We start from the raw sequence: 288,358 nt of genomic DNA on the forward strand, positions 1-288,358 counted from the left end.
CCATGCCATTAACCCCACCCCCACGCTCAGTTACCAGGCCCAGTTTGCGTACAGCATCACAGGTCCAATACTTTTTTTTTAATGCACTTCGACTGCTGGGAGAACACAGAAATAAAGCAAGGGCCAGAAATGCTTCGACTATTTCAATAGTGTCATGAGAATGTCTGGAAAAAATAAATTTCAATTAAATGCACAAAACATATCTCTTTGGATGAGTGTTGTGGTTTCAGATATTTCTACAAGACTACAATATAGAACTTGCACAAAAAGCATCTTAACCACCACAATTACAGTGAGTTTAAACATCTCCACATTTAATAAAATTGTGTTGGACTATGTTAGACTTTTCATCCTTGGCGTGGTCTCCCTTAACTTTTTGCCTCTGTTCCCCAGGTTGTTGATGTGTGCTGGACTCTGATTTTGCTGTTTTTGTTACTCTGGGCACTTTACCACTGCTAACCAGTGCTAAAGTGCAAGTGCTCCTGTTTAAATTGTATGTAAGTGGTTCATCCATGATTGGCATATTTGAATTACTAGTAAGTCCCTAGTAATGTGCACTAGAGGTGCCAGGGCCTGTAAATCAAATGCTACTAGTGGGCCTGCAGCACTGGTTGTGCCACCCACATAAGTAGCTCTGTAATCATGTCTCAGACCTGCCACTGCAGTGTCTGTATGTGTATTCTTACACTGTAAATTCGACTTGGCAAGTGTACCCACTTGCCAGGCCTAAACCTTCCCTTCTCTTACATGTAAGGCACCCCTAAGGTAGGCCCTAGGTAGCCCCAAGGGCAGGGTGCAGTGTATGGATAAGGTAGGACATATAGTAATGTGGTTTATATGTCCTGACAGTGAAATACTGCCAATTTCGTTTTCACTGTTGCAAGGTCTGTCTCTCTCTCATAGGATAATATGGGGGCTACCTTTAAATATGATTAAAGTGTAGATTCCCCTAGAGAGTAGATGGACATGTGGAGTTTGGGATCCCTGAACTCACAATTTAAAAATACATCTTTTAGTAAAGTTGATTTTGAGATTGTGCGTTTGGAAATGCCACTTTTAGAAAGTGAGCATTTTCTTGCTTAAACCATTCTGTGACTTTGCCTTGTTTGTGGATTCCCTGTCTGGGTCAGTTTGACAGCTGGGTTGTTTTTCACCTCACACCAGACAGTGACACAAAGGGAGCTGGGGTGTGATCTGCATTTCCTGATTAGCTATCTCTGCTAGGAGGGAGGGGTGGAGTGGTCACTCTCATCTGAAAGGACTGTGCCTGCCTCTGACAATGCTGTCTCCAGCCCCCTGGTGTGTGTCTGAGGCCTTGCCTGGGCAAGGCAGGATTTCACAAGAAGGTGTGAGTCCCCTTTGAAGAAAGGTGACTTCAAAGACTAAAATGGGTATAAGAAGGGCACCCAAACTTACAAACTTTAGAAACACTTCTGGAATCAAGAGGAACCTCTGCCTGGAGAAGAGCTGATCGCTGAGGAACAAGTGCTGCCCTGCCTGTGACTGTGCTTTGTGGAGCTTTCCTGCAGTGCTGCTTCTGCCAGAGTAAGAGGGCAAAGACTGGACTTTGTGTGCCTTCCATCTTGAAGAAGAAATCTCCAAGGGCTTGATGTAGAGCTTGCCTCCTGTTGTTGAAGTCTCAGGGATAGCAAAGACTTCTTCCTGCCAGCACCTGGAGTCTCTGGAGAGACCCCTACTCTGCCCTGTGGTGCCCTTCCAGTTCCTGGGACCCTGAAAGGAGAGGCTGGCAGCCTAAGGACAAAAATACACGCACCGAGCGCCGTGCGGAGAAAAGATCGACGCGAATCCGATCGCGGCTGAGAAAACGACGCGACGCCGGTTCCGCAGTTGAGAAACGACGCCGCAGGAAACGCGACCGAAAAACCGACGCCCGGAGCAGGAGAAACGACGCGCAGCATCGCTGACGGAGGCTGAGAGATCGCACCCTGCGCCGCGGGACTTTCGGATCGTCGTGTGGCTGGCTTTTTCAACGCGCACCGCCGTGCCGAGTTGTTTTCGACGCACACAGCCGTGCAGGGTTACTTTCGACGCCCACCGCCCGTGCGGGGTTATTTTTGACGCAAACCAGGTACATTTTCACGCTAGCAGCGCTAGTGTGGTGTTACAACTACCTAAAGACTCTTTTTATTTTAAACCTTTAAAAAATCATAACTTGACTTGTGTATGTTGGATTTTTGTCGTTTTGGTCTTGTTTTGTCTAGATAAATATTTCCTATTTTTCTAAACTGGTGTTGTGTCATTTTGTAGTGTTTTCATTAAGTTACTGTGTGTGTTGGTACAAATACTTTACGCCCAGCACTCTGAGGTTAAGCCTACTGCTCTGCCAAGCTACCAAGGGGGTAAGCAGGGGTTAGCTGAGGGTGATTCTCTTTTATCCTAACTAGAGTGAGGGTCCTTGCTTGAACAGGGGGTAACCTGACTGTCAACCAAAGACCCCATTTCTAACATTGGTGACCAGCGGTCGGGATTGGACTTGTATTTGTACTTGACATACAGTAATTAAGTGTACACTACTGTTTTGATCTCAGACCACTACGTGACCACATACTACTAGTCTTGTGATTTTTGTTTTTTTACTTGGACTGTTTTTCTCTGCATTCAGTTTCTTTTTTTTCGCTGATCCCGTGATTGACTTTGCTGAAACTTCATTTGAGAACTTGCTTTTCTGTTTTTGGAACTGTGCATATTTTTTTTTAACCTCTCATCATGTCTCAGTCTGGAGATGCCCTAGCTGAAGCTGCTTTTGACTTGGAGAAATTGGAGAGCTACAAAGTGGCTCAGTTGAAGCAGTTTTGTAGTAATGTTGGCTGTCCCATTAAGAGCTCATCCAAGAAGGATGAGCTGCAAAAGGCGCTGAGGGCCTGGGTGACAGCCAAAGCAGCTGAGGGGCACACAGATGAGGAGCCAGAGGGGGAAGAGGAGTTGCAAGTCACTCACACTGATGTAGTGGGTGGGCCTGCTATGTCTCAGGGGAGGATCTCCAGGGCAGGTAGCAGTGTGTCCTCCAAGAGTCTGACACCTGGAGAGTTACAGGACAGACAGGCAGAGAGGGAGTACCAGTTGGAGCTGAAAAAGCTCAGTCTAGAGGGGGAACAGAGAAAGCTGGCCCGTGAGGTGGAACAGAGAAAGCTGGACCTTGAGGAAAGGAAGATAAACATGGCTCATGAGCTCAGTTTAAAAGAGATGGATCAGAGGAGTCAGTCCAGTAGGGATGGTGGCAGCAATTCTACAGTGCAGCCTGAGAGAAGGGTACACATCCCAAAAGACCTTGTGAGGGATTATAAGAGGGAGGATGATATCTACTTGTGGTTCAAGGGTTATGAGTCAGCTCTCCACATGAACCTGGTCCCTGAAGCTCATTGGGGGGCAGCCCTGTGGAAGCATTTTGAGGCAGAGGGGAGGGACACACTGACGGCCTTAGGGGATGCTCAGAGTCTCACCTACCCTGCCATGAAGGAGGCCTTACTTACCAGGTATGGTCTCACCCCTGAGCAGTACAAGGAGAAGTTTAGATCCTACAAGAGAAAGGAATCCCAAACATGGTTGGAATGTGTTGATTCTTGTTGCAGGTCACTGGATGGTTGGGTGAAGGGCAGTAAGGTAAACACGTATGAGGGGCTTTACAATTTAATTGCTTGGGAGCACTTGTACAATTTATGTTTTCCAGAGCTGCGCCAGCACCTCATTGACAGCAAGCTGACTGACCCCAGGAAGCTTGCACAGGAAGCGGACCGCTGGGAGAGCACCAGGGTCCAAAGGAGGTATGGGGGAGACCACGCCAAGGGTGGGCAGGGTCCCTCTCAGACGAAAGGGGGGGGTAAGGGCAAACAGGATGAGTTCTCTAAAGGGCCCCAAACTGATTCCCAGGGTAAGGATTCCCAACCCCCCAGTGAAAAGAAGCCATGGTTCTCCAAAGGGAAGCCAATGGCAGGTGGTCCCCTACGTAAGTGCTATTCATGTGACCAGGTGGGTCATGTGAGGGGGGACCCCAAATGCCCCAAAAGTACACCGGCACCCACTGGTGCACCGTCCCAGGGTTTGGCCAGTGTAGCGCTTGAGGAGGAGTTGGTTTCAGGTGGGTGGGAACCAGCAGAAATGACCCTTGTCTCACTAGGGGACAGTGAGATGGTCCAGAGAAACCTAGTGCCTGATAACACTAAGAAGTACAGGCAATGGGTGACCATCAATGGACAGAGGGTGGAGGCTCTAAGAGACACTGGAGCCAGTGTGACTACAGTGAGGAGTCACCTGGTGTCTGAAGAGCAGATTGATCCCCGGGTACTTCACCAAGTAGTTGCAGTAGACAATTCTGAGCGCCTCTGCAGAGTGGCGCAGGTTCCCTTTGAATGGGGGGGGGTCTCAGGTTCCTGGAAAGTAGCTGTGAGTCCAACCATGCCTGTTGATTGTTTGCTAGGCAACGACCTGGAAGATTCCCCTTGGAAGGAGGTGGAACACAGGTCTCACTTGGAGATGTTGGGTCTGCCTGGGTGGGTATGCGTATCCACCCGGTCTATGGCAGCCAATCAGGGTAGTCAAGAGCCCCTGGAGCCTGAAACAGTGGCCCAGGGGACCGCCAAGAAGAGGAAAGGCAGGAGGCGCGGGAAACCCGCCCCAGAAGTTCCCACGGTCCGGGAGGAGGCAGAGCCTGAGGGTGATGCCCCGGAACCTACAGGGGAACAGGTGGCTGAACTGGGGGAGGTCCCCGAGCTGTCGCAGTGGCAGCAGGAAGGGGGACCCACCAGGGAAGTATTCTGCACAGCGCAGAAGGAGTGCCCTACTCTTGAGGGACTGCGGCAGCAGGCTGCAGCCCAGGCGGCTGGCGGGGCGCCAGGTACTCACCTGATTTATTGGGAGGATGGCCTCCTGTATAGTGAGCCTAAGGTTCCTGAGCCGGGGTCAGCTCGTATGCTGGTGGTACCCCAGGGCTTCAGGACCTTCCTACTGGGTTTGGCTCATGATGTGCCTTTGGCAGGACATCTAGGGCAGGACAAGACCTATAAGAGGCTTGTCTCCCACTTTTACTGGCCCTTGATGAACAAGCAGTCAGCTGCTTATTGTAGATCTTGTCAGACTTGTCAGGCAAGTGGCAAGAGTGGGGGGAAATGCAAAGCTCCCCTCCAACCTTTACCGGTAGTCAGTACTCCCTTTGAAAGGGTAGGAATTGACATTGTGGGGCCTCTGGATCCCAAGACAGCCATGGGCAACAGGTTCATCCTGGTCTTGGTGGACCATGCCACACGGTACCCAGAAGCTATTCCTCTAAGGACGGTCACCGCCCCCGTGGTGGGACGTGCCTTGATGGGGGTTTTTACCCGCATGGGGTTCCCCAAGGAGGTAGTATCTGATAGGGGTACAAACTTCATATCCACTTATATGAAGTCTCTGTGGAAGGTGTGTGGGGTAACCTACAAGTTCACCACCCCTTACCACCCCCAAAGTAATGGTCTGGTTGAGAGATTCAACCGCACCTTGAAAGGCATGATTCAGGGCCTGTCAGAGCCCTTGAGGCGTAAGTGGGACGTCCTCTTGCCATGCCTTCTGTTCGCTTACAGGGAGGTGCCTCAAAAGGGACTTGGCTTTAGCCCCTTTGAGCTCATCTATGGCCACCCTGTGAGGGGACCGCTCAGTCTGGTGAAGGAGGCTTTGGAGAAAGCTCCTAGTAAACCACCCCAGGATGTATTTAGCTACATGCTGGCACTAAGAAACCAGACTGCCCGCTTCAGGAGTCTCGCTCAGGAGAACCTGGAAGCAAGCCAGGAGGACATGAAACGGTGGTACGACCAGAATGCCACTCTGGTTGAGTTTCAGCCTGGACAAAAAGTGTGGGTCATGGCACCAGTGGAGCCTAGGGCTCTCCAAGATAAGTGGACTGGGCCTTTTGAGGTGGTGGAAAGAAAGAGCGAGGTCACCTATCTGGTAGACTTGCAATCCCCCAGGAACCCCTTGAGGGTCCTACATGTCAACCGCCTCAAACCACACTTTGAGCGAACTGAGCTATCCATGCTCCTAGCGACAGATGACGGGGTGGAGGAAGAGAGTGAGCCTCTTCCTGACCTCCTGTCTGCAGGAGAGAAAGATGGGTCTGTGGAGGGAGTGATCCTCTCCCCCTCCCTGACTGAGGAACAGCAGAGGGACTGTCGCCACGTGCTGGGACAGTTCGCCTCACTGTTTTCCCTGATCCCAGGAGTCACACACCTGTGCACACATGATGTGGACACTGGGGACAGTACACCTGTTAAACATAAGGTTTACAGGGTGACTGACAGGGTGAGGGCTTGCATTAAGGAGGAAGTCTCCAAAATGTTAGCCCTAAGGGTTATTGAGCACTCCAGCAGTCCTTGGGCCAGCCCAGTGGTCTTGGTCCCAAAGGCTACTGCTCCTGGTGCCACTCCAGAACTTAGGTTCTGTGTGGACTACCGGGGTCTCAATGCGGTCAGCAAGACTGACGCACACCCCATCCCCCGAGCTGATGAGCTCATTGATCGGTTAGGAGCTGCCAAGTACCTCAGTACGTTTGATTTAACATCTGGGTACTGGCAGATTGCCTTAACTGAAGGGGCAAAGGAGAGGTCAGCATTCTCTACCCCCGATGGGCACTTCCACTTCAATGTGATGCCCTTTGGGATGAAGAATGCCCCTGCCACCTTTCAGAGGTTGGTCAACCAGGTGTTGGCAGGACTGGATGAGTTCAGTGCCGCCTACCTGGATGACATTGCTGTGTTTAGTTCCACATGGGAGGAACACCTGCAACACCTCTGGAGAGTGTTAGAGGCCCTGCAGAAGGCAGGCCTCACTATTAAGGCGAGCAAGTGCCAAATAGGGCAGGGTTCTGTTGTGTACTTAGGACACCAGGTGGGGAGTGGCCAGGTGGCACCCCTACAGCCTAAGATTGACACGATTCTGGCTTGGGAGCCTCCCAAGACCCAGACTGAAGTGAGAGCCTTTTTAGGTCTCACAGGATACTATCGGAGGTTCGTTAAGGGATATGGTACCATTGTTACCCCCTTAACTGAGTTGACTTCTAAGAAGCAACCCAAGAAAGTGATCTGGACAGAGGCTTGCCAGAACGCTTTTGATGCCCTGAAGGCTGCCATGTGCACAGCACCTGTGCTGAAGGCACCTGACTACTCCACGGAGTTTGTTGTACAGACAGACGCCTCAGAGCATGGTATTGGAGCAGTACTCTCACAGCTGAATGAAGAGGGCCTAGATCAACCCGTAGCCTTCATTAGCAGGAGGTTACTACCCAGGGAACGTAGGTGGAGTGCCATAGAACGTGAAGCGTTTGCTGTGGTCTGGGCACTGAAGAAGCTAAGACCCTACTTGTTTGGGACTCACTTCCGAGTTCAGACCGACCACAGACCCCTCAGATGGTTAATGCAGATGAGGGGTGAGAACCCAAAACTGTTGAGGTGGTCCATTTCCCTACAGGGGATGGACTTTACGGTGGAACATCGACCCGGTACAGAGCACGCCAATGCTGATGGTCTGTCCAGGTTCTTCCGCCTTAGTGATGAGAACTCCCATGAGGTTGGGTAGTTGCTCCCCACTTTTAGCTGGGGGGGACACGTGTTAGACTTTTCATCCTTGGCGTGGTCTCCCTTAACTTTTTGCCTCTGTTCCCCAGGTTGTTGATGTGTGCTGGACTCTGATTTTGCTGTTTTTGTTACTCTGGGCACTTTACCACTGCTAACCAGTGCTAAAGTGCAAGTGCTCCTGTTTAAATTGTATGTAAGTGGTTCATCCATGATTGGCATATTTGAATTACTAGTAAGTCCCTAGTAATGTGCACTAGAGGTGCCAGGGCCTGTAAATCAAATGCTACTAGTGGGCCTGCAGCACTGGTTGTGCCACCCACATAAGTAGCTCTGTAATCATGTCTCAGACCTGCCACTGCAGTGTCTGTATGTGTATTCTTACACTGTAAATTCGACTTGGCAAGTGTACCCACTTGCCAGGCCTAAACCTTCCCTTCTCTTACATGTAAGGCACCCCTAAGGTAGGCCCTAGGTAGCCCCAAGGGCAGGGTGCAGTGTATGGATAAGGTAGGACATATAGTAATGTGGTTTATATGTCCTGACAGTGAAATACTGCCAATTTCGTTTTCACTGTTGCAAGGTCTGTCTCTCTCTCATAGGATAATATGGGGGCTACCTTTAAATATGATTAAAGTGTAGATTCCCCTAGAGAGTAGATGGACATGTGGAGTTTGGGATCCCTGAACTCACAATTTAAAAATACATCTTTTAGTAAAGTTGATTTTGAGATTGTGCGTTTGGAAATGCCACTTTTAGAAAGTGAGCATTTTCTTGCTTAAACCATTCTGTGACTTTGCCTTGTTTGTGGATTCCCTGTCTGGGTCAGTTTGACAGCTGGGTTGTTTTTCACCTCACACCAGACAGTGACACAAAGGGAGCTGGGGTGTGATCTGCATTTCCTGATTAGCTATCTCTGCTAGGAGGGAGGGGTGGAGTGGTCACTCTCATCTGAAAGGACTGTGCCTGCCTCTGACAATGCTGTCTCCAGCCCCCTGGTGTGTGTCTGAGGCCTTGCCTGGGCAAGGCAGGATTTCACAAGAAGGTGTGAGTCCCCTTTGAAGAAAGGTGACTTCAAAGACTAAAATGGGTATAAGAAGGGCACCCAAACTTACAAACTTTAGAAACACTTCTGGAATCAAGAGGAACCTCTGCCTGGAGAAGAGCTGATCGCTGAGGAACAAGTGCTGCCCTGCCTGTGACTGTGCTTTGTGGAGCTTTCCTGCAGTGCTGCTTCTGCCAGAGTAAGAGGGCAAAGACTGGACTTTGTGTGCCTTCCATCTTGAAGAAGAAATCTCCAAGGGCTTGATGTAGAGCTTGCCTCCTGTTGTTGAAGTCTCAGGGATAGCAAAGACTTCTTCCTGCCAGCACCTGGAGTCTCTGGAGAGACCCCTACTCTGCCCTGTGGTGCCCTTCCAGTTCCTGGGACCCTGAAAGGAGAGGCTGGCAGCCTAAGGACAAAAATACACGCACCGAGCGCCGTGCGGAGAAAAGATCGACGCGAATCCGATCGCGGCTGAGAAAACGACGCGATGCCGGTTCCGCAGTTGAGAAACGACGCCGCAGGAAACGCGACCGAAAAACCGACGCCCGGAGCAGGAGAAACGACGCGCAGCATCGCTGACGGAGGCTGAGAGATCGCACCCTGCGCCGCGGGACTTTCGGATCGTCGTGTGGCTGGCTTTTTCAACGCGCACCGCCGTGCCGAGTTGTTTTCGACGCACACAGCCGTGCAGGGTTACTTTCGACGCCCACCGCCCGTGCGGGGTTATTTTTGACGCAAACCAGGTACATTTTCACGCTAGCAGCGCTAGTGTGGTGTTACAACTACCTAAAGACTCTTTTTATTTTAAACCTTTAAAAAATCATAACTTGACTTGTGTATGTTGGATTTTTGTCGTTTTGGTCTTGTTTTGTCTAGATAAATATTTCCTATTTTTCTAAACTGGTGTTGTGTCATTTTGTAGTGTTTTCATTAAGTTACTGTGTGTGTTGGTACAAATACTTTACGCCCAGCACTCTGAGGTTAAGCCTACTGCTCTGCCAAGCTACCAAGGGGGTAAGCAGGGGTTAGCTGAGGGTGATTCTCTTTTATCCTAACTAGAGTGAGGGTCCTTGCTTGAACAGGGGGTAACCTGACTGTCAACCAAAGACCCCATTTCTAACAGACTAATAAACTGTAAACATTCATGGTACTCATCAAAATGTCAATTTAATTATGTTTGGTGTGTAGTTTTCTTTGTGTTCTGTAAAATGAAACAAACTATTTCTACACAACAGTATTTATTATTGAATAGGCTGTATTTACAGGACTACACATATAAAATTAGCTATGGCTTGTCCTCCCACCCTGCACCCCCAATCCTCCCCACCCAACTCTCTCTGCTCCCCGCTCCCTCTCTCTGATGGGAGCCGACAGGGGACTGTTTTGCCTGACAGTAACAGATAAATTACTTTAATTATTGCATACTTTGTAGGTGTCTGTTAAAGGAGAGCATACCTTTAACGTATATGCTTCCTAAGATAATCTGACTTTTGTCCCAAAAACTGGGAAATTTATGTAACGATCTGACCTTTTTCCCAAAAACTGGCACATTTGTTTAAAATTAACAGAAGCGTTGGGACACCGGGACAGTCCTCTAAAAACTGGGACTGTCCGGGGAAATCCAGGACGTCTGGTCACCCTACCATGACACGGTCCACCTCGTGCCTGGCAACAACAGAGTGGCTCCTAGGAGAGCACGGTGCTCATGCCAAACGTGTCCCACCAACTATACACCAGCACAGTGCCACCATCTGACAAAACACAGGACTTCCACAGGGATCCTTGTACCTCACGCGCTAGGCCTGGCTCGCTTCTGCTGCAGCGCCGCGAAAAACCTAGCTATTGCTTAAAATGAATAGTGGATTCTGCGCAAGAGGTCAATGGATCGACACAACCTAAGAATGAGGGGATGTCATCAATGAGGAATGTAATCATCAACAAAAGTCAATATAATCAAAGATCTTGAACCTCAAACAATAACCACACCAGTTTATTACGAAGAATTATAAAATGTATTTCCCTAGATTAACAATGCTAATGTTACGAAGATAACTCTCAAACACAGGTGATAAACATATAAAATGAACAGTGGTTGATTAGAATGTCTTATATATCCGAGTTTAATCAAAACAATCAAGCAAATAACCACCAAAATAATAATACTGATTATAAATACCAGGATCGGTAATAATGGCAACGTATGCATTAGTACAAACAATCAAAGAGTGTCAATATAAATCTTGAGCATTCAAAGTTAATACCCTCACTAATTAGCATCAACATGTTGGGCTTCATGTAAAAAGAATTTAGGGCCATGTGTGCAAACACATTTTCCCATAGACACAGAATTGGTCAAACCCTTTGCTACATCTGGCCCTTAGTAACACAAATTTAGGAAAATCACTAACTCAGGACATATTAAAAAAACATTATTAGGATGCAGCAGTCAAATTATAAGTTGCAGCTGGTACCTGCAAAGCAAAAGAGACACATATAAGATTACAATACTATACATTACCCAGGCAACAACAACATGCAGTCTACTTCAGCAAGGGGACACCAACAGGTAAGTCTTCAGAGAATTGAGCCTAATAACAATTAAACACAAACTGCTCGTATGTCTCGAACCATAAGAAACTCTAAAATCTTGAGTCTGCTGTCATCAAATCTCAAGTCTCCCTAAAGAAAATCCTACCCAGGTTGTTATACTAATCTTCAAAAATATTATGATTGGTCAGTACTTGGGGTGGTTACGATTCAGCCAATAATATTTCTAATTGATAACCTAAAATGCAACAACGTCACATTAACCAGGACATATTCACAACTGTAACTTTTCCTCTTCCGTCTCGTCTGTGGCTCCATTGTTCCATCCCGTCTAAACTTCTCTTCTCAGGAAGAAACGTCTTACAAAGTGTCTCTTACTTCCATCCTCGAGGAAGAAACCACAGATTAGTTACATTTTCAGACAATAGAACATTCAACTTATGTAAAAACTTGGTTAAACATGGCCTTGTAAGACATAACGCAGCAATCCACTAGGGGTAGCTGTGTACACGTCTATTAAACCATCTAGCACACTTTTATATAAGCATTGACCTATAGAAAATAACCACAACATTTAGTTAGAACTTTGCTCAGTTAGGAGCATAAATGAACTGTGGCGACCATTTTCAAAAGTCACCCGTTTTTGCATTTTAATACGCTATACGGTTAATATACCAAAATCATTAATGAAACATGTTAGAAAATTCACATTCAACAGTCCCTCCTCTGATGACTATTTATTTCATCACATCAATCCATAATAAAGTTATTTATTTATCATCCGAGAATTCAAAATCTGGTCTCGTTTATTTTTGCATTATTTTTCTTTCTCCTTTTATTTTCCCCATAAAATGTAGTCATTTGTATAGCAAATCTTCTTCGATTCTTTTCCAGCTTTCTCCTTTTCAAACATTTTATCATTTTATATGTTCCCCAGATCCCAATTAAACAAAATACAATTACTGACACCCTTTTTACTATTGTCGAAATAATATCTCTTCCCACATTACTAAACCAATTTCCCACAGCAGCAATTCCCTTGTCAGCTTTTTCCCAAACTGTAGATTCCGTTAGTTCATTTTAAATTTTCTTTTTAATTGTTACGTTTTTAATCAATTCTCTAACTTTTCCTGAATTATCCGGAATGTATGCACAACAATGATTCAAACCAAGCAATTTGCAAACTCTGCCCTCCTTTGCTAAAAGAATATCTAACGCAAGGCAGTTCTGAAGTGCCACAGCTCTTGTACCAGCCAACTCAGTATCTAGAAGAATGATAGCTCCAGTATAACTTGTCAACATGTTATCCACTATTGTAGACAACTTCTGTATCTTGATAGAATTCCGAACTACTCCCACTGAAGGAATTATAGCACCACAAATGTCTCCTACAATGCTAGAAATTGACTCTTACTTGTGTCTCATTTGAATTTTCATTGTTTTAGGTATTTTACTAAAGTCTTCCAACTGATAGATTTTCGGAAAGACTATACCCAAATAACATGTTCCATACCATCCTAGGAAGACGGTAATATGCATTTATTCCACAACTATAGTAAATACCAGGCACTGGTGGATCCTGTCCATTCATCATAAAATCCCACTTACTCCGAAACATAAAAACATGTCTACACCCACTCATTCCCACAAACACTCCATCATTCTTACTCCAATTGACTCCAAGTCTTCCCACATGTACAGCATCCAACGTTAGTTTTCCTTGTTTAGTAATATCAGTATAAGCATAACCAATCCTAGGTCTTCTACTAATTATTCCCTTATCTATCCTTGCCTTTATTTCTCTCCTTCTATTTTCTGTGGTATCTAAAAATTTATTTTCTACAGATGTTAGTAAACATGTTAGGTTATTTTGGTGCGCAAATCCAGTGCCAAAAGTTAAAGTAGGCTCAAAGAAATCTCTCATAACTATGTTATTATCTTTGGCTATTCTATTAAAGTAACCTATGACAGGTACAAATGAGAATACCATGTCATAATTTGAATAGAAATACTGAATATATTCTTGATTATAGAAGCGTGTTAGTAAAAGACTGCAACTTATAGCATAAGTCACTGGCAAACTATGGTAAGTAGTTCCTTCTTCCACTGAAGTTGGAATCTGTGTACATACATAACAATCTTTCGCGTCCATCACTTCAACATACTCATGCAATAGGCAATAGAAAACATTAGAGGAAAGCTCTTTCTCTTCATGTAGGTATTTGACATCTATTATAAACTCATCTTTAGTTAGTGATGTACCAGTTGTATCCAAAGAATTATCAATCTTTACAATATGGTTGGCTCCATTCGTCTCATAAACAGTCACCCCTACAAACAACAATAAACACATTAACACACTCGCTACCGCCAATCCAATACCTACAATTTTACAACAACCAATTCTACTGTTTTGGTTATGAAAGTTTCTCATGGTCTCCATAGTCTAAAAAAAATAAAAAAACAAAATATTTCAAAAAACTAAAAAAATTAAGTTAACATTCAAAAAATCCCTCCTACATTTTTTGTTTCTCAAAAATTCATTCACTGAGGATAGTCTCTCTTTGTCAATTTTCGGTATAGTAGCTTGTCAAGTTCTGTTATTTATTTGTCAATTCCAGTCATTAATGTCTCTTTTAAGCACAACTTTCAGATCATTTTCAACTTCTTTTCCCAAATTCTTTTCTCATAATCTTCACGTGCCAGAATAAACATTTTCAGCATCTCTATCAAAACAATAGCTAAAAAATTCTTCTTGCCAATCATTTGTAATTATATACGCCCATTCTGGTCCAGCACATCGCTTGCTTGCAACTCTCTTTCTTTTTGGTCTTTTGATGCTTTCACCTTCTTCTCCACTACTGTTTTTTCCTTCATTCAACTCTTTTTCCTCCTGAATTGGTGGTACTACATTAATTCTTCCACCTTTTGAATTTCTTTCTGGACAATTGTCTCCTTTCAATGTCTTTTTCGTCAACAACTTTCTCAAGATTGAGTCTTCACTTGACTTTGAACCTTTTTCTTCCGACGTTCCCGCAACTGGTTCAGGAAGAGTATAATCCACTCAGGCGCAACTATCCTCAATTCCTTTCCCAACGGTGTCAGTCCTTTGTTCAGTTTGATATGTCAAACCAGCTGCTACTGAGGACGCTCTCCTCTGATTAGATCTTTTCTCAACCAACTCTTTCTGATCACTCTCATTCGAGGACACCCTCCTCTGATCAGAATTCCTCTCAGCCAGAATTTCTCTTTCTTCATGAACTGACTCTTCTTCTACTCCTTCTGCAGACTTTTCAGCTTCTTCCGGGCTTTGTTCCTTTTCATCTGTTATAGGAGTATGCACATCTTTCTCATTCTCAATGTACGGCTCTTTATTTTCCTGTTCTTTGATCCCAATGTTGTCAGCTGTCAGTAACCTCAACAGTTCTTCTTCTCGTTCTGTTGGGTCATTCACCTTTCTCATGTGGCTGGTGTACACCCAGTTCGGCAAACCTGTACACTTCACAGCTATCATTGTTGTAAGTATGATCTGGTAAGGACCCTTCAACCGTGGCTCCAGGCAAGACTTCCTCACGTGCTTCCATGTGATCACCCAATCGCCAGCTCTCAAGTTGTGGCCTTGACCTTGCGTTTGTTGTACTGTTGTTGCTTCCACCTGATGAGAAAAAGACCGAACCACATCAGCTAGGCTTTTGCAATAATCTAGCACCATGTCAACTGTAATATTCACAAGTGCATTTGCAGGTATCGCTGGGAATCTGATTGCTCTCCCCATTAGAATTTTATGTGGAGGCAACCCAGTCTTCTAATCAGGAGTGCTTCTCATTGATATTAGCACTAGTGGTAAAGCATCTGGCCACTTTACATTTGTTGATGCACATACTTTTGCCAATCGTGACTTTAAAGTTCCATTCATCTGCTCTACAAGTCCTGAGGCTTCTGGGCGATAACTACAATGTAGTTTCTGCTGAATTTTAGCACTTCGTTATTGAAATGGATTCCCCTATCTGATTCTATAGAGACCAGGAAACCAAAACGTGGAATTAGCTCTCTCAGAAGTAACTTAGCTACTGTAAGGCTATCATTTCTCCTTGTTGGATATGCCTTAATCCAGTGACTAAAAATACACACAATCACCAACACATATTTCAAACCAGCACACGTCGGCATCTCAATAAATTCCATTTGCATTCTCCTGAATAGACCTCTTGCCGTGCCTATATGGCCTATGTTGACAACTGTTCCTTTGCCTACATTCATTTGCTGGCAGACCACACACCTATGGCAAACTCTTCAGCAACTTGTCTAAATTTTGGATTATACCAGAACTGTTTAAAACACCTGATCATTCCGTCTCTCCCTATGTGTGCCGACCATGATAATATCTGGCCATTTGTGTCAACAGACTGTTTGGTAAAACCACTTTCCCCTCTATTGTCACCCAAATCTCATCTTCTCTTTGAATACAATGATGTTTTAGCCAGTCTCTATGCTCTTCTTCTGGAACATTGTTCTGTATGGCTTTTAACTCTTCTAGTGTCTCAACAATTTGCATCTTAACATTTTTATACACTTCATCATTGTCACACATTAATTCCCAGTTCCCTTTGAATGAAATTCCATTTAAAGCACAACATTTTGCAACCTGGTCTGCATAAGCATTTCCCAAAGTTACATAATCTTATCCTCTCTGGTGTGCACTGCATTTAACCACGGCAATTGTCTCTGGTTTCCGTATAGCTTGTAATAGTTCATGTATCCTTTCACCACTTCTCACAGGTGAACCTGATGATGTTAGAAACCCTCTCTGCGACCAAATTTGCCCAAAACCATGTACAATACCGGATCCATACTGACTATCAGTGTAGATCGTTACTTTCATCTGGTCTGATAATAGGCAACCTCTAGTAAGAGCCACCAATTCTGCAACTTGAGCAGAAATTACTCCTTTAAGCCACGAGGCTTCTAATATGCCAGTAATTGTGCACACTGCATAACCTGCTCTCAATGCACCTCTGTTATCTTTTAGACAGGAACCATCAACAAAGATAATTTGATCATTATCTTCCAGACAAGTGTCTTTACTGTCATCTCTTGGTTTTGTGCATAATTCTGTCACTTCCAAACAATCATGTTCAATGTCATCTATTTTGTTTCGATCATCTCCCTCATTTGGTAACAGTGTTGTTGGGTTAAGCACTGTGCACCTTTTGATCCTTACATTTGGTGCTCCAAGAATCATTGTCTCATATCATGTCAACCTTACATTTGTCAGGTATTGTGTCTCTGATCTGGTCAATAGAATTTCTATCGAATGAGGTACCATCACTGTCAGAGGATTACCCATCACAATATTTTCCCTTTGAGTTATACTCTGTTCAACTGCTGCAACTGCTCGTAAGCATCCTGGTAAGGCTGCTGCAACGTTATCCAGAGTAGCTGAAAAATATGCTACTGGACGATTGACACCACCATGTGTCTGTGTCAAGACAGACAAAGAACATCTATCACGCTCATGGCAAAACAACAGGAAAGGTTTTGTGTAATCAGGCATACCTAAAACTGGAGCTTGACACAAACTTTCTCTCAATTCTGTAAATGCTATCATGCATTCTTCATCATCATTATGGGATCTGAAACATCCTTATGTGTTAGCCTTTGCAAGGTTTAGAAATAGTTGAAAAATGTGGAATCCACTGGCAACAATATCCTACCATTCCCAGAAACATTCTCAACTCTTTCTGTGAACTAGGTATTTTAAATTTTTATTATTACCGCTACTCTTTCTCTCAAGATTCTCCTCGATCCTTTTTCAATCAAATGACCCAAATATTTCACCTCTTGCTGACAATACTGCAATTTAGTAGGAAATACCTTATGACTACAGTCCCCCCAAAAAGTTCAACAATGCAATTGTATCCTCTCTGCAACCTTCTTTTGTCTTTGAAGCAATCAACAAATCATCAATATACTGCACCAATGTCGATTGGTAAGGCATTACCAACGACTCCCGGTTCTTTTTCAAGATTTGATTGAAAATTGATGGTGATTCCGAAAACCCTTGAGGAATTCTACACCAACAATAGACTCTGGTCAGAAACTAGAAACAAAAGAGATATCTACTGTCCTCATGTAGAGGCACAGAAAGATAGCTTGGCACATATCAATTACTGTGAACCATTCTGCATCACATGGAATCTGAAACATTATCACTGCTGGATTTGGCACAACTGAACAACACCAAAATATCATTTATTTTCCTCAAATCCTGAACAAGACAAATTTTTCCATTTGGCTTTTTCAAACCCATTATTGGTGAATTACACTAGCTACTCATCACTTCTTTCAAAATTCTCTGTTCCAAAAATTGTTCTATCAGAGGTCTTATCCCTTTAATTGCCTCATTCGTCATTGGGTATTGTGCAGTTTGTGGAAACACTGCATTCTCTTTCACTGTTACTCTGACTCCTTCAACTCCTTTAATCAAACCAACTCTCTCGTGTAAATCGATTGGCAGATCTTTTATTTCAAAGACTGGAAAGAAATTAATTAAATCTACTGAATGGTTATCTTCATTTGTCTGCTCATTTCCATCTGATTGATCATCGAGATCAATCAAAGGGAATTCTCGAGACACCCTCTCTCTTTCAACCATAATTGCCGAATCTTCTCCATCACTGTCTCAATTTCAATCCCTTTAATTGAACACGAAATTTAACAATTTATTTTACACAGTAAGTCTCTTCCCAATAATGACACTGGACTAGAATCACAAATGACAAAACTGTGAAAATCTCTAAAATTACCAACCTTCACAAGAACTGGTTCTGTAAGGGTATTAGTCAAATGTTTGTTTGCAACTTCTACTATCTGAACTCTCCTCTCTGAAATTGGTATGTCTGGAACTTCTACAGTTCTTACTGTAATGTGTTGCTCCTGTATTGACCAAGAAATTAACTTCATGACCATGTACTTCACCCTTCACATAAGGACCCCTCTAATCTACTTCTAATGATGTGGCCATCACATATTCCTTTTCATCTGAACTATTCAACGGCCATTCATCTTTTATTTCATCCTCACTGTGTAAAGGAAACTGTTCAGCTGTTTTTTCCCTTTTGTTCTTTTTCTGATTTGTGACCACTTGCGAAAGCATTACCTGTTGTTGATCCATAGGACTCTGTATCATTTGAACCTGTCTCGGCATGTGCACTTGCTGTACAGGCACCATTTGCACCTGTGGCTGCATTTGTTGTATTTGTGGCATTTATACCTGGTGTACCTGTGGTTGTGCATTCTGTACCTTTTGTATTGTCTGTAAAGGCTGAAAACCTTGCATATTATTCACATTATTCTGGAAATTTTGATTTTGACCCCCCATTCTAGGTCCTCTCATGCTCTGATATGGATTGACATCATTTGTCTGTTGCACAACTCCACCTTGATTTAACATCGAGCACTGTCTCTTCCAATGTCTAATTACTCCGCAATTATGACAAGGTAACACTTTTCATCTTTGCTGCTCATCCTGCATCACCACTGAACTCAAATCCACAATTCTATTGACTACTGGAAGCATCATTCCACCTTGACCTCTGCCTTGACTCGGAAACAAACCATTCCCCTGTGGCAGCTGCTGAAAATGTACCTGTAGTCCTGTCTGTGCAGCCTTAATCTGCATCACCATCGCTTTTTCTTTCAACTTTTTCTGCTTCATCTCGATTTCATCACAATAGTATTTAGCATACTGCAAAACCTCATCAATCGGTTTTGCTTGCCAGCAAATTAAATGATTCTTAATCATGTGACTTATTTCTGGTTTCAACCCTTCAACAAACCTGAACACAAAATTATTCATGCTCTCTTTCTCAATTGTTTCCACACCACTAAATTGCTTAAAACTCCTTCAACAACCTTTCATAATAGGCATGAACCGATTCTTTCCCTTCCTGTGATGTTCTATCTATGCGTTGCCAATCAACGTTTTTCGGCGAAACTCTTGTTTTCAAATATTCAATAACCTTATAGTAATATTTAATTACTTTGGGAGATGGTGCACCTGTTTTCAGATCTCTTTGCGGTTCACTCATTGGCCAATCCACACTCCTTTTGCATTCAATCCACAAGTCTGCTGGAACAACAATATCGAAAAGTGTATTCAGGTCTTCCCACAGACACTTCGCAAGTTTCACAAACCTATCTGTCTGCTGGTACCACTCCACTGGTTTTGCTCTCAACTTTGGGTAATCATTGTAAAACTTAAAATATCACCCCTATTCCAAGGTCCAAAATTCCCTCCAGGTGTTTCCCTCATTGGTAACATCTTCACTGGATCTCCTGCCTGTGTCACATCATCTTTCTTTGGTCTTTCTCTTTTCTTGACCCATCTGCCTTCCCATTCGTCTAATGCTCTCCAAACCTGCACTCTACCAAATAATTCTCTAAGATGTGTTTTCATCCCTGCAGATCTCATATTCGTAAAATCTTCCTCCTCCACTTCGTCTCAAAGTTTTCATTTTTGATAAATCAACATCATAATCATCTGCTATTTCTTGTAGCTGCTGGTGAACGTTCTCTGCTCCTCTGGTAATTATTTTACACAAATATCTCAATTGGGTTTAAGTATAGGCCTCAAGTCTGTTCACACCCATGGTCCCTTCCAAAAGTTCATTTCCTTCCATTGCCAATCTCACTCTGTTTATTGTGTCCTATTCCCTGTCTTTTCTTTCTAGTGTTTTTGAATTACTTAAGTCTTCCAACCACTTTGTTATTTCTTGTGCATATAAACCTTTCAAAGAAACTCCATTAGATTGTGTACCTAAATCTCGCTCTTGTCCCGAATTTGCACATTGTTGTGGAACCATTAATCTCTGTCCCTGACTATTGTAAGATATACCCAGCATTCTCAACAGGAGACAAATCTATTAAAGAATTAGTCTCATTCAAAGCTCATCCTTGTCTAGGAATTGATTTTTCCAAAACCCCATTCTGAACTTGGATCAGAGAATTCACTCCACTATTGTTTATTCATGCATATAATGGAATTACCGGACACATCGTAATAGGTACAGGAGTTGCATCGGGATTAGCTAAAGATCCAACCCTCTGTATCTGTCCTGCACCCATGCTCTGCGTTTGAGGAATCTGTATTTGAACAGGCTCTCTTTGGATTACACCCAATTCTTGCTGACTAGGAGACAATACTAGATTAGTAGTCGTCCTTATAAACTGAGCCTCTGGCTGTATCTCAGGAATGTTTATTTCCAACTGCTGTCTATTGTTCAATGAATCATTGAAACTACTCTGCATCTGAACTCTTTCAATGTTCAGAATACCTCTTGATATCTCTGATGTGGATGGTGCAGTAGGAATTGTATTACTAATTCCACTCCCATTTGATCTACTATCACTTCTCTGATTCGTATTTGGTGGAGGATAAGTCTCTAAAATCTCAAAAACTATCTCATCTTCACCCATCTCATCATCATCATTAAACATGACTTGTTTCAAGTCTTTCAATTTTTGTTCTTTAGTCTCTGCTGAACCCTTTTTCTTTTTCTTTCCATCTTTTATTTCATTCTCATCCTTTGTCCTGGCAGGAAATAATCTAATTCTCTGTAGTGTTTCTGCTCTCCATCTTTTTTGCTCTTCATCCCATCTAGCCTCCGCTAGTGTCTTTTCTACTCTCCTCATTTTCTTTTCAAATTTCAATGCCTGATGCTGTCTAGCTACCAGCTCCCAAATCGCTAAGGCTTCGTATTGTGCTCACCTCAGATTCTCCAAAAATTCTCAAATTAAAAGTTCTATTCTACGGAAAAGCCAAACACCCTTCTTTTCTTCTAATCTTAACCTAAGCTTTCAACCAAAGACACGCTCCTACACCCTTCTCCTCAAATACAATATATGCTGGAGAATTTTCTGGTGGGCAAATTTCTCCTTTGAGTGTCGGAATATATTCATTGCGTCTTAATGCACTTCTTAAAGCCTTGAAAAACTTAATTTTCAACTGAATTTATTCAATCCTGATGTCCACAACAAAAGTTATTTACGAATTTAGTTAGACTAAGCAAATCAAATAATAAATCGAATATAAAGGAAAAAAACAATCAGGAAAAGTGACTACAATCCCACAATTCTCTTCGACCCTCTCACCTTTCAATCGCGTTAATCTATTGTCGGACTGATCGAAGAATCCGTGCGCGACCCTTCTCGATAATCCACCAATCCCAGCGCGGTACAACTCACGTCACACTAACACACACACCTATCCTCAGCGCGCTAGCTGAGATGCTGACAAAGCCTATCATACCAATTTCTTTCACAACCCACACATAAAATCAACGCAATATTAATTTGCGCACAAAACTCAAAACCAAAATAAGAAAACAAATTTACCCATTTACTACAGGTAGGGTCGTACAATCGCTTCAGGAACCTTCCAAAGTAACCTTCAGCTTACGCCTACTCTTTTTCACGCTTCCCCTAAATCGTGTGTAAATTTTGACCTGCAAATTTCACTTCTCAACTGATCCTTGGACTGTCGTACTTGTGCACTTAGTACTCACAAAGTCTCAATCACACCAATTATCTCGCAACCTCAACTTACCAATCACGCCAGATCGGTCTATTAAATGGACAAATTACAACATATACCAAGTGTCTCACTACACTTGTCAATATACTCCGGAATCCCAGACCTCGCTCCTTAGGTCTGTCATCAACAACCATGTGGATAATTTTTCCTGCATTAAGCGCCACACTCAAACGAAGAACGATGCTTCCCTGTTCTCATACCCTTTGGAGTACGCCCACTCCTTCTAAATTCTACTTGAGTATCTCCACTCCTTTAAACTTGTACACACCTCAATCATCTACAAATTAGCTCAAGCTGTGTAAGTGCAAATCACTCCACTCAATTCAACCAAACACCGCTAGAAACATACCCTTCAACCTAGAGCGTCTCCAAGAACTGGAGAAAGTAACTTAAAGCAACTAGCAACTCATCTTGTTAAATCCATATAACATTTCAGAAAAAAGAAAAACAACACATTTTATTTTCAGAAAATAAAGAAAATCTTACATTAACCTCATTATGACATCATCAATTGATGACGCAACCGTAATCTGCTACCAAAAACTGCTGCAGCGCCACGAAATCCTAGCTATTGCTTAAACTGAATAGTGGATTCTGCACAAGAGGTCAATGGATCGACCCGACATAGGAATGAGGGAATTACATCAATGAAGAATGTAATCAACAATAGTCAATATAATCAAAGATCTTGAACCTCAAACAATAACCACACCAGGTTATTAAGAATAATTATAAAATGTATTTCCCTAGATTAACAATGCTAATGTTACAAAGATAACTCTCAAACACAGGTGATAAACATATAAAATTAATAGTGGTTGATTAGAACGTCTTATATATCTGAGTTTAAATAAAAAAAAAAACAAGCAAATAATCTTCAAAATAATAATACTGATTAGCAATAACAGGATCGTTAATAATGGCAACATATGCATTAGTACAAACAATCAAAGAGTGTCAATATAAATCTTGAGCATTCAAAGTTAATACCCTCACTAACCACAAATTAGCATCAACATGTTGGGCTTCATGTAAAAAGAATTTAATAACACAAATTTAGGAAAATCACTCTAACTCGGGTCATATTAAAAAAACATTATTAGTATGCAGCAGTCAAATTATAAGTTGCAGCTGGTACCTGCAAAGCAAAAGAGACATATATAACAGTACAATACTATACATTACCCAGGCAAATACAACATGCAGTCTACTTCAGCAAGGGGACACCATCAGGTAAGTCTTCAGAGGATCGGGCCTAATAACAATTAAACCCAAACTGCTTGTATGTCTCGAACCATCAGAAACTCTAAAATCTTGAGTCTGCTGTCATCAAATCTTGAGTCTCCCTAAGGAAAATCCTACCCAGGTTGTTATACTTCAAAAAGCTTATGATTGGTCAGTACATGGTGTGGTTACGATTTAGCCAAGAATAATTCTAATTGATAACCTAAAATGCAACAACGTCACATTAACCAGGACATTTTCACAACAGGAACTTTTCCTCTTCCGTCTCGTCTGTGGCTCCATTGTTCCATCCCGTCTAAACTTCTCTTCTCAGTAAGAAACTTCTTACAAAGTGTCTCTTACTTCCATCCTCGAGGAAGAAACCATATTAGTAACATTTTCAGACAATAGAACATTCAACTTATGTAAAAACTTGGTTAAACATGGCCTTATAAGACAAAACGCAGCAACCCACTAGGGGTAGCTGTGTACACGTCTATTAAACCATCTAGCACACTTTTATATAAGCATTGAACTATAGAAAATAACCACAACATTTAGTTAGAATTTTGCTCAGTTAGGAACATAAATGAACTGTGGCGACCATTTTCAAAAGTCACCCGTTTTTTGCATGTTAATTCGCTATACGGTTAATATACCAAAATCATTAATAAAACCTGTTAGAAAATTCACACTCTCAAACTTCTCATACATCACTGCCACCAGTTGATTTGTTGCTGGCAGTATTCTGTGTGTCGGTTTCCCAGCTGTTAATGCCTCACAGCCTCTCCTGCGCATGTGAATACACTGCCCATATACACACGACATGTCTTTATTTTCAATATCCCTGCTTGCCAATAGTACAACTAGGTTCCCTAAATTCTACTTTTCCCAGATATTTGAGGACTGGAGATAGAATAACAAAGAACAATTATCCTGCCCTTGAATGTATTATTGTATTTATATGCCTTTACCTCAATGTTCATAGGACCCACAGAAATAAGAGTACTTCCATAAGACGTGGGAGTGCGTAAAAGGTTACACCGCCAGTCCCTGATAAATCACCCCATCCTCAGGCAAAGCAGACGAGGCACTCCACAATTACTTACTGAACACATCTACTTGCCAAGTGGTCAAATCTTCGCTAACAACTTCAGCCAGTCTTGATTTTGAGAGAGCGTATTTGATATTACATATTATAGACGTGAAATGCTTATGATTAACAATGCTGCATTAAATAAAATATTCATTGACACATATTCATTAACGTAAAGGATTTTATGTGTGTAAACTAATGTCAACCGTAAGAAATAATCGTTCATAGATTGCCAAAGCTGTGCACATTAAAACGCGTAAAACTGCATTCATTAGAACTCGTATATCTTAAGTTAGCGTGAGTCAAGCAAAGCTGTGTAGCTCTCATATTAAAGCGTATTTTTCTGTCTCTTCAGTGTACTGACTTGCAAAAGACCATGACCCAGCGATTGTTCTTTTCTTTATTAGTTTGCAACATAACCCGATTCTCCCATCCGCATGTTAGTAGCCTCTAGCATAACAGTTATATACTTTGAAACATTAATGGACACTTCCAAGGACGATGAAGCGAGAAGAAGAGAACTTTTGACCTGACACGTGCAAAGACAATGAAGTAATCCCGGATGAGCCACCTACGAAAATACGTCAATTATGATGACCAATTAGAAAATAAGAATTTATCGAAAATGACAAAATGCATTACTTAATGTATAATTTGATAGGTTAACAATGGTGGGGTGTATTGACTGACCAATAGAATTTTGGGGGAATGAATCACGAAAAAGGGATAAAAACCCATGACACAGGAGACAAACGACATTAGGTAGGGAATGATATCGATTGCATCCCGAAACTCTGTCACACTATTTTGTATCTTGAGACCTAGACAAACCATCCTTGCCCATAGACTGCCCCTTACACTTTTCTCCTTATGAGGAGAGTGTCTTTGCCTTTAACTTAGATAGATTGACGGCGATCTAACTGATGTCCTGAAGACGAAGACTGATCCTGAATGCTGACCTATTCAGAGGAGGGTAATTATAATGTTGCTAATGGAAATTCATTTATTTGCCTTTTCTTTCTAGGTACCAACTGCTGTATGTTTTGATTAGAGACCTTAGTTAGATGTTTTCTAAATTGGTGTTCAAAATTGTTTTGCATGACGCCCAACATGCTAATGCTAATTAGAGGTTAGACGAGGTATTCATTCTGACTGACAAACTGATGTGACTGACGTGATGCTATGCTGAACTACAGGGAGTGCAGAATTATTAGGCAAGTTGTATTTTTGAGGATTAATTTTATTATTGAACAACAACCATGTTCTCAATGAACCCAAAAAACTCATTAATATCAAAGCTGAATATTTTTGGAAGTAGTTTTTAGTTTGTTTTTAGTTTTAGCTATGTTAGGGGATATCTGTGTGTGCAGGTGACTATTACTGTGCATAATTATTAGGCAACTTAACAAAAAACAAATATATACCCATTTCAATTATTTATTATTACCAGTGAAACCAACATAACATCTCAACATTCACAAATATACATTTCTGACATTCAAAAACAAAACAAAAACAAATCAGTGACCAATATAGCCACCTTTCTTTGCAAGGACACTCAAAAGCCTGCCATCCATGGATTCTGTCAGTGTTTTGATCTGTTCACCATCAACATTGCGTGCAGCAGCAACCACAGCCTCCCAGACACTGTTCAGAGAGGTGTACTGTTTTCCCTCCTTGTAAATCTCACATTTGATGATGGACCACAGGTTCTCAATGGGGTTCAGATCAGGTGAACAAGGAGGCCATGTCATTAGATTTCCTTCTTTTATACCCTTTCTTGCCAGCCACGCTGTGGAGTACTTGGACGCGTGTGATGGAGCATTGCCCTGCATGAAAATCATGTTTTTCTTGAAGGATGCAGGCTTCTTCCTGTACCACTGCTTGAAGAAGATGTCTTCCAGGAACTGGCAGTAGGACTGGGAGTTGAGCTTGACTCCATCCTCAACCCGAAAAGGCCCCACAAGCTCATCTTTGATGATACCAGCCCAAACCAGTACTCCACCTCCACCTTGCTGGCGTCTGATTCGGACTGGAGCTCTCTGCCCTTTACCAATCCGGCCACGGGCCCATCCATCTGGCCCATCAAGACTCACTCTCATTTCATCAGTCCATAAAACCTTAGAAAAATCAGTCTTGAGATATTTCTTGGCCCAGTCTTGACGTTTCAGCTTGTGTGTCTTGTTCAGTGGTGGTCGTCTTTCAGCCTTTCTTACCTTGGCCATGTCTCTGAGTATTGCACACCTTGTGCTTTTGGGCACTCCAGTGATGTTGCAGCTCTGAAATATGGCCAAACTGGTGGCAAGTGGCATCGTGGCAGCTGCACGCATGACTTTTCTCAGTTCATGGGCAGTTATTTTGCGCCTTGGTTTTTCCACACGCTTCTTGCGACCCTGTTGACTATTTTGAATGAAACGCTTGATTGTTCGATGATCACGCTTCAGAAGCTTTGCAATTTTAAGAGTGCTGCATCCCTCTGCAAGATATCTCACTATTTTTGACTTTTCTGAGCCTGTCAAGTCCTTCTTTTGACCCATTTTGCCAAAGGAAAGGAAGTTGCCTAATAATTATGCACACCTGATATAGGGTGTTGATGTCATTAGACCACACCCCTTCTCATTACAGAGATGCACATCACCTAATATGCTTAATTGGTAGTAGGCTTTCGAGCCTATACAGCTTGGAGTAAGACAACATGCATAAAGAGGATGATGTGGTCAAAATACTCATTTGCCTAATAATTCTGCACTCCCTGTAGTATCTTAGAAAGTTCGATGTATTACAATCTGCTTATATCTATCTGATTGTCTATGCTACTGATCTTTGCGTTATTGAAAGCTTATTATAGTTGTCATCTTGTTACTGTGCTTATATGCTTCCTGGCTTTGAGATTGATGCATTTGCTACTAGATTGTAATCAATAGGGAATAAAACTCATAAAACTTCATTAAGGTGTGGTTATTCATGACTGAAAGGTCATGGTTGCGCCGAATGTTTATTAATGTCTAAAGTAAGATATATTTTGGTGTTAAATGTTGACAATGTTATTGACATATTGATTGATATTTTGATCAGTTATCTCGTCCTACGGTGTCTCACCACTGGGCCCAAAGATTCATTGGCCTAAAACGAGTCCTGATGTGTATGAATTAACATAGACGGACGCGTTAGCAATTTTTTCACGGCAACAGAATATCTTATGTGTTTTGTAATGCTGATGCTAGCATTGTAAGTCGTATGAGGCCAAAAACACAAGCATGAGCGCAGCTCGGCAAAGCCAGGCCTGGCTGAAGGGGTGAGACATGTAATGGGACCAACTTCATAAAATTACAGAACTTGACCACTTCCTCCAAACGTCCAGCGCTCCCTCTTATGCCAGAGGCCGGGACTTCTCGTACCAGTATGCCTCATACTCGCTTCAACACGTTTCAGCAGAATTAGCATCTCAGACGGGCTGCGAGATTACTTCCTAGGAGCGGGGCGGGCTCTTCCGGTAGAGCACGCAGGGCCGGTTTCTTCGTGGCTCGGTGGGCCGTCTTTTTCGAGGCGAGTCATTTTTTAGGACCAATCGCGGGGCTTACTGGGAAGTATCATCACAAAGCCCTCTTTTAGCCCCACCCCTTAGCTTGTCAATCACCTCGAAACCCGCCTCCTGGTCACCGCCCTCGCCTGTGCATCTTGGAGTTGGCTGGAGTCGGAAGGGTAGTGGCGGTGAGCGGATGCTTAACATCTGTCGGGAGGCGACAGGTAAGTCAGGCCCAAACTCAGTGCATCTGTGCAGAGGGGGGAGGATGTGAAACGGTGCAGCTGACAAGGAGGGAGATCTGAGGTTGTCAAAGGAGAATGACTGTCTGGACTGACCTATATAAGTTGAGGGCGAAGATAGACAGGGCGTATAGTTAGAAGCAACAAGTCAAGCATTTTCAGAAAGTATAGGCAGGAAGGCGTACGGTTGGATAACATGAGTTTACAGGTTCTGTGAGAGATGCTAAATGTCGGCTGTAATGATGTGAGTGTAGGTTTGGAGAGATGGAGTTCTTAGAGCGACAACAAAAGTAGGGATACGCTGAGACTCGGTGAGGATGCGGTGTACATTACGTGACAGGAAATAGACGTAGGGACTTCAGTTCAAGAGAGGATGGATATTGTGAGAGGGATAGTTTGTGTATGCACGTGATGGTGTGTGAGGTTGTACGCTAAGGAAACGTGGAAGGGATTTAATTACAGAGAGAGTGGTTGGTGCATGGGAGTAAGCATTACGTGAGACGGGACCATTCACCATCCCCTCGCCCCCTCCAGATTGTGGAATCAAGGGGGCTCAGGAGACCGTATCTTTCAAAGTGGAAGGTGAGGCTTAAACCGTGGCAGACAGACTTTGATTACAGGCTGCACATCGCTTAAATCTCCTTGAAGCTCTGTAACTGGAGGAGTAGACATCTATGGCCGCTTTGTTTTGTTGATTATTTAATTGCATCTTTGAGATGTCCAGCATCTCCGACCTAAACCGTTCTGTTTATCTAGCCAGGAGCTAGCAGAGGAAAGTAGGGCCGGAGATGGTACTTTAATTTATTGTATATGACATTCCAAACAGAAAATCACACCCTTGCATCTCATGACTACTATTAAAAGTCGACAATATATCAGGTAACCATGAAGTATTTATTAGCCTTCTCTACCACCTTTCCCTCCTCTCACACCGGTCTCCTGACAGCATAGAATTCTCTCAGCATTCTAAGTCAGACTCCTCATGGAGGTTTCAGTGGCGTAACAAAGGCCCCCGCAGCTCTCTTGATGCGGGGCGACCCCATCTCCAGTGGACCTCCTCAGCACAGTACACTATGCATGAGTGCAGGCCCAGGACTAGCTCCAGGGGGAGGGTGGACTCTACAGATACTTTGTAGGTGGGGGGCAGCTTAAAGTTTTGTTACACCACTGGGAAAGGTCTGTAGAACACAGGGATGGGGAAGATTCATACCAAAAGGATTGGGAACAACACTTTTAAACTTCCATATATACATATATAAAGTACAGAATGAAATGTGTATGCGGGCAATTGGCTGAAGTGCGGCTTAGATGGCGCAGATGACATCCACTTCTGGTGGCGGTGTCCAGGAGTTCAAATACTCTGGGAAAAAGTGGGCAAGATGATCATAAACAGATGAGCTGAGATAACCCTACCAATGATTGTATTTGGATTATATGAGGGTTTCGAGAGGAATATACACGATAAATTGGAGAAACCTCTGGCGCACCCGTTTTTGACTTGGTGCTGATAGCAAGGCAGGAGATATGCATTAAGTGGATCTCTAGTCCTTCTCCTCACTTATACTGATTGACTATCGTCGGTGAAGAGAATCTCTGACCTAGATTGTAGTAATGGCTCAGTTAAGTGTCAGAGAATGCGGGAACCTTTTCTGGCCTTCTACAGAGCTAACCTTCTCCGTTTACAGTCCGGGGAGACATAATACGAATTAACTCTTGGTATTTGATTATTGTAAGAGTCCAATGATTAAGCACTAAGATACAACATTGAGGAGGTGGGGGTGCAGATCTGTTCTGTCTGCCTCCCCTCACCCCTTATCTCCTCTCCTCAGGTTGATGGAGGCTGACCCTTGGTGTCAACCTTTAGCTAGGGATCTGACCAGAGTCGGGACACATTATGGCTCCTCCGGTCTTTTGTAATAAATGAGGACTCAAAAAAAAAAAAAAAGAATGAAATGTGTATTAAACTGAATGAATTAATTGCAGCTATCCACATGTATACATTTGTGTCAGTTTGATTGAAGTTGTGATACATATATTGAATTCCATACGCTAACTCTAATTCAATCACTGAACACAAAGCACTGATCTTTAGCGTTAAATGAAAAAGAGAAGGTTGTCACCTTACAGTCTCTGAACTGAACTCTATTCTGAACTGTATGCAACATAGTCTTGCTCCACATTGAATAGCAATAAAGTCTGTATAAATAAAGAACAATGCAGACCGACCAACACGTTGTGGGTAACTCGTGGCAACGTCTTCGGGACATGGGGTATTTGAATGTTTTAAATGCATATATTACTATCACTGTATGTTGGATGAAATGGTGTGAACATGCCTCAGGCTTGTAAATGGTAAACTTTTTAATGGTGTGCCTCCCCCACTCTCTGTTGGAAAAAAAAAAAAAAAAAAATACTGGGCTCTCAGAATGGGAACATATTTTTTCACTTTATTTTCTCGTATAAAATTAACAATGTATAAATATGTCAAATATATTTAAACACTGCAGTTATGATCAATTATCCTTTTAAACATGCAGTCAAATACATGATTGCCACCAAGGCCAGCTGTAGGGCGAACACTGATGTGGCCGCACCGGGTGCTGACCTAGATTGGGGGCGTTGACCTTAAGGGGTTGCTGTGTTTAGCAATAACTTACGAAACTTGTGATTTAAAAGCACCTGCTGAAAAGTTCCTTGTGCCTCCAGCCTTCTGGAAGCAATTAAAATGCCAACATACCTCTTATGATTAATGTTCCTGCTAGAGAGACATTGAGTTTTGTCTGGTAGCAGCTTCAACTCGGTATAAAGTAGCACAGAGGGTTACTGTGCCTGCTGTAAATAACAGAACTGTGTTTTATTTGGATAGCTGAGTGGATTAGTAAAACCAGCCTTTACTAAATTGTTAAAACAAATTAAATGTAAGTGAGAGAGGGGCTATGGAGAGATGAGGGGCACTTTTGCCTGGTGTTAGTGAGAGGATCCGAGGAGGTGGTCATGGGGTCGAGGGGGGTGCCAAAAAAGACTGTCGTACAGGGCACCACCAGTGCAAAAGCAGACCCAGATTGCCACCATATTATTCTGGTCAGCCAGTTCTTCCGAAGTGTAAAAGTGTGCACAGTGTGATTCTTTATACACTGAGTTTGAGGTCCTGTCCCTTTGACACCTACTCCCAGTCAGGACAAAATATGTTATTGATCATGCATTGCAGGATGGCTGACTGACACTCTCTTTTCACTAAAATTAAAACACTGTTATCAGCATGAAGTTTCTCTTGGCCAGTGTCTGGTGCCACTATGAGGATCAGTTAAAGACCCTGCAGGGGCCCACCCTCGAGTTTGAAGACCTCTGCCTCAAGAGATTGAGGGAGCTAGAATCATTAACTTATTAGTGGCACTCAAGTCACATTAGCCACACCAACATATTGAGTGTAGCTACCCAGACACATTTGTCAGATGATCCAAGAATTATCTCAGGGTCCTAGAATCTCTTGACATACATTAGCTACTAATTTATTACTTTTGTTTGCGCCAACCCACCAGCATCTGACAGAGTGTCATTACTTTATGTTGCTTGGGAAGAATTGAGTAAAAAAATGCTTCCTTTCCAACACTCCCGATTTATGTGGGAGATTCCTCATTTTGTGAGGTGAAAATCATGTTATTGTATGTTTCACCCATGTAGAACTTCATCCAGCTTATTCAAACTACAGGGCAAATTAATTTCCCCTGACTAATTTCTCTAAATTTCCCTCTTTCTCCAAACTGTTGGCATCTATAGAAATTAGGGGAGGGGGCTAACAAAGGGATTGAGTAATGTTTTAACATGAGCTGATGTCACAGAAAGTGTTATTATACCCGTAGCATGCCATTCACCTTAATGAGAATAAAAGGTTTATTTTCTAATCAAAGTTGAATGATATCTGGTGTTTACAGGGCTTAGAAACAGATGTGTGGTTTAAAACACAGAATTACAGATGCATGTGAATATATTTATAAGAGGTGCCAGAGAGCCAGGCAGCAAGATGGCTGCTGCCGGCAGAGGGAATAATATGTCCTGATCCCTGTACTGCGGGGTCCATAGTCTCCCTCCTGAAGGTGGATGCAGCTGGTGACGAGGCCCCCAACTGGCCGGTCCTGGTAAAATCCTACACTACGAATGTCCTAAGCTGAGAGGGGAGCAGTCCCCCTCTTGTGGGTTGCTGTCTGTTGGGCCTTCGCGGACTTGCAGGGGAGTGTATGGCCCCTCTTGGGGGCTGCCAGCCGGGCCATGGTGCCCCTTGGCTATAGGAGGGGGGTTGCTGCAGCAATGCTCTCCTGGCGTGTGTGCACAGCCACTGAAGACAGCAAGGACGGCCTGCTCCTGATTTGCTGCACGGCCACAGCCTGCATTTTGATCTCACGCGGGCTGGGTTGGAGACCTGTGCTGCTGCGACTCCCAGAGTCAGCAGCTGGCCCCCGCGGGCTAGGGATATTGCGACCCAACATGAAAATTGGACACTCCGCAGTGCTGTCCCAGTCATTGGGAGCTATTCACTCAGAGTTGCTGTGTGTCTGTGGTCTTGCCACAGCTGTTGGTCTGATGGTGTGAGGGGCCTGCATTGTGGAACTGCTGGTGACAAAGGATTTGCATGTGAGGGCTGAGCTCCCCTCCCCTGAGTCTGTGTGTTGTGTGGCTACTGAGCTGCACCACAGAGTTACTGCTGCCTGGTGAGTCGCCTTTGAGGGCTGTGTGTCCCCTTAAGTTTGTGTGCTGCGTGGTGCTTGAGCTGTTTTCTGGGGGCCACTATGAATGCCTGACACTGTTTTGGTGGCACCCGCGGATGTGGGAATGACTCCATGTATGAGGTGAGGGACACCAGGCCTGCTCGTGCCCCTTTTGGATCCCCAGGGGTGTGTCTGGACCCTGCCCACGGGCCAGTGGACCACCAGGCTTGCTCACCTCTTCTAGCAAAAACGATGGGCAAGCATGATTCCAAACACCAAAGCTGTCCTTCCCGGATCGGCGGGGCGTGGGTGCAGGCAAGTTGGCCTTTGCAGCCCTACTGCGAGATGTTCCTACAGAGACCCTCCTGGACCAAGACATTAAAGGCATGTCCTCTGACCTGAACCATAGCCTTGATTCAGTTGACACTAGGATAGACCTACTAACCACCAGGCTTGGTTATATGAAAGAGCAGCTAGACAAGCATTGTTGGCACATTGACTAATTGGAGTCCAGGCTATCGCAGGTTGAGGACGCACACACTACCACAAATGAATACCTACTCAGAATGGACAATGTCCTGAAGGTGATCAAAAATAAAGATCTGAATGCCAGATCTCGGCAAAACAACATGCGTATCTTGGGAATCAGCAAGTCAGCTGCTATGGATAGGATGGATACCTATGTTGTGGTCATGCTCCACTCTTGTTTGGCGAAGCCCTATCCCCCATGTTTGCAACTGAGCAAGCACAGGCCAGTAGTGGCCCATCTCCTCAGTTACAGGTACTAAGATGCTATCCTGAAATTGGTCTGGGAGCGCCATCACATACAGTATAGAGGAAACTCCTTTTTGCTTTACTGTTATTTTACACTGGCTGTGCAGACGGCCCTCGGAGAATTCCTGCTAGCCAAGACACTGCTCCAGAAGGCTGAAGTTGCGTACTCCCTGATTTACCCTGCTAAGCTGTGGGTTTTCCTGAATTGTAAAACCCATTTCATCACTGACCCCAAGGCAGCCCTGACATTTTTGCATAAGCTGGAAGCCACCCGGGTACCCGCTCAACCTCACTTGAGGCCTCAAAAAGCAGTAACTTCAGTGACAATGACTAACTATATGCTCACTTAGAGGTTACATTGGGATCCGCTGTGATTTGCTGTGCTGTGGACTTGGCTAGGCCTGGGTTGCCTAGTGTGGTCATCAGGTCATCCTGTGCTCACTATAATTACAGTACATTGGCTTGAAGCCTGATGTACTGTATACCTAGCTCATGTTGTACTCTGATGCCATGATTATCCCTCCTCCTCGGTCACCCAGCCTTTATCGCTGGGCTATTCGCATGGCCTCATGGCACCCTGAGAGATGTATTCCTCTAATTTTGTTGATTGTTCACATGTTGTGGGGGTAGAGAGAGGGAAGAAACATGGATGGTTCAGCCAATTTGGGGAGTTTAACTAAGTGGTGGGAAGGGGACACTCATTTGCTGTATTCTTGCAGAGTATATTTACACAACATAGCGCACACACACAGTGCCCTATTATGCTCGGAGATACCACTGCCGCTCCACCACTAGACAGCTTGCAGCTTTACACTATAATGACCACCTTTAGATGTCTTACTTTGAATGTGCGTGGGCTTAATGATCAGAGAAAAGCTCTGCTCATATTTGTTTATCTGTCATAGTTAATTTCATTTGTAAAGGTCTTCAATGGTGTACGGAAACTTCCATTTGTGATACGCAGGGTAGATAGGTAGTCTTACACAGCATGCTTCGGGGTTGGTCCTTTTCACTGGTCACTATTTACAGCCCTAATGTTGACAACCCTCATGATAGGAGGGGCAGCACACTTATCAGAACTACATATAATACCTGGTCTAGGATATATGTCTGGCTGGTGATGAAGGATGCTGTCCCCTGGGCTGTGGCGACTGACCATTTACCCAGATTTCTTTCCGACCACACACTGGTCGTCCTCGAACTGGCCCTCCCTGAGACACGCACCTGAGCACACTCTTGGAGGCTCCCTGCTAATGCCCTCTATAACCTAGTACTCTACGATTAAATCAGAACTGACATTCTAGATTACTTCTCTCATAACTCCCCTTCTGTCCCCTCTGCCTCCACTATATGGGAGCCCTTCAAGGTAGTAATATGGGGTGCCTGCATTGCCTAACAGGCTGGGGTCATGAAAGCAATACGTACTCAACTGGCCCGCCTTGAATCCGAACTTTATGGTCTTGTACTGATGTTCTTCGCTTCTGGGGACACGAGTATCCTTGCCTCTATCAGACAGAAGCTCAGTGAATACGATGAAGAGTCCACTCGAGAGACATATTTCCTCCACAGAGAGACTGTGACTTGGTGCTATGGCAAGTGGGACAGGGCTGGCCAAACATAAGCCGAATTACTCCACCGCCAATAGGCTGAACACACATCACAGGACTACGGGATGGCCAGCAGACACTGCATACAGACCCAGAGTCCTTCAAAACAACATGACATCCTTCTATACTAACCTCTATAGCTCAGCGATTGCCTCTGACCAGGAACTGCTTGGATAGTATCTCGATTCCACCCAATTGCTACGGCTCAAGAATGTTCACTAGAGAATGTTCACTGGCAGTATCTCGATGTTCCCTTCTCGGTGGAGGATATTATACAGATGGTCCAGAGCTTGCCGGGCGTCAAGACCTTCTGGCTAGATGGTTTCACTGTTTCCTTTTATAAAGAATATGCACTAATCCCTGCCCCCTGCCTGCTGGTGGTTTATGATTAAACTCTCCATGTTGAAAGCCTACCCACTATTCTACTTGAAGGGGTAAACGTGTCCATGCTGAAACCCAGGAAGCTGCTAGATCAGTACAACTCCTACAAGCCACTTTCAATTATTAATGTTGACAATAAAATACTTGCTAAATTTCTCTACCTGACTAACACCATTGCCACTTGCCATAGTCCACCTGGACCAGTCGGGGTTTGTATCCACCCATAATGGTCCCATAACTTACGCAAATGTTCGCACTTATGCATTCCATCGATTTCTTCCACTCAAGGCAGCAGCAATCCTACTTGATGCCACCAAGGCTCAAGGCATTTGATTCCCTTAGAATGGTCTTTCTTTTTCAAGCTACTGCAGTGATTAGGGCTCAGTCCTCAATTTGTTAGCTGGATTAAACTCCTTTATACATCTCTATGCACCAGACTGCGCATCATTGGCAAAATACTGCCTCATTACCTGTGACCAGAGGCACTAAACATGGATGTCCCCCTTCACCTATTCTTTTTTGTCATCGGCCTGGAACCACTGGAGACCCGACTACAACATCACTCACGAAGAGGACTAGCTTTCTATGGCAGAAGCGTCCTAGTTTCTATGTACGAACAATGTTACGCTATATCTGTGAGACCCTCACCTTAACACTCCCTCTGTGATCTGTGAAGTCATATACTTCTGCAGTCTCGCCGGCATCACCATAAACTGGTCTAAATCAGTACTGTTTCTTGTAATGGAGGTGACTGACTGCTTTACCACCAACCACCCATTGCAGTGGGTGGATGGGCCAGTCTGCTACCTAGGTAGCTGGCTTAGCAAGGACATTGGAGAACACTGGAGAGCCAACTATGGCAAGGTAAGATCGTGGCTTGAGGATCTTGTGCCAATCAGAACCCACCTGTCATTGTCCATGGTAAGGAGGATTGCAATCGCCAAGATTCTGATTTTCCCCAAGTTTCTTTATCTCTTCATTAATATCCCCATACACTTCCAACACACTTCTTCAGGTGACTTTGCACACATCTTGTCACCTTAGCCAGGGCCAGCAGAAAAAAAAGGATCACCTGGGAGACATTTACCCTTCGCTTTGAGCAAGGCAGTTTATGCGCTCCAGACATAGAACTTTATTATTACTGTGCACAACCACAGTTTGCGCACTACTGGCAATACTCCCTTCCATTCCCGTCTCACTTGACAATTGACTTAGGCAACAGACCTCCTTGTCCATTACGTACTGCACTATATTTGCCTGTCCGCTACCCTGACATGATGATTGACACTGCCACCTGCACGACTTGGCGTGGGACAGATTACGCATCCACGCTTGGCTGACTTGCCTGTATTCACCCCCATATCCCCCTGAAGGGTCACCCACTTCTCCCAACAGTGGCAGGCAACAAAACTCATTGCCAACTTTCTAGATTACGTTAAATAACGTGGGTGACCTCTGCACAGTGGATAGCTTCCTTACAGTATAACACCTCCTTTTGCTCCCACAATGTGCCCCACTAGACGTCTTTACATGCTTCAAGCTCTGAGCATCAATCCAGACTCTGAACAACACGTTCCCTACAGTCCCTACCCCCCCACATTTCATGCATTAGGTATGATACTGGTGAATTCACACATCTTTATTCTACCATGCAGGAGAAATCTTCTTTATGCACTCTGAGGCCTGCCTTGACTGGGAGGCTGAGCTTGAGCCGCCACTAACCATGGCACAATGGCGATATTGCTGCAGACTGAACAAATACCTCTCTCCCAACTATAAACTGCACTTATTACACACCAAATTCATTCATAAAATGTATTGCACTCCTGCCCAGATGCATCCCATGAGCTTCACTGAAGAGGCATGATGCTGCAGATGTGGAGCTGATAATGCTTCCTTTGTCCTACTTGTGTGGGAGTGCCCTGCGATTCCACACTTCTGGACAGAGGTCTATGATGCTGTCGCCCAGATTACTGACCACTGCCATCCACAGACTCGATGATAGTCCTCCTGGGGTTTGTCAAGGACACTCCCAGCAGAGTTTGGTGCCTCACTGCTTGGCTATCACTTATGGCCAAACTGAGGGTCGCAATAAAGTGGGACTGCCACCCCGCTCCACGCCCAGAGAGATGTGGCCTACTGTCAGTAGCAACTTACTGGTAGCTGATTCCCCAATCAATCAATCAATCAAACATTTATAGGGGGCAGCAAATCACATGGGAGGGTCTCGAGGTGCTGGAGCTGTTTGCTGCTGCATGGAGGTATGATTATTCAAACATCCAGGTCTTTAGTTATCTTCTGAATCACTAGAGTCAGTGCGGTCCTGAGGTGCAGGGGGAGGTTGTTCCGAGCCTTAGCCACCAGTTGCGAGAAGGAGTGTCCTCCGCTGCAAGGGAGAGGGAAGCTGATCTGAGGTGTCTGTTCAGTTGGTGGAAAGTCAGCCGTTTGTTGATGTAAACTGGTCCGTCGTTGTGTAGGGCCTTGAGGGCGTGGGTCAGCATCTTGAACTGGAATCTCTTCTGAATCGGGAGCCAGTGTAGTTTCTTGAGATCAGGTGTGATGTGGGTCCTGCTTAGGAGGTCTCTTCAGTAGGCGTGTTGTGATTCCTACATAGTGTGTTTCCGTAGTCCAATCTGCTGGTGATGAGGCTTGTGTGACAGTCCTTCTGGTGTTTGCTGGGAGCCACCTGAAGATCTTGCGGAGCATGTGAAGGGTGTTGAAGCAGGCGGATGAGACTGAATCGATTTGTGCCTTCATGGATAGCTTGCTATCCAGGATGATGCTGAGGTTGCAGGCATGGTTGGGGCCGGTTGTGGGTTGTGATCTGCGGGCCACTATGTGTCCATGGCAAAGATGAGGACTTCTCTTTTTTCAGTGTTGAGTTTGAGACCGGTGTCCTTCATCCTGTTTGCTATGTTCATCATGCATCAGTGGAAGGTAGCTTTTGTGGTGGCGAGATCTCCGGACAGTGAGAGTATGAGCTCTGTGTTGTCGGCACAGGAGATAATGTTGAGTCCATGTGATCTGATGGTGACGGCGAGGGGGGTCATGTAGGTGTTGAAGAGGGTCAGGCTGACGGACGATCCTTGGGGGACTCCACAGATGATCTTTTTGGGCTCTGATGTGAACAGTGGGAGACGGATTCTTTGGGTTCCGCCGGTGAGGTACGAGGCGATCTATTTGAGGGTGTTTCCTTGAATCCTGATGTGGTGGAGTCTGTTGAGCAGGGTGCGGTGGGAGACTGTTTCAAACATGGGGGCATGCCCTAGGGCTCCTGCTGGGTAAATATATGGCCCCAATTCACCACATATGCATCCTCACTTGGTACACACGCTGAAACCCAACGCACGCCTGGATCCCCTCTCCCATGAGTGGCCTTTCTCCTGGGGCTCTACCTTGTATATACCCAGTTGCTTGATCGCTCACCTCGTGGATCCTTAGGCTGACATGCCACCAGTTATGCACAGCGACATCCGTACACTTTCCATTAGTAACTCCATGCACTTGTATATTGCCAGTAATATTGGATCAGGATAGTACACTTTTTTATTGATTGATGGATTTTTATGGTCACCTTTCATTGCTCCTACACATGACTAATGGACATTTCTTGCTGTGCAGACTCTTATCTTTTTATTACTATTTGTTTCCTTTACCCTTGTTACTTTGTGCTACCATTTCCTCCCATGTTTGATATGTTGTACAGAACTTGGAGTAAAACTTCAATTAGTAAAACGTGACTAAAAAAACACACACACACACACATATATATATTTATCGTGTATATACTGTGGCAAGTAGGTACTTATAGTTAGGACCATGTTTCCACAGATTTTTTTTTTTTTACTTGCCTATATCTTTGGCGCCGTTTGACGAATCTTCGTGAAATTTTCCCAAAAATGTGTTCCCGAGAATCTTGTTGTACATGGAAAGGTTCGGGGTGATCCGTCAAACGGGGGCCAAGAAAAAGAGTGGGGGTCAAAAAAAGTGCATTTCCAATGATAATTCCAATGTGGATTTTGAACACGACTACAGCCAGAAGTGCTGGACGGAATTATACCAAATTTGGCAGAAAGGTAGCTTTTGGTGCAGAAAGAGGCTTTTTTGTTGTTTGTGTACATCCTTTCAGTAGTTTTTGAGATATTAAAACAAAACGAAATATAGATATCTAGAGGTGCGAAGGCTTCGCTCATACTCTCGATCTTGTGCTGAGATTTGATTGGCTGCTAACACTTCAACAAGGAAGTGTTGGCAACCATCTTGGGTCTCTGCTTTAGCCGAGTCCCAGAAAAATGGTTACAAAAATAAGAAAAGGGGCAGGTTAGGTACACCCTGATCTCTTAGCTTTGGTATTGGGGACCACAGCGGGGCAAAAAAAAAAAAAAAACACTTTTTAAACAACATTTGGCAGTGAATTTGACATGAATTTGCAGCAAAAAATGTAAAAAAAAAAACAAGTGCGGTATGCCACGCTTTTTTATTCTAAAGCCTCTGGGTGGGCCAGGTACCGGGGGTATGTGAACATATTTTTAAAATAAAGCAGAGGGCACATGGGGCCCCCCTCCTAGGGCATTTTTATGTCCTGGGGCGCATCCTCCCTCCCCCGATTGAATAGAGGTCGAGCCTGGGTAATGAGTCCCCAGGGCCAAAATTGGCTGAGGAAGGGGGCCACGCAGCCCCCCCATTGAATAGAAGTGGGCCCCTGGGATGGGTTCCCAGGGTCCTAAATTGGTTGGGGAGAGGTGGCAGTGCTGCACCCCCATTGAATAGTGGAGGGCCATGTGGGATGGGGTTCCTGGGGCTGAAATCGAACAGGGGAGGGAGGCCGCTTGGCCCTCCTCCCCTAGAGTCCATAGGACTCCCTTTAAATTTCTAAGAGTATGCAAATGTGCAAATCACCTGGAAGCTGCTCACACTTGGCCCCAATCCTTCACGTTAGTAGTATGCACACCTTCCCCCCCTTTTGCCAGGATGATGGATAGCATCCGCAGTGCATTTCTCGCCGATTTTGATGGATCGTTCTTGATGCCGAGGAATCTGAGGACATCTCTACAAAACAAAGAAGCGCTTACTTCATACAGATAAGAAGAAGGACCTTGATTTGGTGGAGATATACATCTTTGTAGTCTCGTTGGTCTCTCTATACGAGGATTCATCTTATCTCTGAATTCTAGATAAACAGGCAACAGGAACAATTATGTTGCCAAAACACACTGGTCACTGGTGACAGTTCCTTGTGCTTCATTATACAGCTGTAGTGTAGAATACATACTGGACTTTTTCCCAAGAAGGCCGAAAGAACTCTAACATACTATGAAAGAAAACATAGAAATTCACTTAAAAAAACAAAGGTTGTAAGGACGGTATAGTTTGGTTCAGAATTTACTCGCACAAAACCAGAGAAATTTGGCAGTTTTAGTTATTTCTAGTAATTATAACTCGTGCCCACACCATGCACTGCTAATTACTCCAGATATTACAGCACAACTTTCAGAACATCTTTAAAGATATCAATGAAACATTAGCAATCAAATTATGAAGAAAAAACTGTGCATGACAGGGTCATGTATGTGTGCACGTCTGTATATATATATATATATATATGTGTGTGTATTTATATTCATTAAAAATGGCTGTCTCACTGCAGAGCTTTAAGTACTACCAGCTATGAAATAAAACACAAATTAAGGAAAGGAAAGATTAATTTATGAAACTGTTCAGTCTAAGGCTGTTATGCTTTATATTTAAAACACTTAAGTTATCAAAAGTGGCAACACCTAAAAAGATGGTAAGTTTGGTATTACTTTCAAGATGGCTGTTTTTTTCACTGAGAGAATAAAATACTTTGAGTGTACTTTTTAGACAATACTTTGATGCAACTGCTCAGATGAGTGTAGGAGGTGACTCTTAATTTTAGTCATATGTTATTCCCCATAGCGTTCTTTACCTTTGCTAATCACCACCTTTTAGCACTTTAATACTTTCATCCAGAACAGAGGTGGAGCTCTAGAGGAAATGGTTTCCTAGTTACTTCTTCAATTGTGCCATTCCCTCCCCATAGTTGACAATATAAAAGGTTACATACTCCTCGTACCTCAGCAGGTCAGGTTAGGATTACTGCGTGAAAGGATACTCGCCGATTTGTTAGTCCTGGCTGACCCCTCGAGGCAGTAAACCTGATCTAAAATTGAGGTCATCTGGATCCCAAAGGTCCTTACAATTTGGCTCCTATGCAGTGGATGTTGGGTGTTTAAATTGGTCAGCAGATCCACCCAATATTTGTTTCGTAATTCCCAAGTTTCCATCTGAAACAGTTTTCTTTGTATTAACTAAAACGTGTTTATGCCCTTCCAAAAATGTTTGGACGGGATTGATAACTCTGCCATCAAGGATGCTACAGGTGTTGAGCATTTTTACATCTTTCCTCATCTTGTGCTGCACTTGAACTTGGTGTTTGTATAAATTTATTCAAGGTTGTTTTGCAGATTTGAGTTGGTATGGTTGAATCCTGTGCCATGCGATCAAGCAAAGCTATATTCATTAAATTATTTGTTGTTATGTCTGATTTTAGACTGAGACTTAGCTTTGTTGGAAGAAGCTGCAGTAGGCTTATTAAATTGTCAAGCTTCATCAAATTAGAGGTGCTCTCCATTTCTGTTGAAAGTTTTGTATCCACCCCGATGAAGGTTTTATGGAAGGAGTTCCAAGTAATTGAATTATCTTGAATTGATTTTAATAGTATAACCTGTTCATTCATAAGAGCTAAACTGAAATTCCAAGGCTTTCCTCATTTTCTTGAGAGTGGAGCTATTTACACCCATTGCAGAGAGAACAGGATATACTGGAGGAGTTTCTGAATGCTTTTCCAATGATTGTTCCTGGCTGAGCAAGTCAGGAACTTTTGCTCTGGCCTTTATTGATGGAGAAGATTGATAGTTGCTTTGATTGGTGGTTAGATTGCTCAGCTCTATCAACTGGTCCGAATTGTCAGGAACACTTGCTAGCTCATTTTGTATGCTTATGACATAATTTATGTTTTCACTTTTAGCTAGCTTGATTTATTCTGGCTCGATGTAGGAGCCAGTATGTCCTGGGATGGGGGCTCCTCAAGCTCCTCTCTCCCGAAGATTGAACTGCTTTCAGAACGTGTTACGTTGAAATCCGGTATCAAGGACGCTATGCACCTCGGCTTGAGTAACAATTGGTCCTTGAGGGGAAAGTCTAGATATTAAAGTGGTATTAGTGCAAAACTTTATTTTTGGGGTTTCCCTATCTTTCCATTTGGCTCAATCAGTGATGAGTTTCCATTCTTAGGAAAGTACTTTAAATGACTACTGATTGATGTCGTTGACAGGCAAAAGGTGATTGATTTCTGCTTTAAGCGCACCAAACGGTCATGTAATCCTTGTCACCCAGACAATAATTGTTCATGCATTAGAGTGTGATCCTTCTGTTGGCAAACTGCAGATGTGCTTTTCACTAAAAACACATCACTGTGATCTGAAAACTGAGGGCAGTCTGTAATCGCTCCTTGAGATACCCCCTCACTAAAGTCCTGTGGGTCTGGCTAAGGAGCCGGTCTGTGCTCCACATCTGCCGTTATCGATATTGATGTTGTTAGCCCTTCCCAGCAGGACATAGAGTTTTCCTTTATTCCAGGACCCCCGGCGTCTGCCGCTGGTTGTTTCAACAGCTTTGAACCTTGGGCTAGATTATGATTGATAGTTTTCCTGGACCTTTGCTGGCGAGTTTTCATTGCACTTCCGGTCTCTGGAGATCACAGAATTGAGGATGTAAAGGTTCCAGAAATTTGCAATATCTATGCTGAAAAGCACGATGTTTCCCAAAAGTTGAGTCAATTTTTCCTACACTCTATAGATCAGTTTGAACTCTGTGTGACCAGATATCTAATTAGATCAGTTAGGTTATATTGGACCACGACTGTACACACTAGTAGTTGTAATGTAAATATGTCAAAGTGAAAGCTCTCACTCGCACTCACCCATAGCCTTGCCTACCAGCTACACCTGGGCCACCTTCTCGAATACGTCATGCTGCCTCAGTTTGTCAGTGAGTGAGGTGACGGTGACTGTTACATCAGCTTGCCACTCGGTCACAGCTGAGACCACCCCGGTCCATCCCACACGTCTTCCTTCACAACCTGGTTCCGCAGCCGTGCCCATCTGCTGCCACCTCCCACCCCGAACGGTCAAAACCACTCATTGCCAGCAGCCAAGCGCTCACCCAGTGGTGCTGGCGTCTGGTGATGGAAGCATCACGACACTGAGGAAGGGACACCAGGCAAGCAACGAATGGCCGGCGGAATCTTCCCCAGGATGCGACGCAGTACAAGAGGACCTGGTGGGACCTGAAGGGAGTTAAGCTGAGCGCCAATAACTTTCTGGACCAGCTGACAGTACCACGGGTATGTACACTCCGGGCCACCCAGCCTCCGAGCCTAGTCAGCAGAGCAAAGGGAAGACGTGGCTAAGCAGTCTCCAGTGAGACTGGGTGTTGTTGGAAGAGATGCAAAATAAGGCAACGGTACTCCCTCCCATCTGCAAGCAGTAGATATCCCATCAAGTAGAGTCTGTTCTGTTCTTCAACAACGATAGATCTCTCATGAGCAGGAGAACCAAGCCACCCCATGTCACATGCCATTCATTGATGTTTATTCCCACCATTTGCTCCCTATTTTCGTGTGTTTTTTGGGGCAACCTTGTACCTGTAGACCATTTCCCCCACAACGGCACAGTGGTCCATCCACTTTAACCATTCTGCCACAGGGGGTGCGTCCATAGCTCACCAATATTTAGCAATGTTTCTTTTAGCCACAATTGTGCCCGAACCAGCGAACAGTTTCTCATGATGTGCACCGTCCCACCCACTAAAGATTCCCAAAATGAGCAATTTCGGATCCATCGGGTTTAATTCACACATCACTTTTCAACTTATCCTTTCAAATGTTTTGCATTTCTCAGATTTCCAATCAAAATGTAAACCTGTTCCCACTTCCTCATTATCCTAGCTCATTATAGCTCAAATGTGAGGCTTCACTTGTGATACAACCTCTGCTATGTAGTCCTCCCCATTTTGCCTGGAGTTGATAACATTTTATATGTTTCTGAAACTATCTCGAGTGTACGATGCAAATGTAGTGCATCCCCTTTCTAAGGCACATAGGTATTGTGCCTCCACTTTGATATTTGTTATCAGGGCAATAATATTTCAGAAGAAGGTTTGCACTTACACTGTCCACACACGGTGCACAAAAGTACTTTATTGCAGCAATGAATGTTCAATTACTGAATACAGAAACATAACACCTCTTCCTTATCCAGATTTGGAAGGAGCCACGTTAATAATATATGCCCTATCCATAAACTCCAACTGGACTGCAGAGTACATAAGGCATTTCATAACAGTGTTTTGAGTCATATTTCCATATAAGGACTAATAAGTAATACTCAGCTGAGAGTTCTAGCTGCTTCTCCTTCTCCATCTCGTTAAGTGTGGGATGACATCCAAGCACACAACCCAACCATCTGCTGCAGACCACCCCGGATCCCATGTGCAACATTGCTCGAGTCCCTGTTCGAGATGATCCTCATTAAACACATGGATTTCCTGCTTGGTCCCTTGCACTGGGGACACGTTCCTGCTGCTCACTTAATGGCTGGTCCATGATAAAGTACTACGTGCTACCAATTGTCAGCCTACAGTTTCGTAAGCAGAACAAGGCTACATTGCTCGCCTTCAAGAGCAGCCCAAGACCTCCCATGATGCCAGAACACATCTTTCTCATAGATGCCTCTTGTTTGTTCATTACAGTGATTTGGAGGGCGCTCATGCTCTCCAGGCGCTCTAATGTACCACCCGCATGGTGAGACCACTCCAAGGATCTGATTGCTGGATCCTGGGCAAGCTGTCAATTTGGTTTTTCCATATTCATTATTTTGCCTGCTGCAGCTGATACAAAACCTACAATGCATAGAAAAAAATACATCATAATATCATGATTGGTGCACTCATTGGATTATACAAATGTGCAACGAGGTGGCCTTCCACTTTATCAGATAGCTTGCACATTATAGTATACCTTGCAAAATTCAGCAGCAAGGTTGCCACTAAACCTTAGTAAATTTAACAATGTTTCAGTGGCCCTACCCTCTTATACTGGCTGCAAGTAGTAAGCAGATTACATTTACGTTGGCTTCCATGATGTATTAGCACATCAAAGGACCAGCACTAGTTAATCTTCAAGAAAGAAAATACCACCTGTCTTCCACCTCATAACCTTAGATCAAGCCATCAATGTCTCCTTGTTACTCCATGGTCCTCTCATTCGGAACTTCTTGCCAGCAGAAGCCACAAAAAGCTAAACTTCTCAGCTTTAGAAAGGCACCAAAAAACGTTCTTTATAAAAAAATATGTAGATTTTAGACCTTCTCTGCACTATCTTCGCTCTTAGTTTGCGGTCTAAGGGCCATATGTATGAACACATTTTCCCATAGACACAGAATGGACAAAATCCTTTGATACATCTGGCCCTAACTGTTAAAGTAACACTTTTAAATATAATCTAGTCATCTAGATGCAATTTGGTTTGTAGAGGGTGCCTTATAAATCAATAAATAAGTCCTCACAAGTGCCTCCTCTGCCCTCAAAGGTCTGCCCTTGTGAGGGACTCTTCTCCGTCCCTCTCTTGGCACTTCATCTCTCAAAAACAGCTTCCTGTGAACTCCATATTTCAGTTTCAGCTCATAACGTGACTCCTTTATCCATCCCACTTACTCTTATGCATAGCCCTTGTTTAGTACTGAAACGCCCGCTTCCTACTACTAGCAACCTCTTAATCAACTCACTTTATGACCTGGGGCCAGAAGTACAATTTACTGGTCGCAGAATACTGGTCGCAATTTGCGACCAGTATTTTTGTGCAGATTAAAAGAATTTTCAGAACTGACCTATGTTCGGTTCTTAAAATTCCGAATCTCAGTGTGTCTCAATCTGACCTACCTCATGAATATTCACGAGGTAGGTCGCAAATTGCGACTCACTTTCATTGGAGTCCATCACAGGCAAGGTGGCCTGCTTGTGATAGCAGACCGGCATGTTTCTGATTGTTTTTCAATAAAGTAAACATTTTATTAAAATGGAGCCTGTTTTCCGTAAAGGAAGGCAGTCTGCATGTAAAAGGACAAGTTTACTTTTTTGGTTGGTTTGTGTGAGTTTGCAGTCATCGCCTGAACCACTGCCTATTCCCAAAGAAACGTTTTTATTTTAACATTCCCAGCGGGGAAGGAGTCCCTGATGGACACCGTCCCTTTTGCGAATAGGTTACTCCCCCCAACTTCTGAGTCAGTAACTTTTCAATGGGCTACAGCCACTATTTTGTCCTAAACCTTTAATTCACATGGATAAGAACCGTTATTTGGAAAAGACACCCACAGCACCCCCCTTCCAGATAGCAATTCCTTATCCATTTCCAGACCCATTTTAAGAGTTGGTAAAAAGCAACCGACTTCTAAAATGTGATTAGTGCATTGCTAAAAGCAACATTTTTTGTTGCAAACACTGAATTAGAGCGCTTGCGATGGAAAAACTGCTTTGTACATCTGGCCCATTAAGAGCCGCCCTGACATCCAAATTTCTATGTTCATCCAAAGCGACAGAGTATTCCTCATGTCTTGGAGAGTATTCTTATGGTTCCTCTTGTGCCAGCCTAGAAAGCTCGACAGCCTAGAACAGTGGTTCTTAACCTGTGGTCCGGGGACCCCAGGAGGGTCCGCAACACCTACTCAGAGGCGGCAGTGACTGCTTAGAAAATAGAATAATATTAACCCATTCATAAAGCGTATATAAATTAAAAAGGACATTCTGTAAATGTGAAAAAATTGAAATTAGAGGCTTAAAATTAAGTTGGTATGCTCAATAATTTTGTCAACATTACAAGTCCATCAAACTGAATGTAGTATGGACGATGAATGGACTCAATTGAATTTAGAAAAGTTCAACCTTCCTATTAAAATGAAGAGTTGGATTTTTTCATATTTGTTTGTGAACTAAATTAAATATTTTATCATTGTGTATTTGTTTGATGAATGTTTGTTTCTGTATTTTTGTAAGCTATTTTGCAGTTTAAATCATTGAAATTGTTTAGGCCGGAGCCCCTGAGTTCCAGTAATGACTCAGTGGAGGTCCCTGGGTTCCAGAAATGATTACGTGGGAGTCCACATAACTCAACAGGTTAAGAACCACTGACCTAGAGGATGTAAAAAAACATTTATACAAAGAAAGCGTTAAACACATCCACAAGCCACATCTAGATACAGGGTGAGAAAGACCTGGATTTATTGCATTTTGAAACGAGGGTCTTTGGCTTTAATCTACGCCCTCCATGTTTCCTCAATTCTTTCATCCTCTCTGGTGGAGTATGTTCAAACATATTAGTTTGGCTGTGACCAAAGTACTGGTGGAGTCTTTTCTATGGTACTCGCTCTGCTAACTAGTGCTTCAAGGAGAACTTTGGGATGGACATTACACAACTTATCATTTTGCTGAATTACTGTATTGTAGTCCTTGTGCTTTCTTGTAACCACCTTTATGAGTTGGTGTTCTCTTGTGCAGCTAGTTGACTTCCGCCAATAAAAGGTAATATGTGATATCCTACAACAGGTGTGACTTTTATTATGTCTTATGTGTACATACACATTTACAAACAAACATGAGGAACAGGATGTAAGCGTGATTACAGGGCTAGGACTATCGTAAAACACCACACTCCCTCTTGATGTCTAGGAGTCATTTCACTCTAAAGCTCCAGAATCCAACCAGCTGAGTTACACTAGTTACCAGTGGATGGCTCTGTCAAAATTCATGTTTCTCTGCATCACCCACACAGCCATTTACTACTAAGTCCCTTCACAACTCAAGCTTAGGACCACCAAACGCAGGCGGTTTAGACAACTTCTGTCAAAAAACATCAACTTCTTGAAAGTTGCAGGAATCCGCCTCTCAGTCTTGGCTATATCACTGTGGTGCTCCCTCCCCCCAACCCTGTGAGATGCGCGTGCCCTCGGAATTTGAAACAAACTGAAGACCTAACTTCTCAATGAACTACCTGCGTTGCTGCTTCTGTCAATTTCTGATTCATTCTGCATCATCCACCCCAAATGGTACCTTTCAGTCCAGAGCCCCATACTGTATGAAGTGGCTGTTTCCAACTACATGCTACAAATGAGCAATGACTACATTGTGTTTTGTGATGTTGAAATAGATGAGGATACATATATACATATTTTAGCTGAATTTGACTTTTAGTTACTGAACAGAGCTGTTGCTAAACTTCTGACAACAGTAAACAATTAAAGGCAAAGCCAATAGACTTGTATCTCTTTAATATGAAGTGTGCATTCATGTTCAGATGTCGATTTTTGGTGGGTCGGGAAAGTCTGAGCAATAGATAAAGATACCTTTAAATACTGTGTTCATCTTGTCACATTTTCGATGCTTCAACTACGGAGATCAAATATGATGCTATGTCTTCTGACAAGTTTCTGCCTATTCTTTTGGCATGGGATTGGTGTTTGTTTTTCTTTCTCTGACTGGAAAGATGAGATGGGGGTTTAAAGTGAATTATGTGACAGTCTTGGGGTGTCGTTCTTTTGCAAGGCACAACAAGATGTAAATATCAGTAAATTAACTGAAAGCAGTTAGGAAAGCAAAAATAAAGTATTTTTGTAATTCTGAAGTGTGCTGGAAACAGAGATTTCAATAGGGTCAAAAAAATAAGGCCCCTTTAATTGATGATGCCCAAATGATAAATATTTACAGCAACCCCATATCCACACATTGTCATTTGAGTGCTGATTGCTATATAGTTTATCGGTTAAAGTGTATGTCTTTGCAAAGTTAGTGACCATTGCAATAAAAAAGTGTTGTATGTAAATGACAGCCCGCTACCACACAATGCTTTAGTTACACTGAAAAATTACCCCTCCTTATGCCCATTAAAGGTGGGTGGGTTGTGACCGTTTGTCATTCTAAACAGTGGGTCGTAGTTCTAAGCAAAATTGGGAACCACTTGTCTAGAGGATATTGGTACCTGTTGCCAAATAACTAGAGAGAGCTAGCAAAGCAACTCAGAGGGACCCATGACCCACAGCCAGGCTGGTCTGCAGTTTTATGTCAGGCTAGCAAACACAAAACTATTGTGCTGCAAAAATATTGTATCAAGAATATCGACTACCAAAATGTTGTCAAGGTAAGTATGCATTTGTAAGTATAGATTTTACGATTCTTCTCTCCACAGCTACATAAGCTGTAGAGCCACATATGTCACCGGGCAGTAACCTTTGTGGGCGTTTATCACAAAATAGTCCTGTCGGGTGTACGACTCGTCAGTTCTGTAATGTGATGGTTGGGCTGCAGAAGTGCGGACACACTAAGGGGGCACCATGCTCGTGTGACCTTCTCAGGTGCTGCCCACCATTGGATTGGCCATATTTGGGATCCTGCATTACATGACTAATCCGACCCCCACATCTTCCTCACCAGCAATGGCCTCACTTACCACACACGCTGGCGAGCACAATCTCGGGGGCAGCAGAGTAGCTCATTGTCACGCACAGATAGGGTGACCAGATTTTGAGGAGCAAAAACCGGGACCGGACAGACATAGAAGAAGGACTAAAGACTTTACTCTCACTTTTATATCTGGCCTGTCCCGTTTTTTTTGCGTAGCTTTGTGAATGTGTGCCTATACGCACGCGTGTGTGTGTGTGTGTGTGTGTGTGTGTGTGTACACACACACACACACATACACACTTACAAGACTACATACATAAAATTAACTATGGCTTGACCTCCCACCCTGCACCCACAAACCGCCCCCTACCAGCCTCTCTCTGCTTTCCACTCCCTCTCTCTGATGGGAGCAGACAGGGGCCTGTGTTGCCTGACAGTAACAGATACATTACTTTAATTATTTCATACTTTGTAGGCGTCTTTAACTTATCCTTCCCTAGATGATCTGACTTTATTTAATAATCTGACCTTTGTCCCAAAAAACGGGACATTTATTTAAAATTAGGAGAAGCGACGGGACACCGGGACAATCCTCTAAAAACCGGGACTGTCCGGGGAAATCCGGGAAGTCTGGTCACCCTACCTTTAACTAGGAGCAAGAGCCCCGAACCAAAGGACACTGTCCCCAGGTCTCTCTCAAGAGTAGTTTGCCTGGAGTGAACAAAGGAATAGAGGGTCAGAGCCCTGACAGCTGTCGGTTAACACTGACGGTTTTATTTTTTAGTAATTAAGAGCCCTATTAAGAGTTTGGCAGATGGGTACTCTGTCACAACTGTGACTGATATGAAGTACCTTACGATATAACACATTTGAAATAAGACAGATGGATCTCTGTCAAATGTGAGAAGGAGTGATCCATTTACTAAACTCTAAATCCGGCCCTGGGTGTCTTGGTGAAGGTACGACAGGCCTGAACGATCGTACCATCCATGTAATTACCTTTGCTTGAATGCTGAGGTGACTAAGGGCTGAAGATAGATTCGTATGTGGTGCACATTGACAATCAGTTTTACCAGGCAAACCCGTTTCTTCCGACAGTTCACCAATGTGTGTAGATCCCGACGCAGCAGGTGATGCTTCCTGTCTTCAGAGGGCAAGTACATGACATGTTTCCTGAATGCACAGTATACAAAACCCACTGTATGATATCTGAATAATAACCATGCATATAGCAAACAACACAAATAGATGGCACATAATACCCAACTCTGTTGTACTCGTGTTATCGCTCCGAGAAGAATGGCAGCTTGAGTTGGCCCTGCAAGAACTCAGAATGACCCACTGCAGATACATGCAGGTCTCAACAGCATAACGCCATGATCCATTTTAATAAGACTGGAGTTTGTGACTTGTAGAGTAGACCTGGATCTGTGCTACAGATAGACCAAGTCACTGAACTCTCTTATAGGGCTGGAAGCTGTGACCAGCGTGTTGGTTGCAATGCTGTGCAGCTGGCACACAGACCAGCTGAGCCCTCTAACGTGTTGGAAACCGAGGCCTGCTGGATGCACCCTCTGCAGAGGGTGGCTTAAACCACTGTCGTTCAGCGGGTTAGTACCCAAGCCCCCGTACCCCTGCGAGACATCACCCCACGACCACCTGCATGCGAGGAAGGCCGTGCCAGGTAGCATCAACCTGAAGTCTGTAGCGCCTAGGCGCCGTAGCTCTGTACCCTGCCCGCAGAGTAAGGAAGCCGCGAACAGAGGAACCGTAGAGAGTGTTTGCGCTGTGCCTCTAGCAGGATGCTTATGTTTCATCTTCGAAAAAAAAATTTTATTTTCACTTCAACTTGAGAGCTAAAGGGAAGTTATAATTACACTTTGAAAATAGTATAAACCTGCAGTTTCGGTTTGTGCGTCTTGTCCCTCGAATGTACCTCATTATGCAAGCCATGGCGGGAGAGCCCGCAGTACCGGACTCCAGTACCATGCAGTACCGAGCCTGGAGTGGTGCGGGTTATGGCCTCGGGAGAGCATGCAGTGCCCGGCCCCAGTACCATGCTGTACCGAGCCTGGAGTGGTGCAGGTTATGGCCTTGGGGATACCACAGTGCCCGGCTCCAGTACCCTGCAGTACCGAGCCTGGAGTGGTGCAGGTTATGGCCTTGGGAGAGCCCATAGTGCCCGGCTCTAGTACCATGCTGTACCGAGCCTGAAGCGGTCCAGGTTATGGCCTTCGGGGAGCCCTTAGTGCCCAGCTCCAGTACCATGCAGTATCGATCCGGGAGTGGTGCAGATAATGTCCTTGGGACATCCCGCAATTCCGGGCTCCAGTACCATGCCGTACCGAGCCTGAAGCAGTGCAGGGTATGGCCTTGGGAGAGCCCGCAGTGCCCGGCTCCTGTACCATGCAGTGCCTAGCCTGTAGTGGTGTAGATTTTGGCCAAAGCACCAGGCGTCCTTGTTTGTACTGTGTGCCGTTTGTGGTTCGTATGCAGATTCTGTCCACATCGGCGGTGCCTGTTATAATATCGCGGCTAGACCGCCCCCTACTGTCCTTTCCTCCTTACCCTATCCATTAATGTCTTTATTTTATATGTGGTCGAATAGCGCCAACATGGTCCTCTATGGAAGGACGGTGCACTTTACCGAATATAAACATAATTCACTTTAGACCAGTTTACATATAAAGAGTTTATATAGCATACATAATACACTGGATTCTGTAACCACTGTATAAATAAATAAATGCCTTTCTCTGACTTGCTTAAAAGCAGTGACTTGTGACGCACCCAGTCGTCCTCAGGAGTCGACCATTATAAGTTATTGCACTAGTTCCGACTTCACCATGCCTGCTGCCAGCAGCCGAGGTCAAAGGCAGGTCAGGTCGCATAAGGTAATGAAAGCAGAGGTTTAAAGCAATCAAAACGGAACGTTGCTTTTCTTTCTTCTGCTATATTTTTAATTTACGATGAGAAGCAGAGAGAACATGTTTATTTTATGCACTCATTAGGCAGAGGAAAATCTAGAATCTTTCATGTTGTTTCTACACTTTCTGAGCTACAGTAACTTTTATTCTTTTTTTTTTTTAAGACTTGTATTGAACTGTTTTTAATATTTGTTTGCAACAAATATCTGACAAGTTTTTGAGGTGTTTAATTTTGCACCAGAAGTTTCATTTGTATTCTTCATCTTTGCAAACATGTTTACTCTTTCAAAAGAAAGAGCTACGCGCCAAGGTTTTTAGTGGTTTGTGGGAAAGGTGATGGGAGGTGGTGGGCATGTAATATATGGGATAAAGTACTCCCTGGCGTACATGATAAAGATAGGGTAAGTCGCCTCAGAGTCCATAACCTTACAAAGGAGTTCTGCCTTAGGCCTTGCTCCTCTATAAGGACAGGAAACTCCTGGGTGACTTGCAATATCGTTTATAATGTATGGCAGTGGGTACTTTATCCCATACAGACAGAAGAGGCGATATGCTGACATCATTTAGACACATATTTAATTCAGCATTTGTAAGTGTAGGGTGTGGTGTGCACACAGCGCAGCCACCAGCTGTGTAGTGCACTCAGTGTTTTTTGAGCTCATTCCTTACTCTGAGCTCTGCCTCTTGAGGGTGCACAGTTTATCATTTGCAATCTAAAAACGTATTTCTGTTTGGTCTGTTGTGCAGGGTGCCAGTCATCAGTCATTGCGCTTTTTAGAACTTGATGAAGCCATTCCCGTGTAACCCCACCCCACACGTTTTCTACCGTCTTCTTCCTTATCAAATATGCAAATTTCTTCCAGTGTAAAACTACAAGCGCAGATGTGCTGTATCATAACTTGAGCTCCCTCGACAGTCTGCAAACTGTAAGAACAAAACTAATAAAAAGGAAAAAAGCACCCACATGAGCGCACCCCATTTCTTGGACAAATCCAAGTTTACGACAGAGCTGAGGTAATAAACTCAGAGGCGACGGTTGCCCCCGGCCCCTTGCACAACGCGGAGAGGAAGTGAGGGTGGGGAAGTGTGGCGTTTATTCTGTTGGAAGGGGGGTCTCTGGGAGCATAAAAGGCTGACGCGTGTGGCTGCCGTTGCAGGAGGCGCAGAGGAGCATGGCGCCGGCGGAGGGGCTGAGGGCCCGGGAGCCCGTGAAGAGCACGCCCCGGCGCGAGGAGGGCTCCGGCCGCGTGACCGCCGCGGTGTTCCTGGCGCTGCTGGTCGACCTGCTGGGGTTCACGCTGATCCTCCCGCTGCTGCCCTCGCTGCTGGACCACTACGGCAAGGCCGAGGTAAGCCCCGCGCTGTGGCCCCCGGTGGCGCGGAGTCTTTATACTAGCCCGGGGGGGGGGGGGGGGGGGGGGGGCAGGGGGGGGCATTTCTTTGGCAGGTCCGGTGCTTTAAATGGGCAGGTACTCTCCGGCACTCAGTTCCCTCACTTCTTTAAATTGCAAGGGAGAGCACCTGCACTTCTCAGCACTGCTGCATTGGAAGGGAGAGTACCGGCGCTTCCAGGGAGCAGAGAGGTAGGTACTCTGGTTGGTGAGTACCAGCGCTTCTACATTTCCATTTAAATCACTGCGCGGGACCACTTGCCTGGCCAGTGTGTCACGTGCTCTAGTGCGAGGCAGTAAGTGTACCCACTGGCTACTGTTTAAATGATCAAATAGACCTGGTTCAGTGGGCGCCTCTGTACCCCGGTGGCACTGCACCTGCTGCACAGATGGAAGCTGCCCACCTGTTGGGAACGGTTGGTCAAAAGTGTCTCCTGACATCGTAATCATCGTGCCGTCCTGCTGTACGAGTCTCGGGGGTGTGGCTACCAATAGTGCAGCAGGTGCAGTGGCACCGGGCATCTGCTCGCCAGTTATGTATGTTTTTTACTGACGAATCACAATGCTGGTATCCACTACCGTGCTTTTATTACGGTCCATCACTCCCTTGCTATGCCAGTGCTTCAGTCTCGAGCACATTTGGAGGACTCCATGCTTCCTGTTATTGAAAGCTGCCCGTTAGCCACTCAAAGCCACAGAAGTGTGGCCGGGGGGCGGAGGCGGTGGGCGGGAGGGTCGGGGTGGGGGTGTTGGAGAGACAAGGCAAGTTATTGGGAAGTATATCTATGCCAACTCTCTTTCAGTCCTGTTGAAATCGAGAACAGCAGTCCCCCCACCTGTTTTTGGTGTATATTATTTGTGCCTTTATCAGTTCTCACTTTACGGGTTTATTGTGCATTGTTTTAAAGTGTGTGCAGGGCTCCGCTACTCCTTTGGGTTCCGTTTTGCGCTAAATTTTAAAATGAAGAAAATGATAATCTGTGATCGCAGTCACAAAACGCGTATTAACCTTAACTATTACTGTGTACTTATTCCGTTTGCTAAACACTTATCAAATATATTTAGAAAAGCTAGTTCTTTAACCCCTCGGCTGCCAGGCCTTTTCCCCCTTCAGCTGCCAAGCCTTTTTTTGGCTGTTTGGGGCATTTCGCGCTTAAGCCCTCATAACTTTTTGTCCATTACCCATGCAAATTTGCGTCCTTTTTTCCAACATCCTAGGGATTCTAGAGGTACCGAGAGTTTGTGGGTTCCCTTGGAGGAGACCAAGAAATAAGCCTAAATACAGCAAAACATTTGTTTAAAAAAAAAAAAAAAGGAAAAAAAAAGGGCTGCAGAAGAAGGTTTGTGGTTTTTACCTGAAAATGGCACCAACAAAGGGTTTGTGGTGCTAAAATCACCATCTTCCCAGCTTTCAGGAACAGGCAGACTTGAATCAGAAAATCAAATTTTTCAACACAATTTTCGCATTTTACTGGGACATACCCCATTTTTACTTTTTTTTTTTTTTTTTTTTGTGCTTTCAGCTTCCTTCCAGTTAGTGAGAGAAATGGGTGTGAATCCAATGCTGGATCCCGCACAGCTAAACTTTTCGGAAAAGTAGACAAAATTCTGAATTTAGCAAGGGGTCATTTGTGTAGCTCCTACAAGGTTTTCCTACAAAAATAACAGCTGAAATAAAAAAATATTGAAATTGAGGTGGAAAAAAAGCCATTTTCTCCCCGTTTTACTCTGTCACTTTTTCCTGCGATGTCAGAGTCTCAAAAGTAATAAACCGTTACGTCTGCTGGACTCTTCTGGTTAAGGGGATATATAGGGCTGGTAGGTTCATCAAGAACCCTAGGTACCCAGAGCCAGTAAAGGAGCTGCACCTTGCAGTGGGTTTTCATTGTATACCGGGTATACAGCAATTCATTTGGTGAAATATAAAGAGTGAAAAATAGATCTCAAGGAAATCTTTGTAGTTTCAAAATGGGCACAAGATAAGGTGTTGAGAAGCAGTGGTTATTTGCACATCTGTGAATTCCGGGGTCCCCATTCTAGCATGTGAATGACAGGGTATTTCTCAAATAGTCGTCTTTTTTACACACTGTCTTACATTTGGAAGGAAAAAATGTAGAGAAAAGACTAGGAGCAAAAACACTTGTTCTTCTATTCTGTGGTCCCCCAAGTCTCCTGATAAAAATGGTACCTCATTTGCGTGGGTAGGCCTAATGCCTACCACAGTAAATGCAACATGGACACATCACATTTTTACATTGAAATCTGACATGTTTTTTGGAAAGTGCCTAGCTGTGGAGTTTGGCCTCTAGCTCAGCCGGCACCCAGGAAAACCTACCAAACCCATGCATTTCTGAAAACTAGACACCGAGGGGAATCCAAGATGGGGTGACTTGTGGGTCTCTCACCATTACCCAGTATCCTTTGCAAACCTCAAATTTTGGCAACAAAACACTTTATCCTCACATTTCGGTGATAGAAGGTTCTGGAATCTGAGAGGAGCCACAAATTTCCTTCCATTCAGCATTCCCCCAAGTCTCCGATTAAAAATGGTACCTCACTGGTGTGGGTAGGCCTAGTATCCGCAAAAGGAAATGCCCCAAAACACTATGTGGACACATCAAAATTATGAAATACAAAACTACCTGTTTTTGCTGGGGGGCATCAGCGTTTTTGGTCCAGGGCTCAGCAGCCATATAGTGAAACCTACCAAACCTAAACATTTCTGAAAACTAGACACCCGAGGGACTCCAGGGGGGTGTGATTTGCGTGGATCCCCCAGTGTTTTCTTACCCAGAATCCTCAGCAAAACTCAAATTTAGCTTAAATATCACATTTTTCCCACATTTCTGTGTGGGATCACCGCACCGGTACAAACTTCCTACCCCCCGTTTCCCTCAGTCTCCCGGTAAAAATGATACCTCACTTGTGTAGGTGGGCCAAGTGCCTGTGACAGGGAAGAGCCAAAAACATCTCGAAAATGAGGGGGGGATGGGGACAAAAGCAGGTCCAAAAGGGCAGTTTGAATAAAAACATTTTTAGGCTGAAAAGTGGGGCAGCATTTTTATTGGTATAGATGCAATAATGCTGGGTGGTAGGAATTTTGTGGATTTCTGCAGATTCCGGAAGGTTCCATCACACAAATGTGGGAAAAATGTGTGATTTCCAGCAAAGTTGGAGGTTTGCAGGGCATTGTGGGTAAGGAGATGGTGCGGGGTGCATGTGAAACACACCACCCTGGACTCACCCAGAAGTTTAGTTTTCAGATGTGTCTAGGTCTCGTAGATTTTTCTACAAGGCAACGTCCTAGAGTCCAAAAAGTGCAGCCCTCACCATTCCAAGTGGGACGATTTTGAGAGTTAGTCAAGCTCTCATGGCCCAAATGTGAAACCAAAACCCAAAATAATCAAATGTCCTCTTGCTTGCTGTGAGATAAGATGTTTTAGTGTGCGGGTGGAGAGCTGAAAGACTGTTACCCCCCTTCAGTTGGGCTGGGGGCATTCTTCTTCTTATTTTTTTTTTTAATTCCCTTACATCTAGTAGGCTTTCTGCCTCTCCTCCCCCTCCCCTGCCCCCCCCCCCCCCGGGGAGTGGATCGGGGGTAGTTGCCCCATCTGCCCACCGGTGGGCAGAACAAGTTTGTCCCCATTTATTTGGGGTGGGGGTATGGCTATAACCCAACAATTTTTCTTATTTTAATTTTTAAATTCTTCCCTGGTGTCTGGTGGTCTTTCTGCCCCCCTAGGAGCAGATGGGCCTTATAGAAATAGGACTATCTTTCCCCAAGGGGGACAGAAATAGCCTAAAATAAATTTGCCCCCAGGGAAGCGACCCTTGCCTGAGGGGTCGCTCCCCATGTGTAAAATAAAATAAAAAATTCCTAGTGCTTAGTGGTTTCTGCCTCCCTCGGGGGGCAGATCGGCCTAATTAAAATAGGCCAATCTGCCCCCAAGGGGGGCAGAAATGGCCTTAAATAAATTTGCCACCCATGGAGTGACCTGTGCCTAAGGGGTCGCTCCCCTTTTTTGAAATTGTTGCAAAAAAAAACAAAATCCCTGGCGTCTAGTGGTTTCTGCTCCCCTTAGGGGCAAATTGGCCCGATAAAAATAGGCCAATCTGCAATTTGCCCCCTCAGAGGAGCGACCCTTGCCTAGGGGGTTGCTCCCCTTATCAATGTAAACAAAAAAAATAATCCCTTGTGTCTAGTGGCTTCTGCCCCCCTAATTAATAAAGGCCGATCTGCCCCCAGGGGGTGCAGAAAAGGCCTAATAAAATAATTGCCCCCCGGGGTCACTCCCCTTATGAGTGTAAAAAAAAAAAAAAAATCCCTGGTGTCCAGTGGCTTCTGACCCCCATGGGGGCATATCGGCCTAATTAATATGGGCTGATCTGCCCCCGGGGGAGCAGAAAAGGCCTAATTACAAAATTGCCCCCTGGGGAGCGACCCTTGCCTAAGGGGTCAATTCCCTTATACTAGTAAACGAAAAAAAAAACTCCCTGGTGTCTAGTGGGCATTCCTGCAGGAAAAGCCTTTCTTTCCCTTTTCATGCCTCTGACCTCAACTGCCCACATACCGAGGAGAAACTAATCTGTTTCTCCTCGGATCGAGTTGGAAGCATGCTTCAAGCGCAATGGGAGGCGCCCTCTGATGAGGTCAGTGCGCGATTGGGCGCTGACGTCATCAGACATCACTGGGGGGGGGGGGTCAGGGGGTGTTTGGGTGGAAAGGGAATCGATTCCCCTTCCATTCCTTCCCATGGTGGAGGGGTGCGAGGCCCTCTGGGGGAGCGCTATCGCTTTCCCCGGTGGCCCATTGCTGGACAAGGTGGTTACATCCCTGGCCCCAGAGCACCATGGCAGCGGGCGTAACCACCTCGTCCACGGCACCCGAGGGGTTCATTTGACTATTATCACCCTATCCTCTTGCATGGGTTAATTTCAGTGATTAATGAATATGACACATTAGGACTGGGTTCTGCTGTATGAGTTATTCTCATAGCGCTTCGAATGGCCGGGAAGGCTGCACTATGACAGAAAAGGTAACTGGAAAAAATTATATTTAAAGCCTTCACTGCTGCTGTCAACAAAGCAAAATTATTGATGGGAGCATTTTTCATTTGTAAACACAATCTTCTACCCATAATTTACAAGAAAAATTGAACTTTGAGGTCCAAAATATTAAATCTGAGTTAACACAGGAATGAAGGAGAATTGTCATGTTCCAGTAGTCCTCAATTCTGCTGTTTAATGGGGGTTGACAGTCAGGAACATTCAATAGTAATGACACACCTGCAGTAGTATTGTGTTGTAATGTTTATGTAGCACTTATTACCCCTATGTGGGCACTGAGCGGCTTACCCATACGGGTAGCTTGCTGTGCGATGTATGGTAGGTGGTTAGGCTGGTGTCTTGATTTGATCCTCTGTGTGTGGTAAGGGTTGCCATGACATGCATGATGATCACAGAGGTGCGGTTATCATGTTATAGGACGCATCGCTTAGTGGTGTAATGGATGAAGAGGTGTGGGGGTACAGATGTGAATTTTATGTTTAGTAGTATGCTGGCAGCTTGATCATCTCTGCAAGTCTCTTTATGATGTTCTTGTAGGTTGCAGTCCACCTTGATGATCCCTCGTCGAGTCATCTTTTCTAAGGTCTTATAGACACGAGCAGGCGTGGGTGCGAGGCAAGAGGGTTAGAGATCTGTCAGGGTAGACTTCATTATGCTCATTATTTCTGTGGATGTCATTAGATGATGTTAAGGAGTGGTCATATTTTTTTGAAGGCTGTGCTGAGCAGACTGGGCATCCATCCCCTATTCATATCATTAATCGTACTACTATACATTGGCCCAGTGGCTCGCATACGGATCAATGGATCGCTTACTCACCGCTTCCCTATACTGCGTGCTACAAGCCAGGGTTGCCTTCTTTCAGCTTTCCTATTTATAATTGCAATGGACCCCTTGGTTCGTGTTCTGCAGGACTCCCACTCCCATAGAGGACTCCAACTTACACATGGCTCTCTCTTGCTATCTCTTTATGCAGGCGACATCTTGCTTTTTCTATGCCATCCTTCGATCAGCCTTGCTCCAGTAATGCAGGAGATCGCCCGACTTGGGGAACTATCAAGACTACAAATAAATTGCCTAAATCTGAGATCTTTCTGTTGACTGATTCTATCCAACAGGTCCTGGCCGAGTTCCCCCTCAGATGGGTTACTGATGACACCAAATATCTTGGTGTTCATTTGCATAGAGATAAAGACAAAATACTCCAACTTAATTATGGGCCAGCAATAATGGACCTTGAGATGTAAGTCACATGGTGGATTAAACCACCACTATCTATAGCGGGCTGTATAGCAAGTATCAAAATGGTGGTTCTTCCCCACTTTCTTTATCTTTTCTTGAACATCCCTATTCCCCTCCTGCTCACCTTCTTTCATACAATATGAAGTCAACTCCTATGATTAATATGGGTCGAGGGTCACCCCCTTGTCAGTTGGGACACTCTTACCCTTCCTTTCGATAGCAGGGGATTTGGGGTACCTGGTTTTTATCTATGCTACTTGGCAGCTCAGTGCCACTGTTCACACAGATAGTACCATCCGGATGCTTGGGTCCCGTATCTTAAACCTGAACGAGACCAGCTAAACTGCCTCCTACATTCTCAAATCCTACCAAAAGGAATACCACTAGAAAGGCGCCATATACAGGCAGTTTCAACAACATGTTGGGCCTGGCATAGGCTGCAATGAGTTTTGGGAGATGGACCCCTTTACTGCCCCGCTATCCCCCTGTACTAGAATCCATGGCTCCCTCCTACACGGGAAGTGTTGGTTCAATGCACGCTTCAACGGTATAATCGATTCACGATAGGTGACCTTTTCCCTGATGGGCATGTCTTACAAAACCCATTAAATATGGAAGAGCTGAGTATCTCCTATATGGATCTCTTTGTTTTCTGAAGAATACTTAACAACCTCCGCCCCCATCTTCCCCACATACCCGCTGGCCCCTGAGGAGTTTCTACCCCTAACACGTCATCATAGATGTAGATGGGGAGCGATTAGTCGCCAAACTGTACTGGTTATGCAAAGCCATTAAGTCTGACACCACAATTCGAGTACAAGAGATATTGGCGCAAGAATTGGTCTTTCCCATCACAGACAAAATTTGGAAATACTGTTGTAACCAGATACAGCGCATATCGACTAATCACATGCATAAATTATTGCATTTCAGGTTTCTCCATCATTGTTGTCTACCTCCTAAAACCATAGCTAGCTTCGACCCTAACAGGTCTGATCATTGCCCTAAGTGTAATATGCCAGATGCAGACTTTGCACACCCCACAAGGACATGCCCTGAAATTTCTACATACTGGACATCTATTTATAGACACATCTCCTCCATGCTCCATACAGATATAACTCCGAGTCCTCTCCAGGCCTTACTGGGGTACACTAAAGACTATCCAGGACCAACACACCGTCTAGTCTCATGGCCTTTTTGCTGGCCAAACGTGAGATCGCGCTGCAGTGGGGAGACTGTAGAGCCCCAACCTCTATGGACTAGCTCCAAAGCATGATTTTCTGCGACCGTGTCAGTGAAGACCATGCACTCTTGCAGCCCCCGCGTCCAGGCCCATGGATATATGGCAGCCTTTCCGTGATTACCTCAATACACTTGAACATGAATCTTCAGAGTGATCGGCCTTCTTTACCCCCTTTCCTACCATTAGACTCCCTACGTGTATATTCCGGAATAAGATGTGGCTATGTATATTTTCAGTGCTCTATGTCTGAATACAGGGATGTGGAATTCCTATTGCCCGACGCCCGGGACATCTTGTTTGGGGTCAAGGGCAACAAGTTTTTATGTTTACTTTGTCCTTGGGACAAGTAGGCCCAACCCTCTGCAGCCCAAACCCTTTGGCTGCCTGTTTACAGAGAGTGGAACTCTGCAGTTGAGGTAATGTGTTTCCAAAAGATAATGCTGTTCGAACTTGTATTTATGGTTCATTATTTGCAAGCCTTCATTATTAGGGTGAGTGCTGTAAATAAATGTTTTAAGGTCACACTTCACTAATGACGTTGGTTCCAGTACAAAAAAAAATAAACGTGTATACACATGTTTGAAAAGTTTAGGCTATGAGGCGAAGTATAATGCTCCCAGAATGCTCTGATTAGATGCAAATGAAGTGTCTTTTAGTAAAATGTGTTGATGCATTCTAGTATTTCCCAAAAATATTTCTAATGGGAAATCAGCGTAACCATTTTCAACACGATTATGGGACGCATGAAAATAAACAAACACTGACAAAGCCAACTGATCTGACATTTTTTATAAGTCTTTTAGTTTCATCAATGCGTGTCTTGTTTTGACATGGCTTTTGTAACACTTTGTTACAATATTGAGGGCCTGGTAGCTCCCAAAACAATAAACACTGGCAAAAAAAAAAAAAAAAAAAAAAAAAAAAGGTTTTTGAACTCTAAAAGCACATGTTGCCACCAGTGGCATAACAAAGGCCCCGCAGCCGCCCTCCAGGGGGCCCCTTCAACACAGCACCTGCCCTGAGTGAGTCTGGAGAGGGGGCTCCTCCATGTTCTTTGCAAAGGGGCACCCTCCAGTTTCGTTACGTCAATGATTGCCACAGTAGTTCCTGACACTGAACAAAACTACTTTGTGTGCCAATTTGCTCCTTGTGGAAGAGCAGAATGCGATCACTCACAGTAAAGCCAGCCGAAAGAGAGAGAAATAGAAGTTTAATAAAAACAAAATGTCTTTGTTAACACCAGACCTAATTAGGGACCAAGACCCACATGTAGGTAGCTTTTTGCATGTCGCAAACAGCGACTTTCGCTGTTTGCGATGTGCAAAAAGCACATTGCGATGCACAAATCCAGTTTTGCGATTTGGTAACCTGGTTACCGAATTGCAAAATGGGTTTGCGACTCGCAGTTAGTAAGGGGTGTTCCCTTCCTAATCGCGACTCGCAGTGCAATGTAGGATTGTTTTGTGACCACGAACGCGGGCGCAAACCAATCGCAGTTTGCACCCATTTCAAATGGGTGCTAACACTTTCGCAAAAGGGAAGGGGTCCCTATGGGACCCCTTCCCCATTGTGAATGTCACTGTAAAGATTTTTTCAGAGCAGGCAGTGGTCCTGGCGACCACTGCCTGCTCTGAAAAAATGAAACGAAAACGTTTCATTTTTGTAATGCATCTCGTTTTCCTTTAAGGAAAACGGGCTGCATTACAAAAAAAAAACTGCTTTATTGAAAAGCAGTCACAGACATGGTGGTCTGCTGTCTCCAGCAGGCCACCATCCCTGTGAGGGCCGCCATTCGCCAGGGGGTCGCAAATTGCGACCCACCTCATGATTATTCATGAGGTGGGCATTTGCGAAGCCCTTGCAAATCACAGATGGTGTCAGGGACACCATCCTACATTCGGATTTGCGACTCGCAATTTGCGGGTCGCAAATCTGAACCTACCTACACGTGGCCCCAAATTCTTAAAGAAAGTCACAAAAGTGCACCCATGGTATATGTCTTACCCCTATAAAATATTTGTGAACTGTATTTTAGCATGGGTAAATACGCATGTGTAGATTTGCTCATGTGAAAATCTGTTGAGCATTTGCAAGTTAATTTTCCCTCCAGCCACTTTCTTCCCAACCCTGGAAGAAGTTCTAATTCTGCCATTGTCAGGAGTAAATGTGCAACCTTTCTTATTATGGGAAAATATTAGAGAGAAGCTGGTGAAAATCTTTAAAACATGCAGGTTAGTAGGTTTGCAGACTCAAAGGCATTCCAGCCCTGGAACTATTGCTTACTGCTTCCTCCAGCCCCAGTATGCAGATCTGCAGAAAGGTGGCAAAATAAGGAAATTGCTACATTAGGGATTGAAACTGCAAGTATTCAAGCCCTACTATGGTAGTAGCCCTGGCATAATCAGAGAGGCTATTATCAGAGCTCTTACATAATGAGATTGCTGCCATAATTTGTCGCCACACTACATGGCACCAAAGGGACAAGTAGATCTTTTTACAGGACAAGTAGATTTGAGAAGCAACCTGTCCCCTGGACAAGTAGATATTTTAATAAATTCCACACCCCTGTGAATATGATAATGTGATGTGTCAGTACTAATCAGTTCAGTAACCGCCTTGTGCTGTGTTATGTAACATCTTGTGTTTGTTGCCTGTATGTTTTTTGGCAAAAACTCTAATAAAAAAAAAAGAATAATAGAAAAACAGTAGTGGTCATATTTAGTAGCTAGCTGGCACCTGCAGGGATGGACTATGTTAAAGTCCTCCAGTCATTCTGTGCCTGTCCAGATGGGAGTGGGGTGGGTCTAATAGTTAAATTATGAGTGGGGTGGGTCTAATGGTTAAATTCTGTGGACAGATATGGGGTTATATCATAGGTGAGCCCTCTAGCAGATGTGTCCATATTTGGTATGAGGTCGAAGTGGTGAAGTGTACTATCCTGTGGAATTTATTGGTTTACAATCGGCAGCAGAGCTGCTGAATGTTAGGTGTAATAATCCGGGACAAAACTGGGTAGGAATTCGGGAGCAATGTAGATTTGCCTAGTAAACTATGACGGAAAGTCTTAATTTTATTAAGGACAAGGAAGCAAGTATAGGCAAGTATTACGCTTCTCTAATCTTGCTTTAATTTAATAGCAGCAGTCAGAAAAACTACAATTCCCATGAGGCTAGAGTACAGATAGCCAATGCAAAACCTATCGTAAGGAACACCAATCATAACAATAAGTATAGTATAATCACCATACTTGACTGCAACCAGCCCTCTTTTCTTGATGCGAGAGGCTAGTCAGTATGAGAGAACAGAGGAAATATAGCTAGAACAAAAGAAACAGTCAACAGAAATGAAAAGAGTTCTTGAAACAAGTTCAACCACTAGTGGAAGGAAGAAGAAATCTGGAAATTTGGGAGTGGGTCCAGCTGGAAACAGGATGGATCCACTGAAGAGGCAGATGATGCTGGAAATCCCATCCGACTCCTAGGAGGAAGGTGGAGGTTGAATCGCTGGTTCTGTGAGGGAGGGAAATGAATAACAGCGATTATAGAGAGTTGAGGAGGGATAATACTTGCCTCCGTGTCTTTAATAAAATTGTGACTTTCCGTCATAGTTTACTAAGAAAATCTACATTTTATGTCAAGACTTGAGGCTCCTATTATGCTTTTTTAAAGCATGTTAATCACCACTGAAGTTGCTGTATGAACTGGTTTGCAATAAAAAATTCTGAAAACATTATTGTTGGACCAATCTGCCGATCTCCGAATGTCTTCGAGTCTGGAACCCGCCCAGAAAGCCTTGGAGGCCATGACTCCTCGAGAAGAATGAGCCCCAAAAACATAAGTGTTGATTCCTGATAAGGACAAAACCCAACAACCCCATCTGGCGAGGGTAGTGGAAGCTATGGGCTTGTAAGGTTTATGAAAAGAGATGAGTTGAGAATGGGAGGACGTTCTGAGATTGGCTGTACGTTCTTCATTAATCTTAAGACATTGTCCTATACAAAGTTTAGGTTGATTAGGAAAATATGGATAAAATACAGAGCGTAAATTGGTCTTAGTACGCATATTAAAAGAAAACAATACACCAGTAGGAGTAAACTGGCTAAAGGAAATATCTAAAGCTTTAACATCTGATAACCTTTTAATGGAAATAAGGCATAACAACATAGTGAGTTTAGCAGCAAAGCATTTTCGTTGAGAGATCTGTATTATCTTGCCAAGATAAAAACAAATTCAAAACAACATTAACGTCCCATAATTTTGAATATTTGCAATAAAGGAGGAATGGAAAATTTTACTCCTTTTCATAGACGGCAAAGAAGGGGATGTTCTCCTGTTGGTTTCCCGTTAATGTAAATGTGATGCATAGAAATAGCCAATCTGTAAAGGTTGATGGTTTTGTAAGACTTGCCAGCACTGGTTTCAGCAACTAGAAAATTAGTAACGTAAGTTATATCGGCTGAAATGGGATCGAGATTCCTTCCCATACACCAGCTTGACCAAAGAGACCAGGCGGAACTATACGCCTTTCTGGTACCTGGGGCCCAGGCTTTGTCAATGAAGCCTGAAGCCTCTGCCGAAATAGGAATGGCAGGTTGGGATGACCTGACACCTTCCAAGTTTAAAGTGTGAGAGAATTGTTGAGCACTAGGGAGTGTAGCTGACCTAAGTGATCCAGAAGGAGGGAATGAAAAGACGGAAGCAGGACTGAGAAGTCAATTGCGAGCTCTAGGAGGGGAGGAAACACTCTTGTGATTGCTGGAAAGGAACTACTATTACCAACGTCTCTTTCTGACGTCTGACTTGGGCGAGAGCTCTAGTGATCATAAGAAAAGGAGGGAAAGCATAACTGAACTGACCGAAGTTCACCAGTCCTGAAGAAAAGCGTCTGAGGCCAAAGCCAAAGGAACCGTCCGCCAGCTGAAAAACCAAGATAATTGTGTGTTCAGGCGAGAGGCAACGAGGTCTTTACCGAAGGGACCTCATTTGTGGAGGATAGATTGAAACACCAAGGAATGGAGTTTCCAGTCGCTGAAATCCCTGAGGAAACTGGAGTGCCAGTCTGCAGTATTCATTGAGACTGCCTGGTAGATATTCTGCTGTGAGTAAACAAAACTCCCATAGACGTTTTGCGTGATCCGCCAAGCCAAGAGTTTTAATCTGGTGCCCCCTAAATTGTTTATGTAGCAGACAGCTGATACATTGTCCATGCGGAGGCGGATGGTACACTGAACCTTGTCCTTTGCCAGGCTTTTGATTGCAAAGGAGCCCGCAAACATCTCTAAATAATTGATATGCACTTTTGACTCCTATACAGACCAAGAACCTCCAGTTGAGATTGGACCACAACGGGCAACGCAACGTGTTAGGCTTGCATCTGATTCTAACACAAGATCTGGGGCTGATGCAAAAATAGTTCTGCCATTCCAGGCGTCCAAATGGTCTATCCACCATTGAAGCGCCGAACGGGATTCGTGGTCTAAATTGATCACATCTGAATATGCAAGGCCCATTCTGAGATGATGAATTGTTAACCGCTGAAGGGCTTGATAATGAAGTGGACCGGGAAGGAAAGCCTGAATCGAAGAAGAGAGGAGCCCTACGATTCTGGCTAGGGATCTGAGTGAAATCTGAGTACTGCAGCGTCTTCGTGAGATTTCTGCCTCAATAGTTTTTACTTTTGATGAAGAGTAGTAGAAGAGGAATGTACCACAAGACCTAAAAACTTTATTCTTTGAGTAGGGATTGTAACAGATTTTTCTTTGACTATGAAACCTAACTGGGACAGAAGGAAGCACGTAATCTGGAGATGAGAGAGCAGAGAATGGTGATTCTGGTTCATTAAAAGAATGTCGTCCAAATATATTATTAACCTCATGCCTAGGGATCTGAGATGCGCTGCTACTGGTTTCATTATCTTTGTGAAGCACCAAGGTGCTGATGAAAGGCCGAACGGAAGGGAAGAAAACTGGTAAGTTTTTCCCTGCCACTGAAATTGGAGAAACTCTCTGAGGTCTGCATGAATTGGAACGGAAAGGTATGCGTCCTGCAGACCCAAGCGGACCATGAAATTGAATTGGAGAAGAATGTCTCATAGGTGCAGTATTGTTTCCATCTTGAAGTGCTGATCGACTACGAACTGGTTGAAAGCTCTTAAATTGATCACTAGTCTAAGTTTTCTGTTTTTCTTCTGTACTAGAAAGAGGGAACTTAGAAAACCTGAAGGGTCTGGAAGGGTGGGTTGGATGGCGTTTTTTGAAAGAAGAGAATGGATTCCCTCTGAAAAGAGTTTGGACATCTTGGTTGCAAAGCGAGGAGGGGGAGAAAAAAACCTCTGAAACGGAGTAGAGTAGAATCCTATTAAATATCCTTGTATTGTGTTCAGCACCCACAGGTCTGCTGTTATTGTTTGCCATTCTGCTAAAAACAATTGAAGATGACCCCCTACTGGAGGAAGGCCAGAAACAGGACCTACCCTGCAAATTGTTGTTCCTGAAGCCGCGTTGTCCTTGACCCCAGTAACCTCTGCCTCTTGAGGGTAGAATTGGGTTTTAAAAGCTTGCGTTCCATATGAAGGGTTGAAGGAGCCTCTAAATCCTTGCGAATGAAAGGAAAGGCCAGTAAAGCGGCTCCTGCCTGTACCGGCCCTTGCAAAAACACTTTGGTTGATGACTTTTTTTAGGGATTGTAGCGCTTTGTCAATAGATGCAAACGTGGAGACGTATTTGCCAAGATCCTTAATAAAAGAGTCTCCAAAAAGGAGTCCGTCCGCTTTGATGCCAGGATCAAGGGTTGCTAAGTTAGCTAATTTGGGATCTAGCTTTAATAGAAGACATTTTCTTCTCTCAAGTGTGATGGCAACTTTCGCGATTCCCAGGAGACAAAAGCCCTCTGAACCCATAGAGAAAAGTTTAATGAATCAATGTTTGGATTTTCTATTCTGGCTGACTCCTCCATATCAAAAATACAGGACAAAGGACCCACCAAATCCAGTAATTTGTCCTGGCAGTTAGACCAGGCCTTATCCACCCTTTTACGGGTATCATTTCCGAATTTCGAAAAGAATGTAAGTAGAGGTTGGTCTATGGAAGGAGTGGAGGTAATGTTGGAAAATAATGAGGGTCTAGGGCACTCAGATTTTAATTTAGCCTTTGTCTGTTTATCTAGTGGAAGTCTTAACCTGGAAGTGATGTAATCACCCACATGGGAAGAAGGAAACCATTCTGTTGAGTTGGGATGGTGAAGTAGGGAAGGGTCAAACATGGGATTACCGTCAGAGTCTAGGACAGTTTTGGCTGCAAATGGATTAGTAGAAGAAAAATCGAATCTAGATTTTTTAGGGGGAGGAAGACGGATCCTGAGATCCCCAAATATCTGAATTATCATCGATATCACCAGTGTCACCCAAAGGGATGTGTAAAATCACAATCTTTTTAGGCGCTTAATAAATGTTTAGTCTCGGACTTGCATTTTGAATGGGTAGTTGCAGAATTCCCCTCCTTAGGAGGCCTAGGAGGATTTACGTCCTCAATCTGGGGTGAAGAAGCTTTACCAGTCAATGCGGCGCCAGTAGGGGTGACCTTAATATGGGATTTGAGAGATTACATAGCTTTGAACCTAGGTTTTCTGCTATCACCCGCAGAATGGGACAGTAAAGATTTTGTTACCATACTCTTAACAGAGGTTTTCAGTTTTTTTGCAATCTTTTCAATAAAGGCTGTAATGGCCTGTTCCACAGAATTATGAATGTAGGCACTAAAGTCCTGATCAAAAACATCATCCTCGTTATTTGTGGCTTCAACTAGTGGAGAACTGTCCAATTCCATGTTGGGAATAATAAGAAACCACTTTTTTGGGGTATGGAGAGGGTTAAACCCTTGAGGGGGAAGAACTGAGTGAAAGCACATGCCCCACAGGGCCTGAACAGTTCTGTCAGAAAAACGGAAGGTCAGGCGGCAGCGTCTCAAGCCGCTCCTCCTGTGAAACGACGGAGCGGAGGGCCGAAAAAAGAAACGCAAGTCAGGAAAAAAGGAGAGGAACTGCGAGAAGCGGTGTTGCCCAAAACAGAGAAACAAATGGCTGAGCAACAGTCTGGGACAGTTGCGAGATGTAACGCGAAGCAACCGTTAAGCCTTTAGTGAAGATTGGAAAGCGCATGCGAGCTGCACAAGGAGGAGCGCCCTAATATTAAAGGCAAATGAAGTGAAGTGGTGCACAACCTAGCATAAGCATATTAACAAGAAAAATACAGTAATATTAACAAGCAGGTAAAGATGTGAATAAGTCCTTATCTTGACTGCGAGCAGCAAGAAAAGAGGGCTGGTCGCAGTCAAGTATGGTGATTATACTATACCTGTTTTTGTGATTGTTTCTTACGATAGGTTTTGCATTCCGATTGGCTATCTGTACTCTAGCCTTTATGGGAATTGTAGTTTTCTTAACTGCTGCTATTAAAATAAAGCAAGATTGGAGAAGCATAATAAGAGCCTCTGGTATTGACATAAAATGGATCTCGCCTCATGATGAACAGCACACATTGCATGAAATAATTGAATTCATTTACTACCATTCCTGGACTCCATGCAGTATTACATTGTTGATCAGTTGAAGTTATGAATATTTGATTAATCGACATACAACACTTCTGGTAGGCATTTAACTCCAGGAAAACCTTTTCAATAAAGTTGAGAAATGTACATCTTTTGATAAAATGAAAACCTGATTTCAGGAGTATTGTGCCTCTGTAAGTTTGCTTAAACATTCTTTTATCATGACAAAGAATGTTCCAAGAATCAACTTCTCCAAACGTTTGATTTCTCTCTCCACAGGACAGCTTCTTCCAGTCTCTACAGAACACAGTAGACTGGTTTGCATCTACAGTAGGGGTGCCCCAGGAGAGGCGGTATAACTCTGTCTTGCTTGGAGGTAGGATTTTTTTTTTTTTTTTTTGTGTGACTAGTATCGACTGTGAATCTGTTTACTGCTGAGTGCAGCAAATGATGAATCTGCAACCTTCTCTTCGAGCGATTTGGCTGAGAAAATATTAGTGTCTTGCTTTCTTTTGTACAGCATTCACCTTCTACCCTTCCAAGCTCAACAGACTGTAACTTTTTAGGCTGTGTTGTCGCCTACTTATTTAACTACTTTTGCCACTCAGATTACTTATTTACATAATTGGTCTACTTAACTAAAAATGCATAAGAAACATTAAATTGTGAGTAATTTAGGCTGTCTAGACTTGGTGATTCGCGCCAGAGTTCTCTCGAAAAAGTACATACCTAGAATGACTGTTGTGGAAGGAATCCATCACTATTCCCCTTCAGTTATGCCCCAATCTACAGTTTTTGATTCTGTTCTGTGGGCAATGGGATGCTCTTGCTAACTTAGTGGCTGATTATCTAAAGGAAACATCCTCCCTGAAACACTTTCAGTATTTATAGACGTATTATTTAGGCATGAGTAAAATATGCTTCATTCTCAAAACTAACTATTAGTGCAAATCAAATGAGTAAGTGTCAAATGCTCATCAATAAAATAGACTTTTGAAAGTTGGTACCTACAAGGAAGTTCCACTGGCAGGTAATGAAAGTGATAATCTGCACTCAAAAAGAGGACATTCCAATAAATGTTTCTTGATCTGCAGGGCAGTACCACATGATTTGACAAAATGTTTCCTCATTATAAAACGCTCCAGATTCATCCTGGTGTAGTGAACCTTGGCAAATCTGCAGAAACGCTTGTGTGTTGTTTTTTCTTTTTTAGTACCACCCCATAACAATAGCAACTGTTGTAATTAAAGGAAAGAAACTTTCTTATTCACTTTCCGCTTCACCCTCTGTAAGCCCTATTGCATAATGCTTGTAGCAGGGGCTGTCGCCAAAACTTTAATTACAATAATTCTCATACATTTGCATGAATAATTTGTCTGAAAAGCAGGAAAGTGCACTTTAAAGTGCAGGTAGGCGTAATCCTAAATTACTTGTAGCGAATCCGAGCACCTGGAAAGATTAAATAACGATAATCACTACAGCATCAAATTCGACTGTCAAAATCGTTAACTCCCTGAATTGACCAAGGCTTTCACAGGCTATGCTTCGATCGTATGAGGTGTAATGTTTGATCGAAGCAATATGTGTAAATGCTATAGCATATGATCCAACGGGGACTAAGTAATTAGACCGATTCTGGGTCAATGTGGGTCCCCATGTTTGAAGTGTTTCACATATAAATACATTACAGCCTATGATTTGGATGAAATTATATTCTGTACATGTACTTTTCTTTAAGTCGCTCCTAACATCAGGAAAGCTGTCTAAGAAGTGCTCCACAAAGGGTGAAAGATGTGTCAACTAATAATCTTATTGAATTGTGTGAAATGAAAATAAGCCACGTACAAAAAAAAAGAAGCTATCTCATTTATCCACAAATGTGTTTTGCAACCAGCATTAAAAATCCTTATAGAAAGTGGTATTAAGCAGACATAATTTGAGGTGTTTCCTGCCTTCCCATTTTTCATATTGCTTTGACAAAACCCTGGGACAAGACTAAAACCCAGAGTAAGTAGCATTACACACCAGCTGATTACATTACAAGAGAATGCACCCTCTTACAATGGCCAGTGTTTATTTCCACCCTTACACCAGCTAGTATTTGTTCATTAAAGTTTGACCAAGTTGTTTTCTTTGTTTTTGGTTGTGGCAAGAACATCATTTGTTTTTGCACACAGTGCAAATATAGGTATCTCAAGATGGGGAAGCATTTGGTATGCAATCTGTTTCTTCTACTCAACCGCAGTATATTGGGGTTTGAATCTTATGCGGTTTTCTAGCCTAAAATGGTTTTGAGTCCTTATTTGCAGCAAAGTACATCAGGAGTAACTCCAGGCAGTTTTTATAAATAGGATTGTCTATACCTCCTTTATTAAAAAAATAGTGAAGTATTTCTCTTTTGAGAAGGTAAAACCCCTAAACTTCCCTTTTTAGGCCAAGCCTATCAAACAACACAGCTGTCTGGCTGCAAAATACATATCGTGGGTCTTACTTAAAACATAGAGGATGATGGAGCCCGACCAGTGGCCACTGTTGATTAGCCTTACTGTCACGCTTATTTGTCTGCTTTTTAGGTCGAGCCTAGGCAGCGCGCATGCAATGTCTTTGACATGCAGTAATCTACTTCTTTTAGCTGCGCCCATCTCATGCCCATCACTTGCATTCCTTCCTTTACCTACGAAATCACGGGAATTTCTAATGGCTAGCAAAGGTTTACGTTTGTCTCGCCTTGATGCTGCTTTGTTACGCCTTGCAGACTGACCCTGTTACATGGATTATTGCACCCTTGGCCAGATACCTTAGCGTGGTGCACTACTTTTTTCTTTCGGGCATGCCACGGTTTGTTTGTGGTGCCTGCACCCAAAGGCTGCTTGCTGGTTTATTTTGCCTCTCCACTTCGCGCTCCCTGTCTGTATGTTGTTTCTTCCGATTCATTGTTTTTGGGCATGCCGCTGTTTCTTTGTGGTGTCTGCACCCAAAGGCTGCAAGCTGGAGGGTGAAAGGGATGTCTTTTTTATTTATCTGTTTATATATTTATGTTCCATATAGTGCGAACCCTGAGCCCGCTGTCGGCCCTTCTAAAGTAAGGGGCGGACGGTTGCTGTATCCCTTCCCCCTCAGTGGTAAAACTGGATTATAAAAAAATATATATTTCTATATATAATCTTTCGTTTACCTCTTTCAACAGGTCCCCTGCATGGGTCTGTCACAGCACGGGTGCTTGTTTACTTTAAGGTGGACTCCTGCTCCCCTGTCTCAGAGCACGTGTGTGCCGACACTGTGTGCAAGCAGCCCCCGCGGCTCCTACCTCTGTCACACCATGCGCCTGGAAGCCCCTCAGCCCATAGCTCCTTCGTGTCACAAGTGTGCAGCCGGGTCCAAACTAGGGTTCTATCCCGGTCACAGGGTGTTCACGTCTGAGCGGAGGAGTCCCTTTGTCGAGGTCTCCGTATGCAGCGTTGTGCCACGCATGTAGCGCTTTCATGCCTCCCGCCGTGGCCTCGGGGTGCTTTCCAGCAGTTGGGCGAGTGATTACTACGCCTGTGCTGCAGGGGTGGCTGAGTTTTGCTGCCCTGCGTGGGCTCTGCGGCTGCCCAGAATGGCTGTGGTTCGCCTTCTCTGTAGACTTTATATTGGAGCCATCGGACCTCCAATCCCCCACAGCCTGTCTTGGCTGTCCCCAGTGAGAAGCAACGTTCTCGATCTCGTATACAGCTATATAAATTAATATTCCTACAATACGATTCCTATTTATCCTTGTTACTAAATGAGTTTGAACTCCCTGTGAACCAGTTTTTCACTCCCTTCTATCACTCCTTTCTTATTTGTCTAGTTTTGCTTCTTTCAGTCTCGCTTTGAGGTTTACCCCCAAATGTGCCCAGCTTTGGCAGCAAGCTGGGGCATGAACTGATAAAGTGACTCCCCTTAGAAGCACCCCGTCTGGTTTGAAGTGTGGCAGGGTCGCTGTTTAGTGCAAGCCCTCTGGAGTGAGACTACGGGTGGAATCACCGGGACCCCAGTGAGACTACGGGTGGAATCACCGGGACCCCAGTGAGACTACGGGTGGAATCACTTGGGATCCCAGTGAGACTACGGGTGGAATCACTTGGGATCCCAGTGAGACTACGGGTGGAATCACCGGGACCCCAGTGAGACTACGGGTGGAATCACCGGGACCCCAGTGAGACTACGGGTGGAATCACCGGGACCCCAGTGAGACTACGGGTGGAATCACCGGGACCCCAGTGAGACTACGGGTGGAATCACCGGGACCCCAGTGAGACTACGGGTGGAATCACCGGGACCCCAGTGAGACTACGGGTGGAATCACTTGGGATCCCAGTGAGACTACGGGTGGAATCACTTGGGATCCCAGTGAGACTACGGGTGGAATCACCGGGACCCCAGTGAGACTACGGGTGGAATCACCGGGACCCTAGTGAGACTACGGGTGGAATCACCGGGACCCCAGTCGCAGTTTGGAAGGCATTTGTGTCACTGTGCCACGCAAGTGTGAATAAGCATCTCTTCAAGGGGAGACATGATTTCACAGGTGCCACAGTCCTCACTGAATTGCTGTAGTGACTTTTAGGAAATATGAGTTTCTCCCACCCCAGATTGCCCCCTTATTAGATGGTTTATTGTTTAGTTCGAATAAACCATAATAACTTGCTAGAAATGCAACTGCTACCAGCTAAGGCATTTCTCTGAATGTATTCGGCCTTCAGGGGAGGGGGTTCTCCCCAAGAAATGTGTTGCAATTTCCTGTTGTTAAATTACCTAAGCAGGGGGGTCATATGGTGCAGTTTACGGTAATTTTATGTGAATTCGTCAGTTAAAGCATGACATCTTTTTGATGGTAGAATGTCGGCAATTATGGTTGCACTCCCCTGTTACATCTTTATCAAAGGGCCCCACAGAGCTGGCAGCCGATAGATCAGCACTGGCTGTGAGGAATGTGTTTAAAAACACTTTGTAGTTGTCTGAGATTTGTTGGTAACTCTTACTGCTCAAGGATGTCTCGGTGATCTCTTCATTGGTTCATTCCACAGCATCCTTAGAAGCAGCAGAATGTCTTGGCTGAATCTGAAGGCTGTAGTGTTACTGCAGAAAAGCTGTAGCCTACTGCCTAAAAGAGTTGGTAATTGCAGGAGTCTCCTCTTCAGCTCTTGTGGTAGACAAGAGCCTGTCTCCTAAAAGCAGCCTGGACCACTTTTAATTGTTCCAGCACAATAGGACCACCATCAAAATGGTCAGCACGACGTGCTCTCTCTGTCTAGGTCACCTCTGGGTCCCCACACTAGGCTGGGGGTCCAAAATAGTAATAATATAACTATAATAAGTAGTGGCACTATTTTCATTTTTTGCTGCAAATAGAGGAAGAAGGTAAATGGAAGTGCTTTCATTATATACAGGGCCACTGGAATTATGTGGCAGAGAGGGCCAAATTATGCGGCAAGGTTGAACAATTTATGTAGCAAGAAAAGTCCAGTCATGCATTTACAACACCAATAACTCAAGCAAATGCGAGTCCTATTGCATTGCAAATGCTTGTTATTTGATGCTTGCCGCATCCATTTTGTCTGTCTCTCCCCTGGAGCATTGCCAATTTAGTTGTGTCCAGCTCTCTTTTATGGATTTTTTTCTTTTTTTTCCACCACTTCATCAAAACGCATGCGCTTTCTAGCTGTTTCCAGTGTGCATTTTCCTTCCCAACTCTCCGTTTTGTTCTCTCCAAGCTCGTGTAAGTCTCTGGACACCTTCATTATCTCGCTAAAGCAAAACACTCAAATGCTTAACTTCCCTAACTTGCGAGGGGGTGTAACATTTTCCCTGCCCGGGGAATGCAGCTGCTCCATGCGTCAGCTGCTCTGTTCTTTCACTGTTTACAGAGCAAGCTTTCCTGGGAAGTGATGAGATCAGCTCAGCTGAGAAGTGAGAACACGCTTCGGCAGTGGCACATCAACAGCCTCACATTGCAGTCAAGTCAGGAAATGCCTCGGGCTTCTTTATTTTGGGAGAAAATCTGCCTACATGTTTCCCACTTTATACTACATGTATATTTGACCTGGATGAGGTGTAATCGATGTGTACTGCAGGATGTACCACAAAGAAATATGCACCACTCACACCTGAGAATGATTTGTTTCCCAGTGTGTTTCCTGTTGGCTTTCTACTGCTTGGTTACTGCTTTCTGGGGCTGGAAACCCTGTTTACCCGGGGGCACAGTAAAACCAGGTATTAGAAACAGGTCTGCCAACACATAATGGCAAACAGTGGAAAACCAGACAATACTTGTGTAAACCACTCAGATCTTGCTTTTAACACACTTTATTGGATTCATAGTAACAAGGCACATTCATACATACCCCTCAGGTCAATTTCGAGTATTTAACTTCACACATGCAAAGCGTGGTACCCATGTTTATCTCCGGCATCCATCAATATACAGCATGAAAGCCAACCAGCCGTAAACAATAATAATACTTTTTCTGATGGAACTGCAGAAAGAAAATGATCAACCCTCCCTCCGCCCCCACAGTTGCATCTATAGTAATCTTGCAGTAGTGGTGTAGGTGCTTCTCTAGTGCCTCCGAGTAAAAACCATATCATGTCTGGTAACATATATGATGAGTCTCGCCCGGGATGGGCGCGGTACCCAGTAGGATATTCTCTTGTGAAGGAAAGGGGGCCAAACCATTCCCTAGTCCTACAGCGGATTATTATGTATCTTCCCCCTGCCCAAGTCGAGGCCCTGGAGGTCCGCTACCAAAGCCTGCTACGCCCGGGCCATCTCCGTGGTGCCTGTACCACTCCTAGCCTCCTTAACAGTACCCTGCCCTCACATGCCACCCACTTGTCCAGTTCTTTACGCCATTCCAGTATACCGGGTCCTCCGGAGGATTTCCGGTTTCTCGCAGTTTCCTTCTTTGCTATGAGAAATGCCAGATCCTGAAATCTGCGAGTGGCTTTAGTTGTGGGGGTGTGCGGAAACCAGCTCAAGAGGCAGTGCCCTGGTACACATGGATCTTCTTTGCTCAGAACAGTCTTCAGTATCTCTGTATCTCCTCCCAATAGTGGTGCAGTTAGGGGTTGGACCATAGCATATAAGCAGGCCCGCCCCCACCTCCCCACATCTGGGACAGTTCACATCCACTACCTGAAAGTAACGCTGAATGTGTTCCGAGGTCAGATATGCACTGTGTAAAATATAGAAACTGATCAATTTAAAGCAAGCTTTTCTAGATACTCAGGGGGTCCTGTCAAGAATGAAGGCACAGGCCGCCTCCAAAATCGGTGTCCCCTGGTCTCCCTCCCAGCTATTCCTCGGCTTCTCTAAAGGGTGACATAGGTCTTCTCCAGTGGCTCTGTATAAGCAGGTGACAACTTTAACTGTGGTAGAGGAAAGTGACCGACCTGTGTAGGAGGAAGGGTCCCTGCAGGAGATCAAATTCAGCCCGAAAGTTCTTGAAAGGAAGTAATTCCCCTGCTTTGTAAAGCTTGCCAGGTGTAGTGCCCCCCCCCACAGTCACCCATTCCTCTAGTCTCCCCGGTTCTCTTCTCGCCCCCCCCCCATGTGGGAGTTCGCTTAGCATGGTAAGAGGCAAACCTGGGAATTTGGGCTCTTGGTATGGGCTTTCCGCAGGCTGCAGTTCCAACACCTCATTATCACCTGAAATTTGTCCAGCGGTGAAATGCGTCTCACCCAGAACAGTGTCCTCACAAGGTCCAACAGTGTAGTTACGAACTGGCTTAGAACCCTGTCAGGCCTCTGACGGCCAGTTAGCCATTACACGAAAAACTGAAGCTGGGCAGCTAAGTAACACACCTCAGAGTCCGCCGTCGCCAGTCCCACCCTCTGATGTAGGGCATTGAACCATAGTCAGAGCTACCCATTTGTTGACCGATCGCCAAGTAAAAGCAACAAGCAAAAAGTCTAACTCTCTAAACAACGCCCTAGGTATCCACACTGGAAGAGTCCCAAAAAAGTATAGGAGGCGGGGTAGAGCAATCATCTTTAATAATGCTATTCTGCCCATCACTGAAAGTGGTAGTGTTTTCCAAAAATGTATATTTGATTTAAGGGATCTTATGGCCCCAACCACATGCCCTTCTAGTAGATCAGTCCGGTCATGGTATATCTTAACACCCAAGTAATGCAAACTTCTGGGAGCCCACTGCAAGGGAGCTAATACTATTTATCTGGAGCCGCTGGAAACAAACACAATTTCACTAGTTCACCTCGTAAGTCTCAAAAAGGACCCAAGGCTCTCCACCATGGTCTTAGAGCAGACTAAATCGTTACTTGTGTCCCTCAGAAAGATCAGGAGATCGTCTGCACAGAGAGCTATCCTGTGCTAATGTCTATCAATACTCAGTCCATGACAATTTGTTCCCAATCGTGCCCGGGCAGCCAGGGGGAAAAGCAGTGGTGACAAGAGGCACCCCTGCTGTGTTCCTCGCCCCACATGATAGCTGTGCGATATTACTCTGCTTGTTGGAACCCTAGTAGTTGGGTCTGTGTAAAGCAATCTGGGCCATGCTAGTAACCCGTCACCTAGCTGTATTAGCGCTATCACCTCATACAAGTAACCCCATTCCAGGCTGTCAAAGGCCTTCTCAATAGCAACAGCGAAAATTGCTGCATTCACTTGGTCGAGATTCCTGTAATCCAGTATTGCCAAAAGGTGTCTAATATTGAGAGCCTGTTCCGACCAGGAATGAAGCAAGCTTGGTCAGGGTGGATAAGTCTGGTCATGTATGGGAGAAGCTGGGTCACCAGAATCTTGCTAAAATCTTATAATCTACATTAAGCATTCAGAGCGGCCGGTATGCTTTGTTATTGCTGGGAGGTTTCCCTGGTTTCACTAAGGGGATATCCACCGCCTCCCACGTGGAAGCAGGCAGGTGTCCTGAGGATCTGGCTTCGTTGTATAGCGTCTCTAGTTTGGGAGCTAGTAGGTGCGAGTAAGTGGCATACAACGCTACAGGGAACCCATTGGTTCCCGGTAGGTAGTGAGTAAGTGGCATACAACGCTACAGGGAACCCATTGGTTCCCGGTGGTCTGGCCTTGATGGCCACCTTTATCTCCTGTTGGATGACATCCCCTCTGAGAACTTTAGCCTCTTCTGCCAAAAGACAAGGAAGGGCCATGGAATCTAGGAAAGCTCTTACTGTTTCCGCATCATGGCAAACTGTACTCATAAAGCTTCAAATAGTACTGGAGAAAGCAGTCATTAATCCCTTTCTGGTTGTACTCCCGGCCTCTCCCCTCCAATTCAATTTCCAGTATATGTGAGCCCAGTTTCGTTGAGTTAGCAACCAGGCTAAGAGCGTACCAGTACAGTCCCTCTCCATATGCATGCGCTCCATATATCCCTTATAGTCAAAATATAGGAGTCTCTCAACTTTGGCTGCCACCTCTTCTTCTTTTTTTTTTTTTAAAGAAGGGTTTGCTGGAAGTTCTGGTTTCTCGGCCCTTGTATTTCCATTTGGCGGAGTTTGTTTTCCGTCTTCAGTACCTCTCTTAATAAGGTTCCCCTTGTACCCACCGATGCAGCCATGCATGGCCTCTCAGCACTACTTTAAAGGCATCCCATTCCAGTTTGGGGGAAGAAGATGTCCCATTGTTATCTGCAAAATATTGCCCTATCGTGAGTCTAATTTCCTCCTTAAATACGTGGTCATCAAGACCGTCCGACCTCAGTCGCCATGTAGGTATTAAGGCCCTTGGGCATGCCCAGTTCAATTGGACAAGGATAGAGTTGTGATCAGATATCATACGAGCCAGATATTCTGTATTGGAGACCCAGTTGTGTATGTCAGGGGAGCACAAGAATGTGTCAAGGCGCACATGCAAGTTGTGTTGGCTAGAAAAGAAGGAATAACCCTGGTTATGCGGGTCGGTTAGTCTCCAAGTTTCCACCAATCCCCAATTTTATTGCCATTCTGAGAAGGCCCGGGCTACTCTGAACATTTGAGAATCTGGAAATGGGTGTGTGTGATGTATCTATGGCCGGGTCAACTACACAATTAAAGTCTTCCCTCCACCAGTGTGGAATGCATAAGGTACTGTGCCAGGGGCCCAACAGGCATGATGGGAACGGTCCCTGGTCCGTGTTGGGTGCATATACATTAACCAATGTCATGTCCCTCCCCTCAAGCCTACCTCGCACCACTACCTAGCGACCTTCAGGGTCAACCAGATGGCTAATGTGCTGGAATGGGGCTCTGGTTCTTATCCATATTAGGATGCCCCTTCCAAAGGCTGAATAGCTAGAAGCCTGGCCCTGTCATCTGCCCTGGAGTGGCAGTCCTTCTTTGGCGGTGAGATGAGTCTCTTGTAGGAATGCTATGTGAATGCCTTGTCTATGCCAAAAGGATAGCACTGTATACCTCTTAGACATTGTATGTGTTCTCCGAATATTCCAGGAGAGGAACTTATAAACCGTTTAGGAGCCATTAGGCGTAAATAGTCTTCAGGCATGGCTTTTCACAGCCCCCCCCCCCTCCCCAGCACCTCTCCGGAGGTCCCAGAAGCTTCAATAGGTTATGCACTGGATGGTGCAACGTAGCAAATTATAAACTCTCAACTAACTCCCATCCCCCAGAACAAGATGGACAAGCCCCTCATCCAAACAAGAATCATTAGAAACAGTATTTGCGGGCACTCCTACAAAACATGCATTAGCAAGGAGGGGTGGGACACAATCGTGCTCCGCTGCACCCAGAAACCCATCCAGTATCTTCAATTTTACGGGATATTGTATCCTCAGGGGGTGCAAATGTGTACGTCAAGGCTCAACCCCGTTTGGGGTCTAATCATAGTTATCTGGCAATCAGGATTGTTCCCAAATAAGTTTTGAATAAAAACAAAGTGCTAGATAATGTAATCTGCCGTTCCTGGTGTGACGTGTGGCATCAGAACAATGGAATTGCTAGATATGCTGGATGCGATGTCAGATTCCGAATCCTCAGACGCTTGCTTTGGCCCAGGAGTCCGCCACCTTCATTGCCCATAATCGTTCAGGTCGGACCTCTTCTCCTGCTGGTACTGCCGGTTTGTGTGGGCTGCTCCTTCTCCGACGAGGCTCACGAGGGTGCAGGCCCTTAAGTGCACTACTGGGGGATGGGTGCGGATGGTGGCCAACCCAGTCCCAGACCTCTTGCGGCGATTGAAAGAATCAGGATCCCTCAGGGGTCACCACTCTGAGTTGAGTCGGAAGCATCATTCCATATTGTATGCCCAGTTGGCGGAGTATTTTCTTGGCCTCAAAAAAGGCTGAGTGACCACTCTCCAGAGAGAAGTCTTGTAAAATGTTTACTCTGCTGTTGTCCACCATTAGGTCTGCCTTGTGGCGGGCCTGGGCCAAAATATAATCTGTCTTTGTAGAAAATGAGTTTTGCCACAAACAGCCGTGGCAGTGCCCCTGGGGCTGGTGGTCGTTCTGGCACTCTGTGAGCCCTCTCTACGGTGAAGAAAGGTGATAGACCCTCCTGAGGTAGTTCTGCTCGAATTAAGTTCTTGAGGTATTCTTTCATATTGTCTCCTTCCGCACGTTCCAGTAGCCCCACCACTCTGATGTTGGTGCGGTACAACCTGTTTTTGGCATCTAAAGCCTGGAGTTCTAAAGCACGGATTTTGGTCTCCATTGTCTTCAACTCTCTTTCCCATATGTGTCTTTTGCTCACAGGAAATGCTTGAGGCAGAAAAATAAGCGCCGGAACTCAAAAATAAGTGCCGGTGCTTAGCACCGGAAACAACAAGCACATATTAAGCACTGGTTATGAGGCCGGCAGGGTCCCACCGTCGTCTGCACTCCTGCTGGCTCTCAGCTGGGTCCCTTCACAGACATGCTGCCGCTTGGTCCCGCTTTCATCAGTGCAGAAACCTGCTTCTATCCGGCCCAGCACGTAATTTGTATAATAATGGCGACGGGCACTACCGGTGGTCGCAGCCCCTTCTCTGTATGGGGACTGCCACGCCAGAAACACCGTCGGTCACAAAGGGAGCACACATCTCTCGCAGACCTCTCTCGTGTGGCACCGCCGTCTCCTCAAGTGCGGTCCACTCAGGGCGCTGCCATTTTAAGCTGCCGGCTTGGCTTGGCTCCAGCCCCGCATGCTGAGTTTTCATTCCCCCCCAGGTCTGCACTGAGGGCCCAGGATGCCACTGGATGGGGCCCGGGTCTGCAGAGCTCCCAAATTGGGCACCAGTGCACAACCCCTTAAAACATTCAGATCTTGTGTCCATTATGAAACAGTAATTTACGTTTTATTTGTACTGGTTGTCCAGATAACAGAAAATGATGTATATTTTTTCAGAAATTATTTTTGGTGATTCAATTGCACACTTTAAGTAATTACCAGCATATACCTTTGGTGCAAGATTGATGAATCTTCCTAAAACTTTCCAAAACAAAGTTCATCCACCTCTGCGCCTTCCTGGAAAGTTTCTGGGTAATCCGTCAAGCTGCGATAATAAAGAAAAATGAGGTGGGGGGACACAGCATGTTTTCCCACATGCAATTTTGAGGAGGATGTTTGAATAAAACAGCTGAATAGAATTGCACCAAATTTGGAATACAGCTAGATCTTTCATCGGAAAACACTTGTTTTTTGATTTGGTGTAAATCTGTTCAGCTGTTTTTGAAAAATAAGGTTAAAAAATTAATGATACCTGGACGGTTGGTCCTGCTGGAGTACAACAGTCTGTTCTGTACTCCCGCAGGATCCAGCGAGGCCCCATAAGATACCGAGAGACTTAGGCCAGTCCTTCTATATGGTCCTGCATGAGTACTGTGGTACCATTTAAAAAAAAAAAAAAAAAAAAAAAAAAAAAAAAAAGTAGGGTGGGAGTCCTTGGGGGTTGCACCAGTGACGCGGCATTGGCTGCTTGCATGAGGTTGACCACAGGCTTTGCTTCCAACCCCCTATGGCGCACCGTTAGGTGAATATGATCTCTGAAATTCGCTGGAAAAAAACCAAAGTGACATTATAGTTAGGTATGGCAATCAGATCTTACTTTACATTAAAAAAACGAAGAAAAAAAAACCCCTAGAAATTAATTGAAAGAAAACGTTCTAGTTAGGCCTTGTAATAATAAAAAAATAACATTGTTTTAAAGTAAACAAAACCCACTGAAATACACAGATTATATTATACTGAGCTAACTATAAATTGTGCCCTCTCTAATCACAGCTTATGACCTCATAGATCATATCAGTCATGCCATTTTAAATGACAAAGACTTTTGGCTAACCCCCCCCCCCAATAGGTGGCCAACACTCCCGCCAAGCACAGCCTTTAACGGTGCAGGGTATGGGATGTCAAACCCTGCTTCCAAGTCCTGCAGGTGAGCAGTCCCCAGTGATCGGCCAGCTGCTCATAGACCTCACTGCACATTCTTCCTTTAAAAAAAAAAAAGTTTTTCGGTCTCATGGGAACCAGTGAGACCTGTATGCTTCTACGGGAGTCCCTTGGGACTACACAAGGGATGGCACTGGCTCCGTGGGTCTCCCAGAGGAGCTTTCAAAATCTTCTGCCAGAGTAGTACAGGACCAGCGGGCTAAAATGTATTTTTTTTTATTCTGGTCCAGTGGTGAGGGGGGTCTTTCTGGTAGCCCCCCATCATATCCCCACCCTCCTACCACACCCCCATCAGAGCCAGGTGGTCAGGGTCCCATGCCCTGCCCACAAATACTGGCTTTAGTTTTGTTTATCAGGAAATGGAAACTTAGGGCCATATGTACGAACACATTTTCCCATAGGCACTGAATGGGCAAATCTGCTTGCTACATCTGGCCCTTAGTCCCTGCCTGCATCCTATAACTGTGGCTGAAACATTTTATTTTATATTTCTAAGACCATTTGGTTCCGTGGGACTGACTCAGCAGACTTAAAAAAAAACAACAAAAAAAAACCTCCCAACCAGTCGTATTGCTCTGTGTTGCTTTTTTTAAATTAATTTGCAGACCAGCAGGACTCCAGTGGGACCAACCATCCAGATATATCTATTTTTTTTAACCCTATTATATATATAAAAATAGCTAAAGAGATTTGCACCAAATCACAATAGCTCACTTTCTGGTCAAAGATCTATCTGTTTGCCAAATTCAGTGTAATTCTGTTCAGTTATGTTTTTCTGTATCGCTATTCAAAAATCTTATGGAAATTACATGGGAAAATTACGTTTTGGGACCCTACATTTTTCTCAGCCCCTGTTTGACAGATCAAACCAAAACTGTCCAGGAGAGAGTAGAGATGGATGACCTTCTTTTTGGAATGTTTTTGTGAAGATTCATGAAATTTTGGCAAAGTTATTACTGAAATAGAAAACTTTCCTCCTATGGAAAATCAGATCTATCTATAACAAACCGTGACGACTCGTGTGGGCGCCCAACAGCTACAACATTAGTATAATAGGAAAGGCATTTTTTTGATTTGCCTATAGTTTTTGGCCATAGATATATTTGCAGGAAGCACAGCAACCTACGTTTTGGCAGGACAAGTGTCTTTAAGGGTTGACCATGGGGGAAAAAAGGTTAAGGGAGTGAGAATAGAATTGTTTTTCCATTTTCAGCTCCTGTAGGAATGTTTGCACATATCTGCTGCCCAAATAGCTGAGCAGATTTACATCGAATTGTGTATGAAAATAGAACTTGACTCAGGTCGCAATACTTTTTTGGTTTGCTGTAATTCTGTTCTGTAGTTTTGGAGACAAAAGCGTTAAAAAAATAAAATAAAAAAAAGTAAATTCTGAGCTAGTCCAACATCTTGAAACTTGCGAGCCGACTCCGACACACGAGTTTAGCAATGTGAAAAATGTTTTCCACATACATGGGAGGGGGTGGGGTGGGGAGGGCTAACCTGAAACATGATTGACCCCAGGACAGTGTTCTAGCGTACGCATACTTGTGGAAGATACAGGACACTCCTGAACAAAAAATGCCTAAAAAGTTGCTTGTGGAGGGGGGGGGGGGATGGGCGCCCAACCCTCGCTTTGCATGATCGACGGCCGTATGCAGTGGGGTGGTGGGGAGTGCTGGCACATAGGGTTGGGTGGAGGGACTGGCCGCACACCAGGCCCTGCAGCTAAGTCATGATGAGCATGGCTCAAGGCTGTGCATGGTGAGGGTTGGGCATCCACAGTGGGTTGAGCACAATGCCTGGCCACAGGCCAGGCCCTTCATCCAACCGTTGCGGCACATGGCTGTTTGGGTGCCCACAGCAGATTTTGACAATGGCTGTGCATTGTGGAAGTTGAAAATTACATACATCGTTCAAAAGACTGAAATTTACTGAAAAAACTGCAGTTAAAAACTGAATTATGGGGGCATTGCCAGGCGGTCCAAGATGGTGGTTGTACTCTAGGAGTGCTCTGCGACCTTCTCCTTCTGCCAGCAGTTGCTCTGTGCCCGCATCATGAGGGAGAGCAACCCACCTGAGTCCGCGGGAGGCAGATCCTGGATTCTGGACTCCCTCAGGCACACCCAGGGCTTCGCTGGAGGACGCTGAACGTTGGGGACACCCGAACAGTGGTGAATAATGGCCAGCGGGGAAAACTGGGTCTGCACCACCTGGCCATGCCGGCTGAGCGGTTGGCCACACCAGGGTCTAATGCAGCAGGACACGCCTTGGTACGGCTGACACCTGCCCTCCAGACGAGTTTTTCCACATGATCGGCATTGGGCCTGTGGTTGATCAATTTGACCCCGAATAGGAACTACTGGGGATACCTGCCGGTCTGTGGAGACACCCAGGCTGCATGTGCTGCCCCCCTCTGGCCAGATTGGAGTGGCAAGTGACCCGGCCATTGCCACAACCCAGGGCGCATCACGCAATCCTGCACACTGCCTGAGACATCCCTGTACTGTACATGAGATGCCTGCCCTGCGTTGAGGGTTGAGACTCATGCAGAGGGACTGGACCGCACCACCAGGCAATGCCCGGCTGCTTGTGCTGCTGCTTCCCCCAACCACCCCCACCCCCCACACCCAATCACCCCCACACACGTCCTCCTCGCTCACAACCCCTGGGACTCATCTGGGGGCAAGCGGGCCAGGACAATGGTTCTGAGGTAATCATTGCCTCATTGACAATCAGCCAGGATGAACACTTACTAAAGAAACCAGGGTGGACCCTGTCAGATGCTAGGTGGTTGGCCGGTGGGCCAGGGTTGCTTTCCCTTTGGGGGATGTGGCTGGGGAAGCCACCGACAGACATGTGTAGAAGGGGCTTGGTGTGACCCCCCCATTGATTCGGACAGCAGGGTGGGCAGATCTTTGTATCTAGCAGCAGCAGGTAAAACCAGCATCGGAAAGACAGGGCACCAAAGCACAGGCCAAAATGAATCCTGGCCCAAACCCTTAAATGTCTGCCCAAGCCAATCTCACCATTGCGATGCCAAGTTAGGGGACTTGGCGACCATTCTGCAGGCCATATAGTCCTCCCAGTTGAAGGTGGAATCCAGGTGGAAGTTTTGCTCATATGCCAGGATCTCCGTGAGGTGCCAGAACGGGTGAAGTAAGCGGAGGATCAGGTCTCCCAGAGCACATCAAATTCAGACATCTGGAGACCGTCTTGGAGGAGTGGTTGTGGACATGGATGCTGGTGGGCTGTCTCTCTCCCAGTGGTTCGTGATCGAACGTGTGCACCCCTTGCAGGTGCAGTGGCTGTTGCCAGGACTTCCCAGGACAGCTGATAGTGAGAATTCTTATATACAGAGATAGTGACACAATCCTGAGGGTGGTGCAAGAGGCGGTAGAATTCTGACATCGATCCTTCTGACTCATGGTGTTCCCAGACTACAATGAAAATCGGACGGCGAGGTCAAGCAAAAGCTCCGGGCCATGAATCGCCGCTATATGTTGTTCCCAGCCTGCCTCAAGGTATTCTTTCTGGACCGCTCATACTTCTATGACAATCCAGAGATGGCATGGTACTGGGTGGCTGAAAAGAAAGACCTGCAAGGCCTGTGGAACCGAGAGAAGAAATCAAAGGCCTGACCTACCTAGGGCCTGCTCACCCTCAGCAAATGGTCCCCTGGATATCCGGGCCAGGTTCCACTGGAAAAGGCGGCAGTACTCGTGCTCCCTAGGATTTGACCCAGGGCCTATGGCGAATGAGGCCCCAGAGGATGACCACTCCAGACAGAGACAGCTCCTTCCACCTTGATGATGTCACAGACAGTGGTCCCCTTGACTGACCGGGGATTTCACTATTTAATGTTTTTTGATCTGGCTTGGTCGTGGTATTTTGGTTTTCATGATTCTTTATAAAGGAGGACACCCATTTCTCCTGCTCTTCATTTTCATTTGGTAGACTCAATGGTTGGTTTAAAAGCATGGTTGGGGCAACGGATACTTCTGGGATGGAAGTGTGGGAGGGTTGTTTTATGAGAGGCGTTTCCTCTGTTCCAGTGATCCAGTCACCATTACATGTGACGCACACTCCATGCTGCTCCAGTGGCTCATCCACAGCCCCCCTACTCCTAATGACTATCCACCCAGCTAAGAACTACAGTAGGAGCCCCCATGGTCTCCCCAGCATATAAACCACCTAACGTCCTTTTCCCTAATGTCCTGGAATTACACTGGGCTCCTTGACCGAATTTAGTGTACTGCAGTATCGGGCTATGCCAAACACACTTGTTAGGTACGGCCTGTCTCTTCCTTCGCAGATTTGGATATGGTAGAGTCTATCATTCCGGGTACATCTGGGGCTCTGGAGTGTTAACCATACTCCTTCACAAGTCCTTCAAAGTGAAAGTGACTCCACACACCACGGACACACAAAACCATTTTGTTGTCATCAAAGGGCTTTTGGATAAGCAGCAATATAACTTTCTTTCATACCTACGTTCTACTACACCTGGCCTCCTTCTCTCTTAAGGCGAATGAGACATTGATGCTGGCCCTTCCTCTCTGCATCACAATAATGCAAGGGAATTTCAACACCCCTGACCCAATGAAAGATGCATCAGGGGGCTCCCCACGGTGTCCTGAAGGCAGCGTGCATGTGATATCTAAAGGATGCAACCGCACTTCTGTGACACACAATTCACAATATTACATGGACCTTATCCTACTCCCGGGGACTGACTCCCTCTCATCACGCTGGTGGCTGATATCCAGTCAAGAGGCAACTCTGATCACTCCCTGGTCTCACTATGGTTTGGCCCTCTGAAACCCATGTGGCGCCTCAATGCTTGGCACCTCATGAACCCCCAGTGCAAGGACTTTTTAGATACAGAGACCAAAGCATACTTCCAAACGAGCCAAGGCTTTGTTACATTAGCCATCACACTCTGGAAGGTGGGCAAGGTTACCATCAGAGGCATTGCTAAAGCATACATCAAGACTGCAAAAGAGAAGCAAAGAACAGCTCCTCACTACGTTTGAAAACTATGTTGTCTGCTTGGAGCAGGAAACCCAAGTGGATGACTCGGACAACTCCCATAGACGGTTGTTGTTGACTCGTACCTCACTTAGATAGGTGGCCCTAGACGAGGCCAACAAATGCTGGTGGGCAATAACCAGATGTATCTACAAATGTGGGGACAGGAATGGGAAATGTATCTTCTGGTTGGCCATGGGAGACCTGGCATCTGAAGTGTTCTCGCCGTTGTGGAATCACTCAAATCAAATGGTCCCCATGACAGATAATTGCAATGACTTTCACAGAATATTACAGCAAACTTTATGCCCAATGCCCCCGCTCTAATTAACAGAGTAAACTGCTCCTTTCAGAGATTCTCCTACCCACTCTTCCCACTGAGGAGGCCGTCCTGACTATAAAAGGTTTAAGGAGGCTGTCCTGGCAATTAACCCAGTAAAAACTCCATGCCCAGATAGCTTCCATCTGGAATTCTATCACAAATTCCAGTCCATCCTCACCCCTCATTTACACACCTTATACCGAGAAACTCGTGAGGTGGGAATCTTCCCACCTTGACTGAACTCTGCATCCACAGAGGTCATCCCAAAGATGAATGACCCAGAAACTACTTGCGGGGATTTCCGCCCCATTTCCCTGATCAACATAGAGCTTACAATTCTTGCCAAACTCCTAGCATTTCGCATTACCGTGGCTACTGAGGTTCTGGTCTGATCTATGTTGCTTTATGCCGAACTGCAGAATCCTCCACTGAATCTACTGAGTGCACATAGCACAGACCCAGACCAGTGAACTCCATGACCCTGTGCCCTGTTACTTCTCGGTTAGAGAAAGCATTTGACAAGACTGACTGGGCCTTCTTGGAGGGGGTGTTGGAGTGCGTGGGATTTGACCCGAGGTTTTGCTCCCTCGTACGACTCCTGTACGCATGACCAATGGCCCGGGTCAGAATAAATGGGGTATTATCAGAGGCCTTTCCAATCGGCAGAGGGACCTACCAGGGCTTCACCCTCTCCCCCCTTCTATTTGCTCTAGCCATTGAGCCGCTGGGCCGGCTGATAACGATGTGATGCTTATGTGACCGGTTGGGACAGGGGTGAGGGGATAGAAGACAAAATGGTGCTGTATGTGGAGGACACCCTAGTGTTTCTGACAAATCCCCCCCCCCCTCCTGGGCCATGGTGCCTTAAGCTGCTAAGCCTCTACCAAGAGGCCTTGGGCCTCTGCCTGTACTGAAGCAAATCCCTCCTACTACCAATCAGTAATGACGTAGAGCCAACCTCCTGGCAGGACTCCATACCAATCTGATGCCAGAGTTTCAAATACTTAGGCATCACCATTGCCCTATAACTCACATTTTCATGACCGTTGAATCCCGAACCCCTTCTTAAATGAAGAACGACCTCTCGCTGGTATAGCCTGCTGCTTAATATTCTTGGAAGGGTTTCTCTTTTCAAAATGATGGTCCACCGCTCTTCTTATATATGCTATGAAAAGTTTGACTACTTAAAGTAGTTAAAAATAGCACTGAATCTGAGAGAGTTATCCCATACCATGCAATAACTCCCCATGTAAATGTATCAAAAGCTACCTGTGTTGTAATGATCCCCAGTGTATGTGGCGATGTGATGTAATGATTCCTGGTAGCACATATTTAAAAATGTTGAAAACGGGACAGAAGAAAAGGAGGATCATAGCTGAAGGGCATGAAGATTAGATTCTTTGTCAGTGCATCTCACTGAGAGACTGATTTTGACACAAACTATGAGGGCTTGATGAGATAAACATAGAGGCAGCGCGAGCAGACCAGTTTTGTGAATGTGAACTTGACAAGGAGACTGAAGTTAGTTCACTGGTATTACTGGTGAAAGTGTTATTATCTATCATTACGAGTGTTAATCTCATAAACTTCAAGGAAAGACCTCTGATGTCAGAACTGAAAGCCTGAAGCACCATAATTTAGACCTCCAATGATTTGAAGGAATCAAGCAGGCTAAACAAAAATCCAGTGTTTGAGGTGTTGAAAGCTAAAAATACTGAAGCTTTCCCTAAAGAAGTGGTATGACTGCGTCCACCCTCATCTTTAGGTACCTGGGAGTGGGAGGGAGTAGTGTTCTTTGGAAAGCTCAATCTTTAGTTTGTTTCTTAATTGATATTAGTTCTAGATCCTGAAGGTGTTGATAAAGAAGGCCTGCTTTCTTTTTTTCTTCCTTTTTCTATCTCTTCATTTCCAATCTCGCAAAGTCCTGATGTCTGGCGATGCACGGTTGGTCTGCAGTAGTTAGCTTCCTTACAAGTCAGGAAGGAAAGTTGTTTCTGAATTCCTTGAAGATGATGCTGCTGGTCCTGAAGATGTTACTTTATTTTATGTTATGCTATGTTATTTGCGTTTGTGGAGTGCAACTTATCACCCGAAGGGTATCCAGGCACTGGAGCAGCTGTGTAGTTTGCTTGCTCGGGGATAGTGGGAGGGTCAGGTCTTCAAGCTCTTGTAGAGTTTATTTTTAGGCACAGGGAGATTAAGTAATTTACCCAGAATCACAGGATGTTGAACCAAAGCCAAAGCTTAAATTTGGTTCCCCAGTTCCAGAGTCGGCAGGATGGATGACCTTGGAATGTTGCTTACTACAGACAGCTTCCTAAATAGTAGTAGGGAAGATTGTGTCCTTGTAGCAGTTCTGTCATTTTTGTTAGCACAACTAACGTCACCACATTTCTACAATAATATGATGACCTCACACACTCTGTTAATTATTATCACATTTTCAAACATTAGCTTGCTAGGCCCTAAGCCTTTCTCAAACAAACTGTAAACCAGTGTCCCATGACACTAGTGGGGCACAAGGCACTTTTTGGTGGCTGGTGGAAGTTCAAGCAATAAATAAAGATGCCTTTCAATTTTGCATTTACCTTGCTACATTCTGCATTTTCTGTGCTTCAAAGAGACAGGTTAAATGTCAGGCTATGTCTTCTGACAACTTGCTGCTTATTTGATTAACCTGGGGATTGGTGTTTACAAATTCCTCTCACTTTGCAGTTAGCGAAAGAAAAGTAAAGTAAATTATGTGACAGTCCTGCTGCAGCACAGAAAGTGCGAAAGGAAAGGCTGCAGGATGCCATTTTTCGTAAAACACAACAAAATGTAAATGAATTGAATGCAAATGAACATTCAGCAGTTAGGAAAGCTAAATGAACCACATCATGTAGGAAGCTGGCTCTGTATATGCTATATCTAAATGAGATACAGTGTGCACAGTGTCCAGGGGTTCGCCTGAGGCTTAACAGAGGCTAAAGTAGATAATACTAATGCTCTCTTTTGCGGTAGTGTGGTTGAGCAGTTAGGCTTATCAGAGGCTAGTGCAAAGCATTTGTTGTACATACACAGGCAATAAATAAAACACACACTTAATGACTAACTCCAGGTCAATTTTTTTTATATAGCAAAAATATATGTTACTTTATTTCTAGAACCACAAGATTCAATTTGGAGGTAAGTACATTTGCAAGTAAGTATCCAACATACGTATCAATACCATTTTGTTTCAATTTGGCAAGTTAAATAGTTTTCAAGAAAATAGCAAATATCTGTTTTAAAAGTTGACAGTGCAATTTTCAAAGACAGTTATGGGGTGAAGAAAAGATAGTACAGTTTTTGAGGTAACTATCATACTTACAGTTCATGTCTCCTGGGGTTGGGATGCCCACATGTCGGGGTTCAAGTTGACCCCAAACACCCACCACCAGCTCCACTGGGCTGGCCGGGTGCAGAGGTGAAAGATGATGCAGGCTTTAAAATGGAGTCCTGTGGAGACTGGTGGCTCTCAGAATCAGGCCTGCAGGCAGGTAAGTACCCGTGTTTTTGGAGGGCAGACCTGGGGGGTTTAGGTGAGCACTGGAGGAGGAGGGGCACCGGTCAGCACCAAACACACACCCTCAGCTTCAAAGGGGCAGCCGGATGCCAATGCTTTTCAGTAGGGGGACACTGTGGGTCACAAAGATGCTGCAGGCTAGGTCCAGGGGGTCGGTTCCGGAAAACAAAGGCTGGACAAGGAGGAGCGCCGTCTGCTGAACATTACTGGACCGGTGGTCGGATTCCCTAAGGCCAGGGGGCTGCAGGTGCAGTGGTACCTTCGAGTGTCGGGAATATTCATCCATTTCTCTCGCAGTCAGCGGGGTCCTCAGGATTTAGGCTGCAGAAGTCGTCATGTTGGGCAGGAAGGGTCAATCCAGGGTGGTCACTAGGTCAAAATCACCTGGGTAGCAGGTCTAGTCAGTTTGGCCACCTGGACACGGGCCGTGAGTGTCTGGTGCAGAGCGGGCAGGACTCGCGAATCCAGGGTGGTTCGGTAGTCCTTTGCTGGAGTTTCATTCTGGACAGGACTGCTGTCCGTGGGAGATCTTGGTCCTCTGGGGTGCAGGCAGTCTTCTTGAAGCTTTTAAGAGGTCGCTGGTCCTGCAGGATGCATCGCCTTTTTGTAGCAGGACTTTAGATGCTGGAGACAGGCCTGTAGGGCTGTGGCCAAGTCAGTTGGTGTCTTCAGTCTCTGCGGGGGGTCAGCTTAGCAGTGCTTCTTCTTGTCGTCTTCTTGAGGTCATCAGGAATCTGACGAGCTAGGTTCAGGGGAGCCCTTAAATCCTGGATTTAGGGGCATTACAGGGTCAGAGGGCAGTAACCCTCTCCAGTGTCCACTCCCTTTGTGGGGGGGACACAGACCTATCCCTATTGGTTCCTGTCCTCCAAACCAAATGGAGGATTTTGCAAGGAGGGGGTCACTTCAGCTCTGGACACCTTAGGGATTATCCTAACTGAAGTGGTCATTTCTCCTTGTTTTTCCTAACTTTCCTGCCGGATTTGCAGCCAAAGTGGGGCTTTGTCTGAGGGGGTGGGGGGAGGGATGGGCTGGCATCTCCACTAGCTATACTGCCAAGAGATATGAGCCTTGAGGCTCACCACCAGGTGTTACAGTTCCTGTGGGGGGAGGTGTGAAGCACCTCCACCTAGTGCACGCTTTGTTCCTGTTCACAGAGAGCACAAAGGTCCTCACCCCGTGTGGTCAGAAACGTGTCTGGGAGTGGCAGGCTGGCACAGACGGTCAGCCCTGCAATAGAAGTTTGGCTAAAATACAGGGGGCATCTCTAAGATGCCCTCTGGGTGCATTTTTCAATAAATCCAACACTGGCATCAGTGTGGGTTTATTGTGCGGAGGAGTTTAACACCAAACTTCCCAGACTTCAGTGAAGACATTATGAAGCTGTGGGGTTCATAATGACAAACTCCCAGCCCATATACTCAGTATGGCCGCACTGCACTTACAATGTCTAAGAATGGACATAGACACTGTAGGGGCATATTGCTCATACAACTATGCCCTTACCTGTGGTATAGTGCACCCTGCCTTAGGGCTTTAAGGCCTGCTAGAGGGGTGACTTATCTATGCCACAGGTAGTGGTTTGTGGGCATGTCACCCTGAGAGGGTGCCCTGTCGACTTTGTAGTTTTTCTCCCCACCAGCACACACAAGCTCCAATGGCAGTGTGCATGTGCTTGGTGAGGGGTCCCCCAGGGTAGCATAATAGCTGCAGCCCTTGGGGAGCTTCCCTGGCCACAGGGCCCTTGGTACCATGTGACTTAACTGTATGCCAGGGGTGGCCCAATTGTGGAAGTAATGGTACATTTTTAGGGAAAGAACACTTGTGCTGGGGCCTGGTTAGCAGGATCCCAACACACTCTCGGTCAAGACACCTTCAAAATCACTATGCCAAAAAGGTCACTTTCCTACAACATTTATTTTGTAATTCTGAAGTGTGATGGAAAGAAAGATTTTAATAGGATCTAAACAAATCACTCATTTACTTGGTGATGCATAAATGATAAATATTCACCAGAACCCAATTTCCTCACATCATTTGTGTGCAATATAGTTTAATAAGTAAAACTATGTGTCTGTGCAAATGTAGTGATCATTTCAGTAGAAAATGTGTGTCTTTAAATGATAGTGCACTACCACACAAAGCTTTAGTTACATTAAAAAATCATACACCTCCTGTCCATTAAAGCTAAGTGGGTCTCAAATGTTTATTGTTCTAAAAATTTGGTTGTGATTCTATAAGGTTTGAGAAGCACTGCTGTAAAGTATTAGTGTGATTATGTTTAAAATACAATTGGGCCTCATTGGTGTGTAATAGTTGCATCATCAGAAAAAGCCCTGGCACTTACTTTGGTGGCGCATCTAGGCTAGAATAGATTTCTGTTGTTACATTTGTCTTGTTGTGTTTTAGAGAGTGTCTACAATATCTCCTTATTGAGTGCAATGATGCGTCTTTTCCAGGCTTCATTGGCTCCCTCTTTTCCATCTTGCAATTTTACTCCTCACCTCTGACCGGTGCCGCCTCAGATTACTATGGAAGGAGACGTGTCTTGATGATCACTGTGGTAAGTGTTATGAATCCTTCACTAAATCCTTTTCGAATTATCTGAATAATAGCTCTAATACCTGCCCACAGTCTCAGAGCTGATGTATCTTGCTGCCAAGTGAGTCTTCATGCATGCACAATTGTGAATCATCTGGGACAGGAAAGAAAGCAAATGTCAAATACTACTAACCTGAAGTCAGCCCTATATGGCCTGTCATTAAAGCCAAATTGATGTAATAGTCTGTAAACTTGTTTTATACTTTTATTTCTGCTAGTATGTGTATTCTAGGGTTTGTTTTGCATATTTTTAGGTCAAGGTCTACCAGACAGAGCTAGGTGTCTGGTTGCAAATGACATGTTGTGGGCTTACCAAGAACATACACAGGCTTGCAGACTGCTCATTGATTACCAGTGCTGCCTTTGCTGTCATTCTCATTTGCCTACTGTTTGTGTCCCATCTTGTCAATCTTGTATTTGTCCTTCCCAGGCAGCATATCCTCCTTACTCTGATTGGTGCTTCTACTGCTTGCTTTTAGAGAACTACATTTGTCTTCTTTGTTTAAGCACTCCACAAGACTGCATGTGTTTTCCAGCTATCTCCCCATGTGCTTTTCTCCCCACCCTGCATTTTACTCTCTCACCCATTTGGTTCTCTCCCCCCACCCTTACTTGTGGTTCTTTCCTCCTCACCCGCTCTTGTAGTATACGTTGCTCTCTCACTTTTGTTGCTTCTTCCCTACCCGCAAGCTGGTCATTCTTTTTAATTTCGTACATTTTCAAGCGCTTCCCCGCTACTTTTTGAAACTGCGCTGTCATGCTCCTTTTTTTATATATTTAGCGATCCATATTGGATTGGTAAAGAGAAATAAAAAAATACCCATGTCATTATATAGGTGTATGTAGGTATGTTGAGTGCATGGGGCACCTACAAATTATAAGGCTGTTGACTTATTGCACTTCATGTTTAATAGGCCTGCTGCAAGGCAGCCGTGATGGTGTTACAGCATGGCTAAAAAAGATTGGCAAAGCCATTAGGTCTAATAGCTGATATCTATTGGCTTAGCGAGTACTTGATTTACTTCTGATTGCATTCGTAGCAGCATTCATCTTATGTCAGCAAGACAGGCTGGTCGACTACTCTATGATGTCGCTTTTAAAACATTTTCTCAGTGTCATGAACTAGGCATCCGGTGACACGATCAATGCAGTCTGCATTAGATTGACTGTAGCTGCCATCTAATCTGTGAATGCAACATCTGTCTTCAAAACAGGCGCCTGAGTGACAGCAGCTGTGCACTGCTCATGTTTACAAACAATGTACTGCCTAAAAGTGCAGACTTCCTTGCTTTGCCCATTCTCATTACAGGAGTGACTGAATATTGATGTTGCTGGCATATTGCTTTCGGTGGTTAGATTTGTTACTCTAGTTGTAGCTTTCTTGACCTCCTATTGACAGATCCAATAATCAGATCTTCTTTCCAGGGTGAATGTTTTAGAAATTATAAGGATCTGCTCTTTAATAATGCACAGGAGAGCTTGAACTCTTCCCATTTTTATACAGCCGTTTGAATTAATTACTCATTGAAGAAAAGTAGGATGGCTTGTTCAAAAGAGCATGAACATTGTTCTCTTCAGAGAGCACATGGTTTGGATGTAAATACAGGATTCTAGAAGTCCTGCGGGGTGTTTTGTTATGAGCAGGTTCATCGTCCACAAGTATTTCACACTGGCTTGTGGCAGCTTCTCTGTGTTCAACTTCTTGACATAAGTAAAAGATGGTGAAAACCTACCTAAACCAATCAACATTCCTGAAATACTCTTTTAAGAGTTGAGTGTTTTCGTTCAGCATTGTAATTAGTCTTTTATCCTGTGCGTAGATTGTCTTGTGGATTTAGTATAAATGAATTTAAAAAAACACTATATTTTGCTCAGGCATTATTTGACGTTTATCTGTTGACTGTGCTTCTTATTCCTCCTGCTTTTGTTTTTCATTTTATCTCAGGTCTCAAACCATAACATGCATATTTTTAAATGGCTCAACTTTTGCCTGGTGGTTAAAGGGGTTTTTGTCTTTTCAAATAAAGTTTTTTCATCCTATTGGGATTCCCACGGAGTGCCCTAGGGGGCTGATTCGTACACATTTACCTCTCCACACCCCTACTCACAACATTTTGTTGTACTGTTGAGCTTTGGAAATGATTCTCTAATCTCTGGAAATGCGTAATGCTAGCCAGAGAAAACTTTGCATTGAGTATCAGGGAATCAAATTGTGGCAATTCTTTATACCTTCAGCGAACCCCCCTGAACAACAAGAAATACAGCTAGCACAGTCAAACGTTCAAAATATCATCCCTTTAATCTCAATGGACACCTTTTGCAATGTGAGTTTCCCAGCTAAGACTGGAGCAGACGTAAACTACACCACAAATATTCTGTGTAAAAGTCTGTGTACATGCCCAGTTTGCAGTGATTCTGTTTAGGCAGTTTTTACTGTAGAGGAGATGGAAAAAATGCTAACAAACTAAAGCAGGAAAATGCTACTAGAGTGGATTTGCAACCGGCCAGTTACTGTATTATTATTAGCAAATAAAACATCTCCCAAAAAGCTTTTACATATGGAAAACACAATTTAGCCATTTAGAGACAGCCAAAAGGGCAGACCAGACGTAGAAACTTCCTTGCTTTGGAAGTAAGACCCTACAGTCCCATCCTCGACCTACCATCCACCAAATAGCAGTGCTTAGGAAAAACTAATCAGCAGTCTCTTGCTTACAAGGTCCTCATTGAATTTCGTAAGGTAGATGTGTCTCCATATTAGTAATTTCAGTGTTTGGATCTCTGTCATCCATCCACAATAATGCAGGTAATTTACTTCCACTGTATGAGAAAGCAGTCCACATCCCCATCATGTGCCATGCTAAGCCAGGGGCACTCAGAATGGAGCCCACTTTGCTTTTGTAATTATACTGTGAGCCATACTTTAACTGTGAACATCAGAAGACATCCGCAGTTCCAGAATCTCCTTTGCCATAGTATCCAAAATCACTTGCAACAGACTGAGTCTATGGAGGTTACAAGATCAAACTTTAAGGAGCATTAAATGCCCAACTAACATTCAACAACAGTGGTGTAACTTCAGATGTATGTGTTGTTGATTATGAAGTCAACATTTTAGGCTTGACTGAACAACAAAACCTTAAGGTGTTAATCAACCCTTGAGAAGCACCTAACGTTTTAGTATCCACAATTTTGATTTCACAACCTTACTTGAATAATTTAAAGAGCTTTTCAGCAACAAGTCTGAAAACTTTGAGCATACTTTATTATTTGAAGGAAGATACTCTGGCAGCTAGACAAAAAGTATGTAGTGTGCCACCATTCTGCATATTCAGAGGTTAAAACTATCCTGGGAGAAGGGTACGTTAAAGGTGTACTTGATTCAGTTATTGTTGATTATGGTGATAGCCAAGAATAAGAAGACAAGCATAATTAGAAGAGGCATCATCCTCCATCAGCTGCAACAATACATAGTGGCTGATTCTCAACTTTTGCCTCTCATCATTGAAGTGGTGACACTGGAAAATACCAATATGTTTTCTGCCCAGGCTTTCAACTTGGCATACAGTGAGATTTTATTTCATGTACAATGCATTTATAACACGAGGGGGCCTACCAGTTTTACAGTGTGCCTTTCGGCCTCAACTCAGCATCTGAGGTTCCCCACGGGGTAACAAATGGATTGCGTGAACTTATGCGTGGTGTAAAAGTCTTTCAAGACATAGAACTAGTTTATAGTGAAGCAGATGATGAGCATGTTGCATAAAAGTCAGGAGAGTGGTTTAAGTTTACAAAAAGTAATATATAAATTCATCAAGTCCAGAATTGAGTACTTGGTTCATGTGATGAGTGATAATGAGTGTGAAGCAAGCATGAAGTAACTGAAAAAGGAATTAGAGGAAGCACAGTCACTCAAATCCTTCAGTGAACATTTACCTTGTACTGTCACCACTAATGCCGTCTACATAGATCTGGGGGCAATATTGAGTAAAATCGCAGCATATACCAATAATACTATTGCCTTTGCTTCACACTGAGCCAAAAGAGCTAAAAGCAAATGCTCTGTAATTTAGCGCAAGATCTTAGCCTGTGTGGGGGCAGTTAAAAAATCTAAAAAGCTTCCTTTAGGGTAAAGAATTCTAGATTCAGACAGTCCACATGCCAGTAATTAGTATATTCTCCCGGGCTTGCCAAATTGGCATGTAAAGAGTGTCAGTTCAAAGTTCAGTTCATTACTGGTTGACAGAATGTCTCCGCAGATTTCTTTGTCCGGAGCTCCATGCGAAGAGGATGAAAGTCAGGATGAATGAAATGAGGAAAAAGATTCAATGGTGACATGGTTATCTGATGATAAAGTTCCTCGTCCACTGTATTTAAAAAGTTGTGGATCAGAAATATGGAGAGTGACAATGTTCAGAAGAAATTTAAGGAGGATCTGCTAAAAGGATGGCCCTGTGAGCAAATCCTTGACTCTAGTTTCCAGCCTTTCTGGAAAATGATAGACAAGTTCACAATAGAAGGTGAATTGTTGTTCAGTGGAGATGTCTTATTACCCCCAAGTACTCTTAAAGAGTGACTTAAAAACGTAGCTCATGAGGGACATGTGAGTATGACTGGTGCGTGTTCTGTTGATGGCCAGCCCTGGGTCTTGATGTGAAGATGCAAGCTTTGAGCCATGTGGGGTGCAGTGTTGTTGACCAACCATTAAGACATGCAAATGCCTCATGGCATCTGTATCATGGCCAGATGGTCCATGAATGAAACTCTGCATTGATTTCAATTGACTCATGGGTTTCCTATCTCTTAAAAGGAACCATGTTAGAATATTAATCAAACTTTTATTAAGTGGATTGAGGTAAAGATTTGTTTTTTCTTCCCCCCAACCTAACACCAAGGGGGTAGTTGATATCCTCGAACAAGTTGGCCTTTACATCATGTTCCCATACTAGCTGCACTCAGGACCAAATTGAGGTCTTATCGCAGCATGCAACACAACACAACATGTAAAGCCCATTTCAAGCTCCTTTGAGGCAGACTAGCCATCACCAAATTGCAACCCTACTAGTGCAAATTGTGGGACTGATGGGCCAACAAGTTTGGCACAAGAAGTGATGTTGATGCGAGAGTTTCAGTTTGTGTGAAACAAAAGGGTGCGTGACTACAATATGGTCAAACATTCTTGTGTTTTAGAAGGGGACCAAGTAAGGATTAAGTATACATGTAACAAATCTCTCGAAAGCAAGAATAGCAAACCTTTGCATGTGATTGAAAGTAAGAGCACCCCACTTTTGTTGCAACAGCTGAATGGTCCTTGTGTGGTGTTAGTCAAACTTACTCCATCTGAATATATAGTGCTCCTTCGTCATCAGAAATCAGTAGATCCTCCATAAGGAAGTCCTCCATAAGTTCTAGTCTCTGCAGTCTCTGATGTGCCTGTCTAGGACAGCAATGTGTCTGGCGAAGATAGTACTGAAACACAAAGCCAACTTCCTTCTTGTGGAAGGTACTCTACGAGAAACATTGCACCACCCTTGAGGTTCAAAGGCTATGTTTTGGACTAACTTGTTTCTTGTATGTGGGGGAGGAGATATGGTATCTAGAATTTTGTAAGTCCTATCATTCATTATTTATTTTATCCCTCATTTCACATTCCTCTGTTTCCTTCCCCCCTGTTTGTGCATGTTCATAATAATCCATGTCTGCCATTAAATTGAAGCAAAGGCGTCATTCAGAATCGGACCTTGAGAATATCTGAAAATGTGACAATTGTTATAGTGTCCACTGTTAATAAACAGATGCCTCCCACTCTTTCCACAGGTGGGTCTGATTTCATCGTATGCCATATGGGCCTTTTCGAGAAGTTTCCTTGTCTTTCTTGTCTCTCGTGTGGTTGGCGGTTTGAGTAAAGGGAATGTCAGCCTCTGCACGGCCATCATCGCAGATTTACCTTCACCAAAGGCCCGCAGCAAGGGAATGGTGAGTTCACCTTCTGTCGGTGCTGGTAATAAACCGGGAGTGATGGTAGAGTGGGGCAGAATCATGACAAGCAGTGCCATGAAGAAATACATCAATTATGTTAAGCCCATACTTTATTTTTCTTTAAAATCTACCACCAAAATTATTAACAAGATGAGAACATGTAATGGTACATCTGTTACGGCTTACTTAATTGGTCACAGGTAGACTGAATAATATGGTAGCTTGAGGGGTAAAGCACCTACTAGAGAGAGACTGGTAAAAAAAACTGTGGTGGTTAAAGAATTTGCTGAAGAGATCTGTTTGCATTCTGTGTTCGCAAATTTGAAGCATCATAAAATTAGTTCACACGGTCAATGTGCCTTCTATAGGGCATAGCATGCAAGTGTGGGTCACAGGTTTGTATTTTATCCCAGAAAGCTCAGAAGGTCTGTATCTCCTTTTGTTGTAGCGACCCATGTGTTATTTGCAGATCATGAGTTACAACCATGGTAAAATACCTCACTTAGTTATTTGCCTATTTCAAACAGCAAAGCATAGGTTTGAAATTTTGCATGTTTGTACAAAAAAAAGTGAATAAAATGGGTTCCAAATGGTAGTAATAAACACATATCATTAAGTGACAATCAGGTTATAACTAATGCTACATAATGATTATTTTTATTGTACTTACACAACTATAAAGAAATGCCTGATATTTCTACTGAGCATGGATCGAGCTAAATATCTTAAAACTGTTTGTTGGTAAGTTACATTGTAGGAGTGTTTTTTGTTCTCTTGATGGGCTGCTGGTGTGGAGGCCAAGTTTGATGTTCCAGGTGAGCTGAGTTTGATCTTCAACTATTCCCAATCAAGATAGCATTAGAACAAAACATTCTGCTGTTCTGCTTATCCTTTCTGGAGTGCGTTCAGCCACTATAAATTGTTGTCTTCTATGAATTGTCAAACCATAGAAAATAACCAAGCCTGGCTTTTGAAATTGTACCTGCTTTTAAAAAAATCCTGCGCATGGCAGAACCTATGCGAAGGTTATATTTGGTACTATATAGCGGGGTAGCGGGCTGTCCTGCCCCCTGGCAGGCAGAGGTGTGTAGTTGTCCGCACCCTTGACTGTCAGTGTGTTATGCTTAGCAGTTCATTTGCTTGGCAGCAGCACTCAGTCGCTGGAGTGAGGCCCTAGCATTGTGAAATGTTGCTCCTTCGGAACAGGCAGGTTGAACTTTGCAGTAGCAATACTGAGGGCTTTGGCATAGATAAGACCATAAAGTGGCCAGTGCACCACTAGTAGACTGTTTTCAGTTAGTAAAAGGCAATCACCGGTTTTGTCCTGCCTGTCAGTAAACTTGTTATTTCTTCAGTGAGCATTGTTACCAGAGCCTTGCGCTTGGGGTCTGGAGTTGGAGCACCAGCTGTCTGCCAATCCGTAATGTGATGTTCTACCAGTGAATGAATTCGCTTTCTTTAGATTAACTCAAATTGTTAGGTATATTAACTTACAAAATGTCATTAGCGCCTTGTGGAAGTACCACAGAGTGAATGTCTGCTGTATCAGTCAGCACCAAGCCATGTTTTACAGACACAGCAAATGAAAATCTGGAAACAGTAAATTACTTCATGCACCAAGAAAAACTGTCTACTTTGTTTACATATGGATGGGTGGCTTATTATTAGTTCACTATACTGTAGGCAAAGCAAACCCAAGCAAACCCAAATACGTTTTTATCGTAGATCCACTTCTGCCTACCACAGACTCATAAAAACAGCAATCAGCAGTGCAGACCGTGTGAAATTACTAGTATGCTGGCTTGTCAGAGCAAATCATCCCAGGGCTAATCTCAATGGTCACCAGAAGCCAATCAGAATGGTTTTACAGGGAGTGCAGAATTATTAGGCAAGTTGTATTTTTGAGGATTAATTTTATTATTGAACAACAACCATGTTCTCAATGAACCCAAAAAACTCAATAATATCAAAGCTGAATATTTTTGGAAGTAGTTTTTAGTTTGTTTTTAGTTTTAGCTATGTTAGGGGGATATCTGTGTGTGCAGGTGACTATTACTGTGCATAATTATTAGGCAACTTAACAAAAAAAAATATATACCCATTTCAATTATTTATTATTACCAGTGAAACCAATATAACATCTCAACATTCACAAATATACATTTCTGACATTCAAAAACAAAACAAAAACAAATCAGTGACCAATATAGCCACCTTTCTTTGCAAGGACACTCAAAAGCCTGCCATCCATGGATTCTGTCAGTGTTTTGATCTGTTCACCATCAACATTGCGTGCAGCAGCAACCACAGCCTCCCAGACACTGTTCAGAGAGGTGTACTGTTTTCCCTCCTTGTAAATCTCACATTTGATGATGGACCACAGGTTCTCAATGGGGTTCAGATCAGGTGAACAAGGAGGCCATGTCATTAGATTTCCTTCTTTTATACCCTTTCTTGCCAGCCACGCTGTGGAGTACTTGGACGCGTGTGATGGAGCATTGTCCTGCATGAAAATCATGTTTTTCTTGAAGGATGCAGACTTCTTCCTGTACCACTGCTTGAAGAAGGTGTCTTCCAGGAACTGGCAGTAGGACTGGGAGTTGAGCTTGACTCCATCCTCAACCCGAAAAGGCCCCACAAGCTCATCTTTGATGATACCAGCCCAAACCAGTACTCCACCTCCACCTTGCTGGCGTCTGAGTCGGACTGGAGCTCTCTGCCCTTTACCAATCCAGCCACGGGCCCATCCATCTGGCCCATCAAGACTCACTCTCATTTCATCAGTCCATAAAACCTTAGAAAAATCAGTCTTGAGATATTTCTTGGCCCAGTCTTGACGTTTCAGCTTGTGTGTCTTGTTCAGTGGTGGTCGTCTTTCAGCCTTTCTTACCTTGGCCATGTCTCTGAGTATTGCACACCTTGTGCTTTTGGGCACTCCAGTGATGTTGCAGCTCTGAAATATGGCCAAACTGGTGGCAAGTGGCATTGTGGCAGCTGCACGCTTGACTTTTCTCAGTTCATGGGCAGTTATTTTGCGCCTTGGTTTTTCCACACGCTTCTTGCGACCCTGTTGACTATTTTGAATGAAATGCTTGATTGTTCGATGATCACGCTTCAGAAGCTTTGCAATTTTAAGAGTGCTGCATCCCTCTGCAAGATATCTCACTATTTTTGACTTTTCTGAGCCTGTCAAGTCCTTCTTTTGACCCATTTTGCCAAAGGAAAGGAAGTTGCCTAATAATTATGCACACCTGATATAGGGTGTTGATGTCATTAGACCACACCCCTTCTCATTACAGAGATGCACATCACCTAATATGCTTAATTGGTAGTAGGCTTTCGAGCCTATACAGCTTGGAGTCAGACAACATGCATAAAGAGGATGATGTGGTCAAAATACTCATTTGCCTAATAATTCTGCACTCCCTGTAATAGAGAACTATATACTAATTTATTGAAAGGGGGTTAGAAAGTTGCTGAAGCGGCAGCAATTTGATTGATCACTATTTCAGCCAATAAGAATAGGTCCTTATTATTATTTGCTGCTGGCAGCTAATCAAATTCAGTGTGTGTTCTGCAGTCGAAAGAGGCCCAGGTGGCTCTAACAATTGCTTTTCTATGTGCAGCCATAACATCCATACTTCTTCTATGCCCCTGAGAAGCAGGTGTTTTTGTAAACCGAATTCTGTTTTGTAAACATATGAAAAATACAGGCATATTTAGTCAATTTGACTTTTTGACAAATTTATTTGCCCACCTCTCTGTTTCCCGCAAACTATTGGATGAGTCCTTACATGAATTATTTATCTAATGTGTTTATTTTCTCTGTGAACGGGCATTACTGCAGAACAACAATGCATCTAATTGACTTTGAAGTTGCATTTCATTTATTTATGAATTTCCGTACCAAAATAGAACAAACACTGTTGCCATATCTCACACGTTATAGCTGAGCAAGGGGCACACCGTAGGCTGAAGAGGCATACATTCATCTGCAGTCTCAAGAATTATTCACTTTATAAGTCAAAAGAAGTAGAACATGTTTGGCAGAACATTTACTTAACACAACCTTATAATAGAACTTCTGCTTTCTTACTCTGCTTACAAAATAACAATAGCAATGTAACCTTCCAATACATAACTCAAGCAAATGTACAATGTATCCTTAAATAGTAGCCTACCAGAAATCTTCCAGGCAAGGAGCACCTTCCTCTGTCGCAGGACCTTCTGCGCTTTCCAGCCACAGGAGGCAAGTTACCGGTCAAGCATGGGGAAGATTCTACTTGTAAATATCACACGATTCTGCTCTCCATCGAGACAGAGAGCAGAGTTCTCTCTCACAGAATCCACTGCACTCTTGAGAAACAGCGTAGAAGCTCCGTAGGAGCTGACAGGCTTCTCTGTGTGGGCCAGGACCCCATCAGCAACGTCTGCATCAAATAGAAGATACAGGAGGAAAGATTCCATGTCAGAGCTGGATGCAGTGTCTCTATTTCTAAGACACCAGACAAGTTATTCACCATATAGAAGTTGGCAGGGCATTGTTCTCTCCATTTCTGATCCAGGCAGAATTTCCCTTTGTAGTTGGGCAGCAGGATACCTTTAAGGGTAAACCAGTCGGCTGTTAGTGAACAGGCCTAACCAATCACAGTATAATTCCTAGGTGTCCAGATTCCCGGTCTTCAGAAATGTGAACCGTTTACTTTCCTGAAATCTTTCTTCGTGGCAACGCAACTATTCCAAAAACTGGAACCCAAAACTATGAATGCGAGCTCCCAGCTGAGCTATGTAGAGCACTCCCCTCCCTTCTAGCTCCACCTCCACTAAGCTTCAGATGAAATCTCTTTCCCTAAGCTGCTCCTTGTCCAAGACTAGTTTTTAATTCCAGAGACTAATCTGAATAGGAGATGTGCTTCTGAAGCATACTGAAATCAAATGTCCCGTGAGGCATCTCCCTGGCATTCCCCTTCTTGGTGCCTAACTGGTGCGTGACCAGCCCTTTCAAGTAGCAGCTAGAAGGCAAAGCTCAAGAGATGTGAATTGGGCGTGAAACCATATTGCAATGTAGAAGCATTCATCCGAACTCGGGCACAATGTGTTTCATATCCCTAAACTACTAGAAGTGTTAAAGATAATAAAAATCTGACTTTAGTACTGGTGTTTTCTGTCAAGATTACACATATGCTATACATTTAGATTTCATAGTACATTCTTAGTAAAAGAGGTTTGTAATGCATTTTACAGATTGGCAGTATGCCCAGGAGCCTGGAGCCCAGGCTTCAGACAAAAAGTCAAAGGAATCTGAAATCACTTGCTATGTTCTAAGTGTAGCTTAGAAAAAAATGTCCCTCTCTCTGACACTGCACAGGGGCCAGCACACAAACAGTTATTTTCTGGAGTGACATTGATGGTAGTTTGAACACTGTTGTCCATTGAAACTGAGTATATGTCCGAGGCCTATTTAGCAAGCACTACCCAGCCAGTTCAGAGTTTGAAAATGCCAGATGAGGGGCACAGCACAAAAAGATTGATTTTCTAAACAGAACTATAAGTACTGGAATGGAAACTAAAATCTGGACTGGATGAATTCTCTGTGCATGGATCTGGAGACTGATGAGCTCTGCTGTTACAGTATTCAGATTACTCCCCAACGATCATTGAAACTAAGGTTGTATATGTATCTGAACAGGTCTTATACTTGCCTCCAGATTCTGCGCTGATCAGAAGCTCTACTGGAAGACGCAACATTTCCTGACGGTTAATGAGATTGCAGGAGGGCCTCTTGGATGAGACTCCATGAAGACATGTTTGCTAAGAGAACCTAGAAATCTGTCCTAGGTTTTAACTTGAATGCCATTTTCTGTCTCTCATTCTTTATTCCTCTTGCTATTCCATTCTCTGCTTCCTGTCTTCTGATGCATTCTCTCCCCCTCTTTTGCTATCTCTTTTGTATCCTATCTGTGTCTTCCCTTAATATTCTTTTCGGGATTCGTTTTCACATCCATTTCCTCTCACCCCATTTTCTTTAAGGCGGCGTGTACGGGTAGGCACTTGTGCTAAAAAAAAAATAAGCTCCCTGTTAAAGTCCTTACACAGGACACCTACTCGGTCCAACACCTTACTCCATTGAATCTCACAGTGTTTAATCTGCCCTTGATGCATGGACTGCCTTGTTGCGAGAGGGCCGACCTGGCTGCCTCCTTCCCCATCTCTGACGTTTAAAGTCATATCGTGGAATGTTAGTAGTCTCTTCAACCGCATTAGAAGATCCACAGTCCTACGCTATGTGTATCGTCTCCGCCCAGACGTGGTGATGCTCCATGAGACCCACTTACTAGACACTATATTCTCCTTCCATGGTCGCTTTGGCTCTGACTGGGTAATTCATGGCGGGTTCTCTCAGAGATTCCAAGGGGCAACTATTCTATTGCACAAGGGATTCGCCCTGGTGGTTTCGGCCACCCACATTGACCCCCAGCCCCCTCCCCGGGGAAGATTTGTGGGAATAGAGGGTAGGTTGGATAGCCGACAATATGACCTGGTTTCAACATACGTTCCCCACCAAGAGCTTCAACCAACATTACAGAGGTTCTGAGAGCATCTCCTGCCTCTCGCTTCGGGTGCCACGCTAATAGGGGGTGACTTAAATGAGGTCCCAGATCTGACTTTAGATACTTCTTACCCTCCCAGGCCAGGTCATAGTGCCCGCTCATCCCAGCTGTCTCTCTGGGCAGATTCACTAGGTTTGTGTGACGACTGGGGAATCTGGCACCCCTCGATGCGGGCCTATACTCATGCATTGCAGCTTATACGACGCTGTCACGTATTGATCAGTTCTGGCTTCTGGCTTCCGGCCTCCAAAGTTCTCTACCTGACAGGTGTATGGATTCTCCCCCGGGGTATTTAAAACCATGCCCCCCTCCTTCTTGAGGTGGGACTCCGTTAGGGGCACTTAAGGCACATTTTGACTTCTCACCGCCTGGTATTTTTGGACCTTGAATGTACAGCCTTTGTGTAAGACATTCTTAACACTAAACTGTAATACGTTGACCTCCGCTGGGACGCTGTGGGCCTCCAGCAAACCCTTCCGCCAAGGCATGATGAAAAGCTACATTGGGGTAAAGAAAAACAAAAGTTAGAGCACGTAACTGACCTCGAGACCCAGATACTTTCCCTGTAGCTGCAATCACGCTGCCGGCCATAGACCAGCTTGGCCCGCCAGCTGGCCGTGCCGGGGGCTCAGGTGAAAAACATTTCCTTGGAGGAGTCCAGACAATACTGGAGGGTTTCCACTTAGTGTATATATGAGCATGGAGATAAATCCAGTAAAATTATTTATTGGCTGGCAACCAGGGATGCAGATGGCTGTAACCATGAATGTATCACTGAGGTGGCACAGGTCTTTGCGCACTATTATCATACATTATATGTGCAACCCCCACTTCAGCATGGATACTTGAGGCACTAATACCGGTGGAGATCCCACTGCCTTCGGCCCTTCCCACAGGTAACCCCTCCCCCCCCTTTCAAAACGAATCACCCCCCGACCACCCATCCTGACGTCCCTGGCCCTTGACCTTGACTAGCTGATCATGGCTGAAGAAATTGACGTGGCCTTAAAAGACCTGGTGGTATCGGGTAAGACACCAGGACTGGATGGGTCCCTAGTTGAGTCCCTTAAATGTTTTCGATCCCTGTTGCTTTCCCACCTCCTGGCAATTTACACAGAGGCAGCAGATTGTGTGTCATCTTCCCCAGACATGGATGGTATTGTATTGTATTGTATTGTATTGTATTATTTGTAGAGCGCATTCCGGCGGGGGCATCGAAGCCCTATGCAGACCATAAATGCAGAAAAAGATACCGGAATATTACTACTAATTAGTCTGTGAAGAGCCAGGTTTTAAGGCACTTCCTGAAGACCAAGTGATTCCGTATTTGTCGCATCGAGAGCGGCAAACCGTTCCAAAGTCTGGGTGCTTGCACCGAAAAAGCGTGATCTTCCCATCTCGCTTTTTTGCAGCGTGGGACCTTGATCATGAATCTAGAAGCTGATCTTAAAAGTCTCAGAGGTTGATAAAACGAAAAAGTAGATTTTAGATAGTCACATCCCAATGACTGAAGTGCTTTATGCGTAAGACAGAGTGTCTATGGTGCAACTGTTGTAGTGATACTTGGTTCACCTGGACCAATGTGTCTTTATGCTCCACAGAAGCACTCGTCACTGCACCTGCAGGGTCCAGTTCACTGTATCCCTGGCACATCATATTAGAGGACATACATTCTCTTTGTGGCTTTTGACAATGTGGTGGGGGTTGTCTTGGAGGCAGTGCTTCAGAGGGCGGGCTTTGAGCCCCCCTTTCATAAACTTGTGTGCCTCCTCTATGCCCGCCCCACTGCACGGCTCAAGTCAATGGCTCCATCTCACCCCACTTTCCGATACATAAGGCACCCATAACGGCAGCCCCCTCTCCCCACCCCTATTCGCACTGGCGATTGAGCCTCTAGCCCGTCTTACTACATGCGACACCTGCATCTTGTGGTGGCCCTGGGATGGGGTGGGGGTGGGGGTGGGGGGGGGTGGGGAAGAGTAACATATAACCCTGTATATGAATGATATCTTTCTGTTCCTTTGAGACCCTCTCTCCTCAGGCTCACGGTGTCTGGAGATCCTCCGCCTATACGAGGAAGCTTCAGGCCTTAGTGCCAACAAAGTTAAATCCCTGCTGGTGCCGGTACCGGGCGATGCAGGCGGGAACTTTTGGTTTCCCGGGACTCCACTGTGGCATCTTTCCTTCAAATATTTGGATATTCACATTTCACTTCTTCCGACGCTGGCATGGAGTCTGAATGCACAGCCCCTCCTGTCAGGGCCGAATACAGAGCTGCTGCGTTTCAACCAACTGCCCTAAATCCTCAGGTATGCACCACATTGTTAAAACATTATGAATATACCTACTTGCCAGTTACCCCATCTGGTCCCTCGCCAATGGCTCCAAACACTGACATTAAAAATGTCTGCTTTTATCTGGGCGCAAAGCCACCATTGAGTGACCTTTGTCAGTAGCAGGCATTCACCCTATCATAGAGGGATGGGGATGATGGATATGTACACCTACTATTTAGACGCCCAACCTGTCACAATAAATGAATGGCTCAATGGGGGATGGGATGAACCTGCCTATCCGGCAGTATTGAACCTCCTAGGCCTTGACGGTCTTATGGATTGGCCATACGAAGTCCCCGTCCCTCTGTCACTCCCTCATTGTACACAAGTTCCCGTCCTCTGCTGGAGAGCGGTGCTCCACTTCATTAAATGGAAGCGTAAAATTACGGGGATGACCGCTCTATGGAGGGGGACATAGTTAAACCACACGGCAAGCCTACCAGTCTTTGGACAATGGGACAGGATATGGACCTCGCAATTGGGAGATGTCTGGCTAGGCGATACCTTGATGGTGTGTCCGGAGCTGAGGGAACAATATCAGCTCTCCTATACACAATTCTTTTGATATCTGCTACTGCGACAAGCATTAGCAGCACAAGGGCCCACTGCGACGCTCATCCGTGAATTTAATCTACTTGAAGCCAAACTCCTGGGCAAAGGGACCATCCAGAACTTATCGCTCTCTCATTTTTAATGTGGCAGACCTTTTACAGACCTGTACCTGAGGTGGGAATGGTGGGTGGGTGACCTGGACGATGATGACTGGCAGGAAGCCTGCCTGGCTCCCAGAGAACTGGCCATCCCTTCCCGACTATAGTTTGGATGTACCCAGTCCTGTCCGCGGTCCTAGATCACAACTTTCTTCTAACTCCTAGTATTGCAGTGTTCGGCCACCTGGAGGAGAACGGAGGAGGGAACTTATCTTTATGGAAGTGACCGCACTGGTGGCCAAGCGAGACATTGCGTCATTTAAACTGTACTTACTTCATAGAAAAGTGAATAAGACTACTGTGTGTGTTGATGTTTTCTTCCTGAAAATCAATAAAATTTGGATATAAAAAAAAATTAAGCTCATGCAAATGCTAGATGCCAAGTTAATGAAGGTGAAAATTGATGGTTGTAATCCCTCAGGTTAATAAGTATATATGAGTGTGGAATTACACCATTGCCTCTTTATGTCCCTTATAAAGCCTTCTAGGGCACATGTTTGAAACAATAATACAAAGTTTCCGAATAACTGTTAAAAGAGCAACAACATACACTTCCTCAAGTCACATATTTAAACATTGTGTAGACACCCCCCTTATCCTAAAAGGAAGGACTAACATCAGACAAGCCCATTATGCAAGAAAGTTTAGTCAAAAGAACTGGAAGTATGACATCACCACACAAGTTCTCAGTCCTCCTTTTCAGTGTCTTCATTGCATGACTTCTGGAACACCTGGGTGGCTTCCAGGTGCAAAAATACTCTCCTACTCCTTTTGTGCTTCACTCTCAGTCTTTGTGGGAAGCATAAGAGGTTCTGAATCTCTCCAAATCCGAATCCTCTTTTTCTTTATTGTCTGCAGCTCCCTCCTCTTCAGGTAACACTGCCAGAGTAAGATCTGAGAACGCCTCGTGCATCATTCCAAACGTGAAGGTCAGACGTTCTGGCTGTTTCTCTGGTTATCAGTTCTTTTTGTCTAGCCTTAGATAACTCCACCACTACCATGCCTGCCCCTGTGTCTGAATTGCCATTGTGGGGAGTCCAGTGACTTTTATTACCTAAGTAAGATACGACAAATCGGACCATAGCTATTCTGCTTGTCGGGAGGTCTATATGTTAACGTGCATGTTGGTAACAGCAAACCGAGGTGCACCCTGCGTTCTGATATTGGTGCTCTTTGCTGCATTCTTGAGAGACTTAACCTTGGTTTCCAAGAGTGTGAGGGAAAAGATAACTCATTATTTAAACTTCAGCATCCTTGCATTGAATTCAGCGTTCCCTGTTTACAACACAGAAACTCTGCTTGCCAAGGTCATGCGTATCTTGTTCATGCTTCATGATGTGGATCTTAAACTCTTCCATCACCCTATTCATAGGGGCCACTTTCTCTTATGTCTGCTGGATAGATTTATATAGTTCATCATTCTTTCCCCTTAGGGCTGTACTGTGTCAACAGATTCAGGCTCCTTGCGGTCCTGTCACTAATGCCCTTTGAAGTTGAATCTTTCAAGTAGTCACATTTCTCCTTTACCCTTCTGTTTACCTCTGTTGAAACTGAGAATAAACTGCTAGTCTGAGCCAATAAATGATTACATTACAGCTCATCTCTTCTCTTTATATGGCATTTTCTTCTCACAGTAGCCTGCCTGACCCTCCTGGATGGATGTCGCCTCAATTTTCTCTTCACCACACTGCACCAGATGCAAAGGTTGTACCTTGGCAGGCTTGGTCACATCTCCACATGCTATGGGTCACCTCTGCAAGTAGCTTCTCCTGTTCATTTGGAGGGGTGTAATTCACCAAATATCCTGCTGCGGTGTAGGCCCAGAATCACAGGGAGAATATAATCTGGAGCCCAGGCTTCAGAAGAAAAGGGCACCAGGTTTGCCATCATATTAGCCACCCAAGACTCTTCAGAGCCAGACTGACTCATAGCACCAGCACCCTAACAAAGCCTTAGAAAGGGAGCTGCATTCAGCCCCTGAGAAAGCCACCTTTCTTCTTGAAGCACGTCTGGCTCTGCCCCAAATTTTTAACTTCAGCCTGTTGTATGCACCATAACCAGTGTTCTGGGATAGACACAGATGGATTGGTAGTGATAGCTTGTGTATCATTTTAGTTAGATAAATATTGAATAGGAATTGTAGTTTTCAGTTAAGTTATTTGTGGTATTTATTAATTATTTCCATTGTTTGTTTCACACCCACATATGTTGTGGCCATTTCTCCACACAGAAGAGGCAATATTTTTTTAGAGTGGCAGAGAGCTCTAGGAAGTAGAATATGACCACTGCATCCTCCAAAATAAGAAATTAGCACCATTGTGTTCGGTGAGGTGGGCAAGATAACTGAAGATTCAGACATGGGTTGAACATAAATATACCACTGCCTCTCTTAAAATAAATATTGAAAATATGCAATACTTAATTTGTGCTTGTTGTTTCCGGTGCAGAGCACTGGCACTTATTTTTGAGGGCCGGTGTTTAATGTTCTGCTTCAAGCATTTATTGCAATCAAAATACACATTTGGGAAACGTGGAGGAAGAGAAAAACAAAAAAGCGTCACAAAGGGAGAGAGCAGAAAGCTGCAGGAGGGAGCCGAAGGGGCAGAGAGGGGATGTGAATGTATTAAAGAGGCCCGTGATGGCTTCAGGAGTACGCCCTTTTGTTCGCACATTTAATTGCAGCAGCCGCGTAGTTAAGAGGAGGGCTTTGGGCACCGGCACGTTTTTATTTACAAATTAAGCGCTGAAAATATGTATGTATCATGGTAGAGGTTAACAGTGAAATGAGAGAGCACTTAAAGCATAGTGTATTTCTCTTTTACAAACCCTCTTTGAACATAATTATAAGAGCATAGTCCCTCCATTACAGGGTTGACCAGGTGGGTACAGCACCAGACGGGAATTCATGAAAAGTTTTCTGAACATGGTTTCAAGATTTTTTCTGACAAAAACAAAATAACATTCTTGTATGACTATTTCACACATTTGAAAACCAGTCACGTCACTCTTAATATCCTTCCTAGACTTCAGGCCTCACAGCTGTGTCTGCCCATTATTCTGTACTTCACCAGGTCTTCCCTTGGCGAACTTACCAGGAAGCCACCTTGTTTGTGTTTGATCTTTGCATAGCTCTCTCGTGATAAAGTATTTCTCCTTTTTAGGTCGGGCGCGCAAGCGCTTTGACCTGTTGTAAGTGTTGTGGGCTTTTAACCACACCCACCTCATGCCCATCACTTTCTTTCATTAGTGGGCTTACCCTTTAAAAAATCACATGATATCATTGGTAAAAGCTTTACATTTGTCCCGCCTTGAGGCTGTTTTTGTCACGCTTTGCAGACTTCCCCTATTACATGGATTATTGCCTGAATGCTGATACACTTGAGCGTGGGCGAGCTATTTGTTTTTTCTTGTGTCCCTCCCCTTCCTGCTGATTGGCAGCTATGGCGCTCACAGCGCTAACAGGTATGAACTCAATCAGCAGTATTAAAGCGCTGGCCACATTGTTCAGTTACCTAATCAGAGTCATTTCTTGTGGCTCTTCCTTCAAAACACTTGAAACTGGGAAATGCTTTACAGAAAACCTCAAAGCGAAAGCGGCTCTCCTGGCACAGTGGGAGAGCCTATACTACAATATTCGCTGCATTTGGGAAACGCGCCCCATATTGCTTTGCAGGGCATTACTTTGACAAAACATTTTTGCTCATAATTCAGCCTGTGGTGGTTCTAGGACAATGGGACCACCACCAAAACATTCAGCAAAACTTGCTCTTTCTGTCTACATCATCACTGGGTCCCCACACTAGGTTAGTGGGGACCTCAAAATAACCCCTCCCACCATTCATTGTTGTTTTAAGTGCATTCATGGCCGGAACGTTTGTTTTACAGCTGAGAGTAGTTTGTTTTAAGGGCTTTGTTTGTAATATAATCGCTATAGGCCTGCTATCCCTGCAGATACATCAATCACTACGTCCCTTAGGTGCGAACAATATGATTACATGACCATGTTTCTTACAAATGAAATTTTTGTTATGGTGTTTTGAGCATTTCAGTCTAATGCCAAAGGTTTATTTCTGATAAACGTTTATATGATCATTGTTTTTTTTTTTAATAACCTCTCCTTATTTCAATTATGACCATGATTCAGGCCAACTTAACATCCTTTTTACACTATGACTGTTTGAACACTCTTAATATATTTGGGTGACCCTTTTAGTTTATTTGCCCTGTGTGGGTGTCTTGTGTCTTTTTTGGGGGAATTGTTAGCCAGCCAGCAACTCTGATGGCGGGGTGGTGAAAGTGGTATTCTATTGAAATTAGTATGGCAGATTTAAATTAGGATGCTAGATAGCAACATTTTCATTTTTTGTTGCTGATATAGGAAGAAGGTACATGGAAGTGCTTCAGTTATATGCAGGGCCACTGGAATTATATGGCAGGAAAAAACACACCCTTATGAGGCCGGATTGGCCAATTAATGTGGGAAGAAAAGTCCAGTTATGAATTTACAACACCAATATCTCTAACTCTAGAAAATGCGAGACCTATCGCATTGCAAATACTTCTATAATTTTAGCTGTTTAGCTTATGTTTTGTGAAAACGTTGCTAAATATAATACAATAAAAATAACAAAGAATTGAGGTGAGACTTGCAGGACTGGTGCAGAAGATTTGTTTTGTGTTGTAGACGGCATGGTAAAAGGATTACTACATCTATATGTTTGAGAGGTAAAGCCAGCAAGGAATTGAGACTGACATGTTTTTTATGTGCTCTTCAGAGAGAGTGCGCCACTCGTGAGCCCTTTGCCAAGGATGTGATGTGTGCCATTCGATGGCCTGGCATCGGTGAATTGTAGCAGAGGAGACCCCCAAGGTTCATCGTGGGGTATTTTGAAATACTTGCAAGGGACCAGAAAAACAAGAATGAGTGGCATGCCACTTGCATCGCACTACAGGGTTTTGAGGATGGTGGCACATGTGTGTGATGATGTAACTCTACTACAGTGTGGAGGGGCTTCAACCATCAATTACAGCTCAAGCTAGCAGGTTTACGGTACGGCTGGAACAGACTAGTACTCTGGAGTACCAGCCATGCAACAACATCAGTTGATTAGGGAATGGACTGCAGGGCTTCTCTAATGAATCTGGACCCAGATGTGTAACCCTTCTAGCACTCTTCAATATTGAGTTTGGAGGCAGAGTTATAGTGAGTGGATGATGTGGTTCCAGCCCACTCAGGTACCATCGAAAAGAGTGAGAATTTTAACATTTATACTTGCCACCCCACACTCAAAATAGGATATCAGTAAAGGGTAAGTAAAGTGTTCAATCTGTGGTTGCAGGTATATAAAGTGTTTTTTTTAGGTCTAAGCTCTGAATGCTAAAGGCATGGCTTGGCATATTTGGCCAGGTTCTAAGGAGAGTATCACCAGTTATCAGCAGCAGTCATCCTCCAAATGAGAAGTCCCTCACACCGAGACTGGCCCTAACAGCACCGGACTCTAGACAGGTATGGAATCCTCAAAACCAGGGCATGAAGGTAGCAAACCTGGTTCTAATTACATAAATGCACAACTTTTAATTTTACCCACCAGAATCCTTTAAACCAACTGTATTAGGACTTTCACTTTGATCAGAGAGGGCAGTTTATCAGAATCAGCCATCTTTCAGCATGACACCAGGTGGTTGGCCCAGCATTTCAGACAAGTGCCGAAATGAAAAATTCAGGATTGCTGCTGTGCTTCAGTTTTAAATCTGAACCCTTTTTTATAACATTTGGTCAAAAATGCAAATATAACTCATGTTACACATTATTTTTTTAATATTTTAATATGATAGGCAGCTGTGAGGTTTACCTCCATTTACACCTTCATTAGGACTTCCCTTCTAGATTATTGAGTAAAATAATGAGCAACGTCACGTTGAACAGTGTTCCAGTGTCTTTTGCTGTGATATAGTTTTAAATAGAAGAAAATATATATTTTTAGTGTTCCTGGCCTAAGCATCCTTCCCAAATCATTCCCATAATACTTGCCTCCAAATAAGGGCAGTGGTATGGCAGTGTAATCCTAAGCAGTTGCTGAGAGTACCAATAGCAAGGGGTGAATGATTAGCCTATGAAAGTATTATCTGTGTCCCCGTTGACCGAAGGAAGGGGCCTCTAAATGTACTTTTCTGTTATGTACCAACAATGCCTGGTCTGTCCCTTATTAAGGTAGTTAGTTAATTTGGTAGAACAACTGCTTCTGAATGCTCTCAGCTATCTGCCATCTGTGGATTAGAAATGTGCTTGCTGTGTTCGCCTTTTAATGCTCTTGTGCTTTGCTTTACAGGCGATGATTGGCATTGCTTTCTCTCTTGGGTTCACCATAGGGCCTATGATTGGAGCTTACTTTGCTATGAACACAGCTAGCGGAGAACTTTTCTACGTGCGGCCGGCTGTACTTGCTCTGCTCTTGGCTATCATCGACCTGTTGTTGATTTTTCTTTTACTTCCGGAGACACTTCCTAAAGAAAACAGGGTAAGAACTGACACTGTTTCTACAGTCTTGACAATTATGTATGTATTCCAGGAAATTTTTGTGTTCCATATAAAGAGAGGGGGAGGGGCACTAGGAGCACATTATTGGTGACTAGTTGGGTGTTATTGTAGAGGTAAGCCTTTAGTGCCTTGTGACATAACAAAACCTAAAGGATAAATATGTGAGCCAAGGATCCTCGCTCAGCCCAACCCTCCTCAATATCTACATGAGCCCCCTCGCCGCCATTGCACGCAAACACAACATCAACATCATCTCCTACGCCAACGACACCCAGCTGATACTCTCCCTCACCAAAGACCCTACCACCGCCAAAGCCAACCTACAGGAAGGAATGAAAGACGTTGCAGAATGGATGAAGCTCAGCCGCCTAAAACTGAACTCAGACAAGACGGAGGTCCTCATCCTCGGACAATCCCCATCCGCCTGGGACGACTCCTGGTGGCCCACGGCGCTGGGCACCGCTCCAACTCCCGCGGATCACGCACGCAACCTCAGATTCATCCTGGACCCCCTCCTCACAATGTCCAAGCAAGTCAACGCCGTCTCGTCGTCATGCTTCAACACCCTACGCATGCTCCGAAAAATCTTCCGATGGATCCCCGCCGAAACCAGAAATACAGTTACCCATGCCCTCATCACAAGCCGTCTGGACTACGGAAACACCCTATACGCAGGTACCACCGCAAAGCTTCAGAAATGTCTACAACGCATACAGAACGCCTCTGCACGCCTCATCCTCGACATCCCTCGCCACAGTCACATATCCGCCCACCTGAAACACCTGCACTGGCTCCCCGTCAACAAGAGGATCACCTTCAGGCTCCTCACCCACGCACACAAACCACTCCACAACATGTGCCCCGAATACCTCAACAGCCGCCTCTCGTTCTACACGCCCACCCGTCAGCTCCGCTCAGCCAGCCTCGCCCTCGCCACCGTCCCACGGATCCGCAGAACCACCGCAGGAGGAAGATCATTCACCTACCTGGCAGCTAAAGCATGGAACTCCCTCCCCGCACACCTAAGAACCACCCAGGACCATCTTGCCTTCAAGAAACTCCTCAAGACAGGGCTTTTCGAGCAGCAATAACTTCTCCCCCCATTCCCCCCCCACTATCTTCACCAGCGCCTTGAGACCCTCTCGGGTGAGTAGCGCACTCTACAAATGTTCTGATTGATTGATTGATTGAGCGAAGGAATATGTAGAGGACCTTTCTCAAGCTATAAGAGCTCCAGTCAGATGCACATTGATGATGGCATGTAGTAGAAAAAATATCCTGTTCAATAACATACAAATTAACGTAACTCACTATGGTGACTGAAAAGCAGCCCTTTTCTCAATGCAGTCAAGAGAATTGTTTTATAAATTTTGAGTTGTTCTTCCGATTTGTTTGGGAGAAAGAGGAATTTGAGTGCCCTCTAAAATCCCTCTCAGCGGAAGCACTACCATTCCCAGCATTTTACGTTTGAGAGTTCTTGTTGTACCTAGCACCTCAACTCTAAGCCAGAACCTTTTAGGTCACACATAACATTTCCCAGTCTGCGCAGCCAAGTCCAGTGTTCTCTAGCATTTCCCTTTGATCCCAGTGAGAGTAATTTGGTTTTTCTGCCAGCTAAATCTTGTACTATCACGCAGTCTTGGTCCTTGGCAATACTGCTGTAATATGGTCATTGCTTATCGTACATATCACCCAGTGCAAAATCTTTGTCAATTGATTCAGCCAAATGTAGGGCCTCCCATAAGTCTTGCATGTACAAATGTATTAAAGATCTCCCCAACTGCGGTTAAATAGAAATTTTACCATGGGTGTTTGTCAGTGGAAGCACTTTTTCAAGCTGCCCAGTTTAATCCACTGATTACATACCATTGCTCTGAACCAGTGCAAATACTTTACAGATCCACTCCAATGAGACCAGAGTCTGTTAAATGTTATGAACAGTTCATGATCTTCCAGTTCGTTTTGAAGCATTCACAAGTGGTATTTTCCATTATGAATCCTTCAGGGAGTTTCCCTGTGGAATCTCATGTTTGCTGGTGGTCTTGTTTAGTGCAGATGTCTGTTAAAATATGATGCGTGTGATTTCGTTAGTGTTCTTAGCAAATACATTTAGTGTTGCACCAGCCATTTCTTGACTAATCTTCCTTAATGAATCTGGATACCAAGGATCATGCAGGGGTCCACTGTAGGTCTCACTTTCTTTGATATGCCTATCCAAATCTTGTTTCTTGTCTTGATTTTGCAAGGACCCTTGGAACCCTACTTGGAAAGTGGATTACAGAAACAGACTATAGTAGCCCGCTCAGCTAACCACTTAATACTAACCAGTCAGGCCTGAGAAGGTCGGAGAAACCTGCCACACTTTGCTGCTGTTCACTAGAAAACTTTTAACATAGTCCACACTGCAGGCCCTGACTAGTCATATACTCTGCACACTGATGCCCTCTAATGTCAGTGATAAAAAGGGAAAATATAACACATTCAAGTTGCTAAATCTCCTTACTTGATGTCTCATAATATCTATCATATAAAGGAAGTCTGTGACACAGTCTGTGGGCAGCTGTCTGATTCCCCCTCACCGTTTCTCTGCACCTATTACCTCTAATGGATCTATTAGTTGTCTTGAATAGATGAAGTCCTGCCTAGCATAGGAAATTGGATGGAAAGCGTAAAAGAAGAAATAACTACCAACAAAATAAAGGGAACTGTAGACTTAATCAGAGCTGGCATCATTTCACAAACTATAACAAGTGAAAGTGATGAGCGGGAGATGGGCGTGGTTAAAAGCCCACGGAATACTTACAACAGGTCAAAAAGCGCTTGCGCGCTCAACCTAAAATATGCATGTCTGTCTGTTTACACTTCCTCATCCACCACACCACCAAGCACTGTGTACCATAAAACGATAACCTCACTTAAGTGGTCATCAGGTACAGCATGGAAACACCGCCCACATCGCCCTCATCACCAACAGACTCGACTACGGGAACGCCCTCTACTCAGGAACTACAAACAAGCTCCTGAGACAGCTCCAATGCATCCAGAACGCCTCAGCCCGACTCATCCTCGATGTCCCCCGCCGCAGCCACATCACACTCCACCTGAGAGGCCTGCACTGGCTCCCCGTCAACAAAAGGATCACCTTCAAGCTCCTGATCCACGCACACAAAGCACTGCACAACACCGGACCCACCTACCTCAACAACCGACTCAGCTTCCACACACCCACCCGAAGCCTCCGCTCAGCCAACCTCGCCCTCGCCACAGTCCCCCGCATCCGAAAAACCACCGCCGGCGGCAGATCCTTCTCCTACCTCGCCGCCAAGACCTGGCACACTCTCCCCACCATCCTACGACAGACCCAGGACCTGCTGGCCTTCAGAAGACTCCTCAAGACCTGGCTCTTCGACCAGTAGCACCCCCCTCCCCAGCGCTTTGAGACCCTCGCGGGTATGTAGCGCGCTTTACAAAATCAGTGATTGATTGATTGATTGACATAGGCCCGAAGGATTGTGTGAATAAGTGCTTCAGTGGCCCACATGGGATTAGTAAGCGGTATACAGATGCTACAGTACAATAACTTTGATCATTTGTGTGTATCCGCCATATCATCTAACGCTATTATTTCAAGGCATTGACATAGCTGGTAAGGCCATGGAAACTTGATAATGAACAAAACACTCTAAATTCACATCTTCTTTTCCTAGGGCTAAAATTATTTGATCCTCTGAAGAGCTGCTCAAATAATCAGAGGAGGAAAGAAAATGTCTGCAACATTTAGGGCAACCTCTTTATGAAAGCGACAAAGGTATCACTCTGGATTCATGCAGATTATCTCGATTCATGCAAATTATCTCAACAGAATTGCCCTTTCACGGGTGGTAAGAGACCACTTATGTTGAAAAATCCTAACTACCTAATTCCAGCATCACACCTTAACCTCCAGAACCATGACAACGCCAGGACACAGGAAGGACTGGTAGAAAGAAGACTTCAAAAAATTTCAGATTAGTGGAAGAACCAAATTTAAGATCACTGGGGGTTGCTGGTGGTAGAAGAAGCTGTCAAGATAGAATTTCGTTCAACACCTCCAGAACCTCGTTTTTATGCCACTCACCTACTCTCATCATGCAGCTTGAAAACAGAAGTGTTGCTCAGAGGAGTCTCATTGTTGATGGAAAATGAACAATAATACAATTCCTTCCTGAACAACGAGGCTTGGGGTGTATGGCTTGTTCTAGAATGAAGATAGTTAAACTAATTTGCTCTGACAACACAGTTAAAGCCAATATTTCTTCAGACAATCTTTGCTTAATCCTTGAGAATTTATGACCGCTTTGACTTGCAAGACGTATATCTACAGTTGCTGATTCATCTCAGGTCTCTTTATTGTGAAGAAGGCGACAATAACTCCCAATTAACAGTCCTACGATTCAGATCATCTTCAGCTCCAAGAACCTTCATGAAGGTATTGGCTCTCTTAGCCCTTATTAAAAGTTAAAAGAATGCATCTATTTCCTTACCCAGATGATACATTAATTTCTGCTTCACTTTAGGTGTAAAATGACATAATTGTACCTAGTGTTACAACACTTTGGCTTTCTTCTTAACTGGGAAGCCGATTCTCATACCATCTCAAGACTATCTATTAGAATAATCACTCTCCAGCATCACCTAGCAGCAAAGACTGGGCTCCAGTGGAGGCATGGCTTTGAGTACAAGAGTTCATGTCAGCTACAACAGCAGTGGTTCCTTGAGTTCACCTGTATCTGAAACCATTAGTATATCATATTCTTTAACATTGGGATCTGGCCAATATGGATTTAGCGATGAAGGTGCCAGTGTTGCCTCAAATATAAGATGAATTTGCCTGGTGGCTGCTAGTATAGGATCTGTTAAAAGGGTTTCTTCTAGCTGAGGGCTGTGAAACATTTAATAGCTAAAGATTGTTGGTCTTTGGAAAATATGACCCACAGTTCCAATTGTAAAGAACTGGTGGCTGCCCTAAAAGCCCTTTAGTATTTTACCTTATTGGTAAAGGGCATGCAATATTAGTCTGAATTGTCAAACATGTGGTTCGCATTTAGATAAATTGTCAGGCGGAACAGACTGTCAAATCATGGCCAAGGTGACTCATACTCTAGGAGTGTGGGCAGAGGCCAGTCTAATATATCTGACAGCATGTTAGTTTGCAGAGGTCGACAAACTAAAGCAAACCCACTAAGCAGGAATTTCCATCCTCCATGAACTTCCGCTTATGTCAGGAGAGCTTCAGAGTCTCAGACTCTTCCGTCATCAGTTAGGGAACAGTAGTTTGGATCTGTTTACAAGAAAGGGGATCCTCTGCTTATAAATATGTGTTCGATGGCATCTGTCGCTGTAGATACACATGTTGTGCATAGCCCGCCATCTGGTGTTGGGTCGGAGTGTTACAAGTTGTTTTTCTTCGAAGAAGTCTTTCGAGTCACGGGACCGAGGGACTCCTCCTCTTTGTCTCCATTACGCATGGGCGTCGACTCCATCTTCGATTGTTTTCTTTCCGCCATCGGGTTCGGACGTGTTCCTTTCGCTCCGGGTTTCGGAACGGAAAGTTAGCTCTAAAATCGGAAAATTACGTCAGTATTGTTGCGTTCGGGATCGGGTTAGATAGCATCGACACCGAATCGATACGATAACATCTCCGTTGCCCTTCGGGGTAGTTTTCGATCCCCGTCGGGGCCTGGTTGGCCCGACTGCGTGTGACATCGACGCTGATGGAACGGACCCCGTTCCGATTCTGTCCTAAATGCCACAACAAATACCCGTATACAGACCAACATTCGGTCTGTAACCTGTGCCTGTCGCCCGAGCACAGGGAAGAAACTTGTGAGGCCTGTCGTGCGTTCCGGTCCCGAAAAACGCTCCGTGACCGCCGAGCCAGAAGACTGCAGATGGCGTCCACGCCGACAGGACGCCTTCTCGATCCATGAATCGGACTCGGACGAATTCGACGACCACGAAACAGTGAGTAAGACGTCGAAGATAGCACATAAGAAAACTGACAAGGCCCAGGGGACGCCACTGCCATCAGGCCATGGCTCAACCCATAAAATCGGTGACCGACCATCGGCACTGAAGAAGGCCGAAATAGTGCTGAGATCGTCCGACTCGGGTCGAGACACAGGCACCCAGCCATCTCGGCACCCAGCCATCTCGGGACCGAGATAGTGCTGCCGACAAAGATCGACGCCGAGATAGTGGAGCCGAAGCTGCTCGACGCAGAGACAGCGGCACCGAGGAGAATCGACACCGAGAGGGTTCGACTCCGAAAAAAAGAAAAATCGCCTCGGAGCCGAAAAGGAGCGTGGACATAGTTTCGGTGCCAAAACGACCCGCAACCAAGCCAACTACCGGTTCCTATTCAGAGGAACAATCACTGTCCTCTCAAATGCGAAAGCATAGATTCGAGGAGGAATTACAATCCAACGAGGTGGACCACACTCAAAAAAGGATTTTTATACAGAGTGGAACAGGGAAAATAAGCACCCTTCCCCCTATTAGGAGGAAGAGGAGACTTGAATTCCAACAAGAACAAGCACCACAAACAAAACTGGTGAAGAAGGTAACTCAGCCACCCTCTCCTCCTCCTGTAGCTCACATTTCACCGGCGCAGACTCCGTCACATTCACCAGCTCACACCACCTTAAGCCAAGGCGACCAGGACCAAGATGCTTGGGACTTATACGACGCCCCAGTGTCGGACAACAGTCCAGAGGCGTATCCTACAAAGCCCTCACCACCAGAAGACAGCACAGCATATTCACAAGTGGTGGCTAGAGCAGCAGAGTTCCACAACGTGTCTCTACACTCGGAGCCTGTCGAGGATGACTTCCTCTTCAACACCCTCTCTTCCACACATAGCACCTACCAAAGCCTGCCTATGCTCCCAGGAATGCTAAGGCACGCAAAGGACATATTCAAAGAGCCTGTCAAGATTAGGGCAATAACACCGAGGGTGGAAAAGAAATATAAAGCACCTCCCACAGACCCAGCTTTCATTACCTCACAACTGCCACCAGATTCGGTTGTGGTAGGGGCAGCTCGCAAGAGAGCAAACTCTCACACATTGGGCGATGCACCACCCCCAGATAAGGAGAGCCGCAAGTTCGATGCAGCCGGTAAAAGGGTCGCAGTACAGGCTGCAAACCAGTGGCGCATCGCTAACTCTCAAGCGCTCCTAGCGCGATATGATAGAGCCCACTGGGATGAGATGCAACACCTCATTGAGCATCTACCCACAGAACTACAAAAGAGGGCGAAACAAGTGGTTGAGGAGGGCCAAAACATCTCTAATAACCAGATACGCTCCTCTATGGACGCAGCTGACACAGCTGCAAGAACAATTAACACGGCAGTAACCATACGAAGGCACGCGTGGCTACGAACATCTGGTTTTAAACCAGAGATACAGCAGGCGGTGCTCAATATGCCATTCAATGAGCAACAATTGTTCGGACCTGAAGTGGACCCAGCAATTGAGAAGCTAAAAAAGGACACTGACACTGCAAAAGCCAGGGGCGCGCTCTACTCCCCGCAGAGCAGAGGCACTTTCAACACCTTCCGCAAGACAACCTTTAGAGGGGGGTTTCGGGGTCAAGCCACAGAAGCCAGTACCTCACATTCAACACCGTCCACCTACCAGGGACAGTACCAAAGGGGAGGCTTTCGGGGCCAATACAGAGGGGGACAATTCCCTAGAAGCAGGGGAAAATTTCAAGGCCCCAAGACACCTACAACCAAGCAGTGACTCACACGTCACTCATCCCCTCCACACAACACCAGTGGGGGGAAGAATAAGTCAGTATTACCAAGAGTGGGAGAAAATAACAACAGACACTTGGGTCTTAGCAATTATCCAACATGGTTATTGCATAGAATTTCTAAAAATCCCTCCAAACATACCACCAAAACCACAGAATATATCAAAACAACATTCGGACCTCCTAGAAATAGAAGTTCAAGCATTACTGCAAAAGAACGCAATAGAACTGGTACCAGATACACAAACAAATACAGGGGTTTACTCACTGTACTTTCTAATACCAAAGAAGGACAAAACACTGAGACCAATCCTAGACCTCAGAACACTAAACACATACATCAAATCAGATCACTTTCACATGGTCACGCTACAGGAAGTGTTACCATTGCTAAAGCAACAAGATTACATGACAACCTTAGATCTCAAAGACGCGTATTTCCACATACCAATACATCCGTCGCACAGGAAATACCTAAGGTTCGTATTCAAAGGAATACATTACCAATTCAAAGTATTGCCGTTCGGTTTAACAACTGCACCAAGAGTCTTCACAAAATGCCTAGCAGTAGTGGCTGCACACATCAGAAGGCAGCAAATACACGTATTCCCGTATCTAGACGACTGGCTAATCAAGACCGACTCACTGACAGGGTGCTCACACCACACAGATCAGGTCATACAAACCCTCTACAAACTCGGTTTCACCATCAACTATGCGAAATCACACATTCTGCCGTGCAAAGTACAACAATACCTAGGAGCGACAATGGACACAACGAGGGGAATAGCCACTCCAAGTCCACAAAGGGTTAAAAATTTCCAAAAGATTATACAACGCATGTATCCAACACAAAAAATACAGGCGAAGATGATATTACAACTCCTAGGCATGATGTCCTCATGCATAGCCATTGTCCCGAACGCAAGATTACACATGAGGCCCTTACAACAGTGCCTAGCATCACAATGGTCACAAGCACAGGGTCGCCTTCTAGATCTGGTGTTAATAGACCGCCTAACATACCTCTCGCTTCTATGGTGGAACAATATAAATTTAAACAAAGGGCGGCCTTTCCAAGACCCAGTGCCACAATACGTGATAACAACAGATGCTTCCATGACAGGGTGGGGAGCACACCTCAATCAACACAGCATACAAGGACAATGGGATGTACATCAAAGAAAGCTGCATATAAATCACCTCGAACTACTAGCAGTTTTCAAAGCATTAAAAGCATTTCAACCAATCATAACTCACAAATACATTCTTGTCAAAACGGACAACGTGACAACAATGTATTATCTAAACAAACAGGGGGGGACACACTCGACACAGCTGTGCCTTCTGGAACAACAAATATGGCAATGGGCAATTCACAACCACATTCGCCTAATAGCACAGTTTATTCCGGGGATCCAGAATCAACTTGCAGACAATCTCTCTCGAGATCACCAACAGGTCCACGAATGGGAAATTCACCCCCAAATTCTAAACATTTACTTCAAACGTTGGGGAACACCTCAAATAGACTTATTTGCAACAAAGGAGAACGCAAAATGCCAAAACGTCGCATCCAGATACCCACACAGGCAGTCTCAAGGCAATGCCCTATGGATGAACTGGTCAGGGATATTTGCGTACGCTTTTCCCCCTCTCCCTCTCCTTCCATATCTAGTAAACAAATTGAGTCAAAACAAACTCAAACTCATACTGATAGCACCAACATGGGCAAGGCAACCATGGTACACAACACTGCTAGACCTATCAGTAGTACCCCACGTCAAGTTGCCCAACAGGCCAGATCTGTTAACACAACACAAACAGCAGATCAGGCATCCAGACCCAGCATCGCTGAATCTAGCAATCTGGCTCCTGAAATCCTAGAATTCGGACACTTAAACCTCACACAAGAATGTATGGAAGTCATAAAGCAAGCTAGAAGACCATCCACTAGACACTGCTATGCAAGCAAATGGAAAAGGTTTGTTTGCTACTGCCATCATAATCAAATTCAACCATTACACGCATCTCCAAAGGATGTAGTGGGTTACTTACTACACTTACAAAAATCGAACCTGGCCTTCTCTTCCATTAAAATACACCTCGCAGCAATATCTGCATACCTGCAGATCACCCATTCAACTTCACTATTTAGGATACCTGTCATTAAAGCGTTTATGGAAGGCCTCAAAAGAATTATACCACCAAGGACACCACCCGTTCCTTCATGGAACCTCAACATCGTCTTAACAAGACTCATGGGTCCACCCTTTGAACCTATGCATTCTTGCGAAATACAATTCCTAACCTGGAAAGTTGCATTTCTCATCGCCATCACATCTCTAAGAAGAGTAAGTGAAATTCAGGCGTTTACAATACAAGAACCTTTTATACAACTCCCAAAAATAAAGTAGTCCTAAGGACCAATCCTAAATTTTTGCCAAAGGTTATTTCACCGTTCCACCTAAATCAAACGGTAGAGCTACCAGTGTTCTTCCCACAGCCAGATTCCATAGCTGAAAGGGCACTACATACATTAGACGTCAAAAGAGCACTAATGTACTACATCGACAGAACTAAAAACATCCGAAAAACTAAACAACTGTTGATTGCATTTCAAAAACCTCACGCAGGAATCCCAATATCGAAACAGGGTATAGCCAGATGGATAGTTAAGTGCATCCAAATCTGCTACCTTAAAGCAAAAAGACAACTGCCCATTACACCAAGGGCACACTCAACCAGAAAGAAAGGCGCTACCATGGCCTTCCTAGGGAATATTCCAATGCACGAAATATGTAAGGCAGCCACATGGTCTACGCCTCACACATTTACCAAGCACTACTGTGTAGACGTGCTATCCGCACAACAAGCCACAGTAGGTCAAGCTGTACTAAGAACCTTATTTCAGACTACTTCCACTCCTACAGGCTGAGCCACTGCTTTTGGGGAGATAACTGCTTACTAGTCTATGCACAACATGTGTATCTACAGCGACAGATGCCATCGAACTGAAAATGTCACTTACCCAGTGTACATCTGTTCGTGGCATCAGTCGCTGAAGATTCACATGTGCCCACCCACCTCCCCGGGAGCCTGTAGCCGTTTGGAAGTTAGCTTCAACTTTGTACATTTGTAAATATATTAAATCTTAAATAGGTACATACTTATTCACTCCATTGCATGGGCACTATTACTAACAAACAACTCCTACCTCACCCTCTGCGGGGAAAACAATCGAAGATGGAGTCGACGCCCATGCGCAATGGAGACAAAGAGGAGGAGTCCCTCGGTCCCGTGACTCGAAAGACTTCTTCGAAGAAAAACAACTTGTAACACTCCGACCCAACACCAGATGGCGGGCTATGCACAACATGTGAATCTTCAGCGACTGATGCCACGAACAGATGTACACTGGGTAAGTGACATTTTCATTACTCTGACTCATTGCCAGGTACTCTGGGTGGTGGATGCCCTATCAGTTCAGTGGCTGAATGGTCTGTAATATGTTTCCTCCAAGTCTTCTTCTCCAGATGGTGCTCAAGACGATTCATCATGAGAAAATCAACTGCTGTAGAAATCCCTATTTTGGCCCTGGAAACAGCGGTTCTTGTTTTGTCAGAATTTACGAATGTTAGCCAACTTGTATTAACAACAATCCGCCCTGCTTCCCAGAATATGGTTCTGCCCATAGAAATGAAAATGCACAAACCAAAACTAAACACTGCCTAGTGCCTAGAAGCCTGCCTGCCTACTGAGACTGGGAATGAGTCTGCCTGGCCCTGCAAGAAGAGAGACTGCCCAGAAGGCGAGGTGAGCATGTCCATGGCTGGAGAGACACCCAGAGAAAACTTTCCCCAGTCTTTCTGAAGGTTCTTGGCAGTAACCGCAGAAAGCCTATGTGAACACAGTGGCCCAGTCGTAGCTGCAACTGGCTTGATTAGTGGATCGGCCAGCAGGGCTGCAACTTACCTAGGGATTGCATGGGCGTATTTGGGACCCATATGTGCTTCGTCTTTGTGCAATAGCCAAAGCGGGCTGCACCCATCTCACCGTCCGGTCAAAGCCGCAGCAGTCTGGCCCACACCTGTGCTGCTGATTTCCACTGGATTAAAACCAGGAGGGTTCACATGCAGCCTTCTCAGCAGCTTGTGAGGACTACCTCCAGCTTCCGCCGGCGTGTGCCTCCATGGGGAAGAATATGCTGCTTGATCTGCACTAGTCGAGTGTGAGAGACTCACACTAACTTCCAACCCATGAAGCCATCAGGGATAAGAACACAGGAATTGATTGCACATTTGTTTTGTGGCACGCCAGAATCTCCACCTGCAACTGTTTCATGCTTATTCCATATTTGTGGGTAGACATGCGTATCGAGAGTTGCCCATGTTGGAAATAGCATGAAGGGGAAATTAACGGGTGTTGCGCCACAAGGGAGAAACTTAACCAGGATCACTACCCTGTACACTGAATTGAATTTTATAGTATATGCTACTGCAATGAGATTAAAATTGACTTTTCTTGCTGAAAACACAAGCACTATAGTGGACATTAAAGTTATTGTGTTTGATAGTTGAGGTCTATGCTTGTGAAAATCCTGTGACTGCTCAACATTGCAGTCCTGAGATTCAAGTACAGAAAGTGTTGCATGTGGCCGGTTTGCAGAGCTATAGTAGGCCAGACCCTAGTACACCAGTGGCACACAACCTAAGCTACCATGCTTGTGGCTCTGTAGCCCCTGTCTGTCCTGTGACCTCCCAAATGGGGTCAGACAAGAGTCATTAGTAAATATTGAACTGTATCTTAAAATCCTTCAAGACAATGTTATTTTTCAGCCAGGTCCTTTATTCAGACCAGAAATTGGTTCTAAATTTCATTTGGAACAAGAGAATATTATCCTGTTTTTCCACAAGTTGGTAAACTCCAGAAGAGAGCAACTTGCATTTTTAGATGTAAGAATAGTGGTAGTGATTTTAGAAGTCGCAAAGTCTAGTCTTTATGCTCTTGTTGTTCTATTTGGCAGATGCCAAGGGACATACACCTTCAGCTGTTACAATAATTTGCTGTGTGACAATCAGCTATTTTGACAGTCTGCAAAAGGGTGGAATGGCCTATACTCATGGGGATTATAGGTAAGTCAGCTAGAGGAAATGCAGCTTCCTCGGCTGATGCTCTTGGTATCTCAATGTCAGTAAAATACAGAGTAGCAACCTATGCCTCCCTTAAATATTTGTGCAGCACAAGCACTTGGGTGTATCTTCTAGCAAAGGTGGTGAATTTGTAGAAGCTTGGTTCTGCTCTTTTAAGTTATCTCTCTGAAGGAGAAAGACATTTAGCTTTTAATATAGGTATGTGTTGCCTTTGGCTTTGTGGCTAAAGTCTAATTGTTTCAATTTGAATCTTCAAGAAGTAAGGTCTGTGACAAGGGTGACTCTATGTGGAGGTAATGCTAGGTTTACTTACCAATTTTCTTCATTACTTCCTCAGTGCATCCCTCAAAATTCACCTCACCCTCCCAGGATATGATACATCCTGTGCTTGGTTTGATTAGAACGCTTGATAGAGCAGGAGTGGTTTTCATCGCTGATGTGAGCATAGACATAGTAAAAGGACTATATAATACATTTGAATAAAGAAATCTTTAATTAAATAAATGCTTTTTACTTATTGTGTACCTGGACTGCTGGCTCCATGTACCAAGTAAAGTGTATAGAGCAGGTATTTGTGGTTCACTGATGCACATGTATTTTGGAAAATTCCAGGTAAGTTGATGGGTAGAATGTTTAACTCTTGGCATGTTCTCCTTATACATAGCCTGTGCTCTACTTTTATTCCATGTTCCTTCTGCAGTTATCTTCCATGGCATCCGGATTTCAGGAGGTCATAGATTTGCTGAGTCCCATTGCTTTATTTAAGTTCTCTGCAATGACCAGAAGAAAAGACTCCCCTTCAACAGAACGTATGTATTTGCTTCTATCATCTAATGTAAATAAATGTGTTTTTTGGCCTTTGAGTTGTGTCATGGAGCTCATCATGAGACATAGATGAGTTTGGGGTTTGCAGTGCTGCACATTGTGATATACATAACTGTTAAGTGTTCTTTTCTTATCATAGGTTTAAGTTGATTGAGAAAAACATGGTGGGCTTGATTGATTATAGTCAGAGGCCAGTATCTCAGATGGCAACTGTTCCCTAGTGAACACCAGCTAGTAGTAACCTTACCAAAATTAGTGGTCTCTCCGAAAGCAGACTTTTTTGTTCAACTGGAACAAGGTACTCTAATGCTTTTAGATGTGTCTCTTTCAGAACTGTGAAGCTGCTTTATGGTCATTGTGTCTGGCATCAATCCACCTTCAAGGACTGGGAGATGTCAGGGCTGTGAAATCGTCAAACTCTAGTTCACTTTCCAGCAGATCTCCTCTTTCATGTCCTAGCTCTCAGCGTGGTGGCTGATGGAGAAAAGGACAGTAGGTTGGATAGGACTGGTTCCCTGCCCCTCCCATCTGTCTTCCTGATTTTCCTCTCCAACCATGCAGCTGAGAGTTCTGGGACCATCACAGAAGACTACATTCATCTCAACCCTCCTCCATTCTTACTTTCCCAATACATTTGTTTGTTAATGACCAGCGTAGGAGGAACACTAGGGCCCTATACAGCTCTTCCCCACTGTCTTGTGGCAGAGTGAAAGAGTGCGACACTTCGCTCAGACGGAAGCTTCCACAGGTGAGTGCACACTGGTGAATGAGAACGCAAGTGGTGTTGCTCGCTGAGCTCTCAAGAAATTGGTGAGGCTGTATGCAGTGGCCAACAGGGCTACTGTAGAGTCCCCTGTTGAATTACTGCTCTTGCCTACAAGTTGCTAGCAGCTTGTTGCCAGCTTGGTACCTGTGTCTAACATGTTAGTTGCGCAGGACCTCCCAAGAGACTATAGAGGCCTTGCTATGTCTGGTTGGAGTGTAGTTCATTGTCTCCACAATAGGTGCGTACACCTTCAGCATTGATCTCCCGGGTGTGTATTCAGAGCCTTGCTCAAGGGACCCTTTGTGTCTGCTGACATGAATCCCTCTCGGTTCAGTGAAACCTACTAGAAAGTAGGTGTCAAAGAGCTCTTTTGGAGAAGAGGGAGGGCACAGTTCGTGGAAACATCATTATTAGTTTTCAACCCTGGGATTCTAGTAGCACTTATGTACGGAGGAAGAAAAGCAGGGCCACGAGCTACCAAAGGGATAAACCTGCTTTTCTTTTCCATTCCATTCTGTGTGATATTTTGTGAGGTGCTGTTTTTTTATACTTTGTTGATATTGTGATTTCCCCTTCCTACAATGTTAAAGAATCTTAATTCTAAACTACATGAATGCGTTGAAATGTTAAAGACGCTTAATTCTAAACTACATGAATAAGTTGATGTAGATGTGCAAGCTACTGTACTACCTTCAGGCCTAGTTGCTAGGATGCCGAAAGGATTCCCGCGTTTTTATTTTACAGCCATAGCCAATGCTCCTCATTGAACCAAACATCATACTCCTAATCCCTAAAAGTGCTAGATTTAGAACTCTTTGCAACAAAGGAGACGTTGGTTATCTTGTTGAGTCTCCCTTTGGGTTTCGGGTGATGGCAGGACACTAAGAGCCACCACTGGACATACCTCTTTAGCTGCTCGATCATAAGGTGAAACATTTATAGAAGAAAACAGATTTTTATTGTATGCATGTTAAAATTCTATTTTTTTTGTAGGCCTTCAGAATCTGAAGATCCTGGGCTTGGTGTATTTTCTTTATCTCTTTCTGTTTTCTGGTCTGGAATATAACATCAGTTTTCTTACACATCAAAGGTTTCAGTTTACCAGGTACGAACTCTTGTTACTTTGAACTACAGTTGCTACAAAATATACATTTTGAACTGTGTATATTTTCATAGATGTTTGGAAACTTTTATTTAAGCTCAAACACAAGACGCTAAATATGTCAATAAATGTATGTGCCTGCGTGCTGGTATATTGTAGTTGAAATGAAGGACGCAATTACTTAAGATAAGTGGTGTCAAAAAAAGAAAGCCTTCTCTGTGCCTGGTGCCACACCTGCTGCGTTTGTCTTCAGATTTTCTTGATCAGCTGAAAACCAGATTTGTCTTTGTGTCCTTTCCTTGCCTGCTATTTTTTGTTCTTCACCTGTTCAGGGCTATCAATTTCCAACATTTGCCCAGTGCTTACAAGTTCCATTATCTGCCTGGCAGGTTCAGTTATCAGGACAATGTTGTCCTACATCCACTGTTTCTGTACTCCTATTTTTGCATAATCCTAATTGTAAATCATTTTGGAGTTTTAGACTATCCTGATGCGATTACAGGTCCTTTAACAAGTGATCTTTCCATAATCTATGCTAAGTTTGTACAAAGGTTACAAACTTGATGTAAGTGTGTTCGGGTATACTTCACAAGACAGCAAGGTCAGAACATAAAGGGTGTCCATTCCATCACCGATAGGGAATTCTCTGGAGGAACTGGGGAAGACAGAGGAAGTTGACCTCAAGGGGCAAGGCCCAAAGGGGCCAATGTCGAATTGCGTCGACCCAACAATCAATGTAACTATTTCTTGATAAGCAAAATAATAAAGTGCGATCAAAAACAATACAGACAAGGGTAAAGTATAAGTCAAATGGTTCTCTAACAGTCTGGAACTGGAGCACACACGTCCGATCCCGACGGTGGAAAGAAAACAATCTAACAATGGAGTTAATGCCCATGCACATTATCACCGAGAGAAGGAGTCACTCTTCCTTGTGATTCAAAAGACTTCTTTGAAGAAAAACAACCTGCACACATTTTGACCCAACACTAGAAGGCAGGAGTATGCAAAGAACGTTTACAGCCACACATGCCTCAAACACAATGTTCTGATGCTGCAAGGGTAACAGAGGAAGAATTTATTTAGCCATTTTCATCAGCTGCAAACATGTAGATTTGACTTAATGAAAATGGTCCTACAAGGTCATTTCAAGTGTCAAAATATTAAACCAAGGTTGTAGGCAGACGTAGCTTGTAGTAGGTAGGGCTGACAGGTCAGAGCACAGTTATTGTGTAGCTTGGTTAGCATAAGTTTGCATGCATGGGAGATAGATTTCTAATAAGAGCCTCTGGTGGTATGGATAATTATTTAGTGTACAGTCTGGGCATCTTTATACTGCAGTCTAAGAGCCAACTCAGGACCAGTACTATGACATTTCAGTTTTTTGGTATGGTTTTTTGATCACCTCTCACCAGGTTGATGTAGGCGCTGACCTGCACTTAAGACCCTTTTTCAGAGAGGCAATGTGATCAATGGCGTTAGTGTGCCAAGAAGCAAAGTTGTTTGTACTGGCATCGATACCAACATTAGGATCAGGGACCTTGGAAAACAAGATAGAGTTCACATTAGCTTCAATGTTGTTATGTCAAGCTCTCCCCCTTGTGGGCAGGCTCCTGGGTGAAGATTTGACCTTGAAGGTAGGAAGTCTTCTAAAAAAGGAGATGAAACGTTGATCTGTCTAGGGAAGATCCAAGTTTCGAACATTGGATCTTTTATATATTCACATGCTTGAATCATTCCCCCGTATCAAGCACAGCATCCCCAGTAATCATAAATAACAGGAGCAGTATTGAAATTGGATAGGCCTGAACAACAGTATACGTTTCTTAACATCCACCTCATTTGAAGCAACCCAAGAGTTCAGCCAATAAGGAAGATCCAGCTCTTCTGTACCGCAATGAGGCACCACATGCCATGTGTGAAGGAGTCCCCAAGCAAAGCGCTGCAGTGACCTTTCACTGACCCTAAAACTATTGCTTTCTTGGTCTACCCTGGGACTGAACCAGCCCTGTCATCAGCTAACACAGTAAAAAACACACTGTTTTTAGGGACAATTACCAATTCCTGGGCCAAATAAATCCAATATTCCTTTATTTTGAACTGCCACCATGGTTGACGGAGAGAAGAAACCTCTCTTTAATCCTCTTCCAACTATGGACAGAAGAAAAGTTACACTGATGATCATCATTTCGAGTGTAGTTACTGCCTCTAACCCACTCACAAGGCTTTGCGCTTTGATATATGTAAGAAATTTCCTACACAAACTCTAAAAAACAGAAAGGAGGGCGCCACTATATTTACTGGTCGAAGAAAAACTTCCTTCTTCTAAGGGGGATGCCCCCTCCTCTGAGGAAGATCCAGTGAAAAGTGTCCCACCTAGCGCTTCCATGAAGGCAGCTCAAAAAAGGAGCGGTGTTTGGTTTCCTGAATTGAATTTGTTTGGTAAAGCGCTTGCAGCCATCTCCTCAGACTAAATCTGGGGTTCACTCTGGAAAACACTCCAGGAGAAAAGGAACTGTCTGCACTAAATCCGCAAATTTAATTTTTATGATAAGCAACCTTCATCTAAGAAGAAAAGAGAAGTTTCACATTCAGCAATGAACAGGATGGACATTTCCTCACCAATGACAACATTGTTGACAGGGACGCTGACTACTCCATTGACAACTACTCCAGTGTCCTCAATGATCCCTTCGGTGCCGACAGTTTTAATGGAGATGGTAACAAATTGTGGTAACACCTACCACGTCTGCACCATGAATGATGGTGATGACAACACTGTCGACGGCAATGTCACCAACAACACAATTGAAACGATTTTCTAATGTTCCCACTTTTTCAACATGAAAAGTGACAGCAACTTTACAATCTCCTATTCTGGAAAGAAAATATCAGCTACCAGTTGGATGTACACTATGTCCCAGATTTAAGGAAGTAATGGATGAGGAATAGCCTTATCAAGAATATGAATGTCATAGAGATTTTACACTCAGTAATCCACGTTCCAATGTACCTTCTCAATATAATAAAGAGCCAGAATATGTGCAGGCACATATAACATGTCTGCTTGCATTGCAGCAAACGATTGACACTTTTCCCATCCCACCATCTGCTCCTTTACCATCAACACCACCTCATCCACCTTCCCCTCTCTCCTACCTTCAAAGGAGCCATATCCCAGAATAATCAATACACCTTTTCTCCCACCAACTTCTGAGGATATGTAAGATGAAGATTTAGTTAATATTATATATTCAGGTGTGGACGAGGAGGAAGGAGAACTTCCACAAGGGTATGAAGGAGGTAAATTGATGGAGATTACTTCACCATTCCTAAAGAAGACAATAACCTGTCCAGTCAACCAGACTCACCAGATGATGTTTCCCTCTTTAATGTCTTAATGGAGAAGGCTGCAAACATGTTCTGTTAACCATTATCTTCGGTGGATCAGCAATGTTTCCTTTATGATTTTATAAAACAACCATGAAAACTTGTTCCATACAGTGAAGATATGGTATTCAGGCTATTAACCTTTTTCAAAACAGGGGGTTTCAGTAGCACCCTTCCTGAACCATTTGTAACCAACAGAGTAACAAGACGTGTAAAATAAATAGCTGACCATTGTGAGAAGATGGATCACCATCATTGTGGATTTAGGTTCTATAAGACAGACAGAAGATCTGATGTAGGCTGAGATGGAAAAAAGTTGTTGACCCCATGTGATAACAGGGCACATGTTTTCCTAGATTTTTGCAAGATGACACAGCTGGGCAAGCATGAAGCTCAGCTCTTTAATAGAAAAAAGACATGATCTTGAAGGGTGTGGAGGCCTCATACTGATACTCGACTAATGAAATGATTCAGATGTTAGCTGAACCTGAGGCAGGCTGAACTTAAATTCCTGAAGTTGATATGAACCAAATCGGACACAATTAGATAATAATAGTTTTAGGAGACACTTTAATGGATCTTGTATGGTCTTCTGTGTAAACATTTGCATTTCCTATGGATACCTCCCCTATTTCCTTCCTATTCAAGGCATCAGTTGGAAAAAGGAGCCTGGTTTGACTGGTGAGTTCCTTAGGTATCCCGCTTTGAAATAATTAAATCACTGCACGCTTACAATTTTATATTCTGCATCCTCTCTATGTTAGGGAGTTTGTGTTTCTCATTGCTGATTACTTGGTGATTAATGCAGTAAAACTATTTAAAGCTGCCTGTGAACCATGGAAAGAGAGCAGTGAACCATCACAAGACATTCCCAGAGCATACCTTAAAAGTGGACATTTTCCTCCTGGTGAAGTTGACAAACAGCTAGCTACAAGAAATAAATGCCCACTTAATTTGTGCCAGAGGCAGACACCCAGCTGGATGCACCAGAGAAGCATGATGTTGAAGAGAATTTCTGAGAATAACATCTGAGATAAATATGATGCTGTGGAAGGGACAATCACACCTGAAGGGTACTGTGGACAGTCAGTGTACAGCAATGTGCATGTGGTAATATTCAAATAAATAAGGGAGTAACGACTTCATAGCCAACTTGAGAGCTAAAGCTCAAGAACTACGCAATTTCACTGTGGTTTAAGTTAAATGTGCATGGGACTTGTGCTCCTTGCGAATAGTGGAATTCCCCCATGAAATACTTTATCCAAAGTAAATACAAATTCTTGAAAAAGGTTTTAGACTTGCCTCAATTACTTTGTCATTGATGTATATTTTTGTCATACAATCATATTTTTAGGTGAGGCCATATTAGGAAACAGTCCTCAACACTACACTCACAGTTGGTGTCAGCCCAGGAATCCAAGGGAAGCTATATCAGTTGTTTTATGTCAGTTGCAGAAAACCCTGACTTACTAGTCAGCCCTTTTATGTTGCTTACGGAGAAACAAGTAATTGCTACAAACTTTGTACTTATGATCATATTTCTTAGTCCTGAGGTATCTCAACCAATTAACATGGGATTCATGTTGATAGGCCATTTATGTTGTTTGTGGTATTTGTATAGCACAGTCCAGGGCCATCTCACCTGCTCAGCGCTTTACATTCTAGGTAGGAATCCAGCGAACTAGAGACACAAAATGCATCACAAAATACCATAGTGAATCAACCGCTTGAAAACATCAAGGGTCCATGTTCCATGATTCTCCGAAGATAAACGTTATTCCTGAGGCAGGAGATCTATTAGAATGGGTGATATGAAGGCTATCAAACATTATTTAAATTGTAAAAAGAAAAAGGGAGCACACTGCCTTCCATTCAAGCGGAAAATAGCCCCAAGGCATCATGGTAAATGCAGTCATTTAAATTTAAATAGCGAGAATTTTTTTTTCAAAAATGATTCACCCTAAGTAGGTGCAGCAAGTGCTGTATCGCTGTAGAAAGTCTTTCACCTAAGGTAGGTGCAGCGAGTGCCGTATCTCTAGACACGTGTTTCTGGCTTTCGGCCGTCATCAGCAGAGAGCGAATGTAACTGAAGGGGTTGCTTGAAATGCCGCCAAACGTCTTCACAGGTTTTTGTACCACTCAGTAGGCGCACAGGTGCATCGTCCGTGCTCGTCAGCAAGAGGCTCACGGGAGCCGTCATTTAGACTTCCAAAAAGAAAAAGGGAGCACACTGCCTTGCATTCAAGCGGAAAATAGTACCAAGGCATCATGGTAAATGCAGTCATTTAAATATAAATAGCGAGAATTTTTCAAAAAAGTATTCACCCTAAGTAGGTGCAGCAAGTGCTGTATCGCTGTAGAAAGTCTTTCACCTAAGGTAGGTGCAGCGAGTGCTGTATCTCTGGACATGTGTTTCTGGCTTTCGGCCATCATCAGCAGAGAGCGTATGTAACTGAAGGGGTCGCTTGAAATGCCGCCAAACGTCTTCACAGGTTTTTGTACCGCTCAGTAGGCGCACAGGTGCATCGCCAGTGCTCGTCAGCAAGAGGCTCATGGGAGCAGCCATTTAGACATCCAAAAAGATAAAGGGAGCACACTGCCTTGCATTCAAGCGGAAAATAGCCACAAGGCATCATGGTAAATGCAGTCATTTAAATATAAATAGCGAGAATTTTTCAAAAAATTATTCACCCTAAGTAGGTGCAGCAAGTGCCGTATCGCTGTAGAAAGTCTTTCACCTAAGGTAGGTGCAGCGAGTGCCGTATCTCTGGACACGTGTTTCTGGCTTTCGGCCGTCATCAGCAGAGAGCGTATGTAACTGAAGGGGTCGCTTGACATGCCGCCAAACGTCTTCACAGGTTTTTGTACCACTCAGTAGGCGCACAGGTGCATCGCCAGTGCTCGTCAGCAAGAGGCTGCTCTCTGCTGATGACGGGCGAAACCCAGAAACACGTGTCCAGAGATACACAGCACTTGCTGCACCTACTAAGGTGAAAGACTTTGATTACTTTTGTTAATGTGAAACGAATCTGACTGCATTTGCCAAGATGCATTGGGGCCAACTTTTTGCTGGAGTGTGAGGCAGTGTGCTCCCTTTTTTTTTTTGCACTGTGTCGAACGACGGCTCCCTTGAGCTAACAGGCTGACGAGCCTTGGTGAGGCAGCTGCGCGCCAGAGTGGTACTTAAACCTGAGAAGACGTTTGGTGGCATTTCAAGCAACCCCACAAAATATGCTGCTCTCTGCTGATAACGGGCGAAACCCAGAAACACATGTCCAGAGATACACAGCACTTGCTGCACCTACTAAGGTGAAAGACTTTGATTACTTTTGTTAATGTGAAACGAATCTGACTGGATTTACCAAGATGCATTGGGGTCAACTTTTTGCTGGAGTGTGACGCAGTGTGCTCCCTCCTTTTTTTTTTTTGTGCATTATTTACATTGTATTTGAATGTCCAGGACTATGCAATTAAATTGTCAAAGAAGATAATACACTACTTCTGCTCCGTGGATGAGGTGGGTCACTGTGGAATATTGTTTTCAGCTTGTGAGTGTGAAGTTTGGTAAGCCAAAAGTAAAAGCATGCTCTCTTTTAATATAGAACAGTCTAGGGACTGAATTACTGATCCAGAGTCAGAAGGTGACAGAGTTATTTAAATGGTTGGTCATCCACAGAAGATATCATGCCACTTTATGAAGTATTTTCCCATGGTAGAAGGGAGATGAACATTAAAGTGCAGTACTAAGGATTTAGCGCCTGCGCAAGAGTCAAAGGAATTCCTACTGAGGCTGCTGCAGATAACCTGTTTGGTACGTGTCGTGCCAGAGATTCCTTTGGATGGGTCAAATGGAATTCAGTCTTCAGAGAGTTAGAGTTTCCTTTAAGTAGATGTCATCTAATCCTGGAGTGGTAAAATTTCATTAGGTGGGTGTTGTCTTTATAGGGGGCTCTCAAGTAGAGCTGAATGTCTTTTGTATACTGTTGAATCATAAGTCGCAGCTCAGATTCTAGGACTTCAACTTCGATACAGGGAAGTGGAAGGACGTGGAGGCCTCAGTTTATATTAATTGAGTTCTTTCTGTTAAACCAAAAAAAAGCAAACCACTTGCGAGCCCTTCTGCTCAAATCACTGTATACCTATCATAAACCACATGATTGACTATATTGATGGTCCCAGAGAGCATTATAATTACAAGGAGAAAGGCGCAGACGCCATCAAAGAAAACCTGGGGAGTCTATGTATTGAAGCACTGTCCAAAACCCGATTAGTAAGGATGCTAAGGGTTTTCATAGGGTTTTAAAGTTGGGATACTGTCAATGTATCACTGTTTATTTCTTTGACAGGAGGTTTGTTTATTGGTTTAAGTCTACTGACATGTTAGTAATGATATTATATATAAAACTTGAAGGAAACAGGTATGTTACTTTGCTAGACACTAGGTGACCCCCTGCACGACTACAACTGCTTAGCTGAGATACTTTAGTAATGATTTGTAAATTATTCCAAATGTTATAATATTAATGTGTGCAGATGGCTTACAGCTGGTGTGCAGACTGAGACTCTGATATTCGTTTCTGACATGTACCTTGTCATTGCATTTAATTGCAAATAAAAAATATATGGAAAAAAAAGTCTACTGGCATATTAAGTGTATTTTCACAGTTTTTTTCTGGTTGGACCTCAGCATAACATAATATATGTATATGTGAAGTACGTGTGCACTCCGTAGTGCATCATTTGATGAACAACAACAGGTGTTTATTATTACGCAAGTAATTGGTACTCGTTTTATCGATCACGGAATGGACGAAAGATTAAGTGGACCCCTCGGGATTTGAAACTGTGACCATGAGGTCAAACAGTGGTTTCTGGAGTGGATGCATTAGTCCACTAAGCGCCCACTTATGCAGCATAAACCTGCCCTGTTATTCATGGTACAATGCAAAATGTATTCTTTTTTTTTTTTTAGATAGTTTTTATTGTTTTCTTAATTTTGGAAAATAAGCATAGACTTGATGTAATAGATACTACTTGATTTTGTATCGTATACATTCTCCATATGTTGATAGATAACTATTTGAAGTTGTACTGTAGCACCATATATTTGTATCCATAAACTTTCATTACAATAAAGATGTGAATAAACACCCAATTACAATGGGAGGGGGAGGTCAGATTTCTTGAACAAACATATGGTGGTGTATAAAAGATATCCTGTGTGGAAGGAGCTTGGAAAGTTCAAGCCTTTGTTTGGAATGCAATCAAAATCTTGAAGGATATAGGTATTTTTATCGGGGACCCTCAGCGCTTGCAGTGGTACAGTATAAACCCCTAAAAGATCTTCAGAAGCAGAGTGTCACATCAAGTAGCTCACAGGATCAGGCCTCGTGCAAGATCTTTTAAAACATGATGCAGACATGTAACCTTGAGTAGACTATGATGGTCATTTCCGGTTTAGTGGAGTGGGAACCCTGCTATAAATTGGCAGTCCTCTTATCCTGTCAAACGCTATTTAAAGGTGAGCGAATTATACGGTTTATGATGCCGGACCTCCAAGTGGCTCTTCTATCAGAGATTTCTGACCTGGTGGCCCTTAAACCACAGGGTTCTACCCTATTTAGGGTGGGGCAGCAGTCCCTAGATTTCAGAGCCTAGGAACATTATGAGCAAGATGGGTGTTCCGGGCAGGGAAATCAAAAATTACCTTGTAAGAAATTGTGTTAATGAATTGAGGGTGGTGAGAACTCTTCTCAAGCAACAACCACAATCATTTTCATGGTAAACCCTCAAAAGTCATTAAATTAACTCGTGCCTATCTTTATGGTAGCTTGGCACAGAAGCAGTCAGGCATAACGTAAAGGCACTGTGTGAAGTATTCACTCAAACAGTTTTTAAGGGAAAACACAACACTAGAAAAATCCTGCATCAATTTAGAAAAATATCTTCATAAATAGAATTATACAAAAACAAATTAAATCCAATTAGTAGAACCGGAATTATGAATTTGTAAAGTTTTTTTTAGTGACATCTAACCCCTAAAACATCAAGGCGTTAACCGCAGGTATCTGGTTGCGCAAAACCGGTGCAAAGTTAAGGCCAACCGCAGTGGAGTGGAGTTCAGATACACAAGATGGATTGGGCCCGGTGTTAGCTTAAATTTGAACTTAGAAGATATTTTGAAGAAAAGTCCAGAAGACGGTAGAGCTCAGCGGGGCAAGGCAGTAGGCTGTGTTCTGAGGAGACATTGTAATCATTGTGGAGCCGATGGACGAGGTTTTGGTGGTGCTGTTGACAGTGGCTGGGAAAAGCTCTGAGTGTGAAGCTGAATTTCCAGCTCTAGCAGATTGTCATAGTCGATGTGGTGCCTGTTGCAGTCGAGCCTGTTGAAGATTCTTACCTTCAGATTAAGACAAGTTTTTGCAAGTCATAACCTCTAGCAGGACGAAGCTGCAATCTGTAGCCAAAGAGGGCTCCGTGAGGTGGGATACCACTTTGGCTGGTCAGGTGACGGGTAGGTCACAGTTTTCTCTTGGCTCTTCTGGCACTTTCTGGTGAAACGTTTTCCAAGTTCCAACTTTAGGTAGGAGCAGCACTACACCTAAGTGTCCAGTACCTGGGGGGGCACACTTCGGAGGTTGGGACTCTCTCCAGCAGAGGCTAGGTGCAGGGTTCAAGGTTTCTGGATCTTTATATGTCCCTATAAATCACACAGGAGGCCAGCCAACTAGTCCCTGGAGATGCTCTGGTAGTTCAGGGTTCAAGAAATGGTCCTCTCGCCTTCAAGCAGCAGGGCAGTCCTCTGGGGAGCACAGAAGTCCTCAAACAGCAGGGTAGTCCTCTAGTAGCAGCAGGGCAGTCCACTTGTAGCAGCTGGGCAATCCTCTGGAAAACAAGGTGGACCTAAAGCAGCAGGGCAGTCGTCTGGAGTACACAGCAGTCCTTCTGAAGTCTTCCAGAGGTCCAGGAGTGTACTGAAGAGGTCGTTTAGGATGTTCAACATTTATACCTGGTTCCAGCCTTTAAAGTTGGGGGTAACATCCTGGCTAACCCCACTTCTGGTTCTTGAAAGTTTTTTCTTACCCTTGCCAAGGCTTTAAGTATTCTGTGGTGACAAAAGACTGGTGTCAGGTTCCTTTCTGTGTGTACTGTCTTGGCAGGATGGCTAATTCTGCCAACACCTCGACCCCTTTTGTATGACTATCTGGGAAGAGCCAACAGCTAAGCAATTCAGTCATGTGACCCACGGAACGGACAGAAGGCACCAAATGGTTAGGACAAGAAAATGCCAGCTTTCTTAAAAGTAATATGTTCAGAAATGTGACTTAAAATCCATATTTACCATTAGAGCGGATTTAAAATGTAAATTAATTTAAGTCCAGACTTGACTTCCCAATCTATTCTCAATGCAACGTTGACGCTTATTAAATGTAATAATAATTAAAACTGCACTACAGGCTGCAATGGGAGGCTTGAGACGTGCTTTGAAGTGCTACTTAAATGGGTCTCCTACTCCACCAGACTCCACAACACCAGCATCTGCAGCATAGCACTGGACTGGATTAATTCCTTCCTGACCGGAAGAACCCAGAGTGCCAGATTCCCACCGTAAACTTTGGTGCACAAAGAAACCTGCTCCGGAGTACCCCAGGGATCCTCGCTAAGTCCAACCCTCTTCAACATCTACATGTCCCCGCTCACCAAAATCGTCATACAGCACAGACTAAACATTGTCTCCTATGCCGACGATACCCAACTGATCCTCTCCCTGACCGACGACCATCAACAGCCAAGAGAAACTTCCACAACAGTTTGAGTGCAGTCACCGCCTGGATGGAAGCCAGCTGCCTAAGACTTAACTCGGACAAGACAGAGATCGTCGTACTTGGCTCCACCCCCTCTGTCTGGGACGACTCCTGGTGGCCAACCGCATTAGAAAACGCCCCACCCCCACTGACCATGCCCGCAACCTGGGCATCATCATGGACTCCATGCTTTCAATGACCCGTCAAGCCAACACCATCTCATCAGCCTGCTTTCACACCCTGCGTCTCCAATGGAAGATCTTCAAGTGGATCCCACCAAAGACTAGAAAGATGGTCACCCATGCTCTGGTCTACAGCAAATTGGACTACGGCAATGCACTCTACGCCAGCATCACAAAGAAGCCTCAAGCAAGGCTACAGAGTATCCAGAACGCAGCAGCCAGAGTCATCCTAGACATCTCCTGCCACAGCCACATCCCCGTCCACCTCATAGATCTCCACTGGCTTCCGGTCGACAAACGCATCGCCTTCAAGCTACTGACTCACACCTATAAGGCACTGCACAACATCGGACCAGACTACCTCAATCACCGCCTGACCTTCTACACCCCGGCCAGGCAACTCCGATCCTCCCATCTCACTCTGGCCACCATCCCCAGAATCAGGAAAAGCACAGCTGGAGGCAGATCCTTCTCCTACCTCGCAGCCCAGACATGGAGTACTCTACCACTCAACCTCAGACAGGCCGCATCACTGAAGCAATTCAGGAAGGATCTCAAGACCTGGCTCTTCGAGTGATCAGCACACCCAGAACAGCACCTTGAGACCCGGGGGTGATAAGCTGCGCTCTACAAGTACTGATTGATTGGTGCAATGTGTGCTGCTGGCACACTGGTAGCATTTAATATACTTGCCATGGGTATATATAGTTACATATACTATGGATTTATAAGTACGTTAAAAATGCCAATCAGGTGTAAGATAATTGTACCATGTTTTAAGGAGAGAGCACAAGCACTTTAGCACTCGTTAGCAGTGCTTTAGAGTTCTAATGCCAACAAAAACAAAATTCAGAAGACAGGAGGGGTGAAGGCAAATACATTGGGAGAAGACCACAGCAAGGACAGGTCTAACCCTACCTCCTGAGAGCGATGACAAAAATCCGTGTACGTCAGGGCCCTATTATTCAGGGAGAAAATTCTTGTGCATCAGGACCATAGTTTTTACAGGAGAAAATTCCATATGCTTTAGGGCCTTTGTGTTTTTTGTTTGTTTCTTGAAACAAACCTTTTGCTGAGCTGGCACAGCAAATTAAGGTGCCCGCTCTGCAAAACTGAGTAGCTTCAGGAGAGATGCCACCCAGCGCCTTCACAGAAACTTGCCTGCTTGGCAGGAGCTCGAATTTGGCTGGTGGTCCTCTGCTGACCTGGCAAGCGCCCCACCAGGCTCTAAATGATCATGTTTATCTTATAGGATTGATCTCTAGTAGTTGGTCACTTTGAATTTATCTTGAACCATAGGTAGTCCATAAATGTGATAAAGAAGTGAGGGCTGTCTGCTCACAGGTGTGTTACCTACACTGTTCTCTTTCCGTGTGTATGTGCTCAGTTTGTGTTAGACCAAAATAGGTCTTTACAGTATTATCCAAATAATTTTAAACCTTTGAGAATATCAGGAGTGAAAATCATAGATTTTGAATTTTTGTATGGCGCCTCTCCCTATTCTGTTCTGTTTTGTAGACAACATAACTGTGCTCTTTTGCTCATTGTAGTTAATTATTTGAAACCACTGTCAAATTGTGATTACATTTGCTTCCTCAAATACGTTCACTGCTTTTGCCTCTGTGTTTGAGTAATCACATGCTAACAGTTAACCAGTGCTCAAGTTAAATTTGCAAATTTGCCATGACAGACTTGACCTTAGTTTATAACTGGGGTCCAATCAGAATATTTTCAGAGCCATTCTGTACTTGATGAAATTACTTATGTTGGCTTTATCACTGATTTCCACAAGTGAAAATAGATGATGTTATGAAATCCGCTCTGTGATTTGCTTTAATTGGCAGTATGCAGCAAGGCAAGATGTTCTTCTTTATTGGAATCACAATGGCGGTCATCCAGGGAGGCTACGCCCGCAGAATCAAACCGGGAACGGAAATCAATGCTGTGAAAAGGGTATTGTTTTTTGTTTTGTTTCGTCATCCATTATAAATGTAAAGAACATTTTTATGGTGTACCAATAGTAGCATAATTGTTTTTGTAAAAGCATGTAAACTGACAATAGAAATCAATTTTTTTGCTTGTTTAATAGGATGTTCTCTAACTGAAATATTCAGAATTCCCTTTATTGCTAAATTCATTGCAAAACAGCTTTGTATCAAGAAAACTCTGAATATGGGGTCTGTGTCTCGCTTTTTATCTGACATTTTGTACCAGCCACGAATAAGAGGGCTAGTGATTGGACACATACTGCAAGTCAAAAGGCAGCACAAGATGCCTGTTTTTCCTGAGTAGGTGTAGTTAGAAATTCAGTTTTACAGATTTTTTAAGTGATTGAAGGGAATGTAGGCAGTCAATATAAAACCTTGCAATTTAACATGAGGATAGACCATCAATGGTAAGTAGAGTCAGCCTTGCATTGTGAGGTTTTCTGGGCTGTTTCCTGAACATGCAGAAGTTGTTGAACATGTAGGATGGTATTTAACAGAGGCAGTTTTTCGTGTAATATTGCAAAGTGTCTTCCTTTGATTGATGGACGATGAAGCATCGTGGTTAGTTGTGTCCAAGGCTCTGTCCACTTCTAGAAGGAGGAGTGGTCATGGGCTACCACCTTCTGAAAAGCTTGTGGCATGACATTTTATATTTTGCTGCTGGTTCTTGCATCTGTTTAGCACCAGTTCCCTCATTTGACTTTCCTAAGCCAAAGTTAAAGTCATTATGGGAGCTGCCAAAAACAAAAGTACCAGTTGTTAAGACAGGAATACAGTTGGTACGGTGGCTGTCTCAGGGTGGAAAGAATCCTACCAGAAAGGGAAACGTAAGAAAAGTTCATATTCCCTCAAACAAACCCTTAAGAAGCATTCAGATGTGTCTGCAGCCAAGACACACTGGGTAGTAAATAGTGCAGAGATTCTTCTTACCTTTTACCGGAGAGAAAAGTGGACTGACTACTCTGGGATGGCTGTTGTCTCTGAGACAAGAAAGTAGCAGAGCCTTCTAGGACAGTAATGGCCTTTCAGGCGCCAGAAAGGGAGAGGTGAGCCAATGCTGTTGCTGAGGAAATAGCCTAGAGGGACATGGAATCAATACTAGAAGAAGATGAACCAAGGGGTGAGGTCTGGCAATCAGTCACACCAACCAGTCATGTCACAATAGGACAGGAAGGATACACGGTAGAGCTACTGGTGGGTTTATAAAGGGGGGGGTCTTTTCGCAGTCATGGTGGGCACTGCTTGGGGAGCAGGACTTGTATCTTGGCCTCTCACATACTTCTTCTTAGGTTACAGTGTCCTCAACACTGTAAATCCTCATGACTCGTTAATAGTTGGACTTAGTTGGTGATTAACTCATTGTCACGTTGACTAAGAGATATCAGACTGTAAGTAGAACAGCCTGTCTGTTTGGGAAGGGAGTCTGAATTCTGAAAGCAAGTGATCCAAATGTAAACTACCATTTGGGAAAACAGAGAATAAGCACCTTCCAACTCTTATATGAGTCTGAGTCTTCCTAGGAGGGAATATCATAGGTCTCTAATTATCATTTATCAACTTCTCAGTCATCTTTCACTTGACATAACTGGAAGAGTGAGAGAGGACAGAAAGGATTCCAAGATTGAGATGCTGAATATAGCGTCTGGGTTGTTTTGTAGGGGTCTCCTGAGTTTGTGGATATCTGTACGTGCACTCATCATTGCTCGTTGTCCCTTAATTCATTTGACAAACTGTTATTATTTTTCCACTGTTTAACTCTGGAGTGTATGGTTTTATGCCTTGCATAACAAAAATAAAACAATATTCTGCAAAATCTTTTCCAGAGTATGGTGGTTCTCATCCCAGCCTTTTTGTTGATTGGCTATGCGAATGGAATGGTCATGCTGGGAATTGGGCTGCTACTGTACTCGTTTGGTAAGTCCTTGTGTTATCCCTTATTATTCATGAAGTTTGTTGTTTGTTACATTGATAATTCAGGTGCAACACATTAGCAGATCCTGTGGTCTAGAAAGTTATAGTCACAACCTGTTGCTAATGACTCAAGGCCGATGGAATATGACACATGCAAGATGAGGAAAGATATAGGAGTCATCACCAGCAGCTTGTGTTAGGCCAAATAGTGGCAACCAAAAGGTCAATGTGTTAACATATCAAAGAGAGTTTGATATCAGACCTTTCAGCACAATAAACCCCTACTGGTGCCAGTGTGGGATTTATTAAAAAAATGCACCCAGAGGGCATTTTAGAGATACCCCCTGTATGTTAGCCAAACTGCAAGTGCAGGTCTGTGCCAGCCTGCCACTTTCAGACAAGTTTCTGACCACATGGGGTGAGAGCCTTTGTGCACTCTGTGGTCAGAAACAAAGTCTGTCCAAGGTGTAGGCGCTCCACACCTCTCCCCCTGCAGGAACAGTAGCACTTGGCGGTGAGCCTCAAAGGCTCAAGCCTCATGTTATAATGCCCCAGGGCACCCCAGCTAGTGGAGACACCCTCCCCCTGGACAAAGCCCCACTTTTGGCATCAAGTCCGACGGGAAAATTAGGGAAAACAGGGAGGAGTGACTACCCCAGCCAGGACCACTCCTAAGGAGTCCAGAGGTGAGGTGACTCCCTCTCTGCAGAATCCTCCATCTTGGTTTGGAGGACAGGGACCAATAGGATTAGGGTTGTGCCCCCTCCCCAAAGTGAGTGGGTACAAGGAGGGTGTAGCCACCCTCAAGGACAGTAGACATTGGCTACTGCCCTCTGACCCCTGAAACACCCCTAAATCCAGGATGTAAGGGCCTCCCTGAACCCAGCTCACCAGATTCGTAGCCACCTTACAAGAAGAAGGACTGCATAGCTGAAACCCCCAGCAGAGAAGAAAGAAGACAACTGATTTGGCCCCAGCCCTACCAGCCTGTCTCCTGCTTCAAAGAACCTGCACAAGCACAGCAACGCATCCCGCAGGACCAGTGACCTCTGCCAAGCTACAGAGGACTGGCTTGCACCCGAAAGGACCAAGAACTCCCGTGGACAGCAGCCTTGTTCAAGAAGAAACAACAACTAAGGACTCAAACCCCACTCTGAAAGTGTTAGTCCTGACCACTCTGCACCCACAGCCCGTGTCCAGGTGGCCCGACCCGCTAGAGAGGATCCCCAGGCGGTTCTGAGGAAATGCCCACCCTGGGTTGACCTCTCCACCCCTCCATGACGACACCTGCAGAGGGAATCCCGAGGACTCCCTGATCGCAAAAGCTCTGGACTAAGATAACTGACGCCTAAAGACACACTGCACCCACAGCCCCCAGGCCTTGGAGAACCCGACCTCTGGTGAAGAAACATTCAGCAGGCGGCCCTCCTCCCCGTCCAGCCTGTGGTTTGACTGAGACGACCTCCTGGACCTCACCTACAGCATCTGCGTGACCCCGGGTGTCCCCTCATAGAGAATCATTGGCGACCTGACACTTTGTTTGCACCCTGCACCCGGCTGCCCCATTGCCACTGAGAGTGTATGTTCGGTGCCTACTTGTGGCCACCCCAATGCCCCTCTAAACTCCCCAGGTCTGCCCTCCGAAGACCGGGGTACTTACCTGCCTGCAGATCTGAAACAGAGTGCCCCCATTCTCCATAGGAGCCCATGTTAATTTTGCCTACACTTTGACCTCTGCACCTGGCCGGCCCTGTGTTCCTGGTGGTGGGTGTTTGGGGTTAACTTGAACCCCGACCTGACGACTTCTTAACCCTCGGAGACTGGAATTGTAAGTGTTGTACTTACCTGCAAATCAATCTAACTTTTCTTCCCTCCAGGAACTGTTTCTGAAAATTGCAATGAATCAAGTTTTAAAACAGATTGTTGCCAATACTTCAAAATCTGTATTTCTTATCGATTTCAAACAAAGTACTGTTGATACATGTGTGAAATACGAATCTATTTAAGTACTTACCTGAAACTTGAATCTTGTGGTTCTAAAAATAAATTAAGAAAATATATTTTTGCTATATAAAAACAGTTGACCTGGAGTTAGTCATTGAGTGTGTGCTTCATTTATTGCCTGTGTGTGTACAACAAATGCTTTACACTACCCTCTGATAAGCCTAACTGCTCGACCACACCACCACAAAAGGGAGCATTAGTATTATCTACTTTAGCCTCTGTCAAGCCTCTGGGGAATCCTGGACTCTGTGCACACTATATCTCACTTTGATATAGTATATACAGAGCCATCGTCCTACAGTTAGGTACTGAAATATGTACAACTCTTTACTAACTTTCCAACATATTTACTCCTTTTTTAAAGAACTCCATAGCTGCAGTTATACAAATGTGCACCACTCCAACCATATTGCAAGCCACAACCTGTACCCTAGCATGATAACTCTTTTGACATCATCACACTTAAGCGACAGCGCACCTTTGGTCCTCAACCATGACAGTAAACGTTTCACATTTAGGTTAGACATGGCACATGCCACTTTGGCAGCAACTAGTCTTTAATAGTTTCACAAATATACTAATCTGGTATAAGAGCATGATAATGGTCCCTTTAATAGGGAAAGGCACTTTTTAGCAGTTCAGACAGAAAAGAAAGCAGGAGTTTTCACTGCCTTTTGTTGGAAAGAAAACCACCATGAGGAAAGAACACAGGACATTTTCACAACTGGGGCCCTATTGCTGTTGTGTGTGCTAAGAAGCATATGGTCAGATCAGTAAAGCAAGAGAAACACACATAGTGAAACACTGTATGTAACAAGTATTTCCACATTTTTTGCCATGTTGGTTGTCCCTATGTGAGCACATACCTTATACACTAATGTACTGATGTCGCCAGGTGCCAGTGAATACATTAAATGATGTACATTGTATTAGTGTACTTAGCAAGTCAGCTGGTGGACATGTATGCTCTATTTACAAAAATATATGTACGCAACTTGAGAGTAAATACATTTGAAACTTTCAATTGTCATAGTAACTTTTGGAACACCTCAACATGGCCTTTCATGGCCTTTCACTTGTTCAAGATGGACTGTCTGTTGAAGAATGTTCCAGAAAAAAACATACAGAGAACACACACAAGCTCAACATTTAGTGGCATCAACAAGTTTGTTGTTTTTCAGTGGATATACAGCTTGTTCTGTCTAAGAACCAAAGGCTTTTGCAGTTGAGGGAGGTTCCTCTTTCAGTAAAAGATAACAATTCCATGTTGTCAGTTGGGGTAACCTACAAGCCTGCAAACACCACAAAAACAATGCAGTTTAAGGTGAGGCACTCCTAAAGTAGATAAAGACTTTGTACTATGTAGAATTGCAGTTTGTTTGGTCAGATGTATAAAAACTGCCCTATTTTTGTTTAAGTACTTTGGGGCATATTTATGAGATTGTGTGTTGTATTCATAATTCAGATGCAACTCCCTAGCAGATTCGCACTCGCCTGTCTTCTAGAAAGTTTAAGTGACAGGGAAAGAGCTGGAATGCGGCGTATCTAAGTCAGTATAGCTCATTCCTGCCTTTCCCCCTGTGTTGGCCCCCTGTTGGCTGCCTAGCAGCAACGCATGCAGGATTGGTTTTGTGCAGGAAGAGGCACCTTCCTCCATCTGAACGCAGCACACATAGAGAGAGGAAGGAACGAGGAGAAATAAGGATATATCTGCTTGTTACGCCTCCGCTGGGAAGAGGTAGATTTCGGCACATTCCCAGGTTTACCAGTTCTGGTAAATCTGGGAATGCGCCAATATCCATGGGAGTTATGTGGGAACACCCATGGAATGCCCCTGGAACGCCTTCCCAGGGCAGAATAGGGCAAAGGAGTGATTTGTGCTGCATTGCTTTACTCCAGATTTATGAAGGCACTCGTGGCAACGCAAAGTGTCCTTGCGCGACTTCATAATTCATATTTAACTTTTGTGTCATGCATGTACCACATTGAGTGGTGCAAACGCGATGCAAACCACCTCATAAATATGTCCCTTAGTTTGAGGAACTAATGTATGAGCAAACTAGCAGTAACTTACAGAGGGAGCAACTATTTTGTGAGATGAGTAAGCATGGGGGAGATATTTCCTCTTAGGGAAATCATGCGTCACTCATCTGTAAATGTTAACCTGGTGCTAAAGCAAAATACTTTCCTCAATAGCTAACCGCTCCACCAAGTGGAGAACCAAATCGATCAAGTAACTTGCTTTTCTTGATATTGGTTGTCTAAACAGAGTATAAAAATGTTAACCGAATGCTTACTTTTCTATTGTGAAACTTCAAAGTGCTTATACACGAACGGTTCAAAACATAGCTGATTTAAGTCCTCTCATTTGATTGTTTCTGGTCGCCTTTAACACAAGTACACAGCATGCTTGCCGTTCTGTAACAATGACTATGTGCTGTTGCCATTGTTTAGAAAAGTACAAATAAAATTAAAGATGCATTTCTTAGCAGTATCTCGATAGGGCTGGATGTTTGCGATATGCATTTCATCTCCAACTAGATCTTCTTAGCATGATTTCAACCTAAAAATAAAGAGTATACAATGCCATCACCAATTAGTAGAGGGAGGCACATCTATTGAATCATGACATCTATGGCTGAAGGACCTTAGTGTGCTCGCAGGGAGGAAACGCCCACTGATTGCCACCCTTACTATTGACACAATCACACTGCTGAAATAAATTATGCCAGCAAGGAGGTCTGCGTTGTTTTGCTGTAAGTGACTGTCCGTCTGCCCCTGCTTTACGTCAAACTGGCAGTGGAACACCAGCTGTTCCAATGTAGCGCCAGCCAACTTTGTAAGCTTTTCCTCTGGGAGGAACGTTTTTGCAAGAAACACTGCAAAATTACCTTACGCTTTTATGTTTTGGAATTCACTAGCAAAGTGTGTTATGCTAGTCACCAGAAATGAATGATAAAGCCTTTCATTATGATCAGAATCAGAGCAATTGCTTATTAGAATTTTTGCAGAATATGTTATGCCATAATCCTGCCCAGAGGCACTGAACTCTAAACAGCTTGTGATTTCTACATTACTTTTTATGTTGCTTCCGACTTCTTGCTTCATTTGTTTTTTGATGCCCTGAGGCTTTGTTGTACTATGCATTGATAATCAAGACCATCCCTCACAAACCTTTGTTTTCACTGGACCCGAACTGTGTTGCACTGTCTCATGATATGGGATATGGTTTATTTTTTACAGCGGCTGCCATTGTTGTGCCCTGCCTATCTACAATAGTGTCTTCATATGGTAAGTTCAAAAGGTTTATAACTTACTTGGCATTTCAAAGGTTAACAGTAACATCCAGTAAATATTTCTGCTGCTTTCATCATCATAAATGTGAATACATATTCTAGAACCCAAATTAGATATTTTGTACTCATGTAGGTTGCTTGATGCATTGGTGCCGATTCATAAACTAAGGTGTTTCAGGTTTCAATATATTTTTTATTGATTTCCATTATGAGTGACACCTACACTCCACGCCCACCCACGTCCGTTGCTGTTGTCTGACGTTGCAGATTGGTACCTACGGTCTCTTCCAGGGGGCACACACTTCTTCAAATTTTCTGCAACAACTTCTGGATTCATGCACCAGTCTTTCAGCCCTCCTACCCCAATCTATATTGGTTTCCCATTCCTGCACTGTCTGTAGTGTGGCGACGCCCCTCCTGCGGATCAAATCTCGGCGACCTACCATCAGCGCCACATTACAGAAAAGGAGTGTGTATCTGTCCAAAGTCCGATTCTCCCAGAGTCCCAATTTCATCAACTGTGGTGCGAGATCTACTGTTATTTCTAAAACCTCTGAGATCCTGCATCTCACCCCCTCCCAGAATAGCTTGAATCTAGGGTAGCCCCATATTGTATGTCCTTCTGTCTGCAATCCCGTGAGCAGTGGTTGGAGTCACTCCTTCCCATTCAGAATGACCTTGTTTTGGTAGAATATGACCTATGGAGCACTATTAACTATATCAATTAAATTCTTGCTCTTATTGCCTCCTCGTGGGAGTGTCAGCATGCTGCGCCCAAGCTGTCATCCTCCAGTCTGCCCAGGTCATTTTCCCGTTTTCTCCTCAACTGTCTTGATCTCACTGTTTCCAGTTTTGGTTTGTAGATCCACACGGAAGGCGGCTATGTATTTCAAGAGTGTACCTATCTCTTGTTAACCCAACAGTTGTTCCTCCATCTCTTCTCTGCAGGTGTTCTTCGTAAGCTGAGTAGCAAGGTGTAAAAATGCATATCACTACTCGTTATCGTTCAGTTAGCTATGGCGCTGCCAAGTTCTGACCAGTTCCATCAATACTTCTGTCTCAGTCATTGTATTTAATCAGGTCACCATTCAAACGTCTTCACACATCAGACCTCTTCTCACATCAGTCATCTTGGGTTGGTCAAGGAGGAAGCCCTGCGCCTCCATCTTGTTTTCTGTCACGGCCGACTCCTAAGAGCAACTCTGCTTGTACTGGAGACCACTGATGACATCTCCTATGTCCATTTCCTGTGCTCTCCTTTATCACCGATGATATTCTGTCTGATCCCCCTCAGTGCAAAGGGCAATCTGGATAGGGACACACACAAACAACACTGCCATTACATGTCAAATGACTGAGGTTGATGACTTTCTCAGATCTGCCTTTGATCTGTATCTGTTGTCTGATTATTAGCTAGCTTTCTGTCAAGCCCAGATCTCTGGACATTCATGAGAAGTGATCACATACCTGTGTTGATGCCTTTAACATCCGGAGTGGGTAAGGAAGCAGAGATGTTGTTGAGTGCTTGAGAGCAAAACACCCATTACATCAACTTCTAACTCCGGCCTCCTCAATTTTTTTCAGCAAGAGCCTATTTCATAAATGTAAAAAAATTGGAGGTGAAAAAGCAAAATAAAGATGTGTATGCGCTGAAGCCAAGAGGAATTCAGTGCAAATATTTAGAGATTTACAGAACAGATTAGCATACCCATAACTGCTTTCTGTGATAATCTTCTGGGTATGGTTAATGTTGGTGAATTATGTATATTTACAACATAACGAATTATTTGCAGCAAGTTGCTTTTACAATAGTGGAATAGAATAATGAGCTTATGTGTAAGGAAGGTTGTGGAGTGACCAGTGAGGTGTTGTCCACAAGCACTGCTGAACACAGATGAACACTGATGAATGTGGATGAGCAAGTTAGTGTTCAGGACAGGTATGAGTAAACTTTGAAATGCCTGAGGAGAGAGCTGTGGCAAAAGCCTGACCAAATATGTAGCTGTGGAGGACAAGGTCCTGTAGGAGAACAAGAAGAAAGCAAGGAGACACACAGGCAACAAGCAATACTTGCACAGTGGAATTTCAGGGAGCAAACTTGACATGCTGCTCTAGTTGTGTTTTGATGACAACCGCACACACAAGTTCTTATGTCAGCAAATGGCATTTCTGGATACACACCTAGAAAATTACATTCACAAATTTGATTTTACACATTTCTGGAAAATATGACTATTAGGTGTTCATTTTCATTTTTTTACTGCCCCTTCTATTATTTATGAATGAACGCACAGGAATTGCAGATATATATACACCATTAATTACTTTGTCCCATCTCGATGATAGTCAGTCACACAAGCTAATAGGGGTCTCTAGTGACCAATATATATTTTTATTTGGAAGGAGTCTCCCCTGGTCCACCTTGAGGACAGGTCCTTGAGTGCATCTCATGGGCTGAAGCTAAAACAAACCTTTCTGTTTCTCCATCCCTCCTCAGGATGGTCAATTGAGTCTGAAAGTACATAGCCAGACACACTACCTGAATGCTGCTAATACAGTGGCGAGGCCGTGATTGTATTTTCTCAACACATGTAGGTTTTGAGACCATGTATAATGCTACTACCATAGCAGAAGCACAAACATGTTATTTAAGAGCCTGCGCATAAATACTATTAGCAGATAGTACAAATATTCAACTTTACAACAGCAGAACATGGACACCTCATCAGTGCATTTCAGCTGGGACCATAGGAACTGTGGTGCATTGTAATTAGTGCCTAACTGAGCAAGCACCAGTGGCTTCAGGAGCAGCTTACATCGCACGGCGCTTCAGACACATCACGTTTGCACTTTTGGTGGTATGAGGAGTGCATAGCTTTGCACTTTGCACTGTTCTAGGCACATATTTATTGGCAGCGTTTGTGTGCTGTTTAAGCATACATCTGTTGTGTTTGTATTTCATTCCTGGGCCAGGGAGTGTTTTCTGTTCTCCATTTCCATTATTGACTATGAGCTACATGCCTATATGCTGACTTCCACACTCACGCAAGGCCGCATTCAGCCTCTGAGTGCACGATTGGCAACCCAGCCCTGACATTAAGTGACTTTTATGCCAGTGACCTCAAGTACCCTATCATGTAAATCCCACCCTGCAATGTGAAATCCTGCCATGTACCACTGCATCTTGCCCGAGTTTCATCTTTAGTGTATTTGACCCCATTCCTTTTACATTTCTGCATTCCCAGGTAAACAGGACTTCTGCTAGTCATCTCACTTCTCTGCTCATGTTTTTTCCAGTGCTTTGGTAACACGTGTCTTCACATCTGACTGCACTCATCCTTCTAACGCCTAAGCTGTCTCTTATGTTTCCCCATAGTCTGTCATATAAGGTAACAAAATCCCTGCAAAGGCAATCTAGAGCTCCCCAGACAAGGGTGTCTTCACAATCTTGATTCAAGTCTTCCTTCTCAGTAGTGACTGAAAGGTTGTTTATCACGGTCATCAATGACTATGTTTCATAACCTACATTAGAAACTGAGAGATGTTTGCAAGACGTCCAGTGAACTTTGTAAGCATAATAGCTACTCGAGTGGTTTCAACAATTCCTGCTCGATAACGCCAGCCACATCTGGCGACCCTATTACTGCCACCATGGCTCCAACATGCTCCTTGAGATACTTCAGTGTGCAGTCTCACTGTTGGTCTTCGTGCGGGTGGGGGGTGTTGGCCATCTCTTTAAAATGAATATGTGTTTTCTTTCAAGTGTGATGTAAATGTTCCAACTCTGAGCTTTCTACTTGTACATCATTTATTGTGAGTTATGTGTTAAATGCTTGCATGTTGAGTACTGAAGCTTACAGTTACTGAATATATATGGTAAGACCTAGAACCTCTTCGTACAGGGTGATGCAAATACCCATCCAGATTTTTTTTAAATGTGTGAGATTGAAGTGATGGCAGAAATTTTGTGGGAATTTATATTGTGGAGGACCAAAGCTTCTGCCCATCTGGGTGCCTGTGACGCAACTCCATTCTGATGCGTTGCGCGCTGTATTAGCTATTTTGACATGGGATGCAAACTGGAGTAAGACACAGAGGATCTGACTTAACACAGAACTTTACCCATTCTGTGTGTCTGGGGAAATGCATCGATACATAAGGGCCAGAGGCGTCTTGTAATGGAACGTTTGAGACCACCACAATGATTCTCAGTGACAGACCCTTCCCTTGCTAAGAGGATAACTGTGTTCCTGAACCTTTACATGGCTATATGCAGGAGAAGATTTGCCTTTCACCACGCTGAATGTTCAAGAGAACTGGGCCCTGCAGTTCCTAAAACCAAACCAAGGGACAGGTTTACAATGTTTTGGCGCAGGGCAGCGCCGCAAGACTTCTTGGGGCACTGCCCTGTGTCAAAACAAAAGGGCAGGAATGCGCCACATCTACGAGATATGATGCATTCCTGTCCTTTTCCCCTGCGCTGGTGCACAAATTGATGCCGTGCGCCAACGCAGGCACCCTTGCACCATGATGCAAGGGTGCCTGCGTTGCAGGAATGATTGTTTTTGTGCAGGAAGGGGCGCCTTCCTGCACAAATACAATCCCAAGGGGAGTTTTCCTCTTTCTATGTGTGCTGCAAAATTCAGCACACATAGAAAGAGGAAACAACAGGGAGGAATAAAGATATTCGTCTCCGTTGCATCACTTCTACGCCACCCTGTAGGCTTTTGACGCAGTCCCAAGTTTACAAAACTTTGTAAATCTGGAAATGCATCAAAATCCACAGATGTTGCGTGGGAACACCCAGGCAACACCCATGGAAACACCTCCCCGACTCATATCGTCAAGGCCATGTAAAGCCACGCAAAGTGGCTTTGCGTGGCCTTGTAGATATGGGTCAGCAGCCTGTGCTGCTTAAGCGTAAAAAAAAAAGTGACGCATGAGCGGCCCAGACCTTTTGTAAATCTAGGCCTAAGTTACATACAAACGTTTATTTTATGGAACTGAAATGAAGTAGAATATAAATAACAACTAGATTATAATTAATACATAATGAAAATGAAGAAGAATCTAAGTAGCTTCCTGTGAACTCGTTACAGGTCACTCCAAGACAAGAGGCTGCTGTGTCATAAAGATAATTAACTGCATGTTTTCTTAATCATCCCTTACTTAATTAAGAATATTGTTTGAAATGTTTATCTAGGATCTGTTAGCCAGAAAGGAACTGTCATGGGAATCCTCCGCTCCCTGGGGTCTCTCGCAAGGGCTTTTGGACCAATCATGTCTGCAACAGGTGAGTTATTGTACATTTCCCACATGTACGGGATTTTAAAAAGTCAATAAAATGTATGCAATCACTTGAAAAAAGCTGATCAGGCCAGATAACTTTCTGCTCCACAGTGCTTGTCAAGCATGAAATGAAAGCAGCCATGCATAAAGCCAAGCTAGGCGGCTCAACATGTTCATATGTATGACCAATCAACTAGAACAAATATGGGTTAAGGGCACGTTCTAAAAGCAGCATTATAGGTAGCTTCACAGAACAAATGCAAATAGTACTGTATAAAAGGGCATTATTTCAAGTGTATTTGTGATTACAATAGTGGTTTTACACGCTGGTCTACCTGTCTACAGTGCTTCCTTCCTCAGTTTAGATTTTTGTTTAGCTATGTGTTTAGTGCTGTCTATCACCTTTGATAAAGTCTACCACCCCTTTCTACTACTGAAGGTAGAATATCATGGCATTCATGGAATCATCATAGACTGGATATCCCCATACCTCTCTGACAGATCAAGCATAGTCTTGGTGTTCCTTATCTCTTTCCCCTCCCCGTCATCTATTCTACAGAGTCTGGGGTGTGAACCAGGCTTCACTATCACTATCCTGCTCTTACTCGGTTACCTTTGCTGGTTTACTGCACCTGACACCCTTCTATTTAACCTGCTACAGCAGCATGGACAACTCCAGATCATCCGCAAGCTGAAAAACTCATTGGACCTAGGCTCTTAGACCTTCAACTCTGAACCATGGAACAGTGCATGCTGATCAGCCATCTGAAACTTAGCTTATCCAAAACTAACATACTCAACTGCAGAACATTAGAGAATTACCAGCCTATGATTATCTGCCCCCAGGAACTTTCCCTCCCAATGTGAGAAATACTTTTATCACTGCACAAGCCCTCAGACACATTTTCCTTCACTTATATTTAAGCAGAATCTACAGACCACCGTCTTCCTGGTTCTTTTGTATCTGGATTGTTAATTATATTTTACGTGGACCACCACCCTACCTTATCCGAAGACTACCAAGAATGCAGCAGGAAGGCAATTACACCATCACTACACTTTACACCTTCAAGTGCTTTACTGTGTATAAGATGTGTCCACTGTATTCCTTCAAGGCACTTTTCTATGCCCAGAGGCCCATCCATGGTTTTACGCCATCTTTTACATCTTTTATATAAGTGGATGTTCAGTAGTGTAAGCTGAAAAAACCTGCACTGTAGATTGTCACTTTTCTGGACATTCTTTGCTTAAACCATGCACTTAAGTGGAACTCAGGTGCCCTGTAACAGCAAATAATTCCTGGAATTCTGGAGGGCAGTAAAGTGTTGGCTACTACCCAACATGTAACACTAGTACAGTACCAGATGGTATCTACCTACGAACCAGAGGTGGTCACTGACACAAATGTGGTATGTATGAGGATATGCAAATGTACCTCTCACTCCTCTTCTCTCTTCACTCTACCCGAGAGTTAGGCAGATGGCCATCAATCATTGCACCAAGATCTTCCCATTTAGGCCTTTCTAGAAACGCATACTGAATCAATCTCTGCCAGTACATACAGATGTAAGCAAATCTGCGTCTCACTCCTTTGCACTCCATTTCCTGCAGCTATGTGTGGCATGATAAAGGAACCCCTGTGGCCATCACACTTACACCAAAATGTTTACCATACGAGCCACACTAAAAACACAGCATCATCTAACCAATCACAGCCAACTCTTTGGTGAGCTAGTGTCCACCGAAATGCATTTTGGGGCCTTGTCAGGAGTACAAGGTGCAATACAACACTTACTACAGTACAATTGTCAGTACCCGAGAATGAACACTAAACTGCAACATAAATTTGCACAGGAGCAAAGTTGATCTCCCACCGCCTCCTTGAAGGGGACCACTGCAGCTGAAGGTGCACCCAAGACTAGGGAATCAGCTGTGCAGGGGAGAGTGATAGAATGATACTGGTCCAGATCATTCACCGAGGGCAGTCTGTGTGGTGGAGTTAGGAGACCTTTGGAATGCTGTTTCTCACTAATGGGAATATAAGAAAGAGATACAACTATGACAGATGCTCCCTAACAGCTATTTTGAGCACTGTGTGACTCCACAATCTTGGTCTTTATGTATGAATTCTTTTGCCCTCCCATGTGGAAGCTAACTGTTCTAGTGTGAGTGGGCGGATTAGAGCCCCACGGGTGCTGAAGTCGCAAGGGTGAAACAAAACATCAGAGCATTAGCAACCTGAACCCGAGGACCTGGTGGCCATTAACCGACAAGCCCTCCATGCATTACTTGCAACGCTCAGTCCTGTGAGACTACTGGATCATTTGTGGTATTAGTGAGTTCAGAATTTCTTTTCACGATAGATGAACACACAGGACATCCACACTATATACTTAAACACCTGCTACATTGTTTGTTATTCATTAACATTGAAGCAGGTGTTCAAAGAGCTTCATAGGCCATGAATAATTATGGCCTCCCAAAGGAGTGAATAATTATGTCCTCGTAAAGGTGTGAATGCATGAAATGATTAGTTCATGAAGAAGTGCTCATGAAAGTAGAATTGCTGTTACCCTAGCAGTAAAATTCAAAAGCTGCACTCTAAGCGTGTTAGCACTGTGCAGTGTGTGCCTGTGTTACGGGCTAGCTTGTTTTTGTGATGGAAAGAGTACCTTCCTGCACAAAAACAATCCTTAGAGTCCTATTCCTGTGTCTGCAGCACATGTAGACGAAGTAAGGAGGAGGCATAAAGATATTTATCCTTGTTATGCCTCTGTGCGGTAGGTGCACCATTTTGGCGCAAACCCAGGTTTACAAGTCTTTGTAAATCTGGGATTGCATAAAAAATACATGCATGGATGCATTGCAACACCCATGCTCCACCCAAATAACGCCTACCTGACACAAAGTAACGCAAGGCAGTACTATGCCCTGCGTTCCATTACTTTGTATTTAGTAAACCATACAAAGTGGCTTTGCATGGGGGCTGCGCCACAAAAGTGTTTCAGCCCAACACAAAATCATAGTAAATCTGGGCCCAAATGTGTATATTTAGCCATGTAAAAAGGCTTTATCTGTTGGATTAACAGAAAAGTGCAGGATGCTTCATTTTTATAAATTATTTGTCTTGCAGTGAAATTGTAAGGAAGAAAGAAAGCTGTTTTGTTAATCAATGATCAAGGCACTTGATGTGATTTAAGTGTTTGTAAGACCCAAATTAATAGTGTTGGTGCATGCATTTGAGTTTATTTATGTTGCAAAGAACTCGCATCTTGTAAGAGATTTAAATCAGGGGAAATTATAGAGGAGATAGTATAGATGTGTTACATAAAGTTTAAAAGCTATAGTCAATAACTGAAAGTAGTTTCTATCACTTCTCGGTCAACTTCCCTGATCTTTTCAGCAGCTTCTCATTTTGAATATGCTTGCCCTTCTATAGCTACATAAACTATTATAGTTAATAGCAATCTGTAGGAGCTTCAACCCACACCCACAAGGGAAGGGGAATTTAAGAGCCTCTTAGTATTATTTCAAGCTGTGCTGCAGACCCCTAAGAATAAGACAGCCTTTTATGTTTGAGCATGTACTGGTTCTAATTTCTGCCCTGAATGAAGGTTAAAGTTGGGTCTGTTGAAGGTAATTGCTCACTTTCAGGAAGTGGAAATATGCTGGAGGAATAATGAGGTCCAGTCATTTACTTTGGTGGGCCCTTAGCCCCACTCTGACTGAAGGATAAACCAAACTGAGGTATTATGTGATGAAAACTGAGATGTGGCAGAACTAAGCGGGGAGGTATGTTGGGTATCCTGCTTCCAATCAATGCCCACATGAGCAAATACATCTTGATGTGGAATGTGTGAGAATGCCATGAGATGGATTTTACCATATACGAAGGTAAGAAACCTAAGCTTGGGTGCAGTGGGACATATGTTAACACCACATGCTGTGCATATGCCAGAGGGGTTGTAGTGTGGATAAGGGCTGAAATTTCATTCTTGGTCAAAACACAACGAATCAGTCCAGAAGAACCGAGTGCTTAACTGGATGAGATGTTACATGGTAGGAAGATATACAGTTTTAGCCCCAGTACTGGTCCAGTACTACTGTCTGGACAACATGTTAGCCCTATTAACAGCAGTTCCCTACCACCCCCTCTTAATAGGGGGTGATTTCAATTGTGTATTAGTACAGATCTAGATCCGTCACATACACCACTTCACAGGACGGTTTCCTGGAAAAACTCAAAGCAACTTGAGGAGTAGAAGGGCTGTGGCACCCACACTTGAGTGAATATTCCCACTATCCATATCTGCTGATGTTACATACCCTTGTGGATCTGATTTTCTCTGCACCACATATAATTTGGGTGATCCAAGGGGTGGAGTATTTTATTAAGACCATCTCTGACCATATCCCCTGCTTCTTGAGTTGTTAATAACTCTCTGCTCTACTAGATGCAGTCTATAGACATACATTAGCTGAAGAATGCAGCCTCTCAGGGGGGCATAGTTAACGAGTGAGAGACCTTTCAGCTCTTTTCACAAGGTGTCTGCATAAACACTTCAACAGGTATTCAAACAACATTGAGCAACCAACTGTGGCCCTCGGAGACGGAGTTGGACACCCTGGACATAGCAGTGTAGCGTCTGACAACACTCACTTTTTGCAAAGAAAGGTTGCACAGCAGGGTAAGAGCCAGATTTAGCTCCCATGGCTATAAAGAGTACATGGAAGAACTGCAGCATTCCGAGGGGGATAGTCGACTTTTAGCAAGATAAACTCAAACACAGGCTTTCAAGCAGCCATTACAACAATTAGGCATCTGGAAGGTCATATTCTTCACACACAACGAAACATAAATTGGGTAGACCTACGCTATGATACACACTATAACATTTGTATAACTAAGTTGTCATACATAACACAAGACCTGTCTCCAGACTTAGACCGTTGCTCATGTTGGCAGAAATTAACTCCGCTGTAGAACAGCTGGCTTCTGAGAAAGTTCAGGGCTACAATGGATTGCAATTAGAATTTTATAAAACTTAACCCAACTGCACTAGGACAACACCTGTTTGATATGTATCTGGCTGCCCTCAAAAGGTGTGCTTCCCCTACCAACAGAAGACATATTTATTGTGTTACCAAAGTCAGGTAGATGCAAAGGGGATCGATCTTCCTATCTCCCCTTATCCATACTAAATTAAGACAACAAAGTATTGGGAAAGGTACTGTCTAATCGACTTCATTCAGTCCTCCCACAACTCATTAACCCTGATTAGAACCAATTTGTTCCAACCAGAAGCACTGCAGTAATTTTGTGCAGATTGTTTCATGAATGTTTTATGTTAATGGTGGGGGTACCTGGGCCCATGTGGCAGTAACTTCTACAGACATGGAAAAAGGTTCAGAATGATGACATAGATTTACTTGTTTCTTGTTTTGAAATGGTTACGAGACAGTGAAGGGATTTTCTCATGGGTTAGACTTCTATATCTAAACTCCACTGCAAGACTGAAAACTGGGAGGGTGATCTCAGATCACCAGTACATTGGGGAGCAAAGGCAGAGGTTCCCCCTTTCGTCCTTGTTTTCCCTGGCAATCAAGCCCTTTGCAAGTCTTATGCACAATGAAGGGGAGTGAGATATGCTCCCTATATGCTATATTGTTGTATGTGTATGATGATGTATTGTTATATCTGCAGTACACTCGCACAGGCCCTCTAATGGCTACCAGAAGCTAGAAGTGTTTGGAATGATATCTGGGCATAAATTGTACCAAAGCAAGTCATAACATTTTCCTCTTAACAGACTTTTAGGCTCATGTTCTCCCCTCTAGATATCTAGGAGTATTTTGAAAGCAAACGGGTGTTTTTTCAGGAAACATGGTCTCTGGCCTTCTAGAAAAACCTACCCTTGTCCACACTGGACAGGAAGGGTTGCCTTGGCAAATATGGTTCTCCTACCCTGCATGCTCTTACTCACCAGTGAACCAGACCTAGATCCTTACTAAACCAAGACCTCTCCACCTGATGGCACCACCACTAATCATGTGTAATTCAGAGGGCTGCTAACCATCACAACGTGAAGATGCTCATTTTACAGACCAGGGACAATTTCCTAGTAGATACTCTTAAAAACTGAGATATCAGTACAGTACCTCTCCTTACTCAAAGGCTGATAATTTCCAGGAGCTAGTCAAGGTCGTCAACCCAAGCCTTGAGAAGTTGTTGAAACATGCTCCAGGAAGCTCAGTGTACATTTGTGATCAAGTTCCACCTGGCTCACTGGTTATACAAAAGCACATAAAAGCGCATGCAATGGTCAATGCTCCCCCGCCCAACAAGAAAACTGAAAGGGAATATTTACCAATCTTTCATGCATAGCAGGGCACCAAGCAAAGGTGATGTGCCACATCAAATGAGGAGAGCAGACATGCTCCATATTTACAATTATAGGGAGCATTTCTGCTCTCTCCTTCTGAGGGCCCACTGTGTGTGCTGTCTAGTGCCAATGCAACCTCCTTTGCACCCTAGTGCAAGGGTGCCTGCATTAAAGGGAGTGTTGTTTTTGTGCAGGAGAGGACACAACAGTCGTTAGAGGCATTTTCCACTTTCTGCAGCACACATGAAAAGATGAAATAACGAGGAGATATTAGGATTTTGAGGCTTTTTCAGCTTTAGTAAATCTGGGAATGTGCCAGAATCCATGGGTAAATGCATGGGAATGCCCATGCATCATCCATGAAACGCCTTTCTAATTAAATGTAACGTAATGCAGCGTAAGCAGCTGCTCTGTCACATTGCTTTACATAGCCACGCAAGGCAGCGTAAATCGCCACTGGCGTGGCTTTGTAAATGTTATTGATGCCTTTGCGTGCACCTTGCCTTGCCTTTACGAGGCAAGGACAACACAAAGGCTTCATAAATATGGGCCTAAACGAATAGCCACTGCTGGTAAATGTGTGGCAGTGGAGGCTGCTAAACATTGAAGTTTTGCAAAATCTATAAGCCTGCTCTCGCATTTTAACACACACAATTGAGAAGACGGGGAAAACCTCATCAAACATCTCCATAAGGCACACAAGAAGAAAGGAGAGCAGCAGGTGGCACAGGGCAAAATCATGTCTACTGCAAACATTAGATGCACACTCCACTGCTAGAGGCATCAATACCAGCATCCTTCTACAGGTCCATGGTTGGCTCCGAATCTCTGGTTTTAGCCCTGAGGTGCAGCAACGCCTTCTGAACATGCCTTTTGATAGAGAGCATTTCTTTGACTCTCAAGTCGATGAGATGCTAGAGAAAACCAAAAAGGAACATGACATGGCCAAGTCCATGGGTGCCCTTCAGTTCGCCACCCCTAAGTCCACCTTTCACACTCACCAAACCAAAGGCGGATCCAAGGGTCCAGCATCTATCCAAAAACAGGACAACTGCAGGTAAAAAGCTAAAATATGTAAAACTCACAGCATCCGCCATATTGTTCTCCTGTTTTTTCTTTTTGTGTATCTGTGTCATGGAAAGTAGGGGCATCATTGCCCATTAGAGGCTTAGTCTAAAATGAGAAATGACTCATGGCCCCTCCCCACCCTCAACAGTGGTAATACATAGCATATTACACCATGCACATTATATTTATATATATATATGTTCGATGGCATGTGTAGCTGCAGGTACACATGCTGTGCATATCCCGCCATCTAGTGTTGGGCTCGGAGTGTTACAAGTTGTGTTTCTTCGAAGAAGTCTTTTCGAGTCACGAGATCGAGGGACTCCTCCCCTTTCAGCTCCATTGCGCATGGGCGTCGACTCCATCTTAGATTGTTTTCTTTCCGCCATCGGGTTCGGACGTGTTCCTCTTCGCTCTGTGTTTCGGTTCTGAAAGTTAGTTAAATCTCGGAAAATTCAACGGTATTGTTTGTGTTCGGTATCGGGTTAGTTAAAGCAGATCGACACCAAATAAAAGAAGAGCTCCGGTAGCCCTTCGGGGCTTCTATCCCCCGGTGGGGCCTGGTCGGCCCGACAGCGTGCATCTTCAAGGCTCATGGAACGGACCCCATTCCGCTTCTGCACCGAATGCCACAATAAGTATCCTTACACAGATCAGCATTTGGTCTGTAATTTGTGTTTGTCCCCCAAACACAAAGAGGATACTTGCGAAGCCTGTCGGGCATTTCGGTCGAAGAAGACACTACGGGACCGGAGAGCTCGAAGCCTTCAAATGGCGTTGACGCCGTCAGGACACCACGACGTCGAGGAAGAGGAGACTTTCTCCATTGCCGACTCGGACGAGGCCGAAAGTGAGCAGCCGGAGAAAACCGTGAGTAGACCTGCCCCGGCCAAAACTCACACCAAAATCATGAAGGCCCAGGGGACGCAACTGCCGGCAGGCCATGGCTTAACCCGTAAACTCGGTGACCAACCATCGGCACCGAAAAAGGGCACACACGTGTCGAAGACATCCGACCCCGGTCGAGATACCGGCACAGAGTATACTCGGCACCGAGATACTGGCTCAGACCAAACTTGACACCGAGATACCGGCCCCGAGCAAAGTCGGCACCGACAGATCGGCACCCCGAAACCGAAAAAGGTGGCTTCGGAGCCGAACAAGACTGTGTTAAAAGTTTCGGTGCCAAAACACCCAGCATCGGAGCCGAAACAAAGTTCTTATTCCGAAGAACAAGGCCTTTCAGCATAACTACAAGGCCATAAATTGGGACAAGAATTAGAGATGGGGGAGACAGACTATACACAAAGAAGGCTCCATATTCAAAAAGATACAGGGAAAATAAGAACTCTTCCCCCAATTAAAATGAAAATGAAACTTGCTTTCCAAGAAACAGATAAACAGACAAAAGCAAAAGTGGCGAAAGAAAAAACTCCACCACGTTTTTCGCCACAACCATCGCCCCAGCACTCACCGCAACCATCACCAATTGCAACACCCCCTATGATGCAATCTCCAACGCACACAGGGATGACCCAGATGCATGGGATCTATATGATGCACCAGTATCTGACAATAGCCCAGACTGCTACCCGCAAGACCGTCACCACCTGAAGACAGTACTGCTTACATGCAGGTGGTGTCCAGAGCAGCTACTTTTCACAATGTAGCACTGCATGCTGAACCTATTGAGGATGACTTTTTATTAAATACTTTGTCGTCAACACACAGCCAGTACCAGAGTCTGCCGATGTTACCAGGGATGTTAAAACACGCAAAACAAGTGTTTCAAGACCCTGTCAAATGCAGAGCCATTACACCTAGGTTGGAAAAAAAGTACAAGCCTCCCCCTACGGACCCTGTGTACATCACGCAACAAATAACACCTGACTCAGTGGTAGTAGGCGCAGCACGCAAAAGGGCAAACTCACAGACTTCTGGGGCTGCACCACCACCTGACAAAGAAAGTCGAAAGTTTGATGCTGCGGGGAAAAGAGTTGCAGCGCAGGCAGCCAATCAATGGCGCATTGCCAATTCACAGGCTTTATTGGCAAGATATGACAGGGCTCATTGGGATGAAATGCAGCATTTTATTGAACATCTTCCCAAGGAGTTTCAAAAGTGTGCACAGCAAGTGGTGGAGGAGGGCCAAAGTATCTCCAACAACCAGATACGATCGGCAATGGACGCAGCGGACACAGCCGCCAGAACTGTAAATACAGCGGTCACTATTCGGAGACACACATGGCTCCGCACCTCCGGATTTAAGCCAGAGATCCAACAGGCTGTGCTTAATATGCCTTTTAATGGACAACAGTTGTTTGGGCCGGAGGTGGATACAGCTATAGAGAAGCTAAAGAAGGACACTGACACGGCCAAAGCCATGGGCGCGCTCTACTCCCCACAGAGCAGGGGCACCTTTAGAAAGCCACACTTTAGAGAGGGGTTTCGAGCCCAAAGCACAGAACCCTCAACCTCACAAGCCAGACCCACATACCAGGGCCAGTATCAAAGAGGAGGCTTTCGGGGACAATATAGAGGTGGACAGTTCCTTAAAACCAGAGGGAAATTCCAAAGCCCAAAGACCCCACAAACTAAACAGTGACTTCAATGTCACAAATCCCCAACACATAACACCAGTGGGGGGGGAGACTCACAGATCATTACAAAAATTGGGAAGAAATAACTACAGACTCGTGGGTCCTAGCCATTATCCAACATGGTTATTGCATAGAATTCCTACAATTACCACCAAATGTGCCTCCAAGAACACAACATGTCCAAACAGCACTTGGATCTATAACAACTAGAAGTCCAAGCGCTGTTACAAAAAGAGGCAATAGAACTCGTACCCAACCATCAGAAAGGAACAAGTGTTTATTCCCTGTATTTTCTAATACCCAAAAAGGACAAAACTCTGAGACCCATCTTAGATCTCAGAACACTAAATCTTTACATCAAATCAGATCACTTTCACATGGTAACACTTCAAGACGTGATCCCATTGCTCAAACAACAAAACTACATGTCAACATTAGATCTAAAGGATGCGTACTTCCATATACCCATACATCCTTCACACAGGAAATATTTGAGGTTTTTAATCCAAGGAGAACATTACCAATTCAAAGTGTTACCATTCGGGATAACAACAGCACCAAGGGTATTTACAAAATGCCTTGCAGTAGTAGCGGCACATATCAGAAGACAGCACATACACGTATTCCCGTATCTAGACGATTGGTTAATAAAAACCAACACTCAAAAACAGTGTCTTCAACACACAAAATACGTCATAGAAACCCTTCACAAATTAGGGTTCTCAAACTCCCTAAAATCACACTTACAACCGTGTCAAATACAACAATACTTAGGAGCGACAATCAACACAAAAAAAGGGATTGCCACTCCAAGTCCACAAAGGGTACAAGCATTCCAAAATGTAATACAAAGTATGCACCCAAACCAACAATATCAAGTAAAATTAGTGATGAAACTTCTAGGCATGATGTCTTCATGCATAGCCATTGTCCCAAATGCAAGGTTACACATGCGGCCCTTACAACAGTGCCTAGTGACACAATGGACACAAGCACAGGGTCAACTTCAAGATCTAGTGTTGATAGACCGCCAAACACACACCTCGCTTCAATGGTGGAATCCTATAAATTTAAACCAAGGGCGGCCCTTCCAAGACCCAGTGCCTAAATACATGATCACAACAGATGCTTCCATGCTAGGGTGGGGAGCACACCTCAACCAACACAGCATCCAGGGACAATGGGACACTTAGCAAAAACAACTTCATATAAATCAACTAGAACTACTAGCAGTATTTCTAGCATTAAAAGCATTTCAACCACTAATAGCCCACAAACACATTCTTGTCAAAACAGACAACATGACAACAATGTATTACCTAAACAAACAGGGAGGCACACACTCAACACAGATGTGTCTCTTAGCATAGAAGATTTGGCATTGGGCGATTCACAATCACATTCGCCTAATAGCGCGATACATACCAGGAATTCAAAACCAGTTAGCCGACAATCTCAGTCGAGATCACCAACAGATCCACGAATGGGAAATTCATCCCCAGCTACTACAAACCTACTTCCAAAACTGGGGGACACCGCAAATAGACCTATTCGCAACAAAAGAAAATGCAAAATGCCAAAACTTCGCATCCAGGTACCCACAACCTCACTCCAAGGGCAATGCGTTATGGATGAGTTGGTCAGGGATATTTGCTTACGCTTTTCCCCCTCTCCCACTCCTTCCATATCTAGTAAACAAATTGAGTCAAAACAAACTCAAACTAATACTAATAGCACCAACTTGGGCATGACAACCTTGGTACACAACACTAATAGACCTGTCAGTAGTGCCTCATATCAAACTACCAAACAGACCAGATCTGTTAACTCAACACAAACAACAGATCAGACACCCGAATCCAGCATTGCTCAATCTAGCAATCTGGCTCCTGAAGTCTTAGAATTCGGACATCTAGACCTTACACAAGAATGTATGGAGGTCATCAAACAGGCTAGAAAACCTACTACAAGACATTGCTACGCAAATAAATGGAAACAATTTGTTTATTACTGTCATAATAATCAAATTCAACCATTACACGCGTCCGTGAAAAACATTGTAAGCTACTTACTACACTTACAAAAGTCTAAGTTAGCTTTTTCATCCATTAAAATACATCTCACAGCAATTTCTGCCTATCTGCAAATTACACATTCAACTTCACTATTTAGAATCCCAGTCATAAATGCATTTATGGAGGGTCTAAAAAGGATAATTCCACCAAGAACACCAGCAGTTCCTTCGTGGAACCTCAATATTGTATTAACACGACTCATGGGTCCACCATTTGAACCGATGCACTCTTGTGAGATACAATACTTAACCTGGAAAGTAGCCTTCCTAATAGCTATCACATCTCTCAGAAGAGTAAGTGAAATACAAGCCTTTACCATACAAGAACCCTTTATACAAATACACAAACATAAGGTGGTTCTACGCACAAATCCCACATTTTTTCCAAAAGTTATATCACCGTTCCACTTAAATCAAACGGTGGAACTCCCAGTGTTCTTTCCAGAACCAGACTCTGTAGCTGAAAGAGCATTACATACGTTAGACATAAAAAGAGCACTAATGTATTACATTGATAGAACCAAACAAATTCGCAAAACAAAACAATTGTTTGTAGCTTTCCAAAAACCTCATGCAGGAAATCCAATATCCAAACAAGGCATTGCCAGATGGATAGTTAAATGTATTCAAACCTGTTATGTTAAAGCAAAGAGAGAACTGCCTATTACACCAAAGGCACACTCCACTAGGAAGAAAGGTGCCACCACGGCCTTTCTAGGAAATATACCAATGACAGAAATCTGTAAGGCAGCCACATGGTCTACGCCTCATACATTCGCTAAACATTACTGTGTGGATGTGCAGTATTACGAACCTTATTTAAAACAACTTCAACTCCTACAGGCTAAACCACCGCTTTTGGGGAGATAACTGCTTACTAGTCTATGCACAGCATGTGTATCTGCAGCTACACATGCCATCGAACGGAAAATGTCACTTATCCAGTGTACATCTATTCGTGGCATGAGATGCTGCAGATTCACATGCGCCCTCCCGCCTCCCCGGGAGCCTGTAGCCGTTATAAGTTGATGAAACTTTACATTTGTAAATATAGACTATTTTTATATACATTATGTACATACATACTTACTCCATTGCATGGGCACTATTACTATATACACAACTCCTACCTCACCCTCTGCGGGGAAAACAATCTAAAATGGAGTCGACGCCCATGCGCAATGGAGCCGAAAGGAAGGAGTCCCTCGGTCTCGTGACTCGAAAAGACTTCTTCGAAGAAAAACAACTTGTAACACTCCGAGTCCAACACTAGATGGCAGGATAATGCACGGCATGTGTATCTGCAGCTACACATGCCATCGAACATATATATATGCACATCCCGCCATCTGGTGTTAGGCTCGGAGTGTTACAAGTTGTTTTTCTTCGAAGAAGTCTTTTTCGAGTAACAAGACCAAGGGACTCCTCCCATTTCGACTCCATTGCGCATGGGCGTCGACTCCATCTTAGATTGTTTTTTTTCCGCCACCAGGTTCGGACGTGTTCCTTTTCGCTACGGGTTTCGGGTCGGAAAGTTAGTTAGAATCTCGGAAAAATCGTCGGTATTGTTTGCGTTCGGTATCGGGTTAGTTACAACAGATCGACACCGAATTAAGAAGAGCTCCGGTGGCCCTTTGGGGTTTTTTGTCGATCCCCGTCGGGGCCTGGTCGGCCCGGCCACGTGTCTCTTCAAGGCTGATGGAACGGACCCCATTCCGCTTCTGTCCAAAATGCCATAACAAGTATCCATATACAGATCAACACCTGGTCTGTAACTTGTGTTTGTCACCAGAACACAAGGAGGATACTTGTGAGGCCTGTCGAGCGTTTCGGTCCAGGAAGACACTCAGGGACCGAAGAGCCAGAAGACTACAGATGGCGTCGGCGCCGACAGGACAAGGGCGTTTCGAAGAGGAGGAAGAAACATTCTCCACCCAGGAATCGGACTCGGAGGAGGTCGATCCCGAGGAAACGCCGAAAACCATGAGTAAGACGTCGAAAAAGAAAACTCACGAGAAGACCGCTAAAGCCCAGGGGACGCCACCGCCAACAGGCCATGGCTTAACCGGAAAAATAGGTGACCGTCCATCGGCACCGAAAAAGGGCGAGCTGGTGTCGAAGTCATCCGACTCCGGTCGAGATACCGGCACACAGCACTCTCGGGTCCGAGATAGCGGGTCCGAGAAGATTCGGCATCGAGACAGCGGCACCGAAATGGCTCGGCATCGAGAAGGCACGATGCCGAAAATAAAAAAGGTTTAGTCCGAGCCGAAAAAGACTGTCGAAAAGGTTTCGGTACCGAAACATCCGGCATCGGAACCGAAAAGTAGTTCCTATTCAGAGGAACAAGGACTGTCCTCACAAATGAAGACACACCGATTTCAACAAGAATTAGAGATAATAGAGCCAGATCACACACAAAGAAGGCTCTTTATTCAAAAAGATACGGGGAAGATCAGCACTCTTCCTCCGATCAAGATGAAACGTAAACTTGCCTTCCAAGACAAGGACAAACAGCCACCTGCGAAGGTGGCTAAACAAGTGACACCACCACCATCCCCACATCACTCTCCACCACCATCACCTGTAGCCACTCCACCAATGATGCAATCACCAACTCATACCGGAATGAGTCAAGATGACCCTGACGCATGGGACCTTTATGACGCACCAGTGTCAGATAATAGCCCTGAATGCTATCCAGCAAGGCCATCGCCACCAGAGGATAGTACAGGCTACGCTCAAGTGGTATCAAGAGCTGCAGCATTTCACAATGTCAGCCTTCATTCAGAACCCATTGAAGACGACTTTCTTTTTAATACACTGTCGTCTACACACAGTCAATATCAAAGTCTTCTGATGTTACCCGGAATGCTCAAACACTCCAAACAAGTGTTTGAAGAACCTGTCAAGGGGAGTGCCATTACTCCAAGAGTAGATAAAAAATATAGAGCGCCACCAACAGACCCAGTGTACATCACACAACAGCTAACACCAGATTCTGTTGTAGTGGGAGCAGCGCGCAAAAGAGCCAACTCACATTCTTCTGGAGATGCACCGCCTCCAGATAAAGAAAGTAGAAAATTCGATGCAGCAGGCAAAAGGGTGGCAGCACAGGCAGAAAACCAGTGGCGCATTGCAAATTCCCAAGCTTTGTTAGCCAGATATGATAGGGCCCATTGGGATGAGATGCAACACTTTATTGAGCATTTACCAAAAGAGTTCCAAAAAAGAGCGCAGCAAGTGGTAGAAGAGGGACAGAGTATCTCTAATAATCAGATACGGTCAGCTATGGATGCTGCAGACACAGCTGCTAGGACTGTCAACACAGCAGTAACAATAAGGAGACATGCATGGCTGCGTACATCAGGATTTAAACCAGAGATACAGCAAGCTGTGCTAAATATGCCATTCAACAGACAGCAGTTGTTTGGGCCGGAAGTGGACACTGCCATAGAAAAACTTAAAAAAGACACTGAGACGGCCAAAGCCATGGGCGCACTCTACTCCCCGCAGGGCAGAGGCACATTTCGAAAGACACAATTTCAAGGGGGGTTTTGAGGGCAGACCACAGAAGCCACAACCTCACAAACAAAGCCCACTTACCAGAGCCAGTATCAGCGGGGAGGTTTTCGGGGACAATATAGAGGAGGACAATTTCAAAGGAATAGGGGAAAATTTCAAAGTCCCAAAACTCCTCAAAACAAACAGTGACTCCAAGATCACAAAACCCCAACACATAACACCTGTGGGGGGGGAGACTAACCAAGTTTTACACACATTGGGAGGAAATAACAACAGACATTTGGGTCTTAGCAATTATCCAGCATGGTTATTGCATAGAATTTATCAAATTCCCTCCAAACGTCCCACCGAAAACACACAGTATGTCAAAACAACATATAGAGCTTCTAGGACTAGAAGTTCAAGCATTGCTACAAAAAGAAGCAATAGAATTAGTACCAAAACAAGAATTAAACACAGGAGTTTACTCACTGTACTTTCTGATACCCAAAAAAGACAAAACACTCAGACCTATACTAGATCTCAGAACGTTAAATACCTACATCAAATCAGACCACTTTCACATGGTTACTTTACAAGATGTAATCCCACTGCTCAAACAACAAGACTACATGACAACACTAGACTTAAAGGATGCATATTTGCATATACCAATACATCCTTCACACAGAAAGTGCCTAAGGTTTGTATTCCAAGGGATACATTACCAATTCAAAGTGTTGCCATTCGGAATTACAACTGCGCCAAGAGTTTTTACAAAATGTCTGGCAGTAGTAGCTGCACATATCAGAAGGCAGCAAATACATGTGTTCCCGTACCTAGACGATTGGTTAATCAAAACCAACACGCAAAAACGGTGTTCACACCACACAAAATATGTCATAGAAATCCTACACAAACTAGGTTTCTCAATCAACTACGCAAAATCACACCTTCTGCCGTGTCAAACACAGCAATACTTGGGAGCAACAATCAACACAGGAAAAGGGATTGCCACTCCAAGTCCACAAAGAGTTCAAACATTTCACAATGGAATACAAGCCATGTATCCAAAACAAAGGATACAAGTCAAAATAGTAATGAAACTACTAGGCATGATGTCTTCATGCATAGCCATTGTCCCAAATGCAAGGTTGCACATGCGGCCCTTACAACAGTGCCTAGCATCACAATGGTCACAAGCACAGGGTCAGCTTCTAGATCTGGTGTTGATAGACCGCCAAACATACATCTCACTTCAATGGTGGAACAGTATAAATTTAAACCAAGGGCGGCCTTTCCAAGACCCAGTGCCACAATACGTGATAACGACAGATGCTTCCATGACAGGGTGGGGAGCACACCTCAATCAGCACAGCATCCAAGGACAATGGGACATACAGCAAAGACAGTTTCACATAAATCACTTAGAACTGTTAGCGGTATTTCTAGCGCTAAAAGCATTTCAACCCATAATAACCCACAAATACATTCTTGTCAAAACAGACAACATGACAACAATGTATTACCTAAACAAACAGGGCGGGACACACTCGACACAGTTGTGTCTCCTGACACAGAAAATATGGCATTGGGCGATGCACAACCACATTCGCCTAATAGCACAATTTATTCCAGGAATTCAGAATCAGTTAGCAGACAATCTCTCTCGAGATCACCAACAGATCCACGAATGGGAAATTCACCCCCAAATACTGGACACTTACTTTCAAATGTGGGGAACACCACAAATAGATTTATTTGCAACAAAGGAAAACTCAAAATGCCAAAACTTCGCATCCAGGTACCCACAACATCAGTCTCAGGGCAATGCGCTATGGATGAACTGGTCAGGGATATTTGCGTACGCTTTTCCCCCTCTCCCACTCCTTCCATATCTAGTAAACAAGTTGAGTCAAAACAAACTCAAACTCATACTAATAGCACCAACATGGGCAAGACAACCTTGGTACACAACACTACTGGACCTCTCAGTAGTACCTCATGTCAAACTACCAAACAGACCAGATCTGTTAACACAACACAAACAACAAATCAGGCATCCAAATCCAGCATCAATGAATCTAGCAATTTGGCTCCTGAAATCCTAGAATTCGGACACTTACACCTCACACAAGAATGTATGGAGGTCATAAGACAAGCTAGGAGGCCTACCACTAGACACTGCTATGCAAATAAGTGGAAAAGATTTGTTTATTACTGCCATAATAATCAAATTCAACCCTTACACGCATCCGCAAAAGATATAGTAGGATACTTACTACATTTGCAGAAGTCAAAACTAGCTTTCTCTTCCATAAAAATACATCTTACGGGAATTTCAGCTTACCTCCAAATTACGCACTCAACTTCATTATTTAGGATACCAGTCATAAAAGCATTTATGGAAGGCCTAAAGAGAATTATACCACCAAGAACACCACCAGTGCCTTCATGGAACCTCAACATTGTATTAACACGACTCATGGGTCCACCTTTTGAGCCCATGCACTCTTGTGAAATGCAATACTTAACGTGGAAAGTTGCATTTTTAATTGCCATCACATCTCTAAGAAGAGTGAGTGAAATTCAAGCATTTACCATACAAGAACCATTTATTCAAATACATAAAAATAAAGTAGTTCTACGGACAAATCCTAAATTTTTGCCAAAAGTAATATCACCGTTCCACTTGAATCAAACGGTAGAATTACCAGTGTTCTTCCCACAACCAGATTCTGTAGCTGAAAGAGCACTACATACATTAGACATCAAAAGAGCACTAATGTACTACATTGACAGAACAAAACTAATTAGAAAAACAAAACAACTATTTATTGCCTTTCAAAAACCTCATACAGGAAATCCAATTTCAAAACAAGGCATTGCTAGATGGATAGTTAAGTGCATTCAAACCTACTATCTTAAAGCTAAAAGAGAGCTGCCTATTACACCAAAGGCACACTCAACCAGAAAGAAAGGTGCTACCATGGCCTTTCTAGGAAATATTCCAATGAACGAAATATGTAAGGCAGCAACATGGTCTACGCCTCATACATTTACCAAGCACTACTGTGTAGATGTGTTAACTTCACAACAAGCCACAGTAGGTCAAGCGGTACTACGAACATTATTTCAAACAACTTCAACTCCTACAGGCTGAACCACCGCTTTTGGGGAGATAACTGCTTACTAGTCTATGCACAGCATGTGTATCTGCAGCTACACATGCCATCGAACGGAAAATGTCACTTACCCAGTGTACATCTGTTCGTGGCATTAGTCGCTGCAGATTCACATGCGCCCACCCGCCTCCCCGGGAGCCTGTAGCCGTTTAGAAGTTGATCTTGAACATTTGTAAATTTGTAAATATATTACTTTAAACTTCATTATGTACATACGTATTCACTCCATTGCATGGGCACTATTACTAGCATACACAACTCCTACCTCACCCTCTGCGGGGAAAACAATCTAAGATGGAGTCGACGCCCATGCGCAATGGAGTCGAAATGGGAGGAGTCCCTCGGTCTCGTGACTCGAAAAAGACTTCTTCGAAGAAAAACAACTTGTAACACTCCGAGCCCAACACCAGATGGCGGGATGTGCACAGCATGTGAATCTGCAGCGACTAATGCCACAAACAGATGTACACTGGGTAAGTGACATTTTCCATATATATATATATATATATATATATATATATATATATATATATATAATGTGCATGGTGTAATATGCTATTTATTACCATTGATATATAATATTTAAAAAAATATATATCTCTATATATACACATGCACACACATGTATAAAGTACCAGATGGCAGTATATGACCACATTACACATATCCATTATATGTGTTTATATTACGTGTGTATTGGGTAGCAGCATGTAAAAGATGTTCTTTTCTCAAACAGGGAAATGTTTATTAAAAACAGTAATTGAACTACTCTACTTATTCTGTTGCATGTAGTAAAAAGTTAGTGAAAATAGTTAATTAAACATTTAAGAATGTAACATTTTATAAAAACTGCCTTAAAACACGTTCTGTCTTTGGAAGGGAGGGACTGTTGAAGCTAAGCAGAAGAGTAAGCCACCTTTTTTGTAAGCAGACCTTATTGATTTCAGAGTGATAAACACAAAGGTACAATATTCAGCATGGGAAGACATCTTTTCGAAATATTATTCGACTCTTGAGCAGATTGTGAAATGTCTCCCCAACCTCAAACCCAAGCTACCTCCCTCCCCTCCCCTCCCCTCCCCTCCCTCTGAGCCTGTGTAAGCACTCTGTCTAATAGTAACTAAGTCTGCTACCAATTTCTCCTATACCAGTGAGGTATCCCATAATCCTATCTAAATGTCTGTGTAGCCAGAGGAGACCAAACATGGCAACTCTAGGGGCCTCACAGGGCTGTATGTGCATTAGCTGCTGGTGGCAGCAGGGAAGGGGGAGGAACCTCTCGACCAGATGAGGCTGCAGTTGACGCCTCCGGTGAAGAAGGCCCAGGGCTCTTCAGCCTATTAACAAGAATTCCCCATGCCTGGGCCGTCTCCATCCTTCCTGTTCCCCCTCCTTGCCTCCCGCAGTGCACCCCTACAATCTACCCACCTCTCTAATTCCCTGCACCATGCTAAAATGCCTGGGCCAGAGGGTCCTTCCAATTCTGAGTAAGCTCACGTTAATCCAGGACGAGGTCCAGGTCTTTAAATTTATTGGTCACCTTAATTATGGAGGTGTGGGGAAACCAGTGTGGTAGGCAGTGGGCTGGTGTTGCCAAGACCTCTCTATCGGGTAGGGTCACTAGCTCTTGGGTAACTCCTGCCCAGTTGGGCGTTAGGTGCGTACAAGCCCTCACCATATGGAAGAAGTCGACGCCCACCTCTTTGCATCTAGGACAAGTGGCTTATGTCGCACCAATATATCAGTTAATTCTGGCTGGGGAATGATAAGCTTTCTGTAGGATATAAAAAACGAATTAACTTGAATCTTTCATTCCTAGACACCTTGGGGATGCTTTCCAGGATGGTCCCCCAAGCCTTTTCCGGTATCTGGGTCTCCCAGTGAGTCCTGAGCGCTTGCAGGGGGCGCAGAGAATCCGCCTGCAGCGAGTGGTATAAACATGTGACAGCTTTGTGAGTGCCTGTAGATAACACCACATAGCGACAGCAAAGGTGTTCCTTGGGTTCTGAGCCTCCGACTGCCGATGCCTCTGGAAGGTCGCTGTGACTGACCCATGCAGTAAGAAGTGGCCCTGTGGCAGGTGAACCCTCTCAGAAATCTTCAAATGGGAGCAGGGTGGATCCGTGGAACAGGTCTCCCGTCTTGGTGGCTCCTGCCACCATTCAGGCCTGCAACCCTGTTCAGTTACCCCCATGTGGAAGCAATGCCACCATCTTAAGCGGCAAGTCTGGACAGTAAGGGACTCTAGTGTGCATCTTCTGCAGGCATTGGTCCCAGCATTTTTTTAATAGTCACGTACGCCTGTGTGTCCGCAGCGGTCAGCCGGTTCACTTTAAGAAGTGTTTTAACCAAGTCCTTGAAAGGGGGGCGAAAAAGCCCACAAGTCCCCCCCCACCCCTCCTTAATATCCCCATGGAGAAAGTCTGCCAGCTATCCACTGTGTTAACCACTGGATCTGGTCTGCGATGTAGTATGATTCAAAATCCACGACTGACATTCTCTCCTGAGACAAAGAGCGTTGCAGGGTAGATAATGCCGCACACCTGCATCCTGCGCCCCATATGAAGGCTTTTCTTATAGTGTTAAGTTCTGAAAAAAAGGATCAGGGGATCCAGAGTGGGAGGGTCCAAATAGATACAGAAAGTGGGGCAACACTATCTTCTTGAGGATGGGTATGCAGCCCACCACTGACATCGGGAGGGTTTTCCAGAAGTCAATTCGGGTCTTCAGGTTGCGGACCAACAACCCAAAGTTCCCTTAGAATGTATCGGCGGCAGTATGGTAGACTTTCACTCCAAGGTAGGATAGGCATCTATCCCAAAAGAGACCGTCTGCAAGCTCTGGAGCTCAAGTGTCACTTCCAGTGGGGAATTACCTGTTTTTTGCCATTTTACCTTGAGCCCCGATAGTGAACCAAAGATCTGCAAGAGAGTTGTGGTACCCAGTAGGTCATCCCCTGTATTGCTAAGAAATTGAATGAAATCGTCAGCGTTTAGGGCTACCGCTGAGTGGTCCCCTCCACTCGGATGCCACTATAATGAACACCCGATCGGGCCAGCATCACCAGTGGTTCCATTGCGATGGCGAACAGCAGGGGTGAATGAGGGCACTTCTGCCCAGTTGTAAGGAAATGCCTCCTTGGCATGGTTACCCCCTGGCTTTTTGCCTTTGCTGATGCAGAGTTAGGATTTGAAAGCGTGCTGAGGCCTGCTAACCAGGCCCCAGCACCAGTGTTCTTTCCCTAACCTGTACCTTTGTTTCCACAATTGGCACACCCTGGCATCCAGGTAAGTCCCTTGTAACTGGTACCCCTGGTACCAAGGGCCCTGATGCCAGGGAAGGTCTGTAAGGGCTGCAGCATGTCTTATGCCACCCTGGAGACCCCTCACTCAGCACAGACACACTGCTTGCCAGCTTGTGTGTGCTGGTGGGGAGAAAATGACTAAGTCGACATGGCACTCCCCTCAGGGTGCCATGCCAACCTCACACTGCCTATGGCATAGATAAGTCACCCCTCTAGCTGGTCTTACAGCCCTAAGGCAGGGTGCACTATACCATAGGTGATGGCATAAGTGCATGAGCATTATGCCCCTACAGTGTCTAAGCAAAACCTTAGACATTGTAAGTGCAGGGTAGCCATAAGAGTATATGGTCTGGGAGTCTGTCATGCACGAACTCCACAGCACCATAATGGCTACACTGAAAACTGTGAAGTTTGGTATTAAACTTCTCAGCACAATAAATGCACACTGATGCTAGTGTACATTTTATTGTGAAATACACCCCAGAGGGCATCTTAGAGATGCCCCCCTGAAACCACACCCAACTTCTAGTGTGGGCTGACTAGTTTTAGCAGCCTGCCACACACCAGACATGTTGCTGGCCACATGGGGAGAGTGCCTTTGTCACTCTGTGGCTAGTAACAAAGCCTGTACTGGGTGGAGGTGCTTCTCACCTCCCACTGCAGGAACTGTAACACCTGGCGGTGAGCCTCAAAGGCTCATCCCCTTTGTTACAGCATCCCAGGGCACTCCAGCTAGTGGAGTTGCCCGCCCCCTCCGGCCACGGCCCCACTTTTGGCAGCAAGGCCAGAGGAGATAATGAGAAAAACAAGGAGGAGTCACTGGCCAGTCAGGACAGCCCCTAAGGTGTCCTGAGCTGAGGCGACTCTGACTTTTAGAAATCCTCCATCTTGTAGATGGAGGATTTCCCCAATAGGATTAGGGATGTGCCCCCCTCCCCTCAGGGAGGAGGCACAAAGAGGGTGTAGCCACCCTCAGGGCTAGTAGCCATTGGCTACTAACCCCCCAGACCTAAACACACCCCTAAATTGAGTATTTAGGGGCTCCCAGAATACAGCAAGATAGATTCCTGCAACCTAAGACGAAGGACTGCTGAGCTGAAAAACCTGCAGAGAAGACGGAGACACCAACTGCTTTGGCCCCAGCTCTACCGGCCTGTCTCCCCACTTCAAGAAAAACTGCAACAGCGACGCGTTTCACAGGGTCCAGCGACCTCTGAAGCCTCAGAGGACTACCCTGCATCTAAAAGGACCAAGAACTCCTGAGGACAGCGGCTCTGCTCCAAAGAAGAAACATCTTTGCAACAAAGAAGCAACTTTGAAAGAACACACGTTTCCCGCCGGAAGCGTGAGACTTTGCACTCTGCACCCGACGCCCCCGGCTCGACTTGTGGAGAACCAACACTACAGGGAGGACTTCCCGGCGACTGCGAGCCCGTGAGTAGCCAGAGTTGACCCCCCTGAGCCCCCACAGCAATGCCTTCAGAGGGAATCCAGAGGCTCCCCCTGACCGCGACTGCCTGCTTCTAAGAACCCAACGCCTGTTAAGGACCCTGCACCCGCAGCCCCCAGGACCTGAAAGATCCGACCTCCAGTACAGGAGCGACCCCCAGGTGGCCCTCTCCCTTGCCCAGGTTATGGCTACCCCGAGGAGCCCCCCCCCCCCCCCCCCCCCTTAGCCTCCCTGCATCGCTGAAGAGACCCCTGGGTCTCCCATTGAATTACATTGCAAACCTGACACCTGTTTGCACACTGCACCCGGCCGGCCGCCCCCGTGCCGCTGAGGGTGTACTCTTTGTGCTGACTTGTGTCCCCCCTGGTGCCGTACAAAACCCCCCTGGTCTGCCCTCCGAAGACGCGGGTACTTACCTGCTGGCAGACTGGAACCGGGGCACCCCCTTCTCCATTGAAGCCTATGTGTTTTGGGCACCACTTTGACCTCTGCACCTGACCGGCCCTGAGCTGCTGGTGTGGTAACTTTGGGGTTGCTGTGAACCCCCAACGGTGGGCTAACTTGGACCCAACTTTGAACCCTGTAGGTGGTTTACTTACCTGCAAAACTAACAAACACTTACCTCCCCCAGGAACTGTTGAAAATTGCACTGTGTCCAGTTTTAAAATAGCTTATTGCCATTTATGTGAAAACTGTATATGCTATTTTGCTAATTCAAAGTTCCTAAAGTTCCTAAGTACCTTTCATTTAAAGTATTGTTTGTAAATCTTGAACCTGTGTTTCTTAAAATAAACTAAGAAAATATATTTTTTTATATAAAAACCTATTGGCCTGGAATTGTCTTTGAGTGTGTGTTCCCCATTTATTGCCTGTGTGTGTACAACAAATGCTTAACACTACCGTCTGATAAGCCTACTGCTCGACCACACTACCACAAAATAGAGCATTAGAATTATCTCTTTTTGCCACTATCTTACCTCTAAGGGGAACCCTTGGACTCTGTGCATGCTATTTCTTACTTTGAAATAGTACATACAGAGCCAACTTCCTACATTGGTGGATCAGCGGTGGGGTACAAGACTTTTCATTTGCTGGACTACTCAGCCAATACCTGATCACACGACTAAATTCCAAAAATTGTCATTAGAAACTGATTTTTGAAATTTGAGCTATTTTTCTAAATTTTTAAAAGTCCTGCTAGGGCTTTGTGTTAGTCCCTGTTAGCATTTCTTTTAGAGTTTAAAAGTTTTGTAAAAATTTGAATTAAGTTCTAGAGATAGTTTTAGATTCTTAAAAAGTATTCCAACTTTTAGAAACAATGTCTGCTGCAGAAGAGATTGTGATGGCACTCAACCTCACCCTTCTAGGATGTCAGAGTTAAGGTCTCTCTGCAAAATCAAAAAGATTAAAACTGGTTCAAACCCTACCAAAGTACAGCTCCAGGAGCTTTTGGCAGAGTTTGCTAAGAACAACCCCTCTGAGGATACCTTCCTAGAGGGGGAAGCTAGTGATGTGGAGGATTTCCCACCCCTACTCCTAGTTAGGGAGAACAGGGTCCCTCAAACCCTGTCTCCACAAGTGATAGTCAGAGATGCTGCTTCTCTCACAGGAGAGTCCAGCAACTCTGGAAGTATTGAGGGCAGCCTCAATGAAGATGATCTCCAGTTAGCCAGGATGGTCAAAAGATTGGCTTTGGAAAGACAGATCCTAGCCATAGAAAGGAAAAGACAAGAGATGGGCCTAGGTCCCATCAATGGTGGCAGCAACATAAATAGGGTCAGAGATTCTCCTGACATGTTGAAAATCCAAAAAGGGATTGTAACTAAATATGAAGATGGTGATGACATCACCAAATGGTTCACAGCTTTTGAGAGGGCTTGTGCAACCAGAAAAGTAAACAGATCTCACTAGGGTGCTCTCCTTTGGGAAATGTTCACTGGAAAGTGTAGGGATAGACTCCTCACACTCTCTGGAAAAGATGCAGAATCCTATGACCTCATGAAGGCTACCCTGATTGAGGGCTTTGGATTCTCCACCGAGGAGTATAGAATTAGGTTCAGGGGGGCTCAAAAATCCTAGAGCCAGACCTGGGTTGATTTTGTAGACTACTCAGTGAAAACACTGGATGGTTGGATTCATGGCAGTGGTGTAAATGATTATGATGGGCTGTACAATTTATTTGTGAAAGAACACCTGTTAAGTAATTGTTTCAATGATAAATTGCATCAGCATCTGGTAGACCTAGGACCAATTTCTCCCCAAGAATTGGGAAAGAAGGCGGACCATTGGGCCAAAACTAGGGTGACCAAGACTTCCACAGGGGGTGACCAAACGAAAGGGGTCACAAAGACTCCCCAGGGGAAGAGTGTTGAGACATCCAAGGGAAAAAGTAAAGAGTCTTATATAGGGCCCCAAAAACCTGTTCAGGAGGGAGGGTACAGATCTTCTTCACAATCCAATTTTGGGTACAAGGGTAAAAACTTTGATCCCAAAAAGGCCTGGTGTCGTAGCTGTAATCAGCAAGGACACCAAACTGGAGACAAGGCCTGTCCCAAGAAAGGTTCCACTTCTAACTCTACTCCAGCTAACACTGGAATGGCCAGTCTCCCAAGTGGGATTAACAGTGTGCCCAGAGCAAATCAGGGTTCACACTGAAGCTACATTAGTCTCTGAGGGTGGGGTGGATTTAGCCACACTGGCTGATAGGCCCCCTAATATGCAAAAATACAGGCAGCAACTCTTAATTAATGGGACAAGTGTAGAAGGCCTGAGGGATACAGGTGCCAGTGTCACCATGGTGACAGAGAAACTGGTTTCCCCTGGTCAATACCTGGCTGGACAAACTTACCCAGTCACCAATGCTGACAATCAGACTAAAGTACATCCTGTGGCTATGGTAACTTTAGAGTGGGGAGGGGTCAATGGCCTGAAACAGGTGGTGGTCTCCTCAAATATCCCTGTAGACTGTTTGCTTGGAAATGACCTGGAGTCCTCTGCATGGGCTGAGGTAGAACTGAAAACCCATGCAGCCATGCTGGGTATCCCTGAACTGGTGTGTGTCAAGACAAGGGCACAGTGCAAAGCTCAGGGTGAAAAAGTGGTGTTGGAGCCTGGAAAAAGGGCACAACCTTCCAAGAGAAAAGGAAAGAAGACTGGGGAACCAGCTTCAACACAACAAGAGAAAGTGAACCTCTCTTCCCAGGAAAAAGTTCTGCCCCCTGAGGGAACTGAGCCCATGGAGTTAGAACCTTATCAGGTTGAGCTCCTAGGCCCGGGGGGACCCTCAAAGGAACAGTTGTGTAAGGGACAAGAAACCTGTCCCTCTCTTGAAGGCCTTAGGCAGCAAGCTGCTGAAGAGTCCAAAGGAAAAATAACAGGAACACATAGTCTATTGGGAAGATGGACTCCTTTACACTGAGGCAAGAGATCCCAAATCTGGTGCCACTAGGAGAGTGGTAGTGCCTCAGGAGTTTAGGGAGTTCATTCTGACCTTAGCTCATGATATTCCTCTTGCTGGGCATTTGGGACAGACCAAGACGTGGGAGAGATTAGTCAACCACTTCTGTTGGCCCAACATGTCCCATAAGGTCAAGGTGTTTTGTGTCTCCTGTGCCATCTGTCAAGCCAGTGGTAAGACAGGTGGACACCCAAAGGCCCCCCTCATTCTACTTCCAGTGGTTCTAGTGGTGGGGGTCCCCTTTGAAAGAGTGGGTGTGGACATAGTGGGTCCACTTGAACCTCCCACAGCCTCAGGGAACCAATACATACTAGTAGTAGTGGATCATGCTACTAGATACCCTGAAGCAATTCCCCTTAGGTCGACTACTGCCCCTGCAGTAGCCAAAGCACTCATTGGTATTTTTACCAGAGTGGGATTTCCTAAGGAGGTGGTGTCTGACAGAGGTACAAACTTCATGTCAGCATACCTGAAACATATGTGGAATGAGTGTGGGGTAACTTACAAATTCACCACACCATACCATCCACAAACCAATGGTCTTGTAGAAAGATTTAACAAGACATTGAAAGGCATGATAATGGGGCTCCCTGAAAAACTCAAAAGGAGATGGGATGTCCTCTTGCCATGTCTGCTTTTCGCCTACAGAGAGGTGCGTCAGAAGGGAGTAGGGTTTTCCCCCTTTGAACTTTTGTTTGGCCATCCTGTCAGGGGACCACTAGCTCTTCTAAAAGAAGGCTGGGAGAGACCTCTTCATGAGCCTAAACACGATATAGTGAACTATGTACTAGGCCTACGTTCAAGGATGGCAGAGTACATGGAAAAGGCAAGTAAAAACCTTGAGGCCAGCCAACAACTCCAGAAGGTGTGGTATGACCAAAAGGCTGCTATGGTTGAGTTTCAGCCAGGGCAGAAAGTCTGGGTTCTGGAGCCTGTGGCTCCCAGTGCACTTCAGGACAGATGGAGTGGCCCTTACCCAGTGCTAGAGAGGAAGAGTCAGGTCACCTACCTGGTAGACCTAGGCACTAGCAGGACCCCCAAAAGGGTGATCCATGTGAACCGCTTCAAACTCTTCCATGACAGGGCAGATGTGAATCTGTTGATGGTAACATATGAGGACCAGGAAGCTGAGAGTGAACCTCTCTCTGATCTCCTCTCCACAGACCCTAAAGATGGTTCAGTAGATGGAGTGATCTATTCAGACACCCTCTCTGGCCAACAGCAATCTGACTGTAGGAAGGTCCTGCAACCATTTTCTGAGCTCTTTTCCCTAACCCCTGGTCAGACACCCCTGTGTACCCATGATGTGGACACAGGAGACAGCATGCCTGTCAAAAACAAAAAATTTCAGACAGTCTGACCAAGTTAAGGAAAGCATCAAAGTGGAAGTCCACAAGATGCTGGAATTGGGAGTCATTGAGCACTCTGACAGCCCTTGGGCTAGCCCAGTGGTCTTAGTCCCCAAACCTCACACCAAAGATGGAAAGAGAGAGATGAGGTTTTGTGTGGACTACAGAGGACTTAATTCTGTCACCAAGACAGATGCCCATCCCATTCCAAGGCCAGATGAACTGATAGACAAACTAGGTGCTGCCAAATACTTAAGTACCTTTGACTTGACAGCAGGGTATTGGCAAATCAAAATGGCACCAGGAGCAAAAGAAAAGACAGCATTCTCCACACCTGATGGGCACTATCAGTTCACTGTGATGCCCTTTGGTTTAAAGAATGCCCCTGCCACCTTCCAAAGGTTGGTGAATCAAGTCCTCGCTGGCTTGGAGTCCTTTAGTGCAGCTTATCTTGACGATATTGCTGTCTTTAGCTCCAGCTGGCAGGATCACCTGGTCCACCTGAAGAAGGTTTTGAAGGCCCTGCAAGCAGCACGCCTCTCTATCAAGGCATCCAAATGCCAGATAGGGCAGGGAACTGTGGTTTACTTGGGACACCTTGTAGGTGGAGGCCAAGTTCAGCCACTCCAGCCCAAGATCCAGACTATTCTGGACTGGGCAGCTCCAAAAACCCAGACTCAAGTCAGGGCATTCCTTGGCTTGACTGGGTACTACAGGAGGTTTGTGAAGGGATATGGATCCATAGTGACACCCCTCACAGAACGTACCTCCAAGAAAATGCCCAAGAAGGTAAACTGGACTGTAGAATGCCAACAGGCCTTTGACACCCTGAAACAAGCAATGTGCACAGCACCAGTTCTCAAATCTCCAGATTACTCCAAGCAGTTCATTGTGCAGACTGATGCCTCTGAACATGGGATAGGGGCAGTTTTGTCCCAAACAAATGATGATGTCCTTGACCAGCCTCTTGCTTTCATTAGCAGGAGGTTACTCCCGAGGGAGCAGCGTTGGAGTGCCATTGAGAGGAAGGCCTTTGCTGTGGTTTGGTCCCTGAAGAAGCTGAGACCATACCTCTTTGGTACTCACTTTGTAGTTCAGACTGACCACAGACCTCTCAGATGGCTAATGCAAATGAAAGGTGAAAATCCAATACTGTTGAGGTGGTCCATCTCCCTACAGGGAATGGACTTTATAGTGGAACACAGACCTGGGACTGCCCATGCCAATGCAGATGGCCTTTCCAGGTTCTTCCACTTAGAAAATGAAGACTCTCTTGGGAAAGGTTAGTCTCATCCTCTTTCGTTTGGGGGGGGGGGGGGTTCTGTAAGGAAATGCATCCTTGGCATGGTTACCCCCTGCCTTTTTGCCTTTGCTGATGCCAAGTTATGATTTGAAAGTGTGCTGAGGCCTGCTAATCAGGCCCCAGCACCAGTGTTCTTTTCCTAACCTGTACCTTTGTTTCCACAATTGTCACGCCCTGGCATCCAGGTGTAAGTCCCTTGTAACTGGTACCAAGGGCCCTGATGCCAGGGAAGGTCTCTAAGGGCTGCAGCATGTCTTATGCCACCCTGGAGACCCCTCACTCAGCACAGACACACTGCTTGCCAGCTTGTGTGTGCTGGTGGGGAGAAAATGACTAAGTCGACATGGCACTCCCCTCAAGGTGCCATGCCAACCTCACACTGCCTATGGCATAGATAAGTCACCCTTCTAGCACGCCTTACAGCCCTAAGGCAGGGTGCACTATACCATAGGTGAGGGCATAAGTGCATAAGCATTATGCCCCTACAGTGTCTAAGCAAAACCTTAGACATTGGAAGTGAAGGGTAGCCATAAGAGTATATGGTCTGGGAGTCTGTCATGCACGAACTCCATAGCACCATAATGGCTACACTGAAAACTGGGAAGTTTAGTATCAAACTTCTCAGCACAATAAATGCACACTGATGCCAGTGTACATTTTATTGTAAAATACACCCCAGAGGGCATCTTAGAGATGCCCCCTGAAACCATACCCGACTTCTAGTGTGGGCTGACTAGTTTTAGCAGCCTGCCACACACCAAACATGTTGCTGGCCACATGGGGAGAGTGCCTTTGTCACTCTGTGGCTAGTAACAAAGCCTTTACTGGGTGGAGGTGCTTCTCACCTCCCCCTGCAGGAACTGTAACACCTGGCGGTGAGCCTCAAAGGCTCACCCCCTTTGTTACAGCACCCCAGGGCACTCCATCTAGTGGAGTTGCCGGCCCCCTCCGGCCACGGCCCCACTTTTGGCAGCAAGGACGGAGGAGATAATGAGAAAAACAAGGAGGAGTCACTGGCCAGTCAGGACAGCCCCTAAGGTGTCCTGAGCTGAGGCGACTCTGACTTTTAGAAATCCTCCATCTTGCAGATGGAGGATTCCCCCAATAGGATTAGGGATGTGCCCCCCTCCCCTCAGGGAGGAGGCACAAAGAGGGTGTAGCCACCCTCAGGGCTAGTAGCCATTGGCTACTAACCAACCAGACCTAAACACACCCCATAATTGAGTATTTAGGGGACCCCAGAACCAAGCAAGATAGATTCCTGCAACCTAAGACGAAGAAGGACTGCTGAGCTGAAAAACCTGCAGAGAAGACGGAGACACCAACTGCTTTGGCCCCAGCTCTACCGGCCTGTCTCCCCACTTCAAGAAAAACTGCAACAGTAACGCGTTCCACAGGGTCCAGCGACCTCTTAAGCCTCAAAGGACTACCCTGCATCTAAAAGGACCAAGAACTCCTGAGGACAGCGGCTCTGCTCTAAAGAAGAAACATCTTTGCAACAAAGAAGCAACTTTGAAAGAACACATGTTTCCCGCCGGAAGCGTGAGACTTTAACCCGACGCCCCGGCTCGACTTGTGGAGAACCAACACTACAGGGAGGACTCCCCGTCGACTGCGAGCCCGTGAGTAGCCAGAGTTGACCCCCCTGAGCCCCCACAGCGACGCCTGCAGAGGGCATCCAGAGGCTCCCCCTGATCGCGACTGCCTGCTTCTAAGAACCCGACGCCTGGTAAGGACCCTGCACCCGCAGCCCCCAGGACCTGAAGGATCCGACCTCCAGTGCAGTAGCGACCCCCAGGTGGCCCTCTCCCTTGTGGTGGGAACCCCGAGGAGCCTCCCCCCCTTGCCTGCCTGCATCGCTGAAGAGACCCCTGGGTCTCCCATTGAACTACATTGCAAACCTGACGCCTGTTTGCACACTGCACCCGGCCGCTCCCGTGCTGCTGAGGGTGTACTCTTTGTGCTGACTTGTGTCCCTCCGGTGCCCTACAAAACCCCCCTGGTCTGCCCTCCGAAGACGCGGGTACTTACCTGCTGGCAGACTGGAACCGGGGCACCCCCTTCTCCATTGAAGCCTATGTGTTTTGGGCACCACTTTGACCTCTACACCTGACCGGCCCTGAGCTGCTGGTGTGGTAACTTTGGGGTTGCTCTGAACCCCCAACGGTGGGCTACCTTGGACCCAACTTTGAACCCTGTAGGTGGTTTACTTACCTGCAAAACTAACAAACACTTACCTCCCCCAGGAACTGTTGAAAATTGCAGTGTCCAGTTTTAAAATAGCTTATTGCCATTTGTGTGAAAACTGTATATGCTATTTTGCTAATTCAAAGTTCCTAAAGTTCCTAAGTGAAATACCTTTCATTTAAAGTATTGTTTGTAAATCTTGAACCTGTGGTTCTTAAAATAAACTAAGAAAATATATGTTCGATGGCATCTGTCGCTGTAGATACACATGGTATGCATGAGCTCGCCATCTGGTGTTGGGTCGGAGTGTTACAAGTTGTTTTTCTTCGAAGAAGTGTTTTCGAGTCACGGGACCGAGTGACTCCTCCTTCTGTGCTCATTGCGCATGGGCGTCGACTCCATCTTCGATTGTTTTCTTTCCGCCATCGGGTTCGGACGTGTTCCTGTCGCTCCGAGTTTCGGAACGGAAAGATAGCTGAAAACGGAAGATTTTCAACGGTATCGTTGCGATCCGGTTCGAGATAGACACATACGACGACGCGTTGAACATCGAAGTGCTTCGGTGCCCTTCGGGGTAGATTTCGGCACCCCGTCGGGGCCTAGTCGGCCCGACCGCGTGGAGAACAACGCCGATGGAACGGACCCTGTTTCGATTCTGCCCCGAATGCCACAACAAATATCCTTATACGGACCTACACTCGGTCTGTAACCTGTGCCTGTCACCCGAGCACAGCGAAGAATCCTGTGAGGCCTGTCGGGCGTTCCGGTCCCGAAAAACTCTGCGCGACCGTCGAGCGAGAAGACTGCAGATGGCGTCCACGCCAAAGGAGCGTCGACAGTTCGAGACAGAAGAGGAACAGGAGGAATCCTTTTCCATCCAGGATTCAGACTCCGACGAGCTAGACTCTACAAAAACTGTGAGTAAGACGTCGAGATCAGAACTTAAAAAAGGAAAGAAGGTCCAGGGGACGCCACTGCCAACCGGCCATGGCTCCACCCAAATTCTCGGTGACCAACAATCGGCACCGAAAAAGGCCCATTCAGTGTCGAGATCGTCCGACTTCGGTCGAGACACCGACACGCAGCCTCCTCGGGACCGAGAGAGTGCTAAACAGAAGCATCGACACCGAGAGTTCGGTGTCGACACGGATCTACGCCGAGACAGTGGCGCCGAAGCCCATAGAGGCCAAGAATTTTCGGCACAGAAAAAGAGGAAGGTTACCTCGGAGCCGAAAAAACAATCAACAGGGTTTTCGGAGCCGAAAAAAGCGACATCAGACCCTGTTTCAGGCTCCTATACTGAAGAGCATTCTATGTCTTCACAAATGAAGAAACATAGATTTGAACAAGAACTGCAATCCACTGAAGTGGATCACACGCAAAAGCGTATCTTTATTCAGCAGGGGACTGGGAAGATCAGTACCCTTCCACCTGTCAAACGAAAGAGAACGCTTCAGTTTACTCCTCAGCAACAAACAGCACAAAAGGTAACACCTCCTCCCTCGCCTCCACCTGTAACTCCGGCTTTGCCAACTTACACCCCGTCACATTCGCCAGCTCACACCGCCATGAGCCACGATGACCAAGATCAGGATGCGTGGGACTTGTACGACGCACCGGTGTCTGATAACAGCCCAGACACATACCCAACTAGGCCATCACCACCGGAAGACAGCACAGCCTACTCACAAGTGGTGGCTAGAGCAGCACTATTCCATAATGTGGAACTACACTCTGAACAAGTAGAGGATGATTTTTTATTTAACACCCTCTCTTCAACCCACAGCTCCTACCAAAGCCTGCCGATGCTCCCAGGCATGCTACGCCATGCAAAGGACATTTTCAAGGAGCCAGTTAAAAGTAGGGCAGTGACGCCTAGGGTGGACAAAAAGTATAAGGCGCCTCCTACGGACCCTGTATTCATCACCTCTCAGCTGCCACCAGATTCTGTGGTGGTAGGGGCTGCCAGAAAACGGGCAAATTCACACACTTCTGGGGATGCACCTCCCCCAGATAAAGAAAGCAGGAAGTTCGATGCAGCTGGGAAGAGGGTTGCTGTCCAAGCAGCAAACCAGTGGCGCATCGCAAATTCACAAGCGCTGCTAGCGCGATACGACAGAGCCCACTGGGATGAGATGCAGCATCTCATTGAACATCTCCCAAAAGATCTGCAAAAAAGAGCAAAACAGGTTGTTGAGGAGGGTCAAAACATTTCCAACAATCAAATACGCTCCTCCATGGATGCAGCAGACACAGCCGCAAGGACCATTAATACGTCGGTTACCATCCGTAGGCACGCATGGCTCAGAACGTCTGGATTCAAGCCAGAAATTCAGCAGGCAGTGCTTAACATGCCAGTCAACGAAAAACTTCTGTTCGGTCCGGAGGTCGACACAGCCATAGAAAAGCTCAAGAAGGACACTGACACTGCCAAGGCCATGGGCGCACTCTACTCCCCGCAGAGCAGAGGATCTTATAACACCTTCCGCAAAACACCTTTTAGAGGAGGGTTTCGGGGTCAGGCCACACAAGCTAGCACCTCACAGTCCGCACCGCCCACCTACCAGGGACAGTACAGGGGAGGTTTTCGGGGCCAGTATAGAGGGGGGCAATTCCCTAGGAATAGAGGAAGATTTCAAAGCCCCAAAACCACTACCAACAAGCAGTGACTCACACGTCACTCACCCCTCCCACACAACACCAGTGGGGGGGAGGATACGTCAATATTACGAAGCATGGGACAAAATAACTACAGACACATGGGTCCTAGCAATTATCCAACATGGTTATTGCATAGAATTCCTGCAATTCCCCCCAGACATACCACCAAAATCACAAAATTTATCAAAATACCACTCACAGCTTCTAGAGATAGAAGTTCAAGCACTACTGCAAAAAAATGCAATAGAATTAGTACCAAGCACACAAATAAACACAGGAGTTTATTCACTGTACTTCTTGATACCAAAAAAGGACGAAACACTGAGACCAATTCTAGACCTCAGAGTAGTAAACACATTCATCAAATCAGACCACTTTCACATGGTCACACTACAAGAAGTGTTACCATTGCTCAAAAAACACAACTACATGACAACCCTAGACCTCAAGGACGCATATTTCCATATACCAATACATCAATCACACAGGAAATATCTAAGGTTTGTATTCAAAGGAATACATTACCAATTCAAAGTATTGCCTTTTGGTTTAACAACCGCTCCAAGAGTATTCACAAAATGCCTAGCAGTAGTCGCTGCACACATCAGAAGGCAGCAAATACATGTGTTCCCGTATCTAGACGACTGGCTAATCAAAACCAGTTCGCTCACACAATGCTCAAACCACACAAATCAAGTCATACAAACCCTCTACAAACTAGGGTTCACCGTCAACTTTGCAAAATCAAACATTCTGCCAAGCAAAGTACAGCAATATCTAGGAGCCATAATAGACACGACAAAAGGAGTAGCAACGCCAACTCCACAAAGGATCCACAATTTCAACAGAGTCATTCAACACATGTCTCCAAACCAAACAATACAAGCAAGAACAATACTACAGCTCCTAGGCATGATGTCCTCATGCATAGCCATTGTCCCAAACGCAAGACTGCACATGAGGCCCTTACAACAGTGCCTAGCCTCACAGTGGTCTCAAGCACAGGGTCACCTTCTAGATCTGGTGTTGCTAGACCGCCAAACTTACCTCTCGCTTCTATGGTGGAACAGTATAAATTTAAACATAGGGCGGCCTTTCCAAGACCCAGTGCCACAGTACGTAATAACAACAGATGCTTCCATGACAGGGTGGGGAGCACATCTCAATCAACACAACATAAGAGGACAATGGAACATACATCAAACAAAACTGCATATAAATCATCTAGAATTATTAGCAGTTTTTCAAGCACTAAAAGCTTTCCAACCAATCATAACCCACAAATACATCCTTGTCAAAACAGACAACATGACAACGATGTATTATCTAAACAAACAAGGAGGAACACATTCAACGCAGTTAAGCTTGTTAGCTCAAAAAATATGGAAGTGGGCAATCCACCATCAAATTGGTCTAATAGCACAGTTTATTCCGGGGATCCAGAATCAGCTGGCAGACAATCTCTCTCGAGATCACCAGCAAGTCCACGAATGGGAAATCCACCCACAGATTCTGAACACCTACTTCACACTCTGGGGAACACCACAAATAGACTTATTTGCAACAAAAGAGAACGCAAAATGCCAAAACTTCGCGTCCAGATACCCACACAAGCAATCCCAAGGCAATGCCCTATGGATGAACTGGTCAGGAATATTTGCTTACGCTTTTCCTCCTCTCCCTCTCCTTCCTTACCTAGTAAACAAATTGAGTCAAAACAAACTCAAACTCATTTTAATAGCACCAACGTGGGCAAGACAACCCTGGTACACAACACTGCTAGATCTGTCTGTAGTACCACACATCAAACTGCCCAACAAACCAGATCTGTTAACGCAACACAACCAACAGATCAGACACCCGGACCCAGCATCGCTGAATCTAGCAATCTGGCTCCTGAAATCCTAGAATTCGGACACTTACAACTTAGCCAAGAGTGTATGGAAGTCATAAAGCAGGCCAGAAGGCCATCCACTAGACACTGCTACGCAAGTAAGTGGAAAAGATTTGTTTGGTACTGCCATCATAATCAGATACAACCACTAGACGCAACTCCAAAACATATAGTAAATTACTTGCTCCATTTACAAAAAGCAAAGCTAGCCTTCTCTTCTATTAAAATACACCTTGCAGCAATATCTGCATACCTGCAAACTACCTATTCAACTTCCTTGTATAGGATACCAGTTATCAAAGCATTCATAGAAGGGCTTAAAAGAATTATACCACCAAGAACACCACCTGTTCCTTCATGGAACCTAAACGTGGTTCTAACAAGACTCATGGGCCCACCTTTCGAACCCATGCACTCTTGCGGAATACAATTCCTAACCTGGAAAGTTGCCTTTCTCATCGCCATTACATCTCTAAGAAGAGTAAGTGAAATTCAAGCGTTCACAACACAAGAGCCTTTTATACAAATACATAAAAATAAGGTCGTCCTACGACCTAATCCAAAATTTTTACCAAAAGTTATTTCACCATTCCATCTAAATCAAACGGTAGAACTACCAGTTTTTTTCCCACAGCCAGATTCTGTGGCTGAAAGAGCACTACATACATTAGATGTCAAAAGAGCATTAATGTACTACATTGACAGAACAAAGAACATCAGAAAAACTAAACAGCTATTTATTGCATTCCAAAAACCTCATGCAGGTAACCCAATATCAAAACAAGGTATAGCCAGATGGATAGTTAAATGCATCCAAATCTGCTACCTTAAAGCAAAAAGACAACTGCCCATTACTCCCAGGGCACATTCAACAAGGAAAAAAGGTGCTTCAATGGCCTTTTTAGGAAACATCCCAATGCAGGAAATATGTAAGGCAGCCACTTGGTCTACGCCTCACACATTCACCAAACACTACTGTATAGATGTGCTATCCGCACAACAAGCTACAGTAGGTCAAGCTGTATTAAGAACTCTATTTCAGACAACTTCTACTCCTACAGGCTAAACCACCGCTTATGGGGAACTAACTGCTTACTAGTCTATGCATACCATGTGTATCTACAGCGACAGATGCCATCGAACTGAAAATGTCACTTACCCAGTGTACATCTGTTCGTGGCATCAGTCGCTGAGATTCACATGGACCCACCCACCTCCCCGGAAGCCTGTAGCAGTTCAGAAGTTACCTTCAATTTTGTACATTTGTATATATATTACTTAATCCTTTAATAGGTACATACTTACATTTTTCATTGCGCGGGCACTATTACTATAGTACAACTCCTACCTCACCCTCTGCGGGGAAAACAATCAAAGATGGAGTCGACGCCCATGCGCAATGAGCACAGAAGGAGGAGTCACTCGGTCCCGTGACTCGAAAACACTTCTTCGAAGAAAAACAACTTGTAACACTCCGACCCAACACCAGATGGCGAGCTCATGCATACCATGTGAATCTCAGCGACTGATGCCACGAACAGATGTACACTGGGTAAGTGACATTTTCATTTTCTATATAAAAACTATTGGCCTGGAATTGTTTTTGAGTGTGTGTTCCCCATTTATTGCCTGTGTGTGTACAACAAATGCTTAACACTACCCTCTGATAAGTCTACTGCTTGACCACACTACCACAAAATAGAGCATTAGAATTATCTCTTTTTGCCACTATCTTACCTCTATTGGTAGCCGAACCCTTGGACTCTGTGCATGCTCTTTCGTACTTTGAAATAGTACATACAGAGCCAACTTCCTACACCAGTTCCCTGTCCATTCTCATAGTTGTCGGAGATGGTTTGGCCTATACGTACTCATGCTGTGGGAGTAGTGTAAAGTACACATGTCCAGCTTACTAAGTCAGCGCCCAATCCCATGCATAGCATGACATCGTATAAATAGACCCATTCTAGGGTGTCAAAGGCCTTCTCGGTGTTCACTGCTAACACCGCTGACCTCACTTTGTCATATGTAGCATCGGCCAAAAGGGATATCAGTCTCTGTACATTAATTGCAGTGTTGCACCCAGAATGAGGACTGTCTGGTTGGGATGAAGTAGACTTGTCATGAGCTGCAGTAGTCTAAAGGCCATTCCTTGCTCAGGATCTTATATCAGTAGAGAAAACTACTTATGGGAAATGTTTCTTAAAATAATAATAAAAAAAAATCTTCAGTCTTTTTAAAAGATGAGGAGGAGAAGAAGGACAAGCCTCAAGGATGATGGAAGGGTTCTATAACCTTGAAAACAGTGGCAGAGAATGTTTAATAACTTCTTAATACAATATAGTCTCATAGCCCAACGTGTAATCAATCATACTAGAATTAGGATATAGAATAAACAGTAGGTTCTACAGACTACAAATAAACTATCATCAGTTGCTGTCAAGAATAGAAAATAAGTAGATTTCTTCATCCCCAGAATTGTGATGGGAACATTAATAGAAACTCGCACTATAAATGTGTTTTGTATTGAGCTTTGTCCGTTGATCTAATTGTTGTCTCATTCGCAGTGTACTGGCTGATGGGGCCTGAGCTCTGCTTCAGTGCTTGCGCATTGTGTTTCCTGCTCCCATTACTACTTATCAGCAGAATAAAACAGGAGACCAAGGAAGAATGACGAAGAGCAAAGGAAGAGTCAATAGAGACGTATGTTGCCGGTCTATTTTCCAAAGAAATGTAGAGGAAAACACTCCAACAGGAAGTCACTGAAGGTGGAAAGTCTGGCGACTAATACTACTTGCCTTTCCTCTGGATAATGTCTCCTAAGGTCTGTAGATATATATCTACAAAGGTAGTCTGCCGCTAACTGCCTTTGCTTCTCGTGTGTTACAGAACATTGGTATACAAATATGACACTTACATGCAATTACTAATCTACACAGAGCATTTGTTTTTTATGTCTATAACGCCAGACAGCTTGCCTCAATGGTGATTTTAAATTTCAAAGTTACAAAATGCTGCAAGGACTGAAACCACAGTAGACCGGGAGAAGATGCACATGACCAATGGCTCCCAAGTCCTTCATGATTCTCTCACATCTTATTGCTGAGTGTTTACAAGAGGACCAAAGACATGTTTTAGGGTGCAATCATTTTCCCTTTTATAGATGGCTTGCAACCAAATTTGGCTGATTGTTGCAAAATCTAGTAGTCAGGCGCTCACATGTGACAGATATGACTTAACATTGTACCGATTGTAACTTGTTATCCATCTGCAGATTCTATTATAATATTACAAAACCAAATATTGCCAAGGCAGAGGAGCTAGAAGTTGCTACGTCTACAAATGAAAGTCAGAACATTATGCAGCATAAATATTGTGTCCTAAACAAAAATATATCACCCCATTGAAGTTAATAGTAGAAAATGTACTACCAGTTCCATGGTATTTTTATAAGCAATATTTAGGACTTGATAGTCTTGTAGAAAATATTCCTCCCTAAAATATTCTGACATACAACCAGCCCCACCTCACCTCCAAGTTTGTGCATGCTTTCATTATTCCTAATATCCACTAAAACAATTAGTTGAAGCTGGTGAAAGTTTGTAATCCAGCAACATGCTTATCAAGAATATGTGCATCAGATGTTACTCTACTCAAGAAAAATACAAGATATGTATATAAGCTGCTCTGGCTTCTGATCTGAACCCGAAAAACATGGCTCAGTGTTTAGTTGTTGCTAATGGAAGAAATTGCTGTATAGTGAAGACAGGGCAAGTGTTGGTGTAACCTTCAATGGATGGAAACATAAATCAATTAAGGATTTTGAAACTGACTTTTACACAACATGTAAATCAAGGGATCAACACAATAACACCCTTTTTCTGTAAGAGAATGTTTTCCGGCTTGTAGAGTAGAGTACAGATGAATGCAGCGCACAGCCTATATTATGGAATATTTCAACACACTTTGTGTAAACTTCAGTGTTGTGTGTTGAAAGCAGTAACGGAACAGAGGAGCTGACAATTCTTGCACTGTAGTTTTGCTCCTCAGCGTGCTTGTAGAATTTTCAGTGCATGTGTGCACTAATGTGGTTTTTTTTTAACTCACCACTGTGCCTTGTTCACTTGATGTCTTTTAGGAACAAGCAACGAGTGAACCTCTACCATTTTTTCATGTTTTTATTTGTTCTTTCCAGATCCTATTATTTGAGAGGCATATTTGATGGCTATTCCTTATTTTGACATTACTTTTGTCCTGCTCCTTACTTTACCCAGCAGCCTACAATTCAAGATGATGATAATCAGAGAAGGAAAGATTAAAAAAAAAAAAAGGACTCATAACAGAATGTGCTACAAATACACAATACATTTAGAATCGTAGGATGTTGAGGAAGAGCGATCTGGTATCACCATTTGAGCTGCAAACTAAAGTTTAGTGTGCTCTCTGCAGGCCACTTTCCTGTGACCAAGAAAAAGCACGCTAAGAAAAAATCTGCAACACCAAGCGGTAACGGAGATACCGCAAACAAGTGCAATATTGATTTTGGTGATGCAGTGAATCATGAAACAAGAATCAAAATGGAAATCCTGTATTTCACATCATACTATTATATTTTCTACACTTTTTTATGCTTCATTTCCCACCAGCTACACAATCCTAGTTCTTACGTTTAGGTATATCCACTCTTATGAGGGAATGACTGTAATTTTAGTAATGCACTGATGTCACAACTGTTAATTCCTTTTTTAACTTAAAATCGTATGTGTTCCAACAAATGTCATTGTATTTCATTTGTATTTCTGTAGAGCAACGAAGCACTGTAAATAGAAAAATGTGAATATAGAAATTATGTTGGAAAGGGGAGGAACGTTTCAAGAGTGTGATAGAATTAGCCTTATTGATTTTCCGTGAAGAACTGTAGCTCTTTGTTTCAACTTAAGAATTGAAAGTAAATGCCTAATATTTGGAAGGTTATTTTGTTAGAACCTCAGTGTATTAAGGGAGATGATTTGGCTCATGCCAGTGGGACAGGTTTGGAAAATAAAACATTCCGCAGTGCAACATATGCAGGTTCTTGATCAAAGTAAAGTTGTATTTCTAAGACCCCTGATGACTGTGGCAGCCATTCGATGATGGTCACCGTGCAGACAGACGCTAGCAAGCACGGCATCTCATCATTGAAGGCACTAGTTGTTTCTCTTTCGGGCTTTAAGTGCGTGGACATTGTGTTTGTATTTGGGTCACAGTGGTTTTCTTGTTACTTGTGGGGTTGTGGAACATGTCAGATGACTAGTTATATACATCCCCACAATTTATAACATGATGTGTACGGATTAATGCTGTGATTTGTCAATCTTATTCCAGTCTTTACAAACATTTTTTGTTCTTAGCTACAATGAATTGAGAAAGAAAATGTTATGTATAAAGCAAAACTTGCAAAGGACCAGAACAGACAACACTTATAAAACTACAACGAATTGCGCTCTTGAGAGGGAGCCTTTTTTTCCTACTTAAAATTCAGTCTTGGGCCACTTCATCCCTGAGACGGATGGTGATACTAGGCCCACTCAGCCCTCTTCTGGACCTCAGAAGAGCCAGCAAAGCATTTGAGCAATCAGACTTTTTGTGATCTATATTAGAACTGTATAGCTACCCAAACGTAATTGTTTCCGTGTTAAATGACCTTTACGCTCTACTGGTTGTTCCAGTCCGCATCAGCCATGATTTTTCAAGTTGTCTACAGATTCAGTGGGCTAACCGTCAGAAATATCCATCATCTCTGGCACTGTATCTAACTATTCATAGCGTTGAAGATTCCCTACTTTTATCTGTCTGGACAACACTATAAAGGTTCTTGTGTATGCCAGTGACATTGTGGTTGATACTTCCAACTCCTCCTCCTGTTTATCAGGTTGTAGGTAGAATGTCAACAAAACTCAGAGTATTGAAGGCAGCTCTGAAGGTTGTCAAGCACAGCAACAAACGGTTGAATTTGAAGGATTTAGCCATGAATTGTGGAGTGTTATAGCTTCCTTCACACCCTAAATTAGACCTTTGACTGTACTCCTCAGTGGCCTGAGATTTCTTTAGGTAGGAGGTTGTGTCAGCTTGATGATCCATCTTGGCAGTACATTACTCCATTTGATCATCGAAGTTGCCCTCTGGCTTGCTATATGAGAGTTGCGGAATGTTTCTCCTGTTCAGGTCTTGGGCTGTAAGTCTATGATGACCATTTTAAGCAGGTCTTTGGGTGCTTGTTCAAAATGCTCAGCCTCATCTTGACCCTTCTGCTGATTTGGCATCAGGTTCTAACTGAGCAAGACCTGTGCAATGAGCAACACATAGATTTGAGTTTAGTCTGTCTATGTCCAGCTTACAGCTGACCCTCACATTGGCCCCAAGTGATTGCTGGATAACTGGTCGAAAGGGTGGCTGAATAGTATTAGCCATTGGCACATGGGTGCCTTTAATACCATTACAGGCTGGAAATTAGTATTTTGCTGGACTAATAAAAGGGTTCAGTATATGATCATGTGCCGCGTTAGGCCATATCGGGCACCTCAGTGGTTTGTGATATATTGGGTTAGAAAACGAGCCGTCAGCCATAACATTGTGTCGTGCCCCCCTCACGAAAACCTATCCAGCAAATGAATCATACAGCTCTGTAACCTGAATACCTATTTTTGATACATCTACTCCTCTGCCACCTCCGACTTGTACTGAGGTAGAGGTCGGAGGTGGCAGAGGAGTAGATGTGACCCATGCTTTCCCTCCCATTTTAGAACAGGAAAGAATCTCAGGAAGGGGCTCAAAAGTGCCTCTTTAGGCAACAGAAGTGAGTTGGATGCTGCAGCAAGGACAAGGAACCGATTGGTGGTGTCTTGTTGCTGGTTTTGCACGGCTCTTACAGAACTTCTCCCTTGGTGTGTAGGACTGTCTGACCGACTGCCAGATGATTGTAGTGCTGAACAGTCCTGCAGCCCATACATTTACTGTGTGGGCCATCCATGCAGAGGTTGTTTCTGCAGACCCCTTTGTGTTGAAAGGAGCTGCTCCCCATTCCAGGGCTGTAAAGCGGTTCGGCTTTTGATTACTGCTCACTTGCGCTGGGAAAACCAGCTAAGTAATGGTCAACCGTAAGTCTGCAGCAGATCTCCAAAAGCTGTAAAGTGATAACTGAGCTCACAGTGAACTAATCAGCAGGTGGGCCTAGAATGCAGATGGTGTCATAATGCCCCGCACAGACTGTAAGCGCTACTGGAGCAGAACTACGGGGCAGACCGAGCACCACAACGGAAAAGATAGTGCAGTTGGAAGGCATAGTTATCTTAAAAGCCGAATACATCAGTGAGGAAAAAAACGTTTTTTAAATTGGCATGGCTTTAGAAAAATGACGAGAGAGGGTTAACAGGGTAGCATAGGAACGATCGAGGCGCTGTGTAACCATAGCAAATCGACTTTTTTGGCTCGCAGGTGGAGAGATGATAGTTTGAACAGGTGCAAGGAGCAGTCCCTGGAGGTAGCCATCTTGCTCAACCCTGCCTTGTTTTATCAATGTTATGCAGAAATTCCAAAATTACATGTTTGGAAGGTGACCAAGGTGTGGGATACCCATCTCTAGAATTATATTCTCCTAATAATCCTTTTAGTGTCCCAGACCACACCTTGCTGTGCAAGTACTTCTTAGATGCTGGTGGCATCTGTAATGTTTGTGAGCACCCTAGATTTTAACCCTCATGTTTATAGTGCAAAGCATAAGAGCATATCTGCCAGCTGGGATTTTAGAAAGAGCTAGTGCGATGATCTGTTCACCACAGAACTAGTTCCAAAATACGGCCTAAACCTACTGATTGGTTTTTGTAGCAATTTCATAAGTGACTTTTCTTCATGATCTGTTCACCATAAAGAGTTTCTGGCGCCGCAAGTCACTGCGTAGCTGAATACATAGTAGCCATCGCTGTTGAATAGTGTGTTAAGGGACAGGACCCCCTGACCCAAAGACGACACCGGCAGAGTGTTCAGACCTGCCTAAGTCTCAGCTGCTGTGCTGTTGAGTACTAGAACTCCTGGTGTAGCCAGTCCCTTTAGTATTCCCGCAGGGACTGGTGTCTGACCTTGTGGCATGTACTGAGCTGGAAGGGTCAGGTTGACAACCTCAAGCTGAGGAAAGCATAGGCGCTGGAATTAGGGGTGCGGAAAGTGTTTCAGCACCCCTAGAATAATAGTGCTGGAGTTCAGAAGGTGACCGAGCAATAAAGATGCCCTTAAATGTTGTTTTTATATTGTCGCATTTGCTGTGCATTCAATGCACCGTTCAAATGGCAGGCTACATCTTCTGACAAATTGCTGTTTATTCTTTTAACATGGATATTGGTGTTTACTTTTCTTTTTCTGACTGCAAGGTTAGAGAAGTTTGTAAAGTGAGCTATCTGACAATCATGATGGGATGCTGAGTGTGTATTTCAAAATACTTAAGAGGTTAGAAAAGCACAAATGAAATACATTTTTTGCAATACTTGAAGTATGATGGAAACCAAGACTTTAATAAGATCAAAACAAAGACACTTAACTTAGTGATGTGCACATGATAAATATTTGCTGAAACCTGATTTCCACACATTATCATTTGTATGCTTTATAATTTTAACAGTAAAACCGCATGTCAGTATACATTTTGTGGCTATTTCAATTGAACATGTACTGTTTGTAAATGACAGTGTGCTACCACACCATGTTTTAGTAATGTATTTGAAACAGTGTACTCTAAAGTGTGTGACTGGCTACCTACCACCCCTTTACCACTCTCCTCCTGAATGGATGCAGCTCATTTCCTATACTCGTTCTTTGTCAAACTCACAATCCTTAGGACTTTAGTGGTGTAACAGTAATGGCTGCACCATGCAATAAACCACAGTTTCTGCACCAAACCAGGCTTGTAGCAAATACCCCAACGCACCAGCTAACTGCAGGTGAGCTTACCTCTGTCTGTTTCCTACTCCAAGATAGTTTTCTGTAACTTAGGGGCCTTATATTCTCCCATGAGTCGTGAGGTCTCTGTAGATAACAGACATCTTACTCCGCTACCAACCCACTCCCCGAGTACAGGTGTTCAGAGAAAAGAAGTGTGTTGTGCTTGCCTTTCTCTGTGGCTCTGCTATGCTCGTTTCTCTTTTCAGTGTGCATAAAAACATTTTGTTATCCTCTAACGCTTGTCACATGAGACCCTCTTCCGGGGGCTTTATAACCATGCAACAAGAATAGACTTATATGAGCAGAGAATTGTGAAAAACTATCCTTTCACAACCATTTTGCATTGTGCACTTCCTGTTCAAGAGACTCAGAATGTGCAATCGTCCTCCAAACCAGCAACTATTAGATAGATTTCTTCTCCTGGGGCACATGGGTACCTGAGTGTTTACACACATGCTGCCAGGGTCCACGTAATCTGTGAATTGCTCTTTAATCGATATGGTTTACACACATCTACAAAATTCTTATAGACCTAGCTGGTGTTTTTAACATAATTGGGATTTTCCTGCACCTTTGCTTGGGGCATTCACCCTTGGATTTTCCTGCATTGATATATTAGAACTTGGGCCTTTGCACTAAAGGAATGGTATCTCTTACATTTATATGAAGATATAGGAGAAAGGCTCATACAATTTAATAAGATGTAACTCGCAAAAATAGTATCTATAAAGTTTAAACCTACAACTGTATTACATTAACCAACATCTCAAAGGATATATAAAAGTAACAGGAGTTTCCCTGAGGATACACAGGAAAGGAATGTTTGGTTAGGGATCCTATGCCATGAATTAGAATGAGGTGCGAGTTAGCAGTAAATGTTGCAGGACCGTTGTTGGTTAAGGTTTAATTCTAGACTAGATCACTCACCCGTTATATCCAGCATTTATTATCTATGGTTCCAATCTTTTTATTGAAGTTTTACAGAAAACGAAAACTCTCACCAACATCCAGTTGGCCGGTGAGGAGCATTTATTAGCAACTTGCCTGGATTGGGAAATTGGTTCCACCAGTCGGAGTACTGGCAGTGACTTCTGTTGTTCACCTGTAATCTAGAATCAATTATGGAGGCACGACGCAAACCTACAAAGTGGATGTGTTTGCCTATTTTGCTTGAGATTAAAGGGACGGGACTAATATCCTTATTGCCCATTTGCTCTTGCGTGTAAACTGTTAATTGAGCTTCATTATGTGCCCTCTCCTTCATCTATTCCTTAATTGCAAGGTGAGCCGTTGGCAGCAGTTAATGCTATAAGCAGTGGGTAAGACATAGCACTTTCTTAATTTAACACAATTTAAACATGGCCAGGGGCATGACAGTTTCAGCTAAACTCAGACTGATTCAGTTCAGCTACTTCCATGGGGTATATGATGACCCTTTAGGCTCTGGAATATGGGTATGCAGTGTGACTGCCACTGTCCAAGATGTCAGTTACCACAGGCTGACTTTTTCCACATGACATGAAGCAACCCACTCATTCCCTGATGCTGAACTAATATACACCAAGCACAGAGCGCTATTGTTAGCTGTGTATTGACACAACGCCTTGAAAATGCCGTATTGGGTATGGATAGTGAGGCGTTAGACTCCACTGGCTGTAGTCATTGGTTTTATTTGTGACAAAGCAAGATATTGCAAAACGTTAGATTGCACGTAACCTCCCGACTGTGGACGAATGGACCCAGGGTATGGACTTGTGTGCAGCAGCTGAAAAGACAGTGTGGAAAGTGCAATGTTGTCCACACAAATGTCATACGAAATGGGATGCCTTGTGGGAAAAAAGACTTAAATACTCTAAACCATACCTACCGTGGGACGGTCATGCTGGTGTAGACCAAAGGTGTACTTACCAATTACCTATCTCTTTATTATGTTTGAGCTATGATGAACTATGTTTGTGTTGTTGTATAAAACTATTCAAAAAGAATTATATAAACAAAATTGAACACTGCCGCACATTAAACAGCATTCCTTCAAATATGTGTATATGTAACTTTTTGCTGATATTATACAATTAGTCAGCCATCTGATTGGAGTTAGCTTGTACATTTCTGTATCAGAAAATAACCTTTCATGTTAATAAGGCATTATATCTGATTGGTAATGTTACACTAGTTGTAAACTGTCATTTAGATTTGCCTTTTATGGGAAAGTTTACTACTGTATTTTTTAGCATCATTCCTAGTCTCTGGCGAGTACAACGTGGCAGATCTGGGAATGAAAAACCATTTCAAAATGTTGTTCCAGGAAGTACTGTACTTTTAAACTTGTTTTGTGGTATAAATGTATTTTATTTTGGTATTAAGGGGGCTATTTGACAAAAAATGGTAAAACAACCAAACACAAATGGTGATGTTATCATTGTACAACGAATAAACTATTTTCTTTTATTAATATGACTTCTGGTGATTTCTTCTTGTAAAAATGGCCTCTAATACAGTAGATTCAATAAATCTCACTAATGAGTCATTTCTGTACTCCCCTGGTTTGCTCTCCAGCAGGAATTCCATCTGCAAACATCGTTTGACTGTAGTAGAGATTTGTGATTAACATCTTTCAAACCTTCTATCCTAAATTGCTTTATTTCTCAGTAAAAAACCATGGAACAAAAAAATGCAAAATTGGAAATTGCAAAGAAGATAATGGATTAATAGTTTTTGAACAAAAGATGAGGCCACATTACAGCAGTAAATCTTAAAAACAGTTAAAAAAATGTGTTCATTTCTTTAGTTCTCTTTTCTATGCCATTCCTAAATGGGAATATCTTCACCAACTGGCAGTAGAATGAGTCACTGAAACGAGGTCAGATATTTCATGAGCTTGTTGCTAGACTTTATAAAAGGCATATCTCTAGCCCCAATATGAACAATGACAGAAAGAGTAATGATGTGAGCAATATTAGCTCCGGACATTGCAAATCTTTATGTTGCTGATTTTGAGACTAACATTTATAGTGAAACCAACCCTTTCAACACGAATATTGTCAAATGGATTTGCTACATAGACTTTATACTACTCATCTGGCATGGTTCAACAGATGATTTGAATCTATTCTTTAACTGGCTCAATAATCATAATCCACACTTGCATTTCACAATTCAATATAACAAAACCCCATTTTCCTTTTTTTAGATCTTACCATCAAGAATGACTCCGGATTCCTGTATAAGAGTCTGTATACTAAGCCTATGGCAGAGAACACTTTACTTAAATATAATAGTCATCACCCAAGAAGCCTTGGAGACAACTTACCCTTTGGGCAATTTTTTTAAATCAGGCATAATTGCTCAAAGAAGGATGACTATTTTAAAGAGGTGAATGTATTAGCATCCAAACTCATTGCCAGTGGTTATCCATACAGAGTAATTAAGAAACCCTTTAAAAAACATGGTATAACAACTGTGACTCCTTGCTAAAAATCAGAGCAAAACAATTGGATTCACTATTGGTTTATGTCATGACTTTTGGCACTGAATCAAACACTATTAAGAAAATAATCTTGAACTGGCATTCGACATAAGATTTCTTTAATGTGGATCAGCCAAGATTTGTTTTCAAGAGAGCAAGGAATCCTCGTGATAGATTAGTGAAGGCCTATACTGACCGTAAAAAAAGTGTCCCTGACTGAAATATTACGGTAAACTTAATGCGTCCTGGTTTCTAGGTTATGGGATTATATACCCTCTTGCTGCATACACATGTGTGACTATCTTGCTATGTAGTCAGTTTCAGTTCTCTTCTGGATTTTGGTACTGTCTCACACTAACACTTTGAATATGGCTATGTTCAATTTTGTTGATGTGGTATTCTGGCATGCTGCTAGAGCACTTGATTTTATTGGCATGTGACCATGAGTTTTTGGTCCACAGCATCTATTTACCCGAGGAGTACTAGATGTTTGTTTCTCGTTATTATTTAATAATTGGTTACGTTCCTTAATTCTGTTTTTGTGTTCCTAGAACATATCCGGATAACACAGGTTGAATGTGGACTTGTTTGTCCAGAGAATGTTCTCATGTACTTTCTCTTGATATTAGAGACTGAAATTTCAACATCATCCACTACATCTGGTCTCAGAATGCAACAAATGGACTATGATATCAGGCCGAACAAACAGTAACGGAAGGGACTTGATTTGATCAGTTGAGTGGGCTTTGCTCCACTGACATGAGGGCTAGTAGTCCTGTGTCTTTTATATGACCCTGTCTTAGATGATTTAGGGAGCATTTGGTTAATTTAAACACATGGGATTACACATGTAATTAAATTTAAGAATGATAATTTGTAAGCGAAGTATGCCTCAATAATAAAAACCTTATTTGTGATTTCTTGTGCAAATAGAATCGGTGGATACCAAGAGAACAAGTGACCCTAAATTTAAGAACATTTCTAAATGACTCCTTCAGAGGTATTGTTGTGTTTGAATTGAAAGCCCAAAAGGGACACAATCATTGTCGCCTGCATAGAATATAGCAATGGAAAGAAAGTATTTGGCTCCCACAGCATACTAGACACATTCAGAAAATATTACTTTGGAGCGTACACATCATAAGGCAAGAGGACTATTTAAATATATTCACTGTGGAATGACTAGAGAATGATAACAGGAAGGCCCTAATGGTGCCCACCACAAAGGAAGACATCATACCAAATGGCCAGCCTCCAGGTGAGGACGGCCCAACAGTCAACTTTTACAAAGAATAAAAAAAGCCTGCTAGGTCAACACATTCTGGAAATATTTCAGGAGCCTTTTTTGAAAGACCAGCTCCTGTCTACTCTTAGAAGGGCTATTGTTAGTCAGGCCTAAAAAAATCTACTCGCCCACTCACTATGGCGAGTCATATTTTATCAGGTTGAGCTATTTTTAGGACCTACACACCCCTTCTGGTGAGTTGACATAGAACAGGTGTTCTGTTCAGTCAGAAAGTAAAGGAGCAATAAAAATGCCTTTACATCTTTTTCTTGTCTTGTCACATTTGCTCTTTGTCCAGAGACAGAGGTCAAAAGTCAGTTTGTCATACAATAAATTTTCCTTCTGACTGCAGAGTTCAAGGATTTTGTAAGGTGAACTGTCAAACCTGCTGTACAAAGACTGTGAATTGAAAGGCTGTAGGGTGTCAGGTTTTTCATAACACACAACATTCAAATATCTTGGTCAACTGTACAAAAACTTCAAAATATATTTTGAAGTTGTGAAAGCCCATTGTTGTGCTTATGTGAGATGAAAATAAACTTAAGCTCACATATTTGAAGGTGCACTTGGGAGAAAAATGCGACTGTTAACTAAAATGTTTGCCTAGTATCACACAATTTGAAACCCGTTTATGGGTCAAGTACAGTGCAGTTATCGTCAAGCAGAATATTCAAGTTACTCGACCTGCAGGTCTACCAACATTTTTGATTTTTTGAGGCCTGCTAGTATTTTAAAATCTGATAAACTGCCAACACTGTACTCCTGATATAGACCTCTGTCAGTATTAACACTGACACACAAGATCCTAGCTACAATCGTAGTGAGCAGATCTACTTAGTATGACAGTAATTAAAATAGTAATAATCTGAATTCATTCTGGGCAGACCCACAGCATAGAATTTACACACATTCTTTGTCACTGGCATAGCTCAACTCAGAATTCAAGTCTGTGGCTGACTTTTTGTAGTTAGAATCAGGGTAAAAGGACAAGTGTCTACAGTCATTATAGAGAGATGCCCCAAGCAGGATTTCCCCATCCCCTCTGTTATATGTACTGGAATCTGAACCATTTGCCATTGTCTAAACTCCATTCAAACCGGGGACTGAGATTTTTAGGAAATAGACTAGTCATATCTAACCTTGCAAATTATGTTCTGCTCCATATGCGTGACCCAGAAATTATTTTTTCCCTGATTATATGCAAAATAATGTGTTCAAGCAGCATCTCAAGTGGTTAAAGATTAATTGGAATAAACCCCTGATTCTTCCACCGATGGAAAGGTCGGCATAATGTCCGCTGGAATTCCTCTTACAGAGTAATCACACAAAGTACATAGGTCATTACACAGAGACTTCAACTGGATGTCTCTTAACCTATCTCAGGTATCCAAAGATATTGGAAAAGGTCACCTCACCCGCAATACATTGTGCAATGCTTTATCATCTGTGTCCTCTCCCCACTGAGAAACATAAATACCACCTTGAGGGACTTGACCAGTAGTGCAAGTTCCAAAGAAAGTTGTCTGGCTAAAAGCAGGGATCTAGGTGTTTAAGAATATCTTACAGTATACCCAAATATTTTCTCTTTTAATTCATAAGGTGCCATAGAAATGATTACAAATTAAGCTATGATATTTATTGAAAGCGATGTTTCATACATCAGATCAGATTTGCCTTGACAGAGGAGTCAATGAGGTATTTGAGACTAGGTGACAACTATAGGGCACTAATGTCGCAATTTGAAAGCAAGCTCGAAAGCTGGATAAAAACTTCCATTATCTTTAGTGAGCAGAGTTGCCTTAATGAAAATATTAATGCTACCCAAATTACGATACTTATTTCTTAACGTCCCAATCATTCCTTCAAGAACATGTTTTCAAATGCTAAACAGTATGATGATTAAACTTGCCTGGGCACAAAAGCAGCAGAGATTGAGCTGGAATACTCTCCCTCTTCCACATGAATGGGGTGGAATAGCTGGCCCCGATGTTGACCACTATTACCAAATAACATGGGTGCAGTTTGCCCTCTATTGGAAATATGACCTTCGGAATCAATCACATTTTCCAGGTGGCCAATGAAATGGTGCTGTCCTTGCTACAAGAAGTAGCACTGCTCCCAGTTGAAAGGCCAAGAACTACTTTACATCCATTCTGGAACACACTCATACAATTTAAGGCCCATATTTGTACTTTTTGATGCAAATCAGCGTTTGGGCAGATTTGCGTCAAAAAGTTTACCGCCGGCTAGCGACATTTCAACGTGCCAGCCGGGTGCCTTATTTATGGAATGACGTTAGCCGGCGTTGCGGCCTGGTTAGTGTCAAAATAAATTACGGTAACCGGGCAGCGGAGGCGAAGGGAAGACTCGGGGTTGTGCGCCAAAGAATGGTGCATGTCAGGTTAGATTAAAAAATATTGGCTCTAACCTGACGTGCAACATTTTTTGGCGCACAACCCCCATGGAAATGACTCCTGTCTTAGCAAAGACAGGAGTCCTTCCCCCCCCCAGTGCAGGGAAGGGCATCAGTGGACTGCTTCCATGGTCTCTGACCATGTAAATGAGCCCACAGGTCCCTTAACGCCTGCCCTGACCCAGGCGTTAAAAAACGGTGCAAATCCAGCTGGGCGCCATATTTTAAGGCCCGCCTCCTCCTGTGCGTCAGTTTGATGCCGGAGGATAAATAAGGCGCACATGCCTTAGAGTCATTTTTTTGCACGGGAACGCCTACCTTGCATGTCATTAGCGCAAGGTAGTTTTTCACGTACAAAAAATGACTCAAACTCCATAACTTTGGCGCTAGACAGGTCTAGCGCCAAAGTATAAATATGGAGTTAGGTTTGTACCGAATATGCGTAAAAAATAAATAAATAAAAAAAAGACTCAAATCCGGCGTAAACAGAGTATAAATATGGGCCTTGCACCCAGACCGGACTGAAAATTTATGGGCTGATACTATTCAGATGGAGCTGCCATGATGCACCTAGCTTGGTGGTGCTAGGGCATACAGGCCTATTGGTAAGGAATCTTCACCGAGACCAGAAAACTGATCCCATCCTCCACCATCGCCCATGATGGCATTAATGGAAAATGTAAAAAAACTAATCCCAGCACCTTCAATAAATAAACTGCTATAACACTCCTGCAGGCAATTAAAAGAATAATGATGGATGGACAAAAGATCTGCTTCCCAAAGTTAAAGGCTGGATCTTTCATTTACCATATTGTAATGAGCCAATACACATGTGGTATATTGCTGCCATCTTGCTCTATATCTAGCGATATTTGGTTTCTACTTCAACAATACTTACTATTAAGTACACAGAGTGACTGCTCTATATAGGGACACAGATATTAAACATCAATACATGCAATAAGAAGTGTATACAATCGTCTACTTTAAGATTAAAAAGCGCCTGAGTTAATATGTTTATATGATTTTGGTTTAAAACGTTAAGTGCCACTGGTGACCCTTGAATGCCTTTTGTCTACTAGTGTTGCTTTTAGAGTCTAGTTTATGATCGTTTATTGGGTATTGGGAAAAAGGTTTGCAGCTGCCACTGCTGGCAGTGGGGGGGTTCGAGGGGGGCGCGACACTCCTCCGCCCTTATGGAGGAGCCGCCCCTGGGTAAATACAGGGGGCATCTCTAAGATGCCCTCCATGTACATTTTACAATCAGTCCAACACTAGCATCAGCGTGGATTTGTTGTGCTGAGAAGTTTGATGCCAAACTTCCCAGCCTTCAGTGAAGCAATCATGGAGCTGTCCCATATATACTCAATATGGCCACAATGGACTTGCACACTGTAGGGGCATATTGCTCATGCAGCTATGCCCTCACCTGTGGTATAGTGCACCGGCCTTAGGGCTGTAAGACCTGCTAAAGGGGTGACTTACCCATGCCACAGGCAGTGGTTTGTGGGTATTGCACCCTGGAAGGGGTGCCATGTCGACTTTACCTTTTTCTCCCCACCACCACACACAATCTGCAATAGCAGTGTGCATGTGTTTGGTGGGGCGTCCCTTAGGGTAGCACAATACGTGCTGCAGCCCCCAGGGACCCTCCCTGGCCACAGGGCCCTTGGTACCACTGGTACCTTTTACATAGGAGTTTGCCAGGGATGTGCCAATTGAGGAAGCAATGGCACAGTTTTAGGGAAAGAACACAGGTGCTGGGGCTCGATTGGCAGGATTCCACCACACACTCTCCAAGTGTTGACGTTATCATCTGTTTTCACATGTATTTCTATTTGCACTTTACACTGTTAAACCATTTTCCCTCACCAGCTACTGGCCCGCTTTGAATCATTAATTGATCAATTTGCTGCTTTGCGCTGAGCTCAGATACCTGCATATGTTATAAGTTAGTGGCCAAAGCTAATTTAATATTTGCCTTAGGCCCTCAACGTATGGATTCTTATATGCAATCCCTCAACGATTGTATTTCAAAACCCCCATATCCCAGCATCTAGATCATCGAGTTTCACTATGTTGAAATCTTGGGTGGGTTCCAAATGTTTCCTCTACTAGTGCAGTACACAGAAGCCTGGCGATTTTCTATTGCTAAGAATTTAATTGAATTTTCTTTTCTCTCCAGCTTTAGATTTTACAGCACCAAATCGGAGACAGCAGAAGCCAAAAATAACAAGGGTATTGGCAATTTAACAATAACATCTGATGTTGCTTCACCCTTTGAAGAACTGCTTTTCCAAATAAGCAAGAATATACCTGTTTCTCTTCTACATATATTGATTTTTTATTTCTTCTTTAATTAGGTTTGAACATTTGTTTGTTTTCCCAAATGGCTTCTCGCACCAACACGCACTCAAGCTGAATATCCCTGGTTTTACAGGACCACACAAACCTAGGAGGTGGTCATTTAATAAAAGATATTTAGAAAATAAAACCTAGGTTCAAAGGATCAAATCAGATTTATCAGTGTTTTTTGTTTTTGTTTTTACTAGGAACGAAGGCACTGCCACAGTAGATATGGGTTGGGGTACCTTAAAGCTGTCTCTGCAAACACAACTAATTTCTTATGATATTATCTCTAGGAAAATCATCAGTGCAGAACCACATGAGCTTGAAGCACTGGTCAGAAAAGCAAAAAAAAAAAACACAAATACAAATAGAATGGCTCTAGAAAACTGTACATTTTGTTCACAGAATCTCTATTTCACTGATAGCTGCATAAACAATTGTACATATCGCCAAAGGTTATGTGAAGAAACATATCTCCAAAAGTTAGGTGAGTAAAGTGATTATGTAGGTAGATATGGCCAGGCAGACTTGTGATAAAAGTGCCATTACTGCTTTAAAATGCTCGCTCAAAATTAAATAAATTTGATCTCTGTGTAACACTATAAGCAGATTTACATTTAAACTCAGGCAGTCGATCAAATAAATTTAAAGTGTTCCTTTAACTTCTCCCTATTCCACATCTCACTCACAAAGAGCTTTCTCTGTTGGAATCTTTTACAGTGGAAGAGCTCGAGGCGGTAATTGCTTGCTTACCCGGTGGTAAGGCGTGTGGTCCAGACAGGAAGCTCGCAGAATTTTTAAGGAATGTTTGAATGTTTCAAATACTTATTTGCTAAAATTGGCTAATTGTATTTTGGTCGGTGATGCAATCAGTCTACAATTTATTACAGGAACTGTTGTCAGTTTTAAAAAAAAATTATAAAAAAGGGCAAGAATCCTGAGGGCCCAAATTCATATCACCCAATTTCTCTTTTAAATTATGACTACAAAATTACAATGAAACTAATTTCAAATTATAATGAAACTAATAGCGCATAAGTTAATTAAAATGGACCAAAATGGTTTTGTTGTGGGGTGACAGTTATGTGCAAATACTAATTATCTAATCAAACTCTTGATGTTTTCATTATAAATCAAATCAGCTTTGCTTTTTTCTATTGAATTACCAGGAAGGCCTTTGACCTTGATAGTTAATATCTATATTGCATCAAAATGCAGTGAATAGGAGTTTCCAAAGTCACCTCGCCCAAGAAAACCTGCTTATTATTAAATGCTCTCTCAGTGTACAGTCTGCTTGGGAAGCAATGCCACTCTCCATCAGGTTGTTTTGCGGTTCTTTTCAGAATCAGGAGATTTGCTATCCAGTAAAGTCAGTGAGTGGCACTGTGTGAGCTTCAACCAAACTGTTCATGAAATTGCTGATCCCTCTCAAAATATTGAAGTTTCACTCTCACTAAAATACCTTCATGTAAGGTGTGTCAAGAGATGTGAATTCTCTAGCAAACTTGTCTACAATAATCTGTTTCTTTCTAAATATGACACCATGTTGACCTATTTCATGTGAACTAGTGGTGCTTATCAACCTATAACAAAGTACCATAATACTGTAGATCAGTGGTTAATTTGTAAGTAAAAACGTGCGTGTGCCCAAAGTTGTGCTCTGAAATGCACTGCTGCTGCAATTAAATGTGCAAGCCTGGAATACTGAGGCAGAGTAATCCTGAAGCCATCTCTGGCCTCTTTAATCCATTTACAGTCACTCCCTGCTCCTTCAGCTCACTCTTGCAGCTTTCTGCTTTCTCCCTTTTTGACGCTTTTTCTTTTTTCTCTCTTCCTCTGTCTTTCCGGTGTGCCTTTTGCTCGCAGTAAATGCTTGATGCAGAAAACGAAGTGCCAGCCGTCAAAAATAAGTACTGGTGCTCCGCACCAGAAATCACTGGCTCAAATTAAGCACTGCTGTAGATACATGTAAAGGAACCAGCAAACAAAACTATGCACCTTGAAATTTATACAGGAATGTGAACATTGATGATATAAATGCAATTCAAGCTCTAAAGCAGGAAAAGGGCAAAGCACATAACAAAATTACAAAGATTATATCCAATATTTATTATTTCTAACTAAAAATACTGTGCATTGCACAATTCCATTTATTTATTAGAAAAAAGTGTTTCCTAACTCATCCACTCACATTCAAACACACCTATCCATCTCAGTGAAATTAACAGTCCCCTAAATTCAAACATCTTAATGCTACGTCATTGAGTTATTTAATCTTACTAGCAGAAGCGTACTGCAACACAGTTCTGGAAGATGCTGATGCTGCATTTTAGTGAGATCATCTCTTTTACATCCACCTTCTTCAGAACGCTCACAAATGTCATTCAAAGTACAAATAAATTGCTGTTGCTGAATAGATCTACTATGGAAATTCAAGCAAATTCAAGATAATTACTAATAATCATGTATTCCTTTGGATTTGTTTGACTGTACTTTATTTAATAGTGCCAAGCGCATTTTCAAGCCATCCTAGGTACCAAAGATAACATTCATACTATATCATCAGTGTTGTATAAACCTGCGGTTGTACAACACAAGCAATAACAAACATTTTGTTTCATGTTCTAATATCTGAATCGTAATAGTTATGAAGACAGTAGCAGAGATCCACAAATTCTCACCCTTATTTCTTTCAGGGAAGACCACTTATTATCAGAATTTCTTTTAAAACCTACAAATCAAATCTAAAATCACCCTGTAGCCAAAAAGAGAAAAAAATCATTTTTGTATCTAGTCTGTATTTACACAAATAAAAAGTCCATGTTAAAGCAGTCACCTCCATGGGGATATCACCACCTGTATCATATACATATCCACTATCTTCACCTTGCACATTAAACACAAAAAAATGACCAGGAGTCAATGTCCGAAAAAAATGTTACTCCATCCTAAAGTTCTTCAAACCTACACTATAACCAGTAGACAGTGGAAAAGCTTTATATTTTCTTCCGCCAACCTTTGTCACTCATTGATGTAGGGAGAGGTCATCCGACAGCGTATTGGGCCCATGATATGCTTTTATATTTCCCTAGTGCATCCCTGTAATGAAAAACAGAGAGAGACCCATGTCACTTATACTGTAATAAATATAACTAAATGTGCCAGGTGTTTAATAAATGCAAGGGTCTCACCTCCACTGCCAATTTCATACTTGTCCTATAGTCATCCAAACACGCTTATGAAGAATAATGACATCTGTATAACTGCAGGATGCCGATATCCGTGTGTACGATGGAAACAGCTTGGAGATACACATAAAGTACTTCTGCCCTGATTTATACTTCTTGGCGCAAAACTGCACCAACACAGTTTTGCACCGGCTTGCACCATTTCTGAGCACCAGCCGGGCACCATATTTATGGAATGGTGCAAGCTGGTGCAAAGGGTAGGCTAGCGTAAAAAAAAAAAAAGAAAAAAAAAAATGACGTTAGCTGGGTGGGGCTGGCAGTATTGAAGAATAGGGTTTTGCACCAATAAATGATGCTAGGCAGGTAAGAGTAATAAAAAATTACTCTAACCAGCCTAGCATGATTTTCTGACGCAAAACCATCCATACCACATGAATCCTGTCTTAGAAAAGACAGGAGTCATGCGCACCACCCCAACGGCCAGCACATATAGGGTGGCCCATTTCAGGGCCCTGAATGGCACTTAAAAAAAAAAAAAATACTTACCTATACTTACCTGGGATGTGGTCCCCCATCCTCCCCTATCCCTCTGGTGTGGGTGTGGGTGCGCCTGGGGCGGGCACCTGTGGGCTTGTTCCATGGTGTTTCACCATGGAAATAGGCCCACAGGGCCCCTAACGCCTGCCCTGACCCAGAGTTAAATACTGGTGCAAAGCAAGCTTTGCACCATTATTTGACCCCTCCTCCCCGTGCGGGATTAAGGGTAATATACACACGACCCTACTCACAACACTTACACCCTACAATACGGGGTTTGGGACCTGAAAAATGAGATGGGAACATGTATTAAGGAGATGCATGCGGGTCTAAGAAAACTAAAATCACTCTAACGCTAAAGCCTCTAAACTTTGGAAGAAGCAGGTCTGTGGGGGTAATGAAAACTACTCAAATAGTGATAGACTCTGTGAGATGATTAGTATATTACAACATTGTAAAAGCGAGATTCTAAATTCCCGTTAAACAGCCTTGTCAGACTTCAACAATATTTCAATCTGACACCAGAGATACAGAGCACTAGTGCTCCGGGGTACCGCTTTGTTTAACAGGCCCAGACAAACACCCAATTATAAAAAGAAGATGCAGGAGATTGTTTCTAAAGCTCGGAGGTTTTAGGAGCCGCCTGGTCTAAAAAGACTGTACCACGTGTTAGAGCCGGTCTAAAGCACACAAAGCCTTGCCCACAGCCCATAAAATGCAGAGGCAGTGTACCCAAAATACTAAATTAGGAGGCGTCTACAGACCCTCCGAACATTTCAAGAGCTCATGGCACAAAGGAAAGAGAGCCAGAAATGGCCAAAAATCTGCTGAGTTAAAGGATGGGGACAAAGCGATAGTGGGGACTTTAAGGAGTACTCCTGTGTGGTGCAAACCAGTGTGGGGACAGAGGGCCTGATTACAACTTTGGAGGACGGTGTTAATCCGTCCCAAATGTGACGGATTTACCACCTACCGTATTACGAGTTCCATAGGATATAATGGACTCGTAATACGGTAGGTGGTATATCCGTCACATTTGGGATGGATTAACACCATCCTCCAAAGTTGTAATCCGGCCCAGAGTCTAAAAAAGAGTGGGATAGCAAATAACAAAAGTGGACTAGTAGTGTCAAGCAGCATAAGCTTTTATATAATAAACTAAAGAAAGTCAGAATTCTTGGCACAAGGCAGATTAAAAAGACTGCTCATCAGAACCAGACTGAGCCTTCCCAAAATGATTGTGGTCCCTCATCCAGATCCACATCGCCAGGATTCAGAGACAGTGTTTTTAGAGAGCATCAGAAGGTACCAGAAATACGTGGAGAGATTTTGAGCAATGGAGTATTATGAAGAGTTCTGCTTTGTTAACTTAGAATGCATAAGATCCATGGATCACATTTTTTTTTAGCCATACAAACTCTTATAGAGCATTTGTTGCAAGGAGTAGGGCCAAATTATTTTTTCAAGCTGTGCTTCCATGGTCAGGGCCTTGACAGTCCTTTGTTCACAAGTTGTTCCTCATGGGAAGTATTTGACGCTGTGGAATTTTTCGAAAACCTTGCTAAACGTTTACAAAGTAAAGCAAAAGTCACAGCTTTAGGCACCTTCAGAATAGTCGCCCTTGCTTGAGGGCATTAAGGCCCATATTTATACTTTTTGACGCAAAACTGCGCTAACGCAGTTTTGCGTCAAAAAAATTTGCGCCGTCTAACGCCATTTGGATGCACCGTGCGGGCGTCAAATTTATACTTTGACGTACGGCGGCGCAACCAACAGGTGGGCGTCAGGATATTGTGACGCACACAGCGGCGTCAAGTCGTAAGGAAAAACCACGTAAAGGCGACGCACATCACCGTGGGCCGATTTACGACAGCGCAATCGTGAAAGCGCTGGTTTTTCTCACGCAATTGCGTCAAATTCTAGCGCGAAAACTGCAGTGTTACCAGAGAGCCAACATGGATCCCAGTGGACACAACAGAGCCCAGGATGATGACAGCAGACCAGGAACCAGCCAAGAGGTCCCACAAACAAACCAGGATAACCAAAAAAAGAAAAGAAAGTGTCGCTTCAGTGAAGAGGAGCAGGAAATCCTGGTGAGAGAGGTGACGGAACACCAGCACCAACTTTTCATAACATCCAAATTGCCACTCAGTAGGAGAGAGGCCATATGGAAGCAAATAGTGGACAAGATCAACAGTGTGGCTGAAGAACGCCGCACAGTCACTGAGTGTAAGAAACGCTGGCATGACTGTAAACGCAGGACCAAAGAGAAAATGGCCAGGAACAGGAAGGCAGCAATGCAGACTGGAGGTGGGAGTCCAGCACAACAGGAGGCCCTGGACCACATGGAGGAGATGGTTGCAGCCGCCATCCCCGAGGAGATCGTCACAGGGATTCAAGGGCAGGACAGTGCAGACTACCAAGACACAATGCACATGCAGGGTAAGTCGCATGGGGAATTATAATGCACTAATGTTAACTGCAACCAGGGGGGGAATACCTACTACACAATGCATGTAAGTCAGCATATACATAGAGTGGCATGGGTAAAGGAGCACAGTAGGGGGGCATGCCTAGCACACACTGAAGCTGGGGCACCACCAAACACAGCAACAAGTACAGCCCCATGGGGACATCCTGTAAGTACAACAATAGAGCCAAGGGAAAGCAGCGACAGGTAGGAAGGCCACTACAGCAAACTCACATCCAGGCACTTGTTTTGTAAAATCTATCCTACAGCAACTAGGTCCCTATCAGTAACCCAGTAGGCAAAGCAACAACTGCAATGTAACTGCCACAACACCTTACAATAACGCCTCTCATCTCTGTGCAGCTACAGTACCAAATGGCAGCAAACTCCCCATGGAATATACATACACAAATTAGGGGGTGACATTGACATCCGCAACAAGTCAGTGTAAAAATACAAACGCACCAGTACACTCAAATGCCCAATGTCCATACCTGACACATACATAAGCCAAAGTAAACAGCAATAGGACCCACACAGCACCAACCACACACACATGCTGCATACGTCAGGGTCCCTCACATGCCTGGATAACAAGGCTACATCACTAATGTCATACTGCTCAGACAACACCTGAGGAGGAGACATAGGCAACTGGTCACTCCAACACACCTGCAAAGTCTGACAAACAAATCGGACCTTCATACGATAAACAGGCTTATACAATCAAACACACATGACCCACCTTCATCTTCAAACATCAACAATGTTTACATCCACACCACATCCAAACATGAACATGCATAGGAAATGGCACGGAACATGTACACTGCATGCAATGTGAATCAAAAGTGAATGGGGCAGGTCCTGAGAGGCAAGTGTGTTGGCAGGGCACTCACAACACCCACAGTCAGTCAATGTGTATTCTGGCAAGTGTAATGTATACTTTGCGCATTAGCCTCAGGCTGTAGGCCTTTCTGCACCTTACCCTGAATGTACTCTTACGCATATGCTCACATCTAAGAGCCTCTGAGCACTTTGCACTACATGCTTCTCATTGGCCTTCCTATCAGGAAATATACCAAATAGCCAGTCCTAGGGTGTTGTTAATAAGTCCAATCACACTGTTTTGCCTACATCTGCACTGGAGTGTGCCAGAACAGATACACTCTGTGCCCCAGTCAAGGATACAGTCTGGTACTTTGCGGATAGATGGGGTAGGGGTTCTGATTTGCCATTCCTGCGTAGGGAAACTATCTCATCACCATGACTTATGACTTATAAAATCACTTCCTTGTCCCAAGACACACAAGAGGGAGTCTCCAAACAGAGAAACACCAGACGCTGCCTGCCTTGCTGCAGATGCAAAACCAGATCACAGGCCATTGCTCAGATATGACGGATGAAGTCTCCCCAGTGATTCAGACAGGCAGGCTAGAAGCTTAACATGCTGTGCTATAAATAGAACAAGCAGAGGGAGAGTACAAACTGTTAGGCACCATGATAGCTTTCGACCAATGTCTTACTCTCCTGCTGACTATTTCAAGTCTACCATGTTGAAGTATTTGGGTTATTGTGGCTCACACCTAAATATAGACAAGTCAGTTGTTCAAAGAGATCATCATATGAAACAAATACTGTCTTTGACTTTTGTGTATGAGTTCATACTGGAAAAGAGTGAAGATGTTGGGATCTGAGTGACCACAACTTCCCTGAAAAGTTCCAAAGATGTCATGCGCTCGGATGTATAATCATTCCTTTGCTGTGGGAGACATGAGCCAATGCTAGTTAGCTAGAGCAAAATGAAAGAATCAGGGTGACCGAGTCAATTAAAAGTGGGTCAGACTCAGTCCATCACACCATTAGCTATCCTGCTGCCTCGTAAGCAAGTCAGCTCAGGTCGGATAATGAGAACACACCCTCGAAAATGTCTCTACATAAGAATAGTTAATCACGGAGGGACTAGTAGGACACAAAGATGCCTATTCACAAAATGTTACAAAGCAACACCTAGCGGCAATTAGGCAGACAAGTCTGGTAGCTCCACATCACACATGTGACACACAGGTGGGCCATAGGCCTACAACAATGCCCATATGAAGGACAGCAGATACCCAGAAAAAAACAGACACCAAAGATAAGGCATCCAAACGCCTGTAACTGTTTGCAAACTTGTTACAACACAGACACACTAATTGTACCCTGTTTCATTGCAGAGGAACATGGATCTCCTGCCGATATGCCTGACCCTGATTTCCCTGATGACATCGATGACGACCCCATCAACCTCTCCCCACAAACCCTCAACATGGTCTTAGGAAGCCTCCAAACCCCACCTTCAGTCCCAAGGAGGAGCCCAGAAGAAGCAGCCACCCCAGTAGACCCACCTGCCACCCCAAATGTAATACCTGCCAGCTCCAACACAGCTGAGGACTCCGACGACACTGGAACCAGCTTTGAAAGAACCGTCGTTGGGGTCCAGCGGGAGCTGGCCAAGGAGGTGCGGGTGGGGATGCAAACTATGGCAGCCAGCCTTGAGAGGGTGCGTTCGTGCATGATCCCTCCTGCTGATCAGACAGCTGTGATGCAAGCACTAACATCGCACATGCAGGAACTTGTAGAAACTCAAAAGCAAATCGCCACAGCTGTCATCCAGTTGACGGAACAACTAAGAATGCAAGCCAGTCAACGGGTGCACGAATGCAACATCGAACCCCTCAGGGCTGACCTGGCTGCCTACCATCGGGATGTGGCTGCCATTCTGAGAAACCAGCAGGCCCTCCTTGCTGCAGTATTGCCCTTCCTAAGTCCACAGGGACTAGCCCCCGGGATGTCTGCCTCCATGTCTTCTAACACTGAGGTGTGTGTTGCCCCTTCACAACCAACAACAACAAGGACAGAGGAGGCAACACACACATCAGAAGAAGAAGACGTGGAACAGATAACCTTCACACGGAGGAGTACCCGGAAGCCCTAGTCCCTGCACCATGGCCTACTCTGACCAAGGTCCTGCGTTTAGTCAAAGCCCAGTTTCTGAACACCTACACTCAATGACTGTTTGGCAATCCACTGTTTGACTTGTCCACATTGCCAGTGAATGTCTCTCTCCTACAATTTGGTAATCCTGTCCCTCTGCACTGACACCTTCTATAGGCTCACCAAGAAATGATGCCCCAGAACGGACTCTGCCAAAATGTTGAATGGACAATTTGCACTACAACACCTGTAAATAAATCGCACTTGCTCACCTATTGTGTCTCTGTGTCATTTCACACTTCAACTGTGCAGTACCTAACTCCAAAGTGGCTGTGTGGCAACCCTGTTGAATCTCTATACTACTGTCCTGATGTCATATATTCAGATCCATCTGTGCATTGGCCAGGATTGCATCATAGCCCTACCATACTGAGGGAAATAACTGAGGAAGGAACTAAGCACACACAATCATGCTGTGTTGGTCAGAATGATGCACCATCTATCGCTATTCCAGAGAGCAAATGGTGTCTGGGAAATGTAGGCTCCATGCAAGACTTAAATAAGAATGGATGCCGCTTAATGTAATGAATCGTGTACAAATCACACTGCATTAACTTCCCTTACAGAGTAGGCTTCCATGAAGGAAATTCATGCTGCTTCAGTACACACATGATGTAGCTCAGCAATGAAAGCAGCAATACATGAGTGTGAACAACTCCTCATCTACAAAGATCTCCCTGAGCTTCACACTGCTGTCCGACCTAACAATTAACCCACATTGACATGTAATGAAGCACTCTTTGTGAAGTTGGACACATATCATAACAAAAGCTTGGTGTACAATGCACACTACCAATGGGGAGTCTCCCAATTTGAGGATACTTAACAAGTGAGCACACGGGTAGATGGGATGTTAAACATCCATTCCCAGGGGATGCTGAGCATAGGACACAAATGTCACACTAAATCATTCTGCAACATGGATGTCAAGGCCATGATAAAGTAGCACCTAACGCATCAAGTAAAGGGTTAACAAAATATTTATTTATATCTAGTACTACAAGAGGCAACTAAGGGAAAGGTACACCTACACTAATCTAACCTGACTACTAATAACCCACAACTGTCCCTATCTAACCTAAGCTAAACTTACTCTACACATGTAACGAAACGATCTAAACATCAACCCCCCACCCACTATTATGAGACAGGACACATGCAGGACAAAACATACTAACCTACACACATACTACACTATCCTAAACAAGCAGATAATTTTTTATTTTTTTTTGTTTTACATTTTTTTTGTTTTTTTGTTTTATTAAACATGAATCCCAACATTGCCCCCCACCCACCCACCCACACACAAATATTTGAGAAAAATAACAAGGACCCCCCACCCTCTTCCCTAACACTAACTAAGCTACATACCTATCCTAATCCTAATACTAATCCCCAAAGCCCAACTAACAGGAGAAAAAAAGGAAAGAGGTGAGAGGGGAGGGATAAAAGTTTAAGAGGGCAAACGAACTAGACGTTTGCACTCCTTAGTGTGCGCCTGATGTCGCGGACCCGGGTCTTTACATAGTTCATGTCATCAGTCAGGTTGTCCACCTTCCTCAAAAGTTTGTCCACTTTCTGGGACAATGCCTGGAAGGCTGCAGGGTCCACGGGAGGGTCTGTGGGGAGGGTTTGTGTGCCAGCAGAGGTCGAGCTAGTGGCAGCTGTTGGTGGGACATGTGACTGTCCTGCTGCCAGCACACGGCTGGGTCCAGGTCGTGCTGCATGCGGCGGGTCCATGGCAGCCGAAGTAGATGGGACCACTGGGCCAGACCTGGTGGCTGTGTCGTTGGTGGCTGTAGGTGGCACACTTGTTGGAGGCTGTGGTGTGGCCCACCACGCCCCGGAGGCCCTTTCGGAGTGATACCTGCGGCCCATCCGCCGATACCCAGACTGCACCTGCAGGATGTGCCTGTAACGGATGGCACGCCGCTCAAAATGGATGCGATCGGCCGCCCTCATGTTAGCAGCTGTGAAGAGAAAAGGCAGATATTTACCTTTGGCTTTGCATTGGGTGGGATAGCACAATGGGTTATTTGTACATTACTAGAAATGTATAGGTTGCAGCAATTGTCACAACATAGTTCACAGAAGGGCTCAGAGGAAGTACATGTGAAGCATGCATACATAAGGGCATATCACACCTAGAATATCCAGGTCTCTACATGATGGATGACATCACCCTACACTACTCATCCTAATCATCCCTACGGTTTTGTACATCATGGCTGCACCTCTTCCGCATACTTACTTCACTACATATGTCACTATATGTGATAACTATCACACTCCTCACTCTAAGCCATCTGGAATTGGTTGTGTGCTAAGATTGAACCAATGGGCTATAACCCAATGTCTACACTAGGGACCAGATGTAGGAAGATGGGAAATGGGACGAACAATCTGCAATGCAGAATGGGGTATCTGACACCGTCTGTGAGTTGCTATGGGGTTGCTAAGAGCCACCTCATTTACATCAATGATGTGGGTTGCAAGTTGCTCCACCTTTGCAACTATGGGCACTCACGGGGATGGAGGCCTGCTGGGAACAGCAGACCTCCATGTCCGTGACCGCTTGGAAATAACGCAGAACATGTTCCCCAAGTGTAGGCCGTTTACCTCAACGGGAAATGAGCAGCACTTAGAAATAAATTACGACAATTTCAATATTGAATAATTTAAGGCACTTAGGCCCGTATTTATATTTGTTGTTGCGCCGCATTTGCGTCACTTGTTGACGCAAAAGCCGCGCAAAATTGCAAATTCCAATTGTAATTTGTAAGTTTGCGCCGTTTTGGCGTCAAAAAGCTGGGCAAATGTGGTGCACAAAAATTATAAATACGGGCCGCAGTGGTCCCAAGGACCACTGCCTGTTTTGTACAGGATTATTTTGGTACACTCGGAAAGGTGATGGGTTACAATGGGGACCCCTTACTGCTAGCAAGTGGGTTACCATCCACTTAAAGTGGATGATAACTGCGACTCACTTAGCAACCACAAACTCCATTGCAAATGGACTTGCATACCACTGTCAGTTGCAAATAGGACTGGAAAAAGCCTTCATATTTAGGATTAGGAATAAAATCTCCCATATATTTTCATGATCACCTAATACATTTCGGAATAGGAAACAGATGTTTGCAACTCACACACAATAATTATGAGTTTATCAACTTGTACACAGTTTGGCACATCTGGCCCTAGGTTCTGACTCACGACACAAAAGGTGTCAAGTAAGTGTGAGATACTGGTTGCTACAGTCCAAGGTAGCCTGTTTCACATTAACATCCCAGTCGTTGAGGGTGGTGTGGGAAGAACAACCACCAATCCCATGTGAAATGCACACCCAGGAGTGTATTGAACGTTCACCAAGTATGTGCCTTCACACACAAGACCTATGAATGGCTAGCAACACGTTGGACTTAGGCAAACATTGTGACATCCATGGACCACACATGTCACAATGATATGACTTTTGCCAACATGACATACTATCAGTGAGGCATGTTTTACTACACACACAGAGGAGGTGGAACACCCATTCTCATGATTCAACAGAACACATAGGCCATTGCACTCAAGTCACACACACTCCTAGTTCAGCTTGTGTAAGTACATGCCCCCGGAAGATCCAACCTACAGTGTGCACAGTCCATCCTCAACTAGGAAGATGCACTTTTCATCACAGCCATGTGCCTAAGCTATATGGGAGAATGTCAGTCTGATATGCAGACTCAGTTCATGTCAAGTCCCCGACCAAGTCTTACTTTGACCAGTGTATTCTAAGTAACTCATCCCATTCCCCATTGCGGCCCAACTGTAATGTCCTACAGCCCCTCAATCTCAGAGATGGCTAGGTGTTGCTTAACAGAAACCTAAGTCCAATTTGATATCACACTAACACGACAATGGCAATGAACGGCCAGCGCATCACATCATGATTTCTCTTGAACACACAGTAGTCCATTTTGCGTCATTGGCAAATAAATATATCAAATAGCACTCAGGCAACACTCACTGTAGGTATCGGGGTCGTCGAAGTGTGCCACCTCTCCCACGGTGTAAGGCTCTGGTCCACCTGTAAAGCATGACAGGAAGAATGTACTCAGACTGGGTGGACTGACAAAATAATTCTGTTACAATGACACTGTGAGAATATGACATGGTAATGATACACTTTCACACATGCTCATACTGCATGGATGAGTTTGTATTCAACATTAACATTGGATGATTCTCCTGCTACAGTTACACACCCTACTACACACATGCAGTGGCCAGGACAGTCAGGTGTCGTCCAAGTTTACTCACAATAATTATGCCCCGCCAATATTGTTATCCAAACATCTCAGCATGTGCATTCCAGAGAGACATCCAGACACTTGTTCCATGAGGACTGCATGACCACTCACAGTCAAACAGCCTATGTGGACATGTTCAACACACAGCAACCACACACACATGTGACATATCTGTGGAAAACATATCTGACTTCATGTGACGTGTATAAAACACACATGTATATCATCATCATGGGATTCAAATCAGATTTCGAGCGATGGGGTCTACATATGTAGGTATGTTGTTTCGACATGACTTACTCATTGCCCATTATGACATGTAGAGTACAAATAGAGCCATTAACGTGTTGCTTGTCTGACACAAATGCTACACTACATTACATACAGCTACAGCCATCTGGTATGTGTAGAACAACTGAGCCATCTGACTGCTAGCATAGGTCTTCATACACATTGTGCAACACGTACACATTAGGGCACATATGTAAACATTAGTAAGGCAGCATTTGCATCATTGCATCACGCAGAGATGGGCCACACCTGCCAAATACAGATATATGTATTAAGTTTCTGCTGTTTGAGGGAGAAAAAGTGTAGCCAATTTGGGGATATCAATATATATTGACAAGGGCCTAGGTTTCCCTAGCATTACACATAGGCAGCTCCTTATCTAGCAGATTGGGTAACATTCATCACATGTTCACACACAGATTACTATCATGTCCATGTAATTGATTGCTACTCACCAACAGGGCCACCAATCCTGACTCCCAGGTGGTCCAGCAGGTCCTGTTCCCTCGTGATCAGATCGGCCCAGCGGTGTTTCAACTGATGGACATTCCGCATGGTCCCATGGACCCGGACCATGTGATGGCGCACCTTCTCCCAGCGAATTTTCCGGGCCTCCGTGTGATACCCCTGTATCACACGGCCCCCAGCCTCCAGCATCAGCGGGAGGAAATGGCACACTAGCCAGATAAATCCCCCCAATTCATCTTCGCCCATCCTGGACAGGCGAGGCCTCCCTGACATTATGACTGATGACTAACAGAAAAAATAAAGTAGGAAATGGGGAAAGGTAGAGGTGTGAAGTTAAGAAAAGGAGAAAATAGCCCAACTAACCCCAATAACTACCCTAGCCACAACAGACTCCCACAGACAATACAAACAAATACAGGAATGGACAAAACTAGACTTAACAGACTGAGACAATGATACACAACAATATTAGACTGAACAAAGTACAAAAGACAAGCTACACAGGACAACAAAGCAGTAATTCACAGGACAACACTCTTCACTGAACCACACAGTCTAGAAAAATCTGAGACTGAAAAGTGAAAGTGAAAGTCAACTTCCAATACAGATTTGGCAAACAGGATATCCTATTACATCACTTCCTGCATAAAATGGCCGCCGTTTTTTAATCGCGGTTTGCGTCGTATTTTCACGCATACATAATTTCGCGTCATTTTTTATGACGCATAATATTGCACATGCTGCTGAGTGTAAAAATATGATATGAATATTAATATTTATTTACTGTACGAGATGTCCAAAAATATGTGCATGTTGCGTCATTTTTTCCGACGCATACATGATGGGCGTCATATTTTATCCACCTACAGGAGTGCTAATGCTGCTGAGTGAAAAAATATGATATGAATATTAATATTTATTTACTGTACGAGATGTCCGAAAATATGTGCATGTTGCGTCATTTTTTCCGACGCATACATGATGGGCGTCATATTTTATCCACCTACAGGAGTGCTAATGCTGCTGAGTGAAAAAATATGATATGAATATTAATATTCATTTACTGTACGAGATGTCCGAAAATATGTGCATGTTGCGTCATTTTTTCCGACGCATACATGATGGGCGTCATATTTTATCCACCTACAGGAGTGCTAATGCTGCTGAGTGAAAAAATATGATATGAATATTGTGAGAAGGTAGCCTCTTTCTAGCCTTGTTACCCCCACTTTTGGCCTGTTTGTGAGTGTATGTCAGGGTGTTTGTCACTGTTTTCACTGTCTCACTGGGATCCTGATAGCCAGGCCTCAGTGCTTATAGTGAAAACACCATGTTTTCAGTATGGTTGTTATGTGTCACTGGGATCCTGCTAGTCAGGACCCCAGTGCTCATAGGTTTGTGGCCTATATGTATGTGTCACTGGGACCCTGTCACACAGGGCCCCAGTGCTCATAGGTGTGCATGTGTATGTTCCCTGTGTGGTGCCTAACTGTCTCACTGAGGCTCTGCTAACCAGAACCTCAGTGGTTATGCTCTCTCATTACTTTTAAATTGTCACTAACAGGCTAGTGACCATTTTTACCAATTTACATTGGCTTACTGGAACACCCTTATAATTCCCTAGTATATGGTACTGAGGTACCCAGGGTATTGGGGTTCCAGGAGATCCCTATGGGCTGCAGCATTTCTTTTGCCACCCATAGGGAGCTCTGACAATTCTTACACAGGCCTGCCACTGCAGCCTGAGTGAAATAACGTCCACGTTATTTCACAGCCATTTTACACTGCACTTAAGTAACTTATAAGTCACCTATATGTCTAACCTTTACCTGGTAAAGGTTAGGTGCAAAGTTACTTAGTGTGAGGGCACCCTGGCACTAGCCAAGGTGCCCCCACGTTGTTCAGAGCCAATTCACTGAACTTTGTGAGTGCGGGGACACCATTACACGCGTGCACTACATATAGGTCACTACCTATATGTAGCTTCACCATGGTAACTCCGAATATGGCCATGTAACATGTCTATGATCATGGAATTGCCCCCTCTATACCATCCTGGCATAGTTGGCACAATCCCATGATCCCTGTGGTCTGTAGCACAGACCCTGGTACTGCCAAACTGCCCTTCCTGGGGTTTCACTGCAGCTGCTGCTGCTGCCAACCCCTCAGACAGGCAGCTGCCCTCCTGGGGTCCAGCCAGGCCTGGCCCAGGATGGCAGAACAAAGAACTTCCTCTGAGAGAGGGTGTGATACCCTCTCCCTTTGGAAAATGGTGTGAAGGCAGGGGAGGAGTAGCCTCCCCCAGCCTCTGGAAATGCTTTGTTGGGCACAGATGTGCCCAATTCTGCATAAGCCAGTCTACACCGGTTCAGGGACCCCTTAGCCCCTGCTCTGGCGCGAAACTGGACAAAGGAAAGGGGAGTGACCACTCCCCTGACCTGCACCTCCCCTGAGAGGTGTCCAGAGCTCCTCCAGTGTGCTCCAGACCTCTGCCATCTTGGAAACAGAGGTGCTGCTGGCACACTGGACTGCTCTGAGTGGCCAGTGCCACCAGGTGACGTCAGAGACTCCTTGTGATAGGCTCCTTCAGGTGTTAGTAGCCTTTCCTCTCTCCTAGGTAGCCAAACCCTCTTTTCTGGCTATTTAGGGTCTCTGTCTCTGGGGAAACTTTAGATAACGAATGCATGAGCTCAGCCGAGTTCCTCTGCATCTCCCTCTTCACCTTCTGATAAGGAATCGACCGCTGACCGCGCTGGAAGCCTGCAAACCTGCAACATAGTAGCAAAGACGACTACTGCAACTCTGTAACGCTGATCCTGCCGCCTTCTCGACTGTTTTCCTGCTTGTGCATGCTGTGGGGGTAGTCTGCCTCCTCTCTGCACCAGAAGCTCCGAAGAAATCTCCCGTGGGTCGACGGAATCTTCCCCCTGCAACCGCAGGCACCAAAAAGCTGCATCTCCGGTCCCTTGGGTCTCCTCTCAGCACGACGAGCGAGGTCCCTCGAATCCAGCGACACCGTCCAAGTGACCCCCACAGTCCAGTGACTCTTCAGCCCAAGTTTGGTGGAGGTAAGTCCTTGCCTCACCTCGCTGGGCTGCATTGCTGGGAACCGCGACTTTGCAAGCTTCTCCGGCCCCTGTGCACTTCCGGCGGAAATCCTGTGTGCACAGCCAAGCCTGGGTCCACGGCACTCTAACCTGCATTGCACGACTTTCTAAGTTGGTCTCCGGCGACGTGGGACTCCTTTGTGCAACTTCGGCGAGCACCGTTTCACGCATCCTCGTAGTGCCTGTTTCTGGCACTTCTCCGGGTGCTACCTGCTTCAGTGAGGGCTCTTTGTCTTGCTCGACGTCCCCTCTCTCTGCAGGTCCAATTTGCGACCTCCTGGTCCCTCCTGGGCCCCAGCAGCGTCCAAAAACGCCAAACGCACGATTTGCGTGTAGCAAGGCTTGTTGGCGTCCATCCGGCGGGAAAACACTTCTGCACGACTCTCCAAGGCGTGGGGGATCCATCCTCCAAAGGGGAAGTCTCTAGCCCTTGTCGTTCCTGCAGTATTCACAGTTCTTCAGCCTAGTAAGAGCTTCTTTGCACCAACCGCTGGCATTTCTTGGGCATCTGCCCATCTCCGAGCTGCTTGTGACTTTTGGACTTGGTCCCCTTGCTCCACAGGTACCTTCAGACAGGAATCTATCGTTGTTGCATTGCTGATTTGTGTTTTCCTTGCATTCTCCCTCTAACACGACTATTTTGTCCTTAGGGGAACTTTGGTGCACTTTGCACTCACTTTTCAGGGTCTTGGGGAGGGTTATTTTTCTAACTCTCACTATTTTCTAATAGTCCCAGCGACCCTCTACAAGGTCACATAGGTTTGGGGTCCATTCGTGGTTCGCATTCCACTTCTGGAGTATATGGTTTGTGTTGCCCCTATTCCTATGTTTCCCCATTGCATCCTATTGTAACTATACATTGTTTGCACTGTTTTCTAAGACGATACTGCATATTTTTGCTATTGTGTATATATATCTTGTGTATATTTCCTATCCTCTCACTGAGGGTACACTCTAAGATACTTTGGCATATTGTCATAAAAATAAAGTACCTTTATTTTTAGTATAACTGTGTATTGTGTTTTCTTATGATATTGTGCATATGACACTAAGTGGTACTGTAGTAGCTTCACACGTCTCCTAGTTCAGCCTAAGCTGCTCTGCTAAGCTACCATTATCTATCAGCCTAAGCTGCTAGACACCCTATACACTAATAAGGGATAACTGGGCCTGGTGCAAGGTGCAAGTACCCCTTGGTACTCACTACAAGCCAGTCCAGCCTCCTACAAATATTAATATTCATTTACTGTACGAGATGTACGAAAATATGTGCATGTTGCGTCATTTTTTCCGACGCATACATGATGGGCGTCATATTTTTGAAACGTACAGGAATGCACATGCTGCTGAGTCAAATCTGAAATATGATGTAACTTATATTTTGCTGTCTAAATCTGTGAAATTTTTGTATACATTCAGATTTGACTCTGCATTCTGTGCACTCATGTACGTGACCAAAATATGACACCCATGCTGTATGCGTAGAATTATGATCAAATCTTTTTGTTACGTCTTCATGTTTTTAACTTGGGGAAGGTGATTTGTCAGGGTCAAACGGGGCAATGTGATACACATTTGTGTTTGGATATGCCACATGTCCATTGTTGTATGTATGGCAGGCATTCACACAGTAATGGTGTGGATACGTTACATAATGTCTTTTCCATATTTGTCAACATATTTGTGGCAATTGCTGATGGCTGTTTGGAAATGATGGATGGGATACCATGATGTATTCCTTCTCCAAATTTGGTCCACACTTATGATGGTGATGCTTTTATCTGGAGTCCTAACAGGGAGTGCAATGGTCACTTACAGTTATTATGGGGCTAACCATGTCCTAGCCTCATTTTGTGTTTGTGCTTTGTGTTCTACTCTTGACATGTAGGCCACACATGTACCTTATGCATGTGTTTGGCTCACAAGTACAGGATTTGTGTATGTTTGTGGGACCGTAGAAGTGGACTTAGGCCCCCAGCACCCTAGGATTTGACCATCCTGATTAGTTACAGTATCCATGGCTTGGCTTAATATTTTATGGGAAACCTGCAGCAGCAGGCTAATGTAAGGCCATATGGTATGTATGACTGTTGACCATTCATTCATCTCATTAGCCCATTAGAAGTTTGCAGTAATGATGATTTTGAGCTGACATGCCTACCATTTCCCAATGACTATGTTTGGAAGACTCTGAGCGTTCCTGATGTTCTGGGGAATATTCTTTAGTGGGTGTCTGTGTCCCTTTCTGCATTAACTGGTTAAGTGGCATGTCACATTCTTCCTGCTAGGTTCAAACTGGGACCCGACTGTGATGGTCTACTTTCAATAATTTGGTTGATTGTATGACATATGTGTACATGTGTGTTGGTATGTGGATCCACTATCACCTGTCTGGGTGTATGTTGTCACTGTGACATCCAGGTCTCCTCCTGAGTTAGTGGCAGCTAATGTTGTCCCAATTGTGTTTTGCTCATATCACCCACTGGAGAGAAGCCATTGATGACATGGTGACGTACACATGGATGGTCCCACCCTGTCTCTGACCACATGTGATGTGACTTTCACATGATCTACTTTTTTTGTCTGGGTGCAAGACTGTCTCAGGTGTTTTGATGTAGCATGTGGATTTGCCACATTTGTACTCATGTGGGCCTCTGTGTATGGCAATGTATCATGTCACATCCTACCCTCTGTGCATACAATTGAAATGTTCTTTTTTGTTGTGATGATTGTTATGGCATTGTTGGTCAAGGAGACCACATTCTTCGTCAGCATTTTATAAGTAAAGGTGCTCAGTAATGCATGGACCAAAGCATGATGTGGTGTTTGATATCTGTGTTTATTTACAATAGTGTAATACAGGTGATTATTATACATTAAGCAAAAAAATTATTTACAAGCTGCTGGCGCCTACGCTGTCCTGCTGCCGTGTTGGGTTGTCCCCCCTCCTGTTGCGGCCCAGCATCCTCCTCTTCGTCATCCTCAGGCATGCCTGGGTCCAGTTCAAGGAGGGGAATGTTCCTCTGGACACATATATTGTGCAATATGGCACAAGTGAGGATGATTTTGCACACCATCTCTGGGGAATAGAGTAGGCTCCCGCCAGTGATGTCAAGGCAGCGGAACCTAGACTTTAGGATCCCAAAGGTCCTCTCCACAATGCTGCGGGTCCTCTTGTGGGCGTCATTGTATGCCCGCTCTGCAGCAGTGATTGGGTTCCCGAATGGTGTCATCACCCAAGGCTGGATGCCATACCCCTGATCAGCTGAAAGAGAAAGAGAATGGATTGAATTAGATGTAGGAGGCAGTGTTGTACGGATCTTTGATGGCTGTAGTTGTCTTGTGTTGTCTGTGACTCTTTTGTGTACTAATGTTCCAACCTATGGTTGTTATTGAAAACTTTGCTTTGATATATTTTCCCTTGGCTGAGCAAGTGTTTGTTGGCTAACCGTTTGTCAGAAGGACTGTTTTTGTTGTTGCAGTAGAGTGTTCCCTCCCTAGCATTGTGACTAGTGATACAGTTGTCTGTGTGTCCTCACTGGGGGTGTGATGTTAGTTCCATGCCGAGTTAAAACGTGAAAGTGTATTTGACACCTTCATGTGTATGAGCCCAGGCCATCCCATACCTTTTGACTGATGCATTGTATTAGTGTACAGGTTATTTTGAGACTTCCAATCTGTAAAGTGACATTTGGCCAACCACACTCATTGATGTCTTCACACTAGGCTGTGGATTAAATTCCAATGTGTGACAGGTTAAATGTTGACTTCTGACACATGGCTAGTGATGTGAGTACCTCAGTGTGTTCCTGGCTAGGTGTTGCTATTGTGGTGTATGTGTTGTTTGTCCTAGAGGGTTTGTGTGCGGTGTGTGTATGGGTTTGTTTTTTGTCCTTACCAACAAGTAGTCCATTGCCATAGCGTCCATCCTGGAAGTGTTGGTTGATGGTGGAGTGACGGAAGATGAATGCGTGATGTACACTCCCAGGATATTTGGCCACGATGTTGGTGATCAGTCCTTGGTGATCGACTATGGCCTGCACGTTGATTGAATGTGTGTGCTTCCTGTTGCGGTAGAGGTGTTCTGAATCAGCAGGTGGCACAAGGCGTACGTGTGTGCAGTCGATTGCACCAAGGACGTGCGGGAAGCCACTGATGGCGTAGAACCCCTGTTTAATTTCCTGCTGCTTCTGCAGTGTGTTAGGGAAGCAGATATGGCGGGGTGTCAGGCGAATGATGGCATCCAGGACTTTAGGCAGGAATGCAGAGAATGATGGTTGGGATATTCCACCAACCAGGGCACCAGTTGTCTGAAAGGAGCCACTTGCCAGCAGGTGTAGTACGGCAAGCAGCTTTGTTTCAGTTGGGATAGTGCGGGGTGTCACTAAAGTGGGGGCCAACTGTTGTTCGATATTTGCCAGCAGCTGCTGAATGGCCTGCCAGTTCAACCGGTACCTCTGGATGATGTCCCGTTCCCTGAGGCCATGCAGGGTTGTTCTTGGGCGGAATATCCTGTCCTGCCTTCTGCGCTGTCTTTGGGGTCCCTGCTGTTGTTGTTGTAGCTGCTGTTGTTGCTGCAGGGCTCTGCGTCTACGTGCACGTTGAAGAAAAAGCACCTCCATAGCTCCCTGTTGCTGCTCTGCTGCTCTGTTGTTTGTTCTGTGTGTTCTGCTTAAGTACAGGTGTGTTTGCCCCATTTTAACGCCTGCCCTGACCCAGGCGTTAAAATTTAACGCTATTCGTGCTTTGCGTCATTTTTTTGCGCCGCCTACGGCCCGGGAGACATTTTTGCCCGGAAGCATAAATACGACGCACCGCTGTATGCGTGGGTTTTTGGACGGGAACGCCTACCCTGCATGTCATTAACGCAGGGCGGGGTGCCGCTTCCAAAAACTCACGCACATAGCGCCATTCCCCTTGTGCGCCGCATCGGGCGTCAGGGTATAAATATGGGGCATCGTTTGCGCTGAATGTGCGTCAAAATTTTTGACGCACATTCAGCGCAACCGGAGTATAAATATGGCCCTAAGGATGCATGTACAGAACCTTAAAAAGTACCCTTTACAGCAAAGTCATTGAAGAAAAAAAACAGTGGTGATTACCTAACTTTAACCGTGGCGAGACCACCACATGTTTGGCCGTGAGAATTATTGGGTCTACTCACGGACTGGAGCACACCAGATGCAGTTGAACTGTGTAGAGTGGAGCAAGTGCATGTAAATCATGAAATACCGCCTGATAGACTGGTCAGCTTTGGCAAATTGGGCCTGTTTGAAAATTACTTTGATGTAACAGTAAAGGTTCTGTACCGCAGCGACACTTGGAAGTATTTCACATCAGGAAGGCCTGTCAAAAACAAGACCGTTTACATTCTACATCATGAAAATCATTTGTATGGTATTTTGAATCCGAAAGGTTTTTAGGCGAGAACTATGTTTGTGTCCACTGCGGGTGCATCTCTGACCAGGGTGCAAAAGTGAGATGCCCATGCTGTAATCTATCCTGTTGCTCCCTGAACTGTCTGATTATACACCAACAAATGGTGGGAGCCATTCTGATTGGGTGCACCCCCAAAGCAGACTGCTCAGGATGCGGCAGGTATATCGCCATTGAGCATGACTGTGTCGGTATGAAATGCCCCCTTTGTAAGGAGCATTTTTCACATGTGTTACATGACTATAGGCCCTCAAGACCAAAACAGAACACTATATTGTGTTTGATATAGAATGTACTCAAGAAAATGTTGTACATGAGCTGAACTACATATTCGCCCAGCATCTAACTTCAGATGACTTCTGGGAGTTTGCAGGACGTTCATGCTGGAACGATTTTCTTAACATGTTCCTGCAAACTAAATTCAAGGGCTATATGCTGATGGCCCATAACACTAGAGCCCAACTCATTCTTGATTTTACAAAATATGATTCACAAAATGGTTCCTGTAGATTTAATCAGGCAGGGTTCCAAAGTATTGTTGCTCACCCCAGTTCCTCTACATAGAAGATTCATAGATACGCAGAATTTTCTGCCCTTGAAATTGAGTATGTTGCCAAAAGCCTTCTGTTTTCCAGGGTCTAAAGTTTATTGCCCACACTTTTGTAACACCTCGGCAAATCAAAATTACTTGGGTCCCATGCCACTGCCCGCCAGCTACAGTGTGGAGTATTTGATGACTGACAAAAAACAGAGGTTTTTTATGGTATCATGAAAATTGTGAAAAGACATTTAATTTTCAAGCTGAGTTGAAAGCTTACTGTAAGGAACATGTATTCATCTTGAGGAAAGCTTGCACCTTCTTCAGGGATGCGGTTGTAAAGATGACCATGCAAGAAAAGGGTTTTTAATCCTGACACCCATGAGATGACGAAAAGCGTTGAGTGCATTGACCCTTTTCAGCATGTGATGCTTGCTTCCATGTGCATGGCTATCTACAAGCACATGTTTTTGCAGCCTGAAAGCATAGCGTTAGTACCGCCCCCACCCCCCCCCCCCCCCCCCCCCCCCCAGACCTCTATAATGGTAAACAAAAACTTTATTCTACACCCTCTATTCAGTGGCTCATGTAAATGTCTGAAAAGGAAAACATATTTATTCAACAAGTTTTACAGGGTGAGGAATACTGCTTGGGGCTGTATTTCCTAGGCATTTACGCTATAATTAATGGCATGCCAAAAGCCTTCGAATACAAAGGCTGCTTTTACTACAGTTGTCCGCAGTGTTACAAGCTCCATGAGCTTAACTCCCTGTTGGGTGCCCTTTTTGAGCACCTGCACCGCTTTACTTTGTTAAAGGCGCAATATGTTGAGAATGGAGGATTTGTTCTGAGATCCCGTTGGGAGCACGACTGGCACAGGTTAAAATCAGATGCAGAACTGTGCTCCTTCACTAGGAATAGGGATTTGCCAGAACCTCTTGAACCCCGCAACGCCTTATTTGGGGGATGTACTAACGCTATAAAACTGTACAAGCACGTGTGGGTGGGAGAGATAAATCCATTACTACGATTTTACCAGCCTGTATCCTTACATCAACAAGATGAAGCTGTACCCCCCCAGGACACTCTCAGATCATATATAGGGACTATAGTACTTTGGGTTGATTAAATGTCCCAAGAGACTTTGGGGCATATTTATACTCCGTTTGCGCCGAATTTGCGTCGTTTTTTTCGACGCAAATTCGGCGCAAAACTAACGCCATATTTATACTTTGGCGTTAGACGCGTCTAGCGCCAAAGTATGACGAATGAGCGTCATTTTTTTGCGTGAACGCCTTCCTTGCGTTAATGAGATGCAAGGTAGGCGTTCCTGTCTAAAAAAATGACTGCGACGCAAATGCGTCGTATTTATACTCCCAGGCAAAAATCACGCCCGGGAGTGGGCGGGGCAAAAAACCCTGCATTTGCGCCTCTTTTTAACGCCTGGGTCAGGGCAGGCGTTAAGGGACCTGTGGGCTCAAAATGAGCCCACAGCTGCCCTCCCATGCCCCCAGGGACCCCCCCTGCCACCCTTGCCCACCCCAGGAGGACACCCAAGGATGGAGGGACCCATCCCAGGGACATTCAGGTAAGTTCAGGTAAGTATAATTTTGTTTTTTTTAAATATTTTTTTTTGGCATAGGGGGGCCTGATTTGTGCCCCCCTACATGCCACAATGCCCAATGACCATGCCCAGGGGACATAAGTCCCCTGGGCATGGCCATTGGGCAAGGGGGCATGACTCCTGTCTTTACTAAGACAGGAGTCATGTAAATGGCGTCTGGGTGGAGGCGATTTTTTTGCCTCAACCTGACTTGCCCCATTTTAAGACGCCCTAACGCCATTTTCCCCAACGCCGGTGCTGCCTGGTGTACGTGGTTTTTTTCCACGCACACAAGGCAGCGCCGGTCTGCTAGCGCCGGCTAACGCCATTCAATAAATACGGCGCCCGCATGGCGCTTCAGAATGGCGTTAGCCGGCGCTAAACTTTTTGACGCTAAACTGCGTTAGCGCAGTTTAGCGTCAAAAAGTATAAATACGGGCCGCTATTTCCCCATCCTGCCGCACAGAATTGAGGTTGAGGGTAAAATCATGTTTACCCTACGTTGAACGTGTGCAGAAAATAAACAGACTACCATGTGCAAACAATCTGATGAACAAAGGACAATCACGGGTACCTGGTGTAGCGTTGATGTGCAATGTGCCCTGGAGAAAGATTACAACCAAGCTGTTTCCTGAGTGTATTAACCTATTTGTCAGAGATAAGCAGGAAGCTTCTGGCTTTCCAGAATGGTGTGTTAACAAGACCACAAAGAAGAAATATATTGATGATTACCATGCTCACATGGGTATACATTTGAGACCAGAAGTCAACCCCTCCAGGTGGCAGCTAGCTAAACGTTGCCTCACTTCTCTATGGGGAAAGTTCACCCTGCAAACAAACTTGTCAAATACCACAATCATCACAGATCCTGACGAGTTGTATAAATATCTTTTTGGCTCGTGTTATGTGTCCAGTTGCGAGTTTATTGACTATGAAACCGCATCTTTGTGCTGGAAGTACACAAAAGAGTATCCAACAACTTCTAACAATATAAACATTTTTACAGCGTTTCACAACAGAGCATGCTCGCTTGCAGCTTTACATCGTCCTGGATTAGCTTCAAAACAGATGCCTGCATCACGATACACACAGTTATTTTTGTAAGGAAACCCTGGGATGAAGATCCTCACTTCAGGGATTATTTTTACCCGCAAGCTTTGTGCTAACGAAGACGTACCCTGCATCAGGAAAAGTACCCCGCATCAGGAAAACCAGAACAGGAGGACGCTCCTTCTACCTCGCCGCCACCACATGGAACACCCTACCTATCCACATCAGACAACCCACCTTCCTCCCCAGCTTCATGAAGGAACGGAAGATATGGCTTTTCTAATCCACCTCCGGTACACGCTACATCCCCTTACCCCCCTGCGCCTTGGGGTGAGTAGCTGCGCTCTATAAACTCTGATTGATTGATTGATAGTCAAGTATGTCTCCTCCAGTCCCAAGACTGATTCATTTCGAACATCTAGAAATGTTATGTGTATGAAAGTGAAAGATATCACCCTAAATGTTAACAATACCATCAACATCAATGTTGACAGTCTGAAAGATCTGGTGAATAATTATTCCACAGAGAGTGACAACCAAAATGATAAAACTACTATGGTCCATCAACCTAGCAGCATCAGGTCCAAAAAACAGCGGGAAATTACAACCACTCCTTTGCATAAAACATTGCGCGTTGCGTCTGATAATAGGGTACTGAGTAAAGACTAGAAAACCCTGCCCTACGGGTATTGAGAGGTATAAAATCTCACATCCAGCTATGGACACCAGACTGCAGCACCTGTTCTTATGTGTAATAGCCAGAACCTCAAATTGCGGTAAAAGCTATTTTATAAAGAGGCTTTTAGAAAATGCTCCCAGTGTTTTAACTCTTTCCCCCCACCAACATACTATGATTTTGTTCATGCTGGAATGATCTGTATAGAGAACTCTCCCAAAAGTTTCTACAAATTAAGGCCCATATTTATGAAAAGTTAGCACTGTGGTAGTGTCGTTTTATTTGATGCTAAAGCAGCGCTAACATAACTCCATATTTATATTTTGACGCTAGACACGTCTAGTGTCAAAATATATGAGTTGGCGTCATTTTTAGGAAGCGCCAACCCACCTTGCATCGAATCGTGACAATGAAATGCAAGTTGGGCGTTCTCTTTCTAAAAACGACACTAGCCCTCCAGCGCCATATTTACCTCCCAATGATAAAACGAAGCGCACCTAGGAGGCGGACCCAAATAATGACGCTAAAGCCGATTAGCATCAAATATTAACACCTGGTCAGACCAGGCAGTAAAGTGAGGTTAGATACATTTCCCACTGGAAACACCATTGAGTCCACCATGGTATCACTATTTTGAGCACATAGATGCCCACCCCAACCCCTAGCATCACCACCACCCACACCACAGGGACACTACAGGTGGAGGGAGCCCATCCCAGGTAAGTTGACGTGTGTAACTGTTGTGTGCCACTGGGGGCCCCTTACATGGGCCCCCTGGCTGGCACTGGGTCTGTTGGGGTTGTCCTGGGGAAACTGGTCCACTGTGGTGGGCATTGGGGTTGTGGTAGTGACTCCTGTCTATACTTAGAGAGGAGTAATTTTTTGGCTGCTTGTGCGTCCAAAAATGACGCTAGGCTGACTAGCAGCAGATTTTTTGCCTCTAATCATTCCAGTGTCATTTTTGGCCCACTAGTGCCATTTTTCCTAATGCCTTCCAACCCCAGCTAGCGCCATTTTCTATGACGCTAACCATTCCTTAGTGCCATTGTGCATCTTTTTTTAAATATGGCGCACAGGTGTCGCTAATGAATGGTGTTAGCTCGCGTTACTTACTGTAGAGGTGAATGCTGGGAAATGAAGGGATGTCATTTCCTGTAGAGAAGGATGCTGCTATGAGGAACAGCCAAAGCAGGACACAACACAGGCTTAGAGCGCTAAGCTTAGCTCCTGCTGCAGGTGTGTGCTGGTGGCCACTCAGATATTACTATCAAAGGACTAATCATAGGCATATCTCTTAAAACAAAGGAAAGGGGGACATATGGACCCCCTATCCATAAGTAATCATATAACAGTTATGTGAAGGTGCATAAACAAATAAAAAAAAGAGTCACTGAGGAGAACCAAACTATAGATGTATTCTAAGGGGGAGAAGCATGAAAACTTGAAAGAATGCTCTGAAAAACATGTCTAACTAGGATAGTACTTAACAGCTGAGCTCAGTAGCCAATCCTGGCTGCACCTGAAAGATCTCAATTGTCGCCAGGGCAAGCCCAGGTACATAAGCTTAGTACTTGCAAAGGGGAAACATGGGCGGGCTGTGTCCCATGAACCTCTACTAACCCTACACGGTAAAGCATCGCTTTAGGAATGTAACATTAGCACCTGTTGGGGACCACTTTTCAAATGGATTTCCTTTACGCTTTCTCCCAAGAGAACACTAAAAGAAATATTAAGCATTAATTTATGAGCCAATAAAATACAGAGACTGTGTAAGTCACTATGGTAGATATTAACAGAAATGTGGTGATGACAAATTAACAGAGTAAATATTATAATAACAGACAACATGCTACATTCTATACATTCCCTTCTTAATAAGTCTTAGTTAATAATAATTTGCACTTAAAGCAGGGGTATCCAAGCTTTTCTGCAATTAGAGCTACTGATGTTCAATGAAAATCATCCTGAGCTATTAATATTACTCTTGTAGCAGTGACCAGATCAGGCAAGACTACATTAGTGGCCACACTGTATAAGCTTACTAGCAGTAATTATCAGCCAGGTTTGTCACCCGTAATGTAAACAAGCATTGGCAAAGCCAATAGGTCTCGCTTACATGAGATCTATTGGCTTTGTCAATGTGTTCTAGCCATGTTGTACAACAGTGTACTGCTGGACAGCATGGCTGAAAAAAGAAGAGGAAACCGGTATGACGCGAAGTGATACATGTGAAAGAAGCATTGCCTTACTGACCACATTGTTCACTCAAATCTCTCTCCATGCAATCATCAAGCAAAACACTAAGCAACACATACCTGCACCCATGCATAGAGAAGATGGGCAGAGAAGCAGCAGCACAAAGCTTCCTGCGTGAACACAGAATAGATACAGCACATGCAGCAGACTGAAGTGCCCCTCACTCATAGAATAAGTACAATAGACTGTGTCCTGTATGTACATCCACAGACACACCATTTATTGCACAAGTAGCGGAACACACATACAAAGAGAAGACACACAACACAGGAATATTGGAATGGATGTGGTGGTAACATGGTGGTCTCTTTGAATAGCTTCTGAAGCTTTCCTCGATCCTGGAAGTACATCTACCATTAGGTCTCAGGGTAATACAGGCTACCTAAGAAAAGGAATGCCTACCAGAATGTGCGAGCATTCAATGTGACTTTAATAATAATATATTTGAAGAGTGCCCCTTATTAAAGTGCCTGCTTGAAATAGAGGATGAAGAACAGAAGCATTTAGCTAGGTGCAAAATGAACAACACAGCCTGATTCTCTCCCCTGAATCTCCCTTCACTCCCTGTCAAACATTAAAGAAGGTTAAAAGCAGAATAGAAACTACGCTGAGTGGAAGCTTTGCAAAGGAGATAAGTCACATAAAGGACTGTGAGCCGTTCAAAAGAGGGGAATCTGGGTGCGAATGAATTGACCACAGAGCAGTGGTTCATCAGGACGATGGCAAGGGGTCAAGGCAACATCGTCATCTTCCGGCATGGGGCAACCATTTTAGTTGTAAGGCTACCGCTACTAGAAGAAAGAACTCCTAAGATAAATATTCACTGTGTACCTGCTGCCAGCACTGGAAGTGGCAACAGGTCTATTTAAATCTCATTTAGCTTGCCGCAGCCTTTGGTATGGTGTCTTTGAAATCATGCACACTAGGACTGTTGCAGTTCTGGGTGGTCTCTAGATAGGAATTAAGTACGTTGATGGGAGTTGTTAACGTGTGGTTATGAAAGTTATGACACAATGTGTGCAGAGCATATTAGTAAGTTGAAGAATAAAGATGTCTGTTATAAAGCTGTGTGTGTGGCAAATTCATTTGTATGCTCCCAGACTGAGAAGGACACTACAACTGGTGACAAGCAGGGGATACGTGTCCCAAAGATACAAAGCTACTCTCCATGAGAGTTTGCAGAGGAGCAGCAAACTGTTCTTATATGCCACATCTGCCCCAAATCAATGCAAAGCGGTTTGCGATTGGCTTATATGGGTTCAAAGTCATACTCCAGCCCATATAAAGCGACTGAAGATGTTGAAGGGCCTGCAGTGAAGCACATTTGAGAAGCCCACCAAAACCCATTGGTAAGGCTGAAAGACGAGATACAGCACTGCACCATAACTCACAGCCATCATCAATGCCAAGCAAGTGCTAAAGGGAGTGACAACCAAGTGCTAAAACAGAAACGTACTAACCGGCACAAGCGAGTGAAGTGCTAGATGACCTCAAAAATCTGACGCGACAACTAGGCCCCAAGAAACGGGGTGTTGTGTGAAGAGGTTGCCAGTCCTGCTGTGCAAGAAGAACGTTGCCTGAACAGCACAGGCTATCAATGGCAACAGAAGGGAGTGCAAAGTATGGCACAGCTACATTCCTGAAGCCACCACCTTTGTTTGATATAGAAAAGAAACAGAAAATTGGTGCCACGTGGAATGCGTAAATCGAACCGTTCAATGACTTAATAGATGCATTAGGAGAAGAAGACAATAAGAAAATTCTTAAATATTTGAAAAACCTTGCCGGTCATGGAGTGAAAGAAGTGCTAAAGAAAGCCTCACAATGGTGCAAAATCAAAAAATGGTGTTGGATGCCAAGTTCAATCCACTGCCAAATGTCGACTACATGAGGTATATCTTCAACCAAGCACGACAAGCTGTTGAAACGATGGATGAATTTGTTGAGAGACTTCACGCACTTCTCAAACACTGTAAGGTCTGTGACTTTAATGATGAAGAAGCCACTCAGATTCCTTCTGAAGAAGCATGTTCAGATAGCCACTCAGATTAGAGAAAATGCTAATGGCTGCAAGGGCAGAAGAATGAGCAGATCGACAAGCTGCTCGTATGGAAGTAGGAACAGCACATAGTGAATTAGCATTGATCATAAAAACCGAAAAAAAAGCACAAAATAGATGCACACAAGTTGACATTTCTGAAGAAGAAAAAGTTATGCTTCTGATGTAGCTTTTAATTACCCCATGAAGGCAAATGTCCAGTCATAGGACAGACATGCAAAGGTTGCGAGAAAGAAAACCACTTCATAATAATCTGCAAAGTGAAAGAGAAACCAAATGCATCACACAAAGAAGAGAAAAGTGACACCGAAAGGCTCTAGAATCATTCTTGCCATGCCCACAAGACCAAAAGGCAACATCAACGACGAGTAGAAACCAAGCACAGTTGATCATTATCAAGCACTAGTGAAGAAGATGAATGTGCATTGATGATATCTACTAAGGATTGACATACAAATGTATGATTAGCTGCTTGTAAAGAAGATCAAAAGTCCACAAAGAATCACCAAACGATGCATCAATATTAATTTAAACACTGTCCTAAAATTACATTAAAGGTGAACGGTTGACCTATATTCTTCATTATAGACAGTGGTGCATTGATTAACATCATGCCAGTTGAAAGGTTTAACAGCCTGTCTCCTGGGCCACAGCTTACTCCATCAAACACAAAGGTAAACATGTGGGCTACTTCTAAACCGTTCTAGAGTCAAGGGTCATTTACAGCAACCTTGCCACATAAAACAATGCAAGTGAAAGCGCCAATTCATATCCTTCAGGGAACTTCACCTAGTGCATGCCTACATAGCTTTGCTACCGCTGCTGACATGGGGCTGATATCTCTCAGCCACAACATCCATGCTCAAGCTAAAATTGTGAGTCTATTCCTGTTGTTGCTTCATGGCTTAGGAAGACTCAAGAAAATGAAAGTGCAACATCATATTAATAAGGACATTCACCCTGTTACCCAACAGCACCGCAGAGTTGCTTTTCACTTACAAACAGCAGTTGAGAAAGAACTAGAAACACTGTTGGAAGCATGACATCATTGAACGTTCTACCAGTCCTACATCATGGGTTTCGTCCATAGTTGTGGTGCCACAAAAAGGACAGTGGAGGTGCAATGTGCATTTGTGTTGATATGCACCAGGCCAACAAAGCGATCAAGAGAAAAAGACATCATGGTCCCCACATAGCAGACATGATCATGTAGCTGAATGGAGCCAAAATCTTCTGCTGTCTTGACCTGAACAAAGGATCCTGATCTGGATAAGGTGCAAGCACTGTCATCTACCTGCCCCCCACAGGTTGTAACCATGCTCAAATCCTTCTTAGGCCAGTTATTGATCAAGGTACAATTGCAATTTTGCTACATGGAGTGCCCCATTGAGAGACTTAACAAAGCAGAATGTCCCAGTTCAGTGGTCCACTGAATGCAGTCACAGTTTCAAAGAATGAAAACATGCGATTAAGAATGCAACTGAAATGGCCTATTTTGACCCTAAGTTACATACTAAGATCACAGTAGATGAATCCTCGCTGAACACAATGGCCATTAAAATGCCTAGAACACATTGTGGCCTATGCCAGTAGAAGCCTGTCTGAAACAGAACATGCCTATTGTCAGCCGGAGGAGGAGACGTCTGGCCACAGTGTGGGCCTGTGAACATTTTCATGTGTTTTTATATGGGAAACGTTTCACTATCATCACAGACCACCAAGTGCTGCTCACTATCTTTGGGGACCCAAAAGGTAAGATGCCCCCTTGCATTGAGAGGTGGGAGCTGTGACTGCAAGAGTATGACTGCGTGATTGTATACAAGGCAGTGAATAACAAAAACTTTGCAGATTACTTTTCATGAGTGCCACCGTTCGACATCCACAGTGACTGAAGAGTATCTTAACTTCATTGTGAGGTCCAGCATGCCAGCAGCTATACTGAACAGATTATTGGTGCCACCAAAGTAGATAAAGACATGTTCATCCTCAAAGCCCTCATTACCATGCATTCTTAGAAGGCAAGTATTCGACCTTTTGCTGATAATTTTGAATTCCAAAATTTAAAAAATGATCAAGATGAGTTATCCGTCACCCAAGAGTGTATCATATTGAGAGGCTCAAGATTTGTCATTCCTAAGAGCCTGAGACAGCACGTCATGGAGCTAGTCCATGAAGGACATTGTGACATAGCAGCCACCAAAAAACCCTAAGAGACCATGTGGTTTTCTTGACTAGATGAACATGTTGAAAGAGCTAAAAGCATGCCACCTTTGTAACTGTTTATCCCCCAAGGATGCACAACATCCATTGACAATGTCTGACCTTCCTGAGCATGCCTGGGAGAGATTTGTAGTTGATTTCTTTGGGCCTCTAGAAAATGGACATCATCTCATGGTAGTCATTGATGAATACTCATGTTTTCCTTCGCTTCCTTTGCTGGAAGGCCTGTCATAGACAATCCATGAGAAAGTCATTGAGTGGCTTGATGACATCTTTGCAGTGTGGGGCATCCCTGCTATTTTACAATCTGACAATGCCAATGTCAAAAGCAAAGCTTTCAAGGATTTCCTTCATTTCAATTTCAAGCATCAAAAGAGTACACCTCTCTGGCCCAAAGCCAATAGTGTTGTTGAATTATTCATGGGCACACCCAAGAGGGTAATTCAGTGAGCGTCAATGGAAGAAATCTATCTAAACCAAGTCCTGTACCCAGCCTTTTGTGCCTATCGATCAACTCCTCACTCCACAAATGGCCCTGCCACCTTGCTATTTTGGGAGAGCCATCAGAATCAAACTACCACTATGAACATTGGACGGATAGATGAATGCCGATAAGGTTCATGTTATACATACTTCTCAAAAGTGCAAAATGAAAACACATGACGAACACTGCCAACGCATCCAGGAAACAGTCTTTGAGAAAGGGGGCTGGGTGCTGGTCTAACAGAAAAGGAAAACAGATACTCTGTTTGCTGTCGACCCTTTGAGGGTCATGAGGTGCAAAGGACACATGGTGACAGCACATTGTCCTGGAAAATCCATCATGCAGGACTCATCACACTTTAAACACCTAGCTCAATGTTTGCCAGCTCCTGAGATCACAAGCAAAGTGACCCCGCTTGAATGTCCAAATAGCACATCTGAGCCTATGTCATCAATGCATAATGAAGGTGCATCTCAACTACCTTACAATCTGGCAGACCAGTGCTAGTGCCTTGGCGACTCACTGAGGAAATATGATGCAAATGTTTTTTGTACTTTTTATTTAACAAAGGGGGGGGGATGTAGTGTTTTTGATATAACGGACTCTAGACAGAAATTACTTAATATGATGGGAGGTTATGAAAGTTATGCAATGCATGCAGATCGCAGGTGGGAGGGTTTTAGGTTTTAGGGGCGGGGTGTGTGGGTCGCAGTAATTTTAGGGACCTGGGTGGAGGGTTGTGGTGGTTTTAGGGGTGGTAGGTCACAGTGATTCTAGGGGCGGGGGTTGCGGTTATTTTAGGGGCAGGGGCGGGTAGGGGGTTGGTTTTAGGTTTTAGGGGCAGGGGTGGGGGCTGTGGTAATTTTAGGAGTGGGTGGTTTTAGATTTTAGGGGCGAAGGAGGGGGATTGTGGTTATTTTAGGGGCAGGGTGGGGGTTTAGGTTTTAGGGGCGGGGTGGGGGGTTGCAGTAATTTTAGGGACCGGGGCGGGGGTTTGGAGTGGTTTTAGGGGCTGGGGTGGTAGGTCACAGTAATTTTAGGGGCGGGTGGGGAGTTGGGGTAGTTTAGGTTTTAGGGGTGGAGAGTCGGGTAGTTTTAGGGGTGGGGACAGAGAGTTGCTGAAGTTTTAGGGGCGAGGTGTGGGGTTGGTAGTTTAGGTTTTAGGAGCGGGGTAGGGGTTGGGGTGGTTTTAGGTTTTGGGGTGGGGGTTGCGGTAGTTTTAGGGATGCGGGTGGGGTGTTCTGGTAGTTTAGGTTTTAGGGGCGGGGTGGGGGCAGGGGTAGTTTTAGGTTTTAGGGGAGGGGTGGGGTTGCAGTAGTTTAGGTTTTAGGGGCGGGGTGGGGGGTTGGGGTAGTTTAGGTTTTAGAGGTGGGGTGGGGGTTGGGGTAGTTTTAGGTTTTAGGGGACGGGTGGGTCGCAGTAGTTTTAGGGGCAGGGGTTGGGGTAGTTTAGGTTTTAGGGGTGGGGGTTGGGGTGGTTTTAGGGGTGGGGGATTGTGGTAATTTTAGGGGCAGGGTGGGGGTTGTGGTAATTTTAGAGGCAGGTGGGGGGTTGGGGTGGTTTTAGGGGCAGGGGTGGAGGTTGCAGTTATTTTAGGGGCAGGGGCGGGGTAGGGGGTTGGTTTTAGGTTTTAGGGGCAGGGGTGGAGGTTGTGGTAATTTTAGGGGTGGGGTGGTTTTAGATTTTAGGGGTGAAGGAGGGGGATTGTGGTTATTTTAGGGGCAGGGTGGGGGGGGTTTAGGTTTTAGGGGCGGGGTGGGGGGTAGCAGTAATTTTAGGGACCGGGGCGGGGGTTTGGAGTGGTTTTAGGGGGAGTTGGGGTAGTTTAGGTTTTAGGGGTGGAGAGTCGGGGTAGTTTTAGGTGTGGGGATGGAGAGTTGCTGTAGTTTTAGGGGCGGGTGTGGGGTTGGTAGTTTAGGTTTTAGGAGCAGGGTAGGGGCTGGGGTGGTTTTAGGTTTTGGGGTGGGGGTTGCAGTAGTTTTAGGGACGCGGGTGGGGTGTTCTGGTAGTTTAGATTTTAGGTGCGGGGTGAGGGATCGGGGTAGTTTTACGGGCGGGGTGGGGTAGTTTAGGTTTTAGGGGTGGGGTGGGGGGACGGGGCAGTTTTAGGGGCAGGGGTGGGGGTCGTGGTAGTTTTAGGGGCAGGGGTGGGGGGTTGTGGTAGTTTAGGTTTTAGGGGCGGGGCAGTTTAGGATTTAGGGGCGGGGTGGGGGGTTGGGGTAGTTTTAGGTTTTAGGGGCAGGGTGGGTCGCTGTAGTTTTAGGGGCTCGGTGGGGTGCCAGGGGGGGTCGCATGCTGGAAGCATGCATGCCATTCCACGCATGCCCTTACCAGGAATGTCTTTACAATGAAAAATCATGGTAAAGGCATTACTGGTAACAAAACAGTCGCTGTTCTGACCACTTTGTTCAGGCATGCGTTGTTCCGATGTAGATTCTGTGTAATTCAACCGATGCTCAAGTAAATTGCTCCAATTACCTTTGGGTCGAGTTTGAGCTATATAAAATGTAAAAAACATAAAAAGCAAGGTGGCAGGGAGGGCACAAATGACGAGACAAGCGGAGGATAGGTGAAAGCGACAATTGACAAGCAACCAGAGGTAAAATAAGAAGAAAAAAAAAGAAAACTGAAAAATAAAGAAAATAGTACCTGAATCACAGCGCAAGCAGTGAGTAGCCAGCAGAAGCACACTAATCAAATTGAATCAATCTGTTCTTGGTCCATGCTCCAAATGAGGAACAGGAAGTGACACTGATAAGTGATGGCCAATTAGCAGGCAGCATCTGAGTGACTATTTAACCAATGAATGGTAAGCAATGGGCAGCCTCCAAGCCCCTTATTGTAAGCAATATCTCTCACAGTGAATGCGCTATCAGCAGGCGAGACCTAAAAAGGCTGTACAAATTTGCAACAGGTTATATGGGTAATACATAATAGCTACAGCTGCAATGACCCTGGTACTTAGGTAATATTGTTTGCAATATGCCTCCCTAACGTCACGATTTATCATTCAAATATCAACTTCAAATATATTTTGGAAATTCATCCATTTTTAGCCAAACATCAGCTTATGAATTCTGGAAATACACACAGTTTTGTTTCCAATACAAACTTTTCAATTTAGTATACTCTGGTATACTTATTATTTCAACCAAGCAAATGTTTCTAATTTATTAGGCTGGAATGCACACTGGAGAGCTACTTACAGGTAGCTGGTGAGGTACCCCTTGGAGAAACCTGGACTAAATCCTTGATCTTAAGTATCGCCTTAAAATACTTCACTGTATCAAGAAAGTTTTCGTTAACTCCTGGAGATTCTTTGAGTTCCTGTCTCCAGCATAAGGGTCCTGCTGCAGCAACTAAGTATTTTGATTGCCTAGCAAGGAAAGCTCTGAAATACAAGGAACGTATACTCCATGCGAGATGGCTGACGGATTTGCAAGTCTTGAGTGGCATTCTGGGACATGTAGTCTATCTCCACTTGTATGTTTTGTGCAGTGTGAACACAGCAGACACGAAGACTCACACAAAGAGGTGCGCTTATTATGGATGCAGCACTGCCCTTTTCTGCTGTAGAAGGCTCAAGCACCCAAAAAGTTCTCAAGAGTGCCTCTCCACTCCCACCCGGCGTAAACAGATAAGTCCAGGCCACGGATCATATTCTTTGCTCCCATTGTACATGCGGCGAAATCCTTCCTCTGCTTTACTGAAACAACTCAAAGGTGACCTACACTAGACTACAAGGATAGTGCTTGTGCTGTGGCACACAACATCCCAGTAACACATCCCTCATCTGCTCCAACATAGTACAGTTGTAATTTAGGAACTACAAGATTCATGCAGGTGAAGCGCAGATCTCAGTTGCAAGTAGTCAGCACTCCAAACTTTTTTAAAGCTAATGTACCCTAAATCTTCCTCGCTCTGCAGTTTCCTCGTCCCTAAGATAAATATCTAAAATTAATTTGCTAGGAAAATGTTTGTCCTTTGAAACAAATTACTTATAATTTCAAAACACAAAAAACTTCAGCACCAAAACTTTCTTACTAATCCACACCCTAGAAATACGCAAAGGCTTCTCTGACAGTCCTCCAGTGGTTCTCATGCTACCCAGCCAACCGCAACCACCTTGTACAGACAGGAGACAGAAGATCCCAGAAACTCTCAGTCTTCTGTGGAGTACCACAGAGCTCTTTCACTCTGCCATCTTCAACCTCTACCCTCAGAGCCATCCTTATGGGTAACAACAAAAATCCATCAGTATTCCGACGGCACCAAATCTCCACTACCATTCAGCTACTTTCCTCGACCTAATACAGAAATCAATGTCAGGTACCACTCTAATACTCAACTTAACAGGCTGTATTCCTCTTTTTGGCAATGCTTCAACACACAGCAGGTTCATACCTGGCTGTCAACATGAACCCAGGATGTTTCGCTCCCCAGCATACAAAGAGGGCTAAATCATGTGGCTTCACCATTGACAGAGTCCTCACTTGAAAAAAAAAACATCACTAGAACAACCCAGAAAGCATGATACAGAGTTGTCACTCACAAAGAAAACATGTTCTTTCACAAACCAGTGTCAGAACAAGTCAATCTCTTCTCCTCACCCACCTCCGTGGAGGCAATGCTGTCTTCAACAGTCTCTCATATTGACACCCCATACCATCCTACACAAAGAAGCACGCCTCACTAAGGGCAGGAGGACTTCCATCACATCACCTCTATGCTCAAGGAACTACAATGTCTTTCCCCATCAGGCCTGAATCATCTTCAAGACCAGCTTACAAGGCGCTCAGGAATGCTACCTGGTCACCTCAGGTGAACTACTCCACAACAGGAGCCAGGGCATCACAAGACATAGGATTAGGAATTGCACGTAGCAAAAAATAGAAAGAAGGCCTTCTTCATATATGCCTCCAGGATGTGAAACAACATCCTCCACTTGCATCAGAAATGCCACAACCCTACTGCAATTCCAAAAAAGTGAAGATTCATATTTTTAAGGAGCATTACACAACGTTCCCCACACAGTAAAGCCCACCAGCTATCTTCCTCCTGTAAATAATCTGTAAGGTCTACTTGGGCCTTCACACGTTTTTCAGTATTAGATACCATGCCAGCTAGATTTGCACTATACAAATGCATTTACATACATTTGTGTGACATTTCATATAAGAGCATAATGACAATACCCAATTACAGCATACTTAGCAATGAAGATCCCATAACAGGATGTGATTTTGTCTAAAACATTACGGCCCTCATTATGAGTCTGGCGGTGAAGACTACCATATTAAGAGTGTGGCGGTTTGGCCAAACTGCCACTTTCCCATTCCTACCGCCAGGGCGGTCGGACCGCGGGCCAGAGATAATCATCTCCGACCCAGCGGTCCACCGAAGACGTTTTCACTGCCGTTAGCACCCCATCACCAAAACACCACCATGCAGTTTTTCAAATTGAACTACGGCGGGTGGTGTTTTGTTGGCGTGGCGGTGTCGGCAATACAAACCGCCACTAGACCGCCGACCACCAGAATGACTGCTGGTGGTTTTCTGCTTGGAAAATAGCGGAAAGCCAACAGCTGTCGTAATATGGCGGTCTGAGGAACACAGTGCTGGAGGTCTTTTGGCTTGCAGAACAGTGGTTGGCGGTCTTCCCCGCTGAACTCATAATGAACACATATATGGCTCAAAAAGGCCTCCACTCGAATGTGAATACACAAAGTTCCCGTCGTATAAAGTAGCTTGAAAGCCTTCATTATGGATTTATTGGTCATATTTCAAAAACAGGGAGCATAAATACATTTCTTGGTATTTAGGGAAAACATTTTTTATCATAGTTGCAGTCTTCTTTATTAGCTAATGTTTTTTCAGATATCAAACCCAATTTGTCAGCCTCTACATCAGGGGTCTTCAAACTGGGGGGGCATTAAGTGATCCCGGTGTCGCCAGGCTTTGGCCAAAAGAAGTATTATGCAGATAAATGAGCTTTGTTGTAAGCAGAAAAAATTCTTGCATTTTTAAAAAGGTAGCATGTCTTAAATGCAATGTTTAAATAAGTCTAGACATGTTTAAACATTGACAATCTTAATAGAATAATTGTGAAAAATTCAGAGGGGGCCTCCGATTTTTTTTTTTTTTTTTACTGGGGGTCACAGCATTAAAACGTTTGAAAACCACTGCTGTACATTGAGGATCCTCAGCTAAACTGTAAGCCAGAGCTTTCAATTCCTCTGTGACGATGGTCTATAAACATTTTTAGCACCTTCTCTAAGGTTTGCTTGAAGTCAGAAGTGGACTCAGGAAAGAAGGGAGTGGAGCTATAAAGGGATATAGGGGAAGGAATTGTTTTGGTTTAATTTACAACTTGATAATCAAGCAGCCTCCATATAAAACTGACAACTGGCTGAAACAGTATTTCCAGAGGAGTGTCCAGAAGGGACATCGCTAAAACTAAAATCACCCTAATCTGCCTTTACCTCTACCCATCCTAGTCTAAAATCCACTCTAAAATCACCCTTACGTCATGTTACCTCTTTACACACCTAAACCTAAAAGCACCCTTACTACCCTCAACCTGTACCCACCCCCACACACCAAAATCATCCTTAACTGCCTCTATCTGTAGCCGAACCTGAAACACTTTTTAGCACATACCATCAAAAGTATGTCACTTAAAAAATACTGTGTGATAAAGGTACACATACTTACCTGCGCGACAAAGGCTGTTTTTGCAGTTTTGTCTAGCACTAAGACATTAAGCCATATAAACTGCCTGTGGTACGACTGAAACCAAGAGTCACCCTTTTATAGCACAACTAAGGACATTAAAGTGGGCAATAACTATAGGTGAAGATATAACAAGGCTACGATTACCAACTGCTGTGCAGCAAAGGGTCCAAAATTAAGAAAGTAATGGCTGAATACCTGTCCCTGATTCACACACCTACCATCCCAGTACAGCAGATTATGGAGCTGGACATGCCACTAGATTCAGGGTTGGTAAGCAGTGGGCCTGAATAAAGCACCAGTCCGCATTAGGTGTACAGCATCTTTTTTTTTTTTTTAAACAAGTTGTTTTTATTAGTTTCATTGCAGAAAGACATACCATTACTGTATTAATATAATTAAGATTTAAATGTTTTTGATTGCCAAGTATTCATAACATACAGCGTTATAGACGGGTACCAGTGGATTATGGAGATGTTTTTCGCCAGGGGTTCTGAGTGACAGCAGATAGACAAGAGAGCGAAGCTAGAGTTTCTATGATGGCACTGAGAACCCCGAGGTGAAAAATACTTTTTATCCATCTATAATTATTATATGTTATGTATTGGCCCCAAAATCATCTATGGAGGGCAGAGGAGTAATGGAGGAGCCATACAAAACCTGGCCTCTCTTCACTGGCTCCAATGTGAAAAAAATACATTACCTGCCATTCTTAACCAGCCCCATCACCTTCCCTGCTTTCTGTTTGCATTCAGCACAGACAACAGTGCTGCACTGACAGCCTGTCACAGAGCTCTGTCAGCCTGGCTGTAAAGGCCTTACAGCGGGTAATGAGTTTTGTTATCAATTGTTACTACCTCATGGCAGTGAGTTACTAGATTTTAGAATCTGGTGTAACCTGATAGAGGCTTCCTATGGAAGCTGTGTCTCACAATGGAAGTAAGAAAATGAATGCCTGAAAATTTAATGTATTACCTTCCCACCCAAACTAGGAAAAACGTAGCGTCACATTTATTACTTCATACTCAACTTCTATGACAATAAAAGAGTTGAAGGTGTCAAGTCTGCAACTACATTTGCAGCAGAAATGATAATTTTGCCTGGTTTGGAATGTTGAGTCATGTAGAGTGGGTGATGTCATTAAGATGGAGTGTCCCATCCCTGCCAGTTGGAGCTGATGGCTACAGCTCGGGGCGGAGCTTGTAACATCCCAGCTCCTCAAGAGGTTCCCTTACTTGTAACTTGTTCTTTAAAGTATCTGCTTTCTGAGTCTCCTTACCTCTTGCAACAATGGCGATGAGGTGGACTAGAGGTGAAATTGAAACAATGAGATAAAGTGACAAGGACATAAAAAAAGGAGACAAGAGAGAAAACAAAAAAAAATAAGAGAATTGAAGAAAAAAGGACAGTGCTGCTACTTAAAGGTGAAGACTCCACCATCCCACCCGGCGGCTCAGATATTACAAGAGTAGCGCTGTGGAGAAGTGAGTCCAGCCAACAATGAACAAGTGTGATCTGCTCAAGAAGTTCTGACATGTCAAAACACATGTTTTCATAGGAGTACAATGAGAGGAAGACATTCAGCACGCATATGGTCAGTAGTAAAAGGCAGTAAGGAGAAATGCTGATAAGGTACCGCAGAAATAGGGTGCTATGACGAGAGAAGTTCAGAAGAGCTTTTATGAGAGTCAGCTGTCTGGGGACATTCTGAAACCTTCCCTGGGAATGTATTCCACCCATTGCTTACCATTGGCTTTGTGTCTTGTAACTCACATTTGCTGGCTATATTTGTTTTAGGCTGTCCATCTCGAATTTGTCCCTTTTCTTGCCCAACCCCTATTTAATGTAGACTTCCACCAGTGCTCAATTTCTGTTAACAGGCCTTTTAAATCTTGTTTTTATCTTGTCACATTTGCTGTGCATTCAAAGACAGAGGTCAAATTTCAGGCTCTATATCCCAGAGAGCTTGGTGTTTACTTTTCTTCCTCTGACTTCAAAGTCAGAGTACTTATGTGATGGTCATGCTGGCTATTGGCGATGTGCTTGACGAAGGCTGTAAGATCTTTTTTTTTTTTCCAAGCATGCAACACAATTTAAATGTCTCTAAATGAACTGTGTGTATATTTTAGAATTAGAAAAGCACAAGTGATGCACGTTTTAGGTATTTCTGAAGTGTGGCGGAAACAAATATTTTAATATTAACAAAACAAATCAATGCACCAGGTGATGACATTTCACACATTATTGTGTGTGTGCTGTACACTGTCATCAGTAAAACTGCAGGTCTGTGCAAATGTATTTGTGATTTCCATTGAAGATGTGTTGTCTGTAAAAGCAGCATTCTGCCACTCCATGCATACTTAACTTTACCCCACTCAACACCACTGCAGTCTACTCTGCGCCACTCTATACCACTTCACGCTACGCCTCTCTACTCTACACCAATGCCCTGTACCTCACACTAAGCTACTATGGACCACTGCACTCTTTCCCATTGCATTCTACACCTCTCCAATCTGTGCCACTCTACTCGGCAACACTGCACCCTATGCCACTGCACTCTATGCCATGCACTCTACTCTGTAACACTCAACGCCAGTGCACCATATGCCACTCTAATCTACTCTGCTGTCTGTGCCATGCTACTCTACCGTTCACCACTCTGCTCTGAAACAAGTTAGTCTATGCCACTCCACTGTGAGCCACTCCATTCTGCTCTACACCACTGCACTCTACACCACTTTACTCAAAATCAAAGCACTCTTCTCCACTGCACTGTACACCAACTACTCTGTGCCACTACACTCTTTGCCACTATGCACCACTCTGCTTCACGATGCCACTGCACTCTACGCCACTATACTCTACTCTGCAAAACTTTACACCACTGCACTATATGCCATTGTACTCTGTCACTCCACTCTACGCCCCTCTATTATACTGTGTATCACTGTACTCTATGCCACTGTTCTCTACACTACCCTGCTCCACTCTATGCCCCTGCACTCCATGCCAATGGACTCGCCACTGTATTATTCACCACTGCACTGTACAACAGTCTACACTGCACCACTGCACTCCACTCTGCACCATGCCAATTCACTCTATGCCAATGTACTCTGCTACACTGCACTCTGCCATTGTACTCTATGCAACTCTTAGATTCACCACTACACTCTATGCCACAGCATTCTGCTCTGCACCACTGTACTCTATGCCACTCTACGCCAATGCATTGTGTACCACCACACTCTATGTCACCCTACTCTGAATTGCTCCACTCACTCTATGCACCGCATTCTACTTCACAGAACTCTACTCTATTGTACTCTACACCACTGCACTCAACGCCAATGTACGTTACACTACTTTATTCAAAACCAATACATTCTAAGGCACTGCACTCTACGCCAGCCTACTCTGCACCACTGCACTGTACACCAATATAGTCTACACTGCAACACTCTACTTCAAGTCACTGAAATCTACAGCACTCTACTCCACACCTTTGCACTTTACATTACTTTATTCTGGATCAGTAAACTCTACTGCACTCTACACCAATGCACTCTACAACTCTACAACTCTACTTTATGTCATTGAACTCTACTCCACAATATTGTATTCTATGTCACTTTACTCTGCACCACTCTACTCCACTGCACTTTACCTCAATGGACTCTACAACCCTCTACTCTGTAACTCTACTCTCCACCTCTGCACTCTATGCTACTGCACTCTACTGTGCACCACTGCACTCAATGACACTGCACTGTATGCCACTTCACTGTATGCCTCTCTAGGGTTCTCTGCACTAATTTTCACTATGCCAGTGCATTCTACCCCACTCTACTATGCAGTACTAGACTCTTCGCCACTGCACTCTACACCACTCCAGTCCAGGCCACTCCACTCTGCACACTCCAATCTATGTCACTCTACTCTGCAGCACTGCATTCTACGCCAATGTACTCTACGCCACTACTTTATTCCACTTCACTCCACTCTACTCTGAAACAATCTACTCTTTGCCATTGCACTGCACGCCACCCCACACCACTGCACTCTACTCTGCACCACTCTATGCCATCACTCTATATCACTGCACTCTAGCCTGCACCACTTCACTCTACTCTGAAACAATCTACTCTACTCCACAAGCATCTACGCCAACTACTTTGCACCACAGCACTGTGTGCCACTATACTCAAAAAACACTCTACCCCACTGCACGCTTTGCCCCTGCACTCTAAGCAGCGCCACTTTACACCACTCTACTCTGCACTGCTCTATGCCACTCTACTCTAAATCACTGCACTTTATGCCAATGCACACACCACTTTACTCAAACCAATCCACTCTATGCCAACTATGCGAACACTGCACTGTGCCACTATATTCTATTCCATTGCACACTAAGCCACTTTACACCATTGTGCTCTACGTCACTGCACTCTACTTTCTATTCTACACCACTGCTCTCTGCACCACTTTACTGTATGCCACTGCACTCTGACACTACGCCACTAGTCCACATTACTCCACGCCACTCTAATCTATTCTGTACCACTGCACTTTACACCATTGCACTCTACCCTGCACCGCTTCACTCTACTGTAATCTACTCTGAAACAATATACTCTACACCACTGCACTGTCACTACAATCTACTTTGCACCATTTTTGTGTATGCCACTGCACATTAATCTATGTCACTACACTCAACGCCAGTGCACTTCTACTCCACTTTACTGAAAACCAAGGCACTCCACCACTTCTCTCTCTGCCACTCTACTTCATTCTAGGACACTCCACTCTATGATACTCCACTCTATGATGCTCTACTCCATTAAACTCTACTCCACCGACACTCTATTCCACAACACATTACTCAACTCTATGCCACTACTACATTCTACGATGCTCTCCGCAATTCCCTCTATTCCACTCTATTCTATGATATACTACTCCACTCTATTCCACTCCACTGCTCCACTCAATGACACTCCACTCTGACACTCTATACCACGTGACTCTGCAACACTCTACTCCACTCTATTCCATTCCACTCTCCTGCACTACTCTATTCTACAATAGTCTACTGCACTCTATGCCACTTTACTCTACAACACTCTATGCAACTCCCTATTCGCCGCTCTACTCTACACCAGTCCACGACACTCTATGCCACTCCTCTCTACAGCACTCTGACACTCTACTCAAACATACACCACTCTATGACACTCTTCTCCCTCCACAACACTCCAGAACAGTCTACAACCCTCCACACCACTCAGCTCTACTCTACATAACTTCACACCATTCCATAACACTCTACTCTACTTCACACCACTCTCTTTTACCCACTAACCTTTATTCATGCTGATCAACATCCACTCTGGGGTGCAACATAACTAAAATATATTGACAAAGACAATAATATTTGCATAGGAAAGAGCTATTGGCTTTGCCAATGCTTGTTAAATATATGGTTTGTACTGGGCACACTTTCCTAGGACAGGCTTTCACAAGCATACCTGTCCCACGGATCTCTAGTGTTGTGGCACACGTTGGAGGTTGTGACAGTCACATTCGGTCACAGCACGGACACAGTGATACCAGGCAGAAGTGTGTGGTTGCGTCTTCTACAGCACTGGAAATAAACAATGGACTAGAAAGTCTTGGTTTGGGAGCCGCGGATACTGAAGCAGGAGTAAGTGGCTGCACTCCTATCGTTTCAAAGTCAAACTAGTGACACTGAATATTTAACTCAGAGGAAGGGGGATTTTTGCTTCTTATCTGAAGATGATCCGAGGAATGTACTCATTAGTAAATTGTGCATTGTACAGATTTGTCAAGTGTTTTTGCTGTGCTGTGAAGAGAATCAGTCAATAAGTCTGCTGATGTTTCTAGATGGTCAAGAGCGTGTTTAGCGCTAGAAATTATATGTCAAGACCAGAGGCTCCCATTATGCCTTCTAATCTTGCTTCAATATTACAGCAGCAGTCAAGAACTACAAATCCCACTCAGCAACAGGGTGGCCAATGGGATAAAATAATGTAACGGCTCACAGTCAAGATAAGTACTCTAATTTCCTTGTGAATTTATTATTGTTAATGTTATATGATAATGTTACTTATATATGCTGTGCTATTGGTATTATAATCTAGTAGCGTGTTCATTTCGTTCCGTTTTCTCTGGCACTGCACATCTGTTTAGTTTTGCCTCCTGATGCGCCTAGCGCCAAGTCCTCCTTTCTGCGGGACTTGCGCCCACCATTTCCCTCTGTTAACGGTTCACGCGCCTGCAACGGTTTCAACCGTTGCAACGCCTTAGCGCTTCCTCCGTTTGCTTCACGCTCCTCTTCCCTGCTTCATTGCCAAGTTGCCGGTCTCTGTTTTCCTGCTTTTCTGATCTCTGCTTTATTGGAAGGGACGCAGCCTCAGTCTCTGACTCTCTTCTTCGAAACCGCCATTTCAATCTTCCAGAACACGCATATTTGGAGTGTTTTTTTCTTCATTTTCCCCACCTCTTTTCTTTCTGGCTGCATTAACTCCTTAGCTGCCAAAAATGTTACTTTGCTCATAGTTGAAATGGAATGCGAAGGCTCCTCTTTAATGACATTAGGCCCCCTCCTAATCCTCCACCAGGGGAAACTTTCTGGACGCTGGTAATCAACATCATCATCATTAATTTTAAACATAAGAGTGTTTAACAAACTAAAGATTTGTGTGTGCCTGTGGTTAGATAACAGAGGCTTATTACACAGTTCAAATCAAGTTTCCCCAAAAACTTTCCCCAAAAATTTACACAGCTGCTTTATTTTTTACATAAAACATATAATTTCACTCCATATAGATAAAAACACTTTCAAAACTAATGTGACGGGTGTGCCTGTTTCCTCCTCCCTCCCCCCCCCCCCCCTCCTCCCCCCCCCCCCCCCCCCACAGAGACTGTCACTTTGAGGCTGTATCCTTGCTAATGCCATCCTCAGGCTGTGCTCCACTTCCCGTCTCGAACAATACTTTGTTTTCAATACCGCAAGAGCTGAGAACCCAGCCTTGCATAAATACAATGAGCTGAAAAGCAGGAGAGTTTTCACAGCAATTTCTGTCAAAGCTGAGTGTATTGCAGGCATTTTCAGCACTCCCCTAGAGACAGTTTGGTGAATTGCATCTGTAGTGTACAGTCACTGGAGTTTAATTAGTTCTTCCTGCATGTGAATCGGGAGATGGGTCCCCATATCCACCATAAATGGCTGAAAGACCCAATCATTCATGTGGTCATTGTTCTCAGGGAAATACTTTTGTAAACTGTCCCTGAGAGATGTCAGGTGATTTTTTTTTTTAATTAACTCTGCAAATCTTGAAATGTCAAATTCGGTTTCCTGAAGAGCAACTGCTCGACATGGGAATGGCTCAGAGACCAGCTTCAATTATTCTTCTCCATAGCTCCAACTTCTTCATGAATGCAAATATTTTTGTATCCATTGTAAAAACAAGTGATTTCAGGATCTTGCAAACAAAGATTGAGAGAATTTAATTTCTCAAATATGTGAGCAAGGTTTGCTAAAATTACAAGCCAATGGGGATTACATAGTTGTTCGGCTTTGCAGGAGTCCAAATCTGGAAGAAAGTGACGAACTACATTCTGTAATTCAAAAATGTGATTCAGTACTTTCTCACGGAATAACCACAAGCCATCATGTTCAGCTCCCATTTCTACACATAAATATGCAAACCGGCGCACTTGTGTGGGGTGGATCTTAATGAAATTAACTAATTTTACTGCAATATTCAGCATATCCTCAAGTTCACTGTCCATGTTTTGAATAGCAAGGTCTACCCAGTGTGTGATACAGTGTGTCCACAGCCACTTTCAGCACTTCAGCTTTAAGGCCAGCCCTAGCACCACACATGGAAGGAGCACCAACTGTGCAGATCCCAACACAGTTTTTCCACTTTAAACCATGGAGACCAAGGAAGTCATTGACAATGTCAAACAGGTCAGATGCTGTTACTTGCCCCTTGATTGACTTGCAGAATAGAAAATCTTCCTAGATTGCAGTTTCATAACAGTATCGGACATAAGCAATTAAATGGGCTTCCTTTGACAAGTCAGTCACTTATTCCAACTCCAAAACAAACTAACTCAATTCCAACCGCGCTATGAGATGTCCATGTGTACCTTCTGACATGCGACGGCAAACTGTTGTGTCTGAGATGGGTATCATTTCTAACTTCTCTACTGCTTTTTTTGCCAAGCATAGTCTTGGCCACATCAAGAATTGCTGGCAGAATCACTTTTTCTCCAGCTGTAAAAGGTTTTTTGTTTTTGGCTATGTAGTACGCCACTTGGTATAAAGCTTTCAAGGCATTTGCTGGGGGTGGTTGCCACTTTTTTCACTGTTTCTTGCTGTTGAGTCTTCTCCTTCAACTTCCTGGCAAAAAAAAAATCTTTACTCTTCTGTGCTAGAGACCATGTTTCGTGTCCAAGTGACGTTTGGTTTGGTTTCCAACTGTCATTAGCTAAGGTGACACCACAAATCACACACTTTGGCCTAATTTCTCCAGTAACAATGAGCAGGTGAAGCCGAAGTCCATGTAGGAGGCATCATACTTCCTCATTTTTGCAGCTTTTCTTTCACAATCTGTTTCAGCCTTTCGTTTGAGAACCCTACCATCTTTTGGCAGCAGGAAACGATCCATGTCAAAAGTGTGCTTGACCTAAGATACAAAATCATGAGCCCGCATGTTAATAAATAACAAGTATTTGCTGTTTTCAAACATACAGCCTCATGAGGTTGACTAGGTTTTTTTTTTTTTTTTTTACTTTCCAGTTTAAAAAAAAGCCTTCCCAAAAATGTCTACTTGTTATATATAATATAAAAAGAATAGTTCAAAGGTATTTGAATTAACAGTTTTTCCAGCTAATCCAAGGTTTATATGGTGCTCCCAATACCCCTGCAGCATGTCAATGCAGATATCACTGACGAGGCTGCACAATTCATTTTTCTAAAGGTTAGAGAGGTGGAACTTAAGTATTGTCCCTCATCCATCACTCCAAAAATAACAAAAAAATCTCTCTAATTGCCCTGCTACTCCAATAGAAGTGTTTTTTTTCCTTGCAACAAAGAGAAAAAGTTTAAGAAATGTTTCTTGTATGTTCTCAATATGTCTCGTGTGACAAAAAGGTAAATGGCAAGTGCTGGCCTCTGCACTGTCCCACTGAAAACAAGCACAGTTAAAGGACTCCCTGAGAAGTAAAAGTTAAAGCTCATGCCAGGATTCTAACAACAGGAGGAATGCAGATCCTTCAGAACGAACTCCTCCACCACCATAATACCAATGGACTCCAGAAGCCAAGTGCTTACAGTAGAGTACGATGTGTGCTCTGACTGCTCAATACCAAGTGGGCTGTGGTGGGTGCAAGGGCAGCCCTAGACATCGAGTCCAAGAGTGCTCAGGTAGAAGCAGAGCAATGGGCAGTGTTTAACTCCCCCACCTCCAAATCTCATATGAGGACACAAAAAGCCCAAGGCACGACCAGTATATGGGTGCCTCTGAACTTTGCGTTACTGCATCAAGACATATTGGTTTGGAACTAATTTGACATAGCATTTTAAGAAATATGCACTTTTTTAATGTTTGTGTATCACTTCTGACAATAGATATGTTCATTTAATTTTCCATCATTCCAAGCTCAGTGCAGTCTTGACTTTGAGTGAGTTGCAGCCGGAAGACCCCATGCCATGTAAGACACAGCCAGAATGGTCATCTGCTTAACATGGATTACCTGAATGGGCTATGCGGGCTAACAGGTCCTGCTGAAGCTTGTGTGTGCCGCCCTGCTTCAGAGCAATCGCCCAACCTGAAGAGAGGGCTGAGCAGTGCACTGAGCGCACTAAACCTCTCTTCGCTGTTTTACCCTATATTATTTTCACATGTCTTAGTGCTTGATGACCATAGGAGGGTCAGAATCTCTTGGCAAAAGTTAGAAATTGTACTGTGATACTAAACCAAAAAAAAAGTTGGAAAATGCACAGTTTTGCTCGTTACTTGAAAAGGTTTACCCAGGGCTGGACTGGGAACCCAAACAGCCCCGGCAAATTTTTCAGGCCAGGCCCGTAGAGTAGATAGTGAGTGAGCCTGAACATTATAAAGGGGGGCTTTCTGGTGGTTCTCCACTAAGACAATTTGGGAAAAATGGTGCATTCTATAGCACCTTTTTCATTGTATATACAATTGTATTAGCTTTTAAAGCACAGTAAATGATAACCTTACTATGCACCAGGATACAACAATCTTTGTTGGGGCTCTTCAATGATTCCCTCATTATCAACCTCCAACAGTTCCTCTCTTCTCACCACAGCCACTCTCTCACATGTGATTTATTTAATTTATAGCACCTCCCATACCAGTGTAGGGTATTGGAGCAATTTACGTCACACGCACATAGAGACAATGCATCATACATGTGTAAATCAGTGTACAGAAAATGTTACATAAGGAAAAGGGGACTGCAAGGTGTAGGATTCACATGCCAGCCATACTGGTAGGCACATTTGAAAAGTGCTTGCTCTGGAGTAGCACCAACACATGATTCAGAATCTAACACAGTGGCTAGGGTTTGCTTTAAAAATAAGTCACCTTTTTAAGCAACCTCAAGATAATGACTGACAGAGAATATACATAACTTTCTAACCTGTACCATGTAGTTTGCATGCAGCTCTTAGATGGCAGTCCATAACTCACTGTGCTAGAATACGATTGGATCATATGAACTGCACAGTAACAAAAAAATCTCTGTGACAAAAGCAGTACCACACTGAGCTATGCACATAAAATATTGTTCTTTGATGTTCATGGTGCACGTTCTTTGCAGCAGGCATATTAACCCTCTGTGCTACTTTAGAGGAGTAAAAACTGCCACTAAACAAAACTTCCTTCTCTCTCCAGCAGGTACATTAATCACCAGAGTTAACCTGACACTTTTATTGTTGCCCGAAAAAGTGCTGAACATACAAGGAACTTTGCAGTGCTTCTATCACTAGTGCACTGCTATAAAACTGCTACATGCTTCTCAATCAAAACAACTTTAAAACTGTCAACACCTTTAACAAAAATAAAGTCCTAGTTCAGGGGATGGTTTCTGCATGTATAATGGGAAACAAATTGACATTACTAGACAAATTTAGGATAAGAACATTCTTTTCTACCTACCTGCTAAACACGTGGGGCATCAGAAACACAGGTTAAAGTTAGCACATGCAAACCAGCCCTCCCTAGCAAAACCTGCCCACACCCTTCTAGCCTCCCAGGAAATGCCGGATGTCTGGCTTACCTGCAATCAATTTTTATCTTCCCTTCTCTGAACCAGAGAGTTAGTAAAAGGTTGAAGCTAAGGCATTGGCAGGAACCAGGAGGCGAAGGGCAGCAACCATGAGGGGAAAGGCAGCAAGCAGGAAACAAAAGGCAGCAAACGGGAGACGAAAAGGCAGCAGTGGAGAAGAGCCACTAAAAGCAAAGCAGTGGGCATTCTGGAACTTTATTAAGGTGAAATTTGTGGCATATGACAAAGCAACCAATCAGAGAGCTCCACTGTAAATGGGGGGGGTGGGGAAGAAAGGAAACAAATGTACTTTCGACGTTCGAAAGTACACAATAGAAGGTGAGGCTTTCTGATGAGATTCACGTCCACCCACAGATGGCGCCCCACACTTTGAAGACAAGTGCTCTACATCAATGCACTTCAACCTGTCCACTCTACGCTATGCCACTCCAATACACAACACTGCCACTCGACACCACTCTCCTCTACGCCACTAACTTTGAGCCATGCTGAAAAGTAGCCACGCTGGTGTACAACATGGCTAAAACACATTGGCAAAGCCAATAGCTCTTGCAGAGGAGACACCTACTGGCTTTGCCCATGCGTGTACCAGTATGCTGATAACAGTCTTTGCAGCTTCAAAACACTATTGTGTCTGCCTTTGTTTGATGCTGGATCATAGGAGAGTGAAGACCCAACAGGACAAAATATATTATTGGGACAGGGGCACCTGAATACTAGCTTTATGGCAGAAAGTATTTCAGTCCAGTATGGTTTAAGCAAGGGGCAGTCCCACCATATATGGCAAAAAAACAACCTTCTAATAAAACCACATCCCTGCCACCAAAAGAGTTCGACTGAAAATACTATTTGTGTAATTTTGTTGGGTACTGACACCAAACCGAAATCATTGTGTAGTGAGTTTCTTTCCCTAGTGTACTGTGAAAGTGTTTAAATGTATCACACCAAAAAAATCTTCCTATGCCTCCCATCTATTGTCATCTCCAGAGTTTATTCTAGTGTGTCTTATATAAGTGAGAAAAGTAGTTGAAGTCCTATAGAAGCATATTATGAAGTGTAGTAATTTGCCTTTTTGCAGTCCTGGGTGATACATTTTTCTATTAGGGCCATATCTTGTATGACAACTGCTTGAATGCTTGGCTGGTACACCAAATATCTAAGCTGCACACAGTGGAAATGTTCTTTTTCTTCTAGGTAGAATTTCCTCCTAAGGACCTCAAAGTCCCATTTCTGGACTGTGAAACAAGTCTGAGATAACCAAAGAATCCCCATGTTTCCAGTCATCTAAAAGACCTGGGTAGATTAAGGTGAAGGGAGAGAGACGTAGTATCAGAGACAAGTGTTTAGTGCGAGTTTTACACTTAATAAAATAACAATAAAAATAGTGAGAGTGTCCCACACGTATATAGATGTTTTAATGGGCGCACTTAAGTAGGCATTGAGTGATCTATCTGCTTTGGGTCTCCATACCTGATCCCTTGTCATTCTTCCCACAATGACCCTGTCCATATACACCCAGTGTTGTTTGATTCCTAGAGTGACCAGTCAATCATAACCCAGAGTTGGGCAGTTTTAAACCACAGTGCAAAATCTTGAAGGGCTAGACCACCCCCCCTTTGATTTAGGAAAGCACAGTTAATATATGTGCAAGTCTTGTGGTGAGGCATGAGAGAACCTGTGTGGAGTCTCCATTTTAGATCTCACAATTTAACGTAGCCTTTCATTCAGATGGTGACTTTTTTACAGGGTTTTTCACTAATGAGATAATGTACTGAAAATACACGGTACACGCGGTCTTTTCCTTCTAAGTGTTGCTGGCATGCAGTCTGTACACCCCGTCCAAGCCTAGGTACACTAAATGCACTGCCTTTCTATCGTGATTTTCCATCGGAGACAGCTCCGTACTTGCAGACATATCAGTGCATCAGTTCTGCGCCTCTGACACAATGTGATATGGACAGTACTTTCATTACATAAACCGCCTCTGTGCTGCATTCGGAAAACTTCTACTGAGGTTATTCCTGAACGCTGTGTACTGTGACTCAGCCCTGCTGACTCTGACCTCCATCCTGCAAAGGATGATAGCCTGCACTACACCAGGCCGGCATCCCGGTACATCTTATCCATGTATAGGGGGGGGGGTTTAGGCTATCCAAATTCATCTGACAGCGGGTACTTCTACTATGCTCTCGATAGTGTAGGTAGTGACAGATAGGAGTGTACCAACACAGTAATGTTATCATGGTCAAACTGTTATCTTTTCTATCATTTTTGTAACGCTGGTTTCAGTGCTTTGTTTTGTCTACCTAATAATTGCAGCTCATGGTTTTTATACAAGAATACTGTTTGAAAATACACTTTCATATATTCCTTGTGTCTCGGTTACGCTGATTGGCAATGAAAGGGTAGATCTGTTTCCACAACTTCCTTGTGAGTCAGAGTGGTCACGTTCAAGGTTGCTGATACTGTCTAGCGCCCTAGTAAGGTTAGGGGGTTCAGATGGGGCACTATGAGCTAGCCAGGAATTGTGTCAGCATGTACTAATGGTATACGTGGACGGTGTCCCTATATTCTGAAGTCCATGCTGACCAAATGTGCAGTCCTTTTTGATTCATAGGAACTGTATATCAATTTAGGTCTGAGCTATTGCCACATAAAGCTTAGTATTGAGGTTTTAAGCTACTTTAGGAAATCTTTGAGTATCATAATTGGAAGTGTCTGGAATAAGTACAGCACCCTCAAGAAGGCAATTTTGATTGTGTCGATTCTGCTAATCTATGACTAATAGAGGGGGCACCTTGTATGAATTCCCCCCATTTACATTTATGCAGGAGGTAGTAGCTCGATACCTGCCACAACCACTGAATTAAAAATGGAATCAAAAGAAACCCTTCAAATCTATGGATGCCAATGTTGCTGGGATCAATATTTTTTTAAGCCTTTTTGCCCAGGTGGAACATCCTCCGGAAACTGTCATGGGTTTACTTTACCTGTGTAAAAATCTGGCTGGTCAGGGTGTATCAGTGTAGGATGTTGAGGCCCCAGTCTTCAAGCCATTGTTTTTGTATATAGCTTGGAATCCAGGTTGAGTAATGCAATGTGTCTGTGTCATGCATGTTTCCCAGGTTTCAGGATTAAGGAAACATGCTTCATTATTTGTTGGGACTACTTTCCTAGTCTGCAGAATGAAGGTTCATGATTTGGGTGAGGTAAGGTACTTAAGTTTGAGCATATGTTTAGCATAAATTAGACACCAGGCCCTGGTGCTTTATGTGGCTTGGGTGTTTTAATGGCTGCAGGTATTTCTTCCTCTGTGATCGGGGACTTAAGGTCCACCCCTAGGTCTTCGGTGAATTGTATGAGGTTGTAAGAAATTGGCTTATTAGCTGAGAAGGGTGGAAGCCCCCACTCAAATAATACACACAGTCCTTGTCAGGGTGAACCACAAAAGCCACTAAATTAACGTGTGCTTAGTCCACTCGTAGCTTTGCACAAAAGAAGTCAGGCGTAACTTAGCAGCAATGTGTAAAGTATTTATGCAGCACACCAACAGTAACGAAGTGAAAACACAAGAAAAATCCCAAACAAATTTAGAAAATAGAGTCAATTTATTTATTAAAATTTACACCAAAACAACATAAATCCAATCAGGAGAACCAGAGATAGGAGTTTAAAACTGCAAAACACGCTGTAGTGGCAGGCGTGAGACATGTTTTAAAGGCTACTTAGTGCGTGGTACAAAGAGTGCTGCAGCCCAGTGGCACATAATTTGCAGGCCCTGGATACATGTAGTAGCATTTACTAGGAACTCAGAAGTACATTAAATATGTCAATTAGGTGTAGGACACTTTTACCATGTTTTAAGTAAAGAGCACAAGCACTTTAGCGCTGGTTAGCAGGGGTGAAGTGCACAACATAGTAATGGTAACAAAAATAGGTTCAGCAAAGGAAGGGAGAGAAGGCAAAAGGTTGGGGGCAATACCATGTCATAGCGAATAGTTTGCTGAATCTCTCACAAGGTGCCTTGTTTATCTAGATTAGAATGAAACTCATGAAAACCCTTTAGTTTGTCGTCTTCTGTGGCAACTAGTCGTCCAGTAGAATCTTGTAGATCACCCAATGTAGTTCTGTTCCAATTTGTGCCACAACTTTCTAACTAAGTGCATGACCACCTTGTTCCCTTGATCATAGGAAGCATAAGCTGGATGATCTCCGCTTTATTCGTTCTGACTGCATTTACTTTACCTCCCAAGGACATGACCTTACGCTGCAGATCTCTAGTTCTTTTTATGTTCTTTCCCAATCTGGGCTTATTCTGTGCATTCTTTGTGTTTGCATATTTAGCTACTATTCCTTTACAATATCCCCTATGGGTTGTGTAAGGAAATGCCTCCTTGGCATGGTTACCCCCTGACTTTTTGCATTTGCTGATGCCAAGTTATGATTTGAAAGTGTGCTGAGGCCTGCTAACCAGGCCCCAGCACCAGTGTTCTTTCCCTAACCTGTACTTTTGTTTCCACAATTGGCACACTCTGGCATCCAGGTAAGTCCCTTGTAACTGGTACCTCTGGTACCAAGGGCCCTGATGCCAGGGAAGGTCTCTAAGGGCTGCAGCATGTCTTTTGCCACCCTGGGGACCCCTCACTCAGCACAGACACACTGCTTGCCAGATTGTGTGTGCTGGTGGGGATAAAATGACTAAGTCGACATGGCACTCCCCTCAGGGTGCCATGCCAACCTCACACTGCCCATAGGTATAGATAAATCACCCCTTTAGCAGGCCTTACAGCCCTAAGGCAGGGTGCACTATACCATAGGTGAGGGCATAAGTGCATGAACACTATGCCCCTACAGAGTCTAAGCAAAACCTTAACATTGTAAGTGCAAGGTAGCCATAAGAGTATATGGTCTGGGAGTCTGTCAAACACGAACTCCACAGCACCATAATGGCTACACTGAAAACTGTGAAGTTTGGTATCAAACTTCTCAGCACAATAAATGCACACTGATGCCAGTGTACATTTGATTGTGAAATAAACCCCAGAGGGCATCTTAGAGATGCCCCCTAAAACCTTAACCGAGTACCAGTGTAGGCTGACTAGTTTTAGCAGCCTGCCACACCCCAGACATGTTGCTGGCCACATGGGGAGAGTGCCTTTGTCACTCTGTGGCTAGTAAAGCCTGTACTGGGTGGAGGTGCTTCTCACCTCCCCCTGCAGGAACTGTAACACCTGGCGGTGAGCCTCAATGGCTCACCCCTTTTGTTACAGCACCCCAGGGCACTCCATCTAGTGGAGTTGCCCGCCCCCTCCGGCCATGGCCCCACTTTTGGCGGCAAGGCCGGAGGAGATAATGAGAAAAACAAGGAGTTGTCACTGGCCAGTCAGGACAGCCCCTAAGGTGTCCTGAGCTGAGGTCACTCTGACTTTTAGAAATCCTCCATCTTGCAGATGGAGGATTCCCCCAATAGGGATAGGAATGTGCTCCCCTCCCCTCAGGGAGGAGGCACAAAGAGGGTGTAGCCACCCTCAGGGCTAATAGCCATTGGCTACTAACCCCCCAGACCTAAACACACCCCTAAATCGAGTATTTAGGGGCTCCCAGAACACAGCAAGATAGATTCCTGCAATCTAAGACGAAGAAGGACTGCTGAGCTGAAAACCTGCAGAGAAGACGGAGACACCAACTGCTTTGGCCCCAGCTCTACCGGCCTGTCTCCCCACTTCTAAAGACACTGCTCCAGCGATGCGTTCCACAGGGTCCAGCGACCTCTGAAGCCTCAGAGGACTACCCTGCATCTAGAAGGACCAAGAACTCCAGAGGACAGCGGCTCTGTTCCACAAAGACTGCAACTTTGCAACAAAGAAGCAACTTTTAAAGACCACACGTTTCCCGCCGGAAGCGTGAGACTTTGCACTCTGCACCCGACGCCCCCGGCTCGACTTGTGGAGAACAAACACCACAGGGAGGACTCCCCGGTGACTACGAGACCGTGAGTAGCCAGAGTTGACCCCCCCCCGAGCTCCCACAGCGAAGCCTGCAGAGGGAATTCCGAGGCTCCCCCTGACCGCGACTGCCTGCTTCAAAGACCCGACGCCTGGTAAAGACACTGCACCCGCAGGACCTGAAGGATCCGACCTCCAGTGCAGGAGCAACCCCCAGGTGACCCTCTCCCTTGCCCAGGTGGTGGCTACCCCGAAGAGCCCCCCCCCCTTGCCTGCATCGCTGAAGAGACCCCTTGGTCTCCCATTGAAACCTATTGCGAACCAGACGCCTGTTTGCACACTGCACCCGGCCGCCCCCGTGCCGCTGAGTGTGTACTTTTTGTGCTGACTTATGTCCCCCCCGGTGCCCTACAAAACCCCCCTGGTTTGCCCTCCGAAGACGCAGGTACTTACCTGCTGGCAGACTGGAACCGGGCACCCCCTTCTCCATTGAAGCCTATGTGTTTTGGGCACCACTTTGACCTCTGCACCTGACCGGCCCTGAGCTGCTGGTGTGGTAACTTTGGGGTTGCTCTGAACCCCCAACGGTGGGCTACCTTGGACCCAACTTTGAACCCTGTAGGTGGTTTACTTACCTGCAAAACTAACAAACACTTACCTCCCCCAGGAACTGTTGAAAATTGCACTGTCTAGTTTTAAAATAGCTTATTGCCATTTGTGTGAAAACTGTATATGCTATTTTGCTAATTCAAAGTTCCTAAAGTTCCTAAGTGAAATACCTTTCATTTAAAGTATTGTTTGTAAATCTTGAACCTGTGGTTCTTAAAATAAACTAAGAAAAGTTATTTTTCTATACAAAAACCTATTGGCCTGGAATTGTCATTGAGTGTGTGTTCCTCATTTATTGCCTGTGTGTGTACAACAAATGCTTAACACTACCCTCTGATAAGCCTACTGCTCGACCACACTACCACAAAGTAGAGCATTAGAATTATCTATTTTTGCCACTATCTTACCTCTAAGGGGAACCCTTGGACTCTGTGCATGCTATTTCTTACTTTGAAATAGTACATGCAGAGACAACTTCCTACAGGCAGCCTTGAAAGTGTCTCATGTGCAAGCCATACTCCAGATTGTTATGATGGAAACAATCATATATAATTTTACTTTTCTTTTCAGTACTGTCTCTCAGCACAGCTGGGTAAAGAAATTAATCTCCCCGTGGGGGGAGATCTAATGCTCCAGATTAACAGGGCCACTGTCTACCGCGACTGGATGTTTTATTAGCATAGACTAATGGCATAGTGGAGTTCTTTACTAGGGCATACTCAATTCTAGGATATGTTCTGTGATATATGAGAAGAATGTGTAATCTCGTTTGCATATGTTGTTCTTCACAGGACTCCGTCAGGCCCATATGTTTTAATACAGATATTAATTTATTTGGGAAGGCCTCTGAGTGAGGTGAGGCGCGGTGGGGGGCTGGAGGAGGGTGGGGAAGAGAGTGGTTTCATGCTTTATGATGTCTCCAGGGAAGCTCCCCATACTGAATTGAAATCACCAGCCTGCCAGATGCAAAGTCTAGTGTTTTGAGGAATGAGATAAGAAAAGCATCTTGGGCAGTATTTGGGGCATACCTTGTGGCTATGGTGATCTTTTTGTTCTGCAAGAGGTCTCATACACTAATGTATCTGCCCATCTGTAAGGGAATGCGTCTTAATGCATAATCACCCCCAAAGTTTTGAACTGATGTTGATGGTTTTTCGACCAGGAGTGCACCGAGGCCTTCTAACCAGACATCAACACCAGTGCTCTGACTCTTTCAAAGTGTATGGTTATTGGCTTATACTGAACTGGCATGTTAACTTACTTATAATTCCATAGTATACAGTACCAGGGGTACCCAGGGCCTGTAAGTTAAAGTGTCCCTCATGGACTGCAGCACTTTTTGTGCCACCACATGTGTGACACAGCAAAGCAGGACACCCAGTCTGCCATTGCTGGCTCGCAGAGCCATTTTCAAACTGCAAACTCAACTTTTCCACTTACTGGAAGTCTAGCTCTTCCTTTTTAAAATAAATATATAACATATATATATATGTCAAACCCAAAGGTAGGCCTATCGAGTCCTAACGGCAGCATTGTATATTAAAAAGTAGGACATGTATTGTATGTCTCAATAGTAAAAATCCCGAACTGTCACGTTTGCTGTAGAAAAGCTGGTATCCCCATTGGCGAGTACAGGGATACATGCAGACAAATCAGCTGTGCTAACAAATGAATGGGACTACTAAAGTTGTTACTTCAAGGTATCAAACGATTGTGACATTACACCCGACTTGATGCCCAAGTCAAATTTAACAACTTTTGAGTAAATGGCAACTTAAGAAAGTTGCCAATCTGTTGCTCAAGTTTTCCAGTGACCGTTTATGGTTGCTGGCCACAGGACAGCTTTGTGCCCTTCTGGAGGAGAGGTGTTAATGACTCCCAGGAAGGAAGATAAAAAGCCTAACATTGAAAGAGGTGTTGCGTCTCCCTAGTAGTGAGGCCAAACAGGGTTGGAGCCCAAAAGGTGAGCTTCGAAGGGGAAGCTAACACTGAAGGGCAAATGGTGGACACACACACAAGGGGCTGCTCTTTTGTTCTTGTAGACAGGTTGGCGTTGGGGACAGAGAGGTGAAAACAGTTGTCAAATCAGATTTCCTGTGGGCATGTAGACCTCAATTAGCCACACCTCTAGGTGGTATACCACACACCGAGAAAGGGGTTCTGCCATCTTGAGAGTGGGCAGAATATTGCATTGTGGGATAGGAAATGCCAGTTTGCAGGAAGCCATCAGCAGGCAGTAAGGGACCAGGTGCCCATTGGCTAGTAGTCACCACGTCCACTGAGGGCAAGTTGTGGGAATAAAGGTGGCACACCTGGCAGGCATCCAGACCTCAGATCATGTTTGCACTAGAGAGAGGATGGAAAGATTGCCCTGCTGTTCCCTAGACTCAGCAAAGTCCAGGCAGCTCCGGAGACTGGACCCCACCTGCTGATCCTTGGGCTAGCAAAGAAAGAATTGTACCAGTGGTCACCTACTCAAAGAAGAGTCATCCCTATGCCCCAAACAGAAGTGGTGGCCTCCAACAGTAAGTTGTAGGTCTTCTCGTTACAGCTCCAAAGCCACAAAAGTTGATGAAGCCTGCCTTGGCGAGTTGGTAGGCACATTTGCTGGATCACCACTGACCACTAAAGCGTAGCCTGCGAGACCGAGGCTCAATGCTCTAACGCTACACACAAGTCTGTTGGTCACAGGAGAATTGTTGCAGTGCAGTTGGGCCACCCAAGACAAACACTGGCCTCAGGTAAAGTGAACTGCTTGTTTTGCTATTGCCAGAGACCAGTGGTAACCAGACTTCGTAGGATGTCGACCAGTGTGGCCAAAGTCATACCGCCATGTCCATGGGCCAAGGGGTGGCCCCAAGAAAATCTCCATCACTGGAACAACATTCGTCAGCCTCCTGTATCCCTTGCATCTAGACCACTCCATTGAAGTCTAAGGCGGTTTGCCAATAGAACCTGGAACTAGACTGGAGACAGCTTTGATTGCAAGGTAACTACTGTATACTGCAGAAACTTATTGGCCTGTGACTCGCTCCTTGCTGGAGTTGGGCACTCAAAGCGGGCCACAGTAGCTGAACATAACTCTATAGAAGCTTTGCAATGTTTGCAAAGTAACCACTAACCGCAGTCACTGCCAATGCTTGTTTGCGATTTGAGCGAAAAGCAGTGATTTATGATTTACTTAACTTATAACTCTGGAACGCTCCAGTGTATTTTGTTTTGGTGTCTAAAAATCGATGAAAAAAGGATCTATTTTTACAAATTGATGTCTGATTTTCTTTGTGCCATGTCTCTTCCTTATTCAACTGTTTTGGTACTTCAACATCTTTTACACTTGTTCCCCTGTTAAGGCCGGAATGTTCAAAACCACAGCTACCCAGGTAGAGCAAGGGTTTTACAAATGAGTCTGAATGGACACAAGACAGATGATTGAGTTTATTACATGGTGCGGTCAGGTAACCAAGCTATCTAATAACTGCTTTCTTCACAATGGTGCCTAGCCTCCTTCTGGCTAGCAGTACCATATGGTTTAAAAGTCTGGAACTGCCAAAAATCCATAAAGTTGACACCTAAGGAAACATTTTGCTAGTTTGCCTGGAAGTATCCAGGGTACAGTTTCTATGAGTTTACCAACGTTTAAGAAACATGGAGATCAACTTGGCCATCCTGTCCACCCTCCGAATCAATGACCTGAAGGTCATGTGCAAGGACAGGAAGCTCAGTTTAGAGGCCTCAGCAAGGGAGGACGACTTTGAGAAATCCCTCAGGACCTGGGAAGAGGCCCACAGAGCCCAAGCACTAAAGGAAAACAAAATCTCCCGCACTATAGGAAAACAAAATCTCCCCAAACAGTGGGTAAGAGGAAGATGACAGGGAGGCCATCAATGAGGAGGATGAGGAGCAACGACATCCTGACCCTCCTTGCCCCGCATCCACCAGAGGCTCCCTTTAGTATCTGGTTGTGAAAGGTGCACTACATCGGAGATGGGGCAAATGAACATTGAGACCAAAGTTAGCCTCCTGGAGTAGGAGAAAAGGAGACTGGCCTTGGTGGAGAGAACACTGGGCTTGTAGAAAGTTGGGCAAGAAGTCCCAAGAAAATGGTGAAAGCAACCAAGGCAATGAGGTAAATGGGGGTGCCTATGATTCTAGGTTTCCAAAGGGTACTGTACCTAAATATGTCAAGGAGATCACATTGATGAGTGGCTGGCATCTTATGAGTGAGCTTTTAGGGTGAGGAAGATAGGTACCCAAAACTGAGGTGCTTGTTGTGGGAACTGGTTCCAGTGGTGGGGAGATTTAGGTTCTTGACACTAGAAGATGAGGGAGAGTCTTACACACACACATGAAGGTAGCACCTAATCTCTTTGGTCACACACTAATATGAAGAGACGTTTAGGAATACTCACAAGAGGGCAATACAGACATTGGTGGACTTTGTGGATACTTCTGTAAAGTCGCTGGAAGGCTGGATCAGATATAACAAGGTGGATACCTATGAGGGGCTCTACAAGTTAGCAGTAAACAAGCAAATACTTACTAATTGTTCTTCAGAGAAGTTACACCAGCATCTAGTGGATTATAACCTGTCTGGTCTCTAAGAGTTGGGACATATGGCTGATATTCACTGGGATGCTGAATAAGTCCCATGGAGTTAATCTAAGGGAGGAAGGTGGGCCCCATTTCAAAGGAAAGAAGTAGGCAAAGAAAACTAAAGAGACCCCTAACGAGCCACAAAAGGGAGGGCGGGTTGGAGGGAGTCCCAAGGCCCATCTCATTCCAAGGGGTGGGGGTACCTGGGAAAGAATTATGAATCTTCATAGGCATAGGTGTGCTGTGATTATCAGCAGCCGGGGCACAAGAGGGGAGAATCTATGTGCAACAAAAAGTCACTCACAAATGGCCATGCCAATGGCATTGCTAGTGTAGGGATAGGATGGCAGTTGTTCCTGGGATCTCCAGAGGATACACTGAGGTCACCTTGGTTTCAGTGGGTGGGCAAGAAATGTTACCCTTGGCGCACTGGCCTCCCAGTAAACAAATATAGGCATTGGGCAAGAAATAATGGGGTTGAAGTTAAAGCTCTGAGAGATACAGGTGTTAGCATAACCAATGTGATGGCTAACCTGGTTTTCCCACCCAAATAATCTTAATGAGGTGCACCAGGTAGTCAACTCTCATAATGACACAAAGCCCCCATCCTATGGCTATGACTTAGTGCAGAGAGGTTGGTGGTCTAAAGAAAGTGGCTGTATCCTCTGCCAACCCAATGTACTGTCTGCAGGGAAATGACTTGAAAACATCTGCCTGAGCAGGTGTGGAAAGGACAGCACACACAGCAATGCTAGCCGGCTCCGACTGTGTGTGTGTGTGTGCATCTGAACAAGAGCACAGGCAGCCTTATAGGGAAGTCAAGGGACTTTGGCATCTGGAAGAATGACCCAGGTCCCTATTAACAAAATAAATGGCAGGAAGTCTGGTTAGCCAGCTTCCTAGAGTCATCAGGCACAGAGAATAGCCCTGAGGGGAAGGGTCCTGGGCCGGAAGAGGAGTATGTTTCCTTCACATACTTGCCAGAGCTGGTAGAGCTTCAAGAAGTAGGTGGTCCCTCCAGAGAGGACTTGTCCCACCATAGAAGGCCTGATTCAACTAGCTGAAAGGCAAGAACAAGGGGATGTCAGTGGTACCCATAATGTATAGTGGAAGTAGAGAGTCCTGGAGAGTGAGGCAAGGGACCCCAAGCCGAGGGCATGCAGGAGAGGGGTGGTCTCCTAGCAGTACAGAGAAATCATCCTCAACCTATCCCATGACATTTTCTTAGTTGGTCATTTGGATTAGAACAAAACCTAGGAGAGGGTGGCCAAACACATTTATTGGTCCCAGAAGTCTGAGAAAGTAAAGGAGAGTTCTGTCACTCGTGTGTCACCTGTCAAGCCAGTGGCAAGACAGAGGGAAAGTTAAAGACTCCTCTGAGACCACCTCCTGTAGTGGGGACTCCCTTTGAAAGTGGGGATTGATATTAATGGTTTCCTAGGCCCACAAACTGCATATAGAAATAGGTTAATCCAGGTGGTAGTGGACAGGAATGCTATTCAGGACAGTGAATGCTACTGCTGTGGCTAGGACCCTGCTTGGTATATTTATCAAAGGAGGTTTCCCTAGGGATATCATTTCAGATAGAAGCACTTTTTTTTTACTGCTAATCTGAAAGCAATGTGGGCAGAGTGTAATGTTACTCGTAAGTTCACCACCTCCTATTGTTCCCAAGGTAACGTTCTGGGTGAGAGATATAACAAGATCATTTAAGTCATGCTAATGGGTTTGTCAAAAAAACTCAGAAGCAGATGGGATGCTCTCCTGCCATGCCTTCTGTTTGGGGAGATACCCCAAAATAGGTGGCCTTTAGCTCTTTTGAACTCCTCTTTGGTCACCCTGTAAGAAGTGCACTGCGTTTAGTGAGAGAGGGCTCAGAGAAGCCCATCAAGTAAACAAAACAAGATATTGTGAACTATGTACTAAGCCTTTGTTAAAGGATGGTAGAGTACATGAATTAGGAGGCCAGCTAGGAGCTTGTCAAGCACTGGTATGGCCAGAAGTCCTAACTGGTAGATTACTAACCAGGACAGTTAGAATGAGTTTTAGAGGCTGAAGCTCCTAGGGCCCTCCAGTAAAAGTCAGCAGGGCCCTATCTATTTTCGGAAAAGAATGGGCTAGTCACCTATCTGGTATACAAACACTCCAATAAATTATGGATGTGCTATGGCCTGGCTGAAGGACAGAATACCTATGTGTTCCAAATTGTCGCCTTCTCTCGCTGCCTCAATGTGATTGCGAAAATGAGTCCCTCAATTCCTATATCTTCTCCTAAATATCCCTCTCTCTCTCACGTCACAATTCCTCAAGCAACAATGCTTCAATCTGGTGACTGACATGGGCGGGTAGGCAGCCGCGGGTCTCCTGGGAGCTCCTCACCCTACCGCTCGTGCAGGGCAGACTTGGGGCACCGGACATGAAGCTGTGCGCTATGCACCCAGGCCCAGTTTCTTTACTACTGGCTTTACCCAACCCTGTTTCTGCCCCACCCAGCAGTTGAAACAGACCAAGCTGCTCCCCGGCTTCTATCAACAGCATCATATATACCATACAAATCTCCCAAGGCTGAAATCAATACAGTTGAGTGTGGGCAGAGGGCCTGGGTGAGTTTGCGGAAGAGAGCAGGTTTGACATTCTTATTCTCCCTCCATCCTTCTGGCCATCAATCCCATGCTACCTCCGCTCTTGGACAAGGGTGCCATTGCTCAAGCACACAAATGCAACAGACTAATTTCGGACCTTTACCCAGAGAACCAGTTTCTCCCAATGTTTGATGAAGCACTGTCTTCACCTCTTACCTTCCTCGATACACTGTTGTATTACCAACTGCGCATCACCTGTTGCACACTGCATGATCCTTCCCTTCCCCGCCGCCTCTTCCAGCTCTCGAGCACCTTCTTCACCGTCCCCCCATAAATGGATTACCTGTCTTTACAGCATTATGCAATGCCCCTCTCCAATTATAGCCCTGAGGACACGGGTGACTTAGACTCTATCGGATGTGCAGTGGTCCTTCTGCTGCAGTCAACTGGCGAGGCTCTTCCCCTAACTATAGACTCCGACTCATCCATTCTAATTTCTACATTGCCTATATTGCACCCCACTGCAGCTTTTCAAAATGGGGATGGCTCCGGACCCCTGCTGTTGGCAATGCAATTTCCCCTCTGCTTCCTTTATACACCTTGTCTGACAGTGCCTGCGGGTAGCTTGCTTCTGGACAGAGGTCTTCGCCAACATCCACACAATCACCGGACATTGCGATGCTCCTTCTGCTGGTAAACTCAGGGTCGCCATGCACTGGGGCAGGGCGCCCATCCCATCCTCCACAGCACAGATGAATGATGTGGCATACTGCCAGGAACAACTGTATAACTTTTGGGTACTTCTGCCATTGCACTCTCCTCCCAGGGATATATGGGAGTCTTTTGCAACTTTTCTCTGCAGCAGAGACTCTAATTCACCTTAGTCAGTTACTGTTGAGGACGGAGAACAACCAGATGGGGATAGGTGAATGTTGATTGTCTCAGTGTATTGTTTGTTGAACTGCACTGTGCCACTTTTCAGTTGTCAATGCTTTTCTTCTAAGGTCTTCCTTTGCATCTAAACACTCTTCCTACGTTGTTTCTATGTACTCCTTACTTCGTGCCTTTCCCATCATTGCACTGACAATCCAAGCCTATGATATAAATAAATGCCTCTACTAGACATTATAAGCGGTTTAAGGCATATGCCACCCACCCTTTCCTTCCCAATGTTGTTGTATTGTTTATATTGTAAATGCCAATAAAACATGTTAAAAAAAACAACTTATTCCTGACCTGCTCTCAAGCAATGTCCAAGATGGCTCAGTGGATGGAGTAGTCCTCACCTCTCCTACACTAACACACCAGCAGCAAAAGCACTGTTGTAACTTGCTGAAACAGTTTTTGGTCTGTTTTTCTTGACTTTAGATCTGACAACTTGGTGTACCCATGATATGGGCACAGGTGACAACTTGCCTGTCAAAAACAAGATGGTAGCCAAGATGCTAGTGCTTGGGGTGGCTGCAGTCAAAGGTCCAGCCCGGTGGTGCTGGTGCCCAACCTAAACCGCAAGAAGGGGGGTGGGTGTGTGTGTGCGGGTTAGGGGGAGGGTGGAGAGGAGAGCGGGGGGGTTTGAGGTAAACCTGAGATGAGGTGGTGTGTGGACTAGAGAGGCCTACAGGCACTCACCCAAAGCTGTTGAGCTCATTGACAAGTTGGGGGATGCCAAGAACCCAAGCACATCTGATCTGACTTCAGATTGGTGGCAGAAAGCCCTCACCTAAGGAGAGCTCTGCCTTTTCATCTTCTGAAGGCCTCTAAGTTCAAAAGTATTCCCTTTGGGTTGATGAATGCATTTGCCAGCTTCCAAAGGTTGCTAAACAGTTCTTTTAGGGTTGTAAAGTTTCAATGCAGCACATCTAGATGACATTGCTGTATTTAGTTTCACATGGGAGAAGCATATGGTCCACCAAAAGGAAATGTTTCAGGTCCCGCAGCAGACAAAAGTGCCAGTTAGGGCACGCCTCATTTGTGTACTTGGCCCACCCTTTTCAGCCAAAGACCCAGACCATTCTAAAAGACAAACCCAGGTCACAGCTTTTCTGTGTACTATAGAGAATATGAGAAGGGTCATAGTACCATAGTGGAACCATTGTAAGAACTCACTTCAAAACAGCCCACAGACATTATCTGGACTAAGCAGTGTGAAATGGCCTTTGACAACCTAAAGGATGTTTTGTGCTCAGCAAAAAAACCTCCTTTAGGTTGCACTAGCCTCAGCTAAAGAAAACAATTTGCCACTGAAACCTAAAGGCACCTGATTTGAGCAAGGAGTTTATTGTCCAGACAGATGCATCTGAGCATGTGACTGGGGCAGTGCTTGCAGAGGTAAATGATGAGGGCCAGGATCAACCAGTTGCCTTTATTAGTAGGCATCTCCTCCCCAGTGAGTAGTGTTGGAAGTGCACCTGAGAGGGAAGTCTTTGATGTGGTTTTGTCACTGAAGAAACTGAGTCCCTATTTGTTTGTCAATTCATAGTTCAAACTGACCACAGGCCTCTTAGCTGGCTGATGCAGATGAGAACCTCAAATTGTTATGGTGGTCAATTTCACTATAGAGTATGAATTTTACAGTGGAAGACAAACCTGGGACTGACCATGCCCATGTAGATGGCCTTTCTAGGTTTTTCCACTTGCATGATGAGAACTACCAGGGTGTAGATTAGTTGCCCAGCACCTTTCGTTTAGAGGGGGGCATGTAAGAAAATCCCTCTTTTTGCATGATCACCACTACAGGTTTGGTATGAATCTGCTGTTTTATTTTTAACTCAGAGTGCACTGAGACCTAACCAGACCTCAGTGCCAGTGCGTTGACACTTTCACATTGTATGGTTAATTGGTTTATATTCACTTGGTACGAGGGTTACCCAGGGCCTGTAAGTTATAGTGCCCATTGTGGACTACAGCACTTATTGTGCCAGCACGAGGGTGACAGACCAAAACAAAACTCCCAGCTTGCCATGTTTGGCTGGTACTAATTACTAATTCCACAGTGGCATTTAAACTGATGACAAAATCCAAACCTTTCTTTTTAATATATGTCACCCCTGATGTAAGCCTATCGAACCCTAAAGGCTGGGTGCTGTATATTTAACGAGCAAGACGTGCTATTATAACTCCTAACAGTAAAAAACGCAAATTGTCATTTTTACTGTAGACAGACTAGTAGCCCCATTTGAGAGTACAGGGTTACACGTTGGCAACTCAACTGTACTAACTACTGAATGAGACTGCTAAAGTTGGTTTTTCAAGGTATCAAAAGAATTGTTACATTAAACCTAACTTGATGCCCAAGTCCAGTGACGGTTTACAGTTGCTGGACATGAGACAGATTTCTGCTCTCCTGGGAAGAGGTGTGAATACCTACCAGAAAGGAACATAAAGATACTGCCACTGGATGAGGTGTTACCTCCCCCTAGCATGAAGGCCAAACAGGGTGTGAGCCCAATAAGTGAGAGTCAAAGGGTAAGCTGCCTTTGAAAGTCAAATGGTGGACACACATGAGAGAAGCTGCTCTTTGTTCTGGTAGCCACGCTGGCGTCGGAGACAGAAAGATGGAAAAAGTTGCCAAATCAGTTTTCCCGTGGGTGCATCACCCTCAGGTAGCCACACCTCTAGGGTGGGATATCAAGCTTCACACAATGAGAGGGGTTCTGCCATCTTAAGTGTGGGAAGAGTACTGTAACCTTGGATTGCAGATGCCACACTTTCCAGGAAGTTGTCATCGGGCAGGAGGTGACCTTGCAGCTCATTACACAGTAGTTCCCACATCTGCAGAGGGCACGCTGTGGGCATAAAAGTGGAACCAAGAACTCTGCTCATACACTGGAGAGAGGACCGAAGAAAGACTGCCCTGCTGTTTACTGGACCAGTCAAAGAAAGGATATACCTAAGACTAGTCTGCACTTGCTTATCCTTGGGCTAGCAAAAAGAGGACTGTACCTGTGGTGCACTGCTCAAGAAAAAGTAAACTCTGAGCCCCAGACAGAAGAGGTGGACTCAAAGCCAGTTAGCTGACTTCTTATTACAGAACCAGGGCCACAAAAGCTGAAGAAACCTGCCTTGGCAAGTTGGTAGCCACAACTGACAGCTAAAGTACAACCCGCGAGACAGTGTCTCTACGCTCAAAAGTTGCAGTTTTGTCACCCAAAATAGACACTAACCTCAGTGAAAGAAAACCACTTAACTCTGCTGTAACTGGAGACCAGTATACCAGTCGCAACTGGATGTTGGCTGGGCTAACTGGACTTTGAAGGACATCAACCCTTGCGGATAAATTCACCCCGCCGTGTTTGTAGACCACAGGGTGGTCCCAGGAAGATCCTCGTCACCAGATCATTATCCTCAGTATTCTGTACTTCTTGCATCAGGATGACTCAATTGCAGTTTATGGCAGTTTGCGCGTAGTTTGAGGGGACAAAGTGCATAAAGGGGATGCAGTTCCCGTTTGACAACAGTGCTTCTAATACATTTATGTCCAAGCCCATGATCAGAGGCCGATAACCTTCACGCACGCTTGAAGGATATAAAGTGATCACTATTGACAACAATCCAAAGTGTGTTCTGCTCACCATTCCTCAAATATAGTTTGCCCATAAAAAAATGTCAACTACACTGGAGACTTCTGTGAGTGCAAGGTAACTGTTGGGCCAAGCCTAAATGGCCTATGTGACTTGCTCCCTGCTGGAGTTGATTGCCCAAAGTCGGGCGGAATAGCCAAAAACAACTCCACAAGTTTTTTAAGTAACTGCGGTAGTTGCTAATGCTTCTGGAGATTTGAGCTAAAAGCAGTGTTTTACTACATGCCTTATCATTTATATCCCTGAAATTTTGTTTGTTTTGGTGACAAAAAATTCATAAAAATAAGATCTATTTTTATAAACTACTGCCTAATTTTCTTTGTGTCGTGTCTTTTTATTTGACTTTTTTTTTGGTACTTCTAAATGCTTTGCACTTGTTCCTTTGTTAAGGCCAGACTGCTCGAAGCTACCGCTACCAGGGTTGAGCTGAACAAGCCAGACAACCCCAAAACAGATTTATGAGTTTATTACGCGCAGCCACACCATATAATAAAACACCTCCAGACCACCCCAAAACAGATTTATGAGTTTATTACGCACAGCCACACCATATAATAAAACACCTTCGTTTCGGTTTTGTAATTTATGAACTTGACACTGGGGACTTTTGAAAGAATATTGTAGTACTGCGGGAAGGACGAACATCTCAAAAGGTATGCTTTATTCTTAAAATGATGTTCTGCTAGCACTACCATGCAAGGTTCTTGAAGGGATAATATCATATGTGAGAAGAGTTTAACATTCAATGAGATCAATTTAACCTTTGTGTATAGATAAGGATTACGACAGATATTAATAGACAGTTCTCTGAGATTACTTTCCTGGATAAACTAATTGGTACCTTTCTCTATGTGCAAAGAGTTGAGAGGTGCAAGTCCATTTATATATCTTCACCGTCCATCCCAAATAACAAAGCAAAAACATATATTACCAACAAAGAATTACCCATTATAAAACACATACATTCAGGTTCGAACCATGCAGTAGAAAGGGACCTACATTAAGAAGGTAACCGTCAAGGGTCAAACTACTTTGGACCTGTTGTGGTGCAAATCTTTCCAGGGATGTACCAGACCTATAAGCCTATACAAAGCTTATTTCTGCAAAACACTTGCTATCAGTGGGCAATTGCTAGTGTGAGTACTTAGTGCAAACGTTCTGGTCTTAAGACTAAAGAGTTTCCAACTACCTCTCTTCAGACATCAAATTGGTATTGCCTGTAGATTACGAGATTCACAAGCATAGAAAGGGCAGATTTGATATATATATATATATATATATATATATATATATATATAGAAAATGTCACTTACCCAGTGTACATCTGTTCGTGGCATGAGACGCTACAGATTCACATGCTATGCTTTGCACATCCCGCCATCTAGTGTTGGGCTCGGAGTGTTACAAGTTGTTTATCTTCGAAGAAGTCTTTTCGAGTCACGAGATCGAGGAACTCCTCCCCTTTCGGCTCCATTGCGCATGGGCGTCGACTCCATTTTAGATTGTTTTCCCCGCAGAGGGTGAGGTAGGAGTTGTGTATTAAGTAATAGTGCCCATGCAATGGACTAAATATGTATGTACATAATGTGGTTTAAAGCAATATATTTACAAATTTACAAATGTTCAAGATCAACTTCAAACGGCTACAGGCTCCCGGGGAGGCGGGCGGGCGCATGTGAATCTGCAGCATTCATGCCACAAACAGATGTACACTGGGTAAGTGACATTTTCCGTTCGATGGCATGTGTAGCTGCAGATACACATGCTTTGCATAGACTAGTAAGCAGTTATCTCCCCAGAAGCGGTGGTTCAGCCTGTAGGAGTTGAAGTTGTTTGAAACAAAGTTCGTAGTACTGCTTGTCCTACTGTGGCCTGTTGCGCTGGTAACACATCGACGCAGTAGTGCTTGGTAAATGTATGAGGCGTAGACCATGTGGCTGCCTTACATATTTCAGTCATTGGAATGTTTCCTAGAAAGGCCATGGTAGCACCTTTCTTTCTAGTTGAGTGTGCCCTTGGTGTTATAGGCAGTTCTCTTTTTGCTTTGAGATAACAGGTTTGAATGCATTTAACTATCCATCTAGCAATGCCTTGTTTGGATATTGGGTTTCCTGTATGAGGTTTTTGGAAAGCAACGAACAATTGTTTTGTTTTCCAAATTTGTTTTGTTCTGTCAATGTAGTACATTAACGCTCTTTTGATGTCTAATGTATGTAGTGCTCTTTCAGCTACAGAATCTGGCTCTGGGAAGAACACTGGTAGTTCAACAGTTTGATTCAAGTGGAACGGTGATATGACTTTTGGTAAGAACTTAGGATTTGTTCGTAAAACTACTTTATGTTTGTGTATCTGAATAAAGGGTTCTAGTATGGTAAATGCTTGTATCTCACTTACTCTTCTTAGAGATGTGATGGCAATTAGAAATGCTACTTTCCATGTTAAGTATTGCATCTCACATGAGTGCATGGGTTCAAAAGGTGGACCCATGAGTCGTGTTAAGACAATGTTGAGGTTCCACGAAGGAACTGGTGGCGTTCTTGGTGGGATAATTATTTTTAAGCCCTCCATAAATGCTTTTATGACTGGGATCCTAAATAATGAAGTTGAGTGCGTAATTTGCAGATAAGCTGAATTTGCGGTAAGATGTATCTTAATGGAAGAAAAGGCTAGCTTTGACTTTTGCAAATGTAGTAAGTAGCTTACGATGTTTTTAGCAGACGCGTGTAATGGCTGAATTTGATTATTATGGCAATAATAAACAAATCTTTTCCACTTATTTGCATAGCAATGTCGTGTGGTTGGTTTCCTTGCTTGTTTTATGACTTCCATACATTCCTGTGCAAGGTCTAGATGTCCGAATTCTAAGACTTCAAGAGCCAAATTGCTAGATTCAGTGATGCTGGATTTGGATGTCTGATCGGTTGTTTGTGTTGAGTTAACAGATCTGGTCTGTTTGGAAGTTTGATATGAGGCACTACCGAGAGGTCTAGTAGTGTTGTGTACCAAGGTTGTCTTGCCCATGTTGGTGCTATTAGTATGAGTTTGAGTTTGTTTTGACTCAATTTGTTTACTAGAAACGGAAGGAGTGGGAGAGGGGGAAAAGCGTATGCAAATATGCCTGACCAACTCATCCATAGCGCATTGCCCTGAGACTGATCTTGTGGGTACCTGGATGCGAAGTTTAGGCATTTTGCGTTTTCTTTTGTTGCAAATAGGTCTATTTGTGGTGTTCCCCATCTTTGGAAGTAAGTGTTTAGTTTTTGTGGGGTGAATTTCCCATTCGTGGATTTGTTGGTGATCCCGAGAGAGATTGTCTGCTAACTGATTCTGAATCCCTGGAATAAACTGTGCTATTAGGCGAATGTGATTGTGAATCGCCCAATGCCATATTCTCTGTGCCAGGAGACACAACTGTGTTGAGTGTGTTCCTCCCTGTTTGTTCAGATAATACAACGTTGTCATGTTGTCTGTTTTGACAAGAATGTATTTGTGGCTTATTATGGGTTGAAATGCTTTTAACGCTAGAAATACTGCCAGTAGTTCTAAGTGATTTATGTGAAACTGTCTCTGCTGAGTGTCCCATTGTCCTTGGATGCTGTGTTGGTTGAGGTGTGCTCCCCACCCTATCATGGAGGCATCTGTCGTTATTACGTATTGAGGCACTGGGTCTTGGAAAGGCCGCCCTTGGTTTAAATTTATATTGTTCCACCATTGAAGCGAGGTGTATGTTTGGCGGTCTATCAACACTAGATCTAGAAGTTGACCCTGTGCCTGTGACCATTGTGATGCTAGGCACTGTTGTAAGGGCCGCATGTGCAATCTTGCGTTTGGGACAATGGCTATGCATGAGGACATCATGCCTAGTAGTTTCATCACCATCTTGACTTGTATCTTTTGTTTTGGATACATGGCATGTATTACATTGTGAAATGCCTGTACCCTTTGTGGACTTGGAGTGGCAATCCCTTTTGTTGTGTTGATTGTCGCCCCTAAGTATTGCTGTGTTTGACACGGTTGAAGGTGTGACTTTGTGTAGTTGAGTGAGAAACCTAGTTTGTGGAGGGTTTCTATGACATACTTTGTGTGTTGTGAACACCGTTCTTGTGTGTTGGTTTTGATTAACCAATCGTCTAGGTACGGGAACACATGTATTTGCTGCCTTCTGATATGAGCAGCTACTACTGCCAGGCATTTTGTAAAAACTCTTGGCGCAGTTGTTATCCCAAATGGCAACACTTTGAATTGGTAATGTACCCCTTGGAATACAAACCTTAAGTACTTTCTGTGTGAAGGATGTATCGGTATATGGAAGTATGCATCCTTTAGGTCTAGTGTTGTCATGTAGTCTTGTTGTTTGAGCAATGGGATTACGTCCTGTAATGTCACCATGTGAAAGTGATCTGATTTGATGTAGAGATTTAATGTTCTGAGATGTAATATAGGTCTTAGAGTTTTGTCCTTTTTGGGTATGAGAAAGTACAGCGAGTAAACTCCTGTTCCTCTCTGATGAATTGGTACCATCTCTAGTGCATCTTTTTGCAACAACGCTTGGA

At 44.3% G+C, this 288,358-nt stretch overlaps 2 protein-coding genes across 5 annotated transcripts in view; one reads left to right on the forward strand and one right to left on the reverse strand.

Annotated features, from left to right (window-relative positions):
* The first annotated feature begins 27,712 nt into the window (after positions 1-27,712).
* On the forward strand, positions 27,713-200,270 carry MFSD10 (major facilitator superfamily domain containing 10). Its single transcript, XM_069203516.1, has 13 exons — positions 27,713-27,809; positions 53,906-54,097; positions 70,519-70,615; positions 94,965-95,068; positions 100,924-101,082; positions 117,072-117,260; positions 130,933-131,041; positions 132,817-132,928; positions 146,147-146,255; positions 148,114-148,204; positions 153,449-153,496; positions 158,705-158,794; positions 197,777-200,270. Exons 2-13 carry the CDS (start codon positions 53,921-53,923, stop codon positions 197,881-197,883), a joined length of 1,392 nt encoding a protein of 463 aa, XP_069059617.1. The 5' UTR covers positions 27,713-27,809; positions 53,906-53,920; the 3' UTR covers positions 197,884-200,270.
* A 15,900-nt stretch (positions 200,271-216,170) lies between these two features.
* The window catches only part of ADD1 (adducin 1), a 572,382-nt gene continuing 500,194 nt past the window's right edge, over positions 216,171-288,358 (reverse strand). For 2 of the 4 annotated variants that reach the window (XM_069203567.1, XM_069203558.1), the window contains exon 16: positions 216,171-216,791. In XM_069203567.1, coding sequence (XP_069059668.1) covers positions 216,781-216,791 — 11 coding nt within the window. In that variant the 3' untranslated portion in view covers positions 216,171-216,780. The remainder of the gene's footprint in view (positions 216,792-288,358) is intronic. The other 2 variants (XM_069203535.1, XM_069203549.1) reach the window with 2 other exon arrangements.

Source organism: Pleurodeles waltl, chromosome 1_2 (genome assembly GCF_031143425.1).
Source record: "Pleurodeles waltl isolate 20211129_DDA chromosome 1_2, aPleWal1.hap1.20221129, whole genome shotgun sequence".
NCBI lineage: Eukaryota > Metazoa > Chordata > Amphibia > Caudata > Salamandridae > Pleurodeles > Pleurodeles waltl.

Excerpts from the sequence above, each read along its gene's own strand:
- MFSD10 (XM_069203516.1), top strand. The coding sequence starts at position 53,921 with ATGGCGCCGGCGGAGGGGCTGAGGGCCCGGGAGCCCGTGAAGAGCACG. Across the intron at positions 70,616-94,964 it reads TAACTCTGTCTTGCTTGGAG|GCTTCATTGGCTCCCTCTTT; the intron begins GTAGGATTTTTT and ends CGTCTTTTCCAG. Across the intron at positions 101,083-117,071 it reads AGGCCCGCAGCAAGGGAATG|GCGATGATTGGCATTGCTTT; the intron begins GTGAGTTCACCT and ends TTTGCTTTACAG.